General features: G+C 35.5%; 7 protein-coding genes across 11 annotated transcripts in view; 4 read left to right on the forward strand and 3 right to left on the reverse strand.

The window, feature by feature from the left end:
* Positions 1-217: 217 nt before the first annotated feature.
* LOC138711940 (phospholipase A2 inhibitor beta-like) lies at positions 218-29749 on the reverse strand. The gene is made up of 2 exons (XM_069843242.1): positions 29529-29749; positions 218-2721 (listed from the first exon to the last, which is right to left on the reverse strand). The coding sequence occupies exon 2, from the start codon at positions 2595-2597 to the stop codon at positions 1581-1583; it is 1017 nt and encodes a 338-aa protein (XP_069699343.1). The 5' UTR covers positions 2598-2721; positions 29529-29749; the 3' UTR covers positions 218-1580.
* A 148-nt stretch (positions 29750-29897) lies between these two features.
* Positions 29898-37762, forward strand: LOC138711939 (uncharacterized). Its single transcript, XM_069843241.1, has 3 exons — positions 29898-30257; positions 30513-30667; positions 36000-37762. Exon 3 carries the CDS (start codon positions 36043-36045, stop codon positions 37429-37431), a length of 1389 nt encoding a protein of 462 aa, XP_069699342.1. The 5' UTR covers positions 29898-30257; positions 30513-30667; positions 36000-36042; the 3' UTR covers positions 37432-37762.
* Positions 37763-73524: 35762 nt separating this feature from the next.
* Positions 73525-210968, reverse strand: LOC138711941 (SLIT and NTRK-like protein 4). Of its 4 annotated transcripts, XR_011335540.1 has the most exons (4): positions 210553-210927; positions 210149-210297; positions 164505-164665; positions 150175-161158 (listed from the first exon to the last, which is right to left on the reverse strand). XR_011335540.1 is itself a non-coding variant. In XM_069843243.1 (3 exons), exon 3 carries the CDS (start codon positions 199131-199133, stop codon positions 197748-197750), a length of 1386 nt encoding a protein of 461 aa, XP_069699344.1. In that variant the 5' UTR covers positions 199134-199176; positions 210149-210297; positions 210553-210968; the 3' UTR covers positions 175567-197747. The 4 variants fall into 4 exon arrangements, 1 of the variants encoding a protein (XP_069699344.1); XR_011335541.1 differs by lacking the exons at positions 150175-161158; positions 210149-210297; positions 210553-210927 and adding exons at positions 73525-75672; positions 164922-165807; XR_011335539.1 differs by lacking the exons at positions 210149-210297; positions 210553-210927 and adding an exon at positions 164922-165550.
* On the forward strand, positions 75372-127929 carry Fer1 (48 related 1). Of its 2 annotated transcripts, none has more exons than XM_069843245.1 (3): positions 75372-75629; positions 94071-94344; positions 123807-127929. In XM_069843245.1, the coding sequence occupies exons 1-3, from the start codon at positions 75372-75374 to the stop codon at positions 123965-123967; spliced, it is 693 nt and encodes a 230-aa protein (XP_069699346.1). In that variant the 3' UTR covers positions 123968-127929. The 2 variants fall into 2 exon arrangements, with proteins under 2 accessions (XP_069699346.1, XP_069699347.1); XM_069843246.1 differs by having other exon boundaries at positions 94077-94344.
* LOC138711945 (uncharacterized) lies at positions 120978-122560 on the reverse strand. The gene is made up of 2 exons (XM_069843247.1): positions 121646-122560; positions 120978-121535 (listed from the first exon to the last, which is right to left on the reverse strand). Exons 1-2 carry the CDS (start codon positions 121909-121911, stop codon positions 121172-121174), a joined length of 630 nt encoding a protein of 209 aa, XP_069699348.1. The 5' UTR covers positions 121912-122560; the 3' UTR covers positions 120978-121171.
* A 63-nt stretch (positions 210969-211031) lies between the features above and the next one.
* LOC138711942 (phospholipase A2 inhibitor beta-like) lies at positions 211032-233032 on the forward strand. Its single transcript, XM_069843244.1, has 2 exons — positions 211032-211275; positions 230218-233032. The coding sequence occupies exon 2, from the start codon at positions 230336-230338 to the stop codon at positions 231404-231406; it is 1071 nt and encodes a 356-aa protein (XP_069699345.1). The 5' UTR covers positions 211032-211275; positions 230218-230335; the 3' UTR covers positions 231407-233032.
* Positions 233033-281713: 48681 nt separating this feature from the next.
* LOC138711946 (slit homolog 1 protein-like) overlaps positions 281714-288358 on the forward strand; it is a 16802-nt gene continuing 10157 nt past the window's right edge. The window contains exon 1 of the mRNA XM_069843248.1: positions 281714-281787. Within this exon, the coding sequence (XP_069699349.1) occupies positions 281720-281787 (68 nt within the window). The 5' untranslated portion in view covers positions 281714-281719. The remainder of the gene's footprint in view (positions 281788-288358) is intronic.

Raw genomic sequence — 288358 nt, forward strand, 5'->3', positions numbered from 1 at the left:
TATACATTATAATTAAACATAATGTCATGTATGGCACCCCGCATATTCAATTTGTCTTTATTTTAATACTAAAATTGAGTACTGAATTATTGTATTTATCTACTACCTAAGAGACGAAGTAACATAATCGTACGTACACTAATTTCATAGTAGTGGTATGGTAAATTTTCTGTCTACAATACTTAAGGAAGGTAGGTGTGCTAAATTAAAGTCACAATATAAATTATTTTTTATTAAACCTCAAAGTAGCTTCAATTCTAAACTTAAAATGTTGATGCGAACAGATTATGTTTACATGTAAAATTCTCTTCACATTAAAATAACACAGTTTTGTAATTATTTCTGCAACATATTATGCAACAAGAAGTAAACGGAACTTATGGACACATTACACTAAATAAAACTTAGCAATGATATTCAATAAAGTTATAATATAATATTTCACTGAGCTCCATACACTGAAATAGAAAACCCGAACATACATTACGGCCTAGTCTAGATCGAGAAGGCATTGACTGTGCCGTATTTCGCATTGTTGTGGAAAGTTGTGTAAACTGTGAAATGTTCTTTATCGGTTGTAATAACTGTAAATGGCTAAAATACAATAATTTGAATAATACTCGTAATATGGGACAGGGAGACGTTTGTAGCACTATAAATAATTGTAAGAAAAAGAGGTCAGATTTATCCTTCTTCCGAAAGATCCAGGAAGGTGAGTTTATAAAATATAATATATACTTTACGAAAATAATATATAAACCTTATGTATTTCATATTTCAACCGTGGAAGGAAAGTGTTAATTTTTTCAAAAGAACACGATATCGAAAGTACAATACATTTTATCGTCTGCTAGGGAAAGAGTCTGTGCTGAGATGATAGTAGTGATCCTGGTGGTTAGCAACTATCTATGGATGCATATTTAGTAAGTATTGAGCTTTGTGACTGTATATACTAGACTGTGGTAACATTCTCCGAACAGCGAGTGTATGGTTCAATAGACACGATAGTGAAGACGCGGCCAATCGTGGCGAGCTTGGATCGCAAATCAGCGCTCGTAAATATAATCATCAGGAAGTAAGTGGCTGTGTAACATACATTTTTCCATGAGGGACCTGGTATGAAATCTGGATCTGTGGATGTTGATGGCTCTGAACTATCATGAACTTTAATTACATTTCCTTCTTCTGTGGTTTCAAGTGAATATGATTCTGGAGGCTGAGGAATTGGAATATCTTCACTATGGGGAATAGATAGACGTGCATACTCAATATTGAGATAACTTACCCATTTCTTCTTATTTGAGTAACATTTACTTAATGGAGATACCAGGCAAAAATAGCAGTTATTTAGGAGGTCCGTAGGCTCCATTCAGACCACGTGAACACCAAATTAAGTAGGCCTACCATATATATACCATGTCTTATAAACAATAAAGTACTATAATAAAACCATAGGATTATATTATATAGATAACATTTATTTTAGAAATTTTGAAAACTAGAGCCAATTTTCGGTTTTTATTGTCAGATTCTTGTTCAGTACTCACAAATTAGTTATGTTCGTTTACTCTCGTAAAACCTTATAGCTGTGCACGAATGTAATAGAAAAAAACATAGGAGAATAGAATTAGAGCTAATAGGCCTACTACTAAGAAGATAATCCGTTTATAGGATGTGTTCTCCTCAGATTCCGGTAGGGTTATTTGCTGTGACTCAGAATCCGGGCTGATAGTCTCTACAGCGATAATTGACTCTCTCTCTTGTGACGATGTGTCCGAGATCGTTATATACGACTCTTTCTGTTTGTTACACAACTTTATCTTGTCTTCCTCCTTCCACTCCCTCCAGCTGAAGTCTTTATTCCTGCACTTGAGAGGGCGATAATCACTTTTATCCCAGAAGTGTAGCCAACACAGTAGGTCTTCAAACTGGTATCCACACTTCCATTGGTTGCTGCGTATATTTAATTCCTCCAGATGAGGAAGCGAAACCAAGATTTCCATATCCAATACTTTCAGTCTGTTGTTGCTTAGACTGAGGGACTTCAAGTTGGGTATTTTTGAAAAAGAAGATAGGGAGATTTCAGATATCATACAATAACTGAGGTCTAGGGATGATATTGAGGGTGGTCCTGACAACAGAGGAGTGTCTGATGTTAATCCGGTGAGAGGGTTGTGACTGAAAGATACGGATTTGAGCAAAATATTTCCTGAAAAGATGTCTGCTTCTATCCAAGTCAGATAATTGTTGGAGAGATCGAGATACGTGAGGGCGGCAAGCCCGATGAATGTGTTTATGTCAATAACCTCAATCTTGCAATAGGCGAGATGTAGACTCCGCAGTGTCTCGTAGCCCCGAAAGGTGGTGCTGTTGAGTTCCCTTAGATCATTGAAAGACATGTTCAGCCTGAAGAATGAAAGTTCTTCGCCGGGCGGTGGAGGTACTTCCTGTAGTCCTCGCTCCCCGCATTGCGCATCCACTGCCTCATCCTGGATCGAGCACTGGCAGTGGAGTGGGCAAAGCTCGTAGAAGAAGAGCATTTTTCCCAGTAGACTTACTACCAGAAACAAGATGACGCACCGCTTTACTCCCTCCATCAAGTTTTGCAGGCAGTTCTGAGACGTTGCGTTTCCGCTTCTGTAGCGCGTTGTTGTGCTTTCAGTTTCCCATAGAGAGCGGAAACGTCTGAATTTTTGGTGAGTCCGACTTTCCTAGATAGTTCTGGAACAAAATTATTCATATGTTTTATTTGTCTATATGATATAGCTCTAATAAATATTGATGGTGATAATTTAATGATTAATGATTAATAATAATAATAATAATAATAATAATAATAATAATAATAATAATAATAATAGTCTAGTAGTAGTAATAACGATGAAGATGATCAATAATAATAATAATAATAATAATAATAATAATAATAATAATAATAATGATAATAATCATCATCATCATCATCATCAAATGTCTAAGGCTCTTTTAGACATAATTAAATTTGGAATGATAGCTAGATATTAAGCATAGGCCTAAGTTTGAGGTTATCAAGATAAACCAAACAGTGGAAACTGCAAATAGAGATAGTCGATATGAAGCAATAGATTTCAACTGCTGACAGATGATTACAAGACAATGTAAATATAAATTAGGGTAGTCTAGAAAATAAACAATGTTACTGAACATATTGCCGTTCAGGGAACATACAAAGACAGTTGCACAGAGAAAGTAATTTTTAAATTGTATAAAGGAACTGTCATATGTACAATGCCACAATTTTTTGGGGGGGAACAAAAAATATTTTGTTCATAGAATATGTGTGCAGTACATAGTTGAATTACAAACATAGTCATTATATGACTTACATTTTACATTACTGTCTACACCTTCAATTATTTACATATATACACTTCACACCATTGGATGTTTTTCAGGATCGTTCAATTTATAGCTTCTTCCAATAGTGAGATTTTAGCAATGTCCTATTTTTCACTCTAATCAGCATTGCAGTGAATTACGAATGTTTCGAAGGAAAAATTTCTGCAATGCTCACTCAGACAGCGTTTGTATGATAAAAAGAGCATTCCACATCACAGGGCTAATAGGAGCATAATAAGGCTATCTGAAGTAAGGGATGCCACTTTCACACAAGTTATATTCCTGCAGGCTTGTGTCTGTGGAAGCAGTCAAAATACAATCTCGTATTATAGTCGACATTATTTATTTTATTTTATTTTATTTGGTTATTTTACGACGCTGTATCAACATCTAGGTTATTTAGCATCTGAATGATATGAAGGTGATAATGCCGGTGAAATGAGTCCGGGGTCCAGCACCGAAAGTTACCCAGCATTTGCTCGTATTGGGTTGAGGGAAAACCCCGGAAAAAACCTCAACCAGGTAACTTGCCCCGACCGGGATTCGAACCCGGGCCATCTGGTTTCGCGGCCAGACGCGCTGACCGTTACTCCACAGGTGTGGACTAGTCGACATTATTACATACTCACAATTGTATCGTTCTTGAGTATATTACTTGGCTTGGCCTTTTACGTGGGCTGGACCCGGGAGGGGTCCCTGCACTTAGCCACGGTTTGGCCCATTGTGCGTCCTTACATGCGATGCTTGTCCAAGTCCGACAGGTGGGGCCGGTGGCATCCGTGAATTCGATGTTGACAGGTAGGTCATCCTGCCTCAGCCCCTGATAGAGCTAGGTCTCGTGCGCATGCGAGTAGCCTGATGATCCTCAGAGGCCTGGAGCCCCAAGCCCTTCCTATATAAGCATCGGAAACCCGTACTACCACTATTACGGATGATAGATGGAATGAGGGGGAAGTGGAGAATGTTGGTGGAATGATAAAACTCATTGCAAGTCTGCTTTGTTCATTAGCCGGGGATCGAACCCGGGCAGTCTGGACGGAAGGTCAGCGAGCTATCACAACAAATTTATGTTGACCGAAGGCTCGATTTGTTTCGCTCTCTTTGTGGGAGGACGGCTGCTGCTTTTGAATATAAAAGGCAGATCACGTCATTGAGCCAACCAGATATTACAATTATCTATCTTCAATAGCAACAACTTACAACGTAAAACTATATTCAACAGGAACCTGAAACTACATTTTTTTGTTAAAAATTATATTCTTTTTTAAAACTGACATTTTATCTTCTTAGAAATGACTTCTTAATGAAATAATAATGAATGTGTACTTACAGTAGTTAAAAATCATTTTATATATGAGTAACTTCGTTTTTTCCTCTGAGTGAGGTTCTGCCTGATAATATTATCAGTATCAGGCAGTACATCTCACTGGACGATATGTGTCAGAGGAAGAACAATAATTGTTTGTATGCATCTGAAGTCTGATAAGTGTAATTATTATGTAGCTAGTCGGCAATGTATACAATGGAGGGGGAAAGGAACTGATCACCCTACTCCATTATCTCGTGGCCTAGTTGCCTCATAAGTGGTACCTTCTCAGTACCACTTTTGAGGTTCAGTCCTATCTTCGGACAGTTGACTAAACAACAACAACAACAACTTCTTTTTAGGTATACGTTTTCATTTTACTAATAAGCTATGTATAGTATAATGGTTAGGCCTATACAGGACTTATACTACACCGTTGGGACGTAAAACGTAACTAATAAACAGCGTATAAGCTATTGTTATGCCCCGCTAATTTAAGGAATAAATTACGGTGGTACATAGCAACTGTCATGAATTTCATAGCAAGTTTTACGGACAGCACCATGTATGTGCAAGTCCTTGACGAACAGTACGCGTTGCAAATAAGACGCCGGACTCGCATTGTCGAGATAGTGGAGAGAGCAAAATCAGCTTCTTTCACCTTTATCTCTCACGCGCTAGGACGCGTGCGTGATTAGATTGTTCCATAGCCCTCTCTTGCTTTGAGACCCATATTAAGACCAGCTGATGGCAGGAGAATCCATGATTTTTCTGTATGTTAAATTAACGCAACCCAGCGTTTGCATTGAGAGTAAAACTGGCATATACGAAGTACATCTCAGTAGTATTCACGCTATTTTTCGCGGCCGGGATAGCGTCATGACGCTACCGCTCTCAATATAACGAACATCTCCACGGGCGTGGCCCCTCTTTCGAGTGCTCACTTCGAACAGATCAGTCAGTTTTGTGACCGCAAGTCAGAAGACGGTGAGAAGCATGTAAGTCAACCAATCGAAGCCAGGACCATGGCGTCCGCCATCGTCAACACTACTTCCGTCGCGTGTACTGTAAGTTATAACATTTCATCTTATACCAATTGCTACTAGTGTCGAGTGAGAGATATACTAAATTTTACTAGTGTTAGAGTAATATACCACATAGAATATAATAAGGAAATATCAGTGCTTGAAAATCAGTGAACTGTGTATACTTCAAAGTTCTACTTTGAGCGCATTTATTTAAGATATAATGGATTATTCCGAGGTTTTTGAATGGTACTATCTCATGAGATATTTTGATGGACAATATTATTATCAGTATTCGGGAATCCAAGCCGAAAGGCACCTGAGTCAACAAACGCCTTTGTAGGTAAATTCTTTAAATGATTTTGTATTGTTTTACGAAGTTTGTTCGACTAATTGCACCTTACGCTACCAAGTTGACGCACTGAAGTTTCGATATTATTTCACTGTTTAATCAATTGCATTCAAATATAAGCAATGATTTATTTTCCATTTTGTTTTCAATTAAACTCATGTAACTGAGTAGGTATACCAAGTAGGTATATCCTAGATTCTCTTTTATTGCTTAAGTATAGTAAAGTAATGCTCGGTAGGGCAGAACCACAACATAATAATTTGGTGTCAGAATTTAATCATAACATAACCGTGGCCGATAGCATCGGCCACAACAAAGTTGTGCCCAACAACAAGTAGGCACAACAACAATTTGGTGCCAGAAGTGGCACAAGCACAACACTATTCTATATATAAGAGGTGTGGTGTGGTCGGCCTGGATAGCGCAGTCGGTATAGCGCTCGCGTTCTGTGCTCGAGGTTGTGGGTTCGATCCTGGTGCAGGACGATGGCATTTAAGTAGATTTACAGGCATATAAAAGAACTCCTACGGGACAAAATTCCGGCACACCGGCGACGCTGATATAACCTCGGCAGTTGCGAGTGTCGTTAAATAAAACATTATTTAAATTTTTTTATACGAAGTGTACAATTACACATGATAATCTTTACACAACCTATTACCGTAGCAGGTATAAGCCTTGCATAGAAGGACGAGATGGCCGACTCCGTAAAAAGCTGATCGTTTTTTCCTGACTTTTTTTTTTTTTTTCGAAATCTGAGCTGAACATCTCCTGTAAAGAAAGTTATATAGCCGAAATGGTAGATTTAGACGGTTATTTAATATGTTCAGAGAGTATTGAAGACGTTGATGGTACAAATTTAACGATGAGAACTTTAAAGGAAAATGTAGATTCACCAAGTAATATTATACGAATTTTTGCTAATATAGTAAAAGAAGATTTGAATCAGGTGGATCTATAACTCCTAAACTTCAAATTTTAATATCACGTCGAAATCTTCGGTCATGGTGAAGAAATGAAGTATTGGCTTAATTTTAAGTAGGACAAATCTATGCATACGGTGATTATATTATATTTTGTGTCCAAATTCGGGAAAATGAATGGGCCATGCCTTTTTTTTAAATATATCCTTTCCTGTCCTGTTGGGGTAGGGAATGCAATAAAGAACGCTTGACTTTTGTTACTAAATGCACTTGCCTCTAAATTGAATAATTAAAAATAATGGTCATAGGTACTTTGAATCAAAATGCTTTATAATTCTCTAGAAAAGCTACACCAAAGAAGTGGCAAAATGGTGTCAAGTTTTCATAAATATGAGAAAGCAGGGCTCTGGCGCGAGTGGAAATCTAAGTGCTTATAACTGTAAATTTAGGCGTTGAATATTATAAGTGGCTAAATAGTGTTTTCTTCAGTATAAAGGAAACAAACTTTCTATTTGCATTAAGTTAATTACAGAAAACTTGTCCCTTTCAGTAGCAATTATTTAGATATTTTAGCGTCATATCTGAAGTCTGACTAGAATAATATGTAGCTAGTCGGCGACGTATGCAATAAAGGGAAAAAGGAACTAGCCACCCTACCCAATTATCTCCTGACCTAGTTGCCTGAAAAGTGATGCCTTCTTGGTATCACTTGCGAGGTTCAGACCTGTCTTCTAACAGTTGACTAAACAACAATCTACAATATCTTCTTTTTGTCTTTATAGCCAGAATAAGTAGGCCTACAGTATATATCTCGTCCTACTTATAATCAAAACATACGTTTATGGTATTGTACAGCCACCGGCTAGGGCGCTTGCCTGCCGATCCGAAATTGCGTTCGGGCGCAGCTTCGATTCCCGCTTGGGCTGATGACCTGGTTGGGTTTTTTCCGAGGTTTTCCCCAATCATAAGGAAAATGTCAGGTAATCTATGGCGAATCTTCGGCCTCATCTCGCAAATTGTCATCTTGTTATCACTAATTCCATCGACGCGAAATAACCTCGTAGTTGATACAGCGTCGTTAAATAACCAAGTAAAAAATGGTATTTTAAAATATTAGCTGAGTATTCTCATGGCTTATTAATGTAATGCTTACATATTATGAAATACGTTTATTAATATACTAGCCGTACCCGTGCGCTCCGCTGCACCCGTTAGAAATAAATATAAAGTAATTACATAATTAAAATAGGACATTTGATCCAGGGAAGATTCGCGTTTGATAGAAGGATAAATCGTTTAATATGTTACTTAATTTAAATTGTATTTAAATAATTAAAATGCTATCATTTTGGTCCAGAGACCACTCATTTGGTGCAATGACAATTCCTTTAACATGTTTCTTAATTTTTATTAGCCTACATAGTGTACATACATCCATACTTTAATGAAGACTGACATATCATTTAGATTTAATGTGTATACTTTATTTTACTTGCTATATGTTTCCATTAAATTATGATAATAACTTAATGTTAACCCTTGTTTTCTACGTATTCAGTAAATGGGGCTTGGGCCACTATGGTTCGGAACCCTTCAAATAACTTATATAATATAATATATTATATTATATTATATTATATTATATTATATTATATTATATTATATAAAAATGTGTTGATAAAGGATATACACCGATAAGTAAGTTTTTAATTTGTTATCTTGAATCTCAGGAGGAACAAATTTTATTTTACAACAGCGCAACATAATCTGCTTGGCTCATTACCCAATTTTTTTGCATTGCATTTAATGCATATGTATTTTATGTATTTTAACACGATTCAATTGAGCATAGTTAAAATTTGGATTATAAAATAATGGAATGCTAAGCTAACATATTATTACTGCATACTAAATTAATATACTCTTGTGGTTCGTTAATTCTCTGAGATAAACATTATTTTAAGAAATACAGGAAACGAATACACAGAATAGCCTATCAAGTTGTTTGTGCATAAGAAGCTATTTTAATCTTACCTGTCCTCAATTCACTCCGAAGTTACTGTAATAACATTATAGCATTTTGTCCATATAGAGAAACTACACTTTCCAATGATGAAATAATTAATTACACAAATCGGTTAATTTAGCTTCCGACATTACTTCATACAAACACAGAAACATTCTCTGTAGGCTATGATTCATAGCTTTCGATTGTTGTTGACCAAGGCCCCTTATAGACGAATTCATTTGTTTATTTCATTACACCGCCTTAGATGGCAGTTATTTTAATTTTAAAACTAATTTATCTCATTAAATATCAGTCCTATCAAAATTTTTCAAAGAATAAAACTTATCGCAAATTATTTTTAAATAAATTGTTGTTATGTAACATTTTTCACAAAAATCAATAATAAGCGAGATATTTCGATTTATTTAATTCAGACCCCCTTATAACCCCCCGTTTAAATAATGAATTTTGAATGCCATATAGCCTAAAATCTAAGTTACAACGAACTTAATTTATATTCCAATTTTCATCGAAATCGGTTCAGCCATTATCGCGTGAAAAGGTGAAACATACAGACATACAAACAAAAATGTCAAAAAAGCGAATTTCGGTTTCAGGGTGGTTAATTATATATGTTAGGACCAATTATTTTTGGAAAATCGAAAATTACAAGAAACATTTCGGCTACAGATTTATTATTAGTATAGATACAATGATGTATTAAAGTATATGATACATAATTTTTCTGTATTGTTCCAATTTGGAGATCGTATTTTCTTTCCCCTTCTCATTTCTTTCTGTGAAAGATTTGTGCTCTAACCACCCGTGATCTTATAAAAACAGGAAACAAATTATGTAATATCGATAATCGGGTTATACGAGAAAGAGTTACGATGTAAGAAAATTATGTTTAACACTGGTGTAGTAAAACGCCAGATACATAGCGTTTATTGATATAAAAAATACATGGGTCATTCAATAATTAGTGGCAACAATGTTTGTATGTGGCGCTATCAGCGGTAAATATTGCAAGCTGATTACAATGAGAAAGAAGAGCATCTGATGTGTGTTATCTGTTAGTTTGAAGACAATAATTTCATTTATAAGATATTTGTAGTGAGTTTAATTTGTAGACTCTGTAGTATCTGTAGTATACTCTAAGCAAATACAAACAAAGATGCTTCATTAAAATTCTGATTGCAATAAGCAAGAATGCTCGACAATGCCTTAAAGCAAGGGTTTTCAACCTTTTGAAGATTGTGAGCATCGCCTACATGTGATAGTAAGTGAGCGAGCACCATGAAATCGAATACGTTTAGTAGAAATAAATAAATAAATAAATAAATAAATAAATAAATAAATAAATAAATAAATAAATAAATAAATAAATAAATACATACATACATAAATAAATTTTTAAAACACTCACAAGAGTTATGATTTCCTTGAAATTGAATGTTACTCAGAATTTCAGTGATGCCCAAAGAGAAATCGCTTGTAGCTGCATGTAAACAATCCTGCAGTGATCGTGCTTTGTTGTTGAGGTATTTCATGTGAGAAAGATTTTTTATGCTCGACCATGCCGAAATGTAGTAATTATACACCTGGTAGCAGTATAATGCATGTCATTAAAGTACACCTATTCATTAAAGTTTAGGTTTTCGATTATTCTCGGATATGCAATCGAAAGACAACTAGCAAAATGTCACGCAGGCTGGAAATCCAATACTGTCGCAGAAGGTTATGTTCTGTTACTATAATAATTGGCGTTAATTGTAAATAATATTAAAATAAATTCCATTTGTCATCTCGTTTTTCAATGTCGAATTCAATTTGAAGGTTATATCAAGTTTAACGTTTATCTTACTAGATTATATCAAGGTCGTCGACATTCGTTGCCCGGAAAAAATCAATACTTTCGCGTCTGCGCACATCTCACAATTTACGAGATTGCACAAGGTCAGTTCGCTCCCCAGTCACATAACCATAACATGAATACTTTCAAATTTCAAATTAGAAATATGGTCGAGCATAAAAAGTCGTATGAAACTTGTCTATAATGGTAATTAAGACGCTCGTATGAAAATTATGAAACTCGCTTGCGCTCGTTTCATAAACATCCTCTCGTCTTAATTACTATCATTATAAGCTTGTTGCATAATGTACTATTTCCGCATATGTAGGTTGTTCTTGACACAGCCAGACATTTGAGAGAAACACTAAGCAGTATTTGGAATTTTTCATATCTTCTGCTCCCCAAAGGCTATGAATTTCTCCTTTTAAAACAAATATTTCAACGTTATGGACTGGAGATCTATCAACTTAAGTTTGGCACGAACAATTACATTATTCTCTTGAATAGTCTTTATTTTTCTGACTAAGGTCACACTGAATTGAGGGAGATTATACACCATGAAATAAGAGAAGGCCTATCAAGTCTCTAACATAGTAAAAATGGATGGATAGAACACTGTTTCGGTTCGTACAACAAAGCTTCAATTGAAAAAAAAAACCTCAGGAGCGTTCGTGCTCGAGAGCACTTTTTTATTCGCATGACAAGAGCACCAAATGTCATTAAAGGAACAGTGTGGTGCTCGCGAGCACCAGGTTGAGAACGCCTGCCATAGAGCATTGCTGGAAGCTTGTGGTAGAGAGACTTCACCATACCGTACCGTGGCTAGGTGGGCACATGCATTTCACAAGGGAAGGAAAATGTTAAAAAAAATATGGAGCTGGCAGACCGTAATCGGCAAGTGATGATGTGCGTGTGAACGCTGTAAGAGCACTGCTGGAAGAACACCGTTGTTGGACTTGTATTGAACTAGCAAGGGAAGTTGGAATTGCTCCTGGTACGATTCTTCACATACTTCAGAAGACGTTAAAGATGAGGAAAATCTGCGCTCGGTGGGTTCCACAAAATCTTAAAGGGGAAAACATGTGGCAGAGAATGGAAACAGCGAGATTGTACTTAGAACGCTATAGACATGAAGGGGAGCGTTCAATGCTGCCAATCAAAATTTAAGAGACAATCAAGTGAGTGGCAATACAATGATTCCCCACGGCCAAAAAAGTATCGGCAAGAACAGGATTCACTTAAAGTCATGTTCATGGTTGCTTATGATTTTGAAGGTGTCCTTGTCACTCATTCAGTTCTTGCGGGATATCATGTGAATGGTGCATATTACAGTTACTTTCTGGAACACCATTTACGACCAGCTATGCGCCGTAAACGTCCAAATCTCCTGAATTCGCATCCTATTGTACTACATGATGGCGCTCGCTCTCACATACGTAGCTCCCCTGTGGTTAATTTACTTCGCTCCCCTGTGGGAAATTTTGGGGCATCCTCCAGAATCCCCAAATATGAGCCCATGTGATTTCAACCTTTTCGCGAAAATGAAATTACCACTTAGAGAAGTTCGCTTTAGAACCATAGAGACAATAATAGCAGCAGTAGAGCAGTAGATCGTCTCCTTGAGATGTGGAGGCGGGTTCTTCATGTTGGAGGAGATTACTTCTGGGTACTGCAACGATGTGACCGTTCCAAAATTGTTTTATTTGTTGTTAATTCAAATGCTTATGATTGACAGGCCACATGTAAATCATCTTCAAGATGCAGCAGTCTGTTAATTTGTTTATTGAGTTCACTATTTTCATGGTAGAAAATGCTAATTGATTGACATAAGCATGACGTTGAAAACGACAGTTCTAAATGTATTTTTTAGTTTATTTGGCACCATCGACTGATTTGACAAAATATTTTCGCACATAAGACATTCAGGATTTTGTTTATATTCATCTTCACGCCACGTAAAACCATATTGCAAGTATTCATCACTATAATATTTACGAAACGCAGTATGTTTTTGCATATATGAAGGGAAATTTCGCTCTCATTATTTGAATAATATTGCTGTCATCTAACCCAGAACTTAATTCAGATTGAGTTTTTTAATTAAAAATTTGTCCATAAAAATCCAAATAGGAAAGCATTTTTGATAAAATCGTACTATCATCCGCACTATAACACTTATACCTGAAATTGACCAATATGTTCTAACGATTCTAAACTCTGTTTATTACTAAGTGGAAAGAATAAACGAATTATTAAGCATTGTTGGAGGTCTTCACTTTCATTCGAATTATCGCCATGCAGAAAAATTAAACTGAGCATTGTAGCAAGTGTTCACGTTTTATTGGTAAAGTCTGTCTGAAAATAAAATGTACCATATCAAAGACTTCGTTGTAAATAAAAACTGCGTTGTAAAGAGACTTCTTGGATGGCATAAAATTTATGTTTCAGTTCCAAAATTTCGCGACACACTTCATGGGGCTGCTCGAGACACCGGTTGAGAACCACTGCCTTAGAGACCTGCACAACGGGCCAGTCCATGGACTACTTCCGCACTGCACCGCACTGGGTTCCACAGTGTCGCATGGAACTAGCCCGTGACGTCAAAACCAGCATCACCGCACGGGTCGGGGCGGACTGCTTGCGGAGCGGTTTTGTTCGGTGGGCTTGTATCAAGGCATCGAGCCTAAGTTTTTTTGATTTCTGTTTTTCAAGATGAGTCCAAATAATGGTGCATCGCAAAGAAAATACAGTCTCTGTGAGGCTGCTATTACACCATCAACGTTCTTTGACAAGAAATGTGATAAAATATTTTATCAAAGATCTTTGATAAAAGATAGGATTTGGGGTATATTACACTACATAAAATCTTTTATAAAAGATTTCATCAAACATAACCTAAAATTAGGAACAAAAGCTCTCCTAACACTTGTTCCACAACAGTGAACACGTATTCCGAGGATTTGTTGATACTAATATTTACGCGTTAAGTTTATGATTTGTTTATACTAATATTTACGCGTTAAGTTTATAACACGATGAATGAAGAACAGTATTATGCTTGTTTAGCTACAATTAGTTCAATTATTAAAATATGTATGTTACTGAAAAAGAAACGCCTGGGGTTAAGCTCCTGATCACAATATAAATATATGATCAGAGGTTAAACCATGGATTGCAAGACGTTAAAAGAGGTATACATTATTAATATACTAATATTATTTTATAAACATTATTTATTTACAAGATTTCATTTCCTTCATACTCGGATATCAGAATTTTTGTGGTAGCAACAGTCCAGTTACATTTGCGTTTCGCCATAAATGTTTCAAAGGTATAGAAATATTTTATCAAAGTTAACAAGCTGCACTTGCATTTTATAAAAGATCTTCTATCAAAAAAGAAAACTCATTGCACTGTCATATATTTTATAATATATATTTTTATAAAAGATTTTTGTCAAAAAACTTTGATAGTAACAAGGTTTTCCTTCCTGAGATAAGGTTTTCCGGGCTGAGATGCCGTGGTCTACTGGTAGACTGGTAGACCACAGCATCTCAGCCCGGAAAACCTTCATCACAGATACCGGCCGTGAAAGCATACATTCTAAAATACAGTCTCTCTAGAGAAAAAGTAGTAAAGGAGAAAATCGCTGCTAGAGAGTTTAAAACAACGCAGTCGGATGTAAATTTAAAAAGTATCATAGGGACAATTTTTAAATATGTGTTCAAATTATTTAATTGAGTAATGTGTGTGGTATGCGGATAACTGTATGCTCATGCCACACCCCAAGCGAAAGCATAACCAATGCGCGCAAGCAGGAAAGCAGTAGAATGTAATCAACTGGTGTGTTGATTTCAGTGCAGTGCTGAGCAGTGCGGCGAGCTTGGAAGTCCAGTGTGATGGGCTAGGAAGCGGCCGCGTCAAACAGTGTTGGTCTTCGGTGGGCTGGGCTGCTGACGCATTAGGACTGGCAGTGCTGAGCTGTGGGCCAGCCTGCAGGACTCTGACGTACCTTCTGCATCGCGCATCAGTGAACAAACGTAATGCTACACGTTGCGGGCTAGAATAGGGGCTAAACTTTAGGATTCTAGTAATCATGTACCAGGAAGTGTAGCGACCGGGAATCTCAGTTGGCAGAAAAGCTGGCTACAGAGCTGAAGGTCTGGGGTTCAATCTCGGGTGGTGGCGGGATTTTTCTCGTTGCCGAACATCCAGAATCACATCTTGGGTACATTCAGCAAAAAGGTGGTGGTAGCAGTGTTGAAATGAATTTAGATCTTTTCCCTTGGGTGGGATTTGTACTATATTATACTATACTATACCGGGGGGGGGGTGACTGACAGGAAAAATCATACATTACCTAAGAACAACAGAGGCAGTTTATATATGTGAAAGTTAACATGCAAAAATAAAGTCAATTAAAGAAATAAAGCTTTCGTCCTTTATGTATTTTAAAAACCGTATCACTAAATATTAATACAGGCAGTAACTTTAAAATAGCAATATTGCTATGTAAATCATGGAGAATATGAATTATCCTTTTGTCTAAAATTATCATTGTGAATTCTATCAAGAAAAGCCAGCGACGGATCGCCAAGGAATTAAATTTGAAGAGAACGTCACTTCAAGGAATGATACATGAATTTGGTAAATTTCGTACCGCATACAGGTTAGTCAGTGTCTGGAAGCACGTGATTTAAATCAAAGGCGTGAAACGCCAGACCCATATGTGTAGTCTGTAGCTGTTTTTCTCCCTCCACTTTTTCCTCTGCGTTGATACAAAATTGAGCCAGTTCGCCTGAATTTACTCACCAAGAGTAATATTGTCCACTTTAATGGTGGATCTATTTTATATGAAACTCCTCTTCATAAAGTTCACATACCGTTTTCACACTACCTCCGCCACTTAGACCAACTGCGTATGAACGAAAGTAACGCTCTACGAGGAATTCTGTTTCTTGGACACTGAGTAAGTTACCATTTTGATTGTTTCTTTCAGCAACAACTGAAGTAACAATTAACAACGCCACCAATAATTTTTTCTCACTGGGCTACGAGTGCAACATAAATAAACTTCGGTATACTTTATTCTGGACCATACCGTAATATACAGTACTAAGCATGCCATTTACTTTCCGGCACCCAGTATCTGCCACAGAATAACCTACAACTATTCATCCATTGTAGGCCTATTTAGTAATGAATACAAATATCGCCGTCATATTGTCCACATCAGTACGTAACACCATTTAATTATGAAACAAGTTTGTTAATTATGTCGAAATACGACCTCCTGTAACAACAATCTCTATCTTCACTGGCACTAAAAGTGCTTTTTTGCTAGTGCGGACCAGATCCTCAACACCAACTGTCCAGAAATTTGCATTGGACCTCTCGAGCAAACTTAACTCTTTACTAAGGTCTGCCTGGGTAGCGTAGTCGGTATAGCGCTGGCCTTCTGTGCTTGATGTTGCAGGTTCGATCCCGGCCCAGATCCATGGCATTTAAGTGTGCTTAAATGCGACAGACTCATGTCAGTAGATTTAATGGCATGTAAAAGAAGTCCTGCGGAACAAAATTCTGGCACACCGGCGACGTTGATAGGCCTACGCCCTCTGTAGTTTCGAGCGTCGTTAAATAAACCATAACTTAATAATATCATTCCGAAGTACAACAAGTGAATAGGTCTAGATTACTCAGTGGAAGTATTGAATACCGGAAAGTAAAACCACGTGCTTAGTATTGTATAAGCCTATTGTTGGTAGTACGCAATTGTTAAAGAAATGGTGTCTCCTATGGTATAGTTATTCTGTAGAATTGCTATAAATTAATAAAATTCTGTGTATCTCCGATCTTTGGGGATATCTACAGTTTAATAACGTGGTACTCCTTTACTATTGTTTTCTGTCGTGTTTAACCTCCATTTTATAACCGACTTACATTTCAGTTCTGTGTAGAGGAGTGTAAATATCTTTGTGCCAACATTACACTCTCTCTCAAAGCGAGATTCCCTGACTGTATGGTAATGCAAAGGCGTTGTAGTTATATATCCAGACCAGTGATGTCAACTGATGCCCATAGGAGCAAGCGCGCGCTTTAGAGCCCAGGGAACCCTGAGCGCTTTACAGCGGAAAGGAAAGAGACAGACGAAAGAGGTAGTATATGCCGCTTGGTCGAGCTATATTCAGGGATGGCCAGCACTGATTCAATTGATAAAGGGAAGAGAACTTATTAAAACTGTATTCATGTTAATTTTAAGATTTGTCTGAGAAGTATAAGTGCATTATAAGAATGTAAGTTTTAATTTTAATGTTCATTTTTCACAAGTTTGCTTTTTTATTCAAAAGGAATATTTTCTCAACTTTTTTACAGAAAAGTCAAGTTTTTAGATATGTTTGTTTAGTAGCCTTACAGGTACAGTCACGGAAGAAAAATCTGGCCGATGAGCAGCAAAACTCGTAATGTTACTTACAACGGTTTTGTTGTAATTATCACAGTACAGAGTATGTAAGAGGGTTACTGTTTACTCCCCCTGACGTTGCTGGTCTCGGAAGGAGAGGCTTTCGGACTGTTTCTGTTCACATTCCATAAGGTTGAAACTCTTGTGTTCTTGTCTAGGCCTACAAAAATTTTCTTAGTAAGCATTGTAGTAGTAATTTTCAGATAAGTCAATATACAATACAATGTAACATAAATATTTATTTGTTATTCAGTCTAAATGACTTATCAGTGTTTTAAAAAAAGATCAATAAAATTTATAAATGTAAATATTCATTGAAGTTAAAGGTTAAAATAATGCTAACATTTTCGCCTATTAGCATCTTTAGGCATTTGAGCAATATTTTATATTAGTTACTTACGATACTTATATATTATAGAACGAATTGCATCATGAACAGCTCAACTTCCTGTTGAAAGTCATGCATGCATTCTACGTTTCAGCCATCTAAAATTATTTCGACGTCCGCTCAATATGAAGTTTAATATTGGAATCAATAAGAACCATAAGATTCTATCATTGTAATACATATAATTACATCAATAACAACGGCACAAACCAGTAATTGGTAAAAATATACGACCAAATGTATACATTAATAAGACATTATAGAAGTAATCAATTTTTATTACAAGGTAATATTTTATTTAATTTGAATCCATTTTAAATCTACAATTTAATATTTGTGTCCTATAGTTGTTTTAAGTATTGTCGTAAATTTAAGTAGAGATGAGGATAATTAATGCAACTATCACACATATCAAAACAATAATTAACTCAACTATAGTTTATCATTTAACTTGCACAAATGATTTTAATATGTTATTTTTAAGATTGATTAATGTATTTATTCAACAGTCATGCCTTTTACTGTAAATTAATGTATCACATGATATTGTTGGCTCAAGTGTCTGAAGATGCCAATAGGCGCAAAACGTTAGCATTATCTTAACCTCAACTTCAATGAATATATATTTTATAAATTTTATTGATGTTCTTTAAAACACTTATAAGTCATTTAGACTGAATAACAAATACATATTTATGTTATATTATATTCTACAGAAATTTGTTATTTCATTGTTGTTTTTACCATTACGGGTATGAAAAATGTTACTGACTTCATTATCATCTCCTCTGTTCGTCTCTCTTTAGTCTATAGACCAGGGGTACTCAACCTTATGAATACTGCGGGCCAATATTGAAAAAAAAATATTATTGGAGGGCCACAGACATCGTCCAATAATAAATTATTTACATAAATGTCTTGCTAATTAGTGATTACTGTAATTTATATTAATTTTTAATACAGGTCTATTCAAATATATATATATATATATATATATATATATATATATATATATATATTTTATTTTAAGTTTGAAACTTTAGTATCGGGCACAGCTGCTACAGACATACTACGTTTATTTATGGTTTATTCTTATTTTAATATCTTCCTGGCAAAACAGACTGCCAGTATGACGGAGAGTAAACAAAATTGAGAAAGATACAATACATAGGAACTTCGTTCTAAGACGATATAGAAGTGAACAGTCAGATAAAGTAGAAGAAATATAAATTGATTGAGGTAATCCAATACAAATGGTATAAGTGAACATTAAAATAAATTGAAATAAATATATATAAATTAATTTAGGTAAACAATTAATAATAGTGACGAAAGAGGAACATAAATATATTTGTTAATTAGAAATAATTTTTGTGCGATTTAAGGAAATATTTGATTATATAAGCAGTTTACTATAACTTATTTATTTATTCTATTTTTAAACCTACAGTATTTACTTTAGTTCTGAAAATAAGGGAAAATATACATTCCTGAAGTAAAATAATTAATATTGAATGTTCTTTTTATCACAAATTAAAATGTTATTCTTCCTATGTAGCTCTAGTGATATACAATAGTTTCCTTCTGGACTTAATAATCTGTCCAGAAACCATTGGCATTGTTCACTGTATTCATTCTTCTACTTACAGAATTAACAAGGTTGTGGATATATCTATCTGACAATGCAACATGATCCCAAGCATCTGAAACGAGATCCCACAATTCGTCTGTATTCCTAGGACGCCGACCCTGTAGTTGTTCATTAACACCGCGTTGCAGTTCCGCCCCACATTTTCTATGGGATTTAAGTCAGGACTTTTTGGCACCCATGGAACCTCTACGACATCATCCCTGTAAATGTTGAACCTCCGCTGCACGGCAACACATGTGTGTACGGAAGAAAAGTCGTGTTGGAATTTTATTTTGTTTTCGGGCTGAAACACACGCACACTAGGTAGCATCACATTTTCCAGTATATTGGTGTACTGATGTCCATGAATCCTCCATAGCGAGCCGCCACCATAACCAGAAATCCATCCCCACACCGACATGGACAAACGACCAAGGCGTTGCCTCTGGACCACATATTCAGGGTCAAATCTCTTGGATTGTTTCGGTCCATATACTTGCACTGGCCCTGTGCTGTGGTTCATAAACACTTTCTCATTCGAAAAGATGACCTCTTGCCATGGATAGTTGTAATGCATGTGGCAAAATGTGACACGATCAATTCGATGGTCTTCAGTCAGAACTTTACTGCCACTCTTCTCGGCACAATATTGGCACTATTGAGGCTTCTACGAGCCATTCTGTTGGAAGCAGGAAATCCCGTTCGGTAACAAGCATTTTAGAAGTGTGAAATGGAAAGTGCCTCGAACGTTCTATTAACATAAGATCTTGTTGTGGTCTTGATGCCTTGGGTCTTCCGCTACAAGGTTTACGAGTTACGTATCTTCGCTCTTGATACTGCGTTCACCACCTGGACGCTGTTCTAGTCGCAACTCCATAGCGTTCTCCAGCTTGCGCCGCGCTAAATCCGTCTTCCTCGATCAGTGCAATTACTTTGGCTTTGACGTCCATAGCTATCGAACTGAAATACTAATGATGATTTTCGAAGTGGTTGTGGCTATTTATAGACAAAATCTGTTGGTAAAGATGGACATTGTCACGTGTCTAGGACTCTAGAAAAAACACGAAGTAGGCTATACAGTGGTCATAAATCATAAACGTAGTATGCCTGTAGAGTGAAGACAGACGAACAGAGGGGATGAAAATTACATTAACAACATTCTTCATATCCGCAATGGCAAAACAACTTTCTATATGTCGACTAAAACACAACAAACGTTGCAATTATACAAATACAGTATATTGTAGACTTTAAACAAAACCATTCCGAAAGTCAGTCTCTCGTAGCGTAACAGCTACGAGGGGAAGTCAATAGTGTCCCTATTAGACACTCTGAACAGAAACAGTCCGAAAGCCTCTCCTTCCTAGTCCAGGAACTTCGAAGGAGAGTAAACACCATCCCTCTTAGACACTCTGTACTGTGATAATCACAACAAAACCGGCATAAGTAACATTATGAGTTTTGCTGCTCATCGGCCAGATTTTTCTTCCGTGACTGTACTAAAACAATGTTTTCGTAAATCTAATATATCGTAAATAAGTATTACTGAAGATAGTGTATTAAAATGTTTGAAAATATTCTCATGGAAAATGTTTGTAAGGAAATGAATTAACAAAGCAAATACTGTTACATCACAAACAAAAGATATGTGCCTATGTGTTGGTAAAACGTCAGCTCTATAGCTTCAGCAGATTTCGAGATAATTTAATATTCTGATAACAGAAAGTTGGGCACCAATATCACTTAAAAGCATAATGCGATAAGAGTTTTATTATGTAATATTAGTTACAGCTGTTAAAACATATACCTAGACAACTTTGCTTTGTACTATAATATTGTTTTGATTACTTTTATAAGGCTAAAGATACCATCAATATCAATTTCAACTTATCATGTCATATTCAGTGTCTTTCTTTGGGATAACACTTTCTTTATGAATGATATGTTTAATTCACTTAATACAGTATAGTTGTAGTTATTATGGAATTTGTGTGAATATTCCTTCTTTACTCTTTATTATGTTATTAACGTTTAAAACACAACTTCAATATTAGGATAAGAAATAGGTGTTAGTACTTTCGTTTTACAGGCAATATAGAAAATAACAAACAGAAAGAAGCCATATAAAAATAACGACATAAAATTTCACGTTCCTTTTGAAGTTTGTGCACCACTGTTTTCTTAATCCAACAGGCTGCTTATTCCTCCTAGCATACCTAGCGCTTAATGCCCGCGCACGACGTCAAGGTCAGAAAAATGCGCTTGCTTTGACATCGCTGATCTAGACACACAATTGACGCTGGTGTCGTGTACAAATTTGAAACCTCTCGCGCAGGTTCGCGCGACGCCATGTTTGGTGAGCACAAATGATTGCTTCTATAAAGCATTGGGAGTTTAGAAAATACCACTGAGTATATAGGCGTTTTCTTAGCGGAGATCCCCCTTCACTGTAATATAACTAAACTTATTTACGTATTTTCTAACGTATAATAAGTAAACCTAGACACTGCATCTAAGCTTTGCTTTAAATAAACCTTATATATTGCTCATAAATAGACTTAGGCCTATTAGTTTATTTCTATTTCCTATGACCGAATACATGGAATATTTTTACTTCTTTTATATACGTTAGATATATGTAAATAATTTATTTAAATTATATTACAAAAAGGAGGATGTCCGCTAAAAATGCCTTTATACCCAATGGTATTTTTCAAACACCTAACGCATTGTAACAATTCTGAGTGTTCTCAGAATCAGAGGCGATATGACTCTTTAGAACATACCTGCACAAACAGCGCTCAACGAGCGCTCGCGCTCCTTCCGAGCGGGAGAGCTGAGTTTACCGCTCGCCGAATCAGAGAGGAAGATACGTCAGAATGACATAGACCTGCTATGGATAGAGGAGAGGGAAACGACCACTCAGCTACCTAGTGGAGTGCAGTGCGTATTCTCAGTAACTGTTTCACGTTGCTTACCTACTGCTACAGTACAGTATGGAGGAATCTAAAAGACGGAAAAGTAGTGATCAGGCAAATTCTTTCAATGTTGCATGGGAAAATGCTTATTTTTTCATAGCTGCTGGAGTAAATACTCAGTGCTTTATCTGCCACAACATTTTGAAAGGTAGAAAGAAACGTAACATAATGCGTCATTACGAGTCCAGACATAAAAATACTAAAGATATTAATCTTCAACAATTTAAATATCTCTCTTCATGGAAAAGGCCAGCTCAGTATTGATATGTAGAATAAATTACGAGATTTCAGTCGTAAACGTACACTTTTCGTAAGTCAGTTTCGGGAAGGTAATATGGTTTACTTTCGAACTATAGAAACTGCTCGTGATGAAGCCATGTTAAACGATTATGTGCAAATATTAATTGATATTCAAAATGAATTTAATTCTAGGTTCCAAGGTCTTGTCTTAAGGTCCACACCTGTGGAGTAACGGTTAGCGCGTCTAGCCGCGAAACCAAGTGGCCCGTGTTCGATTCCCGGTCGGGGCAAGTTACTTGGTTGAGGTTTTTCCGGGCTTTTCCCTCAACTCAGTATGAGCAAACGCTGAGTAACTCTCGGTGTTGGACCCCGGACTCATTTCACCGGCATTATCACCTTCTTCTCATTCAGACGCTAAATAACATAAGCTGTTGATAAAGCGTCGTAAAATAACCTACTAAAAATCTTGTCTTAATTGGAAATAAGTTTAAAGTTATCATAATAAATTCTTCAACACCAGTTGAAACAATGTCATATAAGTTACAGATGTGCCTGGTTGGCGCAGTTGGTATAGCGCTGGCCTTCTATGCCCGAGGTTGCGGGTTCGATTCCGGGCCAGGTCGATTGCATTTAAGTGTGCTCATATAACCTCGGCAGTTGCGAGCATCGTTAAATAAACATAACATTTAACGATTTACAGCTCGGACTTATTGATCTTCAATGTGGTCTAAGGGCTAAAGATCGTTTGAATAATACTACTAGCCTGGTTGAGTTTTACAAGACTAAACATTAGCAATAATATCCACGACTACACCGGCTGGCTGTGAAAGTGATTGCTATTTTTGGCTCAACATTTATATTTGTGAGCAACTGTTTTCTATAATCAACATTAATAAAGGCAGGCATCGAACATCTGTAACTGATGCAAATCTAGTCTTTCAGGTGAAGCTCCCTGTAAAGCAGATTTGAATAATTTCAAGGGAAAAGTTGTTCCGGGGCCGGGTATCGATCCCGGGACCTCTGGTTGAACGTACCAGCGCTCTACCACTCAGCTACCCGGGAACTCCACCCGACACCGTCTCAATCAATCAATTATTCAAATCTGCTTTACAGGGAGCTTCACCTGAAAGACTAGATTTGCATAATATATACGTTACTGTGTACGTTAACAGAAAACCACAATTCCAAGTCACACAGAGATTGTGTGCACTCGTTGTGGGTCTCTGGCGTTTCGTCAGCCCACGCGAGTTGTGTGGATATAAAGGGAAAAGTTGAGACGGTGTCGGGTGGAGTTCCCGGGTAGCTCAGTGGTAGAGCGCTGGTACGTTCAACCAGAGGTCCCGGGATCGATACCCGGCCCCGGAACAACTTTTCCCTTGAAATTATTCAAATCTGCTTTACAGGGAGCTTCACCTGAAAGACTAGATTTGCATAATATATACGTTACTGTGTACGTTAACAGAAAACCACAATTCCAAGTCACACAGAGATTGTGTGCACTCGTTGTGGGTTTCTGGCGTTTCGTCAGCCCACGCGAGTTGTGTGGATATAAAGGGAAAAGTTGAGACGGTGTCGGGTGGAGTTGCCGGGTAGCTCAGTGGTAGAGCGCTGGTACGTTCAACCAGAGGTCCCGGGATCGATACCCGGCCCCGGAACAACTTTTCCCTTGAAATTATTCAAATCTGCTTTACAGGGAGCTTCACCTGAAAGACTAAATATGCATAATATATACGTTACTGTGTAAGTTAACAGAAAACCACAATTCCAAGTCACACAGAGATTGTGTGCACTCGTTGTGGGTCTCTGGCGTTTCGTCAGCCCACGCGAGTTGTGTGGATATAAAGGGAAAAGTTGAGACGGTGTCGGGTAGAGTTGCCGGGTAGCTCAGTGGTAGAGCGCTGGTACGTTCAACCAGAGGCCCCGGGATCGATACCCGGCCCCGGAACAACTTTTCCCTTGAAATTATTCAAATCTGCTTTACAGGGAGCTTCACCTGAAAGACTAGATTTGCATAATACATACGTTACTGTGTACGTTAACAGAAAACCACAATTCCAAGTCATACAGAGATTGTGTGCACTCGTTGTGGGTCTCTGGCGTTTCGTCAGCCCACGCGAGTTGTGTGGATATAAAGGGAAAAGTTGAGACGGTGTCGGGTGGAGTTCCCGGGTAGCTCAGTGGTAGAGCGCTGGTACGTTCAACCAGAGGTCCCGGGATCGATACCCGGCCCCGGAACAACTTTTCCCTTGAAATTATTCAAATCTGCTTTACAGGGAGCTTCACCTGAAAGACTAGATTTGCATAATATATACGTTACTGTGTACGTTAACAGAAAACCACAATTCCAAGTCACACAGAGATTGTGTGCACTCGTTGTGGGTCTCTGGCGTTTCGTCAGCCCACGCGAGTTGTGTGGATATAAAGGGAAAAGTTGAGACGGTGTCGGGTGGAGTTGCCGGGTAGCTCAGTGGTAGAGCGCTGGTACGTTCAACCAGAGGTCCCGGGATCGATACCCGGCCCCGGAACAACTTTTCCCTTGAAATTATTCAAATCTGTAACTGATGTTTCATTACGATCAGCAGGCTACTGTTTCTTTCAGCTTCCAACAGCATAAAACCTCATGTACTGATAAATAAAAATATAACAAAATGATATTGTACATTTAAGTAGGTATAAAATTTCTATTATTTCTGTAAAATAAATATTTCTGTATTAATTAATAAGTCCAAGATTGTTTTGCAAACACTGAACGGGAATTCATTTCATAAACACTCGTACTAGTACTTCTCTTTTGTGTATATTTTGTACGAGATCACCCCTTCTTCCAGTCCACCCTATACTGAACGCAGCTAATATCTGCATTCCGCTCATGAGCTGTGAGTCGGCTCGGAGAGCGGAAACCTTGTGCAGGCCTGCTTTAGAACTTTCAAATGGAGACATTCATTGCAATTCCCTCATTATTATATCATTCTCAATGACAGAATATTGTGAAAATGTGATTTTAAACATTGCTGGCTTAGTTGTTAAATCATTAAGAAAATATGATATAATAAATCTAAAGACTCAATTTATGGTAGGTATCAGCAGTAAACAAAATCTCTTTTCTTTTTTTCAAAACGAAAGAATAATGGGAGTCTTATCATACCAACATCTGCGATTATAGAAATATGCCGCGTAAGTGAAGTGAAGGAGCGATTATACAGATGTTGACAGAGAATAATGGCATATCACCTCCCAAGGGTTCCTCTTACATCGTGTGAAAACAATGTGATCTAACAGTAGAACATTTTGTACAATCTTTCTACAACTATAGGAATATATTTTAGAAAATGGATTCTAGATTCCTCCCGAGAATCATATTTTAAACTCGTTAAACTGACCATAGAAGTACATAAAGAGCTACTGGTGTAGCTCAGTCGACTAAGGCCTGCCGATCCGGAGTTGCGGTAGGGCGCGGGTTCGATTCCCGCTTGGGCTGATTACATGATTGGGTTTTTTCCGATATCCCCAACCGTAAGGCGAATCCTTGGTCTCGTCTCGCCAAATACCATCTCGCTATCATCAATAAGGTAAAATACCCAAAGAAGAGACCCTTTTTTTTTAACTGCTTGTAAATGAGGATGGGAATAGACATTTTTAATCTAAATGAGTGGAATACATACAGCATTGACAATACAAATTTTAGTCAGTTTCTATTATTATTTTAAATTATAAAAAGAAGTAAAACTGGGAAATACGATATTTTGGAAAGGGGTTCCAAATAGAGACACGTGTGTTATTTAACTTTCTCTCGAACATGGACAAACATTATTATCATTGGGTGAAAATTGAAGCAATATATAACATTGTTATATCATGCAGATACTTTAACAAATTCAGAAACATTTTTTAATTGAAGGGGTCAGTGCAACAGTGGTCTAACTCCTCTCGACAGAAATTCTGTTGTTTATTTGGAATTTTTCCAAGTGAAATTAAGATGGTTTACAAAAATAACGCAAAGTCGGTCAAATCGGGCATGAATGTACTAATCTTACTTAGGATGCTATTGCTAACGTTAATATTTTGCTGGAGAAATAAAAAATGATAGAACATTAAACTTTGATCTCCATATTTTAATTATAAGTTGATTGCACTTATTTTGCGACCTCTTTAATTGACACAATCCTTACTTCGCTGTATTGAGCAAGTTGGACAAATGAAAAGTTCTTTATCAGTGTGCAGTCTTCGTATGCCCAACGATGACATTTTGAACACTGAGTCTATTTCTCCCCCCTGGGTCCTGGTGTCCTCTGAAAAAAATCCAGTGCAAAACAAGCACTCTCCATCGTCATAGTTTTCTCCATATTCCGAATCACTAGAGTTAATTAATTGCATTTCACATCGGATTCTTCATCTGGACGAACTCAACCAGTGCTTTGGATTGATTTTTTCTGTGGTTTTTGTTGTTTTTCGAACAACTTCTTGAGAGCTTCATCTTTTCTTTGTTTTTCCTTATCTAAACTCTTTCTCATTTGTTTCTGATAATGAGTTGATATTATGATAGCTCCTTTTCCTGCCCTGGATACTTTACATGCGAATCCACACTGGTTGAAGCTTGCGGCTCTTGAGGTGGTTGTTGCTGCTTCTGCTGCTTCTGTAACTGTGGTATAACTAAAGTCACTGTTTCTGGCGAGTGAAATAAGTAATGGGAACGTTGAGAGCGAATAACTTATCTTTGCCACAGTCTGTGGGCATGAAAGCTGACAACTGTGATTGGCAGATTGTTCACGTCACATCTGCTTAGAAGATGGTACTACTCTCAGCCGAAGTAGCAACAGATGCCACTAACTAGACAGTGTACTCAAGGATACATCCCAGAAATGCAAAATGTGAGTGTCTTGTCTTTGACGCAGTCAGTGACCAATAAGACTGATAACTGTGATTGGCAGATTGCTTAAGTGACGTGTTGGGTGTTACCGTTCTCAGCTATACTGGCAACAAGAGCTCACTGACTGGCTTTTTACTCAAGAACAAACGCCACAAACGCTGGCATTGGCTGTAGTGGCGATATTTACACAGGTCGAACGAAACTTTCGAAACCAAGAATCACAATTAAATTTAATAGTTTTAATAATTACACACGATTTTTATTTGAAATATATAGAGAATATTTCACGAATTACGCACTTATGTTTTGATCTTTAAGTAAGATAAATATTGTCGGACTAGCTAATTTTAATTGATTTTAGCTATTGATATTATTGTCATCTCAATGAATAATTGATTTTAGTCATTAATGATGATAACTTAATCATTTCAATTAGTAATTTTTGTAATGAAAAATTGAGGACAATAGATAATTAATGATTGACCTAATTCGTAATTCATTTTAATTAATAGTTCAATTAATCTTTCATTGGTTCTTATGTAGTTAATGGCAGGCAAACTAACAAGACTAGAAGCATTAACGCTTTTTGTAAACTTTCAAAGATGTGCATCATAATAAAACCAAATAAGGGTTCTTAATAAGAGATACTATCTCTTAATAGGACTCCTAGGTATCTCTTATTAGGGAACGGAAGAAATAAAAATGAAATAGCTACCCAAGGTCATAAATTATTATCTTCCTTATTAGCAATCTACCTTATTATATGCAACATTTTGCCAGCAATTTTATAAAATTAATAATAAATTTGTTGTATCTTACATTAACTCCTGTTCACTTCCTCAACAGAAACCACCAAAAAGTTCAAAGTGTGAAAAATTACTTTGCTTGCTCTCAGCTTCGTTGCTTGCTTTCAACTGAGGTTAGACAAAGAACACGATGCCTTAGAAGCACAAATATTGGTTTCCCATAGTTGTCGAAAGATGGCAAATTATACCGGAGAAGTTAACGGTGTATCTCTTATAAGGGCCCTGTCTATATTTTGGTACTTTACCTTACCATCGATGCCAAATAATCTAGTACTTGATACAGCGTCATTAAATAACCAAATAAAAGAAAGTACTACATAAAGAGCAGATGTCAGCTCACAGCTTAAAGTTACCGGTACAACACAACTTTAAAGAAAAAAGTTGTAAGGTAACATTTAACGGAGTCAATAATAATAATAATAATAATAATAATAATAATAATAATAATAATAATAATAATGAATCAATAGACAAGATGTTCTGTACACTAGGCCTGAGTTCTATCATATGACTAATTCACGCATTTGACGTTTATTTCATACTTCAGCTGTGATAATAAGCTAATGCTAGGCCTACTTATATTTCAAACTAAAACATTAGGCACGTGTTTTTATTTTACAGGTGTATATTATGTGATATGGAAGCGGATAAATAATATTGTTCGTTTCTCGTCCACGTCAAAGCAAACATGCGTTTACAATATAGACCTAATATACTGCCTTACGCAGGCAGTGTTTTGTTAATAATAATAGTTAATAGGCCTACTAATAATTTTCTTTTCATCTGAACTATTAACTACAATATGCATTTGTATTTCTGTTCGCTCTATATGTTGTCAAATAACTATACAACATCTTTGGTTACGGTATCAAATTGTTACAGTTTTCTTTAATTTTATGTCAAACTAACGATAACTAACCTTGGTTATGTCCTTGACGTGGTCGTTTTTAAAGTTGATAGGATTTTTTTCATTTATCCATTCAGATTGCTTTATGAGATACACCAAACATATATATTAAACATACATCTTGATTACACAACTTTTAACACTGTATCACTTCGGAATATGCATGATAAGAACTTTCTTGTGTTAACAAGGTTCATTAAAATTTAACACAAGAAAGTTCTTATCATACATATTCCGAAATATATTAAACATTTAACATTGCGTAGTACAGCCGTCTGCTAGCCGGTGCTTCTCCCAAAGCATGGCGGCGGATGCAAGCTTCAATTCGTCCCTACTCTAAACTTCTGCGTAGCCTCGGCTGTAGGGACTTGGGTACATCATAGTAATAAATTTGAAGTTCCTTACCTTATAGGATTGTAGATGAGTTTACTGGCTGTAGAATGACAGTAAAAGATGGTACTGCACAATAATTGATAACGAATATTTTTTGTGTAGACTAATGATTTTATGCATTAATGCTGTCGCACTAGCTTCAGAAGTATGACAAAAGTACAAACAAAATGGCTGGTGACACAGTTATGACTCGTTTTATGCACTCATATCTATACGATATTGCTACTGCGCAATTTAATAAGATAATATACGTACAACTACACAGATTAGAATTGATGCAAGTTGCTAAACACAAATACTTAGATATAAAGTGATTGAAAGCCGAATGTAAAAATAAAAATAATAATCTTATCTGGACAAGAGATAATATTGTGAGATTTTAGGCTGAGAAAACAAATTTGCAGTCTGTGAAGACAAGACACAGCTGTAAAGTGCGATGGTTTCTGTTCACAAAATCAAAGTTATATTAAATATGAAAACAATGTTATCATTATTATAACGGCAACTGTAAATTTTCTCTATTTCCTCTTCCACAGTGTAATACGAATTAGTTTGGACTGAGGAATTTTTAGTGCGATATAGTTTCATATATTACAAAATAGTCATAATGTTCTAAGCATATCCATAGGAATTCCGAAATTTCAAGTGCAATTTGGAAGAAAAGAAGAATAGTTTACTTTCCGCCACCAACTATAGTCGGCCTAGGAATATGGATAGTGGACACAGAGAACGACTGGAAAAGTAAGTACCGGTATTCTTTCTTCAAATTTCACATAATGTAGACAAAGCAGACGATAACACCATCTTTACATATTGAAAGTCGTACATTAAAACAAGATACTTATAAACTTTAGTAGTTACGGGGAAAATATTTTGTTGCTATTCCATTTCTTCAGACCCGTCTAACCTATGGCAGTTAATCTGTTTTAATTTAATTGTACAACCCGTAATCATAACACACGTTTAGAAATAAAAGTACAAAAACATCATTTTCAGATTCTACCACTGAGGAAGAGGAAGAAGAGAGATTTATTCAAAAGAAAAGAAGACGGGCAAAATAAAGTGAGAAATAAGACAAATGAAGAATAAAGACAAAAAGGCTCTGGAAATTGAAGATTTTATATATCTGAGTTCCATATAACTTAAGTTGGGTGAGTAACATTAATATTGCAATTACTAGGTTTAGGAGATCACACGGTAGTATCTCGCTGCAAGCCGGAAGATCCTGGGTTCGATTCCCGATGTGCTCACGGATTTTATTCATTGATCTGATTTTATTTTTCCGACCACACTGTGGCCTTAGGATTCACTCAGACGCTCAAGAAATGAGTACCATGGGTATTTTCTATGGTGGTAAATACAGTAAACACGTAGGAATGACATCCCTATCTTTACTGATGCCGATTGTTCTTAGATGTTGAAGCCTTAATCTGCCGCTACCGTGTGAGCCTCCATCGCCTGTAATAAGAATAACTTTACTTTTACTAGTTTTAAAAACGAAGGGAAGTGAAAAACAGATGTTTGTATGTACAGATGTAAACGATATAAACTGCCAAAATTATATAGATAGTACATATCGGTCTGCTGATCAAACTATCTGGTGACAATTAATTATTTCTTATAATTTTATTTTATTATGAAATACTATATTTTTAAGATTCATAGCATGTTATTATTTGTTTAGATTTCGACTGAACGTGAATACCATTACCAATGACTTTGCTCCCAACACATACCAATACACAACAGAGTAACAAACGACTGTTTCAGCATACGTATCTGGCAAAGTAAATAATGATGTTTATTCTCTTAAAAAAAAAAGTTAGGCCCGGTTTCTTCAACCTTTGTTAAAATGCACCTAACATAGTGTTAATTAACTGTAAGTTAAAAGTACGAATTGCTGTTAAAAATGTTGCGTTTCTTCAACTTTTCATTTCACATTTTAAGATTCTGTTTGTTAACTCTCTCTTAGGACCAGATATTCTAGAGTTTAACCATAACCTATAACCAAGTATAGACTCAATTTTGTTTTCTGAACTCTGACAATTGCGATTCTCGCTTGTTTCCGCTGTTTGATTCAGAGAGGATAGAAGTCTTTCTATTCTCTTAGGTTTGATTTCTGCTTCTTTCCTCGTCTGTATCACAATAGTGTGGAACGACGTACTGCTATTGCTGTTATGAAATGAAAACACTGGAACAAAAAGAAAACGTGGGACTAATTTCTCTTAATTTGAAAGAAATCTCTTGCTGGAAATTATTTCGCAGTATAAACCAATTATTGAGAATAAATAAACAAACGGATCTACGTTGAAACTGAAAAGTGAGGCTTGGCAGAAAATAGCCTATACTTTTGTATGAACTTCTGATCTGTCAAATCACAGAAATCATCCCCTCTGTTTATGTAATCATAGATATCATTTTCTAAATAATCCAGATATATAAGTTCAGCATCTAACGCACCAGCCATATTGGATACTTCTAATGCTAACAGAGAGTTAAATGATTTAACCGCATGGAATTGGGCAGTTAAATTAACATAGGTTTTAACAGCCTGTTAGTACTAACAGTAGTTGAAGAAATGCTTCAACTGTTAAGTTTACAGTTAAAATGGAATAACACACTGTTATAATTTAACAAAGGTTGAAGAAACCGGGCCTTATGGCCAGTTTTTCCAAGTAATGTTTAATTTGGCTTAACAAATGTTAAATTAACAGCTGGTTTATTTTTAACGTTTTGTTAAGATATTTTCCATTTTTCCAACATAATTTTGTTTAAAATAACCAACACTTAACTTTAACTGTCGTTAATACTATTCTAACTACTCAACAGCAGTTGGTAATGATTTTGCATATATAAGACAACTTCTTATTGGCTGACATTATTATTTAAATTCTGTACTATGGAGTAAGTCATGAAACATGTGTAAAATCGTAACCTATTACAGTAGCCATGATTCATACAGTACAGAGAATTGATAAATGAAAGTTGCATTGACTGCTATTGAATAATAATAATTATTATGTATGGTTACATTTTATAATGCTAAATATGAATTTCTGTTTAGAAAAATCTCAGCATTATGACCACCAGGTGACAATAATTACAGTGTGTAGTCAACTGTACAGAAAATCCCGAAGAGAATTCCATATCATATAAAATTCTCTAATTTAGGTTCATGTATAAATTATATGTAATTTCGTCCTAAAGAAGCAATTGCTGCTGAAACATTTTATTATTTACTCACTGCGTATTATGAAGCACTATTGACATCGGCTATAGTTGAAGAGCTAGTAACATAGAATCTAGAGTTAATAGTAGCTAGTGAATTGAAACAAGTGGCCTATTTCAACTAGGTAACATACAACTGAGTTTTATTTTAAGACATGAAAGTGATTATTATAACTACATACCGGTACCTAAGAAATATTAGTAAATTAATACATAATGTGCATTCAAACATATCAAAACTTAATTGGTATATTAACTTTCATTTATTAGAATTATATTATAGCTAGCGATAAGATATGTTTGCACTGGCTTTAAAACAGAAGCGAAAGAGCTGGATTCTTGGAATTTATAATCGTTTTCTTTCCGATGGAAATTTAATTTTCCAGCAGGATAATCACCCCGCGCACACCGCCATAAACGTTCAAAGACGGTTTACGGAAAAGCATGAAAAAGAGGATTGACAAATATCGAGACATCCCACCTCAAAATCCAGATCAGTTCTGGGATCAAGTTCTGGTTACCTGGAAAGATTTCGCTAAGGACCAGAACTATTTCCGCGATCTGGTGGACTCAATGCCCCGAAAATGCCAGGCAGTGATAGACGCCGATGGCATGTGGACAATGTATTAGATCCACATGTGTATTTCTTTTATTTTTCTTTAATTTGTTTGTTTATCTTTGTTTTATTTCGGGAAGAAAATTGATCTCCCAAGAGTTTTTTAAATTCTCCTAGTGGAGCCAGAGTTGCGAAATAATAAGTTCCACTACACAAAATTATAAAAATGAAGAAAGGTAACATGTATAAAAATTAGTTACGTTAAAAAAAAAGCTATCGCCGAGAACCGAACACGGGCCCCTTAGATAGCAAACCAACACGCTACTGACTACTCCATCTGGGTACCATGACGTAACCAGCTCGACGAGGCACATATAGCTGCTAGGCTTGAAGTCTACGGACACAGCTCACATACAAACGTAATCGTGTAAATATTTCAATGTTCAGTACTAGTTAATGTTTCATTTGGACTGATTTACTGAAGCTTAGTGAAACCGTCCCTTACTCTAAACATTCCTCAAAGAGAAACCTAACATGTTACTTTCACAACTTTTGTATGAATAGCTGTGGTGTTATCCGCCATGTTTAACTGTTTGTTAAATGAGTTAACGGCCTGAAATCCTACATTTAAAGTTAACAAACGGGTAAGAATCTGTTAAGCCAAACTGGTGTTGAACAAATGGAAAAACTGTATTTAACAAACTGTTGAAGGTTTAACAGTCGTTAAGTCTTCTAACAATACTTGGACAAATCGGCCATAAGACTCACAAACACACTTTTCCTATGTTAGCCTTGACCCGTACAGAAAAACATTATTTTCTTTTTTATTCAGTTATTTGTGCTCTATATATATATATATATATATATATATATATATATAATATATATATATATATATATTGCATTTTATATCGTTTACACTCTGTATATTCGTTAGTAAGGTTACAGTTGACTCTCTATTATCCGGGTCAATGGCAGGGTTAATAAACACGTGTAATTGAAATCATAGATAATACAATTTTTATCGAATATTACTGCAGTAAGACGAGGGCGTGCTGAGAAGTAATGCCTCATATTTTTTTGTCGCTGCGAATATATTTAAAAATATTAGTCATAGTACATTGTATTCAGTGAACTTTCCGTTTTCAGTGACGCAAGTTTCGTATCTCTGTCAGTAGAGAGTTCTGAGTTATAGCCTTAAACATGGCGTCGTGTACCAGCACTATGTCGGTGCGTCTGAAGCACCGTGCTGTGATCGAGATTTTAACAGCAGAAAATGTGCCCCCGATAGACATTTATCGTGATCATTGTGTCGACATCAGTACTGTGCGACGTTGATCTGCTCGACCTCGTAATGAATCTGATGCAACTCTCAACTTTGTGACAAAGGGCGCAATGGAAGACCACGTACTGCAACTGATGCTCTTCCGCACACCAGTGCAATGACAACAGAACACATTCAGCATCTTGTTTTCGCTGTTGTTGATCATCCTCCATATAGACCGGACTTGGCACCATCAGATTTTCATCTGTTCCCAGAACTTAAAGAACACCTGAGAGGACGTCTCTTTGAGTCTGATAATGCAGTGTAGATATACGGTAAGTGAGGCTGTGATTCATTAGGAGCATGAGCAGACCAACGTCGCGCAGTACTGATGACGACACATTGATCAGGATAAACAGCCTTCACTCTCCGTTGAAGGTCTATGAATGCACATTTTCTGCTGTTAAAAACTCGATCACAGCACGGTGCTTCAGACGCACTGACATAGTCCTGGTACACGCCGTCATGTTTCAGGGTATAACTCAGAGCTCTCTACTGGCAAGGATACGAAACTTGTGTCATTGAAGGCAGAAAAACCACTGAATACTAAGTATTATCACTAATATTTTTAACTATATTCACATCGACAAAAAAAATAGGAGGCATTATTTCTCAGTATACCCTCGTAAAACAACTAGAATCACAAATGCACTAAAGTGTAAAATTATAATGTACATACAATAATCTATGAAGTCGTGATTGTATTGAAACTACGCAACAATAGTTTTATCCAACTCTTAACATACTGCATTAAGCGCTTCATTGCCTTGTTTTTCACAAGTTTTTGAAGAGTCCGAAGTTATCGGGAATCTAATAAGCTTGCCTTTACTGTATTCTTTTTTATATGTTCACGAGACGCATATGAACTAAATTTCCTTCACTGCACTTAATTATCTAATTCTTTTTTTATTATTTCTCACGTTTCTTTTATCCACTTTCTCATATTTCAAAGCCATTCTTGCTCTTATACAATATTATATCATTTGTCGCTTTGGAATATATTTGTCAACTGTCGAACGTGAAAAAATATGTACTATACAGTAAGTAGTATTTCTTCCATTTTGCGACCTGACGGAAGACTAATTTTGGTAGTTCCTGATCATCAGGATAAAGATGAAGTAATATGAAAGATGAGAGGAGAGAGTGCTGTTCGGATAGTTTATTGTTAATTGGAGAACAACAAGACAAATACGTATTTCCTGCCACAGAAATTGATAACATTGCAAAGTATGAGGTTTTCACACCTGAGAAAGAAACAGAGAAAGCGAGAAACCACGATTTATCCAAAATTCGAATAGTCCGATCCTGGATAATAGAGAGTCAGCTATCCTAGTTCGTTTCAAAATTACAATCCTGTTAATTTGTATTATTTCAGCAACGATTTGGACTCTTAAGCAAAGCAGAAATTCATAATCAACATGGGATTTAGGAAGAATATAGGAGAAATCTTTCCTGTGCTGACAGTAATCTACTTTATAAATGTGGACGCATTCGTCACAGACAACACTGTGAATCAATTTCCTTGTGTGGTAAATTGCTCATGCTACTTATCAGAAGATCACAAAACTCTGGAAGTTACTTGTAATGATAACATAAAGACTGTTCCAGACACTTTGCAATCGGATACCGTTGAGATATTAGATCTCTCCAACAATCAGTTCGTCACAGTTAGAAACAACAGCTTCTCTATGTTCACGAGGCTTTCAACCCTTATTCTGTCAAACAACGCCATTGAGGACATAGAATCGGAGGCTTTTACTGGATCACATATGTTAAGAAATATTCATCTCTCATACAATAATTTGAATTCAATTTATCCCGACACATTTTTCAGCAATTCGGTTCTGGAAACAGTCTCACTCAATGGAAATCCATTCGTGTATGTTCTCCATGACTCCCCTTTCCTAGAATCCAATTCAATCCGTTCTCTGAACTTGAGTTCATGTTTTATTACATCAATATTTCCCTCCACGTTCTCCAAACTTCCTAGATTGCACACTCTAGATGTGTCATCCAACCACTTGCAGAACATGCCACTTGATGCTGTGCAGTATCTGATGGACCTGACGGTCGTAGAGGTAGGCAACAACCGTTTGGTGTGTAGTTGTGGTCTCTTAGAGCTGATGAATTGGATCAGTAGTCGAAGAGTTCATCAACGAGCTCACAAACCCATCAAGTGTTTCGAGAACGGACAATACAAGACCTGGTGGACTGCTGCTAATAAGAGCAGACCCTGTCTGCCTCGAGAGGAAGACACAACCACTGTAACGCCGTCACAGATAACATCTATTCAAGTGCTGTTATTAGAAATCTCTGAGTTTGAAAGCTCTCTAGAGGCATTAGAAAACTTAGATGAGACAAATGAAATACCTTCAGGAACAACGAATGATATCGAAACTCGTGATTTTGCAAGAACACTTGGAATTCAAGACTTCGAGACGAAAATACCAGCAGAGGACTCTTCCGACAAGATTGTTGTAAGTAAGGAAGTCATTCCTTCCTCGTCTGAAGTACAAAGTGGAGACTATTCCTCGCTGCTAGGTTCAACCCATATAATATTATCCCTGATAGTCATATCCTGCACACTCTCTGTTTCTGTCTTTTTTACTTTCATGGCAATCAACTACTTAAAGAAGATTATGGATAGCAAATCTATCTATATGAGATACAAATCATCGGCAGGCAATTCAAGTCAGCCGCCGCAGCTTACACAATCGAGACCACCGATTGTACATCCAAAGGAACCTACATCTCACTATGAGCTTGACTATTATGATACTAACCACATATATGAGGCTATCGATTGAATGTTGTTTGAAATATGCTATGGTGTTCCATATCCTTTTCTTCAATATAAAAAAATAGTAATCTGATTGTTACGTTTACTTTAACTAGAGTCTTGCGTTTGGTTACTTTGAATACTAATTAGGTGTACATCGATCATACTAGCTTTGCTTGATATGGAGAGCAAGTTGCGAGGCAACAGTTCACGCTCAGTTCAGCAGTCTTCCTGCACACTCTGTTACTGAGTGTTTACATCTGTTTATTCCTGTACCTCTATGTATAAGTTGGATAACAATAGGAATAGTACTTATGTATAAAATACCACTTGGATTTAATAACAACAATAACAAAGTATTTATTTAAAGTCGATTTATATGCAAAAAAAATAAAAATAAAAATAAATAAATACAATCTTTACTAGGGATAGGAAAAACTACAAAAAAAATCAGAAGCCAACTCTTTCATTTTCAGGAGTCATTACATTTTGTCTACACATGTAATGAGGGAACTACTCGAGCTAAGATAAAGATATATTTACTGAGAAATATTAAACAAAATTAAATGTCTATACAATGCAAACACACGCTGTCAGAGACGCTATGAAGCAACGTAGAGCAATATGTATGTATTTATTTACACTGCAAGTGGGCAAGCACCCGGTGGCAGTGGTATATAGGTACAATATAAACAATACACAATAAAATGATAAGCAACACACAATAAAATTTACAATACACAATACAATTTTACAATAAATATACAATTTTATACACAATACAATAAGAATACACAATACAATTTAACACAATAATAATTAAACATAAATAAAATACCTAATTTTATAATACAACCTACATAATTATGTATAGGCCCTACATAAGTTTCAATAGTCCTTTACTTTACTCTCATCTCATTCCCTGTAGTGGCACTATGACGCATTTCACTGACACTTTAGCACACATTTCACTGACACTCTATAACACATTTGACTGACACTATAGAACACATTTCATTGACGCTATAAATTATCACTGATCGGAACTGTTCACTGCACTGTAAAACCATAACTTCACTCACTCACCTCGCTTCACTGATATAACAGTTCAAATAAGTCAAATAATTAATCCTTATGCACACTTATAAACAGAACTACATTTAAACTAAACATTTCTAGTCTAAGGCCCTCTTACACGCTATTTTTTAAATAATTTACAATTCAAACCAAGGAAGTAACTCGTCAGGCTAGATAAATACATGTCACCTTAAAAAATTAAATGTTGAATGTCACCTTAATTTTAATTTGCACTTTATACACAACTTTTTAAGTTATTCTTGAATCTCCTTAAGGAAGGACAGCCCTCAAAGACCGCTGCAGGTAGGTCATCGCTGCAGGTAGGTCATAATCTTGAGATGCGGAACAAATGTTACAGTATTAATTTAAAAACACATTCTAATTTCTTCCTACAACCGTTTTGTTAACATTAGACTATGTATTAGCCGTGGTGAGATAAAAATCAATGTCTTAAAAAATTTTGAACTCAATAAACAAGTCAAGCGCCTCGTGCCGAAATTTGTCTTTCCCTGATTTTTACAATAAGTAAAACGCATTGAGGTAGATTAGATTTAATTAAAGTTTAGATTAATAAATGAAAAATCATAACTTAAAATAAAACAGTTCACACTTGTGGAGTAACGGTTAGCGCGTCTGGTCGCGAAACCAGGTGGCCCAGGTTCGATTTCCGGTCGGGGCAAGTTACCTGGTTGAGGTTTTTCCGGGGTTTTCCCTCAACCCAATATGAGAAAATGCTGGGTAACTTTCGGTGCTGGACCCTGGACTCATTTCACCGACATTATCACCTTCATCTCGTTCAGACGCTAAGTAACCTGAGATGTTGAAAAACGTCGTAAAATAACCTACTAAAAACAAACTAAAATAAATTATGACTGGGTCATTTATGAGTTTCTACACATTGCAGTGAATGACTGTAAACATTTTAAGTGTTTCAATTGAAATATTTTTCCATGTTTCTGATACAATATACCAGGGCTGTTTTTCTCAACCTCCTATCGTGCCGATAAACAACCTATAGAGTGGTAGGAGGCGGGAATACTAGGAAGGCGACTGCGCATCTCCCCCGCTATAACCTCTGCCACTTCCAACGTCATTACGCCGTTTTGAGCTGAGTAAAATTGTTTATTTCTTTGTTTGTGAATTCTCAGTTCAAACAAATTCAGGTAGGCAACAAACAGATTGAGACAGATAGGTGACTTTAATGTTATTTTCAGCTCTTCACAGTTGCTACAAACATCGATTTGGGTCTCACAAACTTTAACGTCAAATTGTCATTAAAGATAGTCCCATCGATTAGTAATGAAAGGAACTGCCTACAGCAACTATGTAAGGAGTATAGTACAACCTCTTCTTTAGAGTTGGCGAAGAAATGAACTAATTGTTGCACTTAGTACCGTTCAGTTCCAAAAGTTGCATCATCTGACTTGACGCTGGTTTCATTTATATGACAAATAAATGAATACGCATGAAGCAAACCTTAGTACCCCTTCGAAGTTTAATTTGTTAACTTTTCAAGATTTGTTTGGAATTATAGGAAAACAGTAGTTTGAATTGAATTCTGAAGAAGCACAGTATCAGTTAAGACTTAATTGGTAACTGCTTAGAAATTTATAGAAACATTTCATAAAAAATGGTTTTTACTTTTGGTCTCAGACTGCAAGATGTTACAACAAAATGTCTCATGCAGTTCCAGGAGATGTCTGTGAGGAGATTTATTATAACATAAATTCCTTCCCAGTTAAAACTTCATTATTGCGAAAAATAAATACAATATCTGCACTCTGAATTAAATGTGAAGATCTACAACCTCTTTAAAATACCTCATTCCGAACATTATTTAAAATATAAAAATAATATATAACTCACTTTACCAAAAAGTGTCACTTAGTGCCTTTTAATTCTCATCAATTCAACTGTTCTATAAATTCTAATTTTCAGCTTTTTTTTAGAGCAGACTGGATGACAAAAGCTTTTCAACCGAATAATAACAGGCATTTCTGATATTTATTCTGCGTTTAATTTCCTCTCTAGTGTCATTTATATTTGTTACTATTGCTCCAGTGTATTTGAATTTTTCTACCTTTTAAAAGGATAAATTTCCAATTTTTATATTTCCATTTCGTACAATGTTCTGGTCACGAGACACAATCATATATTTTGTTATTTCGGAGTTTGCTTCCAAACCTATCTCCTTACTTGCTTCGAGCAAAATTCCCGTGTTTTCCCTAATAGCTTGTGGATTTTCTTCTAACATATCCACGTCATCCGTATGAACAAGAGCTGAAGTAACTCGTTCAATTCCAAACCCTCCCTGTTATTCTGAACTTTTCTAATGACATATTAATTCTAGAGCAAAAGTTAAAAAGTAAAGATGATAATGCCAAAATAGGAAATTAATAATAATCATAAAATAAAAATTATTTCAAATATCTGCACCTTCTTGCTTTAGTCCGCACCGAATTGGAAAAGCGTCCAACAAAAACTGGCCTGTACGGATTCTGTTTTTGACTACAATTCCACAATTTTGTGTTTGAAGGATGGCAACTTTGGTCTTTACTCAAGTCAGTCTGAGTTAAGTCCAGTTTGTTTTCAGTGGCGCTTAACCTTCAGAGGGTTAATTACTATCTGTAGCCCAGTAGCGGCTCGTCGTAAAGAAAATAGGTGAAGTGCTGTTCACATACACAAATGCATGAACAGTTTTGCTAATATAATGAGTAGGCCTACTATTCGTAAACTACGTACAATTTTTCTAGTTCTAGAACACATGCAAACAGGAAAATTAATTTATTTCAGGACTCACCCAGTTTCTTGCATAAAAAGTCAATCCTCCTATCTTTTAAAGCAGCAAATCTGTCGATGTCTTCATAAAATATCTGAGTTTAACCGAGGGTGGAGAGTATATCCCTATGCAAAGCTATGGGGCTAATGATGAAAGTCTCTCCTGTAATGTAGCATTCCGAGTGAAATTGTCAATGTTTTCAAACAGAAAAGATTCTTTCAACGGAAGAAGTTTTTTGTTATTTTATACAACTTCTCTATATTTAGCACTTTTTAAAATAAAGAATAAATGGAACGTCCAGAATTTAAAACATCTTTTTTCATCCTCATATTTAAGTCTACAAAACGGCATTTCTAAAATATATTACAAACCATGCCATTTTCGGGATACATATTTCGCACTCATTTATCAATATTTTCTATGTACTGGTACCTAAGTACTGTATTTGCATAATAGCACTATAGTGATTAAACATACAATATACTACGATGTATGATTAATACACTATATACACTTAACACTAATATACTCTAAATACATTAAAGAAGTTAATAAGTACTAAACTACAATACATGTGTACGAGTACATTTACGCGCGCGTTAAACTTTCAAGTACAAGAGCTGGAACAAAACTGGCAAACTCATGAGAAGAAATAATATACGCGGCGGAAAACAACTTTTATACTTTACGAATGTATGTGACGTGCAGTCCTGATAAAATAACATAGAGCCAGTTCAATAGCGGCTCGCCGTAAAAAAATAGGCGAAGTGCTGTTCACATACACAAATCCATGAACAGTTTTACCAATATAATGAGTAGGCCTACGATTCGTAAACTACGTACAATTTTACTAGTTCTAGAACACATGCAAACAGGAAAATTAATTTATTTCAGGACTCACCCAATTTCTTTCTTACCAAGTCAATTCTCATATCTTTTAAAGCAGCAAACCTGTCGATGATGTCTTCATAAAATATCTGAGTTTAACTGAGAGTGGATAGTATATCTCTATGCAATGCCATGGGGCTAATTATGAAAGTCTCTCCTGTGATGTAACATTCCAAGTGAAATTTTCAATATTATAAAACAGAATAGCTTCTTTCATCGAAATAACTTTTTAAAGTTATTTTATACAACTTCTCTATTTTCTTAACACTTTATAAAACAAAGAACAAAAACACTGTAGGTCGTCCAGAATTTAAAACATTTTTTATTCTCATATTTAAGTCTACAAAACGGTATTTCTAATAAATTACAAACTGTATCATTTTCGGGATACATATTTAGCACTCATTTTTCAACATTTTCTATGTACTGGTACCTAATTATTTGTATAATAGCACTGTAGTGATTAAACATATAATATACACTATGATGTAGGATTAATACACTATATACACTTATCACTAATATATTCTAAATAATTAAATAATAAGTTAATATATATGTACTATTAAACTAAGTGTGTACACTTACCCGCGAGCGTTGAACTTTCAAAATAAGAGCTGGAACAAAATTGGCAAGGTCATGAGCTCATGAGAAGAAATAATACACGCCGCGGAAAACAACTTTTAAACTTTATGAATGTATGTGTGGTGTATTCCTGATAAAATAATATAGAGCCAGCTAATTTACCGTTGCAGGGGTGGCTACTTAGACACAAGGAATGAGGATACTTTTCTCGAGTTAGGTAGTACATATTGTAAAATTTCACAGCCCTTAAACAATAGCCCCCGGTCTTCGAGACAAGCGTCAACCCTTCTCTATTATTAGTACCGTTAGATCTGCAAACTGGTTACTCCACCTACAACAAGTCTGACAATTCTCCGTAACTGAAAGACTCAGAAACGCACTTCACTCATACAATCCTTCTTTAGTGCGTGACGTCACGTTACCATGGAAACCAAGTGCTGTATGAGAATGGTAGCCCAAATAATTTCACTTCTTCAGTATTGTAAGTTCCAATAGACACCGCTCGGCTCTCGTAACAGTTGATATTATTCTACTCAGCGGACGGTTACAGGTACTATTTATATAACTAAACACTATTAATAACGATTGAAGATAACGCTTTTTTATTTTATAAATACGGAACCGGTAATAACTAGAATTAATGATTAATAGGAGATAAAATTGTGTTTTATACGCAAATAGGTGAAGTAATACTTCGCCTACTTCACCTGAATAACTGCCCCTGATGTAGCCCTGAAAAGAATGCGGAATGGTGTTACTGTGAACTTAACCACTCCACCATTGTCAGCTACATATTCACTACTAGTAATAAAAGCATTTCGCTCACCAATAATGATACTATTACTATGTAACAAAGAATCACAAACAGCAGTACTAATATTTAAGGCAAGTAGTACACGACACTTCTCGTAACTCCACGTAAAAAGAGGCTATTGCGACTTGTAACTTTTTCCAACCGCTAAGGACGCAGATCCGAGTTTCAGACAGGTAGCTCTTGACCGCAAGCATGAAGATCTACAATAGACGTGACAGCGGCGGTCATATCGCCCAGTGATCGCCCAGTGCAGTAGACGGGCAGGCATAGGAAACCTGTTGTAAATGTAAGCGGACACTGTCGCACACTCAGACCTATCGTATCCAAGCAAAAACATGGCTAACGGTTTGTAACTTGGGTAAGTAAGTCCATGGTATTTGGAATAGAATATTGTGAATACAGTGGGTAGGTGCTAATACAATATAGAACAGAATAAGTACCAGCTCTACATTTAAAGTGATTCAAGATTTCCACTGGGAGAAACAGTTTCTTTCTGTTTAAACTGGCGATGTGCCAAATGCGGACACACTGTTAAAGGAAAACAAATACATACCCCCTAATAATACTGTTGGAGATTAGCGCATGCACCTAATATAAAATTCAAAGCAATCCATCAACAATTAGGTAAGTTGTTTTAGGAAAGTAAAGTATTGTTCCAGACATTTCCCTCCTTATTGCAAAACATTCAAGAAAATGCATTAACAAAATCATAATGATAACATTTCTTGTGCACGTAATGTAAATATGTTGTAAAACAAGTATATAATTTTATAAGACAAATTGAAATGAAGTAATTACATATTATTGTCAAAAACAAAAGAAAATGCATAAAGTAAAACAGTTTGCTCTGTAGATAATGTAGATATATCATAAATACAACTCTCTAATTTGAGAAGACATATTGAAATAAAGTAATAAAATATTATTGTTAATCAATCTCTCTGAGACAGTGGTTCTTAATCTTTTTTGAGTCACGGACTTCTTTGAAAATCCGGTGAAAATTATGGACCCCCTCCCTAGAAAAATGTCAAGAAAGTGACAACAATTTTTAGATACGCTTCTGCTTTTTACGTCAACATAATATAGTAATGAATATACATGTTATTTTTTTATGTAACTTTCACGGACCTCCTGAAGCCCTTCCATGGACCCTCAAGGCGTTCATTGACTTAGGTTAAGAACCTTTGTACTAAGAGATTAGCGACTGAATGGCTAGCTCTCCTGAAAAACGTATGCTGATAACGGACTAGGAGAGGTTAAGTGAAAAAAACAAAGGAACGACAGAAAGAAGAACATGTAAAGACGTGAAAAAAAAGAAAGAAGATGTACTGAGTGATTAGTAGCATTCGAGGCCGTCAAGAGTGTCGCTCCTTACTGTGAGAGTTCAGGCGTAATCCCGGAATAAAATAACCTATGGTCCGTCAGGTATCAGTGGAGTAACTTCGCGCATATGGGGACGGAGTGTATTGCGGGCAGCATCAGCTCGAGTCCGCTAAGGGACAAGATGCTTGTGGTAGAAGGTAGAGTACAGATAGAAATTATCCCCTCCTGAAAGCTATTGCTCGCTTTGTTCAAGCAATGCCTCCCCCAGAGCAGTCATTAGCCCTACCCCTCCCACATACCACTTGCGCAGAGGTCTTGTTTCGTCTTTCTACTCCACAGATTCCTGTGACGGACCATAGACACCGAAACGTTCTGAATTACGCTAGTCAATTTGGTTTAGAGTTTGTTAATGAGTTAACGTGTACTCAGATATGAGTTAAAACTGTTAACATTGGACGAAGTTACACAACGGCCTTATCTCTACCAGGTTAAATAAATAAATACTAATACTAATAAACAGGATTTATTAACGACAAGAAAGCTTGTTACGAGACGCATAGTCATTATGGAAGAAAAATTGGTGAACGACTGGACATACCTCACCAAAAAATCTCTCCGTCGGTTTCTTCAGGAAACAGTCGTTTCAAAATCCTCAGCAAGAATTGTTACTTGCTGATTAAATCAAACACCAGTAAAATTACAATTCCACACTAATTGCAGCCGCGCGATCACGCGAGTAGAGTCCGATTTTGTAATTGGATGCTAGAGAGTGTTGCTGATAGCAGAGTGGATCTTGAATTAAAAATATTTTCGGATAAAGCATAGTTCAAATTACATGGTCACTCCATTTCACAAACTGGAGCGAAGAAAACCCCCAGCTCGTGTATGAAGTTTCACTACATGACTAAAAGATAAGTGTGTGCTGTGGTTTGAATGCAACAGAGCAACAGGGCCTATTTTTATGTGAAGGCACTATCAATGTACCACGATATCAAGCAGAAGTATTATTTTTTTCGAATAACTAACGGACATTGATTGCCAGTAATCATTCCTTCAGCAGAATTATGCTACTGTAAACTGCTTACAAACGAATATATGTTATTTCAGAGATTTTTTTTGGATTTAGTTATCAGTAGGGCAAGGCAATTAATGATTTTGCATCTTTTTCTTATGAAGGTTTAAACATTGCTAGCATATATGGAAATGTATGACATTAAAAACCAGGTTAAATAAAAGCAATTCGTTAGGGCATTTTTTTTGCATTTTCTTAACTTTTTTACGGATATGTCATTTTTTTTAGCAATTTTTAGGTAATTTTGAGCATTTTTTTACACTATTCAGGAAGGCTGTGACATTATTTGTATTTTATTTGAGATTTTTATTATAATTTAGTATTTTCCTTGTCAATACAATTTCTTGGAATTAAGTAGAAGTTTGCTAGCTTCTACCCCTATTTTTCAAGGTATGTGCATAATGAACTTGCCCACTTCTAGGAATTTTATTCAAATTCTTAGAGGGTATGCTAGCACGTACCCATATTTTTCAAGGCATAATGAACTTGCCCACTTCTAGGAATTTACCCACACTCCCACAGAGATTCCTTTCTCCAGGTAAACTGGCATTGTCATGCTGTTAATTGAGGTGGTCAATTGTTTCTAGTCGTCTGTGTGAACAGGTCAAGAGCAAAATGCCTGAAGTAAAGGAAAGTGCTAGTGTTAAATTAAAGGCATTTGTTTCAAAATATGGAGAAAATATTTTTTCAACGGACGGTCGTATTTTATTCTGCAGAGATCTGCGATGTGAGAGTGGCTGCTGAAAAAATTTTACGATAGAACAACACATGTCACGGGAGAAACAAACGTGGCCTGCAGAGACTTGAAAATAAATCCAGTGTAAACTTACAGCAAATGCTTCTGGGGGATACGTGTTCAACATTTTCGCCATTTTGTGAGAAACTATGTGAAGCTTTTCTATCGGCTGATATTCAACTTCACAAACTGAATCATCCTAAGCTGCGAACTTTCTTAGAAGAGGAGACCGGAAAATTAATTCCAGATCCCAGAACATTAAGAAGAACATACATAGCTCGGCGCTGTGACAAAACTTTGAAAAAAAAAAAAATAAGAGAAATGATTGGAGAATGAAATGTATTCGTGTCCATTGACGAGACAACAGACTCTATGGGCCGTTATGTAGCTAATGTTATTGTTGGAGTTTTAGAAGCACACAGCCCTGAAGAACAATTTCTACTACATTGTGAGCAGCTGGACAAAGTCAACTACTCAACGATCAGCTTAGTATTTGACCATGCATTGAGAATACTTTGGCCTGATGGGATTCGAAATTCCAATGTATTGCTTTTTATAACAGATGTAGCACCCTACATGATGAAAGCAGCTGCTTCTTTAAGTGCGCTGTACCCAAAAATGGTACATATGACGTGTTTAGCGCATGCATTACACCGGGTCGCGGAAGAAGTACGTGCAAATTTTCCTGAAGTGGATAAATTAATTGGATGCGTGAAGAAAGTACTCTTGAAAGCACCCTCTCGAATTTCAGGATTCAAACAGAAGCTCCAGAAATCCAATTGCCATTTTCACCTGTTTTGACTAGATGGGGAACATGGCTCCAAGCTTGTAGTTATTATTGCAAGAATTTCGATGTTGTGAAGAAAGTGGTTGATTCTTTTGATAATGGTGAGTCAGTGTCAATAAAAAAGGCGCAAGAACTGTTAGCTGATAAAGAAATTGCTGGTAAACTTTCTTACATAAATACTAATTTTGGATTCCTTCCTGATGTCATAACTGCACTGGAAAAATCCCAAGTGACATTAGTGGAACAGCTACAAATAATGGATAAAGTGGTGAATGATTTGAGCCGTGCATGTGGTAAAGTGGGTGATGCAGTGTCAATGAAAATGAAAAACTGTCTAAGCAAGAACAGGGGGTACACAACATTGTGTTCAATTGGCAGAGCTTTGTCAGGTGAAAATTTTTCTCTTCCTGACTGTGAGTTAAATCCAGGAGATATTGCTTGCTTTCAGTTTCCTTCAATTGTTTCCGTTGAAGTAGAGAGAAGCTTTTCCATTTATAAGTCGGTACTAGCAGACAATAGACAATCATTTTTGTTTGAAAATCTCCGCCAAGTTTTGATTGTTAACTGCAATTCAAAATTGTTGTAAAAGTGCACTTGAAATGAATTTTCTGCAATACAAGGTACTGTAACACGTATTTTTTTTTTAATTTTATGTAGTTCAGTAATCAAGTGAGTACTTAACGTAATTAAAAGTATTTTCATTGGCAATGCTTTACTTTTTATTGGTCATTTTTTTTGTTTTTTTAGGTCATTTTTTGTATTTTTAGGTCATAAATGCATTTTTTATTTTGAATTTTTTTACCAATTTATAGGCCATTAAATGCCTTGCCCTAGTTATCAGCATTGGGTTGTGGCCAGCTAGTAACCCCGATCTCACTTCGTATGATTTGTATTTGTGGTTAAAAGACAGAGTTTATAAGAATAACCCAAAAGAAATTATCAGTCGAGAAATAAATTGCTTTAATCGCACCTGAGAAACTTTTGCGTGTTAATAGAAATTTCCAACGCAGATGTCGAGAATGTATCGCTGCTAAGGGACATCATCTTCAACAATTCTTGTAACACAGGTAAGTGGCCATTGATATCACTATAGAGCTTGGATTTCATTCACCTAAACATTGGAAACAGGTTAATAGCATATAGAGTATAGCTGCTGTTTGACGTAACGAGCTCTGAGCGGACACTTCCAATAAAGAATATCAAAGCAACAGTCGCTGCGCTTGTTTCGTGAGCTTCGCAGAAGCTTCCCGTTTGATTCATTCACAGTGTACATTGTTATATTGTAATAGAGATCTGTAAATCAGTGAATAGCTTTATTGTGTATAGAAATGTAGGTTATTTAATTTGTTCTTACTTTGTATTTTTTAAAAGTCTGTGAACGAATTACTAGTTCTGTTATATATGCAAATGTATTTAACTTATGTATTTATTTTGTAATTTTTTAAGTCAGCGAACCTACGACTAGTTTTGTTGTAGGTACAAGTATATTTCATTTATACATTCATTTTATATAGTTGTTTCATATATAGAAGTGTGTTTATTTTATATATTTTGTAAAGTCAATGAACTAATGGTTATTTTTCTAAGCATAGAAGTATTTAATTTATGCATTTTTCGCCCTTTTTTAAGTGTTAAGTTTTGTCTGTCAAGTTCGATATGAAAGTACGACAAAATAATGTTAAATCAGAAAGAAAACTGTGTTTGATTCCCCTACACCTATAAGGTTCTTTGCCTGACTGTATCTGCAGGGAAGTGTGAAGTGTCTCAGAAACTGCTTAAGGATGTGTTCTGTTTATATTTATTTCTAGTTTAAATATATTTGCTGCGTATTGAACAGTGATGAGTAGGATAATGAAATCCAAGCTCTAGTTAACAATTTATATTTCCAGTAACAAAAGCTCTATTATTAGCGGCGACATCGGCTCCTTTTCCTGGTTGCAACGTTAGGTATGGGAGTAAAAAAAAGGAGGCATTATAAGCATTCTCTAGAGTTGTGGCCGTCAGCACAAGCTGAAATGGGTAGAGTGCATGGATAGAGGGACGGCATACCCGCCAGCAGCCACGAATGCGCGCTAGGGCAGTGTCTTGTCCGCGGGTAAGAGACGCTAGCCTGTGAGTGCAGTGTTCTGATGACCGCTGCTCTAGAACAATCAGTGGCGAAGATAAAATGTAAATACTCGGTAAACTGAAGAAAATCTGCTTATCATATATCTCGCCTTTTCTAACAAAATGTTTTGTGACACAACCCACAAGAAGATGATGACCACTCATTTTCAGCCCCAAATAGAATAAAAGTATAACAATGTAACTTAATTGTCTCAGAGCATCCTGATAGCGAACGATATTTCTTATACCATGAAAATTGAAATTTTCTATTTTGTCTTCCTCCATCCGCTATTTTAATACATAGATGTAGTGTCGATCTTTGTAAGTTAATTTAGTTTTATGCGCCCAACTTGAAAACGGTTTCTTTTTTAATTCTTCAAATCATGACCTCAATATTATCTCAGTATGGGCCATTTTACCCAAAATTATATTTAGCACACACACGCATGCACTCTTGATTAAAGTAACACTCAGCAATGCAGCGCATTTACAGAAGATGAACATAGCGCGGCGTATTACATAGTGGTTGAGGCTAGCTCCGCGTCTTGCTACTGAGTTGTAGCGAATCGATAGCTCCACGGCCTTCCCTCAAGCTTGCGAGTGCCGCTGTCTGTGAGCGAGGCCGTCGCGCGTCGCTACGAGACTTTTGTCGCAAGACTCTCGCAGTAGATTGACTGCCAACAGTGAATTTAATGTATGGAAGGATTGGAGTGAAACCAAGTGTTACATCGTTATTACGAACTTATACTATTACTAGATATAATAACTCAATTTTTTTTGGGTAGACTAAGCCTCAAAAGACTCTTAAGAGCTTCGCCACTTGGAACAATAACTTAACCACAAAATCTTTAATTTGAGATACAGGGCATCAAACATTTTAGATCTCGTATAACTGCATTGTGCAGAACGACATTCGAATGTTCCTAGAGGGCGATGTGTATGTTGATCGGAAATAATATTTTGTCAAGAGGGAGATGTGTTATTAAGAATTCAATATACTCGTATGCTAGGAACAAAACGGGAAAACGACGTAAAGTATGTTAAGTTGCTTTTCTAGGGAACACTTCGTTTATTTTAATAATAATTGTCTATTGTAAGACAAACCAACACTAAACAGTCACAAATAAATTGATTTTCTAGTCATGTTATCAGAAATGTTTTAGACTGCCGAATTATTTTTAATAATTAACAAAAAGAGGATGGCGTTGCGTTGAAGTTACCGATATGGATTTGAATTCAGGCTCGTATGTGTCTTTTCTTTGTCAATGGACATACAGTGTTGCTTAGTTGAAGGTTGAGAGCTAGATTAACCTCATGTGAATGTTGGATTTTGTTTTATAGGCAAAAAAGGCATATGTTGAATAAGGTGTCTGAGATCGGAAAAAAGGAATAAATAAATATATAAATACCGTAAATAAGGAAATGCATAAGTAAATAAATAAATAAATATGCAATAACTAAATAAAAATATATCCTCCATATATATATATATATATATATATATATATATGAGAGAGAGAGAGAGAGAGAGAGAGAGAGAGAGAGAGATAAACAAATAATTAAACCAAAAAAAAATAAACACAAAACATATTAAACAAACAAATAGATAAAAAAATAAATAGACAAATAGGCGGAAAAGCAATTAACGCATTCAAAGAAACAAACTATCAATCAAAGCAAACTATCAAACAAGCCAACAGTCAAATAAACAATAAATCAATGAAATAGACTAACAAGTATTTATACAAAATATATAATGAAATGTAAATAAATAAATAAATGAGTAAATAAGTAAGCAAATAAGTAGTAAGTAAATAGTTGTAATTAATTTTCAAGTTTCAGCCTTAAGGTCTCTATAATTAAAAAGAATAAAACTTTACAATTTTTGCAGAAGTTCTGATTTGTTTCTGCTGCGATAAAAGTAGAGAATAGTATTTTGAGGCCTTTTTCATCCATTCTTAAGACATGGTCATATCATATTTTTAATTTTTCATTCTATCTATAATTAGTATTAAACATCTTCAATTGGCCTCGTAGAAAATATTACATTTTTTTGTTTGTTTGTTTAGAAGAATAAATCTTTATTGGCGGACGCAGAAAGCTGATCTCAGTAGTAAAGATTTTTACTATCTGAGCTCTATTTGTGGCCCCACTTAAAATAAATACATGTGGAAGAAAAACTTTAAGGTAGCAGCCCTATTTCTGGTTTAGTTTACGCAATGCTTTTGAGGCGACCAACGGATACTTTTGTTACAGACTGTTTATAGAAAAGCAATCAAAATCAGTAAGCAAAAAGTAGAGAACATGAAAAGGAAGCATGCAATATAAAAAAGTGGATCCATGTGCAGTGCGATTTTTTCCTCACAATCTCACCACATGCTCAATGCAGGTGGGGACGGCACTTAATACAATGTTGCACGCAACGTTTTAACCGCGGGGCAGGCAGCGGAGCGAGGAATATTAAGCGGTGAGAAGCGCGCACGTGTTGTTGGTGTTTTGTTTCTGTTTGATAATGTTATTTAGAACACAGTGGGACTCCATTACCAGACCTTTCCCCCCATTCGTATTTTCAGAACCTTTGCCCCCCTCCTATCTGTATTTTTGTGCGGAATTGTTAGAATTTTCCGTTCACTACTCACATATTTATAATAAAACATGTTTGCATTATAAGCATGTAATAGGTTCGAATGTCCAGAAATAAACACAATACTTAAGTAGGTACAGCTGTCAAAAGAAAAAGTGGCCGCTCTCTAGAAACTAAGTTCTTGAATTTGAATTCTATGCAAACTTTACAAGCTGTTCACCATACTTTTTTCAGTACATTTCGTCATGTTCAAAGTGTAAAGGCGCTGACAATGCTAGAAACATGAAATTTTTACTGCATGTTAATACTGCGTTTAACAAAACACAATAGTATTTTTATAGAATAAATACTTTCAAAATTAAAAAAAAAAATTTAAAAATGCTCTTCATTTATAGACGCAAATTTAAAATTCTGGATACTTAATTCTTTTTTAACCCTATCAAAGATGTCGTAAAAGAAGAGAGTCATGCATGAAAGTTTGTAAGAGGAGACAAATTTTGAAAATATGCACATTGTTTAAATTTATTTTATTTAAATTTATTTAAATTCAAATATACAGAGTAAAGAAATATAATTACAAAACTAACAAAGAGAAATACAAATAAAATAATACAAGCAATATAAAAGGAAGGTACAGTAGTATTAACAAAATTTGAGACCGAATGAGCAGCGCTCGTGCTCGGTCGCAGTTCAGATATAATATTAAAATAAAAATAATAATAATAATAATATAAATAAATAAGTAAAATAAAATAGGAACTAAAATATAATTACAGCGGCAATGGAATTATATAATATAATATTAACACTAGAGAAGAATAATATCGCACGTGAAAAGTAGGACTAATATATGTCAAAATTATAGAATACAAATATAATATAGGTTGATTAATTCATACACATAGACTATAAATTTATTTAATCAAATTGAAGATATTAACACGTTTCTAATTTTCTTGTTATATGTTAGTGGGTTACATGTTAGAAGTTCTTGGTGTAATTTAGTTAAAGCATTGTGCAACCGAGGGCCAAAATTTATGCTATGCTTTAGACCAGCAGATGTGAGACATTTAGGTTCTACTAATGTTGAATTAATATTTCGTCTTGTGTTATAATTGTGTGTCTGTAATACAAACTTATTACGATTTTTATGATAAAATTTTAACAGCGTATAATTATAAATTTGTTCAATATTAAATACATTAAATTCAGAATAAATTAATTTAGTTGGATAATCAAAACGTTTCTTCAAACAAATTTTAATTATTCGTTTTTGCAGTAAATTTAACGGACTAAGATTAATTTTTGTACTTCCACCCCAAACAATTATACCATATTGAATGATAGACTGAATAATGGCCAAATAAATATTGCGTAGAACTTTAATAGGTAAGTAGCATCGAAGATTAACGAATTTATAAATTGTTTTACGAAGCCTCTTACAAAGATAAGTAATGTGATGAGGCCATTTTAAATTCTGATCAATAATGATGGTTAGTTTAATTTGAATAACTCAAAAACCATTCATCTGATCAATGAGACTTATAGGCAAGAATACTTATAGGAAAGAGATTAAGAGTACGAAATATGAATTCCCTACCAGGAAATAGAAATTGTGCGCATTATCCCTGGGTAACAGAGGTTTCAGAATACGCAAAATTCCAGTTGTATGGGCTAACCAATATAACAGACCCAAATAGAGTAAGTAAACTCTTAAAGTCTTGGGCAATTCTACCTTGAGGATGAAACCTGTAGCTAGTTCAAATATATCGAATAAATTTGTCTGTTTCTTCCTCGCTAGCGTGAGAATTACGAATATGCTTATGACTTGGCAGCGGATCACACAGGCACGCATGCACACACACACACACACAAACACACACCCAATCCCGATGAAACTGACAAGGGAAGTATCACACCCTGCATGCCGAAACTTGCCTCGAAACTTTGGTGACATAACCGATGTGCTACGAGAAGACCACGTGCAAAATATTAGCTGCCTTTTTTCACTGCAAGGCCCCGAAATAAACCCCGGAATTATGCATATAAGCAATAGGGAAGTGGATACTAGTAGCTACAGATTGGAATGGACAGCCCTTCCTGTGTGCAAACCAGTGGAGTGGTGGTAACCAAAGCGAACAGAAGCACGTGAGTCAAGATCATTAATACAAACGGACGGCTACAGGGTTAATGTTAAATGTATCCAGTATAATGTTGAGGGTTGTGTAAGAAAGGAGAACTGTTGCAATTAGTTCCACGGAGCAAGACGTAAATTCGATTAATGTACTTGAGTTCGCCACGAGTTATTTCCGTAAGAATATTATTTCGTCTTCGGGAAATATAAACGCGAAAGGAAAGGAAATGGCCCAGTTCATTATTGAATTGATTAAAAATAGTTGTACAGGAGTGAACCGGTATTAGGAGACAACTCTCGATGTGCGTGAAGGAAGTGATTATGATTCAAGTGATAGTAATACCGATCGCAAGATCCTTGCTCCTGCCACAGGTAATGTTGCAGGCCCGAGTTCGATATTCGAGTCAGACAGTGAATCCCCAGAAGCAAGTGATACGAACAGTCAGTTCCCCTGCAAATCGTCCAGTTCAAGCTATGTCGCAACCACTGTAAAAAAGAATGTAAATGTCGGTGTCAGCATGGACTGCAAGAGAAAAGCTGTGAAATTCTGGCTGAATAAATGTGGTAAAAAGTGTCATTCAATATCATACGTTCGCAGGAACTTCCGTCGTGTTACATCAGAGTGACAACTATATTTATAGAAGAAACATGTGAAAAATATAATGATACATCCCATAGAACATAATAAACGTATGTATGAGAAACTATTTGCTCATTTTGAACATGCTAGAAGACCATCGAATTGCTCCAGATTCCTCTCGGTACTATGGGAAAAACCCAACCGTTTGATAAGTTCTTTTTCCGGCAGTGAAAAGCCCTTTACCGCCGCTTATCAGAAAAATAGCGACTCGCGAAGATATTTTTTCATAGGGACACCATACTTAAATAGCAATCCTTTATCCAAACCACAGAAACCTTCAGAAAAGTATATTCTATTATCCATGTGCTAAAAAAGGATAAATGTTCATCTTCCCTCTTGCTTAAAAAAGTCCCTTGTGCAGACCCTTGTGTTTTCCTATTTTGACTATGCTGACATTTTACTGACTGACCTTTCCAGCGACAACAAAACGAAACTTCAATGTGCTCATAATTAGTGTGTACGTTTTGTAAGCAATGTTCGTAAATATGATCACATTACCCCATCCCTGGAAGCAATAGGTTGACTTAAACTAGATAAGAAAAGAAATTTACATTCACTTCTCCTTCTCTTCGAAATCTTGAACTCTTCTTTCCTTCGTACCTGTCGTCTCGCTTCACTTACCTTTCTTCCCATCACAATCTGAACACACGCTCTCGCCATGAAACAATACTAACAATACCATCCCATCGCACCTCCTCATACTCATCTCTTTCACAATAGCCCTGCCAAGACTCTGGAATTCGTTACCTGCTAGCATCAGGGACTATCGAAATAAAATTCAATTCAAACGCAAACTTACTAGGCACTTGGTCAGTAATTGAGACTCGTTCAGACATGGTTTCTTGTAAATAGTTCTCTTAATCTATCACAAAATATTTCAATATCTGGTAATTTCATCACTATAGAATTTTGTTATTGTAGGTTTAATTTGTAATTCAGTAAATACAAAAATATTCTTTGTTCTTAACTTCTATGATAAAATGTCTAGCTTTCATTAATCAGGTATTCTTGTCGTACTTTAAGTTTTATTGTAATTGTAATTGTAAATTTAATATTAATTGTAATTTTATTGTTCATGTTATAGTTGTAATCCCCTGGTAGAGGGGCAGAGAAGGCCTGACGGCCTTATCTCTACCAGGTTAAATAAATAAATACTACTAATACTACTACTTATCCACTTTCAATTTTCATCTTCACGATTCCGGGATATGAAAAGGTATTCTTGGTTTGCAATCAGATACACCACGGAACGATCTCTTGAATTTGTAGTACCCGTCAAATATTTTCTTGAAACGATGAGAAAACAATGTGAGGAACAGTGTCACAATGAAGTGATTTTTCATTGAGCATGGTGCTGAAAAAAATTGTGTTTTCAACATTCAAGCAATACGAGTCACTTCTGTCTCTTGTTTATGCTTCATTGACACCATGGGACGCGAGAGAGTTTAGTCCATTTCACACGCGCACTCCACTCCGCTCGTCAGTGAGACAGGGATGTCCAGCTGCGTTGCGTTATCGTCTGACCACAGAAGGATTCCAGCTTCGATTTCGGGGCCTTGCAGTGAAAACAGGCAGCTAATATTTTGCACATGGTCTTCTCGTAGCACATCGGTTGTGTCACTAAAGTTTATAGGCAAGTTTTGGCATGCAGGGTGTGATACTTCCCTTGTGAGATAAATATCCACATCTGTAGCGAGAATCGAACACAGATCTTCTGAATTTGTAGTTAGGAACGTTGTCCCTTAAGTCATAAAACGCATTTCTTGCTTCAGACATTCAGATACTGTACATTCGACAGAGAATCGATCTGTTTTTATGAACTATATTCACAAAGATTGGAATTAACCTTTTCCATATACGCCACGTAAAATGAAGTTCTAACATCAGTAATTGCATACCTATATGCCAAAATGATTGAGGAATTTATTGCTTATAAGAGAATATTAGCTTATAAATACTTTTTCGTTGGTTGCAATATATTGAGCCTTTGATAAGTTAAGCCAATCTTAAATGACACTGTTTTATTTTCAGGTTTATTTATTTATTTATTTTGCTAATAATTGCAAAATAAAATATAATATATACAGAAAAAACTTTAGCTCGTCCTTGAAAGAGTAGAACTCGTGCTCAGGGGCGGATTCCTGGATTGAAATTTAAGAAGTATATAATACAATTTGTCTTATGTCTGCTATGCAATTAGTATATATAAATTTAAATTTAAAATTTTTCAATTTTTATAAAATCATCTACATAACTTTTTAAATTCAATACTAGAACTGTTAGAATTGACAAGATTAGAATATTTAAATATAAATTTGTCATATATTCTTGGGCCTAAATTACTACTATGATTAAATACTGTAGCAGTGTTGCATTTTGGTTCAAACAATCTCAAAGAATTCATACCTTTTGTTTTATAACTATGAGAATACAATTCAAAGTTATTTCGATTTTTATGTATGAATTTTATTAATACAATATAATAAATTTGTCTTATGTTAAGAACATTAAAGTCTAAAAACAATATTTTTGAGATGGAAAATCAATAGGTTTATGAAGACATATTTTAATTATTTTCTTCTGTAATAAATAACGTGGATTAAAATTGGATTTAAATAAGCTACCCCATCCTAAATTCCTATATAATGAAATTATATTTTCATCCTTGCTTTTTTACCTATATTTTTAGAATGAACAGATTCATTGAAGTGTATCAATTATTTGCTAAGTTAAATTTCTTTCTTTCTTTGTCGATTTAAACTCCTCCATACATGCCATTGCAGGTAGGAGAGGGAGAATCACTGAATCTCACACTAGACATCATAAAAGTGTGGACCTCCCTGGTCATGGGATTAGCATGGCACAGGGCTACCGCAGAGACAATCACAATACAACGGACAAACACCCAGTCCCGTGAACGGAAAATAAATTTCTTTCTTTGCCCAATCCGGGAATCGAACCTCGGAGCGTTTGGTAGAAAGGCGCACGCGCTATCCACATAGCCACAACGGTAGACTACATTAAACTTGCTATTGAATTTACAGCGCTGATACTGATTTGAAATAAATGTGCTTCTAGACATGTAAACTCTATGCACTCAGTCGATCGGTCGCTATGCCTGTAGCTGTCACATTACAGTATATTATGCAACGAGCTTATAACGTTAGTAATTAAGGCGGGAGTATGTTTGTGAAACGAGCGTAAGCGAGTTTCATAATTTTCATACGAGCTTTTTAATTACCATTATAGGCAAGATGCATACGACTGATTTTGTTCGACCATAACTAAATGTCTAAGTTTTCAGTTTATACAAATATCTTACTTTGTTACTTTAGTGATAATGAAATGGTGACCATGAGTGTATTTTCAGCGTGTTCTCGACTATTGCAACAGATGACAGACACGGACCACGAGTGTTGGGGATCCTAAATAATAATTGAATGTAAGAGTTGAGGCACAGGATCAAAACATCACCTACCTTGTTGTATATTTCAGTAAGAACATACAACGGCTTTGCTTCTAGTAAATCTTATTCCTCAGCGATAAACTAGCTGTAATAAAGATTTTTTTATGTATTATATACAGGATGTTTCGAAAATATAGGACGTAATTTCAGGTATGTATTCCCCATATAGATAATACAAAAAGTTCATTACAATGTTTCCGGAAATTCTTGGTATTCGAGTTATGGCCTTCAAAACAGTGATATTCACCAGAACGTTTATCTTCCCGCAGCAGATGTTCAAAATGGCCACGTGCTGCTTGAATACAGGCTTCACATCGAGTCTCATGGCCCTGCAAACACGATTCCAAATTCCAGAAGTATTGCATATTTCCTCACAATCTGCCACAATTCGATTCCGAAGGGATTCCATGTCAGACATCGGAGACGAATACACCAATGATTTTAAATGGCCCTACAAGTAGAAATCGATAGGGTTTAAATCAGGTGAGCGTGGAGACCAAGTAATTGGGCCACCTCTACCTATCCATCGATCAGGAAATCTTCGATCCAAGTACCGGCGAGACGTACGACTGAAGTGTGGAGGAGCGCCATCATGCATGTAGTGAGCTTGTTGACGAATGATCAGTGGAGTGTCTTCATAAACATCAGGTATGGTGTTTTCCGGAAAGTTTGAGTACAAGTACATGGGGTCCATCTAACCGATCACCAAAGATACCGGCCCACATGTTGAGGGGGAACAGCACTTGGTGATGAGGTGGAACAATTGTGATTGTGAAAATTTGTAATGCCATCTCGTGTGAACTGTGCTTCATCTGTGAATAATACTAAGGCAGGAAAATTCGGATTTGTACCACATTGGTGCAAGATCCACTGGCAGAACATAACTCGTGCAGGGTTATCTGCTGGTCGCTCTCGTAACAGTCTCTAGACAGTCGTATGAGGAACATTCACTTGCATCGTTAACATTCGTGTGCTGATGGAAGGAGTCGAGTGCACAGTATCCAGAATCTCCTCCTCTACATCTGGAGTTGTAGATCTTGGCCGTCCCAAAGCACGAGATATAAACTTACCATGATCGCACAGACGGCGATGGAGACGTTCAAATGTCTTCCGATCTGGAAATCTTCGTTGTGGGTACTTCTCCTGGTACAAACGACGAGCCAGCGCAGCATTGCCGTCCACCTTACCGTACATGAAGTGCACTTCTGCCAGTTCCTGATTTGAGTACATGTCGCACAGTACAACGCCAAACACAACACTCAATGTACCCTTCGCCTCGGAATTAACTATCCTCTGTTAATATCTTCTGTCACGGCACCTACCTGCAGGAAGAAAGACGTCCCGGTGAATATCACTGTTTTGAAGGCCATAACTCGGAAACCAAGCATTTCCGGACACATGTTGTAATGAACTTTTTGTATTATATACATATTGAGATTACATACCTGAAATTATAACCACTATTTTTGGAACATCCTGTGTAATAATTTACATTAAGATATAGTATGATATATTACAAAATTATGTATAAAATTTGTTTAATATTTGTATATAATATATAGGTGTATGGTTTTACTTCACACAGGAGATTTGTTTTTCCATTTTTAGTGCTATCAGATTACTTACTTACTTACAAATGGTTTTTAAGGAACCCATAGGTTCATTGTCGCCCTCACATAAGCCCGCCATCGGTCCCTATCATGTGCAAGATTAATCCACTCTCTATCATCATATCCCACCTCCCTCAAATCCATTTAATATTATCTTCCCATCTACGTCTCGGCCTCCCCAAAGGTCTTTTTCCCTCCGGTCTCCCAACTAACACTCTATATGCATTTCTGGATTCGCTCATACGTGCTACATGTCCTGCCCATCTCAAACGTCTGGATTTAATGTTCCTAATTATGTCAGGTGAAGAATACAATGCGTGCAGTTCTGCGTTGTGTAACTTTCTCCATTCTCCTGTAACTTCATCCCTCTTAGTCCCAAATATTTTCCTAAGCACCTTATTCTCAAACACCCTTAATCTCAGTTCCTCTCTCAAAGTGAGAGTCCAAGTTTCACAACCATAAAGAACAACCGGTGATATAACTGTTTTATAAATTCTAACTTTCAAATTTTTTGACAGCAGATTAGATGACAAAAGCTTCTCAACCGAATAATAACACGCATTTCCCATATTTATTCTGCGTTTAAATTCCTCCCGAGTGTCATTCATATTATTTTGTTACTGTTGCTCCAAGGTATTTCAATTTTTCCACCTCTTCGAAAGATAAATCTCCTATTTTTATATTTACACCTCGTACAATATTCTGGTCACAAGACATAATCGTATACTTTGTCTTTTCGGGGTTCACTTCCAAACCTAGCATTTTACTTGCTTCAAGTAAAATTTCCGTGTTTTCCCTAATCATCTGTGGATTTTCTCCTAACATATTCAAATAACTACATGTTTTAATTTTAATGGGAACAGAGACCATGTAACTTTTCAACTCTCATTATAAAGGAACTCTAAAGTCTAGACATTATAAATAATAAGGGATTTATTTTTCCATCGACTAAATTTATTTTTATTTGAGTAGTTATGTGTACCCATAGTGGGTCTCTATCACCACGGCACGGCGCGTCCTCAGGTTGCGGATAGAAGAGACGGCCTCCAGATATGGAGGGTAGCTGTGAATATATTGAATAAGCAGTCGTGGACAGCCGATGAGGGGTGGTCCTCCAGCCTGGGGTTGGGAGAAGGGCTAATAACCCATCACCGTAAAAAACAGCTTGTTACGAAACCCCAAAATAAGCCTCGGAATGGGACTGATATTCTGGCACGACCACAGCAAAGGAATAAGGTTATGAGATAAAAATCTTCTTCACCTGTATAATTAGGAACATTAAATCAAGACGTTGGAGGTGGGCAGGGCATGTAGCACGTATGGGGGAATCCAGAAATGTATAAAGAGTGTTAGTTGAGTGGCCGAAGGGGAAAAGACCTTTGGGGAGACCGAGACTTAGATGGGAGGATAATATTAAAATGGATTTGAGGGAGGTAGGACATGATTGTAGAGACTGCATAATCTTGCTCAGGATTGGGACCGATGGTGGGCTTACGTGAGGGCGGCAATGAACCTCCGGCTTCGTTGAAAGCTATAAATAAGTAAGATATGTGTATCTAGATTTGTTAATTGAATGTTAATGGAGGTCATGGTTGGATCCAACCAGTCAGAAGGAGTATGCTCATTGACTAAACTCTTGCATTGAATTATTATCGAGGGACTCCAACGAGTTTTAGTGTCTTTTCAGCGTGTTCCCAATAGTGCAACAGATTGCAGGCGTGTACGCCATAGTTATTGATTTTTTGTAGTGCTTGGTTTGGAGATTTTAACCTCAAAGCAACACATATTAAAGTACAGAAATAAACTGAATTTATTAGAATACTAAAATTAACATGGACAGAATTTATTTTATTTTAAATACATGTTGTTCATTTTGCAGTTTGCGAAATCTATCAGGGGAATGGCTCTCAGTCGAATGTTTGAAGTTGGCTTAATGTTTATTTCAGTGATTCGATCAATGTCACTTTCAAAACTCGCGCCTGCTATTTTGGATTGTGCTTTCAAGGCTTGTGGGTTATTGCGCGTACGACATTAATCAATATCGCATATGCTTAGTTGGAAATAGGTAGTTGTAATAACATAATGAATAGCAGTACTTCAATGTATGTCGTTAAGATACGTTACAACACATGTAATTAGTGTATTATAGTATGGTCAAATAAAAAACAGTTTCGTAATAAGCATGGATTAGTAATGACAAAGAAAAGCAGAACAGTCTGAGCATACAAAACATCCCTGATAAGTTAGTTTTTATTACGCATACGCAGTACTACTTTAAAAGCTATTTCTATACAGTCAATATTTTATCACGTGGTAATTTGTGTCTACTAACGAGTACAAACTGCTGTTTAATTCGATCAAGAGTAGAGTACATTTCGTTCTTTTGCAGACGACCAGTTCTTAAATAACGAAATAATTCTTTGCCGCTCAAATCAGGAGATAAAGGAGAAAATTAGGCAAAAATAAGCATAAAAAGGAGGAAGAAACGGAAAAGAAGAGAAACAAAATAGAAAAAATTAGAAGAAAAAGGGACAAGAGGAGAAAAGAAGGAGAAAACAAGGAAGGAAAAGAAAGCTAAGGAGCAAAGAAGGACGAAACAAACAGTGGAATCCCGGTTCCGAAGATACCGCAGAATAACGTTATACATATAAATTTATTTGTATAACCTATGTAATGGTTTGAATTTGATTAAATATTGCTGCATATGTATTCAAGCAATCACTCGGCACGCTTGCTTCTCGCCGACATGATACTATATCTTATCTATAGATAACGTGGCAAGAGACTATGTAAAAGTCTTCTTCAATATAACAAATATTGTACAAAGACTCTAGAAACAATAAAAGCTAACTAAAATCGGAATACAGATTTTTAGAAATCTAACGGCGCTGTATCAACTACTAGGTTATTTAGCGTGAATGGAGATGGAATTCGGCGAGTTAAGACCGTAGATTCGCCATATATTATCTAACATTCGTCTTACAGTTGGAGAAAATCAGCAGAGAAACACGCTACCGTCTGAGCTACGCCAGTGGTTTAATACGTTTGCAGATTTGAGAAGTTTTGTGTTTACTTACGTATTTAAGGGACACTAGGACTGAATTTCTGGCCGAAATGGTGAAAATAAATAGCCTATTATTTTTTTACGCACAGCTCTTTTAAACCTACCACTTTCACTAAAAATAAAGTTTCCCCAAAACAACGTTTTTGGCCAATAATAAAGTTCCTACCGGTTTATATTTGCTCCGATTTACATTAAACTTTGCAAGAATACTCAGCATACTCCAATACACAAAGCTACAAAACAGTAGATGGATGAAAATAAATGGCAGGAGAAAAAGAGGAAAGAAAAGTAGGAAAGAATTTTAAAGCAGCAGGAGGAGAAGAAATAAAAAAGAAGAAAAAGCAGGTTCGTATGATAAAGCAGAAGATGCAGCAGAAGGAGAACAAAGAAGAAGAAATAATGATGAAGAAAAATCACAAGAAATTATAAGAAGATAAAAAGAGAAAAAGCATTTCACTTGAAAGGAAAATTCATCTGTCTTGTACGGCAACTTCGACATAATTGTAAGGCGGGTAGTAGCAATCCTCCTGCCAAAATTTAGAACACACATGAAAGCTCAATAAATATGGACCAAATGGGGTTGACTGGGTTCGCATTAGCAAATGTACGGGTCAACAGAAATAAATAAACAAATTTCGTGAATAAACGATTAAAGTAGTGCTATGATATAATAAAATACAATACCTGTGTTAATGATATCACGAATTATATAGCTTATAATATCCTTCTTTTGTTTATGAAGTGGAGTATTTCCTTTTGTGATTTGTCTCGCATCTCCGTCACTGCAAGTTCATGCCATGGTTTAATATAGTAGTAATATGTAGACATGTGTACAGTAATTAGTTTCAGAGTTTTCTGTATCACATTTTATTTGTTCAGAACACATGTCCGGATTAAACGATATCATTTTTAACGGATTCTGGCTTAACCGAGTTTCACTGTACTCCAAATCGCGTAACAGATACGTGTACCGAGAGGACTGCATTTTACACCACAAACCAAAGGTCTGTCCTGTAACATCTTAGCACTGGAGGATATTTAGTATCCTTTCACTTGTACACTAGTACCAACAACTCGCAAGGTAAAATCATGATACAATGTAACTGATTTTTTTAAGTTCGAATAAGAAAACAAGAAATAAAAACTTAAGTAGTACGTAGGTATTTACAATAACGTCACTGAAAATTCCGATTTTTAAATGATGTAACTAGTTACTTAGACAATAGTAATATGCGTTACAAGAGCGGTATGTTGAAGTTTTCATGTTCGAGGAAAAGTTTGAAAAAGCGAAAGATAGTTGAGCTTTTTTACTTTCCGAGAATTGAAAGAAAACATACCGTTCGTGTATCGTACATTATTTCGTGCGAAGATCGTTTATTACATACCTGAAAGAGGAATTACTAATTAGTTGCAATGAAATCTCCATCTTGGTTTCTGTTCAATGATGGCAATTTTGGAAAACAAAAATATCTATCTTCAACATTGTTGCTTTAAAATGTTTTCTGTGTTTACTATACTCCAGCAGGCAGTGATATATGTCTGTCTTTCCCCCCCCCCCCCCCAGTCTATAAATGCGAACTTAAAACAAACGGCTTCCTTAATGTTACATGCATCACGAAATGCAGTAACTTTAGTGGAGTTGTAGAGTTTATTTAATTTTTGCAAATATATAAAAACAATAATTAACAGTGCAATTTAGGTGAAATTGCAGTGGTAAGTTTCCAATTTATAATTATTACTATATTGAACGTCTCTAAAAATAATATGTTAAAAGCCTAAAGCAGTAAAATGAATATGTCACTTAAGCGGTAAGAAGAGGGAAATTGTTATGTGTGTTAGGTTGGGAATACTGAATGTGGAATTTTAGACTTACCGCGGGTTGGTTTTGTGTGGAAACCAAGCAAATACGCACGATCTCGCACAAAATATGTTATACAAAGAACCTGAAGTTAATACATACAATACACTAAAAAAAATATTCATATAGAAATACAATAAATTTACGTACGTCATGCATTAAGAGGAAGTCTACTGCAGCATGTTTTAAGAGAAGACATCTCTGGGGCACGACCGGATGTGATAGATTCGTATATTTTGCTCGTACGGTTATTGTATTTTTACATCTCATTTTATGTTTAATATTTTACGTCTAGTATTGTACTTATTGTTACTGTTTTTAAATATTTTCCTAAGTTTAAAATTAACATTAGCAAAGAACGCACCATGTACTTTGGATTGAAATTAGGAAGATTATACAGGTATACTATTTTTTAAATTTTTAACAGATGGAACAGAAAGTAGTGTTGTCAGCGAGAGCAAATACCGGCTACAGCAGTGGTTCCCAAAGTGGGAATCGCGACCCCTTGGAGAGTCTTGCAAACAGCTGAGGAGGTCGTAGAGTAGAGTAGCATAAATCGCATAGCTTCCTAAATCGCACCACTGCTAGTTTAAAACAAATTACTGTAGTAGTGTGGCATCTAGTGGTATTGTTACAATCTACCATATGAACTTCCACCATGTCACTTGATTTCTGCCACTTCTTTGTGTCAGCAGTGTGGTGATAGTGTATCTAATATAATCGCTCAGGTGGATGTATATTTAGCTAACATTTTGTAACTAAATAACGGATTTGTATGCAAAGGAATCCATAATCTTAAGATGTTATTCGTTTAAACAGATATTAAAGAACCTTTAACTTAGTAGGATTTTCGAACATGTGGTGATTATAGGCTAGAATGAAGGAAATAATAACTTATGTGGTAGTTTCTCAATTCGCACCACTTTTTAGGTGCCTAATTCGCACCGGTGCGATATGAGCAACTGTAGCAATTCTAACCGTACAAAAGAAGGCCCCAAAAATTTTAACTGAACTAGGAATGCATCAGGTGGGTGCAATATCAAGTGGTGAAAAGGGCGTGAATACAACAAGTGTGTGTTGTACAAGCGCACCAGGTATTTTGTGCGACCTGTGATAATTTTTAAAAGTCCTTCATTATCAGCTGGTGCTCTTCCAGGATCGTTATTTGTTTGCTCTGAGTCAGGTTACATCATTGAACAATTTGTCGAATAGCTCAAACATTTTATTTGCCACTCAAACCTGCCATAGAAAAAAGTGCTGCTTTTGTATATCCACCTATACGACCCATTCCAAAAATTTAGAAGCTAGATTATCTCGGGAAAATGGTATGCTCCTCTTTCAGCTTCCTCGTCATAATACTCATAGGCCCAGCCTTTAGATGTTTCTATCTTCAAATTATTTCGTACAGCTATATCATGAAGCAGTTCTTAGGTGGCTTCGGGATAATCGTGGAGAAAAGGTGACGCAGTTTACAGTCTGAACTGCCTGGTGAAGCACATGACAAATGTGTAACAATAAAAAATGCATTCAGAAAGTTTAAATGTTACGTAATTTACGCTCAATTTTTTCAATTTCATTTGAAGATGCGTTACTCTCTTTCATTACTTACTTACTTACAAATGGCTTTTAAGGAACCCGAAGGTTCATTGCCGCCCTCACATAAGCCCGCCATTGGTCCCTATCCTGTGCAAGATTAATCCACTCTCTATCATCATATCCCACCTCCCTCAAATCCATTTTAATATTATCTTCCCATCTACGTCTCGGCCTCCCCAAAGGTCTTTTTCCCTCCGGTCTCCCAACTAACACTCTATATGCATTTCTGGATTCGCCCATACGTGCTACATGTCCTGCCCATCTCAAACGTCTGGATTTAATGTTCCTAATTATGTCAGGTGAAGAATACAATGCGTGCAGTTCTGCGTTGTGTAACTTTCTCCATTCTCCTGTAACTTCATCCCGCTTAGGCCCAAATATTTTCCTAAGCACCTTATTCTCAAACACCCTTAGTCTATGTTCCTCTCTCAGAGTGAGAGTCCAAGTTTCACAACCATAAAGAACAACCGGTAATATAACTGTTTTATAAATTCTAACTTTCAGATTTTTTGACAGCAGACTAGATGATAAAAGCTTCTCAACTGAATAATAACACGCATTTCCCACATTTATTCTGCGTTTCATTTCCTCCCGAGTGTCTTATATTTGTTACTGTTGCTCCAAGATATTTGAATTTTTCCACCCCTTCGAAGGATAAATCTCTCTTTCATTAGTTTCAATAAACTTATAATTTGCATTTATTACATTATTCATTCAAATACTCTTCAATATGTTCAATATTACAAGCTTTCCTTCATCCTGTTCCCTGCAGATAAAGAGGTGCGATTTAAGAAACTGCAGGTGCTATTTAGGAAACTAGTTGCCTAAATGGCACCACTGACATGTGTTTCGAAAATGTCATTTTAATTAAAAAATATTAAATCAAATTCAAGGATTCTTTTTTACACGAAAGGTAAATGTTCTGGGAATGTATCTCTGTAAAGGAATGCAGAAAATAAAAACCGTATTGTTCAATAAAAATTATAAATGCTAAAGTGGTGCGATATAGGCAACCTTACCCTATGAACATAGGCCTACATTTGTACATGGGTCGTAAATAAAGTAGTGGCAATACTGCTGGGACTGGGTCATGCGCATTTGTATGCGATACGAGACAACTGATGTTCGTAGCTTGAGATATTGTCGATCTATAGAATGTTAAAACCGGTTGCTATGACAACAGATATTGTTATTGTGAGTGGTTAAATATAGAGCACTATTTTTAGCTGCTCTAAGACTTGTTTACTAAACTTGAGAAGCTATCGTGGGTAAAAATCGAGGGTAGTCTGGGTAGAAATACATTCTAATCTAATGTCATCAAGGATTTTACTTGAAGCTCGTGGCAACAATGTACTACCGTATCGGACGGTTGCAAGATTGGTCTCTGCATTTCGTATGGGTCAGAATGAGACGGCACATGTGGCTCGCACAGGTCACCCGTCCATTTGTGGAGTTAGTGCCAGGTCTTCTTACTGTTAACCATCGCTGGACTGTACGAGAATTATCCATCGAGGTTGGACTTAGTCATCAAACTGTGTGGCACATCCTGAAGAAAAACATCCATATCAGAAAAATTGTAGCACGCTGGCTTCCTCATAACCTGACAGAGGCACAGTAGTGGCACCGATACGCAATAGCTCAACTCCACCTACAGAGATACCACAACGAAGGGGCCGTATTCCTGCAACGTATTGTTGCCATTGACGAGACGTGGGCACGGGCATACGAGCCTGAACTAAAGCGTCAGTCTAATGAATGGCACCACAAAGGATCACCACGTCCAAAAAAGTGCGATATGAACCCTCTAGATACGACTTGTTTTCACGGTTGAAAGAAGAACCACTTAGGAGCAAGAAGTTCCCAGATATTGCATCAGTGCTTCATCCAGTTGGGTAGTCCATCAGAGAAATTAACTGAAACAACCTCGCTAATAGCATTCAACGGTTATCACGAATTTGGCAAAAGATGCATGTACAAGCTGATGATTAGGCCTAGATTGAAGAGATGTAAATGTATTTTCCGTGTAACTTCAATAATATGATCGTATTGTCTAGGTTGCCACTACTTTATTTACAACCCTCGTATTTAGAAACATATGCATAACAACATTTAACATAAAATAAAAAAAAAAATTCTGTAATTACAGGCTAAAGTAAAAATATGTGATAAATTGCCTGTTTTTCAGAACGTTGTTTCTCAAACCTGGGCTAAGTATTCGAACACACGCAACACAATGATATCGGTTTCAAGTTCAAGAAGAAGGCAATCGTAGAAAAGAAACTTATTTTACATAAATACGACGTTGCAAATGTTATAACAAATATAAGAGATTCTTTTACAAGCTCGAGGTATTCTTTTGATACAAAACTTGTCTATGTTCCGCGAAAAAGGTTTAGTTTTAAAATTTCATCAGTAGGTACATATTTCAATGAGTTTTCTGTGTTTTTTTAATTCAGCCAGTTGAATGAAACTGTCTAAAAAAGGATTCTGTATCCATCAGTGAATGTCGTAATTGTTTCGAGTTTCTCCCGTAACACAACGAAAAAGTTTTTTTTTAATTGTATTTTGAGTGGTAACTACTGTTTTTGAGTAAAATTGTTGTTGTTTTCAATTTTACATGGATATGTATTTTTCGAACGAGATCAAGAACAGATACAAAGAGAAATCACGCCTTCAGAAAGTTTGGAAATCATTGGGCTAGAGAAATAAGGAGTGCAGCATTGAAACACTGAGATGGAACATAACAATTAACAAGGATTTCATGTGCAAAATAGGACAAAAACAGTCGATTTAGCTTTCGAGTGGAAACTTCATACATGTATAACGTCTTCACAGATATCTTTCATGGCTAATTTAGATCTGCAGTCTGACATAGGACCCATGGACACATTGAAGTGACCTTGCCAATCTTTTTAATTTAATGGAAGGTAGTGAGTGAAGAACTGATACGTTGACGACACAGGAAACATCATGTAACCTCGTTCACCATAAATACTACTTGGAATTAATAGGATTGCAATCGGGTCTCTAGCATGGAACACCCACGTTACAGCTTCATGTACAATACACGGTGCTGCTTTGGCGCTACTAGCTAGCTTCTTCTGTTGCCACCTTAACGCTTTGTCGGGATGAATATCTGGCTTAAACATTCAAGAGCTGATAAATGTTCACACAATGCTGATAAAAGTACGGATTTTCCAGCGTTAGTAGTCAGTCTTGACTGTCATGACCATCTCGCGCATGCGCGAAAGGAAGACATATTCACCAGTCGCTTTCTGATTTATTCGCTGAATTGCTGACACACCACTACTTTGAAAGCTGCTAATAAAATCAGTTAGCTATGTCTTTTAGAGCTGCCAATTTAGTGATTTTGTCACTATATCTAGCGATTTTTAACTCTTTTCCGGCGACAATTTCTTGTTTCTTTTCTATTGCTAAAATAGGGATTAAGCGACTTTTTCAGCACCCTAGCCGCTAGCGACAAAAATAATATTTTATCTATCGATAATAAGAAATCTAGCGACTTTTCCACTACTGTTTTTTGCGATTTCCCAGACCTTCAGTTGATAACGCTGATCTGTTTGATGAAGCAACAGATTCGGACACGTTGAACTTGCCAGCTAGACTATTTTAGTCGCTGTGAACTCAAAATAAGATGTTAGCGAAAAAAAATAAGCTGAGAAGTTCTTGCCAGCGAATTGTCCGGCGAATGAAAGCTTATTCAAAACTAATAAAAGCAGCCCGTGTAAATCGCGCTAGCCGTTCTGCTAAGAATGAGTCGGACGCTTATGTACCGATACGTTTACAGCTTGTATTACACCTTGAAATGCTTTGTCGTGTATGGAAGACCTAAATTTACTTCGTACCACGCACTATGAGAGTGAGGGGGAAAGTACGTCGCTGATGGAGACAATGTTAATTACACTCCCTTCGTGTTCACCGGGCGACCTCACCAGCTGCTGATAAATAATCGGCAGGTCGTTACAGTGACCAGATGCTTATCACTACTAATAAGCCCATCGCGACACCTCAGGGAACGACCGGCATTTGTTTGAGAGTTCGAGCAAGGCAACAGATTTTGTTTGTTGTTACAGCAACGCGCAATCGAAGTGCGATGAGATCAATATTGATACATGTAGCAAAACAGCATCCTAATACAATAATTAATCAGTGAAAAATGAGTAGAGCTCTGTGGAATAGCCTATAGCCTATGGAAAGAGAGGGAAAGGGAGAAACTTCCCTCTCTTACTATAAACGTTCTTTGGTCTACTGTGAGTTCTATTCAGTTCTCTACTTAAAAGTCGCATATGTATACACCACACATATACAGTGTCTTTCATAAGTAACTGGTCACTCGAAAATATGAATAATTTTGATGATTTTTGGCTTTGTTGTACATCTCTGTTAGTAAGAACCTTTCCCGGTGCCGTACACTCGATTTGGTTAAGGCTGGTTCACAATAAACCTGGAACGAAAACGACAACGAGAACGAGAACGGAAATAATCTTAAAATAAATGTATTTGAGTGTGAGCATTCACAATAGTTAATTGTGAATGCTTACATTTAAATACATTTATTTTAACAATATTTCCGTTCTCATTCTCGTTGTCGTTTCCGTTCTCGGTTTATTGTGAACCAGCCTTTACGCGTTTGCCCGTTCTCTATGGCACATTTCCCCTCACTTCACAGCTCTATTTGCATTTTTAGACCTCACTGCTAACTTTTCTACATTTCTACTTTAGTTTAGGCTTTAATTTTTTTCTTTCTATGCAGAGATTAATGAAACTATCGCTATGAAATTTAAAACTTAGGGTTAGTTTCAAACAACCACCAAATTACGATAAATTACAATTAACTTACACTAATTATGGCTCACAGTTCTCAACATGTCTGTCGAGCCGAAGAAAGCGCAAATACAAGCGACGGCCCATCTCCTCGTGCACTCTCGAGAGCATTTGAGGAGTAACTATTGTGCACAATCATTTCCATCAATTCTGGGATGGTGCGAGATTTATTTGCTAACATACGATCCTTAACGAATCCCCATAAAAAGAAATCCAGGGGAGTTAAGTCTGGAGATCTGACGTCCAAGCAATTGAACCTGCACGATCGATCCACCTATTAGGAAACAGTTCGCCAAGCAATGTTCGAACATCCTGTGATGCCGCTCATTTGTTATACCAATGCAAACAATCATGGAATAATGATGGCGCTTCCTGGTGGGCACATTTGTGACTAGAGTGGGCAAATGAGTAATAAATCGAGTGTAGGTACCAGAAAAGTTCTTGCTAGCAGAGATGTACAACACACCCAAAATCGTAAAAGATAGTAAAGTCATTCAATTACTGCAGGATTTATGTTGGATATGTCTTTCATGCACGCATCAATACTTGTAATGTGAAGCGGTGTTGTCACATTTTCTTGCAAAGACTATTCTTAACCACAATTATTTTATACCTACATAAATACTGTACATTGATTTCTACCACCACCACCATCCACAGTGAATCGATTTTAAGCTGAAAGATGGCTTTTAATTAAAATTGAAAATAAAATTATTAACCTTATTTGTCGTCACCAATCAATTGGATATATGACAATGTTGTTATATGGAGTTGATTTCGTCACGTCAATTAAAAATGCTACCGCGTCAATGGTGGACATATTATGTTACCGCTCCTTGTGATTAGAGAGGCATCTGAGAAGACCTAATCAATAAATGAACTCTTATCTTATCTCACTAAAGGAAAGCGTCGTATTTGACACCGGCTGGGTATTAAATGAACGCGGATATTAGTCTATACTTTATACATACTATATAATGTATATTTTATATATATATATATATATGTGTGTGTGTGTGTGTGTGTGTGTGTGTGTGTGTGTGTTTATGATGCCACATTTATGAATGTACAGGGACATAATTTTATTTTTAGTAACATTTTTAATATTAACTTGCCTATACCTCTGGATCAACGCCGTTAGCTACCCCCTTCCACGACTGGAGTTCGATGATACTGGCGTAATATAGAAACAAATCACTTTACTTGGTATAGGAGGGAAGGAAAGTAGTTCATCCATTTACGTAAACTAGGAAATATTGCGCTTTTGAGTTTGATTATTTTCATTAGGTTTTTGTTTAATCAAAATACAGTACAGTATTAACAATGAGTGTTTTTACTCACGAACTGAGCTATCCATGCGGACGTATTCATTATGAAGTGTACTGTATATTATACTGTCTACAGCACATTAGCGTACAATATAGAAAATGAAGTTAAATTGAAAAATAATCATAATATGGATATTTATATACATTTTTTAAAATGGTGACCGTTCATTTCGATACAGGCTTCAGTTCTAATGTGCATATTATCGCACTATAGATTATTGTACCTAATCCCAATTACCAGTTTCGTTCTTCGTACTAGTAACTCATGTTGAAATAATTCTGTACCTACTCTATAAAAGAGTACGTTACGTACTGTAAATTCAATCTTCACTTCTGCCCGATCCGAAAAGATAAAATTACTCAGACATACTATCTACTGTCCGTCCAAGTGGTAATGTCGTAGGGTCGTAGAAAGGGAGGAAATCACGTGACAGTTAATTACTTAACGACGCCCTTTTATTTAAGTTATTTTAAACAGCTGTATAATATTACGTAGACGTCCAAAAATTAATGTTCTCAGAAAAGAGCTAAGACAGCCCAGCCACTAGCTGGCGAATAAAAGCTGGTGGGGGAAACCGGGATACGACGTAGGCAAATGGACGACAGTACCTGTGAGAAAATGATTCAATATTGAAAGCCCTTTCGTCACTGAAAAACGCGAACATAATTTTGGAACGTACTGTTTACTATGACCATAAGGCTACTATGACTGTATATGCGGTCTTGGATCTGTGTGGAGGACGGTTGAACTTCATTAGTAGAAGGAGTGGGAGTGAAGTACATTCAAAAACTCAGGTACAATAAAAATTGAAGAAAAAATCAAATGATGTCCCTGTATAACTTACATATCTCTTTAATCTGTAACAAATATTCGTAAATTTACATTTTTTCTTGTTGCAAATTTTATTATAATAAATACAACAAAAGATGTTATGAAATGAAAGTGTTACGTGTTCTTTACACATAAACATACGTACATGTAAATCGCATTGCTAGACGCGAGAAGTAACATTTGTTTTTCTTACAATCCTAAATAAGTTATGTTTAATATCGCAGGAAAATATAGTATACCAATATGTACGTACATGCCACATAATTTAATATACGAAAAATGCTTTATAAACTTTCATGGTTACATGTAGGTAAGGATCGAACATTTTCGGAAAACTTAAATGTAAAAGTTAAACAAAATTACTCTACTTTGACAAGTTTAGTAAGTTCAAGTTACAGACGGACGTAATCGTTTTACGTAACTTCAAATAAAGGACATAAATACGTTTAATAAATTTATAAATTACTACACTTTATTCAGTGTAGTAAAGCATACGTGAAGTCTCGGTTCCCTAGAATGGAACAAACGGGGCCGACTGACCAATTTAACGAGAGGGTGAATGTTAATTGCGGACTTGAAACCTCCCTCCGCGGAGGGCGGATTCCAGAGAACCCTCTTTACGGGGATTGGTCCGGGCGTCCTCTGTACCCTGATTGGTGCTGTTTCAGATCGATGCACGTGCGCGGACGCCGCTCGTCGTTTGTCCACTGATTGGATCAACAGTTAACACACAATAGTGGCCGCGTGCAGTCGTCACCGAGGTCGCGGCACGTGCGTCGCGGATTGTTGTGAACTACACCTGTCTGCACGTGCCGCCGGGAAAACATCAGCACAAAGCAGAGATGCGAATTCCAGAGAACCTAGTTCTCTAAATCAATCACGCGAGTGTGTTTTATTCTAAACTTAAAACGATCGAGTGACAGTGAAAGATTTTCAGAACGGTACCGATAACAGAAAGTGCGTATGGTTCATTGTTGCAGCTGAAGATCTTTGTAGCTGGCAAAAATCGCAGTAAAGTCGAACTGTCCAATTGTATTAAAATATAAAAGATATGCATTTCCTAGTAACAATATTTAATTATTATACACGAAATAAATGCCCCATACAGTGAGGGATATTTATTAAAAAGACAAATTAAATCGCCGTTTTCTTGTATCTATATATTAAAAATATCTTAAATACAATTGAACTTGAAGAACTAATGCATATTTTGCAATACACATGAATATCACTGTATTACAAATCAATATATCCTCTAACAATAAATAAGATGTGATAAAGAAATAAAACAATGCATATTTTTTTCTGTCTTACGTTAACAACTTTCTCGAAAAAAAAGTACAAAATTAAAAAAAAAGTCTTTTTGGTAATGCCAAGTAAAATAAATTTCAAAAAGTCATGAAGAAGAGATAAGTGAGATATGAAAGTGACCGGTAGACATATTTGCGACTTATAAAATGAAATACATTTTTCCATTTGGAATAAAACAAGGATAAATTATATTTGTGTTGAATTTACAAGTGAAATAGAATAAATTAAAGTGTTGTGAAGAACAAAATAGTTATTTAGAAACGTTACATATTAATGATAAAATAACACAACAGTGCGTTTGAGTTTTAGTAAGCCCTTACAATTAAAATAAACATAATCTCGTCTCCTCAAGAAATAACGAAAAATAATCAGTAATTACTTCTCAAAAATTGTCCTCGTTGCCTTTAACGTGTAAGGAGTTGGAAGTATTAAATCTCGTGGCTTTTTTTTTCTATTAGTAGCGTTGTAGGAATATTGACGAAAGAAAGAAATGTGTGAAAGCTGCTAAAGTGTCGCCCATTGAGGCCGGCGCCATGTTCGGCATGGACAATCTGGAGCTGGAGGCGGTGAATCGCCAGTTTCTGCTGGAAGCGCAGGGCTATATCGGCGGCGGGGGCGGCAGTGGGGCGAGCAGCACCAACAGCAGCGCTGCTGAACTCTTCTTGTACGACGACTCCAGTAGTTCTGCTGGGTCAACCTATTCCTACGGCAGTGACCAGGAGAACAGCAACGCCACCTCGCGTAGTCGCCATCGTCTGCACCGGCGTCGCAGTAAATGTCCACAACAGCAGGTAACCGCCGAACACCTCGGTTGTGAGCTTATTGTTTCCTTTCCTGCTGAATAAATTCTTTCGTGAATTATTATTTCTGTATTCTTGATGAAAGTGTTTTTTCATTAACTTAAAATATTATAATCTAATAGGCCTAATGATTGTAAACAATGAAGTTTTAATACATAGCGCCTAATGTACCGCAGAATGGGAATCAAGCATCTTGTTGAGGAGTAGGGAGACATCTAGCCAGTTTCTCCTCTCCTCCATCAACATAGGCCTACATATTGAGCACTTGAATTTCAAAAGTAAATATTTTCTCGGTTGCATAAAAAAAGATCATGCTAAACTCAGTTACTTAATCAAACGAATAATTTGCCTTTTAAGGGATTAGGTACAGCTTACAGGAGTAAAATGTTTGGAAATATTCAAAATTCTTTTCCTTTATTACTGTATCTTGTACAATAATGAAAATTGGTGTGTGTAAAACACTGTCCTTCTGCTATATGAAATATATATATATATATATATATATATATATATATATATATATTTTTACGATTTAAAGAAAAATTATTAATTTTTCTTCCAAATTCAAAATGGTGGCAGTTCACTGTGCAGTGATGAAGAGTTTCCCTCATAACTGATAAACCTTCTAATTTTTTCATTTTCTCTCTCTTTTATTTTATTGCTGAAACTTATGTTTACAATATCATGCTCTTTCAACTACATTCCTCAATAAATATTTTTTTTTATTTTGTGTTAGATGAAAATACTGATATTTGACCATTTCGTAAAATGAATTTATTTTTTATGAGACACTCTATCACAGGTAGAGAAGTGATCTTGCATCATACTGTGGATATGACATGCATAAATATACACAAAGGATTTCATTACAAAATATTGGATAGTTTATGAGTTATATGGGAAACGCTTCATCACTGCACAGTGAACTGAATTTTGAAAAAAAAAATGTTAATAATACAGTAATGGAGGAAGAAAATGTTGAATTTTTTCAAAATTCTACTGCTGTAAGCTATACCTAACCTCATAAGATACATATTTCTGAAATTATGAAAAATAAATCAAAGAGAAAAGTTACAAAATTAAGAAAGTTCTGCGTTAAAAAAATGATTTGCTTATATGAGATAATATTTGGTATTTATTTACACTAAATTAATTATAAAAAGCATAAATCAGGAACACCCATATGAGCAAAGCACGTGTTCTGGTGTATTTCCATTATAAGACAGAAATAATGCACACAAATAATATTAAAATATATATACTATACAAAACAAAACAAAAAATAAGAACATGAAAAAAAGAGTTTCATACATAATATCAATTTAAGCATCATGAAAAGGAGATGTTTAATTTTTTATTGAAATTAAAAACAGTAAATGTTGAAAATTCAGGGTGGATTTTAATTAGGCCTAGTCTATATAATCTTGGACATAGACTAAACTTAGAGTTGTGAAAAATTATTGTTCTCCGAAGAGAAAGTAAGCAGTGCGTCTAATGCTGTAAATATAAGAAAATGGTATAAAATCTTTATCCGCACTGGTTTGATAATGAATACTTGTCCATCGTCATAACAGCAGACTAATGGCTTTCATTACTGCACTGAGTACGATATGCAAATGATTACCGCACTGAGTGCGATATGTAAATGATTACCGCACTGAATGCGTTAATGGCATTCATTCCGCATTCAGTGCGGTAATGGCATTCATTCCGCACTCAGTGCGGTAATCATTTACATATCGTGCTCATTCAACGACCGTATGATGAACGCATTAAACGCATTATTAAATAAACACGGATAAAATATTACATGCAACTAGTGGGATGAGCATAATTATCGCTCTCATGTCATTACAAAACTTGGCTTACACCTCGTTCTTGCAAAACACATTCAAGCGGTAATGATGCTCATATCCCACTAGTTGCATAAATAACTATTACGATTTTTGTGATAATACTTCAGTAATGTGTATTTGTGTAATTATTAAATTTTAAAGACTTTCAATTAAAAGAGTAGAAGTGTAATCAATAGCTTCTTAAGCATATTTTGACTATTTTTTTAAACAAATTTAGAGCATCTAAAAGAAATTTTGAAGTTCCATCCCACGCAATAATGCCATATTGGATGGTAGACTGAAAAAGAGCTAAATAAACTGTACGCAAGATAATGATTGGTAAAATGCGTCGAAGAATGACAAATTTATAAACTGTTTTACACAATCTGCTGCATAGATAAGAAATATGAGAATACCATTTCAGATGATGATCAATGCCTAAATATTTCATAACTGAAGCTTCTTTCAAATGAAGACATTTACAATTGAAAATTGCAGGACTACAATTATGTATTATTGAACTAAAATTATTATGATTATTCAAAGGTCGTTGACCAGTAGATGTCCTTGACGTTTCCTGTCTATTAGGTAATGACAGTAGCAGAATGATGAACCTCTTTCATACAGTCAGTTGCAAACCGTTTTGCTGAAATTCTTCTAAAGTAGGTCCATTTATTGATATAAACAATAGAGGTGATAGTGTCTGAATATAGGCTACATTCTGATCCTTAGCTTGGTCAATGTATTGCTCATTATACTGAACCGATAAGAGAGAAACGAAAGAAATTAGTACCGTTATTAAAAGAAGCCCGCTTTAAAGGCTTTAAAGCAAGCTTAGTGAATGATAAAATAAAGATAAATGGGAATATAGTCGACCTAGAATTCCTCAAAGATAAAAATATTGAGGATGTATTGAGCAGCTGCAAAAATAATAGAAATACGAAAATGGCGACAGATAGAAATAGATCATCCTCTCCACATAACGCAAACAAAAGAAGAAGTGGGTCACGAAGTAGAAAATCTAGAAGCGTAGAGAGAACCGAGCAGATAAGTAATGCTTCTGATAGGCTTCAGCAATCTGAAATAACAAATTGGAGAATGGATGGGCTTACAGGAGCAAAGGAGTTAATAAGCTACTTAGATAAAACTGAGAATGATGTTAACAGAAATCCCGACAGACGAAACAAGAGTGGAGAAGGAAAACCTAGTTTGGAAGAAGTTACAGGAGCTAGAGAGGATGCTGTTAGGGGAAGTGTACCACAGGCTACCAAGGAGGGTAGACCGAGGAGCTCGAGTGGATGTATAGCAAGAAGGAGCGGTTTTGGAGCAACTAATGAGGTCAGCGCAAGTGAAGATCTGGTGACACAGTCTGGTGGAAGTTCGTGGTGCTTGAGAGGAAGTGAAATGTCTACTGTAAGGAGAAGCGTTGCTGGATCAAACGATGAGGTCGATGCAGGTGACGAACATTTGCTCAGAGGTAAAATGACACATAGGAACTTTAATAAAAATAGATATGAACAATCTAATTCGAATAAGGATATAGTTAATGAAAGAATTTACTCGCTAAGAGATAGGCAGCAACAACGAATAAACTTTCCTGCTATTAGAAAAATTAATAATTAATTAAGTAAGAATGGTAGACATATTTAAAAAAAATAAGATTTATTAGTGTCGAAGTTTTAATAAATAAAATTGAAAATAATACTTTTATGAATTTATTAAGTAATAACGGTGTAAATTATTATAGATGATAAAAGTGATAAAAAGATTAAGACGTTATAAATTGGTAAATATTATTCTTTAATTTGACAGGATGGTACTAAGTTATAAATGTATTAGAAACATAATAGCAATGAATGTAAATGAGTGCATGCGATTGAATTGATTAAAGTGGAATTTATGTTATCATGTAATTAGTTTGACAAATAATGTGTTTAAACAAGTAAGCTGACAGCTGTAATAAGGTTACGTCGAGGATTTTGCTGACAAGCGTAAGCACGAGGTTAGACACTGCCCTACATATTCACATAGAATGTACTGATTCAGCTATTCTGTTTGTTCACATATTGTCTGCATCTGCTAACCTCTATGCGATATTTATTACATGAAATAGTTAAGTATTGTGTAAACGAGGAACTGAAATTTAAATATAAATATGACTGTGGTAAATGATAATTAGATGAATATAGCAGCAAGGACGATTTATATACACTTGTTTATTATAGAAAAAAAAAGAGAATTTCTATCTTAGCATATAAACAAGTTTTGAATGTGTAAAAAAATAAATGCGATAGGGTGAAAACTTGCACTAAAACCAGAAGTAAGTGTAAGTTAAACCACATAAGTTGAATAATTATATGATAGAAAATTTGTTATTAAATTGTGTAAATATTGTGTATTATCATTATTTGTGAATGTATCAGTTTTAAGACTAAGTTTATGTACTTTTGAACTATTAATAAATAATATCAATATCAATACTGAACCGTCTTTCACACTGTGCAGTAGACACTGGTACTACTTTAAATTCTGCTGAATAGCTCCCTCAACCGAATATGAGCAAATGCTGGGTAACTTTCGGTGCTGGACCCCGGACTCATTTCACCGGCATTATCACCTTCATATCATTCAGAGGCTAAATAACCTAGATGTTGATACAGCGTCGTAAAATCACCCAATAAAAAAATAAACGGAATTCCTTAATAGTTTCTGAGACAGTAGAATCTTCATGGTTTTTATCACAGATTTTTACTAAATTCTTAAGTGATTCAATTCTATCATCACCAAACAGAACAAGTTCACTGTAGTTCATAGGCCATAGTCTTTGGCTTAAAACTTCACAGTCTTTCAAAAAGTGATTAGAGCTTAAGAATCTTGAACTCAGATATCAATTAGGCCTTCTAAGAACTGTCGTCTAAAGCTGTTGAAAGTTTCTTTGCTTTTATTGGATAGTTCTTTTAAATCTTGACCTTGATATTTCCCTGTTGTCGAGTGCTTTTATTGGATAGTTCTTTTAAATCCTGACCTTGATATTTCCCTGTTGTTGAGTGCTTTTATTGGATAGTTCTTTTAAATCTTGACCTTGATATTTCCCTGTTGTTGAGTTAATACATACACTTATCGCAGTTGAAAGAGAAATTGCATCTGAATTCTGTGATTGAAAATATAGTGAGAGTTGTTTTAATATTTATATGGTGTCTCTGAACAATGCCAACTGTGCAACAAAGGTCCATGATGTTAACTTTTCTACCAATCCTTGATATTTTGCTTTATTTCTTACGTTTGAAGAGACAGATTTAGTTTTGAAATAATGGACTAGTGATGAGTAACTTGTCATTACAGCTTTTACAGCACTGCAAGATGATGCTACCCATCGAATGTCAAACATTTTCCCTATTTTTATTTCCAAAGTAGTAGCAGTTTCTTCTATCTTCCTTTTTTTTTTTCGGATCGACTGAGAAAATTCCATACAAAGAGTCTATAAACTGGTTTGAAACATTCACAGGCCCTGGCAATAACCAATCTTAAATATAATCTGTAGGTTAGGACACAGGAGAGGAAAAATCATTTTTCCTGGCAGGGAAAAATATTGCTATCATCAGCCAGGGAAACAATTTTACAAGCAGAGGAATTCCCCCTTCTCCCCCTTGTTAGTTCGCATTTTGATGTACTGGTAATTATAATCTTGTTTGAAAAGTAAGGGGTAATTGTAATTGAAGAGGTTAATTCCAAACTTACTTAAGTCAAAATGACAAATTATGAGAATAATGACGAAAACTGATAAAACAAATTTGACATTCTAATGCCTGCATATATTCTTCAAACGGATCTAAGTCAAGACTCAGGAGAGACTGTTTAATAAATTTAAACAGTTATATATATGTTTGAAAAGGATAAATTGAGTGGTTCAGTGCCAGAGTTGCCCAAACCACAAATTTTTAAGCCTCTGTTTTATGCATAGATTTTTTTTTATTTTATTGGGTTATTTTACGGCGCTGTATTAACATCAAGGTTATATAGCGTCTGAATGAAATGAAGGTGATAATGCCGGTGAAATACGTCCGGGGTCCAACACCGAAAGTTACCCAGCATTTGCTCCTATTGGGTTGAGGGAAAAGCCCAGAAAAAACCTCAACCAGGTAACTTGCTCCGACCGGGATTCGAACCCGGGCCACCTGGTTTCGCAGTCAGACGCGCTGACCGTTACTCCACAGGTGTGGACCTTCTGCATAGAATGACTGTAAATTATAATTTATATGTGTGCCAAAGTACTTGTACTAGATAGGCCTAGACATTAGATTATAGTAAATGAGAAATAATATCCAATTGAGAGCATATAATTAAAAAAAACGATGTCTAAGTTTAGCCTCCAATAACGTTTCTCAGTGTAAATGTGGTATAGGCAACTCTGGCACTGAGCCATTAATTAAATCGTGAATAAAACAAGTAAAAATCTTTAAAAGAAAATGACTTAGGGTACTTTGGAATCCATCTGTTCAATTGCTCATAGACAGAGCGTATCGCAAAAAGTGGGCAAAACTTCAGATATGGATTCCTCATATGTATAAAGTAGTGATGGGCGAAGTTGTTCTTTTCCCGGAACAATTCCGACAGTTCCTGTTCCGGAAAAATACTATGTTCCAAACAGCAGTTCCGAAATCAGTTACAAGTAGAGATGAGTCGGAATCGTTCATTGATGCTAGCTATCTCTTTGACTTTCGCTCCATTTCAGGAGTCGTTCAAAAGAGAGGTACAGAAACCTTCCTCTTCCCCAAGCAGCTCGCACATACTTTGGAGCACTTATCACTCGGACTCCTCTTAAAATACGTTATCAGCACACATGCTTCTCAATAGATAATAGATGGCATTCCAATGCACATTCAAATCGGTTTGGAAACTTGCTGTGTATGCGGACAGAAGCTTCATGTTTATTAGATAAACAGCTGTTGAATACAAGGTCAGAATGCAACACTGGTCTATAAAGTCATGAAGATACAGTAACCAACTAAAAATTTGAATGTCATTTAAAACGTGTAATACATAATTTTTGTTCTCCGTGTTAAGTAGTAAAAAAAAATAAAATCATTACTTCTTATTTTTACTTTTCTTAATGCTTAGTTATAATAATAACAATTACATTATACTTTCACACATAATAAAAATAGCCTATATAACTACTATAACTTATATTTATATATCAGCAGTAGTGAAACCTGAAACCCCCACACTTAGTAAAATGTTAGAAACGCATCTGTACCAAAGTGTAATAATTTAAACTTCGCATCGCACCTCGCTCTGTGGCATTACCTATGAACACACTACAAGGATTTCAATTTCCATGCTTCCTCATCCATTGACGTGACAGTTCCAAGCTCAAACTTGTTCCAAGTACAACATAAATAACGAGAACCGTGTAGCCGGACCAGTCATTGGTTCACCGGAACGGGTTCCGACTGATCTCTGTTGTCTCGGAGTCGAAACATGACTTGCGCAACGCAACGCAACGCTGGACAAGTGAGCAGCACGGAGTCGGAATAGTGTTATTTCGGAACAGTAGGTTCCGACCTACTGTTCATTTTTGCAACAGTTCCAAGAACGGAACAGTTTCAAAATAACTGTTGTGTTATTTTTTGCCCATCTCTAGTATAGAGGAAAAAAATGGTTGTATCAACATGCGTCCAGAAATACTAAACTTGGTTTCTGAGTACGGCTTGCAAGTATGACCATAGTGCATTCCACTCCGTTTATTTTCTGGAATTATGATACTTTCTGTTTACATTTCCTTGGATAATCATCAAAATGTCCACTTCTGTCTGAATACAGATCGTAGCTCATCGTCTCATCGCGATCCGAACATGCTTGGCCTCCACGCTCACCAGATCTCAATCTATTGGACTTCATTCTGTGGGGTCACTTAAAATCCTCGGTGTTTTCGACTCCTTTGGATAATGATGGAACTCTCCGTCATCGGATTTTGCAAGATTGTCAGACAAGAATTATGCCAGTAATTTTGGAGCATGTTCGGATCCCGATGAGACGACGAGCTGAGGCCTGTATTTAGGCGGGATGTGCATATTTTGAATGGCTCATCTTAGGATATGTAAACAGAAAGCATAATAATTCCAACAAACAAACGTACTGGAGTGCACTATGATCCTACTTGCAAGCTCTGCTCAGAAACCACGTATCTCCGGACCAATGTTGATATAACCATTTTATTTCTATATATTATGAGGAAATCATACTGAAGTTTGCCTACTTTTTCGATACAGACTGTAGCCCTATTTGTTATTTTACATAGACTTACAATTTTTTTAATTTCTGGCAACAATTTATTAACATGGAATACTTAATTTTTTATGCAACATCAATTGCCATGATTGATCGTAAATGTTATAAATATGTCGTAAACAGCGGCTCTGAACTCGTAGTTAAGGAATGTTATATTTTGTGATGGATTCCTTCAATTTTCGTAGGTGTGTTAAGAAAATACTTTTTCCTTGACACAACAACAATCCGTATAATCCACAGGTTTAATAGGCCTATCTGGTGATCTTGCAGACCAAGCTACAGAAAGATGCCTATTAACAACATGGTCATTAAAAATGTTGAGTAAAAACTATTTTACCCCTACTTGGGAAGGCGCACAATCCTGCACGAATATCATTTTTTTTATTGTTTTGATCTCGTTAAGCTGGTAGCATATAATCATGAAGCATATTCAAATAACGTTGTCCATAAGCTGCAATAATTTTTGTTATCCCACCTTTAATCTTTTTAAGTAGGTCTATGGTCCAGTTACGGAACGACTGAAGCCACATCAAACTGTAACTTACAAGTTGTTAAGACCTTGTTGGATGATGGTGTGGATTAATGAAAGACAAAATACTACAGTTACAAGTGTTCACACCACAATTCGGATTGAAAGGCACTTCATCACATTATCGAGCCATATTGGATCCACCTGAAAGTGAACTATTGTTCATGCAGTAAAAATCATTTCGTTCAACTTTATCAGTTGTTTTCAGTTCTAAAAAAATACCCATTTTTTAGTATTCGCCATACTGTTGTTCTGGAGACAATTAATAAAAAAATTCAAAGCATTTGACTGTATAAATAATAAAATGCTGCTATAAAAATTAGATTATTATGCAATTAAAGGCGTTGCACACCAATGATTTCACATATCTCAAAGATAGGAAACAAAGTCGAAATCAATATCACAATGAACTCTGCCTTGACATGAGGAATTATTAATACAAGGATCAATTTTAGCTTTTTCTAGTGTTCATAAATGATCTTGTCCCTCCAATAAAAAAAAATGTACATCACCAATATTATTTGCATAAGTTAGTAACTGCAGCCAATAACTCCAACACATTTCAATCTTCAACAGAGGCAATTCTCCTCAAAATATGTGATTGGTTCTCAGCTAATAAATTAGTATTAAATTGTAACAAAACTAACATAATCCAATTTAAATCCTGTCCAAATTCAACCTTGCAAATTTCAAACCCAATAATTAACAACAGAATATAATAATAGAAACAACAAAAACAACAACCAAATTTCTTGGCTTAAAAATCGATAATGTGTTAAATTGTAAAAATCATATTAAAGAAATTACTAGCAAATTAAATTCAGCATATTTTCCTATTAGATTAATGCAAGAGGAAGTAAATATCAATAACTTAAAACAATATACTTTGCATACTTCCATTCGGTAATGAGGTTTGGAATAATATTCTGGGGAAATTATATTGATAGTAACAGTATATTCCTACTACAAAAAAGAATAATTAGAATATTAGTAGGTGCCAAGTCTAGGGAATGGTGTAGGAGCGTTTTCAAAAAACTACAAAGAATGCCCATGGCACCTCTGATTGAGGTTCCAGCTGATATGTATATATAGCCTATCAGACAATACATCTCACTTGACGATATATGTCAGAGGAAGAACAATAATTGTATGTATACATCTAAAGTCTGACTAATGTAATATGTAACTAGTCGGCGATGTATGCAATGAAGGAGAAAAGGAACTAGCCACCCTACCCCATTATCTACTGGCCTAGTTGCCCCATAAGTGGTGCCTTCTTGGTATCACATGTGGGGTTCAGACCTGTCTTCGAACAGTTGACTAAATAACAATGCCCATAGCTTGTTAGTATATTTTTTTATTAATAAACTTTCTCGTGCATAATCGTGAAAACATTGTAACTAATTCAGCAGTTCATAGTATAAATTCAATCCCTGGCGCTACAGCCCGTGAAGGTCCTAGACCGACCAGCCGGCTGCTGGCCTCACGCCCACATGCCGAAGCAGAGGTGGACGATCATCCAACCAGAATGGAGGTATCGTGTGGTTAGCACGATGAGCCCCCCAACCATTATAGCTAGCATTCGCAACTGGATTTCGCTACCTATCGTAACTCCCCAAGTGCATCACGATGCTGGGTGGGCACCGGTCCCATACACTTGCCGAAATTTCATGAGAAAATTTCTTCCCCCATGAGGAATCGAACCAGCGCGCATTCCGTAACGCGAGTCCTAGGCAGGACGCCACGGCGCGGGACCATAGTATAAATACTCGTCAAAAATGACTTTCATACACCATAAGCAAGTCTATCGTGCTATCAAAAAGGAGTGCGTTATATGGCAGTACAAATGTTTAATAGCTTCCCTATGGATATAAAAAATCTTACTCTAAATATAAGATTATTAGAAGTAAAGAAGTACCTAATTTATCACGCCTTCTATTCTGTAGGTGAATTTATGGCATTCAACAACTCTTCATGAATATTTTTGTCTTGCATTAAGTATCGACACTAACCCCTTGTGTTGTACTAGTATATCGTAAAACTCTTCTGTGTATATTTCAACTAGAGTGTGACTATAATTATTAAGAATTTATAGTACTATTAAATTTTTTCCACATGTTCCATATATATATATATATATATATATATATATATATATATATATATATATACAAAACTATTTATCTACAAGCGCCTTGCTACTTTAGTAACACCACATACTCCACAGTAGTTCACATAAGCAACTTCTGTGTTTCTTGTGAACTTCACCGACTATTAGGCCTAGTTACTTATACTCGTATCTGTTACTACTGAACGGCTTCAGGATTTCTTTGAATTTGTAGGAGAACGAGTTCTTAAAATTTTGATACATGCTGCTGGAGAAAATTCAAACAGCATGGGTCAACTCTTACGGGTATGAAACCATCATAAAAAGCTGCTGAACAATTGATTCCACATTAACGTTGAATAAGTCCGATAAAGTTTGAATAATTGAAATAATTTTCTTTTCACAAATACAAATTAATAAAACGACATTTACTTCAATTAAACCGCTGAAATTGTCGAACTTAAGACAGAGTGATTCCAAAGTCCAGCGATATAGACGAACTTTGTTATTATTGCAGCTAGCGAAAATGAAAAAGGGGGGGGGGGAGGAAGTTGTCAGAAATGTATAATAGTCTTAAATATTACCTTACCAAAATCACCGCAGTGTACTCGGTAATTTACTAAATAATGACGATAATTAGCAGTGTTGCCAATACAAGTTCAAACAAAACCGCCAGGTAAGAATGAATTTCCAGTGAATTCTTATTCTATCAATGTAAAGAAATGTTCCTTTGCACTGTGATAAGTTAAATAATCGCTAATCTCTACATGTCGACTATTTTTACCCGTTAAATATTACGTATCTAACATCCACTAGAATTAGCGGAAAAGCCACTAATTTGGCAGCATTAGGATTGACAAGTGTGTCGTACCAGTGTGCAGTCTACGTTCATTCTACGTTGAAAATTCAAGCACATTAGATTGAAAACTACCTATTTCCAACAACTTTCCCCTGTTTCTATGTTTTGCTATCTGCACTAATAGCGGAGTTTGTCTATGTCGCCGGACTTTTGAATCATCCTTTATAATAGGCCTATTATTGCATGCACAAAGACAAACTCGTTTCTATGCCAAGACACTATGGGTCCTATTCATAGACATTTCGCAGCACGCGCTACGAGCGTACTAAGCTAGCCCCGGCTATCCACTGGTTACTAGTACAGAATTCAAATCATATCCTATCGCTAACACTGGTTTATGAATACGAAAAACGCTGATAATCCACCGAAAGCCCGCGCTAAAAATGTCTATGAATACGGCCCTATGACACTAAGACAGTGTCAGAAATTTTTAAAGAATATATACAAAATAACAAAGATATGAGCATTTGAAACTGTATCTAACTTTTGAAAAAAACTTAACTAAAATATCTGTAGTGCTCTGGAAAAGTGGCACAAGTCAAAAATGTTAATTTTACAAGAGAAGGAAAAAAACTGTCTTCACACTGGTTTATGTCGTTTTGATTTTCTTCTGTATGAATTACTGTAATGGGAGAAATACTTATGTCTCTCTTCCCAAGCGAGCAGATGTTCCGTCAGTTGTCAATAAATTAATAAAAAATGTTTGTGAAAACTGACTTATGCCACTTTTCCCAAGCATTGCAGATATTTCATGGGGTGCCAGTGCTATTACGTAAATAACAGGATTAGTACATCATAAGAAAAAGGCTGGGTCACTTGTTAATCAGAAACTGCCTACTGAAGGAAGCACTAGAAAGAATGGTGAACGGAAGAAAAGTTCGGCGCAGAAGAAGCTATCAAATAATATAATATATGGAACGAATACGGATAAGAGAAAGGCAGAAAATAGGAAAGATTGGAGAATGCTGGGTCTGCAGTGAAAGGTCTGCTCTTGGGAAGAAAATTATGAATGAATGAATGAATGAATGAATGAATGAATGAATGAATGAATGAATGAATGAATGAATGAATGGATGAATATAGAATGGTTTGAAAATGCATAAGCCGTAAACTGATACATATCCTCCTCCTTTTTATTGAATCCATAATGGCGAAAATATTCCATTCCTAGCACAATTTATGAGATTACCAGAAAAGTCTGCTATGAGGTAGATCTTCTTAAAATAATTCGTTCTCTTATCTTATTCCTATTTCAACATAACCACGTTGCCGCTATATTATCTCATTCATTAACTTAGCCTACATTATAACTGAACTCGTATTTCAAAACTTTATGCAATTTTACTGCAGGCCTACGTTGTCTTAATTCAGGACGTACAGGTTTACGCTAATTGAGGCTTTGTTACTGAAGAAACATTCGCATGTTTAGAAAATATGAGCTAAGAGCACCCATTTAAATTTATTTTATGGAAAGAACAAAGGAATATCTTTCTGCGCTGAAACTAACCGCTTACTGTAGCCCTATGTATAAACATCTCTGGAGGAAGAGGTGAGCAGAATAAAATAAAACTTGGTTTTTTGCTCGGAAATACAACAGGTGTTTTTCAAGCAGGTCCCTAACGGTCACCAGAAGTAATTGACAAATCCAGTACCTGCGGTTGTTTACAACTTGGCGTTGTACAAATACGCTATACATCTGACATGTTATCTCCATCAGCAGACTTCAAATTTATAGGCATTGTGGGCTAAGAATACCATTTAGTATATTAGAGTGGATGTGGTGTCCGCTGGGAGGGGTATCTAGGCCTGATTCACAAGCCTATGAATTCTGTCTGTAGGTAAATCAGTCACAAGACTGCAAGATGACATTTGTAAATCGAGCGCTGACGTATAAATTAGGATTCAGACTTCAAATTGAAAACTTTAAACAAAAATTAGACCATAAAATGTCTGCATGAATTATCTTTTTTTAATTACCATAATTCTCGGTTTTATTCTCAGAGTTACTGTTTGCTTTTCTTCTCACAAATAATTTAAAAGACTGAGAAAATGTGAGGAGAGTATTTTTAAGGGATTGTCCTCTTTAAACACGCCGCTACTCAACTGCAAAGGCCATTAAGATGGCACCTTTATACTTTCTAACGGATGTTCGTAACAGGTTCTTGCTTTACGATTTGTCCGGATCTTCGATTTCGGAATACACAGTAGTTCTGGTTACTTGACAAGTAATTTATAGGCCTACTACTTAGAAAGAATTTCATACTTTTAATAATTTTATCTACTTAAAAAAATATTTTTCAAAATATCAAAAGAAGGCAAGCAATTAGGCCTATAATAAGAAAATAGACTATCTATTTACGAAGAGAAAATGAATGAATTCTCAGCACAACACGAAAAATTAATAAAAACTTAATGACAGCTTTTTATTTTTCAACATACTTCCTCCTTAATTCAGTACAATTATTGGTACGATTCAGAAGTGTTTCTATCTCCTCTATTGAAATTTAGAACTTTTGGACTAAACTCAGCCATTTACTGATGACATAATACCTTATCACTAGGGACTGTATTCTGTCCCAGGGCGTGCGGAGATAAGGATTAGTTGTTCAGTGATAGTATCAAAATTGCAGCTGAGCAGAGCATAGGTTATTATGAAACTAAGAAAAAGAAACCGTGGTTTGTTGAACATTGTTGCATGGTAGTAGAAAGAAGGAAACAGGTAAAATTGAAATTTTTACAGGATTCAGTTGTGACGAATAGAGATAATTATTTCAATGAAAGACGGGAAGCAAGTCGTTCAATTAGGAATAAAAAGAGAGGTTACTTGAAGGAAAAAAACTGAATGAGGTAGAAACAAATAGTAAGAATAAAAACATTAGAGATTTATATAAAGGCATAAAGAAATTTAAGAACGGTTATCACGCAAGTGTACATGTGATCAAGGATGAGAATGGAGACTTGTTTTTGGACACTCATTCAATCCTGAACAGATGGAAAAACTATTTTGGGCAACTATTAAATGTACATAGGCCAAATAGTAATGGTCGCGACGAAATTCAAATACAAACTGCTGAGCCATTTCTACCCGAACGGAAGCGCATTATCTAGCGAAATTAAAAGCTTGTACTTGCTATTTGGGAAAAGAAAATTGTACCAGAACAATGGAAGCAGTCCCTAATTGTACCCATTTTTAAGAAGAGGGAAAAGACTGACGGTAGTAACTTTCGAGGGATATCACTTTTATTGACGTCGTACAAAATTTTGTCCAATAGTGTTCGAGAAGATTAACTCCATAAGTAGACGAAATTATTGGGGAACGTCAGTGCGGTTTTAGGTGTAATAGATCGACTATTGTTCAGATTTTTGTATTGGAAAAAAATGGGAGTATAAGGGTACAATACATCAGTTATTCATACATTTCAAAAATGAATATGACTCGGTTAAGAGAGAAGTTTTATATAATATTCTTATTGAATCTGGTATTTTCAAGACAGTAGTTCGATTATTTAAAATGTGTCTCAGTGAAACGTACAGCAGAGTCCGTATAGGCCAGTTTCTATCTGATGCTTCTCCAACTCACTGCGGGCTAAAGCAAGGAGATGCACTATCACCTTTACTTTTTAACTTTGCTCTAGAATAGCCTATACCATTAGGAAAGTCCAGGATAACAGACAGGGTTTGGAATTGAACGGGTTACATCAGCTGCTTGTCTTTGCAGATGACGTGAATATGTTAGGAGAACTATTAGGGAAAATATGGGCATTTTACTTGAAGCAAATAGGCCTAAAGAGATAGGTTTGGAAGTAAATCCCGAAAATACAAAGTATATGATGTCTTGTGACCAGAATATTGTAAGAAATGGAAATATAAAAATTTGAAATTTATCGTTTGAAACGGTGGAAAAGTTCAAATATCTTGGAGAAACAGTAACAAATATAAATTACACTCGTGAGGAAATTAAACGCAGAATAAATATCGGAAATGTCTGTTATTCGGTTGAGAAGATTTTGTCATCCAGTCTGCTCTCATAAAACCTGAAAGTGTGATTTATAAAGCAGTTATAATACCGGTTGTTCTGTGTGGTTGTGAAACTTGGGCTCTCACTTTGAGAGAGGAACAGAGACTAAAAGTGTTCGAGAATAAGGTGCTTAGGAAAATATTTGGGACTATGAGGGATGAAGTTACAGGAGAATGGAGAAAGTTCTACAGAACTGCACGTATTGTATTCTTCACCTGACGTAATTAGGAATATTAAATCCAAACGTTTGAGAAGAGAAGGGCATGTAGCACGTATGAGCAAAAAAAAAAAATAATTAAATAATCTTTAGGTATGAGCAAGCTCATAAATGCATATAGAACGTTAGTTGGGAGGCCGGAGGAAAAAAAACCTTTGGGAGGCCGAGACGTAGAGTAGATGGGAGATAATATAAAAATGGATTTCAAGGAGGTGAAATATGATGAGAAAGACTGGAATAATCTTGCACCGGATGGACCGATGGCGGGCTTATGTGAGGGTGGCAATCAAACTCCGGGTTCCTTAAAAGCTATTTGTAAGTAAGTTAGTAAAATAACCACATCATGTTTCAGGAAATGAACTGTGAAACTATTATTATCCCAAAAGACTTAAGCCAGAGTTTACCAGTTCATTTCTGCTCTCAAACATTTTTGAAATAGTGGAAGTGGGATGTTTTCACTGTTTTTATTGAATTTTATTTTAGGTTTATAATTAATGAACCCATGTTTTGTTCAAAGTACCATACCTCTCCAAATACTTTTTTAACATCTCTATGGAGAATAGCGAAGTAATACTCTACACTTTCCCGCTTCTGATCAGCATTCAATTCTTTAGGGGCACACCTGAGACAGAATATTAAAGTTACAGACTTGAAATTTTCTATCCAGAACAGAAATATTTTAAGTAAAATGATCTACAGCCGCCTGTGGTAACGATGTGAGACCCCTTGCCTTTCTGACATTGAAATTGCATTTTGTGCACTACGCAAAATACTAAATTCGATGAATTTATTTTACGCAGTAAACAATTTAATTCATGTACAAGTATAAAGATTTATTTAATCTAACGATATTGCATTGTTTATAATAAAACTATAAACTTAGGGATAAGCACCAATATACAATAAATGTATTTCTTCCTCGAACAGCGGATTGCCTCGTTGACTTAGGATCATGACTAATGTGATTATAGTTACATAGAGGAGGCAAGACCTGTTCTGTGTCCTTATCATGTGCCGTGGCTATATCAGCAATGGGTATGGAGGGGGAAGATAGGTTTTAGTCTAAGATGAACTTCCGTATCGGTAGATTCGTATAATATTAACCATCATGAAAAAACTCCCTTTCTGATAGCTCATTTTTTCCACTCTAGTACAGGCAGCTCACAGCCAGGTCTCGCCTCCTTATCCAGGCCTAATAATATCACTGCCACCAGGTAGTTTGTAGTATATCGCCGCAGTCGTTCCAGGCGTGATCCGCTCGTGTCATCCTTGCTAGGCGGAAACCAAATCCACGAATCTAGCTTCGGAGCAACGTTAATGCTGCACACCTTACTCACTGTGGGCATCTATCTGGCATGCAGTTGATTCCAACATGATATGTATAATTAAACAGACAAGACACTTTCTCATTATAGGTTTTACGCGTTTAACAACACTTATTCAGTTCGTTTACCATGTTGCAAATATTAATATTACGGTTCCTATTTCATTTTCTTGAATTGATATTCATAAGACACACAGATCTGAAAAATTTTAAATAGGCCTACCTATATTATACTATGTATTTGAAATTCATTTTATTTCATAATTTTATAGGTATATGTTTAAGCATTATGACATTCTTATCAGAAATATATGCATGAATTTAGAGTTTTTCCCAATCTATTCACGTTACTCTCTTCCCCCAACAATCTTGACAGATACAGCTATTCTCAAACCTGAAAATTTCTTAATTTTGTTATTATAATCTTTTTGGAAAATCTTCGTCTATCCCCATTACTCGTATTTCTTACGAAACCGTCAAACTTTACACAGCATCTTCAATAATTAGAGTACAACGCTATAGAAATAAAATTGTGATTCAGGATATAAATACGAACATAAACATTTAACGAAAATTTATTTTTTCAGAATTCTACCTACTATCGGTACCTTATAAAATAGCATTTAACTGAGTCCATAAGGTCTACATTTTCTTTTCGGAGTCCAGATTAACGGGTCGGCTATTTCAGAAAACACAGATATCTGGATTATCAGAGAGAAAGAATTATAAGGTCCCATCTAGCCCGAGTAATTTTTAATTTCTTTCTAACCTGACTTTCGATTTTAGAAAAGGAAAACCGAGAGTGATAAGCTAATAAATTGAACGAAGAAGTATACTGGAAATAATACGGACTGAAATGTACGTTTTAGAAGGCTACTTTCTCATTGTCACACATTTCCATATTATTATGTTTTCAGTTAACAATTATTTTATTGTTTCTTAGCATTAAGCAATGTTGTTGTGTAGATTAGCTAATTGAGAATCTATCTTAGCGATAAAATATGTATGTTTATGCCATTAAACCCAAATTTTACCGAATAGGCTACTGAAAGTGAAGCAAATACAAAATGGGAATGTGCTCATGATTAGTTGTTAGTTGTAAGGATTTTATTTGAACATTTTCCGTTGAAAGAAATAGTGCCAAAATAATATAAACAGTAATAATGTTATCCGTGGACCCGAAATTGTTGGAATCTGTACCCTGTATTGTAAGGACGGCCTGTCGGCATGACAGTGGACGGTTTTCTCGAAGGTGCAGCAGCGGCAGGCCGCAAATCTGCGAGAGAGGAAACGGATGCAGAGTATCAACGACGCCTTCGAGGGACTGAGGGCGCATATTCCCACGCTGCCCTACGAGAAGCGTCTGTCCAAGGTGGATACGCTGAAGCTGGCCATCGGCTACATCAACTTCCTCAGCGACCTGGTCACCAGCGATCGCAACGCCTCGCAGGGCACTGGGGGAACGACGGGAGCACACGGCACCCATCAGCCGCCTCGCGAGGAACCCAAGAAGATAATCCTTAGAGGTGAGTCCCACAACTAGAAGCTCAATTACCTTTCCTGTAGATTTACTCGTTTAAACTTCAGGGACCGTGTAGGACAGGGATGGGCACGTTACGTGATTCTGAAAAATGAGCGCTGTTTACTTTAAAGAGCAATACTTCCGAGCGCTGTGACGCATGCATACTGTACGTCACCCACTGTCAGTGAAGTGGTTGACTCTGCAGTAGTATGGCGAACTTTGAAGATGCACCCGCCTGAGAAGCTGTATGTCAGACGAAAACCTAAATTATACTGCATTATGAGATTGAACATGGCTAATTCATTCCAAACATTGAACGGCTTCTGCAAGTGAAACGATCTCATAAGTCTCGCAAAACAACCACATAGTTATTTTGGTTATTGAGTTTCAAATAGTTTTGTTTCAATAGAAAATATTTATTGATTTCAGATTGACAGAAGTACGATTTTATTACAATAGTTTATTCATGCAAAATAAAAGTGCGAGAGAGAGTTTATTATTAATTTCTTTCTTGTGTTTCTGATTGTAATCCTTTATTAAACATGTTTATATTATTAATACCATTATGTAATTGTTAAAGCACTGTGCATATAGATTGTGTAAATAAGCCTAATGATTTGTGTGAGTGCATAAAGCGAAGTTTGTTTCATTAAATTAATAAGAATGTTATAAAGTCTGTACTGTACAATGGATTGATGTAATATCCTTATAAACTATTATGCACTGACAGACTGAATGAATAGAACAACCGTGGCTCTTGTTATATTAATTCAAGAAAGGTAGCTGTAATGTGAGTCCGCCACTGCGTGAACGTTCTGCTCCGGCTTGGAAATTGAAGTGCTTTGTGGAGCGAGAGCAGCTGTGGCCGGCTAAACGGAGGCGTTCTCATGCCCGGCGCTGGTGTAGCGACTAAGCTATGTGCAAAAATTATGAATGAAACTAAGAAGATTTTGAAATACAAAGAACTGTATGGTGACTGAAATATTACGCATGCGAAATATTAAAACAAAATTAACACTAATAATACTGATTTAACTGGAAATATAAGATATTTCCTTTAAAATTATCTTAATATTTTCCCCGACAAACAATGAATCTCAGTATTGTGTGTGTACAGCTGTCAAAAGAAAAAGTGGCTGCACTCCTGAAACAAAGTTCCCTTCGGGTATCTTCGCTACAATTCGGAGACAGGCGATGTTACATGTTGTTGGACGACGTTGCCTGATATCTACAGTTGTAATTGACGTATTCTGTGTGTTATCGATAGCACAATGGTAGCGTTCAGGCCTCTTATTCATGAGGTCCTGCGTTCGACTACAACCACGTGCTTTTTATGTTATTTTTTGTTCTGTTTTTGAGAGAGACAAACTATACATAATGGCTCCTTTCTCTTTTACGATTATTTTAGTAATTAACATCAGGTTCATTAATATATTATGCCATGACTTTATCATTATGATATTGTGGCTGCAAATGGAAAGAAAAATGATTTTATTCTCAATAAAAATATCTTTCGTGGCATAAACAAAACAAATTTACTGGCGTCGGCCTTAAAACATTCAAACAATTAAGCGTTCAAAAAACAAAACAAAAAGCCTCAATTCAATATTTAGTCTATCTTCCTCTTATCTCGATCATCTTGCAATCGAGTGGGCACGGAATTGACTAGTCTTTGCAAATAGCGACTGTTATAGACACGATATTCCAGGCATTCTGAACATACATACATAAGTGTTCTGTCCATGGGCAGGTCTTTCATTGCAAACCCAGCAATCTCCAATCTTTCCTATTTTCTGCCTTCCTCTTAGTCTCCGCATATGATCCACATATCCTAATGTCGTCTATTATTCTTTTCAACCAGAGACCCAACCAATTACTTTTTATCTTTCTAATCAGTTTCAGCATCATTCTTTCTTCACTCACTTTTTCAAACACAATTTTATTTCTTATTCTATCTGTCCACTTCACACGCACCGTTCTTCTCCACATCCACATTTCAAATGCTTCAATTCGTTTCTCTTCATTTCGTCGTAATGTCCATATTCCTTCCCCATACAATGCCACACTCCACACAAAGCACTTCACTAGTCTCTTCCTTAGTTCTTTTTCAAGAGGTCCGCAGAAGATCCTTCTTCTTCTATTAAAAGCTTCCTTTGTTCATGTTTGCAGTTTTTCTTGAGAAGGATAGGCCTAAATACGGTAACATCCCGTTGCTTTCCGCACAGCACTATCTCTTTCGCATCTTATTAAATTCCAGGGGGCCCAAGCGTGGAGATGAGGAGAGTGGATTTGACTAATTGGGCCCTCCGGACTTCACCGAAAGTCACGGCAAGGGTTAAATATTAATTCTATCAGGATGTTTGACTCTATCAGAGATCAGGAAATCTCAATTAGCCTTTGCCCCCCGCATCCTGGACTAGCTTCTATGAATCATCAGAAAATCTTGGAGTGTGATTGGGCCAATTTTTCCGAAAATGTTTCCACACTTTTGCCCTCGTAGCTCAGCGGACGAACGTCGGAATTTAGATGTCAACGTCTCAGGTTCAATTCCTCGTTACTGCTTTTCGTTTTATTGTGGTTCAAGATAGTATAATGTAATAATACAAAAAGAAAAACTAATAGCAGTATCATGCAACTGGATTTTTCCAAACCTAATATTAAATGTATGTTATTTATATCGCTAAAGAACGATTACAATATAAATAACTTGAATATTATTTATACAGTATCACTAAAGAACGATAACACAATATAAATGATAAATATCGGTTTGTTTAATTAATATAAGATATTATATAATACGTATTTAATTATCTAAATAAAATAACCTATTTTACAAAGAAAGATGTTTATTTGTGTTATAATAATTACTTACATAAAATACAGATTATTTATATTGCGAAAGAACAATAACAATATAAATAACTTGAATATTATTTTATAATGCTAATGAAGGAAAACAATATAAATGATAATTTGAATATTATTTATATCGCTAAAGAACGATAACAATATAAAAAACGTGAATATTATTCATATCGGAATTTCACAGATTTATTACAGATGTATTTAAGAAATTGTAGAAGAATAGTAATTAGTAACAGTGTCCTATTTATTCTTCTTGGAGCCAAATTTGTAACTTTTAAAAGTGTGGTTACTATATTGAAGTGTATGTGTTGCAACGGATGCTTGATTTGTTACGTGAGTCAGTTATGGGATGCTTGATGTCGTCACAATGTCGTAATTATAGTTTGATTGTGTTTGTGTGACTATTGTGTATTAATTTATGATGTATGGTACGGAAAGATGCATATTTGTGTTATGGAAGTGTTACGTATGTGTGTTGTCAATGTTTTTGTATGTTTCAAATTGATAACTGATATTTGTTTTGCAATCGCAATGCCTAATTTACGGATTGTTTATGCTTTGTTTACATCGCGTAAGCTAATTTAATTTTCTTTTCAATTTCTCTTTATGCTCATCTTTTTTGTGTATAAAACTATAGCCCTAACATACATATGTAAAATAGGGCTAACCCCCATTGGAGATACTGTAGCTACAATAGTAATAATTATTATTCATATCGTTATAAAACGATAACAGAATACAAATGATGACTTGAATTTTATTCATATCTCTAAAGAACGATAACAAAATATAAATAACGTGATATCCATCAAGAACGATAACTGGATATAAATGATAATTTGAATATCATTTACATCACTAAAGAACGATTAAAAAATAAAATGAAAACTTGAAGAAGGCCCAAACCCAGAACCTTTGAATCATTAAACAAGCACTCTACCGCTGGTCTGCGAGGAGCAGATATGGAACAATTTCATAGTTCCGGAACTGCTTGTACAAGCACATGCATCGTGTAACATCGCCGCGACCAGAAGTGGACTTTAAAAATATTCGCTGTTCACGAGTGCGGCCACTTTTTTTTTTTTTTGACAGCTGTACATATATAAAACTAAGGAAGAGACTAGTGAAGTAGTTTGTGTGGAGCATAGCATTGTATGGGGCAGAAACATGAACATTACGACGAAGTGAAGAGAAACGACTAGAAGCATTTGAAATGTGGATATGGAGAAGGATGGAACGTGTGAAATGGACAGACAGAATAAGAAACGAAGCTGTGTTGGAAAGAGTGGGTGAAGAAAGAATGATGCTGAAACTGATCAGAAAGAGGAAAAGGAATTGGTTGGGTCACTGGTTGAGAAGAAACTGCCTACTGAAGGATGTACTGGAAGGAATGGTGAACGGGAGGAGAGTTCGGGGCAGAAGAAGATATCAGATGATAGACGACATTAAGATATATGGATGATATGAAGAGACAAAGAGGAAGGCAGAAAATGGGAAAGACTGGAGAATGCTGGATTTGCAGTGAAAGGCTCGACCTTAGCCAGACATTATGAATGAATATATATATCAGGGGTTTTGCAACTGCTGCCGTCTTTCTGTTCCTAATCGCTACCTCTCTCTATCTAGAGCAGGGCTGGACACCGGGAGCGAATTCAAACTCTAAACGGGGACGCTTAATATTCATCCGTCACAGAATCATCGCTGGCCGGTGTTCGGCGGGGAAGAAAGGGGTTGAAGAGAAGTCATATGGCTCCCCGTAAGAGTAGAATTGGTGCCCAGTCCTGATCTAGAGCATCTTTCTCATGAAAACCCCTGGCAGTCATAGCTCTTCTGATGTCCTCAAACCATGTTCTCCTTGGTCTGCCCCGTATTCCTCTGTCATATGGAATCCACTGGAACATTCTTTTAGGCCATCGCTGTTGTTCCATCCTCATAAGGTGTCCAAACCACCTCAGTTCCTTTCTCTACATACGATCAATTACAGTCACTTCAGCGTTCATTCATCTCCTCAGATTTTCACTCCTTACCTGTTGTAGTCGTGACATCCTTTCACTTCTTTTTAAATAATCCATTTCAGTGCCAAGAGTCTTCTTTTGCAATCACTATTCAGTGCCCATACTTCACAGTTACAACTTATATTTATAACATAGGACAGTCATGATCAATGCTTTGCCTATATGAATTTTTGTAAAAATCAGTTCTCTTAAAAATATTGAATGTGATAGGCCTACATAATTTGTATTATTTATGTATAATTTGATTTTGTAAGAACTAAAACTCTTTGAAAAGTTTGTTATCTTTAATGGAAATGTCGACTACTTAAAGATTAATCATCTAGTGAGATAAATTACTTCCTACACAAAATTAAATAAGTTATCTACCTGTATCCGTACACTGTTATCAATCACGTGAAGAAAATGCGACTAAGACCATAATATGAAACTTCCCAGTCATATTGTTTACAGACACTATTTGATAATGCACTAATTTGTGGATCAAGTCACCGATTTCTAATTACAAATCCAACAGACAAGGATTCGATTCCCTGTTGGAAAAAGCACATTTATCAGTCTTATTCCTCATCTTGCATTTCTGCTGTGTTTATTCGTGTGACGTGGTGACCTCATATCCAGACAGTTCATCTAATTGTGAAAGCATAATATAGGTTCACAGTTCTTGTAAGAACGAAAAAGGAACATTCCAAGGGCAACAGATTTAGAATTTAAATGGTGGTGGCAATTTTCTTCATAATTTCTTCAAACCGTTGTTCATGACTGCAATGTATGCCAGTATTCCAAAATATATAAGATTGCTTTGAAAAGTTTTGCCTCCTAATTTTTTGTTTGAAAATGGCTGTAGTTCTTTGAGTAAAGCAAAAAGTGGTAGGGATACTTCCTACAGCTTTATTGTTGATATTCATATAATTATTTCTCCACATAGTCAACACATCTCTCCCAAAGGGAGATGTTTCTTGATATCGTCACTGTAAAATATTTCACTTTGACGACAGAATCGCAGCCTCACTTCTGTCTGCACTGCATCGTCAGAATCAAGGTGCAGTTTTCTCAAGTGTCTTTTAAGTTTTAAGAAGAAGATTTGTTGGCGCCAGATCTAGACTGTATGGAGGATGATCAAAGACAATGAGCCCAGTCCCATCGTGCACAAAGTTTTTGGAATCCTAGTTCTGCGATTATCGACTGCACACGCTCCGTCCTTTGTCACACAAGTTGAGAGTCTCACCAGTTCATTACCAGCACAAACAGACCAACGTCGCACAGTGCTGATGTCTACACATTCATCTCCATAAAGAGCCTTCATTCTTCCGATGAATGTCAATCGGGGTCACATTTTCTGCCGCCAAACTTTGTCACAGTACGAGTATGCTGCTTCAGAAGCACAGACATAGTGCTGTTACATGCCGCCATTTTTTAGACTATAATTCAGAGCTCTCTAGCAGTAGAGGTACCGGTACGAAACTAGCGTCAGCGAAGCAGGAAAGTTAACTGAGTGGAATGTATAACAGCTAGTACTCCGAAATTAGTTAACAATAACACAAAACATTAAGAACATCGCTTTTCAAAACACCCTCGTACGTTACAATAATATCCTAGGCTGAGTAGTGGAGAAGCTTAATAGGTTTGCATAATTATTTTGTTCCTTTATTAACTGTCCCCTTCTACCGAACTGTGCTGATGTTCACATAATACGTGAACTACAAAACACGAGCGACTCTTTTTGAAATATGAAGTTAATTCTACGAATACACACAAATAAATATTTTCATATAATAAAATAGAGTGTTAGTTGGGAGATTAGAGGGAAAAAGACCTTTGGGGAGGCCGAGACGTAGATGGGAGGATACTATTAAAATGGATTTGAGGGAGGTAGGATATGATGATAGAGACTGGATTAATCTTGCACAGGATAGGAACCGATGGCGGGCTTATGTGAGGACGACTATGAACCTGCGGGTTCCTTAAAAGCCATTTGTAAGTAAGTTGTAAGTATGTAATATAATATCTCGTTTGTTGTGAGAAAACTAACTTCAGATTTGATTAGACTGATATTTACTTAGTTTTCTTCCGCGTAAAGTTAATTACTTAATATGTTTCTCATGTTATATTCGAATTGTTTATTTTGAATATTAGGCATATTTATTCAGAAAATAACACAAGTCACTGCCATTTTGTAACCTAAACAAAAACACGTGATCTTATGTGATTTTTATAGCTACGCTAAATTCGAATAGGATCACCAAAAAGTCTCTATCGGTCTCTGTTTTTGAGTTACAAGCTATATGTGAATGAAAACAAACATAAAAACAGACACCTTCGTGCAAGGTACTTATTCTCAAAAACCGTCACTGTTGCTGAAAAAATAATTTTGTCTTTCTATGAGAATTTGTATATTGTTCTAAGAATAAGTGCCAAGGTAAAAAATTACTGATGAGGAAGAGAGGGAAGAGAGTAATGATACCTGAGCGCAGTGGCGGCTCCTGCATATTTCTTAAGAGGAGGAAAGAAGTTAACAGCGCAAAATGACAGCTTCTTAAGAGAAACAAGCTACAAATTAGCCTACATGCATACATGTAAGACCAGGCAGTGTTAGGGTTAGCCTTCCCTTTTGTATAGCAATAATCTGTTTTTGTAAACTGAGTTTCCTAAATTGTCCAAAATATAATATGTTTTCACTTCCATTCATTGTTGAATAATTGCACAAATTAACAATTACAAGGAAATTCACAACCTCGCAGCATTTTTCACGCACACTACAGCATCACACGTGTTGGAAGAGACCAGCTACTAACACGTAACCAGAACCGTTTTACGGAAATGGCAATGAGAAATAATCCGTTAGGAAAGCGAGAACACTGCACCCACCCACGTGGTCTGTGTTGCCACATGTATATTTCACAAGTTCAGTATCACATGCTTTTGAAGAATATCAGCTCTTGTAAAGTCATATTACCATTATTGTTCAAAGCTGCCGGTGGCCGATTAATTTTTTTATGTAAAAAATAATGTAGTTTGCAGTACCTTCAATTTCAAATATATTTGTACAAAACTGACAACTTGGCTGTTGTCCTGTATAGTAGGCCTAGGCAATGAATGGAAGTGAATTTCGGAGGCCAAAAAGATCTGCGATACTAACTTAGAACTACTTCCTATTTGTTTTATATAAATCCAACTTCAACTTTCAGATATCCTCGAAAGTTTCAAACCATGAATATAGCTTATATAAAGTGGAATGAGTATATTTTGATTTGTAATTAAAAAAAAAAGTTTATATATTGTCTTTCACAGCTTTGCGTTAAAACTGTTTTATTGTGTCTCCTCGTAGATGACGTGTTATAGTCTGGTTGAATGCAGCATCGTTAGATGGCAGCGGTAGCGAGCTTGCTGCACGACCAGTCGGTTTCTATATTTCCCGTCCATGCGCTGATTCAGAGGAGGATCTCCTCCCTCTCCGTTCATTTACTTGCTTTAAAACTCTGCTTCTTTCTCTGGCCGCTAGCGCGCTGTTGTCTATGTGCGTTAAATGCAGTAAAGGAGGAATAGATTGACTTTCCTCTACACAAACAATCTCGCATCCTTCTCACAGTTTTCTAGCAGTACATGAGTGCGCATGGTTTAAAACTCGATCAACCGAGGTTTTCTTATAGCTGTGAACTTAAAAATTATCGAATCTTCCTCGAATTTCTAGGCATATATTTCATTTGATATTTACTTTCAAAAGAAGAAAAATGTGAGGAGGACGTTCCTCCCTTCCCTCCCCCGAGGAATCGCCACTGTCTGAGCGGTCCTTCAACCCTTAGCTCAATATCCAATTTTTCAGTCAAGCAGTTGTAAAGAAAATATGATTGAGTTAACAAGTGCGAGTCCACACTTGTGGAGTAACGGTTAGCGCGTCTGGCCACGAAACCAGGTGGCCCGGATTCGATTACATGGGGCAAGTTACCTGGTTGATGTTTTTTATGGGGATTTCCCTCAACCCAATACCAGCAAATGCCGGGTAACTTTCGGTGCTGGACCCCGGACTCATTTCACCGGCATTATCACCTTCATTTCATTCAGACGCTAAGTAACCTAAGATGTTGATAAAGCGTCGTAAACTAACCTACAAAACAAGTGCGAGTTTTGTCTAGTAAAGTGCTTTATTGTGGTGATACAGCCTTTAATTATTTTTTAACGAATTTAAAACGTGGACAAAAACAGATGATAGTGGTAGAAGTTCACAGTAAGTAAACACGCAACATCATATCAAGTTCTGAAGTTTGCAGAAGTGTAAACTATCCTAATAATTTCTGTTATAGTTTTTTCTAGAAAATTCATTCCGAAATGGCAAAAGTAAAACACTGCACCAGTGCACCAACTATTGCAAAAGCCCACAAACTCTACCTTCACTGATCACAAGACAACGAGAAACACGAGTCCCGTGGACGGAAGATGAATTTTTTTAGTTGGTTATTTAACGATGCTGTATCAACTACGAGGTTATTTAGCTTCAGTGAGATTGGTGATAGCGGGATGAGGCCGAGGATTCGCCATAGATTACCTGGCATTCACCTTACGGTTGGAGAAAACCTCGGAAAGAATCCAAACAGGTAATGAGCCCAAGGGGGGATCGAACCCGCGCCCGAGCGCACCTTCAGACCGGCAGGCAAGCGCCTTAACCGACTGAGCCACGTCGGTGGCTGAAGATGAATATCTTCATTATCGACACCGGGAATCGAACTATCCTAAACCATGTGTGATAATATTACGAGTAACGTCGACTAAAAACATAGCGATGAGGTGCTTTGTTGAGAATGAAGAGTGGAAAGGGAGTGGAGGGAAAAACCGCGATACTGACGGACAATTGCCAGAGATAAAAGCAATGTGCAGCATGAGTGATAATTTTAGGTAAATATTTTTTATGATTGATGATGTGAAACTAATTAAGGCGACATTACGTATAGCCTACTGGCAGGGAATAGACTTCAGTTCGTACATACAACTGTTCAAGTTTACTTTTTATATTGCAGGCTGTGATATCAATAATTTTTAAACCGCACATAATTTTCAATTTCATTTACTATGCCTGTGGATGGTGACACTGATTGGGGAGAGAAAGTTCTCCGGTAGTTTGCAACTCGTGAAGTGGAACGGCTCACCCATGCATGCAGCACTTCCGGTAAGGTCGGGGTCACGTGACAGTCCATTAATTGTACGTGGCACAGTGTCATTATCTGTCTTCATTTGTTACACTCACAGCTCATCGGTTGTAAATTACAGCCTGTTCGACTGTACCACACCGAAAATTCAACGGTGTGCCTCAGAAAAGTGAGGGTGTCTACACCATGAATACAGTTGTGCATCATTCGCTCCAGAACTGACAATTTTAGCTATAGTAATGTGTAGATAATGCAAGCGAATTTCATTTAAAAATATAAAGTAGGAAAATACATTTATTTTTCCAGAGAACTTCTGTGCATTTTCTGATCAGAACGAAACAGACAAAGATGAAGAACGGAAGATTTGAGAGGAGTAATGAATGTTTCCTCGCTATCTGTATTAAATACATCGTTAGATACTTTCGGTTCGTGTTTAAATACGGAGTGTTTTTATGTGGAGAATCGCCAGCCCGACGAAAGTTTCATCACTTTCGGGCGTATGGACTGATTCGAGTCACAGTATGTTCAGTTGATGTTTCAATATGAATTTAAATTCTGTGACTCTAGGGCTACAATACATTCATTATACAAAGTTAAATATAAACATAAAAGTCTGACGTAAAAAGAGCGAAAGCTTGGAGCCGCAAAGTTTATAATTCTATGTCGTTACGGCTGTGTCTATTCAGAGGTATTTAATGGAATAGTTTCTAGGTTTCATCGCGTTGAGTTTACATTTATTACCCGGCCATTCTGTTTGTGGAACGACAGTTGCTTATACAGGGACATCATTTTATTTTTATTGTACCTGCATTTCTGAATGTACTTCACTCTCACCCTTCACTAATGTCCTTGCTCCCGTCAGATACACAAACTTACGGCCGCTGTTGCATTCAAAGTCTTCAAGCAGTGAAGTAAACACTGCAGTGCATAGTGTGTTTCAGAAATATGGTTGCGTTTTCTATAGAAGAAAGAACCTATATTAATAATATCGTACTAAAAATTATATTCAAGAAACGATAAATTCAATTTCAGAGAATATGCTTCAAAATGTTTTTAATAATATGCGTAAAGAATTGAAGCCTGCATTGTAATGAACGGCAACCATTTTCAGCAACTTGTTTAAAAATTCAGATTCGCTTATTTTGAATTGAGGTGGCTAGAAGCAGAGGAATGTTAGTGACATTTGTAATAACATGAGTTAAGTGCATCCAGTGTAAGCTAAAGTATCTAAACTTTAATGGCAAAGGGATATTTTATGGCGAAGTGCATCAATATTGATTAAAAACGCAGTAATCATAGATTACGAAACGATGGTTAAACAGTAGCCGTGGTTAAAATGTAATTTATGTGCACCATTCATAATCACCGATTACTAAAACATGGCTAGCTGACACCTCATTTAACCAGAGTAAAGTCTATGATGGTACATTGTTTCTACAAAATGACTAAAGGAAAGCATCCATACCGCTGCAAAGATAATAGTCAACGTCTAAAAACGACTGCGCTCACTATGTTCTACATCGAAATGAACGTATCCTACATTTTCGCGTTGCATTTGTTTGCCTTTGGGCGCTGTTATATTTGTGAGTTCCATTTCTTTGTTTTTCAGTACTTTTAGGTTAAAATCGTACAAAATGGAAAATTGAATCCAAAAATGATTATATCCCAATGTTAGGTTGAAGTATCGATAGACTTAATTACTAGATTTAAATGTAGGCCTATTATATAAAAAAGATGGAATATCCATAAAGGAAAAGGATGCAGAAAATTGGTAGGAATGTGTGTACGATCTTGGACTACACCAGGGAATTGTGCATTATCCTAAGATCCATCCATAACCTCTCTTTGTTCAGCCAGTGACATAGAGAAAGAGATACTGGTATTCGAGTATTCCCTCTTAAAATACAGAAAATAATAGTTACATAGAATCGTAATATAAGCAGCCGATCCGTAGGAGAAATATGATTGTTCTTGTGTTATTTCAATTGATCCATTTGTAGATTTTGATAAACGAAATCCCTCCTGAAATTTTCTGTCACCTAATTGCTCGCAAGAATTCTCTCTTTCCACTAAAGAACCTTCACGCTCATGCTCTATCCAAGTAATTCAAGTACTGCACAATAATAATCGTCTTCGAAATAATCACCTGTGGTTATGGCCGCCATTTTGCTTTACTTGCTCTACTAATCGCTGGTTATCTTCTTTAACCGCTCATATTTGGCCGGTTAGAGATTACTGTGGTTAACTTCCTATTTAAGTCGTAACCGAGGTCGATCGACCGTAAAAATGCTTAATTGGGGATTAGGTCACAATTTTAACCGATGGTTACACTAACCGACGTTGATGCACGTGGGCATTAATCTTATCACACATTAAAATTTAAATAAAAATTTCACCGATTTTGCGAAAGCTTAAATATTTAAACCCCATTTTCTCAAAAGTAACTTAAGTGCACTTACAGCCCTTTACTTATGAGACCTCAATTTAAATTCACTCTTTATATTGTATGTTAACACCAATAATTAATATGCTAAATAAAGTAGATATTACATAACGAACATAGCCGCCTGAAAAGTTGAGTTTTTGAAAAAAAAATGTTACTACTCCACTGTATTTTGATAAATTGCATAAAAGTGATGATCAAATTGAAAATCGTAATATCGTATTTCCCTACAACATAAATGGATACACTACTTTTCTCTCCTCCTATAGCTAGTAAAATGATTTGTTTACATATTGCACTAGCAACATCAAACTCCTGTAATGGAAGGGGGCAACAGTGTTCCGAGTATAGCCAGGTTAATGTTACAAATGTTGGTAAAAATAAAGTGAGGTCCCTGTACTACAAAGCGCGCCTCCGTTACGTCACTTGTAAAGTACGATTGCTCTCTAATTCCAGTCATAGACTATATCTTTCTGTCTCGCACAGAGTAACAAAATAAGTTCGCAGCGCCGCTGTTTACGTTCCACATACAAAATGGTCATCTATCTAGTACGGTCCTATCCTATTCAAAATGCAAAAAACATAAAGTACTGAAGATCATCTTTTTTAGACGTATTGTACCGTGAGATATTTAACCTTCTATCCAAACATGAGTCTGAGAGCGGTGAAACACCGCTTAAAAGACGCTCTTTTCTGGTTCGGATTACTTGTCTTAAAATTCTTTATCTGGTAGCTTCACAAATAAGTTAGCAGCTTTGGTAGGTCAGTTGACACAGCGCTGGTTTACAATGACTGCGGATCAGAGTTCAAATCTCGGAATTGTATTTGTGGTGGATAAAGCTAAAGTTGTAGGCCTAAGAGTTTTTCTCATGGGTTTACCGTTTTTTTCGTCATGCCACAACACTCTCCACAATTTTCCTTTCATTATTATTTCCGTCTTGAAAATAGAGCAGAACCTGTATTTGACGCCGAGTCGAACGCCCGTCATGATGGATGTTCCTCGGGGTTTGTCCATAGATTGGTAGATGGCAATGATGGTGAATTGTGGGCGAATCCTAAGTCTGTATGAGACATCGACACGACTCTTAAAGATGTATGAGGTACGGTAGATACTGATGGTAAAGGATTTCATGGCTGAGGGAGAAATATGTAGCATGGGAGATTGAAGTAGCTTAGTCGGGCAGCACATTCACCATGTAACTCATATCACCATAGGCATACAAAAGACTATTTTTGAATTGATTATTTTACGACGCTTTATCAACTGCTGTGGTTATCTAGCGTCTGAGTGAGATGGTGATAATGCCGGCGGAATGAATCCAGTGTCCAGCATTGAAAGTTACCCAGCATTTGCCCTTAATGGGTTGAGGGAAGATTCCGGAAAAAGACCTCAACCAGACAACTTGTCCCAATCAGGATTTGAACCCGGGCCTGCTCGTTTCACGGTCAGGGATACTAACCGTTACTTCATAGCACTGGAACAAAACGGCTATTTCGACTAAAGTTCTTAGTGCTGCTTCGTGCCTCGCCCGATAAGCACCTTCATACCTCTATAACCCTATGATAACCGAGTTCCTAACGTATAGAAATCAGATTTCTTACAGTTCGCTTGTGGCCGAGTGGTTAGCCTCTCTGCCTTTCACCGTGGCGACCCGAGTTTGATCTCTGCGTGAGTAATGAAGGAATTTGTGGTGGATTTTTATTTTTTATTTTTTTTTATTTTAGTTGGTTATTTAACGACGCTGTATCAACTACTAGGTTATTTAGCGTCGATGAGATTGGTGGTAGCGAGATGATATTTGGCGAGATGAGGCCGAGGATTCGCCATAGATTACCTTGCATTCACATTACGGTTGGGGAAAACCTCGGAAAAAACCCAAGCGGGGAACGAACCCGCGCCCGAACGCAACTTCAGAGCGGCAGGCAAGCGCCTTAACCGACTGAGCCACGCCGGTGGCTAGTTTGTTGTGAACAAAGCGGGCGTGAGGAGTAGGGTTTTCTCGGTGTTCTCCCGTTTCCCCTCACCATTATCAACAATAATCCTCACTCTGTGAGATCCCGAATTAGGCCTTCAGAACAAATAAAAAATGACTGAAGGTTGTACAGATACGGAATTAAAATTTAGAGCGAGTCTTGATTGGCGTCTACCTCTATGTAGGTAACAATTTCGCACGACTGTACGCAAGTAGCGTATATACAGGGGCTCTTGTTTACTGCAAATGAGCAGTGTGTTGTAAGCAAAACTTAAACAATAAGGGAGCTCCAAATTTTATTTCCATATCTGTACATAGGTCTATTGCGTTAGTAAGGATTAAATCATGCGATTCATCATATTTGGGTAAAGGCTGAGTATCTCACAATACAATACGTTTTTTTAAAAACGTTGATTTTCAGCACTTTATATTAGTCAATAAAATTTTTGTTTACTGTCTTCTGATAAAGAAGACGTGACAAGATTTGAATGTAATGTGTGGTAGGTTACATGTTTACCTGTTGCTGATTACAGTATCAGATACGGCTACACCTTTTTCAGTGCACAGATAAGCCTATCATAAGTAACCATAGTTGCAGTAATGTCGTGCATTGCTGGTTATAGAGACCTTTAAAGACGCTTTCTGCTGCGTCGAAATTGAATATGAGCTAGAAATAGCTGACTAATTTTACCTGAAGTTCTATATCAGGAACAGAATTTTTCTACGTGCCGTAAATCTACGACACGGGTCTGTCATCTATACTTCCCTCCCGAAGTCCTCGTCCCGGCTGGAACTTCGGATACAACGGCTCGCATAGTATCAGTTAAACCACCGAGAATTAAGACCTCCCCACACTAAAGCGAAATATTAGCAGCAGTGGCGGCGAAGAATATTTCGCGTGTGCAAGCAGCTGCAACGAAATTCGCAACGCGAAATATTCGCAGCGGTGGCAGAGACAAATATTTCGCTTATGCAGCGGCATATCATGTCGTAGCTCCTATGATAGTCAATCGCAATGTAATTTCTATGATTGGTAGGTCAGTGTCTGAAAAAAATTGAGGTTAAAATAGTTTTTATGATGTGAGAAAAAAATACTATTTAATTTCGAAGTGATCTGTTCAAAATAGATATTTACACCTAAAAAAGTTGGTTACCGGGAAACTTTTTTATTTTTCATTTTAGATGGGGAGTCAAAGCGAGTGAAATGTTGAGGAAGAATGGAAATTACTTTTAAAAGTTTGCCGCTATTCAAAATCTTTACTGGTTTTCTAGTTACGGCGAGTTAAATGAAAGAGCATTTCACTTGGAGAAGAACTCAAGTCAATCTTTTGTCTGTTAACACACAAAACTTCGCTCTGATTTAAAATCTGCTTACAACATATTTCCATCGCTTAAATTGTTTTTAGTTAATCGTGTGTATTGAAAAGTAATAATTAATATTGAAATAAATGTAATTAAAATATTAAAGTAACTTTAATTATAATATTAAAAATGCAATTAAATATTAAAGCAAATGTAATTACAATATTAAAATAAATGTAACTAGAGTATTAAAATTAATTTAATTAAAGTATTAAAAGAAGAGAATCAAAATGGCGGACGATGATACCTAGTATTTAGAGAGCCTTAGATGTTGTGCTTGCGTTTGCAAACGTTGTAAAAGAACTAATAGCTGTGGAGGAGAGAACACATAGGAAAAAAAAGAAGTGTGGGTGAGAAAGTAGAGTCTAAGTTTCTATAATGTAATGTAATCCGTCTAACCCCTCCCCCCCTCAATAACATAGGCCCTATTTTTCGATTTTATTATAATGCGTCCTTAAAGAGAAGAAAGACAAGAGACGATTCCGAGTCTGAATTCTGGGAGGGGTTTATCCCGCAAGTAGTGATATTCGTATGTAATTAATAGAATTATCATTTTTATGTGTAAGTGGATGCTTTAAGTGTGCATGGGCAATAAAGAAGACTTGATGGAGCATTGTCTACTAGGTGTAGATTTTTGTTAATTATTCCTATAATATTTTTTTATTACTAATGGCGGGTATTTAACTTTTCGTCATTCACCCATATGAAGCCAGTTGTGTAGACCAATTCACCAACAGAGTCGTTGCCCAGGGTGCTTCTTAGGAGGTCGGTCCACTTTATATCCGCAATGAGATGAGATGATAATGAAGATTTGTTGGGATACCACAGGGAAACCGGAGCTCCCGGAGAAAACCCCTATGTTACCTGGACCGTGGTTTGCCCAGCACGCTGGTAATCGAACCCGGATGCACAGAATTATAAGTCCAGCGCTCTAGCTAGCAGACCACTTTGGCGGCTAATCCTATAATATTATAGTTAACATTTGAAAATTAATTGCAATTCGCATATTTTAACATTATCTACACAAATATCGCATAAGAAAATAAAAATTTAAGTCCAAAACATTGATTATTATTAATTGAGCCGTAGTGACACCAAACGCTAATACTAATGTTAGGAAGTGCTGCGCAAATTCGTAAGGGTTAATGGAAACAATTAATAGGCCTATTTATATTTATTGAAACCACTTATCTATACTAGTTAATATAAAAGTTCCTAGAATATTTTATACGAATAAAATAAATACGAATGAGATTAGTTTTAACAAAAACTGTTATTAAATGTAGATTTATATTTGCTTTTATGAATGAAACACTTCGTAAAGGAAGAAAATTATTATCTTTGAACTACTGATTAAATCTTAGTAAGCTGTTAAAGGACACAAATTTCATACAAATGTAATTCGCTAGTAACATTTCTGTACAAACAATGCTATGATATTCTGAAGGGCTGACACAAAAACAACAAATATACGAATATGAAATTATTGCCTATAGACAGACCGTATGTAGGCTAGTATTTTTCTCTTAAGATATGTTAAAGATATGAACTTACCAATTTCTTTTAATTCCAATTGGATTTCATCTCATGTTGTTCCTTTTCTGGGATGACTTGACTTTATCATAAGCTTTGAACACAATGATGACTGAGCCTTGAAGGGACAAATTGAGTTCATTTAGTTTGGAATATACGTCTACCATATAGGCCTAAGTTAATGTGGCCAGCCAATTGTTATCTAAAAAGAAACAAAGCCAGGTACTCATTCTCAAAATAATTTTAAAATAGTAAAACTTCTTGCCTAAGCTGGAAAAGTCTTACAAGAATTTCATTCCTTGAAAGCAGACAGATTTAGGCTACTAGGTTTACTACTCCCATGTTCACTGCAAGCTGAGAAGTTAATTGAATGTTGATAATGATAACTTTTAAAAAAGTCTCTTAAAATGTTTTGTAGACCTGAAAGGTCAATCTGTGACCCACCAAAACATTGCCCGCGACCCACCGGTGTGTCTCAACCAATAGTTCGAGAAACACTGCACTAGAGTAATCATGACAGGCATGGCACTACAGTAATGGCATCTGACGGTAAATTTATGAAACATTATGACTGAAATTACAAAACGCGTTCGAAAATGAATAATTCTGAAAGTGAACCAGAAGAAATAAAAGAAGCTGTCGGGAGATTAACACTAAAATTATTACCAGCAAAATTAAGGAAGAAAAGTGATATAAGTATCATGCAACAAGTTTGTGGAATGCTGCAAGTTAAAAAACTATCAAGCAAATACAGCGAAAAGATTCTGCCTATTCATTTAGACCAGTCACGTTTCAAACCCTAACTTGCTTCTCGTAAATTTTGGCAAGTGTGTTTCAAGTAGTAAGAAGTAAAGTTATGCTTATCAATGAAATAGTTGTTGAAAGAATTTAATTTAAGCATGTCTCTTAAAAAAAAAAAAAAAAAAAAAAAAAAAAAAAAAAAAAAAAAAAAAAAACTGTCATTTTTAAAAGTAGGACTGACTCAAAGCTTCTATACTCTCAATAGGTTATCTCGTTTTTCATTAGCCAATCAAATAGCTAGTTGGCTGATGACGCGCGAAGAGTCCATGCTGATTGGTCCTTTATTTTCAAATTGATAAGCGTGCATTATAAACATAATCGCCTCAAATAAAAACATTACAAGGAATATAAACCAAGTGTGTACGTATCATGGAATAAAATAAATACATTGAAAATGTTTATACTGTGTATATAAAACCTGTACTTACACTTGTTACTGCATTATTTTTCTGTGTTTCTTAAATTTCTTAACAATTCGTCTGCTCTCAGTGTCTGCCGTCCGTTTTCGTCTGCTAGTTTCCAGTCTTGTGTTCACATACTAGAGTCTTATAAAGAATATAGTTTTGACTGTAAACCAACAATAAAATTTCACGTGGAATGTTATGTACGAACATTGCCACATATTCTTTGGTTCTTTTTTATAATATTCCGCCCCTTTTTAATCGTATTCGTGCCATGAAACTCATTGCAGAATTTTTCAGTATTATTGAAGCTACTTAGCCATGCTGGTGATGGCATGGTTAAACCTTCGAAAGAAAGAATAATGTACTAAAATTTAAAGAGGGCAAAGATGGTTGTATTTTTGTTTTAAATGTATGTTTATAAAAAATCTAACATTGATTGATTTTAATATCACATTCTAAAGTTTGGAAAAAGAGGCATGTACCGGTAATGAAATGTCAACAACACGTTCATTTACAATAATCATTATAACTCAACAATGAATTGTCACTGGAGGCTATTATGATTAACCCACTGATTATGCCATAATGACAAAAGTCATAAATCGTTAATATAAAATCAATATAATGAGAATTATAGTGAAAAAACATCACTTGTGTCAGTCGTTAACCCTCCACCCCTTTGGTATGCAACTGTTAATATAAGTAGCATGATTATTTTGTTAATTGTAAGTTATGTACGTCCCAGCAAAGATTACAAAAGAAAGAAAATAATTTGTAGGTTAACATAGATGAACCTAATCTAATTATTATGTAAAGCTGGTAATAATGTAGGCTACTTATATAGGTCTACGTGATTTATTTAAACTTACCTGTAGGCTTTAACATTCTCGGTCGTTCGGCTTTATTTTCATTAAAGCTGCTTGAAAATCAGGAACAAAATCGTCATCTTTAAAATGATCAGAGCATACTCTGCTTGTATCAAGATTGAATTTATCCTGTCTTTTGCACGCAATTACCCATTTTTTTTTCTAATTCCTAAATCTTTAGGAATGGTAAAGAAAGACAACTCTTTATTTTTATCGTTAGAGTTATTGCATACCACAACAGCACAGCTTTGACCTGGCATAGTGCATTATAAACAACATAAACAAGAAAAAACACGAGATACTGCTTTGAAGCATTTGAGCTTTGGCGCGCTCAGCTATCTTGTGACGTCAGAATCGCTCTCCTTTCCCCGTCAATCCCTCGTCTACAAGCTCGATACTAATGCAACCTATGAGAAGTTTAGAAGCCTTGGGATTGACTAACAGCTTTATTGAGCGGTTTAGATTGCTGTCTTGTAACATCTAGTAGGAAACAATGACAATTGGCACAAACAGTTGAAAGTCTACATTAAAAGTACTTCTCGCACTAGTGTTAAAAGCACTTTTCGCACGCTACCGTATAACGTCAATGTTCAAAAGGCTTGCCTAGCGTTAAAATATCTACTTTTAGAAATAGTAGTGTAAAAATAAAGATACCGTATAACAATAAATAAAACATGGAGAAGGGAGAAACTAGAGAGATACAGGAACAAATAAAGAAGAAAGGAAAGGGGCAAAGAAGAAAATAAAGAGAGAATCAATTAAAGCAAAATAAAAATAAACGTAACAGAAAACGAAAAGTAGAAACAATATAAATTATTCATATTGTCTTCAACAAATCATTTATTAATTTAACTTTCTTGTTACCTTTCTTACTACCCAGGATATTTACCTTAATCTTATAATACAGACATAACTATTGGGGTACATTTCAAAGTGTGTCATGACGTCACTGTTGTTGGGTCACCGATTTGAAGTGAGTTTCAGCTTATATGTTAGAGAAGTTGCCTATTATTTAAGGCGTTCTTCAATCTGAACTTGAGAACGTGTACGGTATAACTTGAACGTCGTAGCAACAGATGGCGATCTGTACGGTCTGTGTGCTACCATAACCTCTTTCGAACTGTGTTTTGCGCCTGCAAGTCGTACGCAGGGTATTTGTTATCATCGGTTGCGTACGGTAACATTCCACAACACAAATCAAATGCTCCGTGTCCATGTTGACCGTCGAAGTTAATGTCAACAAATACGTAAGTAATCGTCTTAACCCTCTCCCCATATCCCGACAGTACGTATTTCCAAACGGTTCACATTCCTGCCACTACCGGCGTTACCGTACGTATCGGTACGTACTCTTCAGAATGAACGCCGTACTTGATAGGCAACTTCTCTGCCTCTTAGGTTATACACCTCTGCGGAAGTGTAGGAAGATTGAATTCTCTAGGCTCATCAGCTAGCCACATGACGGCATACAGCGAGCCATGACACATTTTGAACTGAACACCCAGTATTTATAACTTTACAACACGAGAAAAATAAGTCTGTAGGCAGGCCTACATCTTAAACAGTAAGGAATTAACAGTAACAGGGGACATTATCCGTAAATACAGTATTTAAGATAAGAATATAGATACAAATGAGGAATTGAAAAGGCGGCGGAGTACAAACAGAGAAGCACAAAATATTTGGCAGGCAGTCGGGCGCGAGTATATCGAGCAGCGTGTGTCAATATTTGCGTACACGTGCTGCGAAGAGATTAGATAGACCGCAATAAATCATGGCACGCTCCGAAATTACCTGTGAAAAGAAGTGACTGCTTATTACCCGAGGGGACTGGGGAGGCCGCAGGAGCTTCACAGTAGTGGCGCAGGTTCATTGGAGTTGCGTTTCCTTTTGTGAGCTCCCTATAATTTTCCAGTGTGTCATTCTGTCTCATATTCTCTATACTGAATTGTTCTTATTTGCAGCTGTGACTTAAAGAGATATCGTTTCTAGCTGAAAACTCAACGCACTCCGACACCAATTCCAGCAAGGAGGTGAAGATACGAATATACTTCGCTTCCAAAGAGACTGGGCGGTGTCCCTTATCTAGGGTGACCACAATTGAAGAGTTCATTGCAAGAATGATGGATGTCACTTTCTTGTCGAAAATGAACCAAGACTGTCAATGCATAGCTTAAGACATATAGAATGTACATAGAGAGTTATATGGCATTAACACTGATAGTCATTGTCCAGTAATGATCGGAAAATCACAGTTTAGCTTTGAGCGCTAAGCATTTCAAACTTCCAATTGCTTCTCCTGCAAAATGTATTCCAAATGACATCCATCATTCTTGCAGTGGACTCTTCAATTCCTTTCAGTGAAAGTGGGACTTTAATCACTTTCTTTTTGGGAAAAGTGGGACGCATGTTTTTCTAAAATTCAGTATTTACTTGATTAAACTTAACCATAAGACAGATACACATACCAAAATGAAATGTAAATAACACCAAAAGAAGCAACAAATTTAGCAATTTCAAATTATACTTGATAAAAATAGTATGTAACAAAAAGAAGAAATTAAATGCATTTTCAACTTTATTAATATTTAGCTCAAGTCAGAAATTAGACTTCTAAAGGGGTTTATTTACTTTCTTTACTCCAATCATACTTAGCAGAAGCTGCTACTGCATTCAGCACCTCAGGTTTTGCAAGCAAATATGAATAAAAAAATCATTGCAGTTACACTTGCTGACGTTGAAACAAGTTAGCAAAATACACTTTATATTCCTTACAATACTTAAACCTTATCTCTCATATGTTCATTGTGATGACAGTAAACTGAAAACTCTCTCAAAATTTACATAATGTGCTGGGATTGTAAAGAAATATTGAACTATGCTAAGTAATTCAGTGAACTGTTCATCACATTGGCAAGAATTGAATAAGCTCGCCATTTTTCATGTACCATAAGCTGATATAATGCCAGTGATCACCGTCAGATTCAATTTTGTTTTTATCAGTGATTTAACATTACTTATTTCACCAAACAATAAACGGTCATTCACGATAATGTTTTTTCCTGTCTTAGCCATATAAGAGTATTTTCGTCTACTGATCAATTTGGCGGTTATTTAAGCAACATTCACGAGAAGGTAGAAAAATTACATACTTCAGCTAACCAGGAAGATAAGTAAACAACAGCAATATGATTAAATGTTGATACAGCTATATTGAATCTCTTCACCGATTGATCATCACAGTTATTTAAGAATTGCTTTACAGTCATGGATAACTGCAGACTTACGCCAAACATCGGGACGAAAGCCTATTTATTACAAATAAAAAATAGGGGTAGGTTTTTAAGGCCCAAAAACGGGATAATCCCGATTAATCGGTACGTATGGTCACCCTACCCTTATTTCATGTTTGTCCTGTGTTGTCTCGTGCCATGTTGATTACACCATAAGTTGACTGTTTGGTAGCTGCATACAGAGTAATCCAAATGGTTGTGCTCAAACTGAACGAACTTGCTGACTTGCTGAGGGATTCGAATATAACAATTTTACAACAGGAACTTGTGGTCTAGGAAGTAAACTTGAGTCAGTTTAAGGCTGTAAATATCAAGAACTACATGACAGACAACGTATCAATAAAGTAATGGTAATTTGTGCATTTAATAGGTAAACGTTTGGATTACACGAACTTAACAAATAATTACGCAATACACCCACATTTCGTGGAACTGGCGACCACCAAATTCAGTACAGGTCAGCTCACTCTCTCCCAAATACCCCAGGCACCTACCGAACTATATCAGATGCTTAAAATATCCTAGAAAAAGCGTTTTAAATCTTACACCGATGTCTCGTACATTACAGGAACTCACATTCAATTGTTATGTGGTATTATTATTATTAATTATTATTTTTATTATTAAGTTAGACATTTACTAATTCATGGTTTTCTGCCCAAAGGCATGTCCAGCATTGTCTAATCTTCCCTCTTTCCGCTGTCATCTTTACCTCCGCATAGATCGATATAAATGTTATTTATTATCTGATATCTTATTCTGCTCCGAGCTTTTTTCATAATCAAAAGGGACTTTATTAGCAAAGTCTTCAAGAAAGAGTAAAATCCGAACTCAAGGTACAAAATATACTATTGAAGATGATATTAGCATTCCGCAATTATTAATTATTATTTATTTAATTAATCTGGTGGAGCTAAGGCCATCAGACCTTCTCTGCCACACCACCAGAATACAAGTAGGCATATGCAAAAAACAAATACAGTGAGAAGAAGTAAATAAGAAATAAAAATAAAATTATAAATACAAATAAAAAAACGCAAATGCCAAAATGCAAAACGAGAGGAGTAAAAAAAATGTAAGTAGAAATATATGATCACAATAGGCACAAAAGTGCTAATGCAATACCATCACTTCCTAATACCGTATATTAGTCGTTAAATAAAATTACTAAATATCTAAAAGTAAGTAATTGATTGTACAAATATCAAGAGAAATAAAACAGTAACAATTTCGAAACATTTGCAAAAAGTTAGAATACTCAGCTTACTGCATTGCACTCTACGCAGTAAGAAGATGCTTAATAAGCCTGTTTTTGGATACTGTTAAATTCCGACAGTCTCTGATGTCACTGGGTAGGATATTCCACAAGCGCAATAACGATATAGTGAATGATGATGAGTACAGTGATGTCTTATGTGTTGGTATGGTAATTGTCAGAGCATTTCGAAATGGCGGCTCAAGGTCAAATAATGGACTGCATTTTCCACGTGTGCTTACCCCATTCCTGGACCATTCTCCTCAACTAAAGTCAGCTGGGACAGTCGGGATTACCAGTGCTTCAGTTTTCAGTTCAGTGACTCGTGCGTGGTTCGTACAACGTGACCTTGAGCCGCCAGTTCGAAATGCACTGACAATAGTATGCTGCTGTTTAGCGTGCGTGTGTAGAGATTGTGATACGATGATACGAGTAGGTAACTGAAGCGGGAGGCAAGGTAGGTTGGTGTATAAGTGTGAAGGACTTGGAAAAGGATAACAAGGCAATGAAAATTCTATTGTGACAGCGACGTGAGATTCGAACTCACGACCAGCGTCCCGCAAGAGAGAAGATCGCGCGGAGCACTTTGGGATGGCGCGCGGGCTTCACGGGGAAAGGGGCCTACACGCGAGGGGAGGCTGCGCGCGCAGCTGCTACTTAACGCAGTGAATGTGGAACGACCTTCCCGACTATTCCAGAAATCCGTCGTAGTGGAAGACTCGCGAATTTTCGAGGCTACGTCGCTGTGGTTATAAATTACGGTCGCGAAGGAACGACAGGAGAGTTTCCAGTTTTCAGTTGATTAGTCAGCCAGTCAGTGAGAAAGCCAGAGCAAGCAAGCCAGTCTTGTGTACCGGAGTTCGACTCGAGTGTGCGTCCGCATCTGCGTCAGCATCCGAAGGCCTGAGTTCGAGTGCAGTGGACCGCAGTTGGAGGGAACCGAGTTCGAGTACAGTGAACTGTCTCTGAAGGTCTGTGGTTCGAGATACTGTGAACTCGAGTGACTGAGATAGAAGAACTGTGAACTGAGAACTGGTAGTTCTGATTTGTAAATAGTGCTTTGTAAATATTAGTTAAGATTAACAGTTCATTGTTGTGCGTAATAGTCCAAGTAAATTGTCATTGTCGTCGGTGGAGTGCTATAACGAATACTATGTTGAGTGAGGATCCAATTGTTGACGAGAGCCTTTAAGGTGAATTGTAGAAAGGAATTACTGTTGTAACGAATAAATTACATTGTTGGTACTAATAAAATTCAAACTATGTTCATTAAGCCGTAGCCAGTTTAGAGTTTGGAAGATGGTGTAATGTGGTCAGTGCGACTGACATCGCAGGCGAAGCGAGCACAAGAATTATGAACCTGTTGTAATCTTTGCAACTGGTTGACATTGAGGTCAGTCAGTAGAAAATCACAATAAAGTGGGGCATTACTTATGTTTCCACTAGTATTTTTTTGTGATAGGGGGAGAAATTTTGGAATGCTGTTTAAGGAATGTAGTATGGAAAGCATTTTTTTGATAATATGACGCTTTATATAGGGGAAGACCGTGTATATTGGACCACCTAAGTTTGAATGGCCGTAACTCACTTATCATATTGAGAAAAATGTCCCTGAATTTTTTATGATGGTAGATTGCCACAATAAATCCCTAAATAAAATATGACTTCACTAATTTTAATTCTAATACTTCAAAAATAAAATTTAATCAAAATTTCGAAGTCGTGTAACTTGAGCCAGGGTCGTGTAATATGAACCAGAGGATCGTGTAACTTGGACCAGGCATATTAAACACATTTAACTCCTATAATGTTGTTTATTCAAACAAAAATTTGTGTCAAGCAATTATTTCACATACAACAGTAATAAAATAGTCCATCTGTAATTGTTGCACATTCTTCGTGGGCCCATTTTCCACACCGATTGCACTGAATCCAGTCTGTGTTCTCACTTTCACCACAAATAACACAGCGTGTTTTGGATGTCACCTTAACTTTAAAATCAAATAATTTTCTCTTCTTTGCGGCCTTCCCATCTGATTGTTGCTGCAGAGCATTCTTGTGTGGCGTAGCCGTCAGCACCACGCCAGATGCATTGTATCTCGTTCCGGATTTTCTCTGTCCAGATTTGGAAGACGAAGGCAAAGGGCTTATTTCCTTCAGTGATACATATTCTGTGAGACCAGAAAGTAGCTCCACATTGTCTCCCATCTTTTTCTCTGCTGATGCTGCTGTTGTTGCTCCTTCCACTTCTTCTGCTGGCCGAGATGCTGATGCTGATGGCTTACCATTCAAAGGCCGATCGGTCACCAAAAAAGGCGCGAAATCAGCCTCTGAAAACACATTTCGGTCGACAGGCCAAAGACCAGTGTGCCTAAAGCCATTCATTGCAATCTGCATATTTGCTGCTCTGGGGAATGTCACTCCTACCAGTGAGGCAATGTGCTGGACATTCAGCCGCTGTCCTGGAAGTTCCCTCATCTTCGTTGATATGGCAGCTGACATGAATGTGTTCAGAGGTTTGAAGAACGACACATCCAGCGGTTGGAGACGGTGCGTGCAGTGCGACGGTAGAGATAGCATAATCACACCGTACTGACGGCAGATCTCAATCGCTTTCAGCGATTGCGTATGGCTACTGTGACCATCTAAAATCAACAGGACTTTCTCCTGAGGGTTGGGTTTGACAGTTCTAATGAAGTGTCTAATCCATTCACAGAATGTGTCAGAATCCATCCATCCCTTATCCTGACAGCGGAAGATGGTGTTAGGAGGCGCTCCAAATGTGAGAGACTCCATCATTTTTTTCCTAGCGTAAATCAGCATAGGAGGTACAAAGAAGCCACTCGCACTCATGGCATACACTCCTGTCACATTCTGACCTCACTCACAAGAAGAAATGGCTCCAACCTGAGGTTTTCCCCTCTGTGCCAAAGTCTTCTCTTGGCGTTGAACGACATTGTGGGATGTCTCGTCCATGTTGAATATTCTGGCAGCAGTTAATTTGTGTTGGTCGACAAGGTGTTCCGATGTGTCAAAGAACTTGCCGACGACAACCCTGTTGAATCCTGAAGCCCTGGCAAGTGATGTGGCTTCTGGCTGCCTAAGGCTAAGTTCGGGATGGCGCTTCATAAAGCCGGAAAACCATTCTTTGCCGGCAGACTTCGTTTCCCTGTTGAACCAAGTGGCCAGTTTATTCTTCTCTGCAATCTCATATGCTAATTTCATAACACTTCTTCGTGTCAATCTGAAATTAAAGAATAAGCAGATTAAGTATTAGGCCTATATTAAGTTTGATTGAATTAAGTTGTAGGTCTAAAGTAGGCCCTAATATACATTTTGCTGTAATGTATTTACCCATAGCACATTTTTTCTAGCTGCAGAAGATATGTCACAAGATCATTTTCCACCTCTTGTGGCAAGTCAAGTGGGTGACCGGGCTGTCTAATTTTAGCGTCCTTCCATTTGTTGTATCTTTTAAGTGTGGCACTAGGTATATTATATCTTCGTGCAGTCTCATTGACGCCAACCCCTTCCGATATTGCAACTAAAGCGAGTTGCAGATTTTCTTCTTTCCACTTCCCATACACTCCCTTCGCTTTTCTTGCCTGTCTTGTAGTCATCTGTAAAGTAATGGCGAAAGCAGAATTTGTTAAAAAGTTGTAATTGTCGACCCACCAGATGAAACGAAGTCTTATTACAGAATTTAAGAAATAAAATATTGAAATAAACTAAAGTAATGTTTTATAATATTATTATTTATATAATATTATATAAATAATATTTTAATTATATATCCTTACAAAATTTTCATCCACTGACCTCTGATTTTTGGAAATTCACACTAGTGAAGACATAATGGACAATTTTATCTTCTAAATTTGTTATATTATAAGGGTAGGTACATTTTAGCATTGGCTCAAGTTACACGCTTTGTGATGGTTCAATTTACACGCATTGTAAAAGAAACACTTAAAAATTATTTATGTAAAAACTACTTTACAAACATTGATATAAATTTCACTCAACTTACCTCCAACACTGGTATTTCTTCGTATGTATAAGGCAGTCTTGTATTTCTAAACGTCTTCGCACAACACGCTGTCAAACTATTGTGAAAAGATTTGAAGAATTTGGGGACAGAATGTTCGACACCGTTATGACCGCGTCAAGCCAACCCTGCATAATGAGATTTATGGACAGTTGCCTACCATGTAGAAGGTTCAAAGCGCTGTATAAAGTACCTTGCAAACTATCCTGGAAATAGTGATTGCATCATTGGATCAAGTTACACACTGGTCCAAGTTACACGGACTTCCCCTATATATATATATATATATATATATATATATATATATATATAAGGCAAGTTACAAGAAAAGAAGAAGGGATACAAAAAATAAGAATTTGGAATAGATACCCACTGAACAGGCATAGGAGAAAAGGGTAAAAGGAAACTTTTAAACAGATATAAACGCGACTAACAAGCAAACGTTCTGATGGGGGCATATAAACAAGTTAATTTTCTTTCTTCCACCATGTTAAAAATGTCACCACAAGTGCTTATACAAATTTTGGCCACTCGACCGCAATTACGAGGCCGTCCAGAAAGTGATTTTCCCTGGGGCCATTTATAGAAAAAAGCAGAATTGCATGGAAATATTTATTGAAACAGATACAGCACTTGTTGCGCTATTTGTCAACATATCCCCCACTGAAATTGAGACATTTGTCATACCATGGAATTAATTTTTGTGTCGTAGAAATCAGCCGCCTTAGATCGGAATCAGCGTTTGACTGCGTCTGCACCTCTCTCTGTTGATCTCATGACATGACAAATGTGTCAGTTCTGGTGGAAAATTGAGAAATAGCTCAACAATTTCTGTGCCTGTTCCAATAAATTTGTCCATGACATCGTGTTTTTTTTTCTGTTAACGACCCCTGGCGAACTTATTTTTTACAGCCCTCGTAATTGCGGTCGAGTGGCCAAAATTTGTATAAGCACGTCTTTTGACATTATTAACATGGTGGAAGAAAAAAAATAACTTTTTTTATATGCCCCGATCAGAATGTTTGCTTGTAAGTGAGAAAAAGAAATATAGAATGGCAATAAAACGGCAAACTAGTTTAGTAGTTGTGAAAGAAAGGCGTTATAAACATTAAACATCTTCAATAGGTCAAGTATTCCAAAGAAACAACATTTCTAAATTGACTAACATTATAAAGGAATATATTTTCTCAAGATATGCATTCTTACTTTTACTTCAGCTTTCTACAAGTAGATGATAAAACATATTTGTGGATTCGTGTATAAATTTATGTTACTTTTGTGAAGTTTCTTCGGAATTAGCGCAGTTTCATGTGCTATAACAAGTGATATTTAAGTTTGATGTTTATTCATACATTTTGGATCCTTTCGCTAAGAGACTAGTAATTTAATTTTAGTCTTTCCTTGTGATTTGTCTCCAATTTCTAGGTCACGACATACTGAAACATAATGAACCTTCATATGTTGCAGGGGGCTACGGGTCCCCGTTCACGGCGCACTCCCTGTCCTGGTCCAGCAACAAGGAGAATGGCTGCAACGGCATCATGTTCGCCAAAGTATGGACGCCCGAGGATCCCCGCTCCAACAAGGGCATGAACCACAACGGACCCACCTTCTCACTCGACAGCTAAGTCGACGACCACCAAAATTCCAAAGAAAGAACGCTCTTACGCGCTAATATCAACAAAAACTCATTATAAAATATATCGATTTTTCTGTTGCCCCGTGTTTCATTGATTACTTGCAATTAATTGCGTGTTTATATACTTCCGCGGAGAAAGTCATTTCAAAATGAATTGTTCAGCGTTAATAGAGTTTCCCAGTGATTGAGTAACATACTATTCTAGAAAATGTGCAATGTCCAGGAATGAACAATAATTCTTGACTTCATAACTTATCATTTTTGTGGTTTTCCGTACTCTCTCACGGGAATTCTGTAACGGAACGAAAATTATCTTCCAAACCTATCTCTTTTCTTAAAAAAATGATGAATACGGCACCTCACTGACGCTCAATGCGATCTGAAGTTCAAAACATCGTTAAACAAATTAGTAAATAAACGCAGTCACTGTCATCATACATCACATTAGGGCAACCTTGGGGACAATGATCAAGCGAAAGGAAATGCAGAAACCCCTGTCCATCTCCTTATAGACAAATGCACAGTAAGGCACTGTGCATCAGTGGTGGATTTCAGACGACTAGCGAGAACAGAAAGTTTGTAAAATATCTATAATTCCTAACTTACACAATCCGTCACTGAGCAAAGCTTCCCTCCCTATCTAATCGTATTGGGCCAAAATATTACTGTCTCAGCCGGGAAAGGTAGGATGGAGATTTAAGGGGTAGTCTTTACTGACTCAATTGAGTTATTAGTGCCCAGGCCTGTATTAGGGTAAGTTTATTTATATTGCAGCTGTTTTCATATAAAGGCTCATAACTAACAAACCATTGGATTTATATGTAAGATTTTACGTTAGTAAGACACTATATTATGTTGCCTTTCTTAAATAACTTTTTCATAATCTTTTAGTACTCACAAATGGTTTTTATAGAAACCGCAGATTCATTGCCGCTCTCACATAAGCTCGCCATCGGTCCCTATCCTGAGTAAGATTTATCCAGTACCTACCATCATATTTCACCTCCCTCAAATCCATTTTAATATTATCCTCTCATCTACGTCTCGACCTCCTCAAATCTCTTTTTCCCTCCGACCTCCCAACTAACACTCTATATGCATTTCTGGATTCGCCCATGCGTGCTACATGCCCTGCCCATCTCAAACGTCTGGATTTAATGTTCCTAATTGTGTTAAGCTAGATGAAGAATATAATGCGTGCAGTTATATGTTGTGTAACTTTGTCCATTCTCCTGTAATTTCATCCCTCTTAGCCCCAAATATTTTCCCAAGAACCTTATTCTCAAACACCCTTAATCTCTGTTCCTATCTCAAAGTGAGAATCCGAGTTTCACAACCATATACAGAACAACCGGTAATATAACTGTTTTATAATTTCTTACTTTTGAGAGCAGGCTGGATGACAAAAACTTCTCAACCGAATAATAATAAACATTTCCCATATTTATTCTGCGTTTAATTTCCTCCCGAGTGTCATTTATATTTGTAACTGTTGATATTTGAATTTTCCCACCTTTTCAAACGATAAATGTCCAAAATTGTTTAGTATCAACAACAATTTCAAAATGAGCAAATATGATAATTCTGCAAGTGGTGCGATTTAGGCAGCGATTCATCGCACCGCAGTTTATAAAAATAGCACCGACGTTTACAATTATAATTTGATGAGGATGTTCAAGTAAATAAACTAGATAGTTCGGAGTATTTTTTTCGAATGCCGAATTTCCTTACTACTTATCTTTCAGTCTTATTAATTAGTCTCTGTACTTCTTGAGAATAACGATTTATGTATTCTGAATACCGCTTTCCACACTCTCTTTTAGCCATTTGCCATCCGCTGTTCACAAAAAACGCAAAGGTTATGGCCTATGTGAAATAATCCCAAGATATATATACTACATAGTAGTTGCATTGTTATGCAAAGTAATGTCACGTAAGAACCGGAGCGATGTTGGACACATCAGGTTGATGCGATTTGAGACAAACTTATTTATCTTGTCTACAGAGACAAGTGGAAAGAAAACTTTAAACCTTATCAATATAATAATAACAATATCACAGTCATTAAGCAATATTGTAAACTAGTCTTTTCATCTTCATCTAGTTAGACTGTAAAATGTGATGAGAAATAGCTGGCTGCCACGTGGTCAGTACGAGCCGAAATGGTAATCGTGTACCGTTTCCATGGCAACCGATCGCTGCTTAATTTGTATGCTTACCATCAAGATAGCAAGAAGCCGCTGAACTGTCAACTTCTGATATTCCGAGCTGAGAATATTAGCAAGGAGTGGAACTCCCTGGTCAATGACACAGCTTAAGACAACATGAAAAAATCTTACACGTGACACTTAAGCAATCCGTGCCGAGTATTGGATCTATATCAGTCGATTTGTATCTGTAACTGGAAGTACTACCGCTTGAACTACTATATAGGAGTACAAATAAACAAATAAATAAGTAAACACACGAATTAACAAATAAATACACGAATTAATAAATAAAATAAATTAATAAGTAAGTAAATAAATAATAGATAAATAAGTAAATGAGTAAGTAAATGTGTAAACAAATAAATAATAAAGAAATACCAAACGCGCAAAAGACAGAGAGATAAATAGACAAAGGGACAAACAAATATATAAATATATACATACAGAAATAAACAAGTTTATGAATAAAAAAAATAAATAAATGAATAATAGATAAATAAGTAGACTTAAATGAGTAAGTAAATATGTACATAAATAAATAAATAAATAAATAAATAAATAAATAAACTCACGAACTAACAAAGAGACAAACAAAAAGAGAAAGAAATATATAAATAAATACATAAATAAATAAGTAAATATGAAATTACTGAATACATTACAATTAATGAACACACATGTGCAATCGACATGCAATCATATAATAAAAATATAAAATAAACAAGCAGAGGGCATAGAAAACGATAAAAAATCTATAAAACATAATAAACAACATAATATATAATTACATACAAAAATAAATGAAGATTATTCATTTAGACATATATTAACTTTTGTTCAACTGACACAGAAAACTACTCTTCTCGCACCCAGGACTTGTACTCAGTCCCCAAACGTAAGTTACGCAATGCACAGCCTTAATGTTTAATGCGCTGAGAACTTCACTAGGCCTACCGCACTGACACGCAATGGTACAGTGGATATTTAATCAACCACAAATTTGTTTCACAATTCTTTGTTTCGTAGCATAATGCACGTTCAATGAGTCAGTCAGTATTATAACCTGTTATCGACAGAGTTATCGAGCAGCTGTCTCTCGATGAAGAAAAGGTTTTGTATTCAGGATGTCAGTTTACTGTGACAGGTTTTTGTTCTACAGAATTTTCGTGGTTAGTAAATTTCACACATTTCAGAATCATGATTGCCTATTCTTCTCACTGACTTAGTAACGATTAAAAGACGGTAGTAACTCAGCTAATGGAATTTCATCAGGACTTATTGACCAGAGACAGTGAAACAAGGGGAAATGGAAGGAGAAACAGTGAAAAGTACGCGATCCCGCGTCCTTGCAAGGGAATTTGACGCTCTAAGAAAGAATTTATGTGAGCTCAAAATCTGTTGGCCACTTGTCTCAGTCCGTTTTCCACCATTTCGTTGAAAGAACCGAAGAGAATTTTGAAAGGAACGTGAGAATTATTAGGAATAAATATTATGTTTGCTTACAATTCTTATCATAACACCTTATAAGCTATAATGCCTTTACTTTAATTCCAACTCTAATATTTTCCTTCCGCTCACACAGTCACTCACTGCTTCTTTCGTTTCCTTTCTTTTTCTTTCACTTCTGATATTATTCCTAATTTTTTTTCTCATTATGATTCATACAGACAAATTATTACCATGCTAAATACTGATTCCAAGATTTTTAAGAAATGATATGAATTCTCTGATACCGAAAAAGTAGTTCTAATTATTATATATATATATATATATATATATATATATATGTATGTACTGTATGTACTGCCCTCTCCTTCTAACCAACCGGTCAAACTTTCTTCTAACCCAATATCTATTAATCAACAGAACTCATAACATAAATAGATACGTAATATTAAATAATATCTTTGTTACAATATCTCCACTAGAGTATTTGAAGCCGTTAACAGTATTTATAAGTGAAAATCTGCTGATATTTAAATTGTAGATGCACAAAAATTACAGCCAGATTTGATGAAATTTCTATAGCTTTATAATGGATCATTCAAGGATGGGCTATTTTAAGGAGTGAGACCTAACATTAAGGTGCATAGTTTTTCTTTACTCACTATTACACATTATGCGAAGAAGCATTTTTGAGTTAGGATATAAGCCTACAAGTATGTGTACACACATATGTAAGAAGCTTGAATCATTTACTGGTAGTTCTTAACAAAATAATCTCTAACATATATTATTATAATGATTACTTATGTTGAAAGAAATTTCATTTGACCATCAAAAATCATTCTAATTAAAATTAATGATTTCTTTGTAAAATATTTCAAATTTTTAATCAAAATCATAATAATAGTATATTTTAGTCCTAAACGCTTACGCAAAATTTTAGCTTTCTAACATAATTTAATTTATACTTGAGTTAGTCGTATATGTATGTATGTATGTATGTATGTATGTATGTATGTATGTATGTATGTATGTATGTATGTATGTATGTATGTATGTATGTATGTATGTATGTATGTATGTATGTATGTATGTATGTATGTATGTATGTATCTACGTACGTGTGTATGTATGTATGTATGTATGTATGTATGTATCTACGTACGTGTGTATTTATGTACGTATGTATGTATGTATGTATGTATGTATGTATGTATGCATGCATGTATGTATGTTTTAATCAGCAGTCCGAAGACTGATTGGAACCTCATGTGACACAAATAAGGAGTCATTCATGAGGGAACTAACCCAGAGATAATGGGAAAGGAAATGGCTTTCCTTCCACCATTGCATATCCATACATCGGAGACTAGTAAGACAGCTCACTAATCAGATTTGAGATGTATGCAACAATTGGTCTTCCTCTGATACATATCACCGAATGAGATTGTTGATAATAGATATAATAATAATTAAAGAAAAAATTATGCAGTTAAAAGTTATGTCTCACACAATAAAGTATTCCTAAATTGAAGTACTGAAAAATTACATGAATCTAATGGTTCAACTATTCTACATTTCGTCGTTATTTTTATGAAACCTCATACGTGACAGTACAAAAATAATTTTTCAGGAGGAATAAAAAATTAATTAAATATCAATAGGCCTGCACTGATCCTCGATGATGTAATTTATGTTCACCATATTCACCAACGTTTTCTACAGAATTATTTCATATTTTTATATACACCCATTGATTTTCATTTATTTTTTCTTCCTCCTGAAAATTTATTTACTGTACTGTCACATAGGAGGTTTCATAAAAACAGCGACTATTTGCAGTTTGAATAGTAGAAAATTTAAAATGATTTCGTCCATGAATTCATATACAAGTCCCCTTGTGCCCAAATTGCACCGCACACTTATTGTAGTTGTTAATAACCAGCTAGCAAGATTTTATTTATGTTTTGGTACACAAGAAATAGTGTCTTGAAAGAGCGTGTGAAATAGCTACATTCCCAAACTATTACGGTTTACAGTAATGGTATATTGCTATAACTTACTCCTGAAACTTGTATCCTGGTTAGCAGATAAGGCCTTCCCAGTCTCTAGGTTTCCTTATCAGAAACTGATGTATGATGGCTAGGGAGTGTCAAGTGTTGAAATGACTCTTTTCGTTATTATTGCATGTCGTACAGTAGATCAAGTGGTACGGTGACAGCAGTCAGAGAACTTCTTCAGTGAGAACGTTGTAACTTTGCGAAAGAGAGAATCAGAATTGGACAAGACTTTAAATAATATAGTCAGTATTTATATGTCACCTGACATAATTAGGAACATTAAATCCAGACGTTTGAGATGGGCAGGGCATGTAGCACGTATGGGCGAATCCAGAAATGCATATAGAGTGTTAGTTGGGAGACCGGAGGGAAAAATACCTTTAGGGAGGCCGAGACGTAGATGGGAGGATAATATTAAAATGGATTTGAGGGAGGTGAGATATGATGATAGAGGCTGGATTAATCTTGCACAGGATAGGGACCGATGGCGGGCTTATGTGAGGGCGGCAATGAACCTTCGGGTTCCTTAAAAGCCATTTGTAAGTAAGTAAGTATTTATATGTATAGTAAGAAAAATCAGAAAATATATTATAACACCATAAATTCTTTCTGTTTACTTCAACGGTAAAATTTAATATTAACACCAGTAACCATAAATTGCATTCCATATTACAGAACGATTCTTTCTTCGTGGTCGCTCTCGCGCATGCTGGACAAGAAGAGCGAGCGACCTCGAAGAATGAATCCTACTTCCCATGCGTAGCATACTTCTGAAAAAAAAAAAAAAAAAAAAAAAAAAAAGAAAGAAAATATATACAAATTTCAAAAGTTGTTTCTTAAAGCAACGGGTTTAATATCACCCCAAATCACATGTATAACAGATTGCTCATTCCTTTGTTAAAATCGGTAGCACTTCGAAGAGAACAACAGCCAGGATCGCCACCCGTCCGCCGTAAACGAACACGAGATGGCAGTACAGTCGCAATGCAATTCAAATGGGAGTTATGACGTGACTTCTTATGTAACAAGTAGATGGCAGCATAGTAAACCTGACAAAAGTTGTTACCGTGAAAGCCTATAAGGCCGAGCAATCTGGGTATATATGATCTAGGATATCACTCTCAATTGGTACCACTACAGACAGTACTCATGCGGAGCTATAGAAGAATAACCTACGTAATTTACAAATAAGGTTGGTAATAGATCGCCATTTTAAATTCGTACAGAAGATCGAGTCTCGTTGTATAGTGCGAGTTTTCAATTATGTGACTAAAAAATCCTTAAACAAGGAAGTAAAGCAATTTTGTGATATATTTATGATACCAATTTTGTACAAGTGTACATGGTAAGAGTAACTGGAAGGAGGTGAAGTAACGATAATTTGTAGAGGAACATATTGACACTGAATGTGGAATATAAAATTGTGATTCAATCAACGAGAAATATTTTAGAAGCCATTAGGATTAAGAATGACTGACTTTTTACACCATCAAGTTCAAGAATTTCTTGTAGCACCTTTATAATGTTATCAAGGTTATTTTCATTATTTCCATCTTGTTACAAGTATCGTATACTAAATACTTATAGCCTACATACTGAACTTTTAAAATATGTTATTGATATAGAATTTCATGGATATTTATAGTTTAAACAAGTTTAAAATCCACACCAAAGATTGATAATACAGTACAGGGTTTTAAAGCATAAAATAACGACAAACAAGTTTGGAAATTGCAATGTACAGTACGCAACATTTACTACTACCGCAACGAAAGAATCAACTTCTGACATCTCTACCAAAGCACGTGGAAAATACACGGCCAGAGGGCGGCATTGTAGCTAGCAGTATTTCTCCTTCCCTCACACCGGAGTCAGGAAGAAGGTAGGTAGGTTAAAATTTTGTGTTCATTGTAGTGCCGGAAAGGCGACTGACGAATCCAGTTCCTATTGGTTGATCGAAAGGGATAAAGGGTAGAAGGAAATTAAAAAAATAGACGTTACAGAGATGTCAGAAGTCGGATCTTGCTTTGCGAGACCAGTGAACTATTGAACAGCATTTTTATTTAAAGACGAAGAAAATACATTACAATGTACTCTTAACTTAAGCTACTCTTAAAATGAAGATCAAAACGAATGAAACATTCAAGCTATATCTGCATTCTGAAAGCGATGTTGGACTACGGTGAGTGTAATTACCTCGAAATTGATTAAATCTGTAATAAATGCAAAATACTGTCAATGTGTTGAACTACGCCCACAGGTAATTCTTTTTTTAAGGACGTCAGAATACAGTTGGGGGATAAGTGAATGTTTCACACACGTAAGAATATTTTGAGGCAAACATTTGGTTTACCTATTGAACTTAGTAACAGAAATAGCCAATAGTAATAGTTTACTGATGTCATTTGTCGAGATCAGACATGCTATATTATTTTACTCTAGTCAGTAGCTAGTCATTTATTATATCGTTATATTTTTACGAGTCATTATCTGTAATAATCGAAATCGTAATGTACAAATCTCTATCTTTGTGAACGTCATCCTTGTCTCCATAATGAGAAGTGTATCTATATGAAGGAAGCATTTCAGTCTGATAGCTTCGTTTTAAAAGGTATCATATTATTGACTGAGAATAACAAAGTTTTAATCTGTAAGATATAAATTGTAACAAGCAGTGGTACGTATATATTTTGTATCAATGATGCCATGAAACAGTCAATTAATATCAAATCAATGTAAGTAAAAAATAGGGTATGTACAAAGCTGATTTCATTGTCTATATAATGGTTAGTTCATAGGGAACTTTAAAGTCTTTGATAGAAGCTATAATTATCACGAACTTACAATAAAATATGATACTATATTCAGCGTTTCAATAAGTTAAACATATGGTACATTCTAGTATTCTAATTATTATTAATAATATTTATCTTACATTCGAAATTGTAAATCTTGGAGTTTCGTTGTTTATTAGGTAAAAAGTGTATTAATTTTTTTAACAATTTTATAGACGATTTCTTCTCTCGCTTTATCTTACTGAATCTTGAAATTGAGACGTTCTCTGGAACAAAAACTGAAGTACAAAATCTTGAATTTGAGATACAGAGCATAAAATATTTTAGATCTGGTATAAAAGCATTGCGCAGAACAACACTCAAATGTTTGTAGAGGGCGCTGTATTTGTTGGAAGTACAATATTTTGTCAGGAAGGAGATGTGTTATTAAAAATTCAATATAGGCTATGTTGAAAAAGAAAAACAACGTAACGTACATTAAGTTGTTATTGCAGGGAACATCTCAACTTAAAAGAGCTCAGACAATTGGATATATTTCTCTATTAAGTTTTCTTTCCTGTAATTTAAAGAAAAAGTTATGATTATCCATTTGGAAGCGATGAACTCCATGAAGAAGAACAAGAGGAAAGGTATCCATTGCAACATAAGCAAGTTACAATCTTGAGATTGCTTCCACCATAAGCTTGAATTTTATACTTTGACGTGTTTCTGATAAAGCTATCCTAATCGGTTTAAGAAATGTCAGCAAAAAACATTATCACGGAAAGATTTTGCAATTAATAACAAATGTTTGAAAGAAAAATGAATCACTAATAAGAAATCAGCTATGTAGGCGTATTGTTTCATGGCTATTTGATGATACATTGTGAGCTGTACATAATTATTATTGTAAATGTGGAAATAAAGAAAATGACGTGATATTGTGATCATAACAATCTTGATTTGTTCTTCTAGATTAAATTGATATCAATGTATGTATGTTATCATAAACGCACATCTGACCATTTTCCAATGTTAAGAGAGCCCACATTTTAAAATTGCTAAACCGCGAAAGAATAATTTATTTTAATTCCTTAAACGTGCAACATTTAAATTTATTATAAATTGCTACATCTGCCAAAAATGATAATAGGCATCCCCGCAATATAACAATCATGGTTATTTATATGTTTGTGATACTCCGTTTAGGGAAGTCTGCAATTGTCAGTTTCATCTTAACCATAAGTAGAGTATGATAATTTCTGAACTGGGATATCTCAGTTATACGAAGAAAATGGCCCGACATTATGGTGATAAAGTAATTTTTGGACTTCCTTCCTTCAAACATGACGAAGAGAGAAAACGCATTTATTGAATAAATAGGCCTTTCAGATTTCCCAAACAGTCACTTAACAATGAATTATATCGACTATTTCGTTTATATGACGTCATTCCATTTTCGACCAATGAAGTGTAGTGAAATTCTGAATTCCAACCAATCACAGTCAGACATCGCGATAATTTTTGCAGCTAGATTTATCGCTATCAATTTATCGCATGGTCGTTCTTTTTTGTTTAGTCAGTGTCGCCAACTGTTTCCTCGTAAATCGATGAGTATGAATCCATTAATATGCATCTACACGGTTAAACTTTCCTTTCAACTTTACGTATTCAAGCAATGAATGCAATATTGATATTTAATATTAATTAATATATTTACGCAGTGAAGACGACGTTCAAAATGGCTCACCATGTAGACACAAAATCTTCATGCATCTTAATTGAACGTACGTACGTTTTAAACTTAATCATTTCAATATTCTTCCCATGCATACGCGTATGGAAAATTGAACTTTGTAGATGCAGCTTTAGTCCCGTTACACACTACAGCGAGAATGCGTTTGTCTATCTATGGAAAATGTTTTCTTGTAGTACGGATTAATGGTCGAAATAAGGCATAATTGACATTGGCCCCGCTCCCACAGGTAACCTAACCTAATTTAGCATATAAAATTTGTATTACGTGAATGAAATTAAACAATTCATAGAAAGTCATATGTTCAAATTTATGTCACATCAGTGCTTGATCAAACTGCCTTCCGTATGGCGTAATAAAATTTGTATTTTTAATTACCTGTACAGAGATGGTGTAGCAACATATGTCTCGCTGTAGTGTGATTATATTAGCATTGCTAGCTGTTTCCACACATATTACATGGTTCATGATTCTCGGTGTAGTGTATAATGTAACGATAAAGTAGTAAATAAAGTGCGAAATCTTAGGCCTACTTCCACATCTATAGCTTCATCTTTTAATTCCATGTCCATTGTAGGCTATCTGGAGAAAATTACACTCTTTCATTCAGATTTGATAACTGCTTTTTCAGTAATCCATTTAATTAATGTATTAATCAGGTTACTTGCAATTATTATAAAATGTTTAAATTAAATTATGATTTAAGCAGATAATGAAATGTATTTCTGTTAGAACAATAAGAGAAAAGCGCACTACATTTAATTAACATTGTTAAACCTGTATTTCGCTTTTCGCAATTGGCATTACTGAATAACATCCAATTTCTTTATTGCAGTAATCGATATTCATCTATTTCAACTCCACAATGTCTGAATAGGTTAAGTATTCGTAAATATACCATTATTAACATTTTGTGAGCGAATTTTAGGGATAGGCCTATATTATTTACATTTTTATTTTATTCACGAAATAGTCCTAATAAATGTCACTCGAGGTCTGAGATTTGCTAGATAAATCTCAAACCTCTCGTGACATTACTACAGACTATAGGTATTGTGAATAACTATGTAAGAAACGACGCTGCATTTTCACTAATATTATGGGCGGACACACTATTTATTCGGCCTATACCTCGTACTATTAATGGCTACGAATGTTTCCTGCGTCATTTTAAAGCAAATTTCTATACAAATTCATTTGATATCAGGCGCATCGCAAAAATTCCAGGCTGCAACGTAAGTTATAGAAAACTAAATAGGCCTATATGTAATAGCTGAAGAAGATTTACAAATCGGTGGGGGGGGGGGGAACTATAACAGTGTTCATCGCAGTACAGAGAATATAACATAAAGTTCCTACATAAAGTTTGTTTTAAAGTAAATAACTGAGGACTACAACTATTTAACCTAGCAATTCAGGTTAGATCATACTGTATTTATTGACACAGAGCATTTTTTAACCGTTGTCTACCTGTCATACACGCCGTGTTCAGTTTAAAACACCACCAAAATAAATAGTTATAACAGAAAATATACAGAGTGGAAGTGAAATAACCTTGAAAGGGACGATAGGGTACACGTAAATGACCGCTAACACATTCTACTCGTGATATAGGTGTAAGAGGTCAGCGAACTCGGTGTGTATCGGTAGGTGAGCTGCTCTCTACCAAGACGTTGCATTTGTTCTCATCACACAATGGTTTGAATTTAGAGGTTTTCAAAATCAAATTTACACGAAAATCGTGCACGCTATTGAAATATGCCAGAAGGATAAATTATTCTTCATTAGATTTCGTATTGATATGGACAAACATCACGATCCTACTCGTAAGAGTTATCGATCAAGAGATTGTTAAACATTTGAGAAAAAAAAAACATTTTTTAAGAACTATGAACTTTACACCAATATATAGGCTATTATAGTTTTTGTTATATACAACATGAGCTATTCGTCCTGAAAATCTGTAAGGCTATTTCACTTCCACTCTGTATATGCGAGAAACATAAATAAATCTACCGAGGTAACAATGATGTGGTTAGCATGGAGTGTAACAAGTTTAAAAAATAACCAAATTGTTAATTTTATAAAGCTACAACCATGTGAACGCTTCGGGAGAAAATCTCGTGTGTTCTTGGTTAGCAGAAACAAGATTGCCTAGTCGCAGCGGCAGAAACACACAGGATATAAGTAAGAATAATATTGTCTTGGTCAATTTTTTCCGAAATACTTTCAGTGGAAGCCAAACTTTCAATTTTATTATCGGCCGTGATCCGTTGTGTTATTTGAATTTTTTATTTTAAAAAATGTAGCCTTTTGTGCAAAAGTCGTCTGTGAGGAAGTTGGAGATGCAAACGTGCTTGTCGAATTTATTTTCTTGGGATTCTTGTAAATGAGGCTCGAATCTGCTCATTGTCGTCTTCAGAAACTTTTCGCTTAGAATGCTCACCAATTTTCGGCAACAAAGTGCCTGTTTGCTTGAACTTTATATTCCAGTCTTATAGTCAAAAATGAGATCGTGTCTTTGAAGGTTGAACGCCCGAAGAAACCGGCTCTGCACATGCTTAACACGCTTTGTTTCTGCTAACCAAAGAACACACAATATTTTCTCCTGGTGTCCAAATGGCATCAGCTTTATAGAATAAATAGTGACTTTATTTTTCAATTTATTTATGACTTCATGTCAACCAAATCATGCTTTTATAAACTGCAAGAGTTGCACCATCAATCCTCAGAAGATTTATTTATTTTTGTCACATATTTTAAGTTACAAACTTTTTTGGTGTCTCTTCAGATGAACACTGTGTACTTCGCAAGCAGTGAAGAGGTGAAGAAAATGATGTGCGCTTCTGAGTGATTTAAATGTGCGCTTTTGTCTTCTTTACCAGTACGCTTTTGTCTTCTTTGCGAGTGCGCTTCAGGTGATTTAAATGTGCGCTTATGTCTTCTTTGCGAGTGCGCTTCAGGTGATTTAAATGTGCGCTTTTGTCTTCTTTGCGAATACGCTTCTAACTTCTTTACGAGAGTGTTTCTAAGTGTTTTAAATGTGCGCTTCATTACGAATGCGTTTCTCAGCGATTTAAATGTGCGCTTTTATCTTCCTTGCGAGCGCACTTCTGAGTGATTCAAATGTGCGCTTTTATATTATAAAATGGATAACATATGCGCTTATGATGACATTAAATCTAGCCGGGAAAACTGAACCTATTTAAAGAAAAAAAAACACGGATTGGGGATGTACTAAGATAGCGGTGATGTAAAATGGTCTAGACTCTAGAGAAAAAAATAACGTCAAATGTTTTTGACGTTTTCCTGCTGTTCCTTTCCCTTAGAGCCAGTTTTATCAAGTTAGACACTTACATATAACCCGTAGGCTGTAACTAAGAGAAAGATTATGTATGTATGTATGTATGTATGTATGTATGTATGTATGTATGTATGTATGTATGTATGTATGTATGTATGTATGTATGTATGTATGTATGTATGTATGTATGTATGTATGTATGTATGTATGTATGTATGTATGTATGTATGTACTGTATGTATGTATGTATGTATGTATGTATGCATGTATGTATGTATGTATGTATGTATGTATGTATGTATGTATGTATGTATGTATGTATGTATGTATGTATGTATGTATGTATGTATGTATGTATGTATGTAGGCGAGACCCGGGCAAAGAGAATAATGCATATTTCTTAAAAAATGCCAACAGGTAGCGCTTTCTGCTATGTTGGGGAAGAATCCCAACCAGATTTTGCTGTTGGAACTGACTTGTCGTCATTCTAGCTAGTGAGAGAAGAAGTCAGCGTGTGTTTAAAGAAAATTGACTGTTTTCTTAAAATATTTCAGGGTAAGAGAAACAAATGTACAACACGCAATACTGCAGAAACGTTTTGTTATGTGATAGTAATATATTGGCGATACGATTACTTCTAAAGTGCCGTACTTACGAAGAAGATTATTGACGTTTATATTTGTATAACCTTAAATGAAAAGGGAAGTGGCGTCTGCGGGCAAAGTGAATAGGGCAAAGTGGATAACTTATCCGCTTTGCCCTGCCACATTTATTTGACTATACAAGTGTTAGCTGTATTTTTGTATGTATTTGTCTATTATAATAAAGCGTATTAGATCATTTTACATAGTGGAGGCATTAAGTCACACTAATTAAATTATAAATCAGCAACACAGATCTTAATTTTTACTTAAAAAGGTCGTAATGTGTTTTCAGATGGTTTAATTTTTCAAGAGGAAGACGGAACAAGCCAAATGGTCTGAAGAAGCCATGAAGAAAGCACTTGAAGAAATAAAATCTTTCAATTATTGGTTTTGCTATCTGGCCATACAACCATAACGTGTTTGTTGATGAAGATTTTGCTCCAGATCAACTTACAGATCGCCCACTTGAGATAGAAATCAGCGAAACGAGAGCTGGCTCAGATTTAACAAATTCTGCGGTGCCAGCTTCTTCAGCGGCTGAAGAAACATTAATGCTCACTCAGAATCAACCACCTCTGTGATGTCGTTATCTTCAGAGATTGAAGGAATATCCAATACATCAATTACACTCAGATTTTCAGTTCCGGTTACACTAAAACCTCAACATCGTCAGCAAGAGAATCTAAGTCAGTTCTTTGGATTTAGACCAGTGCCAAAAATGGATGCTCGAAAGATACGAGTTCAACGAAGAAAATGTCAGCGCTCTGAAGTTCTTACATCTATACTGATTAAAAACGTTGAAAGAGAAGTAACTTATGGGCAGGAGCAAAAGCAGAAGAAATCCAAGTCTTCAGTGCTAGTGAAACGTCGACTTGTTCAAATTTGTATTTTGTACTAATCTAACGTGCTGTAATGGGCTGTAAATAACATATCCTATCGTCTAACATAACTCATTAACATCGTGTTGATGTGTTGATTTAATTTTATTATCAGTGAATAAAAATTAAATAGAAATGTGAAAATGTTATAGGGATATTCACTTTGCCCGGGTTAATTATTCGCTTAGCCCGTGTACCCGGGCAAAGCGAATAATTAATTATATTTTCTTTCTCAAATCATATCACTGTCCGTAGGTACGAGAAATGAATTGCTGTTTTTTATATATGTGGACAACATGTGTCACAACCAATGTCATGAAGATTTTATTTCGGGAACACCAAAATATAGCCTGTGGCATTGTTTGTTCTTAGCTTATCCGCTTTGCCCGGTTTTCCCCTATGTATGTATGTATGTATGTATGTATGTATGTATGTATGTATGTATGTATGTATGTATGTATGTATGTATGTCTTCTTTGAGTCTGATGCTATGGGAAGATAAATGATATCATGGGGAATGACGGAAAATGGAACAAGATGCAAGAAAAATAATTCTCCAGTACCACAGTTTTCACTACAAACGTAAGCTTGGACTCTACGGAATTTGGACCCGAAACTAAAAAGTATAAAGTAGGTGCAGCGACTAGCGACGAGAGTAATAAATAAATAAAAATGGAAAAAAATGAACCACCAGGTTGTCCGATGTGATGGGTGAACTTGATCATCTGCATCAGGCTGGAATCTCTCGTCGCGGCCGCCATGTTACGGGGTGGAGTCGAGGCGCGGGATCGGCCCTCTGCAATGCTGTCTGCCAGGTGGCCGAGTTCCCAGGGGGCTATGAATTTGTCGATACGAGGCTTGCGAGGCGGGGCTCTGTTGGGCGGGGGATCTCGCAGTAAGTCGATATGTTCGCAGTGTATTATTGATTGTACACGATTCTGACGGATCGGTTTCTCTGTTTGCCAGGTGCCAGAATACACACGGACTCTTCATAGGCTTATTTTACTACACTGAATCATATAGAATGGATAGCCATCTCCTTCATGTGGAGAGATAAGAATACAACGGTAAGAGTTTGAACAAAGTGGAACAATTTCCTGTATCTTCACTTTATAATGGAATAATAAGATTGCTTCTGGAAGATATTATCTATATTATTTCCCGAAATACCTACTCCATTGTTTTCACCCGTACAGAGTATTAACGTATTTGTTACAAGTCTCTTACAGAATTTAACTAATTTAATAACTTCTATCGCAAAAATTATCTCAGAAGGTAGGTGCACAAACCGTAAGAGCTTGATTGTCATTAAAATTGCAGAAATGACTAATTATGGCTTGCTGATTAACGTGGTGATAGTCACTCATTTCATTCTTTCGCAGTTTGATCAACATAACACCTTAAAATTCGAACATTAGGTATAACTTTTGCACACAGCTTTCATTGAATCCACATGCCGTGTGCCCCGATGGTACTACAAACTTCCTGTTCTACTGCTTGCGTTACAGTAACAGTACGTAACATAAAACATTATTATTATTATTATTATTATTATTATTATATTGCGTCTCTCGGAGAACAGCATGGACGATATAGAAAAGAGAATAGATCGCTAATTTTTTAATTGGTTATTTAGGGATGCTATGACAACTAGTAGGTTATTTAGTGCCCTTATTGTTAGAATTAGTTGGAGATAGCGAAATGTTATTTGGCGATATAAGGCCGAGGATTATCCTGGGCCTTATGAATTCGCGCGCCTCGGTTTATTCTTACTGCCTCGTACTCGAACTTCAGTGCAAGAACGGTATAACATGCCAGATGTTTGAAACATTAATTATAAGTTACTGACCAAACGACGAAAAAGCGAAACGAGTGACAATCACTACGTTAATCAGCTATCCATAATAAGCTGTATGCACTTTCTTTCTCAGAACAGAATTGCGTCTGGCCGCGAAACCAGGTGGCCCGGGTTCGATTCCCGGTCGGGGCAAGTTACCTGGTTGAGGTTTTTTCCGAGGTTTTCCCTCAACCCAATATGAGCAAATGCTGGGTAACTTTCAGTGCTGGACCCCGGACTCACTTCACCGTCATTATCACCTTCATCTCATTCAGACGCTAAATAACCTGAGATGTTGATAAAGCGTCGTAAAATAATCTACTAAAAAACTGAACTTAGATTAACTCACCTACAACAACACAATTGAGAAGAGAACTCGGGTGAATTAAAAAAATATTTTGTTTTACATGTAGGGCCTATAGGTAGAAAAAATAAATTATGTTCCTAGAAATTTATGTGAATGCTCTTAGGAACATGGAACGTTGAAAGAGAACTCGCTGGATAGGGCTCTCAGACGTCCCAGACATCTGTACCCCCATGCCCAAAGAGCGTGTCCTGGACGACAAATGTGTCGGTTTTTCTCCACAATGTAAAATAATAGGTATGGTTTATGAGATATTTAAAATTTCCGGATTTTATTAGCAATCGATATTCAACTACATAGCAGGAATTGTATTCTTTCTGACACTCAACGAGAATGTGTTAGTGTGCATATTACTAGAGAGAATATATATGGTGGTAATTCTGATTTTAATTAGTTTAATATTTACATTTGTAGTTGCAGTTCGGCTAAATTTGAACGTGAGTGTCTTGTAGTTATATTGAATTTGAATGTGGTTACTTTCGTAGACCTATGTGATCATAACATTTTAATAAATAGGTATGTCTAATAACATACAACGTTAAAATTAAGACTAATGGAAATTTAATTTATGTCAAACCTTCAAACTATATTTATAAATTGAAACACCTATATTTACAATTCAGTATTATGCTTACACTTGATTTCTGTGAAGTAGCCTCAACATCCTCTGGCCCTCTCCTACATGTGTGATACATCGAGAGCATTGAATTGATAAACATTGCAGTGAAACGCTCTGATGAGTGGGAAGGAATTGTTGTTCCAAGTCCAGGAACCATTTACTCAAAAAATACTTAAGATAAAGGGCTAAAATTTTGTATGCTAATGTAAACTATACAGTTCTTCAAAATGAATGGACTACTATTTTAAAATATTTAATTCAAGTAGTGAAAATGTAGAGAGATATGTCATATTTTTATACGACAAGCCCACACATGTGGAGTAACGGTTAGCACGCCTGGCCGCGAAACCAGGTGACCCGGGTTCGATTCCCGATCAGGGCAAGTTATCTGGTTGAGGTTTTTCCGGGGTTTTCCCTCAATCCAATATGAGCAAATGTTGGGTAACTCTCGGTGCGGACCCCGGACTCATTTCGCCGGCATTATCAGCTTCATCTCATTCGGACGCTAAATAACCTAAGATGTTGATAAAGCGTAGTAAAATCTACTGCTACTGCTACTGCTACTACTACTTTATATACAGATTGTACTTGTGTAATTGAAAAAGTACTATTTTGATTCCACTCATTTTCTCAAATGATATGTTTTTGACATGGGGGAGAAAAGTTTGAAAAGTGTGAGATTAGGACGTTTTGTAATATGTGTTCCTAACTATTGACAATCGCAAATTCAATAGACGTTTCTTTCTGCCATGCCTACATTAAAACAATGAAAGATAATTCCTTTCTTTGGTCAGCTCACAACTCACAAATATTTGTTTATCAACCGGTGCAAAGGACATTAGTCAATGTTTGATAGAAACAGAGGAAAAAAAAATCCATTTATTCATATTTATACGCCAAAATACTTTTACCAGTTGTACGCAGACCATTAAAAACATAGTTTTATTTTTCGACAGTTTATTTTCAACGTCGTCTTCTCCGAAGCAATCCTGGAACACTCTTGACTACAGAGATATTCTTTTCTGTTTCGTAGTTCAGTGCTAGAGTGGGTCGGGGCTTACTATTCCGCGAAGTAGGGTTTCAATCCGGTTGACTGGAGTGATACTTATGATAGGCAAGATCTGAGGACGACTTTTTTTTAAGGTTTATTTGCTTCCTTCAATTACAAATTTCATTCTATCAAAACTCTCCATTCCATATTATTTAATTCAGTAAAAATATTCGCAGTTACAGAATTGCTTAAGAGCATCGATGATGGCGTATGAAATGAACAGCCAGGTTATTCCTTCTTTATGTAACCCGCCTAAGTCCGTGCATTACTGCAGTTCGATGACATCATACTGGTGAGACTCGTCAACAGAGAGGGATGTCCACGATGTCAATCGAGAAAGCCCACTTGATAGTGATGTGCGAAGTTGTTCTTTGCCCGGAATAGTTCCGACAGTTCCAATTTCGGAAAAATACTATGTTCCAAATAAAAGTTGCAAACTATATAGTAATGTGGAAACATGTCGTGCACAACTTCCACACTAATTTTTAAAATATAGTTAGGCCTATTATAGGCCTACATTGTAATGGCTAAAGAGTGTTTTCCTTGCAAAAATGTTCACTTTTGTGCATGACATAGGCTCAGAGAAAAAATATTTAATATGACCTATTTTTAATACTATAAGCTGTAGCCTACCTTTAAGTCCTACACCACTCTTATTATTATTTTATTAAATTACAAAGCATATCTTTGGTAATGCAATATAGTAACTGAAACATAACTGAATGGCGAATTGGCGAAGGTGAAGTAAAGCGGGAATTGAATAAAATTGAAGTTATATTCTATAAATAGTTCCTGCAACCTTACAAGTTATGACCGCTCTTCCAATTGTTTACTGTATATTAAAATACGTGCCACTTGAAGAATTATTTTAATATCCTGCTTCCCCCTCCATTACGCAGTCGTAGTTCCAAGTTCAAATGAAGTTCGAAGTACGGTACAAAGAACAACGAAAACAGTGTAACAGGTGCTCTCATTGGTTCAACGAAACATAACTTGCACAACGCAGTCCTGCAGGTCAGCAACAACTAGACAAGTGAGCAGCTCTGAATCGAAACAATATTATTTCGAAACTGTGAGTTCCGACCTACTGTTCATTTTTGTAACAATTCCGAAATCGGAACAGTTCAAAATAACTGTTGTGTTATTTTTTACCCACTTCCACCACTTGATGAGATACATTAGTATAGCAGATTTTTACGGTGCTAGCCGCAGAACGCGCAATTCGTGGAGGAGGTATTTACAAGATTCTGTAATTAGTCACAGCCATAATGCTTACGGACATTTGCAACATATTTCATTTTAGATAACGTTAGTGACTTGGAAAGTTATTCTAATTTATTACTCAAATTATTGAGCTTTCAAATTATTCAAGTAATAATTATAGGCTTCATTACATATACCACGACTAAACCAATATTACGGCTTGAGAAATCGCGCTGTATTTGTGCTCAGTTTACTTGTACGTCTAAATTCTGATTCTCTCTTCATTACAGACAAGTGAGTGTAGGTAGGCCACATCCCTCTGTTTTCCTCCTGTCTGCACAAGGAGACAATGAAAAAATCCGCTGTAAGTATGCCACATATGGTGACCATAAGAATCACATAATTGGTGATATTATAAGATTAGAAAAATATTGTCTGAACCTTCAATTTTATTAATAAACACTAACGACTGCGCTATCTTTGTAGTTATTGAAATGCATGTAGTTGGCCATGAATCAGAGAATGACAATAATCTGTTAATGTCATTATTCATATCTCCATGGAGATCATGGATGTCTATGTCTTCAATCATCATGCCAAGAATGGATAAATACCGTATAGTTTAAATCTTATAAAATATTTAATTAAAACAATATGAAAGGTAATAAATGGTTATAAACATTTTTACAATAAAATCAATGGCTTCATAATGTTTCATTCCTAATTCCATATTCAATAGAACATGTGCTTGCAGAGTATAAAAATAAGTTCTCACTCCTGCAATAATATATATATATATATATATATATATATATATATATATATATATATATAATTTGAACTGGTAATGGAAATTACGGGAAAACGGCTGGACGGATTTGAATAAATGACCCCTCATTTTGAAGCTTGGAACTCAAAGTTTTTCGGAAAAATAGTAGTTTTCAGTGAAATGTCAATTTTTAAACATAATTTTCCTATTTTCCAAAATCCATCTGTCGTCAGTTTTGAGAACTAGCTAATAGCATTCACGGCCGACTTGATATTACCTTCGCTTTTTTGTAAAGGGGAAGCGAGGCGAGCATCAAGTCGGCCGTGTTGCATTTCAGAATAAAACAAAACACATACTACAGTAAACAGTAGGTAAGGTAATAACTGCCTCCCATTGGAGGTAGCCCAGAAGGACTCAGTATACTCTCCTACATGAATTTTGCAATATTAAATGTTTACATAAATTTTGTAGAAAGAAAATTAAAATAAACATATATGAATAGAAAGTGAATAAAAAAAATTAAATAGAGTGAATATGATGACTCAGAATTTGGCAAGAGCGTTTCAAAACTGAAGTTATGATGTCAGCAGTAAGTGTCTGTGGTATTTCAAAATTCTTCCTGAAGCGTTCAAAGAACTTGGGAATCACACCACGAGCTCCAATAAGAAGACCAATCACCTCAATGTCTTCAAGCTGGTATTTTGCTTTGAAGTAATCAACTGTTGGCAGATAAATGTTGATCTTTTCTTGATTGACATCCTCCGGCTGGCTACTCCCCGTTTCAATCCTTACGGTAGGATCAATTATATATCCTTTCTTGGTAGTCTGGGAATACGCTATGATGTCAATACGTCTAGAGGAGCCATTAGTAGCAAGGCAAAAAACTTCCTCTTCTACTGTCCGAGACTTTTTTCTTAAAGCAGTTGCAATTAAGGATCGAACATGATGGTGTCTGGCATTTCGGAGGAGTAAATCTCTGTTACACTGACCTTGGACGTGGGCAAGAGTTTCAGTCTCCGGGCAGCCATGTCTGCACCGGGATCCGTCCAAAGAGCGACCAGGTACTCCTCTAACTGCTGCTAAATTGGCATTCATTTTGAGGCAGGTTACCCATTCAGATGTAGAAAGTCCAGACTTATTAAAAATCCAGGCGTTGGCTTTAGGTACTTGGCTGTACAATTCTACACATCTGCCTCTTCCAGGCATTACTTTCCATGATTCGAATTCTGCATTTCTTAATTCCTCTCATAATTTCCTAGTCACAGATTTACGAAGTTCAACTAGACAAGGGAGACTTAGATGTTGACAGGAAGAATTAAGTTCAGACATCAAATGTCGCATACTATTTACATAAGGATTTTCATTTAATATTAAAGTGATGCAGACCATCAGACGAAGGCCATGATCTGCAAGAATGCCGACATATTTAGAGCTCAAATTAAATTGGTTATTAAAAACTTAACTTACTAAAAATAATTTACAGGTTCGATTCTGTGGTGTGTAATTTTCTGGGTACAGCTGTGTATTGGATATTAAAAACTACAAAACTTGAGGTGGTTTGATGACATTATTACCATTAGAAATGAAATATTATTATAGTTGATGCCATGATGCGACTATTTTTCATTAATTATACATATTAATGCTATATTGATGATATGAAAGTGAAACGTTTTGGGGTTATATAAGTAGATGTAGAGAATACTTAAATTAGATTTTGATTTCTATATTTTACTGAGTGGCGGCTATATAGTGTGTATATATATATATATATATATATATATATATATATATATATATATATATATAGTATATGTTACTGAAAGCTATAAAACTTACGTAAGATAATAATATTATTAAAAATCAAATATTTTTATAATTATTAATCAAGTGGGGTTGGGTCTTTTTCATATAATTAATGGCGGTGTGGTGTAGATATTTATATCCGTGGTTCTCTTCAGTATTGGCTCGAGAGAGAGTATCTTTCATTGTTATGGAAGCAAATAACTTTCCGAATGTCTGGTATTTTTCATTGAAAATAAATCTGAAAAAATGTTTACTTGAACGTCTAATGAACTTAGTTTGCAGCATTTGCTGCACAAGCCACTAGTAAGTTTTGATTTTGGTACAAATATTGAAAAAAAAAGAAGATCTTGTTGCCGGAAACAAACTATTCGACACCACACTGCTAATGTAGTTGTAGGTGCATTCTATAATTATAGAAAGTGCTGATAGCCTCTACCTTCGATCCACTGAATTACTAGACAAGGTTAATTGTTCTACAATATGTGGACATTTTAATAATGTAATGAAATTTACTCTGGCTATCATGTGTTCTGTATGTAAATGTGTTGCTATTTTCACAGATTCTGTAACATAAATGGAGAGATTGGCAAAGTTTCTTCAACAGCATTATCCGAATATAGTACAGCGACATGTCTCGAACATGCTTGTCACAGACTTGCAGAAGAGTTGAGAGTGCAATTTCCTGATGTTGACAGACTAATGGCTAATATAACAAAGTTGTTTGTATGGCATCTATCGTATTTCTGAATTCAGAAAACAGTGTGCCAGAGTACGTATTCCTCCATCTTAAATCATTAGCCGAAGTTGAAAGCATGCATAATAGCTATTATTGTGAGAATTTAAAGAAAGTGATTCAGTCATTTGATTATAGTGATGCCGTAGTGACCAAAATATTCCAAAAATATTTAATGGTGCGGTCATTGAATATAATATAAATTATATTTGATCGAATTTTTTATTTTTCCAGCTGCTGTTGTAGCCTTATAATCATCAAGCGCACAATTCGCTACTCAAATAAAACTGATTAGAAATATTTCTCATAATTTGAATCGTTGCAAAATAATGATTATTTATAACGATCGGTCTCAAGTTATGCCAACTCGCAAAGCAATATAATCTAAAAAATAGCCATAAAGAATACTAAAGTAGTGGCTCACTGTGGAAAATATCTGTACGTTCAAAAATTATAATATAAAATAAATCTCTGGAACAAACATCTCACTTCGGTTATTTAAGATGTAATATAAATTTTGATACAGATAGAGATATTGAGATTAAATTAAATAAATTTCAACGATATGTGAAACAATAAATAGAACACTTGCATCTAGGAATACTAATTGACCAGCACCTTAGATGGGGCACACATATTCCATTTTTATGTAATAAGTTACGCAAAATTATATATAGATTTGTTATAATTAGTTCATACCTCCCTATTAATACTTCAAGATTTATTTATTTATCCTTGGTGCAATCTCTGTATTACGTTATGGTACTGTTGTGTTGGAGCAGTGTTTCTAAATCCATAAGAAAGCCGCTGATTTTACTACAAAAAAGAATAATCAAAATTTGTCTGAAAAAGTCTATTGATTACCCTATTAATTTTTTTTTTTCATTTCATTTAATTTATTTAATACTATACACTTGAACTACATTAGGCATTGCAGCCCGAAAGAGCAGAAGCTCGTGCCCGGGCGCAGTTCAGATCAGTTATACAAAATATATCACACAATTAAGAGAGTTCATTGAGCACAATAACATCAATAAATGGTAAAATAATACAGCATGTAATAATAGGGTCTATATACAAATAGAAAATACAAAAGTACCATTATCAATTTTTAACTCAATTAGCTTAAACAATTAAATAATTAATCTGATTTGTTTCTTAAATCTATGTGTGTTCAGTGTACTTAGCTCAGAGTAAGCTCTAATTAATGTATTATATATTTTGGGTACAAAATTTATGCTGTGTTTTAATCCAGCAGTTGTGTGGCATTTGGGAGTATTTCTAAAGAAACTGTAGTTTTGTCTCGTATGATATTCATGAGGATCAAATTTAAATTTATTGTGGTTTTTATGGAAGTAAATCAGCAATGTTTGTTTATAAATTTGTTCTAGATTTGATACACCAAATTCCTGAAAAATTAATTTTGTAGGGTAATCAAAAGGTTTATATAGGCAAATTTTGATAATTCTTTTTTTGAGCAAATTTAAAGGATGGAGAGTCGATTTAGTCATTCCTCCCCAACCTAATATACCATACTGAATTATTGATTGAAACAGAGCTAAGTACACAGTACGCAGAACATAAACAGGTAAATAAGAGCGTAGAATAGAAAATTTGTGGATTGTTTTACGCAATCTGTTACACAGGAAGGAGATATGCTTGTCCCATTTTAAATGTTGGTCAATAATAATGCCTAAATATTTAACTTGTGGGGATATACTCAAAGCGTTACATGAGCAAGTAGGTAGGTTACAATCACGTATTGTTATATTTCTATTATTATTTATTTTTAGTTGCTCAAAGCCATGTGATGTTAATGAAAATTGTATTAATTTTGTTTTAGAAACGTTCAAGGAAAGTAAGTGAACATCCAGCCATTCTTTAATAATATTAATACCACTGTTAGAATTTTGATAAGTTTCATTCCAACTCGAACCGCTAAATATAACCACAGTATCATCAGCATAAGAATACAGATTTTAACGTTTTCAAATTGGAGAAGGTATATAAATATACGTTATTAACTTGCTTTATAATAATAATAATAATAATAATAATAATAATAATAATAATAATAATAATCCTTTATTTATACTGGCAGAGTTAAGGCCATAGGGCCTTCTCTTATACTCCACCAGGTCACAAAGTATATAAGCAGTGAATATTTAACAAAATGTTTAAGAATACAGTACTAACATATTTAAAAAATAATAACAATAGCATAATAAAATCGACACTAAACAACTGAAAATAACACATAATAGAGAAAAAGAAAGTAAAATACATTTGAATACAGCAAAAGCAACTCATTTAGCACAAATAGTTAATAGGGGAAAAGTAAGGAAGAATATAACAAAATGGAATGCAATAAAATAATAATAAAAAAGAAAAGAAATACGAAAATAAAATAAAATTCACAATAAAAATGGTATGCTAATAAATTCATCTGGTGATCAAGAAAACAAAAAAGGGCAAAAAAAGGAATATATATATATATATATATATATATATATATATATATATATATATATATATATATATATACAAAACTATCGCAGAGAAAAGGGTTTATAACTGAAAGAAATCTGAATTGAAAAGTGCAATTTTAGTTTATTTTTGAAACTAGACAACGTCCGACAGTCTCTGACATGTTGTGGTAGAGAGTTCCAGAGATGAGCTACAGAGACAGTGAAAGATGAAGAGTACAAGGATATTCTGTGTTTAGGAATGGAGAGTGTGATATGGTGTTGTGAACGAGTATTTATTTTCATAAGAACAAGAAAAATTTCAACACATATTGGCATAATTATAATACAAGAAGAAACATATTATTTCATTTCACAGAATCCAAAATTCCAACGGCTGCTGGTATGAAACATGGCTTCAACTATGGCTTAAAACTAAATAACAAATTAATTTCTCAGTACCCAGTTTTAGCTAACATAAGTATGATTAAATTTAAACTGAAAATTAAAGGAATGATTATGGGAACTTAATATAGGTTTAGATAATATTAATTGCTAAATATCAATCTTATAAATTTGTGAATATTGGTTATAATGTTTTGAATTGTATTGTTCTTGTTTTTGTAATCTGTCCTATTTTATTGCTTACATTTATAGTTTATTTTGTCTTCTTCTTTCTGCTTAGCTACAGTGCTCACTCGGTTTAGGCGCTTGCCTGCCGGTCTGAAGTTACGCTCGGGCGTGGGTTCGATCCCCGCTTGGGCTGAATACCTGGTTGGGTTTTATCCGAGGTTTTTCCCAACCGTAAGGTGAATGCCAGGTAATCTATGGCGAATCCTAGGCCTCATCTCGCCAAATACCATTTCGCTATCACCAATCTCATCTACGCTATATAATCTAGTAGTTGATACAGCGTCGTTAAACAACCGATTAAAAATCTACAGTGCGGTTTTGAACTCCGACCACGAGCGTTGGTTCATACGGGGGTAAATTCTTTAATTTATATTTCTGTTTTATGTATATAATAGTTTTTAATGCATCTTTTTAATGTATATAATGTATAAAAATTAAAAAAAAAAAAAACAAGACTAGAAAGGATACAAAAAATAAAATTTTACAAGACTACGACTGTTCCAGTTATCATGTTTGGGAGTGAGTCTTGGATAATAACAGAAACAGATAGAAGTAAAATACAATCGATAGAAATGAGGATCCTACGTAGGCTTAAGGGTTGTACAAGAAGATTTCAGATAAAGAATGAAAATATCCGAGAAGAGCTCAACGTATACAGTTCCAATGAAAACAAAAATAGAAGAATACAAAGAAAACTGAAGAATACATTTAAACCGAATGAGTGAAGAAAGAATCCCAGCCCTAGTATCTACTTATCCTCTTGAGTTCTGAGACATTTGTCTTATTTTTAAAGTTCAATATGATTCTACACTTCAAAAAAGTCACTGACATGAGGAAAAATGCTGAAAAAATTCTGCAGGTTACAGTTAGGGCACAAGTCCAAGTATATTATACTATACTTCGGGTCTCTGCACATACACCTCATATCATAATCATGTATGTAGTATGGTTTAGTATACTATACTCTCAGGATCATTGTCTAATCCCTGTTATGAAGAAGAAGAAGAAGAAGAAGAAGAAGAAGAAAATGACGATGGTGATAATGATGATGATGACGACGACGACGACGATGAGTCGTGCTAGAGAATAAATTGAAAAACATAAGTTCCAAGACGAAAATGATCTCATCACTACATAAATAAATAATAGGTAAATTTACAATAACTATCAATTTATCATAAGTTTCAAAATATAACTTAAATTTGTAAAGCTAATCAACACAAAATAAAAAGTGATTAGTAACCTGAGTCAGTTCTCTTGAATGAACTGTACTGCTGCCAGCATCAGTCTGTCTATCGTTGTTCAACCCCCATCCTCCGGGAAACGCAAAATATATTACGCTGATATCAATACTTTTCCCTATAATTCTAAACCTATTTTGTTAGAAAGGAGTGCGTTTATAACTGAGTTGTACAGTAGGTATTCACTTTTCTCAGCCAAGAGACATGAATAATGACAATAACATGTTTCACTTATAGATTAGGGCTATGGAATGAAATGAAATTTATAGGAGGGGGGCACTATGACCCAGCACTGCGACCTGTTACGATCTATTACGCTAACCCTCAAGCTAGGCGCATTCCTAAACCCACACCGGTTGATTACACTAAGGTTCGCTGCGTACCCAGATTTCGAGTAGGCAAGCCCCTTCGTCCCTAGGTCAGTCAGCTCCGTATGTCGCCAGCCGGCGATCGATGAATGCTATGGAATGATGACGAAATGGAGGAATGGTGACGGAATGATGTAGATGTTTAATATGAGGAAAAAAAGGGAGAACCCCGAGAAAAATCTCAACTGCGATCTTGTCCACCACAAGTGTCACTATGGGTTTTTCAATTAAAAATCCCAGGCCAGACTGGGACTCGAACGCAGGCCGCCTGCGTGACAGGCTGGAGGTCTGACCACTCAGCCATCGCAGAGGTAGATTAGGTCTATATTACAGTTCTAATATTTTATTATATATTTTACATTAATACAGAAATACCTCCCCATTTTGAAAGATACATGACTCAAGGAAGAATTAAGATATGCATATTGAAACTATGAAATAGCTTATTATTTATATGACATTTTATTACACCTTTTGTCGACACTTTACTCCAGTGGTGTCACAAAATCAGCATGGCTATTTATGATTTTTGAGTTCCGGGAAAACCGCGTGCTCCTCTATAAGAATTGCATGTTACTGTACGACTACACAGGTTTCAGGCAGAGGTGTAAAAATTGTTACAGTAAGCAAGGGATTGTAGTTGTAGGGAAATTCACAATCGTACAAATGAGACAATTTATGTTTCTGTGATACGTTATGCACAATAATCATCAGCAGCAGTAAGTAAATCGTATTGAATTTATATAACAACTTCTACAAAAGACAAAGGAATAAGACACAAATATTATTTGAAAATCGAAATATTTGTGAAATGTAATTATGATTTATGAGTATTTATTTATAAATTAACAGTACAGTAGAATCCCGATCATCCGTCGCCCTATTAACCGAGTGGCAGATTATCCGACTTTTCTCTAGCTTTTTTTGCTACAGAAATATATGAAATATATTAGCTCGTTTTTCTTTCTAGAGAGAATTATTACAAGACTTTACCCTTTCACATTATGGTTTACTGTTAGAGTTCTATAAAATATCTTCCACGGGTATCAGAGAAATCGCATCCATTTATTCATAGTGTTCTACTCAAGGGCAGGTCTTTCACTACAAATCCAGCTTTCTCCAATCTTTCTTATTTTCTGTCTTGCTAAGTATAAAAATGTGCAAGTAACTGAGTGGTTTGGGGAACGATAAACTGTGGATCATTTTAGAATATGAGACTGGAGTCACAACTGTGTGAAATTTAATAAAAATCAAAGATAAATTGTATAAAGTATGAAAATCTACAACACGAGACCTCCACTATTCCTATCTTTCCACAGACAGCCATTACAAGGACTTTCCTTTCTCGTTAAAAAGCCGTTGTTAATAACATACTTAAATCAGTGAACTTCTGGTCCACTGCCTAGTGTGTTAAATACAAGACCACAAGGAAAATTACGAAAATGTAAGCAATATTCACTAAATTACGACAATCTTTTATGATACGGATTATCTGATGTTTTCAATTAACCGTTCAATTCAACCCCTTCATTACGACGGATAATAGAGGTTCTACTGTATTTAACTTCTTCTAAGGACAAACAGTATGTAATGTACTTGATTTATATTGTGTCACGAAGCACTGGAAGAAAGAAAAATACTAGTACGAAATACATACACAAACTGGAAAAAAAGAGTAGTTATTTTCTGAGCTTTTATTCAATTGCTGATTTGTTGCAATTGCAACGTGTGCTTATAATGTCGAAAAAGTTTTTTTAACCCGTTACCGCATGGGGCAGTCTTGCACACACCGGTTTAATATTCAAATAACTTAAGTAGTTCTTTCTTTTTCAACTGATGTCACATATGGTCAAATCCAATTCTTGGCCGTGTGCCATATCTTTCCCAGTATGCAGTTTGAAATATTATATGCTTATATTATACATTATGTTAATATAAAACCGGTATGTGCCACATCTGTCTCAGAATGGGGAAAGGGGTTAAATTACAATAGTTCATTTTTCTCACTTGAAGAACCTACAGTTTCATTTTCATCATCACTATCAACATATTAAGACACAGACTTCTTATTTATATGACATTTTATTGCACCTTTTTGTCGACACTTTATTCCAGTGGTGTCACGAAATCAGCACATGATTTTGAAGTTCCGGGAAAACCGCGTGATCCTCTGAAAACATTGTACTCGTATGTTACTGTACGACTACACAGCATTCACAAGCTTATCATAGACATGATAACAACTACCTTACACTTCAGCTAACCTCAACACAAAACTTAGCTCCAACTCATATGCCAAGAATAGAATACTGAATAGCCTCTTCTTCAAAATAAGTGTTGCAACAGCGCTTGGTTTCTCGTAACTGTCGCGTACCGATACGCTACACTGGCTCCAACCTGTACAGATACTACCACCTTCCAAATGCCTAAACCTTAACATCAGTGAACTGACAGTACATTACATTACCCATTAAGTAATGATATTATATTTCACAGTCAGACATGTTAACGTTATTCCACAGTGATGGACTGAATTATATCAGTAGGCCCTAATTATATTTTATGCTTATAAAAGTACAAATCAGTAGTCTTTACATTTTTAAACCAGTAGCATGTACTCGTATTACTTATACACTGAATATAGAGTATTCTTAGGCATATAATATGTAGCCTACCAACATGTTTGTTATTGTGTGCTAAAGACAAAGTGGCAATCTATTCATAGTTCGGAGTAGCAACATGTGCAGTACCTACTTCTTATGTTATTTCGGCTTCAGTGAAAGTTTCAAGATTGCAGTGCATTGTCAAAGAAATTTAAAAAAAGTTGATTATGTCATGGTTTCCGAAATATATACTGTGTACTGTAATAATTTTATTACAATTATGCAGATAATTATTACTGTAATTTTATCTGTTAAATTTATGACATACAATATAGTGACTTACTAATGAGTGCTGTTATGAAATCCATGTTAAAAATTATGTTTTAAGATTATATAGTTAAGACCTCTGTTAATTTCATCTAGCAAACCTGATGCATTCTGTAATAGAGCAAATAACAGTCAACTACTTCTAAATTTCCGAAACTTCTTGTGAATTTTATGCATAAGTTACTATGTAATCTTCGCCTTTCTATTCTTTATAATTGTACATTGCACTTCAGTATTGCAGCAGAGAACGATATTACAAAGGCACTTTTATTTGTCACCTGAAAGAATGGAAAATCACAACGAGTAATTTTTTTGTGAAGGAGGATAACATAGGAACCCGGAAAGAGCCGTAAACACACAGCACACACCTCCCAGCTTCGTATTTTTTTTCTTTTTCGAAAAAAATTAAGGACTTTCATCATCCATGAAATCAAACATCTTCCACTCAGAATGAATCAGGAAAAACGCGGATTCATAGACAAGTATGTACAGTAATCATTGGACCACCGAGATTAATTATTATCAGTAATAAGTAATATCAGTATTAATTATGTGGCACATACTAGGCTCTTCATATCACAAGACATTTCAGTTAAACGTAGGTGAGGACAACTATATTTGCAATTATCAAAATATATCATGTTCGGAAACCATTTTGTTAGTCCACAATAAATTATATCTAGACTCATCGATACTTTGTCTATATAAAATATAATAAAACTTTATAATCTTCACAGTGTTAAAATGTTAAAAGAGTGACATAAGTTATCTTGAATTTGCCGTATAACCGTTTCTAAGTTTTAATCTTCGTTGTCAACCTTTTTATTACATTTTATATATTAAAAGTGTTAAGACATAAATCACAATCAATAAATTATATTTTGTCGTTACAATTAATCACTGATAGTTCACTGGTCAATGTTATAAGCAGACAGCGAAACTTAGTATCCGATGACACAAGTTTTCTGATCTCTTACTATAGGTACGAGTTTGTTTACTTGCACGTGAGTAGTGTCATGGTAAGCAATGGAGAGGGATAGGTATAGAGCACAGATGTTCGCATAATGACGTGAGGTGTAAAAAGAATAGGCCTATAATAATTTCTGGTAATGTAGAGGAGTCGGTAGGTAAATTAATAACCATTCCTGTTTGGACTTAAGGACTGAAATACAAGAATTATTCAAGCATATCAGTAAACTAGTGATTCAGAAAATTGCAAATACGAGTTACATAACACTGGCAAACAATTCTTTTTCGAAATGTCAGTTGCAAGAGATTTTTTCACTGATTCTTAATATTTTTGACGTGCTGATTTCAAATCTGAAAACGGTTTTTTCTCCATGCTCTAGTTTTCATACAATTCGAACTTTTGCATTCCAGCCGTTTATGTTTATGTTATTGACTGGTAATAACGTAATATTGTTTAGACATGAATATTAGTTCCGTTGTTATTTCACATCTGATCATGGCTACAAGGAGACGTCAATGTATAAACAACCCAGACAGTTTCTGCTACATTTGTGGATATTCCGCCCTTATTCGACAAAGGCGTAAAATAACATCCTTTGTGAGGCGCGCTTATAAAGCGTACTTCGGACTTACTATTGGGGACCAAGACAAGAAATGGGACCCACATGGTGTATGTCACAACTGCGAAGAAATGCTGCGTGATTGGACAAGAGGGAAACGTAAGGGTTTACCTTTCGGAGTTCCCATGATCTGGTGAGAACCAAAGGATCATACAAGTGATTGCTATTTTTTGTCTCGTCAATATAAAGGGTACTGACAAGAAAAACACACACAAGATCTTATATCCCATAATTCCCTCAGTAATTCGACCTACTGTGCATTCTGATGAGCTACCAGTTCCAGCTTTTAAAGGGTTTACTACATCTGAAGATGAGGATAAAAATTCGGAGAGAAGTGGTGAGACTGAAGGAATAGTACAGGACGAGTGTTCTTCTAGTACTGAAGAGACCTTAACTATTCAGAAGTTTAACAGCCTGAGCTGAATGACCTTGTGCGTGATGATTTGGATCTCTCCAAACATGCAATTGAAATGTTAGCGTCTGAATTGCAAAAAAAAAAAAAAAAAAAAAAAAGATTTACTGAGCGCCAACACAAAAGTTTCATACTTCAGAAAACGGGAGGAGGCTTTTCTTTCATATTTTACAGAGGAGAATAAGTTTGTATTGTCATAATGTCTCAGGTCTTCTATAGGAATTAGGAGTTACATTATGCAGTGCAAATGATTGGCGTTTATTTGTAGACAGTTCTAAGTGCAGTCTGAAGTGTGTTCTACTACATAATGGCAATGTCTATGCACCTGTTCCAGTTAGTCATTCTGTGCATTTACGAGAGCAGCATAATGACCTACTGAAATATCACGAGCACAACTGGACAATTTGCGTGGACCTTAAAATGGTCAATTTTCTCTTTGGTCAACAGAGAGGTTACACAAAGTATCCCTGCTTTCTTTGCATGTGGGACAGCCGAGCTCGATAGAAGCACTGGAATTAGAAGGAGTGACCCATACGTTAGAGACTGCAAGCAAGTAAGTCAAGTATTGTCAATGATTCAATTGTCAATCGAGAGAAGATCATTTTTCCACCACTGCACATCAAACTGGGGTTGGTTAAACAGTTTGTAAAGACATTAAATAGAGATGGGGAATGCTTCCACTATATAAGTGCTCTCCCTGCTTTGTCCCTTTATAAGGCGGGTGTGCTTGATGGATCCTAAATTCGTGCACTTGTTCGCGACAAAGAATTTGTCAGAAAAATGAACAACAAAAGAAGGGCTGCATGGGTGTCGTTCGTGGCGATAATGAACAACTTTCTCGGAAATAATAAGGCTGTTAACTATGAAACTGTCGTAGCTAATATGTTGTCAGCATTTCATGATCTGGGATGTAACATGAGTGTCCAACTTCATTTCCTGTACAGTCATCTTGATAGATTCCCTGAGAACTTAGATGATGTTAGTGACGAGGAAGATGAGTGGTTCCTTCAGGACCTCAAGATCATGGAACAATGCTACCAAGGGAGATGGGACAAACATATGATGACAGACTACTGCTAGAGCATTAAACGGGATTGCCCTGAAACAGCTCACAAACGCAAGAGCTTGAAACGCAAGTTTCTGCCTTGATCGTATGCACTTGCGCATTGCCCCGTCATAGTAACAAATGTATTAAATAGCAATCAGTTTATGACTGTATGTGTTTAGGTTTGTACCACTGAAGAAATTTAGATTATATTGCAATTTAACGTTTATTAATCGACTAATTTTAAGAGAGTTTATGGCTGCATGTGTTTCAGTTTATATTACTGAAGAAATATAGAATGTATTGAAATTTAATGTGTATCAATGAGCCAATTTTAAAAGAGTTTATGACTGAATGTGTTTCAGTTTGTATTACAGAAGAAATTTAAAATATATTGCAATTTAATGTTTATTTTTCAGCTAATTTTAAGACAGTTTAATGAAATATCTCTCCACATACGCTGTGAGATAAATTAGAAAAAATGAAAATTGAAATTTTGACATATGTCGATTACAAAAAAACCAGAGCTTTCAGAAAAAAAAAAACTAACCTCAAATCTGAAATCAGCACCCACAAATTAGTTAATAAGAGCTGTTGATAGAAATGCAACAATAACTTTGTTGGCTAGTGATTATTCACAGTCAGTTTGTGAATTTAAATTAATTAATAAACTTTGTTGGCCAGTGATAATTCACAGTCATTGTATGTGAATTGAAATTAATTATTCAACCAGCAAATATTGTACAAATTAATGTTGATAAAGTTAATGTACTCACAGAGAGAGGTAAAACAATAACTTACTTCCAGGTTATAAAAAGTAATGACCGCAATGTAGCATTCATTTTTTATTTTGAAAGAAAGAGTTTCGAAACAATCATCCAACACTTCCAATGTTACAGTTGATGTGATTGAGGCATTACGAGTTCTCATATTGAATTACCCTGAATTTACATTTGTTATGTTGAAAATTTTCTGGGTTCCTTGTGCATCTGTGGACGCAGAAAGGTTTTTCTCAAAGTATAATTATTTAATTGTTAGTGATCGTAGGCGCTCAATGAAATAAAATAATATTGTGACTTCTGCTATGCTTTCATTCCACAAATAAAACACCAGATGTTACATAATACAAATATTGTTATCTCAGTGTTATCAAGTTGTATTTTATTTTAATATGTAAATAAATTAATGTATGAAACATTTTTTCATTATTTTCACGCCTAATCTAATACGTACCGGTAATAAAGAGTTATTTCACGCAAGAATTACTTTCTAATTTATACAAAAATTTTCCGTTTATCTTGTAACTAATCAGTGATAAAACGCAAATATTATCATGTTTTTTCAAAATTAATGCAAAATTCTGGTCTCCAGCCTATGACGTATGTCGACTGCAACACAAAGCAAGTAAACAGTAAACTTCTGGATGACGCCTTCTTAGGAACAATTAAGGCACAGTAGTTCAACGGGACACGACCCACGTCGCCTTCTATTGTATACAGTAGAGGGACTCAAGAACACGGTTAACCTGAAAGCACATGCCTCTTTACCATCGGGCACCAAGTTTTGCTGCCAAGTTATAAACTTACTCAAGCTTTTTTTATTTTGAAGAGAGTATGAAACACCATAGTATCGTTCACACAACATTCAACTAGCAGGCTCATATATGTAGGTAGAATCATAATAGTCATGCTCATAGTGAGTTGTAGTTCCTCTGAATATACACTCGATGGCCTCGATTGGGTAGGCAATCACGGCTGGTTTGATTTATATGCTGTTAATTTCTATATAGATAGGTTTACTGTCCATAACCTTTTTTAAGTAGTTGATTACCAAGAAAGTAAGAAAGACAGAAACAGAGAGTGTGCAGGATATGACTATCAGAGATAATACTACATGCGTCGAGCCTAGCAGCATGGAATAATCTCCACTTTGTACATCAGAAGACGAAGGAATAACTTCCTTACTTACAACTCTTTTGTCAGGAGAGTCCTCTGCTGGTATTTTCGTCTCGAAGTTTTGAATTCCAAGTGTTCTGACAAAATCACGAGTTTCGATATCATTCGTTGTTGCCGAAGGTACTTCATTTGTCTCATCTAAGTTTTCTAATGCCTCTTCAGAGCTTTCAAACTCAGAGCTTTCTAATAACAGAACTGTGGTTGTGCCTTCCTCTCGATGCAGACAGGATCTGCCCTTATTAGCAGCAGTCCACCAGGTCTTGTATTGTCCGTTCTCGAAGCACTTGATGGGTTTATGGGCTGATTGATTAACTCTTCGACTACTGATCCAATTCATGAGCTCTAAGAGATTACAACTACACACCCAACAATTGTTGCCTACCTCTACGACCCTCAGTTTTCTCAGATACTGCATAGCATCAAGTTGCATGTTCTGCAAGAGGTTAGATGAGAGATCTAAATTGTGCAATCTAGGAAGTTTGGAGAACGTGGCGGGAAATATTGATGTAATAAAACATGAACTCAAATCTAGACAACGGATTGAATTGGATTCTAGGAAAGGGGAGTCCTGGAGAACATACACAAGTGGATTTCCATTGAGTGAGACTGTCTCGAGAACCGAATTGCTGGAAAATATGTTCGGAGAAATTGATTTCAAGTTATTGTATGAGAGGTGAATATTTCTCAACATATGTAGTCCAGTAAAAGCCTCCGATTCTACATTCTCAATGGCGTTGTTTGACAGAATAAGAGTTGAAAGTCTCGTAAACATAGAGAAGCTGTTGTTTCTAACTGTGACGAAATGATTGTTGGAGAGATCTAATATTTCAACGGTATCCGATTGCAAAGTGTCTGGAACAGTCTTTACGTTATCATTACAGGTAACTTCCAGAGTTTTGTGATCTTCTGATAAGATGCATGAGCAATTTACTACACATGGAAATTTATTCACAGTGTTGTCTATGACGTATGCATCCACATTTAAAATGTAGATTACTGTCAGCACAGTAAAGATTTCTCCTATATTCTTTTTAAATTCCATGTTGAATGTGTATTTCTTGTTTGCTTAAGTATCCAACAAATCTTTGCTGAAACAATAAAAATACAGAATTATAATTTTGAAACTAACTACGATAGTTGACTCTCTATTATCCAGGGTGGGATTGTTCGAATTTCGGATAAACCGTGGCTTCTCGCTTTCTCTGTTTCCCTTTCATCTGTGAAAAGCACTTATTTTGCAATATTGTCAACTTCTATGGCAGGAAATATGTATTTGCCTTGTTTTTCTCCAAATAATAGCAAACTATCCGAACAGCACTCTCTCCTCTCTCTTTCATACAACTTCATCTTCATCCTGATGACCAGCAACTACCCAAATTAATCCCGCGTTAGCTCGCAAAATTGAAGGAATAGTATACTTACTGTATTCTACACTCATGCTGATAGATCACTTGCGCTCCAAGCTTACTGTTTGAGACAGAACATGCCCGCGGTTATGTTCATAAGTAAATACGGCCGACCCAGTGGCGGACAGTAGGAAAGGAGTTAGTCTCTGATAATACGCAAAAACTAATTCCTTTCCTCCCGTCCGCCACTAGGTCTGCCGTGTTTACTTATTACCATAAAAGCGGTCGTGTTCTGTCTCAAATAGCACAATGCGCAATTACACTGTTTACATTTTCCGGCCATTTTTGAGCATGAGGGTACATATTTTTTCCACGTTGTACATTTAATAAATTTACTCCTAGGCGTCATATGCTACAATATTGTGTAAGAGCAAGAACAGCTTTAAAATGTGAAAGAATGAATAAAAGAAAAATGAGAAAAACAAATTAGGTAAAGTAGTGCAGTGAAGGAAATGTAGCTCAGTATGCGTCTCGTGAATGCTTGATATAAAAAAAAATAAAGACGCTTATTTGATTCACGATATTTTGGATTCTCCAAAGAAACTTGTCACAAAGCAAGGCAATGAAGCGCTTAATGCAGTATGTTAAGAGTTGGATACAGCTATGGTTGTGTAGTTTCAATACAATCGCGACTTCATAAATTACTGTATGCACATTATAATTTTATGCTATGGTGTATTTGTGATTCTAATTGATGAGCATACTTTCAAAAGAGACTTTGTCCACAAAACAAAAAATTTTAAAATAACTTTGTTTTCGCATTAGAAGGATCATCTGCACATTTCAGTAGTCATACCGATAAAAAAATGTATATTCCGTGTATAACACAGTGTAAAATTTGAGGTGTGTTTCAAAAACAGCTATGCCACTAATTGAATACAATCATACTCAACTATAACGCTTTCAACGAATCACAGAATGGTCACTTGGAAACCAACGTTCCAGAATGCATTGCATTGCACCAGCTCCATTTGAGGTGACTCATGCGTTATGATGAGGTGCTATGATTGCAATATTCAAGGAAATTATAATAGAGCGTAATTGAAGACTTCCCAGGAAAAAGTATATAACATCAAATTTTTATTATTTTTATTTGATTATTTAACGACGCTGTATCAACTACTCAGTTACATAGCGTCGATGGGATTGTTGATAGCGGGATGGTATTTGGCGAAATGAGGCAGAGAATTTCCAAAAAGATTACCTGACACTCACCTTATGGTTGGGGAAACCTCGGAAAAAACCCAACCGAGATACGTCCGTGATTATCAAATTATTGGACTGTGAGACTTTGGTGGGAAATTAATTTTGAAGCATTGATGGATAACAAAAATTATAGTATTCAATACCTAAATAAACTTCTATTCTTCATTAGTCAAATGGTTCTGCTAGTAAATATAGGTCGAATGAAATATGCCCGTGATATTATTTTCTTTTTTTCCTGAAATATGAATTACAGTTTTGTTGGTTACATTCTTATTCCGAGGAGGTATTCAATTGTCATGGAATCCGATAGCACTGCGATTGTAGGTGACACCAATCAAGGAACCAGAAAGAAAGGTGAGCATTTGAGTGAAAGAGAAGTTAATAAAATAAGAAAATATGGTGTACCTGTTGAACATAGAGGTTGAGAAGACAGAAGATGTGAGGAAAATTCTAGTCAAAATCTTTGGTGAGAATTGGCTCAACGAGGCAGATCTGCAGTGGTATAAAACTCTTGATCGATGTACCTGTTTCTAATGTCCCAGATGAAGAGGAAAATCCAATGTGTGACTGTTTAGAAGACGATTGTGGTTTTCTCATTTAAAATTAGGCCTATGGAGGCATATTTGGTCAATACAGTTACATGTTTTCTTGAGATTAAATTTGTTTGTTCCTTTTTGTAGCCTAAGTATTCTTTGACTGAGGTCAAGTTGGTTTACTTCATAAAATGACTGCAATAAACTTTTGGCGTGTATCTCCAATCAGAAGGTAGGCCTACTATGTCCAGCATTGTGATAAACAATACCAACAATGTCGTATCTGTTCGATCAAAAGCAACTCTACAGAAACTTCTATATTACATTTCTACAATGACAATTTTAATTTGATTTGGATACTTAGTTTCACTACAATCTGAACAGATTGATATTCATAATTAAGTGGTGAGTACACAATTGTAACATTGGGAAAATAATAAAATACATTTTTTGTTCATACCCTAAAATTCTATTTGAAGGACAAAGTCTCATTTGAATATTTGCTCCTCAGTTGCTTTCATTACTGCAGTATTATTCGATAAAAATTGTATTATCTATGACTTCAATTACACGTGTTTATTATCCTTGCCATTGACCCGGATAATATAGAGTCAACTGTAACCTAAGGAATACACATGATGTAAACGATATAAAATGCCAAAAAATAATACAGGTTGTAGAGCATAAGTAACTGTTGTGTATTGGTAGACTTATGTGCTGGAAGCAAGATCATTGGTAATTGTATTCACGTTCAGTCGAAATGTAAACAAATGATTAGATTGCTATTAATCTTAAAAACATGCAATTTTACAAATCAAAAGTAAAATTATAAGAAATAATTAAATGTCACCACACAGTTTGTTCAGTAGAACGATATGTACTGTCCATATAATTTTGGCAATTTTTATCGTTCACATCTGTATATACGAACATCTATTGTTCACTTACTTTCATCCTTCAAACTAGTAAAAGTAAAGTTATTTTTACAGGCGATGGAGGCTCACAGAGTAGCGGCAGATTAACTCTTCCACATCTACGGACAATTGACATGAGTAAAGGTAGGGATTTCAATCCTACTTGTTTACTGCATTTACCACCAAGGAAATAACCCTGGTACTCATTTCTGTGAGCGTCTGAGTGAACTCTAGGGCCATAGAACGGTTAGAATAATTAGATCAATGGAGAAAATCGGTAACCACATAGGGAATCGAATCCAGGATCTTCCGGCTTACAGGCTTGCTACCGCGCGATCTCCTAAACATAGTAATTGCAATATTAATGTTACTCACCCAACTTAGGTTATATGAAACTGAGATAGCTATATAAAATCTTCAATTTCCAGATTCTTTTTTGTGGTTATTCGTCATTTGTTTTATTTCTAGCTTTATTTAGCCTGTCTTCTTTTCTTGTGAATCACATCACCCTTCTTCATCTTCCTCAGTGTCAGAATCTGAAAATTATGTTTTTTTTGTACTTATATTTTTAAATATGTGTTATGAGTATAGGCTTATAATTAAATTAAGACAAATTAACTGTTTGAGGTAGGAAGGGCCTAAAGAAATGGAATAGGAACAAAATATTTTACCCGTAAGCATTACGTTTATAGGTATCTTGTTTTAATGTACGACTTTCAATAAGTAAATGTAAAGATGGTGTTATCGAGTGGTTTGTCTATATTATGTCAAATATGGAGAAAGAATACCTACTTTTCCAGTCGTTCTCTGTGTCCGCTTTCATATTCCTAGGCCGACTATAGCTGGTGGCTGAAACTAAACGATTCTTCTCCTTCTTTTCTTCCAGTTTCACTCGAAATTTCGGCAATTGTGTGAATATTCTTGGCAAATTATGACTATTTTGTAATATGAAACTAAATTGCACTAAAAATTTCTCAATACAAACTAATTCGTATTTCACTGTAGAAGAGGAAATGAGGAATTTACATTTGTCATTATAATAATGGTAACATTCTTTTCATGTTTAATATAACTTCCACTTTGTAAACAGAAACCATCCCACTTTACAGCTGTGTCTTGTCTTCACTGTAACTGAAAATTTGTTTTCCCAGCCTACAATCTCAAAATGTTATCTCTTGTCGAGATAAGATTATTATTTTTACATTCAGCTTTCAATCATTTTGTATCAAAGTATTTGTTTTTTGTTAACTTGCATCAATTCTAATCTCTATCGTTGCACGTAGATTAACTTATATTGCGCAGTATGTCTTATACATTTAACCTACATTGGACAACGAGTCATAACTGTGTCACCCACCATTTTATTTCTACTATGGTGATACTTCTGAAACTAGTGAGGTAGCATTAATGTATAAAATCAATACAAAAAAATTCGTTAACAATAAAATTATTGTGTAGTACTACATTCCATTCTCATTTTCTACATAATCTACATTAAGTAAACTATCCTAAAAGGTAAGTAACTTTAGATTTATTGTTATGTTATGTTATGTTTTATTTAATGACGCTCGCAACTGCAGAGGTTATATCAGCGTCGCCGGATGTGCCGGAATTTTGTCCCGCAGGAGTTCTTTTACATGCCAGTAAATCTACTGACATGAGTCTGTCGCATTTAAGCACGATTTATTGTCAGTGTATGTATTACTACTACTACTACTACTACTACTGATAATGATAATAATAATGATAATAATAATAATAATAATAATAATAATAACAACATAAATGATTAGCAATATAATCTTTCGTAAAGACACTATTATTAGCCGAAAGACAAGAAGATATTCTAGTTTTTACCGTAATTATTTTGTAATGTAGGCCTGTTCTCTGGTGGTGCGGAAGAGAAGGCCTGATAGCCTTTTACTACTACTATTACTCCTACTCCTACCCCTACTCCTACGATTATTATTATTATTATTATTATTATTATTATTATTATTATTATTATTAATTCACAATCATATTTATCACTAGTGTGTGTACAACTCAGAAAAAAAAAACTCCTTGTTAGCTCTAGGATCAGTGGAGATCGCATGCTCTTCCAAACCATGAGATTCGAGGTTCGATTACAGGCTTAGGCGGATATTTATTTGCATTCCACGGAACTGGATGTTTGTTCTTGTTTTATACTTGTTCTGTGACGTCTTTGTGGTGGCCCTACGTCGTGCTGACCATACAGTCGAGGAATCTCTCGAGAGTATAATGTTGGTACAAAGATATTTATAGGCCTACTCCTCTACACAGAATGGGAATGTAAGTCTGTAAGAAAGTGAAGGTTAATCACGACAGTGTAAAAAGAAATAAACGATAGTAAAGAAATCGTTCCACGAAGTAATTAAACTGTAGATATTCCCAAGATTCGAAGATATACAGAATTTTACTAATTTATGGTAATTCTACAGAAGAACTGGGTCATACAAGGCATAATTTATTTAACAATATTGCGTACTACGAAAATTTTTACTTTCCGGCGCCCAATACTTTCACAGAATAACCTAGAACTATTCACCGTTGTACGTAATAATAAATGGATGCATCGTTACTGTAATGGTAAGTGCTGATGAGACATTTATTTTTTTAAGTTAGCTCGAGAGGTCCAAGTGCTAATTTCTGGACATTTGGTGTTGGGGGTCTGGACCGCACCAGAAAGAAAGCATTTTTAGTGTTAATGGAGATAGAAATTATTGTTGAAAGAGGTCGTATTTCGACATAATTAACAATCGTATTTTACATTTAAATGGTACTATGTTCTGATGTGGACAATATGGCGGCGATACATGCATTCATTACTAAATACAAGAGATGAATAGTTGTACACTATTCTGTGGAAAGTACTGAATGCCAGAAAGTAAAATGACGTGCTTAGTACTCTATACCATTCGTAGTATGAAAGTTTTGAAAAAGTGCTCCCTTTAATCTATTTCTTCTAGACATTTACCTAACTTATTTCACACGTCAAATAGATTCAATTAAAAATACAGTAGGCTACTTTTCGCGGACAGGATCTGTATCGAAAATCTTAGGTTTAAACGTTATATTTATAAATTTCAATGTTTACGTGACCTCTTGCATACATTTACAGACTCCATAGCAATGTAATACTGTTTATTAGTTCTTTTGTGTTTGTGATTCAATAATATCATTTCAGATACATTGTGTGAGTTTGTGTTTCTATGTCTAGGGCTAATGTATATAAGTTATATATTTCAAAAAATGGAACGCTCTAGTGTGAATGCAATATATAGTTGTTTTCCCAGTTCTTAATTACATTGGACCATATAGAAGTTTTGTGGGACTATTGTTATCGAAAATGATGCATATTTATTTATCATCGAATGTCTAAAATGTTGCAGTAATGTACAGCACGTAGCTGAACTTGTTATCATTTAAAAGTCATGGACTTATTTTCTGTACTTCAGACTGTTGGATTATATTAGGGTAAACCATACAGTTAATGCCCACTTATGGGAAATTTTATGTTTGAGTGTCGAAGATTTTAATACATTTTATTGTAAGATGGAATTGATAGTACATCTGTAATTGTCAATTATTTCTTTATTCAAATCACTGTTACACAAGTTGAATTAATAATACAGTGTGTTACTAGTGACTAAATAAAATAGTATGTATGAAATTATAGTTATTAGCCACTTCTACATAGTTACTGGCCACTGAGTATAATTATTACTCACGTTCTAACTATCAACTATAACAGAGATTTATTTTTGTTTTGACTGCAAATATTAATTTGAACTGTATCCATTATAACTGTTAGTTATTTACTCATGTATTGCAGTACCCTAATACCAGTTTTATGTGAAGTACAAAACCACATGGTTCTTTAGTGTACAGACCCTTATTTATAAAAAAAATATGGTTTATTTAACGACGCTCGCAACTGCAGAGGTTATATCAGTGTCGCCGGTGTGCCGGAATTTTGTCCCGCAGGAGTTCTGTTACATGCCAGTAAATCTACTGACACGAGCCTGTCGCATTTAAACACATTTAAATGTCATCGACCTGGGCCAGGATCGAACCCGCAACCTCGAGCATGGAAGGAAAGCACTATACCAATTACGCTACCGAGGATTTATGTAGTGCTAGTTTATAAGGTTCTTGAAGGTAATCATCATGCTCCAAACTACCGTTAAGATGCATACTCTTATCTGAATCTTCTCCTTTATAACAAGAGTGACATAGAGAGATATCGCTATCTTTCTCGGAATGTGTTGTCGGTGTTTGCTTGAAATATAGTTTATAGTACATACTCTTTTACATTCTTCACATCAAATTTCACTGAAAATCTTTGTGTTTATTTTGAAAATGTCACAAATTGGACTTCATTCATATTTTAGTTCTCGTAAGAGTGTTCTTTTTGTCATTTGTTTTTTCTCTTTTCCTTCTTTCGCATTTTCACGTTTTGTCTTTCTTTATTCTTTTCTTGGACAACTTTCTCTTCACGCTTCTTTCTGTGTATGTCCTGGTATCTCTCTGATGTTAACGAAAACGGTAATCCTACTATATCACAATTAATGTCTTTTCTTCTATGTGTTTCTGGCTACACCAGGAACTTGCCAACCCTCTTCACTTACGTGATTCGGGTTCTGCATATTGCGAATAGATGGCAGGAATGTGATCCATTTTCAAGTTCACTCCATTTCGGCAGGCCACGCTGAGCATGATGTGTATCTATGGATGGTTATATCGTGTACTAGGGTGATTGTATGTGTAAGTGTAATGTAGGGAGTGGGTGAGGATTATGATGAAGATGAAGAAAGAAGAAGGGGAAACCCGGTGACCGCACGTAGCCTACTCCTGTCGAATAGCACAAGGGAGCCGCCTGGCCTAGCGTCCGTATCCGACGGACGAATCACTACTGACAGTGACATATGCCTTCTCTTCATATGCACTGAAGAGAAATTTGGAATTTAATCCAGATATATTTTGCACCGCAACGCCTTCTAATTCTGAAGAAGAAATTTTACACGAAAATCTCTAAGCCCGCCTGGAATAGAATTCCGGCCGGCTAGTCTGGAGGCAGACGCGCTACCGCAGATCTAAGTCAGCGGACTTCTGTTATCAATGTTTCCACCACTAGAGTGTTCACTACTACAGTACATCCTGCACTCACACTTGCTGTATTGTCATGGGAAGTCGGCCACAGGCGTAGCTCATTCGGCTGAGGCGCTTGCCAGCTGATCCGGAGTTACGCTCGGACGTGGGTTCGTATTCCGCTTGAGCTAATTATCTGATTGGGGTTTTCCGAGGTTTTCCCCTATCGTAAGGTGAATGTCAGGTAATCTATGGCGAATCCTCGGCTTCATCTTGCCAAATACCATCTTGCTATTTCAATCTCATCGAAACTAATAGTTGATAAAGCGTCATTAAATAACCAACTAAAAATGTAAGAAAATTGTCATAGGAAGTCACATTCCGGGGGTATCTTGCATATTGTGTTGGCACTATTGTCAGCCATAACGTTTTGCTGAGTAGACATCTCTGTATCCAATATATTCGATGTGGATTGGCATTTTCAGAATCCCCATTATCAATTTCGATTTGAGCATTGCCCTAGGAATATTATACTGTTTAGCAATGGTCCTAAGTGAACTCTTATGAGTTTCCAGTTCTTCCAGTGCTGCCTTCATCGCCTGTGGCTTATAGTCATTCCGTTTCGACATCTTAAAAATAACTTAATCTGGGTCTAAAACAAATAATAATAGTTATTGGCCACTCATATGATAGTTATTGGCCACGTCGCTAATAACTATGAACACATTAAATGGATTCAAAATAAAAATTCTAATAACACAGCGGCATTTAATAAGTTGCGTGAAGCAAAATAACAAATTAAAAAAATTATTTTAAAATCACAGTTATTGGCCGGGGTGGTCAATAACTGAAAAATGCGTTATAATGAAACAGTAATTAACCAGTAAATTTTCAACATTTAGGGATTTATTTTATCATGATTTCTAATTGTAAAGTGAAAATAAGCATATATTTACCTCATAATTGGAATAATAATGAATACCAGTTAAAACAAAAAGCAATTATTATGACTAAAACACAACACAGTTCTCAATAGTGACACAAGAAACAAAAGACTGGGAACGTAATGTTTTGCAGAAACGTCTATTTCATCTCAGACTGCTATCTATTGTTGAAAATCAAAGTAAATACGAAATAAGGAAACATGTTGCTGCCAAAGCTATATTTTCACATCCGGTCTTATAATAACACATCGAAGTCCAGGTGGTCAATAACTGTATGGTTTACCGTTTCACAATCGGCTATCATGACTTGAATGAATACGGTGGAAGTACAATTGAGTAGCTTAATATCAAAGACGGACATCTGACCTCAATCGAAATTTAGATAGTTGTGGTTTTTTATACAATTTTTCATGCTCTTTCCAGTTATAGTGAAACCATATGCAAACTCTAACACCATATTTATAAAATAAATTGTGTTAAATATTACAAAGAACACTGTGAATTAAAAAACTGCCTCTAGATCAAAACTATGGCGACGACAGATGTCCGTCTTTGATATTAAGCTACTCAATTCACTTTGATAGATCCGTATCACTGATTTAGGATACATATTTCTAGTTTGGTGACATCAAAATTATCGTCACTTTATCAGGATTATCACATTCAGATACACAAACAATTTATATTGGGACTGCAAGAAAACAAAATAAGAAAATGTAAAGTCGGAATATCACAAAAGTTCAAACAGTTTTACTTGTAACCAATAAAAAAATTAAGATGTGAAAAATATACAATTCGGACATTGTCTCGAAAATATGCGTTTTCAGCATTATTGATGCCGAAAGAATGCTTCAGTGTATGCCATCTACGTCAGCTCGGACTCACTATCGGTCTGGGTGCAACGATTTCTCCTAAACTACTGGACCAATTTTGTACATATTCAGTAGTTACGACTGAACTTATTCCGGAATTATACACATAAAATAATTTTAATAAATTATCGATAAACTTTTATTTCGAATCAAAAGCACAAAATGGCGATGAACTCAATATCTATCTTAACGGTTAATTTTTAATTTTTGTTTCTTGCATAGTGTGAAGAGAGTAATGAAATTAGTTACCCAATATTAACCCAGACTCCTATGTCTTGGGGAACTAATTGCCTTGTGTACAATTGATTCTATTTTTCGTTGCGAATTTCGCCAAGTTCAGAGAGTTGAAATAGTCCCAAAGTTAAGCTATGTAGTCAATACCCTTAGTGAAGAGCGCCTCATTGTTGTAAGATTGGTACGCTTTTCCATACATTTTTACGCATAAGTGAACCAAAGCGAAGTCTAATATATTTTAATATTAATGTAACTTTTAAGTGCCTATCAAGTTAGAAATCATTAAATTATTGATAGCCATATGTAAATATGTGAAAATTAATTAGCCTACATATAGATGTAGCCGCAGGCATGCGGTAGCGTCTCGGTTAAGACCCCGATCAGACCGTAAGGGAATTCGTCGAAATGGGCTTTTATCCGAATCGATTTTGTAGACAATAGATTTGATTGCATCTCTGGTTCTGTATTGGCAGGAAGGTCATGGATTCAATTCCCGATGGAGCCACTGATTTTCTCTATTTATTTAATGCTCTATGACTCTGGAATTTACTCGGTCTCTAATAGAAATAACGATGACGTAGGGACACCCGATTTTCGGGAATGATTTTTTGAGTTTCCGCTAATTAAGTCAACAGAGTCAAAATTGTTACACGTATGATAAAGACTCATTCTGCTACAGAACGATTCTCCTTCGTACCTATAATAATTTTAACTCTCTTGATTCAGTCAGCAGAAATTCGTGAAACAAAATGATTCGCGAAAATCGGGTGTTCCAATAAATTAGTTTCAGCGGTATTTCCTTTGAGGAAAAGACAACGAGCACGTTGTCTGAACAATCAGCGCAATGGATAGTTGTAGAATGCAAACACAGCGCAACCCGTACCTCCTTCTACGGGCCAACCACACGGGGAAATGAAGTACATTGACCTTCCTGACTGTTCACATTTTCCAACAATCCATTGCGCTGACATTACAAGTGAGAGTACACACCTGTGGAGTAACGGCGTCTGGCCGCGAAACCAGGTGGCTCGGTTTCGATTCCCAGTTGGGGCAAATTACCTGGTTGAGGTTTTTCCCGGGGTTTTCCCTTAACCCAATATGAGCAAATGCTGTGTAACTATCGGTGCTGGACTCCGGACTCATTTCACCGGCATTATCACCTTTGTAAAATAACCTACTAAAATAAAATACAAGTGAGAACCTTAACCTCCCGCTATTATGTGAGCCTCCATGACCTGTAGGGAATCACTTCACATTTACTTGAACAGCTTCTTACTTGGATACATACTATCTCATAATAATTTTATTCATGTATTACTTTGAATAGTAGCTCAAGAAAATGAAGTTACATCATTCCGAACTTGATAAAGAAAATGAGTTGTTACGAAACACATAAGCCGCATATTGAGAAAGAATGTGTTACAAAGATTATGATACGCAACTGACATCTTACTGCATTTGCCACAAGGAAAGAAGAAGTAGACTATTGTTAAAAATACAAAATTGAATATAAGTTTGTTGAAATTTCACCTTAATATCTAAAATCAAAGGCCTGACAGCTATGTAACTGTTCCTTAGTCGGGTCGCGGTACTGTTAGTATTGTTAGAACACAAAGAAGTGGCAGACTAAATTTCCATTGTAGCGATATCAAATGCATTCCTAACGTTGTTACGTAACTGTAAATCAGGCATTCGCGGTAAATATTAATTTATTGTGGAAATAATGTGATAAATTCCCGATGTTACACTGTAACAAGGGGCATTATAGGGTAAATTTAATTTTAAAATAAAAATAATAATAATAATAATAATAATAATAATAATAATAATAATATTATTTTATATTAGTTTTAGTCACATCTTTTGACGCAGAACGAACATTCTCCGCATACAAATATTTTTTTATGAATATAGGAGGAGAATTTCTTTTGATAAAATGAAAAGGTACATTATTAGCCTAAGTATTGTAACAAGATATATCACTATGTATTTGATTTGTTACCTTTATATATGTGCGTAAATTATTTTAAATTGAAAATTACGAAGGTTTTAATTGACAATTAGTGTATTTTTATATTAATTGCTTATAATGTTTCTTGTTCTATGGTCATGGACTATTGGCACAATGACAAATTTGGTTTCGACTCGACTGTTGGCGAAGATGACAGTATTACCAGTAGTACATAACTGTACCCACATGATATAATTTAAAATTTCATCCCTCTCTATTGATGTAAGAAGTATTAACAAGCAAACCTTCAACTGTGTCATGTTGAGATTATTTTCCAAACTTTACACACTGAAAGGTTTTGTTAATAAAATGCATATAGCAAAAAAATATGCCCATTATTTACACTGCCAGACCCTTCTTTTAGGCGTAATACTATCGGTTAATACATTGAGTAGCCTCATACTAAATAGTTACGCACGCACTTCGTCTACTTGCACCTCAATGATGGGAAGGAAGTTAGGGATTGACCTGTATCGCTGAACTGTATACTGAAAGTCATTCCGGTATTGTACTGTAGAGATGGGTAAAAAATAACACAACAGTTATTTTGGAACTGTTCCGGTCTCGGAACTGTTGCAAAAATGAACAGTAGGTCGGAACCTCCTGTTCCGAAATAACAGTGTTCCGACTCCGAGCTGCTCACTTGCCCAGCTGTTACGGGCTCGCAGTACCGCGTTGCACAAGGTATGTTCCGACTCCCTCGGAACTGTTGCAAAAATGAACAGTAGGTCGGTACCTCCTGTTCCGAAATAACAGTGTTCCGACTCCGAGCTGCTCACTTGCCCAGCTGTTGCGGGCTCGCAGTACCGCGTTGCACAAGGTATGTTCCGACTCCGAGATAACAGTCGGAACGTCGGAGCTTGTTCCGATGAACCAATGACAGCTGCAGTTACACTGTTCTCGTTGTTCTTTATGTTGTACTTGGAACTTCGTTGGATGAAGTTGGTACTTGAAAACTCTCACGTGGTTGGAGGGGGCGCATGGAAATTGAAATCCTTGCGTGGCGCGAACTTTAATATCAACATTTGTAAGACTGGCCAATCATCTGTAATGTTATAGTAAGTATTTAATAATCTGTAATATTCATTCCCGCTTTATGGTTTATTTCACCATTAGTTGACTAATTCTGTTTTATAAACATTCTACAAAGTCATAAAGTACGCATACTATTATTAATTTATTGATCAGCTGATTCTATACAAAGGTTAAAGTCGTAAATGGTAATGAGTGGTTTAGTTACAATGTCTGCATGTCGTTTGTTGAGGTTAAGTCTGACAAGCACAAGTTTTTGTGCTATCTTCTCTGTTATCAAAGAACGACAAAAATGTTGTAGCATTATTTGTTGGAAACTACCCATATAAGTACTGATTTGGAGAGCGAGGTTTAATGCGAAGTTTAAATTACACTTTGGTAAAGATGCGATTCCAACATTTTACTAACCCACTGCGGGGTTTCCAGGTTTCAGTACTGCCAATATATATCTTTTTTATTTATGAAATTGTAATATTTATTATTATTATTATTATTATTATTATTATTATTATTATTATTATTATTATTATTATTATTATTATAACTGTGCATTAAGAAAAGTAAAAATAAAAATTAATGATTTGTTTTTTCTTTATTATGTAATAGAGAGAACAGAAATTACATACCATATGTTTTAAATGTTATGTTATTTTTTTTTAGTTGGCTACCATGTCTTTATAACTTTATGTACGAAAACAAAGTGTTGTATTCTATCCTTGTAGTCAACAGCTGTGTAATTACTAACATTAAGCTTTTGAGTTCTGTCCGCATGCACAGCAATTTTCCAAAATCGATTCGAATGTGCATTGCAGTGCCATCTATACATAAGAATGTGTACTATGTCATGCCTATGAGTGCTCCAGTGTGAGCTGCATGGTGTTATTTGTCTATGGTGAAGAGGGAGGGTACTGTACCGTTCGTTTGAACGACTCAACGACTCCGACTCATCACCACTGGTGACTGTTATTTCGGAACTGTTATTTGGAACATAGTATTTTTTCGGAACCGGAACCGTCGGAACTGTTCCGGGAAAAGAACAACTTCGCCCATCACTATATTGTAGTTACAAAATGTTGCCACTCTCCTCATTTTAAATTTATGAAACAATACTATTAAAATAAAACTAAATAATATTTTGATCTAGTAGACACATAATGGACATCTATTAGATGACTGCATTCACACAGTGATACAAATTACCTTAAATATACACGATAATAATTAAGAGTATGAAACAAAACAATCAAAACAATGCTTTATTTATGTAATCTAGCAATAATGTACTTAAAGTGTACAGTTATCTTTACGTTACTACGTACAATCTTTAATTGAAGATATGCTGCTGTTCTAACAGCTTCAATATGTACATTTATAATAGCTATAAACAATAAAAAAAAACAATAAACTTACATAGACAGATTAACTATTATTGATTTATAAAAGCTTGTACAGTTTTGAAATAAGTTTTGATATGCAGTATAATGTCGACTGTTGCTCTTCTCTCAACATTGTAATGAAGGAAACAAAATGGCAGGCAACAAATAGCCTCCCTGGACGCAACAAGAAAAACCTACAGTATTCTAAATGTTAATAACCAACTGAAACAATATTTAAAAACAGAATGACATTCACACATAAAGTAAACCACATTCAAAATATGCAAGATTTCACAATAGGATAAAATAAATACACTGAAAATAAGCTATCTGTGTATAAGGTACGAGTAATTTAAACAATTTTACTCACCATATGGGAGTGACAATTCTATTATACTAGTGGCTTGTGCAGAAAATGCTGCAAACTAAGTTCATCAGAAGTACAAATAAAAACTTTCAGATTTATTTTCAATGAAGAATACCAGACATTTACAAAGTTAATGCAGTAGCTATTTCAAATCATTGCTGATTGTAGGTGAAAGTTAAGAAAATGTCAAGTTTGTCATACTTTCGAACAGTAGATATAGCATCTAGGTATAGCTGCTGTATGTTTCATGAACGACTTTGAAATGTAGAGGCAGAATCACTTTTTCCTGCTAAGAGCTCTTGCTGAGGTGATCAAGAGGCTATAAAATTTTGTAGGCCTCTTATTTTATCAGTAAATAATATCTTTTAATCTTTCCTTAGGAACTGCAATTTTCGCACTACCTCCAGACAATGCTGATCTACCAAATATTACTAAATTAACTTGTGTGACTAATGGATATATGAGAAATTATTACGAACAACAATCCAAAATGGTACAAACTGAAATAAATAGGGGTTTTTTCCTGGCATGGGGCACTGTTTGCAATTGTGATTTATCAGGGAAGAGGAGATGAATATTTAATCAGATCACAGTGAGAGTTTAATTTGACCCCCTTCTCTGCCACGCACAACATAGAGGTATTTTGGTGGCTCACCATCTATGGAGACGAACACACCAGCAATGTCCTCTGCAGTAAGTTTATTGTATTGATCAACCCAATATGATGATCGAAACTTAAATCTGTAGATGGTACGTTTTCTTCATTTGCCAATGAAGCGTCGGCTGGAACAACGTTGTAAGTTACAAAATTTTCATTCGGCATGTTTCCGTGTAATAATGTTGTATGTCATGTTACTTTGCTATACTCCTTGGCTTGCAACTGTCCATCAATGCAGTACGTGAAATCTGTCCACTCAAAAGTTTGCTACCCTCATAAGAACAACGTTGTACGCGTACACATTTTTTCAGCTCCTGTAAATTTTACCAAATGTAACTTATAACGTTGTTCCAGCCGACGCTTCAATTGTCCTGCAGTTTTGTAGGAAATAGCATAAAGATTGTTCGCAACAATAACTGACAACATTTGGAGTGTATTAGGTACCTGCACATCATTTTGGTCACGTAAAACGTTAGCATGTTGAATCAATGACATAATTTTCCATAAGCTTGTAATGAATTGTTAGTGACGGAAGATTAGAGATGTGCTAGGCAGCGATCATAAATTTAATCGATTAAACCAAAGGAATAAGAAATTAACTGTGATTAATTTTTATCTATACCGCACCACCATTAAATATATGAAAAATAACCACACCACTTGATGACTATAAAAATATTTCATTTTTAATAACAATATTGTTATCTTACATAAATTTTCAGCATAGGGGAGAGTCGGGTAGTATCGGACAGTGCGTTTCTTTCATCTAACACCATATGGTAGTACCTGAATGACATGGTTACGTTTCTCTATGCGACATCACAGAAACGTAACCATGTCAATCAGGTACTATCATTGTGTGGTAGATGAAAGAAACTCGCTGTCCGATATTACCCGATGTCCGATACTTCCCGACTCTCCCCTATATTATATAGATGCTCTATACTTCGGAATACCGCGTAAGTACTTATGTACAAAGACTGAAAATTAAAAATAACTAAAACACATACTTTTTATTGATGGCACAAAGGTAGATAAACAAATAAGTACATAAAAAAGATATACCTCCTGGACCTAAAATAAACAATTCAATAAAGCAATAACGACATAGGCTACGTATGTACTTACGCATTATTCTCAAGTCGTCTCTATAGCCATTATTCAGTAAATTGTAGAACTGAATAACTAGTTTAAGATATTCTCTCTCTACGTCTACTGATACGTATAGCCCCAAAAGGTTTCACGTTCATATCATCAATATAGCATTAATGTGTAAAATTAGTGACACATTTATTTATTTTTATTTATTTATTTACTTTACTAATAATTGTAACAAAATATAATATAAACAGGAAAACTTTAGCGTGCCCCTGAAAGAGTAGATCTCGTGCTCAGGGGCGGATTCCTGAATTGAAATTAAGAAGTATATAATACAATTTGTCTTATGTCTACTACACAATAAGAATATATAAATTTAAATTTACAATTTTTCAATTTTTATAAAATCATCTACATAACTTTTTAAATTTAATACTAGAACTATTAGAATTGACAAGATTAGGATATTTAAATATAAATTTGTTATATATTCTTGGGCTTAAATTACTACTATGATTAAATACTGTAGTAGTGTTGCATTTTGATTCAAACAATCTTAAAGAATTCATACTTTTTGTTTCATAACTATGAGAATACAATTCAAAACTATTTAGATTTTTATATATGAATTTTATTAATACAATATAATAAATCTGTCTTATTTTAAGAACATTAAAGTCTAAAAATATTTTTGAGATGGAAAATCAGTAGGTTTATGAAGACATATTTTAATTATTTTCTTCTGTAATAAATAAAGTGGATTAAAATTGGATTTAAATAAGCTACCTTATCCTATAATTCCATACATAATTACCGATTGAAATAAAGTTAAGTATATTGTGCGTAATTAACTTATTGACAAGTACTTCCTCAATAAAAGAACACAATATATTATTTAAATCATTTATTACAAAGGCAATTAATGTGCTGGTTCCATTTTAATGGATTGTCGAAAATTATGCCTAAATACTTAACTTCAGAGGACTCCTTAATAATCGGACATTTACATTGCATAAGGCAACGATTAATACTTAATATAGATGTAGGAAGTTTGTTACATTTTTCAGATAATGAGAATGGAATAATTATGGTTTTATTTTCGTTGATAGAAAGATAATTTATGTCAAACCATTTTTTATCAATTTAAATCCATTATTTGAATTATTATATGCATCATACCAGGTTTTTCCACCAAAAAGTAAAACTGTGTCATCTGCATAAGAATAATGAAAACCATTGTATTGTGGTAAGTAAATTTTTAATGAGTCATTGATATATATTAAAAATAAAATAGGGCCTAGAACTGTACCTTGGGGAACACCTATATTAATAAATGAAGGTTCACTTCAAGTGATTGTCAATTTTCGTTATTTGAATTCTGTCATTGAGATACGATTTTATTAAGTTTAAGCATTACCTTTGATTTCTAATAAGTCTAATTTCTCATTTAAGATATCATGTTTCACTGTATCAAATGCTTTTCTTATGTCCAGGAAAGTACCAATACATTTGTTACCTTGATCAAATTCTCTTACAAATTTTTTTAGTAACTTAATAACTTATATTGCATTATCTGTACTGAAATTTTTTCGAAAACCAAATTGATTATCACTTAATATATTACGTTTATCATGATAATTCATTAATCGAATTTTAATATATTTTTATAGTAATTTTGAAATACATGAAAGTAATGATATTGGTCTATAATTATTCATATTTCTTTTCTCTCCTATTTTAAAAATAGGTTTCACAATTGAATTTTTGTATTTATTTGGGAATTTGCCATTTAGAAAACATAAATTAAAAATACGAGTTAGAGGTTTGGAAATATAATTTATAACCATTTTAAGTATTTTAGCACTTACGTTATCAGGACCAAGTGATACATTAATTTTTTTTAAGTTTTGGTTATATTGATTATTTCGTCATGTTACATTCACATAATTGCATTAACTATAACAATATTAGGCCTACATTTTAATGTTGATAATGTCGTCAAATATTCTTAAATTTTGTACCCGCAAACATTAGATAAAAAATCTTCCAACATAAAACAAACTTTTACACAGGAAGAGATAAGTAAAAATACATTTTGTATTTTCTGAAAAACTAAAAAGAAAGAAAGAGAGAGAAAGAAACATAGAGCTTGTCAATACAGTCGACCATAGCTCAAAGCAGCCGAGACTAATACTACACTTGTCAGCGGCTAGCCACAAATTAAGCAGATTTTCTCCAAATATGTCTCTCCTCGTGGGTTCTAGTTAGGTCTGAACACTTCGTTAACTAGCTACTTTATTGGTTGAACTGCTGTTGTCATGGTTATCGGGGAGGAGAGTCATACAGTTACCTCCGTTGTCCCGCCCCGCTGTTCCATAGACACTGCAGGCTGCCCGATTTGATTGTACAAGTTACAATGTTATCATTTTTTTCGATACGAATTATTTGTACTATCTATAGCCTTCTGGATCCTGGAGTACAGTATACTATACTTAATACGTCATGCATTTAGTTTCAAATTTTCCACTGGAATCGTTATCGATCACTTCTTTCCTGTGCTTGTCAAGCTGCTGACATCTCTTGGGACTTACAGGAAGCACAAGAAGATCGATTCAGTGATCATTCAGATCTATTGTTTGTTGATGTCGAAGTCATTTAGAGTGACGTGGCATGATATTTATTTTGTTTGATAAGTGACTATAAGGGTAAAAAGAATTATGATATAAGATGTATTTGCAAAGACCCAAAATATCGTATAATATATCTGTATTTGTGCCAAAACCTTTGTCTCCAGAATTTTTTCAGCATTTTTCCTCATTTCTGTGACCTTTTTTAAAGTATAGTATAGTATAGTAAAGTATTGTATAGTAAAGTATATTGAACTTTAAAAAATGAAACAAAAAATGTCTCAGGATTCAGGAGGATAGCGAGCGGACATCACCATCTGGGTGTGTCGGCTTGATGTAACTTACGTCTTACTCGTACTGAATAGTAAAAATTAATATAAAAGGAAAAGTGTCCTTCATTTGCTATAGGCTAACTTGCTTACGATGTTAATTCAGCTGGAATAAATATTGACATATTGTATGCTGATAAAGTATAAGGGGCGGCACGGCATCAGAGTGTGGCAAAGGAACATCATCGTGCCAATATTCAAAAAGGAAAAATCATTTATTTATTCATTTATTTAATATATTTAATTAATTAATGTAATTAATTAACTTATTTATTTATTTATTTATTTAGCTTTCATAGTTTACCCAAACAATACATGTAAACTACTTACAAATAACAAAATGGTAGCAATTAAAAATATAAACTTATATGCTACTAATTAAACTAAATTGCATAAAGATTGGGCTTTCTATACTGTGACAGATATAAATGTACTTCTAGAACTAAAAATATCGCAATTGTTAAAATACTTATTACTTATAAGTAGGGAACGGAATTTGGAGCAGTAAAAGCTAGTATTAGCATCTACACAGCCGTTTGTTTACAACCCTTTACACCAAATCCTCCCCTCCATTACATACTGGCAGATCTGCACGTCAACAACAGGTGAACGGGACAGTTGTCACATAAGAACTTCAACATGCAGGTTTGCAGTTCAGAGTAGTGACGCGGCTGCGATTCAAATACGCCAGGAACTGCTAAATGATAGAACAATCGAAAAAGAAGTCATGGATATTAAGTCAAATTTTTTATATTTACCGGATGCCATTATTCGATTAGAAAAGTCAGGAGTAGAACTAGTATTATGAGGACTATTGTAAATAAACTGAGTGCAATAGAAGGTGAAGTAGGAAAACGTGTTGGTGAAAAAATGAACAGAGTTTTGATTAAAAATGATAGGTACAGTATTCTTAGTCGGATTTCAGATGTACTAACAAAGACGTGTCCAATGACGTCATTCAACATGTGAATTTAATTGACGTATCTTGTTTCAAGTACTCTCCAATTGTCTCTGCAGATGTAGAGCGGAGTTTTTCCATGTTAAAAATTTCCTTCCTTGCAACAGAGCAAAGTTGTATTTTGAAAATTTGAAAATGATATTTATAATTTATTATAACAAGACACAGCAGGAATAATTGTTTCATCACTAAAACATAGCATTAATTGAAAATACCATTTCATTTGGTTCTACATTTTGTTCAACATTTAATAATACTGTATTAGGCTATGTTGTAAATATTGTAGTATATTGTATATATTGTAAATACTGTAGAACTAGTTGAGTAAATAAATATTATGAGGACTATTGTAAATAAACTGATATAATAATATACGTTGTATACAGATTATCATATTTCATGATATTATAAATAAAGATTTTTAATGTAACACGCTCCTGACAGAAAAACATACATATTCAGAGGCGAGTTCCATACAGAAGACAACTGTCTATCAGCCATCAATATTAATTCCACTGACACGTGAGGACGCAGAGATTGATATTTAATTATGTACATTTGTAATGTTGTTTATTGGTGTCTTGTGCGTTGCCAAGAAAAATATATGTATTTCAGAATGAAATGCAGATTATGTATGTAGGCCACTATATGTCATTAAAATACAACATTTGTTTATTCTGAAATACGTTTACAGAACATTGCGTGTAAGTTTGTATGAAGTGAACTGTACTGGTCCATGCTTTGTGACACAGCTCGCTCGACAGTCACTGAGCTATGAATATCTATACTACGTTTCACCATTCGTTATAATACTCCAAATCCCTTTCCCTACTTATAAGGGTAACAACTTCTATATATGGCATTATTTATACTATAATTTGTCCGGGGACACCATAAAAACGTTTTATTAATCCTATTACTATAATTAGGAACTTCAGATTCGACTAGATTAATTAATAATGATTACAATTACATTCATTAACAATTGAATGAAGGAGCATAATGCCGTAAATAACCCTACGTAATTCAATCCTCCCGTTATGAAAATATAGGACAATATTTCTTGCTTCAACCATATTACAAGAAGAATGGAAACCAGATTAAGAAGACAAATGGGAGGACAGCTGTGAGAGGAAAATGCAGGCTTTAGATACCACAGGCAAAGACAAGACTGCGAGAAGGAAGTATCACGGGGAAGAAATGTTAATCTTGCCTTCCTTGACTTAAAGGCAGTTTTTTATAGTGTAACAAGAACAGAGATATGGAGCACTCTAGCGAAACGTACAGTGAATGTTATCAAGTTTACTTATGATAAAGTCGAAGGAGTGGTAAGACTTGTTGGCCAACAATCTGGTAAATTCGAGATGGAGATGGGCATGAAATAGGGAAACAGTTTAAACCCACTATAATTTATAATATTGATAGATGAAATTCACAAAGAGTCGAAGAACGGAGATTAAGAATTCCCTGGCGGATAAAGAAATGCAGATCAATTCCAATAAGAAGAACAAGGTGATGCAGTTAATATTAAATTTACAAACACTATAAAAATCAAAGAACTAAAAGATTAAGTGATTAATAAATGGTAGTCAGTTTATTATAGAAGTTAAGAACAAAGAAAGATTTTTTTTTACTTAAGTAAAAATTAAACCTAGAATAAAATTATATAGTGATAATATTACCAGATAATAAAATATTGTGTGGTAGAAGAAGAGAACTATTTGCAAGGAACCATGTCTAAACGAGTCTCAATTACTGACCAAGTGCCTAGTAAGTTTGTGTTTGAATTCAATTTTATTTGGACAGTCCTTGATCCTAGCAGGTAGCGAATTCCAGAGTCTTGGCAGGGCTATTGTGCAAGACGATGAGTATGACGAAGTGCGATGGGATGGTATTGTTAGTATTGTTTGATGGTGAGAGCGTGTGTTCAGATTATGGTGGGAAGAAAGGTAAGTGAAGCGAGACGACAGGTACGAAGGAATAGAACAGTTCAATATTTCGAAGAGAACGATAAGTGAATGTAAATTTATTTTCTTATCTAGATTAAGCCAACCTATTGCTTCCAGGGATGGAGTAACATGATCATATTTGCGAACATTGCTTACAAAACGTATACACAAATTGTGAGCACGTTGAAGTTTCGTTTTGTTGGCGTTGGAAAGGTCAGTCAGTAAAATGTCGGCATAGTCAAAATAGGGCAATACACTGATGTGCACAAAGGATCTTTTAAGCAAGAGGAAAGATGGACATTTATCTTTTTCAGCATATGGATAATAGAATATACTTTTCTCTAGGTTTCTGTGATTTGCATGTCCCAGTTTAGATTATTATCCATGTGAATGTCACGATTTTTTACTGAAGAACTGAAAGGGATATGCACTGTACTTACTTTAACGGGGGAAATATCAAGTTGTTTTACAGCTTCAGTTTGCCGTTTGTGTCCTAATACAATTTTGTGTCTTTCCAGGATTGATTTTAAGATGGAGTTTCTTTCTCCATGTCACAATCGAGTCAATGTCTTCATTCAGTTTGTCTATGGCGTCGTTTACTCGGTCTAAGCGGGAAGAGATGTAGCATTGAAGGTCGTCAGCATACAAGTGATAGTTACAATGCCTTACAAATGATGTAGTATCATTGACATATATTGTAAACAACAATGGTCCGAGTACCGACCCCTGTGACACACCTGATGTTATGTTAAGCCAGGAGGAACTTCGGTTCCTTGATACAACACATTGTTGTCTTTCCCGTAAGTAGTATTCGAACCAACTCACACAGTTTCTGACAAATACAAATTTCTCAATTTATGGATGAGCAGGTGAAAATTTACAGAGTTGAAAGCTTTGCTAAGGTCAAGAAGAGTTAGGATTGTCACTTTATCAGAGTCGATTGCTTCACGAATGTCTTCAGTCACATTAGCAGTGCTTGTGTTGTGTCCAGCTCTGAAACCTGACTGATACTTGTCCAATAGATTGTATTCGTTCATGTAGTTAGTAATTTGTCTGTGTACGATTCTTTCCAGTGTTTTTGATATGGCTGGCAGGATGCTTATTGGTCTATAGTCGTTCGGGTCGGTGGAAACTTTGACTTTCAGAAGAGGAATAACAAAGGCTTGTTTCCATATTTTAGGGAAGGTTGAAATGATTAAGGAACTATTGAATATGTGTGTAGTTGCAGGTATTACTATTCTTGTATTTTCTGAATGAGTAATATGCTAATGTTGTCCGGCCCTTGGGCTTTCGTCTTGATGCGTCGGATGGCTTCTATTATGTCAATAGGAGTGACGTCGGTGAAATAGAATTTGTCTCGTGTTGGGGGAGCTGATTCAGGCAAAACTGTGTCTTATTTTGTTGTGTCGTCTAAAATGGGGTCCTTTACAAAGTGTTCATTCAAGCGGTCAAGTGGGATGAAGATGAGCGTATTCCGAATCTCAGCTCTGAACAATCTGATGGCATCACGATGACGTCACTGATGCTCCACTGTAGTCGCACCGGTTCCATCAGCCTGCAGGAGTGGTGACAATATCCTCAACCGCCATCAGTGAATTTGATTGGTTCTTGTATAGGGCGGGAATTAGCAGACGAATGGCATCGTGCAGTGTTGTGTCATGGCGGTGTGTTCTGCTGATTTGTTTGTAATGAGCACAACGTAAAAACAATATGTTAATGGCTTATGAAGGAACATGTCAACGGACCAGTTATTACTACTGGTTCAAGAAATAAATTATTTATGTTCTCTTTTCTTTGAACGAGATGACAGCATGGAAATTTCGCAAAACCTTGCTAGCGTAACACATGCCATGATAGCCATTGAACCTTCCAGGAGTTTTGTTCCTATTTGGCTGCAGCATGATATCATTGATGTCTACCGATCCGGTGGGATTCGGAGTACCCTGAATATCTACTTGTTGACTAGTCCTTCCAAGTCCAATAACTTTTAGATTTTTCCAAACTCTATGAATTTGTAAGAGTATTTGAATTTAGAGTTTTTTATTAATTGAGTAGTTCTATTTCTGAAGTGTTTATATAAATTCAAATTTTCGTCATTTTTGTTGCGGGTTTATTTTCCATAAGCTAAGTCGCGTTCGAACAACAGGCTGCATATTTCAGTCGTCATCCAAGGGGCTGGGTTCCTTCTGCTACGTTTGGTTTTAATGGTACATGTTTGCCATAAAGTTCAAGAATTAACGTATTGAACAAATCTACTTTCTCGTCTACAGTTAGTAATGTCCAGATCATGTGCCATGGAAGTTGTACAGCATCTTCTTTCAGTACAATGTCATCTATTCTTTTAATATCTCTGTAAGTAATTATTCTGGGAGTCCACTTAGAACACTGCAGATTATATTATAGATAAATTATATCATGCCCTGATAGTCCTGATACAGGCAACTGTCCATGCATCAGTATTTTGTCGGCATTGTTAGTGATTATCAAGTCCAGTAATGTGTCTGTCCCTTCCGTATGATGTGTGGGAGCTAGGGGTAGGATTACCATATCAAGACACTGGAAGAATGATTGAAGTATTTTAGTGGTACTAGAATGTGAGTGAAGCAAATTTGAATTGAAGTCCTCCTTGATTATAACGTTCTCATTTTGCGGCGTTACATTTGTAAGGCGGTTTCGAAACCATCTACGTCATAAATATGCGAGGGTTTGTATATGACACACACTAGTCATTTTCTAAATAAGGTGCAAATTTCAATGAACATAAATTCAGGTTTAGCAGAGTACAGGTTTGGAGAATGGTGAATGATTTTACTTCACAAATCGGATCTAATATAACCAGTCACCCCTCCTCCTCTATTGCCCTCTCTGTTATTGCGACAAGCAAATTGTGGTTAGCAAAGAGAGAAGATATAGTGAGACAGCTATTATACTCTGTAATGACTAGACTTTGAAGTTGAGGCACATTTACTCTGAAGTTAAATACACACAGAATAATACAGTGTTTACAAAGCAGCTGGCACGGTAGTTCTGTCCTCTCATAAACAGGGTATAAAAAATTATCCAATATTTTAGGAGATGCTAGTAATCATCAAAACAAGAAAATAATGTCGAATAAACATGGTTCCTACAACACATACTTTCTGAGATCTGAACACTTGTTCATAGCAGGTGCTCGATGTGACGTCCATTCATGGCAATGCATTCCTCTGCCCTTCGGCGTAAGGAATCAAGACTCTTTGAAAATGACCTGGTTGTTCTTCATAACCAAAAGTCTAGGGGATTTAGGTTTGGGGAACGAGAAGGCCAAGGTGTGGGGCCTCCCAAATAAATCCAGCGGTCCTGAAATGTCAGCGACCGGTGTTCACGCTCATTGAGGAAAAAATGTGCTGGTGTGCCATCATACATGAACCACATCTGTAGTCTTTACTGACATGGCACATACTCCAGCAATTTAGGCAATACGTTAATAAGAGCCCTAGTTAATCTCTGTGGTAGCACGTTTGGCCTTTAATCTATCACCAAGGACGCCTGCCCATAAATTGGTTGAGAATCGGTGTTGATGCCTTGTTTCCTCAACTGCACGGGGATTTTCATCAACCCACACATGCTGATTACGAAAATTCACAACAACATCTCTGATGAGCCCCGTTCATATCCGCAACCAGACTTTTTTTCAGTATTCCTTGCGACGTATCAGTATTCCATGCCAGAGGTGTCAACTACGCTATGATTATCTGTTAGTGTGATGTATTGTAGGGCAGAGCAATGAATTTCCATGAATGGACGTCACATTGAGCACCTCCTATGAACAAGTGTTCAGATCTCAGAAAGTATGTGTTGTAGGACCCATGTATATTAGACATTTTTTCCTTGTTTTGATGCATACTATCACCTCCTAAAATATTGTAGACTTTTTTTTTAACACACTGTACATATCATGTCAGTTGAATGGAGCTGTTGAAAAAAAAATTAAACATTCGCCTGATGAAAAAACATAAATATTATGATGGTCAGAATACACTGTAATATCGTCTCTCTGGTGTGGAAACGTAATATTTTTCTAAGGCCTATACAGGGCAATACTATTTACAGAGATACTTTGTAATAATTTTCATAACAATAACAATAATAATAGTAATAATAATATTATTATTGTATGTTATTATTAGAATGTGAGAACACATACCTTTGTAATGGTACATAATTTCCAATCTAAGGAAAAGAAGCGATATAAATACAGTAATAAAATATAGATCAGAAACAGACTTCTCTGAAAATATGATTACTATAAAAGAAACAGCATTATTTAGAGAACAGTATGTTGTATTGAATATAAATCTAACTCCCGTATGAGTAAAACTCATGTTCGTAATGAGCATAGATTAGCATAAATCATAACTAGCGATGGAAGTTCAGACACCGAACTTATGAAGTTAACTAAGTCGCCTATTATACAAGTCGTGTTGTTTATATCAACTCAGAGTAGTACTGGAACTTCAACAGAGTACTCCTATGCTTGAATAAAAACATTTCTCGGTTTAATCATGTGACTAAACAATGTAGGGTATAACAAAGATTTACGGAAGCGATTTACTTCATTCTCTTTTGGTGATAAATTTTAAATAATAATGATGTATTTTAATTGTCACTAATTTTATTGCAATGTAAAACTCTGTACATTCGTAAATTGTCAAATATAAACCTGTTTCGATTGTCACTCAAAGAAGAAAATGTTCTTACAACACACTACGTTATTGGTGTCAATTTGAAATATATTTATTTAGGCCATTATAATCTTGTGCCTGTTCTATATTTTATTCATATTACACTTCACAGAATTTCGAATAAGAAGGATTTTTTCAAGGACACTCTTCAGTTTCAGTTTAACAGTTTTATTGTTACCAACAGCTTAAAGTTATTTCATAACACTAGAGTAAATATTGTGTACGCATGGTTGCTGGATTCGGCAATTTTCTAAACGCATACTTTTCAATGAAGTGTTCAAAATGTCGATTCTCAAGTTTATGGAACGGAATATTCGCACGTAACAGCATCAGACACAAGTCATAATAAAAATTGGACTGATCCGAAATCAAATCACTAAACAATTCCAGATGTTCGATGTGTCTCTTAAAGTCACAATGTTTTTGTATATCATGACGCTTATTACCTTTTATGTCTAACTTACACACTTTACACTGTATTATATTGGCGGCATTTTAATACATCTTCACAATACCTTTGCTAGATCAAAACTGAACTCCATACGAAAGAATTAATATTTGAGGAGAAAAATTCGCTCCGGCGCCGGGGATCGAACCCGGGTCCTTGGTTCTACGTACCAAGCGCTCTCACCATTGAGCTACACCGAAGTCCAAACCACAGCACCGGATCGAACTCCTCTCTTCCAGTTGTTATTTTTCCTTAGTGGCCTGAGGGCATGTATGTTGACTTTTTTATTCAAATCAACTGCCATTATACAAGGAGCGCACCCAGCTGAGTGACTTAATGGCCGGGATTCCACAGTAAAGTGCACAGTAATCTGGGGTTTGATCAGGTGCTGTGGGTTGGACTTCGGTGTAGCTCAATGGTGAGAGCGCTGGGTACGTAGAACCAAGGACGCGGGTTCGATCCCCGGCGCCAGAGCGAATTTTTCTCCTCAAATATTAATTGTTACCGTAACAGATATATATTCTGTAGGACCAAAAATAATAATCTTTAGTAGATCAAACGAAAGGTTTACTTCTTAAACAGAAAATAGGCGTGCTGTGTCGAAACAAGTATTATAATGCAGTAAACAATACAAAACCCGCATCCATTAAACTTCGAATGAACAGAGCTCCTTTCACTCGACGTCCTTCATTTTGCATACGGACCTGAAAGTACATCAGTAAAGTATGCAGCTAACGTCATCCTATATGATGTTTTCCTTAAATCTGCAGCGGTGTCTAGACAATGGTTTGATGTCTCAACTTCGTTCCCTAATCATTACCAAGAAACGAAGATAATATTATACTTAAAATGATAATAACTCAAGTATAGTATTTAGTAAGAATTTAATATTAGCAAGATTTCAGAAGAATGAAAGTTTTTTTGGTTAACTTGATAACAGAATAGAGTATACCGAGAATCAAATGAATCAAATTAAAGTACCGGTAGCCTGTCACAAATTCACAAGATACTTATTTAAAATACAGAGGATTCCGAAAAAATGTATACACAATTTGATAGGAGATATCTATTTAATATATTTCAAAGTCGGACCAAAAAACAACAGTAATGTGTAGTATGATGTCCTGTAAACAGATGAGACTCACATACGTAATGGTAACGTTGCTGCGCGACAGGTCAATCAACAACAAAATGGAGCCAAGATTATCGTTTGAACAGAGGAAAGCAATTTTGAAGTGAAAATTGGTATTGGAGAACTGAGAATGTTGTTGAAGTTCAACGGCAATGGAGACGTGAGTACAGAACAGAACCACCAACGCGATTAACAATTGCACGCATTCGTGACAAATATGATACTCATGGTACCGTATACTATGTTTACAAGGGCAGATCTAGGAGACCTCACACATCAACAAGCCCCGCGTCCTCGGCTATGGTTTTTGAACGTTTTGAGCACTCACCGCAGAAATCTACAAAGCAATGTGCACGTGAAACTGGGATTAGCAGAACTAGCTTACGTCGTATTATTATAACAACAAAGTTGAAAGTTTTCATCCCAAAACTTCTGCATGCATTAAATGAAGATGACCCTGATCGGAGAATGCAGTACTGTGAATGGTTTCGAAACATGGTGCAAGAGGATGAGGCTTCGTAGGGAAAGTTGTTTGGCCGATGAGACACAATTTAAGTTGAACGGAACTATTAACCGGCATAACTGTGTCTACTGGTGTGCAAACAATCCACATGTTTTTGTGGATTTGTGGATTTTACCTGAAATTAATGTGTGGTGAGGGTTGTCATCTAGGGGTCTAATTGGACCATTCTTTTTTGATGGAACAGTAACTGGCCAAGGGTACCTGAACATGTTACGCACATCCTTCTTTCCCGCCATTCGTACACTCTATGGAAATGAGGAATATTACTTCCAACAGGATGGCGCACCATCACATTACAACCGAGATGTACGTGCGTACCTTGATGACAATCTTCCAGGGCACTGGATAGGACGAAGAGGTCCGATCGAGTTTCCACCGGATCTAACTCCGTTGGACTTTTACTTATGGGGGACTCTTAAGAATATTGTATACCGTAGAAAACCAGCTACACTGGCAGCACTTCGGGAAGAAATTGAAACGGCATGTGCTGCAATCGCTGAGGATACTTTCGCAAACGTTGCTCGAACAGTAGTTCAACGTACTCAGAAGTGTGTCGACGCACATGGTGTGCATTTTGAGCAATTGTTGTAACTGTAAAAGTTTAAGACGATTAGTGCTCATCATTTTCTGTTTGTGTGAATTCAGCTTTGTTATGTTAGCATAGTTTTTTCTTTGCTTGAACTGTGTATACATTTTGTGGCACCTTCTGTATATAGCATGTTAATGTTAAATATAATATAATATATTATCACTAATTTAAATTATGTATTCCAAATAACTCCTACTTCTAATTTGGATTTATACGTGATAATTTTTAATATACAGCAGATACCGGTACAGTATTTTGAAGTTATGTCAAAAATGTTAGTCCATAATTATTAAGGCTGTATTTTTTGTCGGCAGTTTTGACGCATTTTGCCTTTTCAAATAAAATATACTTTTTTCTACTTGTAAGGTTTTTGTGTGGAAGGAATCTGATAATGTACATTTAAAAATTTGTTCCAATTGAATGTCGTTTTCGACATCGCAATGACTTCGCGTTGTCCCAGTTTCGGTGCTAGTACGGAACCCCACAACCATACCTAGACAGATAACACGATAGATAAATCCGATAGGTGGAAAAAGTAAACAAGTCCTAGCCTGTTCTTCCCACCTCCGTCCAATACTCCGCTGCAAGTTAACTTGTATCCCCCCTCTCGGGATCTGAACTTCGAAGTCTAGTAATGACATTCAGCTCGAGCGAGTCACGAGTTATGGATGTTTAGGTGCTGTACTTCATTAATGCCGACAAAGTTCTTAACAGGGTCCGTAGGTTAATAATGTCTATTGACAACTAAACCATACTATCTTTTGGAAAGCAGAACTAACTGCGGAAACAAAGTTGAGAGTATATCAGACGATGTTGGAGCCCATTTTATTGTATTAGTGAAAGCTGACCAACAAGAGAAAAGGGTGTTAACAGTGACATCAGCTGAAATGAATATTGTCTTCGCCGCATTGTTGGAAAAAAAAGAGAAGCGATCTAGTCCGTAACCATAGTGTAAGAGACGAGGTCAAACAGTCCCCAGCAGAGACGCTCCTCGCCCACAACCAACTTCGGTAGTTTGAACATGTTGTTCGAATGCAGGACAGAAAACCATGAACATTTATGGAAGCGGAACTATGTTAAGCACTAGATAGATATGTCGAACTGTACTCCGGAACCGTGAAAAGATTTGTTGCTGCCGATCTTGTGCTACATAAGCGACAAGCTGCAACGAGTCGACTAAAACAGGATGTGGAGTGGATATTTGATATTGCTTGGCGCTCAACTAACAGCGGCGGCTGGTAAATTTAACTTGATTGATTTAACTTCATTCTGTTATTATTATTATTATTATTATTATTATTATTATTATTATTATTATTATTTTATTATTGATTATTACTATTACGACTATTTACTACTGCTTGTATTTTTAACTTATTTAATCGCGTTTGCAAAATAATAAGCACATACAATGATGTAGTAATGAAGATAATAAAGTAGATATAAATTAAATTATTATACCTTCATCTACTGGATGATTATTGAGTTTCGGGTGATTTTGCTCTTTGGGTCCTATTTGTTGCGATAATTTTGTCTATTTCGGAGTCTATCATCGAACAACACGTACGTAATAATGACACCAAGTTTTCATCACTAATATTTGTACGTATTAGAGTTTTATTTTTATTTAATTTTGTAAAAAAAAACTCTTCACATACCGAGTAGCCCAAAAAAAATATACACCGTTTGTCTATCAACAACTTTGAAACAAATTGAGATAAAATTCTCATATCCGGGGAAATTGTAGCTTAATGTTGTTAATTGGCAGTGACCAGATGAACACTCAGGTGTAGTGTGAAAACAAAATGGCGGATGTAAGATTGTCGTTCGAACGAGAGGTATTTTAAGTTTGAAAACATTAGGGACGTACGGCGACAATAGAGAAACGAGTTTCAAACAATGCCGCTGACGTCTAACAATTGCGCGAATTCGGGACAAATTTGGAGTCAGTGGTACTGTTAACGATATTCAGAAAGGACTTTTGGGCGACCTGTAACAGTAATAACTGCAACTTCCTTCGCAGCAGTGTTACATCAATTTACACGTTCACCATAGAAATCTGTGAAACAGTGTGCACGTGAAACCGGAGTCAGTCGATCAGGTGTGCAGCGAATTTTGAAGGCTGTGAAGTGTAGATTCCAAAACTGGTACATACAATAAATGAAGACGACCCTGATCAACGAATTAAGTACTGTGAGTGGTTTGAAAACATTTTGCGCGATGATGCGGAGTTTCCAGGGAACATTGTTCTGACGATCGCAAAGCATGTTTTATAGTACCGTAAATAATTTGCAGTTTGAAATGTTGGAAAACAAAGAAACAAATACTAGGGAAGTGATAAAAAACAAATGCTACGGAAGTGATAAAAATAAGCAAAGGCTAGGGAAGTGATAAAATTGTGCGATAAGCAGCAACGATTGGTTCAAAGACGTCCTTTCGTACCGTTTTATTGGCCAAAAGCAGTATGACGTAGTGAAAGTGGAATAGTCTATTAAATTTATGTACATACAATATAGTGGCTTACTAATGAGTACTGGATGAAATCCATGTTAAACATTTATGTTTTAAGATTACATATAAGAATTCTGTTAATTTCATTTGACAAACTTGATGAATTTTGTAATAGAGCAAATAACAGTTAACAGCTTCTAAATATTCCGTCACATTTTATGAATTATATGCATATCATGTAATTTTCGCCTTCTTACTTTTTACAATTGTATATTGCACTTCGGTACTGCAGCAGAGATATCGCAAAGGTACTTTCATCTGTCACCTCGAAGAATTGAAAATCACCACGAGTAATTTTTCGTGAAGGAGTTTAACATAGGATCCATAAAAGAGCCGTAAACACACAGCATAGACCTCCCAGCTTCGAGTATTATTTTTTTTTTCCAAAAAAGAAAGTTAAGGAATTTCATCACCCATGAAATCAAACATCTTGTATTCAGAATGAATGCAAAAAACGTGAATTCATAGACAAGTTAATCAAAGCCACTAATGATTTCAATCAATGATCGAGCTTCTTAAAAGTATTGTGTTCTATGATACGTGTCATCCTCAATGTTGAAACTTCAATAGATCTTCAAACTGGCGGAATTTTAACCCGGTATTATAAAATATAAACTCAAGTTGAAACACTTGTGTCGAGTTGCACTGAACAAATGATGACGACTGTTGAAATTACTCTGAAATAAAATAAATTTAGTGTAGCATACATAATTAATTCATGACTAATATTGAAAATATAATCCAGAAATTAAACATTTAAGAATATTACAATTAAGATAATATTGATTAAAGAGTGTAAAATTTCTAGGCACTTATGTCTTAAAATTATTATTTCCACAACTTATTTCTTCAGCATAAATGTTTTGTGATTTTTTCAGTCTACATTAACTTCCTTCCTGAATTAAAAATTTCCTAACTGACTATCTGGAAGTGATACAATGTTAGTAATTCTATCTTACTCAGTAATAATCTTTGTAATACTTTCAAACCCACATCACTGATATACATTACATTATGTGGTACATACTGGTCTCTTCATATCACAAGACATTTCAGTTAAAAGCAGGTGAGGACAACTATATTTCAATTACCAAAATATGTCATGTTCGAAAACCATTTTGTTAGTCCCAAATTATATCTAGACTCATCGATACTTTGTCTATATAAAATATAATAAAATTTTATAATTTTCACAGTGTTAAAATGTTATGTCTTGAATTTGCTGTACGAGCGTTTCGGAGTTTTATTCTTCGTCGTCAACCTTTTCATTTCATTTTATATTTTAAAAGTGTTCTGACATGGATCACAATCAATAAATTATATTTTGTCGTTATAATTAATCATTGATAGTTGAATGTTCAATGTTATAAGCAGGCAGCGAAACTTAGTGTCCAATGAAACAGATTTTTGTTCTCTTACTATAGATATGAGTTTGTTTACTTGCGCGTGAGTAGTGTCATGGCCAGCAGTGGAGGACACAGATTTTCGCGTAGTGACCTGAAGTGTAGAAAAAATATAATAATATTTGGTAATGTAGAGATGTTGGTAGGGAAATTAATTAACCATTCCAGTTTGGAATTAAGAACTGAAATACAAGAATTACATCTATGCATGTCAGTAAACTAGTGATTCAGGAAACTGCAAAAAACTTCTTATTCTTCTTCTTTAGTCCTTTATGCTGCTAAGCGTTGGGACACCTAGTTTTGTCCATTTCATCCACTCCTCTCAATCTTGGCTCATTCTCTTCATCTCCATCCTAGTTTTCCCACGCTTCATTCCAACTTTTTCTGTTCCATTCTCCCATGTGTTTTCGGCCGTCCTCTTCCTACTCTACCCTCCATCGCATTTCCATCACTTCCTTCGCTTTCCTGTCCTCACCCATCCTATTCACATGTCCAAACCACTTCATCTGACGCTCCTCTACCATCTCACAAATTGATCTTTCTTGTTTTACCTCTTCTCGTATATCCTCTCATTGTGTATTCTATTTTTTTTTCTAGTATTTCCCATTATTTTTCTTCTCAGATATTTCATCTCTATAGCCTAGAATTTGCTGAAATGTTTATCCTGAAATGGTAAGTTTTCTGTGGCGTACAATATGATGGGGAAAAAGGATCGAGTTGCAAAGCTGCATTTTAGTTTTTAGCTCTCCTCGATGTACCTGGCTTTTCACAAGAGTGTTGTGAAGAAACTAAATTGTTGCTTTTGATGATATTTGTCAGTGTTAGATTGCACTATATAATTAAATTTCACAATGAAATGCTTCAGTCTAATCGAAAGAACACTAGTTATTTAAAGTTTTGTTATCTAAACTATGAAATTTCTACAGAAAACATTAGGCTTACTCCTTTCAGTAGATATGTTTTTGATTGTACTAATTTTATTATTTTTTACGTATTATTTTATTAGAAGAATAGAAAAATTAAGTCCATTGTAGTAATCTAGTGCTAATTGGCCTATTTTGAACCTATACACTTCAAATTTTCTTTATCTGAAACAACCTTACAAACATCTCCTCCTTGTTCCATATTTTTATTCTAATTATTCTATTTTAGTTATTAACGTTTTTATCACAACCGGTAACGAACATTTTACATTTTACACAACTTCTCTTTACAAGTAACAAAGAGGAACAGTACCGACACAGTCTATTGTCCCTAGTACTCCCAGTAGTTAGTCGTTTGGAGTGCTGTAATCTCAAAAAATGCAAGATTATTTCAAGCTTCGTGACTATGTACCAAACTGTGATGATATGCTGAGGCTGCCTTCTTCATCCGATTCATTATTTCCTGTTCTATTCCATCACTGCTTAATATGGTACCTAGATATTCATATATTAAATTTATCACTATTTTTTTTCATCACATGTTATATCTAGAGCTTCATTTTGCTTGTCCTCTTTAGTCATCCACATTACTTAACTATTTTTTTTTACTAACCTTCGTGCTCTTTTCTTCTAACTCTTCATTCCACCCTCCCTCTGCCTGTTGGAGCCTTTAGGATATGCCTGATATTAAAACGATATCATCAGCATATATCAGAGCTTGAAGGTATGTAGGTAGTAACATCTACAGGCCTAATTTCGTTCTATGGAATCCTTGCTTACACATTTTTGCAATTTGGTGTAAGAAGACATAAACTGCAAAATACGAGATACATAATTCACAGTCATTGTTTTTAAATTTAAATGAATTATTCAACCCAGCAAATATTGTAGAGTTAAATGTTGATTCACTCACAGAAAGGGTTAAAACAATAAGTTACTTCAAGAATATAAAATGTACTGGTCGCAGTATAGCATTCATTTAGTATATTCAAAGAAATAGTTTTGAAACAATAGTCCAACACTTTCAATGTTACAGTTGAGGTGATTGAGGCATTACGAGCTCTCATGTTGAATGACCCTGAATTTACATCTGCTGTGTAGAAATTTGTCTGGGTTACTTGTGCATCTGCTGAAGCAGAAAGGTTTTTCTCAAAGTATAAAATTATTTAATTGTTAGTGATCGTAGACGCTGAATGAAAGAAAATAACAGTGTGACTTCTACTATGCTTTCATTCAATAAATAAAAACACCAGATGTTACATAATGCGAGTAAAAAAATATTTTTTTCTCAGCGTTATATAGTTGTATTTAATTTTAATATATAGAATAAACTGATGTATGAAACATTTTTTATCGTTATTTGACGCCTACTACATAATAATATAGGGTTATTTTACGTAAACATACTTTTATAATTTGTACAAAATTTTTGCGTTTATCTTACAACCAATTAGTGATAAAACGTGAATACTCTTATCAAGATTTTTTCCGAAATAATGTGAAATTCTGGTCTCCAGTCCATGACGTAAGTTACTCGTCGACTGCAACACAAAGCAAGTAAACACAAACAACTGCTGTGACGCCGTCTTAAATAGAACAAGGCATAGTTGCTCAACGAGTCACTTCCCACGCCATCTTTAGTGTATACAGTAGGGGGACTCTAGAACATAGTTAACCTGTTATCACCTGCCTCTCTCCCAACGGGCACTAAGTTTAGCTGCCTGGTTATAAATAATCTTACACAAGATTTTTTATTTTAAAGAGGACATGAAACACCATAGTCTAGTTCAAACAACATTTAATTGATACGCTCATATATGTGGTTAGACTCATAATAGTCATGTTCATGGTAAGTTGTCGGTTCCTCTATATAAACACTCGATGGCCTCGATTGTGTAAGCAGCCGCGGCTGGTTTGAATTGTGTGCCGATAATTTCTCTCTCATATAGTTAGATTTACTGTCCATAACCTTTTTCAAGTAGTTGATTGCCATGAAAGTAAGAAAGACAGAAACAGAGAGTGTGCAGGATATGACTATCAGGGATAATACTATATGGGTTGAGCCTAGTAGCGAGGAATTGTCTCCACTTTGTACTTCATATGAAGAAGGAATGACTTCCTTACTTACAACTCTCTTGTCAGGAGAGTCCTCTGCTGATATTTTCGTCTGGAAGTCTTGTCCAAGTGTTCTTGCAAAATTACGAATTTCCATATCACTTGTTGTTCCCGGAGATACTTGTTTTCTCTCATATAAGTTTTCTAATGCATCTTCAGAGCTTTCAAACTCAGAGCTTTCTAATAATAGCACTCGAAAAGATTTTCTCTGTGACGGCGTTACTGTGGTTGTGGCTTCCTCTCGATGCAGACAGGACCTGTCCTTATTAGCAGCAGTCCACCAGGTCTTGTATTGTCCCTTCTCGAAACACTTGATAGGTTTGTGGGCATGTTGATGAAATCTTCGACTACTGATCCAATTCATCAACTCTAAGAGACTACAGCTACACACCCAACGATTGTTGCCTACCTCTACAACTCTCAGTTCCATCAGATACTGCACAGCATCAAGTGGCATGCTCTGCAGGTGGTTGGATGAGATATCCAGATTGTGCAATCTAGGAAGTTTGGAGAATGTGGCAGGAAATATTGATGTAAGAAAACATGAACTCAAGTCCAGACAACGGATTGAATTGGATTCTAGGAACGGGGAGTCCTGCAGAACATACACAAATGGATTTCCATTGAGTGAGACTGTCTCGAGAACCGAATTGCTGGAAAATATGTTGGGAGAAATTGACTTCAAATTATTGTATGAGAGATGAATATTCCTCAACATATGTAGTCCAATAAAAGCCTCCGATTCTATGACCTCAATGGCGTTGTTTGACAGAATAAGAGTTGAAAGTCTCGTGAACATAGAGAAGCTGTTGTTTCTAACTGTGACGAAGTGATTGTTGGAGAGATCTAATATCTCAACGGTATCCGATTGCAAAGTGTCTGGTACAGTCTTTACGTTATCATTACAGGTAACTTCCAGAGTTTTGTGATCTTCTGATAAATAGCATGAGCAATTTACTACACAAGGAAATCGGTTCACAATGTTGTCTATGACGAATGCGTCCACATTTAAAATGTAGATTACTGATAGCACAGTAAAGATTTCTCCTATATCCTTTCTAAATCCCATGTTGAATGTAAATTTCTGTTTCGTTTAAGAGTCCAAATCTTTGCTGAAACAATAAAGAAACAGATTTGTAATTTTGAAACTAACTATTATAGTTGACTCTCTATTATCCAGGGTCGAATTATTCGAATTTCGGATAAACCGTGATTTCTCGCTTTCTCTGTTTCTCTTTCAGCTGTGAGGAAAACTTACTTTATGTTATCAACTTGTATGGCAGGAAATTTGTGTTTATCTTATTTCTGTCAAAAGAACAGCAAACTATCCGAACAGCACTCTCTCCTTTCATCTTGCATACAACTTTATGTTGATTTTGATCACCAACATCTATCCAAATTAATCCCCCGTTAGCTCGCGAAATGGAAGGAATAGTATAGGCCTACTTAATGTATTGTACACTGATGCTCAGAAATGGCAGAACACTTGCGCTCCAAGCTTACTGTTTGAGACAGAACACGCCTGCGGTTATACTCATAAGTAAACACGGCTGACTCAGTGGTGGACAGTAGGAAGGGAGTTAGTCTTTGAAGAGTTAATACGCAAAGACTAGCTGCTTTCCTACAGTCCGTTACTGAATTTGCCAAGTTTACTTATCACCAGGCTTAGATCCGAGACAAATAAATTGAAAAGTCATAAATCAGTAGGACCTGACGGTATCGCCGGAGACATGTTAAAATTGGGAGGGGAAGCCATGATTTCCTATCTTGTACGTATATTTATAATATCAATAAATAATGGTATCGTCCCGCGAGATTGGAAAGATGCAATAGTGGTGCCAATTTATAAGTCAGGGTCTCGCTCAGACACAAAAAATTACAGACCAGTCAGCCTCACCTCTGTGGTTTGCAAAAAAATGGAATACTTGATTTCAGCATATCTAAGGCAGCATTGGAATGATTCAAATTGGTTACATAATTGTCAGCATGGGTTTGGTGGGGGGGGGGGGCTATTCATGTGAGAGTCAATTAGGAACTGTATGTCAGGATTTAGTAGACGGAATAGATTCAAATAGCCAAATAGATGAAGTGATTATTGACTTTTCAGGCGCGTTCGATGTAGTTTCACATGACATACTGTTGATTAAACTACAATCAACGGGGATTGACTTCAGAGTACTCCAGTGGATCAAGAAATTTTTAACTTGTCGCACTCAGGAATTATCGAGCCCAATAGAAATTACTTCCGGAGTCCCACAGCTAAGTGTCTTGGGGCCCCTTCTATTCCTGGGTTTTGTAAATGATCTGCCAGTTAACATCTTGTCAGGGTTCTCTTATTCGCGGGTGACTGTGTCGTATATAGGGAAATAAAAAGTAATGAAGATACCACTCTTCTTCAAAATGACCTCAATAGAATAAACGATCGGGCAATGGCCAACAAAATGAAAATAAATTTTCTAAAAAGCAAAGCCGTCAGTTTTACAAGAAAAAGAAATAAAATTATCACATCGTACACATTAGGAGGTGAAACCATTCCGGAATTTAACAAATGCAAATACCTTGGAATAACTTTTAGCAGCGATCTCGGCTGGGGGGAACACGTTGCTAACACAGCGGGAAAGGCATGGAGAGCGTTATACTTTGTGGAGAGGGTACTAAGAAAAGGTTCTGATAAATCCAAAGAGATTGCATATAAGTTACTAGTTCGTCCAGTAATGGAATATGGTGCTGCATGTTGGGATCCTTACAGATTAGATCATATTAAGGCATTGAAAAAGATTCAAAAACGGACTCTCAAGCGTTGTCGTAATAATTCAACATTAAAATGGGACACACTCACGGACAGATGAACGCGAATTCGACTATGCGCAATGTACAAGACATACAGAGGTGAGCCTGCCTGGAGAGAAATAAAGAATAGATTGCAGCCGCCAAATTATTCTTCAAGGAACAACCACTCACATAAATTGAGGGAAAGAAGACAGAGAACGGACACTGGAAAGTTTTCTTTTCTCAATCGTACTATCAGGGATTGGAATGCTCTACCTGCAGACTTACTAAAGGCTTTACCAATAACCAAAAATGTATTTAAAAATAGGCTTAAGGACTTTACTAATAGACGGGAATACATTATGCAGACTATTTTGTGGTTTTACAAGTATAGTGAGTAAGCAGAGAAACACAGTGAATCTCCAGTGATTTATTTTGGGTGTGCAGTGTGTTGTAGTGAAAGCGCAGTGAGCTTAAAAGTAAATTCTGAGAGTTATAGTGGCAGAGAAATGAGATAGATTTATAGTGAACGGGTGTGAGTTATAATGAACGTCCTAACTTTCTTGTAATGGGGTCTAGACTAGCGATTTGAGGTTAATATAGTAATTACAATTCTACGGAATAATAAGGATGTAATTGATGTTTTGTATTTGAAATGTTGTATCAGTGAAGAAGTGTGTTGTGTCTGTGAAGTGTGTTGTGTCAGTGAAGTGTGTTTGTGTCAGTGAAGTTCTATAGTTTACAGTGGTAGTGCAAAGTATTTGAACGGCGAATTTTTTTTTGAAGTGTTAGTGAAATCAGGATAGTGTCAGTGAAATGTTTCATTGTTCCAATGCAGTGAGTGAACTGATAGCGAAATGAGTGTAGTCCTGAAAGTTACTTGTGCATGTATAAACATATCATATTATATACTCGTGGTTTTAAGTCCGAACTTAGGGTTAAGATATAAATTAGATTTACTTTAATTAATTATGTTATATTAAGTGATTCATTTAATTTAGGATGCTCCTTGTTAATATTATTATATATTGCTACTATTATTTTATTTTTAATATTATGAATTTATTATTAATTCTAATTATTGAGTGTAATTAGTTACCACTGCCACCGGGTATTTACCCATTGCAGTGTGAATAAATACATACAACTTAAGAATGAAGTGAAGTTAACGGTGCAACGGAGTATAGATAGAGTGAGACAGCGCGTTGAGTTTTGTTCACCTGTGTGTTAGTGTACAATCCGGTTCGTGATCAGAGGTACAGTATTCTTCCGTCTCTCCCTACGAAACGAACTCAGACCATCACAGTGCATTTTCAATATATATAGTGAACAGTTTTTTCGAACTAGTTGCAAGTATGTACTACATGGGTGTTCATTGTAACGCTAACGACTTCAATGTCGCCGAGGGATATGAAAACTTATAAGCAGGCTTCGAGACTTCGGACCCGATAGAGCAGTTCAGTGGGAAATCCGCATAACGGCGTACTGAGTATAGTGGTAAAGCGTACAGTGGGTGGGGGTACTGTAGAATGGATGCCAACAAATACGCAAAGGAAAACGCTCTGGATTTGAAGGTTCTGACGAATAATTTGGTTTTCATACAAACTGTGTCTGAAACTATTACACGGTTAGAAAAGTCAGAGCAAGAGATGTCGGAAGCCTTCAAATTAATTTAGAAAATGATGCAGAGAATTAATGAGACATCAAGTAGACCGGTTCCTGAACGTGTAAAACAGAAGTGGAAATCAATTTTATGTAAAAATAACGGATAACAGCAAATTAGTGGACATAGAGTCACCCGAGAATAAAGGACTATCCCTTAGAGACTGCAATTATGTTAGGTTTTTCGTTTTGCTCCTATCACGTCATGCGACGTAGAGCGCAGCTTTCTACAGTACAAACTTTGGCAGATAACCGAAAAAGATTTTCGTTTGAGACACTGAGAATGTATCTTGTAGTACATTGCATTTCGGTATTGTAACTGCACTTCCTAAAGACGACCAATAGGATAAATGAGTAAATTAAAATTGCTACATGCTTATTTCCACCATTAACACTGTGTATAATTAAACAGAAATGCTTATAAAAGACAGGAGAATAAATGTTTTTCACATTCTTTTGACATTATCATTGTGTAATGTATATTTACTTTCAGAATGTACATATGCATGTTTCCCATACTACCGTACTCTACTCTAAATAGCAACGTTGTTACCTCAACACATCTCTATCTACCTGCAGCGAGTCAACAACCTATATTGCATGTATAGTAAACTTACTGTATCGGGTCCAAAGTCTCGAAGCCTGCTTATAAGCTATGTATTCTACTTCATTTTCCACCGTCATTAGATTGTACTATTAACAGTAGAATATAACGCAGCACATTGACGTCGTTGTTTACATTCACTGTATGTCTGTCTACTATGTTCAAGGAACTCTATGTCAAGTTGTGCGTACATTGGTTGCTATAGTGTCCCGGATCCTAAGCCTGCTTATCACCATAAAAGAGGGCGAGTTCTGTCTCAAACACCAGACTTGGAACGCAAGTGATCTGTTTATATTTCCCGGCCATTTCTGATCATAGGGTGCATTTTTTTTTCACGTTCGACAGCTGATAAATTTATTACTAGGCGTCAAATGCTACACTTTAAAATATCAAATTGTGGATAAAAGAATAATGAGAAATAATAAATGAATTAGATAAAGAAATGCAGTGAAGGAAATCCTGCTCACGTATGCGTCTTGTGAACATATAGGGCTTGATATGAAAAAGAATAAAGACAAGCTTATAGTCCACACCTTTGGAGTAACGGTCAGCGCGTCTGGTCGCGAAACCAAGTGGCCCGGGTTCGAATCCCGGTCGGGACAAGTTACCTGGTTGATGTTTTTCCGGGGTTTTCCCTCAACCCATTACGAGCAAATGTTGGGTAACTTTCGGTGCTGGACCCGGGACTCATTTCACCGTCGTTATCACCTTCATCTCATTCAGACGCTAAATAACCTGAGATGTTGATACAGCGTCGTAAAATAACCTAATAAAATAAACAAGCTTATTGGATTCACAACTTTGGACTCTACAAAGAAATTTCTCACAAAGCAAGGCAATGAAGCGATCATTGCAGTATGTTAAGAGTTGGATAAAGCTATGGTTGTGTAGTTTCAATACAATCGCGACTTCATAGATTACTGTATTTGTGATTCTAGTTGTTTTGTTACTGCAGTAGTATTCGATAAAAAGTGTATTATCCATCATTTCAATTACACATGTTTATTATCCTTGTCATTGACCCGGATAATACAGAGTCAACTGTAAACTTACTAATGAATATAGAAACTATAAATAAAATAAAATAAAATAAAATAAAATAAAATAAAATAAAATAAAATTTTGGTGTTAGAGCATAAACAACTAAGAAAAAGTCACATAATATTTTTCTGTAACTATCTAGATTTTTACAGAAAAAGATGTGTTTGTGAGTCTAACTCTTATGAAAAGAGAATAGACAGTCATTATTTGCTTTGCCCGATACGTACGCTGGAGTAGTCGTTTGTTGTTCAGTTGTGTATTGGTATGTGTTGGGAGCAAGGTCATTGGCAATGGTATACAGTGTTAAAAATTATCCATTATTTTAGAAAGTGATAGCATGCATCATAATAAGAAAATAATGTCTAATAAACATGGATCCTACGACACATACTTTCTAAGATCTGAACACTTGTTCATAGGAGGTGCTCAATGTGACGTCCATTTATGGCAATGCATTTCTCTGCCCTACAATACAGCAGACTAACAGATAATCATACCGTAGTTGACACCCCTTACGTCGCCGTAAGGAATACTAAAAACAAAAGTCTGGTTGCGGATATGAGCGAAGTTCAACAGAGATGATGTTGTGAATTTTCTAATCAGCATGTGTGGGCTGATGAAAATTCCCTTGCAGTTGAAGAAACAAGGCAGCAGCACCGATTGTCAATCAACGTTTGGACAGGCGTTCTTGGTGATAGATTAATTACGTGCTACCACAAAGACTCTCAGGACTTTCTTATTAACGTATTGCCTGCCTTGCTGGAGAATGTGCTATGTCAGCAGAGACTAAAGATGTGGTTCACGCACGATGGCGCACCAGCACCTTTTCTCCGCAATGTGCATGAACATCTGACTGCTGAATTGGTCGGGGAAGCCCCACACCTTGGCCTGCTCGTTCCCCAAACCTAAATCCCCTAGACTTTTGGTTTTTTTGGTAGGTTATTTTACGACGCTTTATCAACATCTTAGGTTATTTAGCGTCTGAATGAGATGAAGGTGATAATGCCGGTGAAATGAGTCCGGGGTCCAGCACCGAAAGTTACCCAGCATTTGCTCTTAATGGGTTGAGGGAAACCCCCGGAAAAAACCTCAACCAGGTAACTTGCCCCGACCGGGAATCGAACCCGGACCACCTGGTTTCGCGGCCAGACGCGCTGACCGTTACTCCACAGATGTGGTTATGGGGAAACATTAATACAATAATATAAAATAATAACGGGATCTATATACTTGAATGTTATACGTGTAAACAAAAATACATAGGACAGACCAAAAGAAACTTCAAAATTAGATATAGTGAGCACATTTCCGACTTCAAACATAACAGAAAAAAATCTACATACGCCACCCACTTAATAGAAACTGGACACGAATTAGGCCCCATCCTCAAAACGCTAAAAATTCTAAACTCTGGAATAGACAGAAAATTAATAAATTCTGCCGAGGAGTATTATATTGCTAAGCAAATCCAAAAAGACGTTGTTGTGTTCTTAACGAAAATTTTGTTCACATCCGAAACCCCCTATATAACCTCTAACCCAATCACAACCCAATAATTCCCGGTCGGGACAAGTTACCTGGTTGAGGTTTTTTCCGGGGTTTTCCCTCAACCCAATATGAGCAAATGCTGGGTAACTTTCGGTGCTGGACCCCGGACTCATTTCACCGGCATTATCACCTTCATCTCATTCAGACGCTAAATAACCTAAGCTGTTGATAAAGCGTCGTAAAATAACCTACTAAAATAAAATAAAAACAACCCAATATTCTTCCGCGTCAAAGGTTTCTACGCAAGCACAACAGGTTGTTCGCGCCATTTCAGTCAGTGAAATCAGCGTAACTGTGTCAACTGCTTGTCGTTGTAAGTATGTTCATACAATCATTATATTTATTCACACCAGATTTTCATATATTCTGATACTACATTTCATTACAGATAAAACCTATTCTTGAATCGTCTCAATGAAATGTAACAGAATAGCTTGTGCAGTATACACGTTTTTAAAACGTGAGTATATTTGACAACCACTCAATAGATTTTAACATCATGGCATATTGAAATTTCTCTACATAACATTTAATGTATTTCAGATTGATTTCACCGTACCAAGTTTGAACCATTGAGACAAGATTGATAGAAAACATTCAATTAACAATTATGAAGTTTAAATGAGGAACGTCTTTAACATGTTCACAGTTTTTTAATTTACATATAACACAGCAGAGGAAAGATCTGCTTAGTCTGAGGCATAGATTAATTGAAAATCAACGATAAAGTGTACGTTCTCGAATACTGTGGAAAGAATTGTGACAAACCAGAGTTTTGGACCGAAATCTAGCAAAGCCAGTGTGAATCAAGGCGCATTGAAACGGAGGTTCAATGGACGCGAAACTATGCGTACGTCAAGGCAGCACGCTAGGAAGAATGGAAAAATGCATACGACACAAAACTTCAATATCAATGAAACGAGAGATGGACAATGACGATACCTGACGTCTACTTCGAGTACGAAACAGCTGACCAGAATAAACCAAGGATGAAAACATAACGTGAGGCAGATATAAAATACTGCGGACGAAGGATTAGGGAAACAACTGGTAGTGTCTGAGGTCAGAAGCATAGACAAGACTAATGGAGGAAAGGCAAGAGAAAACATGAGAAGAACGAGTGAAGGAATGAAGCGACTACCAAATATTAGTGATTGTGAGGACTGAATAGATAAGGCGTTGGAGAGGTTATAGCGAAGAAGAAGAGTGCTAAAAAGTGAGTGCAGGAAAGTTAGGGGTGGCAAAAGTGTAAGAAAAGGAACAGAGAAGAAAGTGTTAAGTGTAAGAAGATAGGGTAAGAGTGTAATAAGATAAACTATCAAACAATGAATACAATGAGAATTAAAGTGGGGAAATATATATATATATATATATATATATATATATATATATATATATGTTTGTACTGTATATATCTGAACAAATGTGAAGTGGAATGAGAGAGAAATTGGAAGTGTAATTTAAGTGAATTAGATATTTGATGTTTTTCAATGTTTTGGATTGGGAGTAGTAGCAGGGGTACTATAACTATAGGAGTATTATCGAAATAAATATATGGACAGGGGTAATAAAATAGGAAATTTAGGAATGGAAGGGAAACAGTCTAGGTAGGAGGGAGAGAATAGAAGAGGATAGAGGGGGAAGGACATATAGCAATTCAGTCATAACAGAACATTAGAAAGCAATCAAGAAATTCTCGGCAAAGAATATCTTAATAGAAAAGAGTTATATGTATAAAGGGATGGTGGATCGAAAAACAGAAATGTGAAGGTCCACCATAACTGTGAATTGTAAAGTTGAATGACAAATAAATATCAATATCAATATCAATATAACACAGCAGTACAGCCACAGTTCTTCAGTATTATACAAAAAATTTTATAATCTGTACATTATTTTAGATACAATTACTACTAGCCAATTTTAAATGTTCATTTATTATTAAACTAGCCGTACCCGTGCGCTCCGCTGCACCCGTTAGAACTAAATATAAAGTAATTACATAATTAAAATAGGACATTTGATCCAAGGAACATTCGTGTTTGATAGAAGGATAAATCGTTTAATATGTTACTTAATTTAAATTGTATTTAAAATATTAAAATGCGATCATTTTGATCCAGAGACCACTCATTTGGTGCAATGACAATTCCTTTAACATGTTTCTTAATTGTTATTACCAATTATTTTTGGAAAAGCAAAAATTAACAGAAAAATTTTGGCTACAGATTTATTATTATGTTTATATTATATTATATTATGAAAAAGTGTGTTGATAACGGATGTACTCGAATTAGAAAGTTTTTAATTTGTTGTGGGAGCTCTTGAATCTCAGGAGGAACAACTTTTACAACATAATCTGCTTGGCTCATTACCCAATTTTTTTGCATTGCATTTATTGCATATGTATTTTATATATTTAACACGATTCAATTGAGTGTAGTTAAAATTTGAATTATAAAATAATGGATTGCTAAGCTAACGTACTATTACTGCATACTAAATCAATACACTCTCGTTGTTCGTTAATACTCTGAGATAAAAATGAATATGTTCATAAACATTATTATAAGAAATACAGGAAATGAATATACAGAATAACCTATCAAGTTTTCTGTGCATAAGAAGCTATTTTAATCTTACCTGTCCTCAATTCACTCACAAGTTACTGTAATAACATTATAGCATTATGTCCATCCAGAGAAACTACACTTTCCAATGATGAAATAATAATTAATTATACAAATCGGTTAATTTAGCTTCCGATATTACCATACAAACACAGAAACATTGTCTGTAGGCTATGTTTCATAGCTTTCGATTGTTGTGTCCAAGGCCCCTTATATACGAAGTCATTTGTTTTTTATTTCAATACACCGCCTTAGATAGCAGTTATTTTAATTTTAAAACTCATTTATCTCATTAAATATCAGTCCTATCAAAATTTTTCAAAGAATAAAACTTATCAGAAATCATGTTTGAAGAAACTTTTGTTATGTAACATATTTCACAAAAATCAATAATAAGCGAGATATTTCGATTTATTTAATTCAGGCCCCCTTATAACCCCCCTTTTAAATAACGTATTTTGAATGCCATATAGCCTATAATCTAAGTTACAACGAACTTAATTTATATTCCAATTTTCATCGAAATCGGTTCAGCCATTATCGCGTGAAAAGGTAACAAACATACAGACAGACAGACAGACATATAAACAAAAATGTCAAAAAAGCGATTTTCGGTTTCAGGGTGGTTAATTATATATGTTAGGACCAATTATTTTTGGAAAATCGAAAATTACCAGAAGAATTTCGGCAACAGATTTATTATTAGTATAGATTATTATTGTATTTCATTCCATAACAGTGACTAAATGTATAAGATATTGCATGTAAAGCCTAATGATGCCCGAAGGGCGAAAACGTTCGCTGTCCAATTCATATTGTATAGAACATAATGATTACTTACATAAATAAGTGTCATTAACTTTTTGTATTGATATGTCATGTAGACTGAATAAAACAATATTATATTGTATATATTATATTAAGGAACCAGATCAATTTCAAAGAGTGGGTGATTCCTTACGCTGAATGCAGAGGAATGCATTGCTATGAATGGACGTCACATTGAGTACATCCTATGAACAAGTGTTCAGATCTCAGAAAGTATGTGTTGTAGGACCTATGTTTATTAGACATTATTTTCTTGTTTTTATGCATACTAGCACCTTCTAAAATAAATTGGATACTTTAACACCCTGTATACGTACAGTCGAAATGTAAACACATAATTAGATTACTATCAATCTTAAAAACATTGTACTTTACAAATTACAGATAAAAATAGAAGAAATAATTACATTTCACCAGACAGTTTGTTCAGTAGACCGATATGTAACTTACTATCTATATAATTTTGGCAAATCATATCATGTACATCTGTACATGAAAACAACTATTTTTCTCTTCTCTTCGTTTTTAAAGTTATTAAAAGTAAAGCAATTCTTCTTACAGGCGATGGAAGCCACAGGGTGCGGCAGATTAAGGCTTCCACGTCTACGAACTGTCGACATCAGTAAAGGTAGGGATGTCAATCTTACATGTTTACTACACTTACTCGCAAGGAAAAACCCCTGGTATTACTCGACCAAGGCGAATGGAGCCGCGGGCGTAATGTGAACTATCGCGAGGCGGTATTAAGAACGCATGAGTAGTAGCGCTACGGCTCCGGGCTACAGGACTCCACTGGTCTAGGTCGAGTAATACTCATTTCTGTTAGCGTTTGAGTGAACTCTAAGACCATAGAACGGTCGGAAAAATTAGATCAGTGGAGAAAATCCGTGACCACACCGGGAATCTAACCCAGGATCTCTCGGCTTGTAGCGCAACGCTTTAACCGCAACGCTACCGTGCGAAAATCTTAAACCTAATAATTTCAATATTAATGCTACTCACCCAACTTGTGTTATATGGAACTCATAGAAATTCTTCAATTTCCAAAGTCTTTTTGTGTTAATTCATTTTGTTTTATTTTTCACTTTATTTAGCCTGTCTTCTTTTCTTGTGAATAACATCTTCTTCTTCCTCTTCCTCAGTGTCAGGCTCTGAAAATTATTTTCTTTTTTTGTACTTTGATTTTTAAATGTGTGTTATGAGTACAGGCTTATAATGAAATAAAGACAAATTAACTGTTGGAGATAAGGGCCTGAAGATATGGAATAGGGACAAAATAGTTTACCCTTAACCGTAAACGTTTGTAGGTATCTTGTTTTAATGTACGACTTTCAATAAATAAATGTAAATATAGTATATCAAGTACTTTGTCTACATTATGTGAAATTTGGAGAAAGAATACTTACTTTTCCAGTCGTCGTTTTCTGTGTCCGCTTTCGTATTCGTAGGCCGACTAAGGCTGGTGGCTGAAACTAAACGATTCTTCTTCTTTTCTTCCAATTGCACTTGCAATGTCGGCAATTCTATGTGTAAGCTTGGCAAATTATGAGTATGTTGTAATATGAAAATTTATCGCAATAAAAATTCATCAGTCCAAACTAATTCGTATTTCACTGTGGAAGAGGAAATAGAGGAATTTACAGTTGTCTTTATAATAATGGTAACATTATTTTCGTGTTTAATATAACTTCGACTTTGTGAACAAACACCATCGCACTTTGCAGCTGTGTCTTGTCTTCCCAGTAACTGCAAATATGTTATCACAGCTTACAGTTTCAAAATACTAACTGTTGTCGAGATAAGATTGTCAGGTACTTACATTCAGCTTTCAATCACTTTATATCTAAGTATTTGTATTTTGTTAACTTGCATCAACTCTAATCTTTATCGTTCTACGTACATTATCTTAATAAATTGCGCAGTACGTCTTGTAGATTTGAGTACATTGGACAACGAGCGATAACTGTGTCACTATCTTTCTTCTACTATGATGATACTTCTGAAAATAAAGCGGCAGCATTAATGTATAAAATTATTACACAAGAAATATTCGTTAACTATTATTGTGTAGTACCATATTCCACTCTCATTTTCTACATAATCTACATCAAGTAAACTCATCCTATAAGGTAAGAAACTTTCGATTTATTTTCAGTGTATAGAATAATAATAATAATAATAATAATAATAATAATAATAATAATAATAATAATAACATAAATGGTTAACGATGTAATCTTTCGTAAAGACATTACTATAGGCTTAACCGAAAGGCAAGAATGTCAGGGGATATATTAATTTTTACCGTCATTATTTTGTAATTTAGGCCTATTCTCTGGTGGTGTGAAGAGAAGGCCTGATAGCTTTAGGTCCACCAGAATAAATTATTATTATTATTATTATTATTATTATTATTATTATTATTATTATTAATTCACAATCATCTTTATCACTAGTATGGAAACAACTCAGAAAAAAAGACTCCTTGATATCGTAAAGAAATACTACAGCTATAGGATCAGTGGAGATCGCATGCGCTTCCAAATCATAAGGTCCGAGGTTCAGGCTTGGGCGGACATTTATTTGAATTCCACGGAACTGGGTGTTTGTTCTTGTCTTATACTTGTTCTGCGACTTCTTTGCGGTGATCCTACGTCGTGCTGATCATACAACAAGGAAATCTCCCATTGAGAGAGAGTCTGATGTTGGTACAAAGATATTCACAGTGCTCCACACAAAACTGGAATGTAGGACTAAATCTCTAAGAAAATGGAGATTAAACACGACAGTGGAAAAATAAATAAACAGTTGTAAAGAAATCGTTCCACGAAGTAACTAAACTGTAGATATCCCTAAATATAGGAACTACACAGAATTTTACTAATGTATGGTAATTCTACAGAAGAACTAGACCATGCAAGGTACTATTTATTTAACAATTGCATACTAAGAACAGTATAGAGTAGGTCTACTAGTCACGTGCTTTTACTTTCTGGCGTTCAATGCTTCCACACAATAACACAGAACTATCCACCTGTTGTACGTAGTAATGATTGGATGTATCGTCGCTGTAATGGCAAGTACTGATGAGATATTTAAGTTTGCTCGAGAGATTCAAGTGCAAATATCTTGACAGTTGTGTTGGGGTCTGGACAGTACCAGCAAAAATATATTTTTAGTGTCAGTGGAGATAGAGATTACTGTTGAAGGAGGTCGTATTTCGACATAATTAACAATCGTGTTTTTGTATTTAAATGTTGCTATGTTCTGATGTGGACAATAAGGCGGCGATACATGCATTTATTACTAAGTACAAGAGGTGAATAGTTGTACTCTGTGGAAAGTACTGGATGCCGGAAAGTAAAATGATGTGCTTAATAGCCTACTCTATACTATTCGTAGTACGAAAGTATTAAAAATGGTACTCCCTTTAATCTACAGTAGTTCTTCTGTAGATTTACCTAACTTATTTCTCTCATTAAATACATTCACCTTAAAAAATACTTTTCGCTGACAGGATCTGTATCGAAAACCTTAGATTTAAACTTTATATTCATAAATTTTAATGTTTGCGTGACCTATTGCATACATTTTACAGACGCCATAGCACTATAATACTGTTTGTTAATTATTTTATGTTCATGATTTAATAATATCATATTAGATTGATTATGTGTGTTAGTGTGTGTATGTATAATACATGTAAGTTAATATTCCCAAAAACGAAACAATTTAGTGTGAATATAATAGCTGAGACTGATGTTCTCCTAGTTCTTAATTACATTACATCGAATGTCTAAAATCTTACATGATATACAGCACGTAGGTGAACTTATTTCTTAGAAATCATGGACTTATTTCCTGTAGACCTACTTTAGATTGTTACGAAAATCTCTTCTGATAATGTTTCACAATCGGCCATCATGAATGTGGTGAAAGTACAATTCACCTAGACAGATCCGTATCACTGAGGTAGGATACCTATTTTTAGTTTGGTGATATCAAAATTATCATCACTTTATCAGGATCATCACATTCAAGTATACAAACAATTTATATTGGGACTGCATGACAACAAAGTACGAAAATGTAAAGCTGGAATATCATATAAAATTCTAATAGTTTCTTCTGTGATACAATAAAAAAAAATATGATGTAAAAAATATACAGTATATTCGGACATTGTCTCGAAAATGTGCGTTTTCAGCATTCCTGATCTTTTTGTGTATGCCATTTATGTCAGCCCGCACTCTCGATCGGTCTGGGTGCAACGATTTTTTTTAAACTACTGGACTAATTTTGTGTATGTTCAGTATTCCGAAATTATGCACATAAAATCATTTTAATAAGTTATCGATAATCTTGTCTATACGAATGACGTGAATATGTCAGGAGAAAATCCACAAGCTATTAGAGAAAAAATGGGAATTTTACTTGAAGCAAGTAAGGAGATTGGTTTGGAAGTAATCCTCGAAAAAACAAAGTATGTGATTATGCTTCATGACCAGAATATAGCACAAAATGGAAATATAAAAATTGGAAATTTATCCTTTAAAAAAGTGGAAAAATTCAAGTACCTTGGAGCAACAGTAACAAATATGAATGTCACTCGAGAGGAAAATAAACGCAGAATAAATATGGGAAATGTCTGCTATTGTTCAGCTGAGAAGCTTTTATCATTCAGTTTGCTTTCAAAAGAATTGAAAGTTAGAATTTATAAAACAGTTTGTTAGTTGGGAGGTCGGTAGGAAAAATACCTTTGGGAGGAAGAGACGTAGATGGGAGGATAATATTAAAATGGATTTAAGAGAGATGGGATATGACGATAGATACTGGATTAATCTTGCACAGGATAGGGACCGAAGGCGGCCTTATGGAGGGCGGCAATGAACCTGCGGGTTCCTTAAAAGCCATTTGTAAATGAGTAAGTAAGTAAAACAGTTATATCGCCAGTTTTGTATGGTTATGAAACTTGGACTCTCACTTCGGGAGAGGAATAGAGATTAAGAGTGCTACAGAGTAAGGTGCTTAAGAAAATATTCGGGGCTAAGAGGGATAAAGTTAGAGGAGAATAGAGAAAGTTACACAAGTAGAACTGCACGCATTGTATTCTTCATCTGACATAATTAGGAACATTAAATCCAGACGTTTGACATGGGGATGGCATATAGCATGTATGGGCGAATCCATAAATTCATATAGAGTGTTAGTTGGGAGGCCGGAGGAATAAGACCTTTGGAGAGTCCAAGACGTAGATGGGAGGATAATATTACAATGGATTTGAGGGAGTTGGGATATTGACGGTAGAGACTGAATTAATCTTGCTCATGATAGGGATCGATGGCGGACGTTAAGGATGGCAGTGAACCTCCGGGTTCTCTAAAACCATAAGTAATAATAAAGTAATGATCGATGAACTTTTAAATCGAGTAAAATAAACCAAGACAAAATGGAGATGAACTCAATATCTATCCCAACGGTTTAATTTAATTTTTGTGTCTTGCGTAATGTGAAGAGAGTAATGTAGTTACTCAATATTACCCCAGAATCCTACGTTTCGAGGAACTAATTGCATTGTGTAGAATTATTTCTACTTTTCGTTGCGAATTTCTCCAAGTTCAGAGAGTTGCAATAGTCTCAAAGCTAATCCATGTAGTCATTACTCTTAGTGAAGAGCGTCTCAGTGTTGTAAGATTGGTACTCCTTTCCATGCATTTTTACGCGTAGGTGAACCGAAGCGAAGTCTTTTTAACATTAATGTATCTTTTAAGTGCCTATTTTCGTTAATGAAAACATTAAGTTAGAAATCATTATTATTGATAGGCTAAACGTATTTTATGTAAATTAATTACATATAAGATAGATGTAGTCGGAGGCGTGCGGTGGAGTCTCGGTTAAGACCCCGATCAGACCGTACGGGAATTCGTCGAAACGATCATTTATCCTAACCGATTTCGTAGACAATGGATTTGAATACATCTCTGGTTCTGTATTGACAGGACGGTCACGGATTCAATTCCCGATGGAGCCACGGATTTTCTCTATTTTATGTAATTCTCTCGGCAGCACTATGACTCTGGAATTCAAAATGATGTACAGGCAACCGAATTTCAGGAAAGATTTTTTTTAACGAATATCTGCTAGTTGAGTAACAGAGTTAAAATTTTATACATATGAAATAGACTCATTCTTCTACAGAACGAGTCTCTTTCGTACCTATAACAATTTAATTCTTTTGATTCAATTATCAGAAATTAGAAAAAATGATTCGCGAAAATCGGGTGTCCCTAGAAATTAATTGCAGGAGTACTTTCTTTGGGGAAAAGACAGCGGACATGTAGGACTGACATCCCTACTGACATTATTATCGGTTGTCTGAACAACCAGAGCAATGGATAATTGTAGAGGATGTATGTAATATGCGCCACGGTTAACCCAGAATTTGTAATTGAATGAAAATTATATATGTAGAGTGCGGCACGAAGATTTGTAAACTACGCCACATAGATTTCTAGATTGTACCAGGAGTAATACGGTAAACAAAATCGAGGGAGTTTTATCGATATTAAATCTGTCTATAGGTTGGTACAGTTTGCCAATGGTTGGTAACAACTGTTCTATCGATATTGAATCTATCTATAAGTTGGTACGGTTTGCCAACGTTTGGAAATAACTGTTCTATATCATAACAAAATAGATCACAACACATAACAAAATAGGTCACAACACACGCCCACTAGCTAGTTATTCATTTGTGTCTAAACTCTCATACGACTCATGAAAAATAAATGAAGTTCAGAGGAATGTTCATTGTATAAGTAACGAAGTTACTAAGCTTAACCTTTTTAACCATTTTATAAATGACAAAGTTACTAAGAGTAATCTTTTTAACCACACCTACGTACTTTTGTAGCCAGTCCTAAGTCTGGGAAAGTGGGAAGGAAAATGTTAGCGTGCCGCACTTTACATACGTTGCACTTTTTGACGTTATTTGCACTTTACATAATTATGTCGATGGCGCAATGTACTACACCATCTCGGTTGGGAAAGAAGTTGAAAGTGGCGCTGATTACCACCCCGCGTTGTAGAATGTAAATACACCTTAGCCTGTACTCTCCTTCTACCGCCCAACCACATGGGAGATCAAGAGCATTTGACCTTGCTGCAGTGCTGCTTATCGGAGTGACTACTACCGCGGAGGAATCGGAGATTAAGAATAAAGCTCTCCACCGGTGATCTCCGATAGTACCGTAGGTGGAACAGGGTACATACGGAGGGTTGCGGGTGTTCGGAGCGAAGCGACAGTTAGCTCAAAGACGACCAGCGCGTACGGACTGACTGTAGTTGTGAGGGGAATAAAATGGCAGCAAATCGGATATCCGTCGCATGGAAATTCTTTAATTTAGTTGAAGGTAATAATAAAGTCGCACACTGTAAACTTTGTGGGCGAATTTACTCTAAGGGTGGTGGAACTTCGAATTTGTTAGACCATTTGAAGCGATCGCACAATCGCGAACTTGATGAAAACAATTACGCAAAACATTTGATACGATTTCTTTTTAAATTGTTTTAGTGCTATTGTTCCCAAAGGCTCACAGTCTATGAAAAAGTCTTGAAATTTCTTTAAAACGTAACTTTCGAGGCAATAAAAAACAAATGAAATATTTACAAGACGACTTGAGTTATACTTTACTGTTTAGACAACTTGAGTTATATTTTACTGTTTGGATTAAAATATTTCTGACTGAAACTAAAGAAATATCTAGTAATAATATAATTACAATTATTCTTAAGTTGATATCCACTTATATTTTTATTACAGAGCAAGAGTGGCGCGTTTTAGAAGAGGCAGTTCAAATACTGACAGCCTTTAACACAATAATTACAATCCTGTCCGGTGAAGAATCTGAATAAATTAGGCTATGTTGGACAGTAAACTTTATCCCATTGATGCCCACGTTTCTTTTGTTTCATTCTGAAGCTCCCTTAATATATTTTACGTTAACTAAACCGATTAGAATAATAATTGACAAACCCTGTTTGGGATTAAACGAAGTTTCTAGGAGAATTAAAGTATAAATGTTTACATTAGCTACTGAAAAGCTTTACTTCTGCGTTAGTTTTGCAGTTAGATTGAATTTGATCAATGACATAAAACTAATACGGCTTTCCACATATACTATGAATTTCAAAACTAGAAAAAAAATCTGTCAGCTAACGTAGCACTTTAAGAAACACAAAAAAAAAGAGCCGAAGAAAGAGAGAGAAATTAACATAAAAGAGAGATTAAACAACAACAAATTAGAACTTATTTTAAAAGATACGCGGACGTCAGCGGACTCGAATCACTACCTGATCCGATTAAAGGAATGCTCAGCGGAAAGTGCATGTCTGCGCCACGGCACATATACAACCTGCGCGGCATAATCGGAGGTAACCAGAGGTCTCCGATTGAAACCTCGAAAACAACCGCTCCGGAGAAAACCTAATCATAAGCAGCACTACCTTGCTGACTGTTTACATTCTCTAAAAATCCACTGCGCTGACTTTACTGCTGGGAGTCTTAACCTCCCGCTATTATGTGGACCTTCATGACCTTTAGGGGATCACTTCACATATACCTAAACAGCTTCTTACTTGGGTGCATATTATCTCATAATGATTTTATTTATGTATTACTTTTGAATAATAGTTCAAGAAAATGAAGTATAGACAGTTACAACATTCACAACTTGATACAGAAATTGAGTTGTTACGAAACGCATAAAACTCATATTGGGATGTGTTACAAATGCTTTTTTACTTATGGGTTCACTTGCTTTAAACAGAGCATTTTATGCGACATAAATCAATTTCGTGATTTTCACGAAAATACGCTTCATTGCACAATCATATTGAGAAGATATATTTTGACATACATGACGTCTGTCTCTATTTTTGTGAACTCATTCGGGAGTAATGCACATGGAACAGATCCAATAATTTATATTCTATGAATAACGTTATTCTTGAATAAAATAATACACAAGACGATTTTATCGAAAAATATAGCTTTTCGATATTTTCTTGTTTATTCCGTAAATTTAAGTTATTTTCACCTTCTGAAAAAGTGTTTATTTTTCTTTCGTTCGTTTATAGGCTAAATGGGAAGGTTTTTTCGCTCTGAAAACATTAATCACTGATCCTTTTCGAAGATAATGTGCACTAAGTAATTTCCTTAACATAATTTTTAACACATTACCATTATATCAGTCATGACAGGCAGAGATATTAGGGAATATATAGGTAGATCTCTATGATCTCATAACCTTAGCACCAGAATGTTGTCAGCATTACGCTTCCACCCAGTGATGAATTCAGAGGGTAGCCCATGGGGGAAATTCCTCCTCCCACGAATTCCAGATGTCCCTCCACGAGATCTCAATATGCAATACAAATGACTTTTAGGCCTAAGGAACTCGCAGGTTCATTGCAGCCCTCACATAAGCCCGCCATCGGTCCCTATCCTGTGCAAGATTAATTCAGTCTCTATCATCATATCCCACCTCCCTCAAATCCATTTTAATATTATCCTCCCATCTACATCTAGGCCTCCCCAAAGGTCTTTTTCCCTTCGGTCTCTCAACTAACACTCTATCTCAGATTTTTTAAATTAAAAAATATCATTTACACAATATTACATATCAATTTGATATGGCTTTTCAGTAACTAAAATAAATTCCGTTATATAGATATTCAGGTAGTTGTTTCTTTGAAAGACAATTTTTTAAATGTAGGAGATTACAGAAAACACAGTTGCCGATTCAATTCGCATTGCTAAGTCTGCCGGTCGATCTCGAATAGTTGAAATTCAAACGGTATGAACTTTCAGTCTTGATTGTTACTATTAAAGAAGGGAGATGTGTTGTGTTTTATTGACATAATTTCCAGTGTTAGTTTTGCTTAACAAATATAATAATTTTCTTCACTAAAATAGTTGTAGCATAGCATATATATATATATATATATATATATATATATATATATATATATATATATATATATATATACACAAGTATTTCTCTGTACGATGGCAAAACAACAGATTGTTTACTTTTCCTGAAAAGAAAATGCGTACTGATGAGTAACGGAAAATGCATCCGATACATTACTTACTTACTTACAAATGGCTTTTAAGGAACCCGAAGGTTCATTGCCGCCCTCACATAAGCCCGCCAGCGGTCCCTATCCTGTGCAAGATTAATCCAGTCTCTATCATCATATCCCACCTCCCTCAAATCCATTTTAATATTATCCTCCCATCTACGTCTCGGCCTCCCTAAAGGTCTTTTTCCCTCCGGTCTCCCAACTAACACTCTATATGCATTTCTGGATTCGCCCATACGTGCTACATACCCTGCCCATCTCAAACGTCTGGATTTAATGTTCCTAATTATGTCAGGTGAAGAATACAATGCGTGCAGTTCTGTGTTGTGTAACTTTCTCCATTCTCCTGTAACTTCATCCCGCTTAGCCCCAAATATTTTCCTTAGCACCTTATTCTCAAACACCCTGAATCTATGTTCCTCTCTCAGAGTGAGAGTCCAAGTTTCACAACCATACAGAAGAACCGGTAATATAACTGTTTTATAAATTCTAACTTTCAGATTTTTCGACAGCAGACTGGATGATAAGAGCTTCTCAACCGAATAATAACACGCATTTCCCATATTTATTCTGAGTTTAATTTCCTCCCGAGTGTCATTTATATTTGTTACTGTTGCTCCAAGATATTTGAACTTTTCCACCTCTTCGAAGGATAAATCTCCAATTTTTATATTTCCATTTCGTACAATATTCTGGTCACGAGACATAATCATATACTTTGTCTTTTCGGGATTCACTTCCAAACCGATCGCTCTACTTGCTTCAAGTAAAATTTCCGTGTTTTCCCTAATCGTTTGTGTATTTTCTCCTAACATATTCACGTCATCTGCATAGACAAGAAGCTGATGTAACCCGTTCAATTCCAAACCCTGCCTGTTATCCTGAACTTTCCTAATGGCATATTCTAGCGCGAAGTTAAAAAGTAAAGGTGATAGTGCATCTCCTTGCTTTAGCCCGCAGTGAATTGGAAAAGCATCAGATAGAAACTGACCTATACGGACTCTGCTGTATGTTTCACTGAGACACATTTTAATTAATCGAACTAGTTTCTTGGGAATACCAAATTCAATAAGAATATCATATAATACTTCCCTCTTAACCGAGTCATAAGCCTTTTTGAAATCTATGAATAACTGATGTACTGTACCCTTATACTCCCATTTTTTCTCCATTATCTGTCGAATACAAAAAATCTGATCAATTGTCGATCTATTACGCCGAAAACCGCACTGATGATACCCAATAATTTCATCTACGTACGGAGTTAATCTTCTCAAAAGAATATTGGACAAAATTTTGTACGACGTCAACAAAAGTGATATTCCTCGAAAGTTACCACAGTTGGTTTTGTCCCCCTTTTTAAAAATAGGTACAATTATGGACTCCTTCCATTGTTCTGGTACAATTTCCTTTTCCCAAATAGCAAGTACAAGTTTATAAATTTCGCTATATAATGCACTCCCACCCTCTTGTATTAATTCTGCTGGAATTTGATCGATACCTGGAGACTTGTACTTTTTCAGATTTTCTATCGCAATTTCGACTTCTGAAAGCGTGGGTTCGGGTATAAATGGCTCAGCAGTTTGTATTTCAATTTCGTCCCGATCATTTCTATTTGGCCTATGTACATTTAGTAGTTGCGCAAAATAGTTTTTCCATCTGTTTAGGATTGATGGAGAGTCTGCAAGCAAGTCACCATTCTCATCCTTGATCACGTTTACCCTTGGCTGATATCCGTTCTTAAATTCCTTTATACCCTTATATAAATCTCGAATGTTTTTATTCTTACTATTTGTTTCTACCTCATTCAGTTTTTCCTTCAAGTAACCTCTCTTTTTATTCCTAAGTGTACGACTTGCTTCCCGTCTTTCATTGAAATAATTATCTCTCTTCTCCTCAACTGGATCCTGTAAGAATTTCAATTTTGCCTGTTTCCTTCTTTCTACTACCATGCAACAATCTTCATCAAACCACGGTTTCTTTTTCTTAGTTTCATAATAACCTATGCTCTGCTCAGCTGCAATTTTGATACTATCTCTGATATTTTCCCACACGCTATTAACATCTAATTCTTTCTCAACTTCGTCGGAACTTTCTAAAGTGGCAAACCTATTCGAAATTTCGACCTGATAATTTTGCTTAGCTTCCTCGTCCTTTAATTTCAAAATATTGAATTTAGTAATATTAACTTGTTGCTCTACTCCGATACATTTAATGAAAAAATTCTCAATTGACTATAAGTGAAAGTGGAATCTGTGAACTGGTAATTCCATCTGGTTACCTTCATCTAGAGCTGTTGGTAATAAATAAAACGGTTGGACTTGAAATCAAATATGAAAAACGATGGGAAACTAAAAAATAGGATCGGTTGTATTTCGACCGTACTGGGGCTGGTGTATTTTGTAAACTGTGTGATATGAATCCAACATTTACCTTGAAACTTTAGGAAAGAAAAAACAGACGAGGTGTTAATATCAGTGTCAAGTCACTAGTAACAAGTCACTAATACCACAAGGAAAGCCTGGAAAGCACTACATTTCTCTCTGAGTATTCTCAAGAAATCTAATCGAAGGTCAAAAGAATTAGCGTACAAAACCCTTCTTCGTCCAATTATGGAATATGGAGCAGTAGGTTGGGATCCGTACAGACAAAACCAAATCGATTCAATAGAAAAGGTCCAACACAGGGCTGAAAAATAAGTAAAAATGGTAAGGGGACATGGCGAAGAGATAGTAAAAGACATAGGGTGGGAATTTCTCAAATCAAGGCGACGAAAAACCAGACTGACCGAATTGTTTAAGGCACAAATGGGACATAAAACATGGACCGACATCAATGCTAGATTAGTAATACCATCATACTTAGGCAGGGCTGATCATATTAGGAAGTTTAAATGCAGAAAACAAAGAACGGACGTGGCAAATTTTTCATTTGTTAACCGCACAATAGAAGAATGAAACAGCTTACCTGCGGCGATCTTTCGGGGTGGTCCTCTCAAAATCAATACATTTAAGAGGAGGTTGAGAAGATTAGATTGAAAATGTAATTGAAGGTCCAGTGTAATTATCTAAGTTGTATTATTAATTTGATATCTAATTAATTAAGATGATATGTAATTAAGTTTATATGTAATTAATTAAGGTGATATGTAATTACTTTTGCTTATTGTAGACGTTATTATAGCATAGTTTTTATTTACAGTCCTAGGTTTATTGCATCTATTTAATTATAGTTAGAATGAGATTTACGTTTATTTTATTTATTATTATTTTTATTCCTGCAATTATTGGAAATTTTATTAATATTTATTGTAATGTTATTATTGTACATTATATATCACTGCCACCGGGTGTATACCCAATTGTAGTGTTCAATAAATAAATAAATACATACATACATACATACATACATACATACATACATACATACATACATACATACATACATACATACATACATACATACATACATACATACATACATACATACATACATACATACATACATACATACATACATACATACATACATACATACATACATACATACATACATACATACACACTAGAGATGAACAACGATTGAGAAAGCGAGACTAACAGCGCCCGCAAAGCCGAAAACCCGCACGATAATTTTGTATTACGTCGCGTCCTTGACGTAAAGACTTCCGAGTCTTACGAGACTCGATTGATCATCTCCCGAAATCCCGAAGTCAAACAGTCTTGAATCGCCACAGTTGTTTATACCTGACTGAACTTTTATCTACTTTGGCAACTGTTATTATAGCCTATGTATAAACAATCAAGTAGCCTATTTGAAACATCTCTACCTTTCAATGTATAATAATCCGTTCTCCAGTCTTTATTTAATTACCAGGCCCTTATTAAAAGGCTAGGAATTTTCTTTTCATATGTTTAAGATCAAGTGTGCGATCTCAAGTAAAACGATATTAATGTCATGTTATATGTTTCTTAGAAATGCAAATTTATTTGAGAATTGTTTTTTTTATATTTATATAACCATATATAATATCATATAATAAAACCAGAACATTTTGATAACTAAGATACTGTTCTGTTTTGTCTTATTTAAACATTTATGTTATTTATTTCAATTATGTATGTTATTTAAAGTTACGAAGTCTTTCAACGCCGACCAAATGCTATTTCGAGAATGACGAGCGAGACTCGAAGATCACGAGAATGACGAGCCGAGACTCGAAAGACAAATGCAGCAAACACAGCGAGAGAGCGGCAGTTAGTTTTGTTCATCTCTAATACATATATTTAAGAACTTTGGAAACATTACTGGAAGACGCATTCATCTAATGTAATTGACGCGTAATTATAGTTGTACTAAATTTAGGCGGTTTACGTAAGAAGAACACTGAACACCCTCTCTGTATAATAATTTTACACCAAAGGATTGTTCATATTCACCATGTTTTACATGTTGATGTCTATATTAACATTTAGTAATATTTAAAAATTATAAACGATCGAAAGCTTCAATTCTTCAAATGACTACATTTTTTCCATGTTAACTTCTGTGTAAACTGCCTCTGTTGTTCTTGGTAAGGTATGAAATTTGTTCTGTCGGTACCATCTCAACCCCCACACCCGGTTAGTATAAATCCTATCCGGAAGAAAAGATCTGAATTCAACACTGCTCCCATCGCTTTTTTGCTGAGTAGAATCAAGATGTGATTCTGGAAGTTCGGCAACCAAAAAAATCCCTCCACTATATGGGTTTGAAACCCAGATTTCAGCTCTGTACCTACCCAGTTGCTCTACCAACTGAACTTCCGGGTGGCCACAAATCCTGACACATGATTACGAACTCATTAGTGATATTATTAATGAACTTCACTGTTCCTAGAAATCACACTACTACAATAACCACTACAGGTAATGGGATTTTTATATACCTAGTATATAGTACAGTATGTATCTTTTGCTTGTAATTATTTGTGAAAATTATGCATAATTTTCATAATAGAATGTTATAATTTTCATAATGTTCCCATTAACAAATATTATGTATAATAATTATAAATACCGGTACTATAATATTTACAAATTTAACAAAAAAAATACTTTTTAAACTAACAGTCCATTACGTTTATGTTGAAATACTGTATTGCTCGAACGTCATTAGCGCAGCTGTTAGCATTTATGAATTAATCGTGTACGAAATTTTAATAATTGCTTATAAATAAAATTATTATTATTATTATTATTATTATTATTATTATTATTATTATTATTATTATTATTATTATTATTATTATTATTTTATACGTTCTCTATGTGATCTAAGCAACACAGTTTCTAGCTACAAAAACAGTTGATGGAGAATTAATTTTCTTTGAAGCTGGACATGTAAACTTTATATTGTATTTTAACTGTGTTATCTCAAGCGATGGCTATGTGCCATACTGACCAAATAATTAGTAAATATGTACAGCTGCTTCTTAATACAGCATTTTGGTATGTAATTTATCTTCTACAATACGAGTGCTGATAATTTTCCGGTAATTTAGTTAAGCTTAACGAATGCTTGTTGTCATGGTAATTACTTACTCCCAATGCGAACAATTGTAATTCTGAACAACTATACATTCGAGGTTATAATAAGAAGATCCAGAAAAAGAGTCGAATCAAAGCTGAAATGATAGGAACAAAAGGCTTCTTAGAATAAAAAGAACTGAACATTTGACGTTGTAAGAACCCTTTATTTTGAACTCTTTGAACATTACTTATTTATAATTTAGAACATGTTTATTTTTATTGTAAACCATTTTTACTTATAATAATTAACTGTGCATTTACTTCGTATTGTAATGTATTGCTGCCCGTTGAGACTGCGAGTCTGACGTAATTGTTTGATTGCTGATACAACGAAGTAGAGACGATACAAAACGTAGGAAGGAGAACAATCACATTAACTTTGAACAGCATTAGTGTAATTCGATTCTCATCGGTCAATCTAGGTGTATAGCCTCTGCCTTATGTTAGTTCTATATGGTCTCAAGCAGAGATGTGTCGTACTAACTACATAACCAAAGAGCCCTCTACTTGTGAATGTCTGATTAGTTTATAATACAATTCTTACTAGAATGGAAACGATATGTCCTAAGGATAATGCTTGACTGCTCGGGAAAAAGAGTATAAGTAAAAATATTGCAAAAATAAGATAAGTCAATATTATGTTACACCATGACATGTTCTACGATTGCTATAAACAATGTAAGCAAAATAATGTAATAATTCAATGTAAAACACAATGCGTGGCCTTGGTTTGACAAGGTTGCAACTGCTTTTTCCATACTTTTGAGATACAGAGCTTCAAAGTTTCAATTTATTGTAATATGAACATTTAGTTTCTTATACTTATGAAATGTTACTTGTGGTATCTTAAAGCATTGAACTTATAATTACATACTTTCATAGCCTAATTAGACCACTTATTAATTTCATTTAGAATATCTAATTTTTCAGTTAGAACTATATCCTTCCATAATGAATTTTCAGGGTGAGATAAGGTTCTAAGTGCTGATGGAACTTTGTCAAACTATTTTTATTCATTACACAAAACATTTAAACTCTGAAAAAAATTGTTCTCTTTTAATTTATAATTCGATAACAATTAACGTTAAATAAATTACAGAAGATCCTCTGATTGAGGTTCTGACTGATATGTGCATCTATTATCAGGCAGTACATCTCACTTGACGATATATGTCAGAGGAAGAACAATTGTTTGTATGCATCTGAAGTCTGACTAGTATAATACGTAGCTAGTCTGCGAAGTATGTAATGGAGGAGGAATGGAACTGACCACCCTACCCCATTTTCTCCTGGCCTAGTTGCCTCATAACTGGTGACTTCTTGTATCACTTGTGAGGTTCAGACCTGTCTTCGGACAGTTGACTAATCAACAACAACAAATTACAGAAATTAAAATTATATTTTGTGAAAACAATCAGATCTCTGTTATATCACTTTTCACGGAAGGCCAGCCTCACTTGATGTTATATGTGGAGAATGTCTACTTCGAATATTGTATTCCATGACTGCGGTTTAGACACTATTTTCCCTACTTTATTTTTTGGTATATTTTGTTGGTTGTTTCTGAAGTTAATAGCTACATATATATTTTTTGTTGTTATTACACCTATTATAATTTCAATGTCGTTTGTATTATTTAAATGTATTGATATATTTTATGTTGTTTGTATTATATTTTTTTAACTAAACACATAATTACACAATTAAAAATATTGGTTTAAGAAGCAGTTTCTTGGAAGTGAATATAGTCATCATATTTATTATTGACGAATAAAAAATGTATATTTTAAGTAATGTATATTTTAAGTAATGTGTGTAAATGTTATGAACACGTGAACAAAATAGCTGAGTGGAAAACGAAGGGATTGAATATAAAAATCATCTTACGTATTGTTTGGCTATCCTATTTTCGCAAAACTTTCTTCATTGTGTACCTCACCTAATTGAAAAAAATTGCTGAGATGATGAAAATGTATTTCAAACGCTTTCAATTTTAATTAACTTTGTGGTCAACTTCACTCTGTTTCCTTCCAATTTATACCTTCATTATGCCTTATTTCAGGCATATAACGGTAAGCAGACAATTTATTGGCAAAGAAACCATATCCTTTGGAAGGAAATTCACTGTAAAATTATAAATGCAGAGTCTTAATTTGTAATAGCTTATCAAAACTCACAAATAGCATTGTAGATCACATCTTACGACTCAAGCTAGGTCATTACGTTCTTGGGGTTTTTTCTTCATTATCAGATGAAGTAGGAGGAATGTAATCATGAGGGTAGTCATCACGGAACATATCGTCAGAACTTTGATATCCCACTTTCTTTATGCTGATAGCTGTTTCTTATAGAAAAAAGTACCGGTATACTTATATTTGTTTTCAATTAATTATCAATAATCTGAACACATTACTCATATACTTGTCAATATGCCATGAAAATTACAAATAAAATATGATATCATGCTTAGCTGTGCATAACACAAATTAAATTCCTGGATATTTGCGAGAGAGTAGTAGCAGTTTGCAGTTAGAACTTTGTCAAAATAAATATTTTCCAAAGTTGTCATCAGATAGAATCTGCCACTTTGCTAGTTCGTTCATTTTTCAACAAATGGTGCTGAAATGTATTTATAAGCTAGACAGTATTATAAAGAGTGATTACAAATGAAAAGCACATTTTTGCCAATTTTGTTAGTTAGAACCTTGTCAAACCAAGGCCACGAATGGTTGTTTTAATATAAATAAAATGAGATAAATCCTGCTTGGGAAAAAGAATACAAGTCAACTTTTATTATGACCATACCAATCTTCAGATCTTCCTTGGCTCTAATAGTATAAGTCAGTTTGTTGTTATATCCTTCGTAGCTTACTTAGTTTGATTGATTCTGAATCTACTGCAACATCTAGAAAGAGGATACAGGATCCAGAAAAAAAATTCGTTTATTTACATACATATTTCACTTGAACGTCAATGGTCAGAAAATTCCTGTTTGTAAAGGTTACTTCAAGAAAACTTTTGATGAGACAAATGAGTTCATAAGCCTTGCACTTAAAAACAGAAACGTAAATGTTTCAGGCCAAGTATGCGATGACAAGTGAGACCTTGAATCTCCATCTAACAAGCATTGTGAGAGAAAATTAAGGAAGTTCAGGATCATATTCACTCCTTTCTATTATACGAGTCTCACTACACTCGTGGAAATATCACAAGGAAATATTTACCACGACAACTCAATCTGCAGGAAATGTACAAACTATACTGTGTAAAATACCAGGAACACCCAGTTTCAAGACCCATATTTGATTCAAAGAACCAAAAAGTAGATACATGCTATAAATATGACATATTAGCAAACAAACTGAAAGTTTCGCAGGATGAAACAGAGAGAAATCAAATTCAAGAGGAGATCAATATGCACTATGCTGAAGCATATAATGGATATCTTATGAAGTACAAAGATAAGAAGTTGACGAAGACAGACAGTGCATTACGCTGCTACATCTTTGACTTGCAACAGTGTCTACCAATCCCTTTTCTCAATTCATCTGTTGCATTTTACAAAAGACAACTATGGACATTCAATCTGGCTATATATGAAACAAGAAGTGGAGACGTAAAAGTATGTCATGTAGCATGAAGCTGAAGGTGGACGAGGAGGCAATCAAATTGGGACTTGTGTCTACAAAGAAATTACTTCACTGCTACCTGAAGTAAGTAGAATAGTTCTTTACTTAGACGCATGCGAAGGACAAAATAAAAATTCGCATGTGTCAATTATGTTTCTTATAGCAATGAAAAAAATCCTAATCTTGAATTGATTGACCATAAATGTATGGCTAGTGGCCACAGTTATATGGAATGGGCCGTGGATCATGGTCTAAAAGAGAAGCAAAAGAAACGTCTGGATGTTCCAATAGCACACCCATGTGTCTGGTACCAGTTATGCGTGGAGTTAGAAAGAAAAATAAATTTAAGGTAGTGAAACTTTTTCATAGAAATTTCTTAGATTTTGCTGATTTACTAAAGACTAGTATGATGATGAGAAAAAAGGCACTAGTGACTAGTGGTAATGCCTTTCTTTGGCATGATATCAAATGGTTCCGCTATGTTAAGGACACAAGAAATATTTTGTTCGAAACTTCTCTAAATGAGGTAGAACCATTCAGGACCATCTGTGCTTTGCGAAGAGGTCAGACAGAAGTTGATTTAGTACCCAGGACGTTGTATTAGAGTACCTTACCTGTGTGAAAAGAGAAAAAAAAAAGATCTTTGAACCTTCTGTCATTGATAAATCTAGTGTTCCATGAATTCTATATGACACTGAAAACCTCAGGGGCCCGAGATATGTATTGTAATGAGGATGATTTCTCTCACGTTTAATTAAATTAATATTCAACCAGGTGATGACATTTCGAATCACTAATTTTTTTATTGTTTTATGTTCAGCGATTGTAAATAGCATTATGAGACCACTAAGTGACAGGTAATGAATGAAGATTGTTCTCGGAGGCCCCAGTTTATAGATTTTTTCTAATGATGAGAAATTTTATTTTTATTGTTTTAGTGCAATAAGGTCATGGGCTGAAAAGAAAGTTGTTAATTACTTCACTGTTACTAGTAACAAGAGTATTAAAATGTTGCATAAGTTAGTACTTCTGGCTGGATCTGTTTAGAATAAGTCACTGTCAGATTGTGGTCCAGACAGTATAAGTCAACTTTTCTTTATTTCCATATAATTCCATAACCGTTTCTCTAGTTTAATTCAAAGTATTCATTTCCATGCAATAAATGTGTAAAAATCAGTTTTCTAGTACGTAACATTAGCAAGATTGTGAACCATTAAATTGATTGTACTGAAAAGTTGCATACTTTAACTTCTACTCTTTTTCCCGACCAGTCTAGTTTATTGTAAATGGTCACGAGTGCCACTATAACCAACGTATTCATAATCGTTATTCTCAAGTATTAAATCGGTAGTTCTTTTTTTCTTTATTCAGTCCATGGCTATCTAGACTACCGTAATTTATCTTGTCATTGCCTTGTAGTCATCAGTCAGCATTTCAAATCTGTTGCTTCATATCTAGGCCTACTAACCTCTATTTGTAATTATGCACTTTCTGGTTTATCTTGGTAACTTTAAACTTATGTTTAATATCTAGCTATCATTCAGAACTTTGTTACTTTTAATGGAGCTTTAAACAGTGGATTATTATTATTATTATTATTATTATTATTATTATTATTATTATTATTATTATTATTATTCAATAATGTATCAACATCACTACCAACATAAATATTTATTACATCGTATTGAGAAATAAAACATATGCTATTAAATTTTTTTTCCAGAACTTTGAAGAAAGGTCGGGAAGAATTCAGATGTTTCCGCTCCCTCAGAAAAACTGAAAACACAACAACGCGCTACAGAAGCGGAAACGTAACGTCTCAGAACTGAATGTAAATCTTGATGAAGAGAGTGAAGCAGTTCGCCTTCTTGTTGTTGCTGGTGCATGAAGTGAACCTCTGTGAGCTTTGCCCACTCCACTGCCAGTGCTCGATCCAGGATGAGGCAGTGGATGCGCAATGCGGGGAGCGAGGACTACAGGAAGTACCTCCACCGAATGGCGAAGGAATTTCATTCTTCAGGCTGAACATGTCTTTCAATGATCTAGGGGAACTCAACAACACCACCTTTCGGGGCTACGAGACAATGCGGATACTACTTCTCGCCTATTGCAAGATTGAGGTTATTGACATAAGCACATTCGTCAGGCTTATAGACCTTACGTATCTCGATCTCTCCCACAATTATCTTTATTGGATAAAGGCAGACATCTTCTCTGAGAATCCTTTGCTCAAATCCGTGTCTTTCAGCCACAACCCTCTCACCAGATTAACATCACAGACTCCTCTGTTGTCAGGACCACCCTCAATATCATCCCTAGACCTCAGTCATTGTATGATATCTGAAATCTCCCCATCTTCTTTCTCACAAATACCCAATTTGAAGTCCCTCAATCTAAGCAACAACAGATTGAAAGTGTTGGGATTGGAAATCTTAGCTTCGCTTCCTCATCTGGAGGAGTTAAACATACGCAGCAACCAATGGAAGTGTGGACGCCAGTTTGAAGACCTACTGTGTTGGATACACTTCTGGGATAAAAGTCATTATCGCCCTATCAAGTGTAGGAATAAAGACTTCAGCTGGAGGGAGTGGAGAGAGGAAGACAAGATAAAATTGTGTAACAAACACACAGAGTCGTCTACAACGATCTCTGACACATTGTCACACAGGAGAGAGTCAATTGCCGTAAAGACTATCAGCCCGGATTCTGAGCCGAAGCCAACAAGCCCACCGGAACCTGGGGAGAACATTTCCTATTTACTCTGGATTATCTTAACGGCAGTATTTTCTGTGCCCACCTTTATTTTCTGTTATTTTATTGTGAACAAAATGTTTCCGAATGTTACTATACAGAAACGGCACACCTCTTCTGAAATTTCCTCAAACTCTTCAGTACGACTTTTAAGTAACTAATAAAAATATAATCTTAATATTATAACGTTTAATAATGAATAGACTGATGATGAATTAAATGTAGCTTTAACTTAAGAAAGAGAGATTCCTTCAAAGTTTATTTATTTTTATGCATCGTTAACGGAGTGTAATATAAATTGAATTTGGTAAATTTAGGTGTTCACTAACATTTATGCTCATCTGAAATTTTATTGCCAGACTTTCAAAATAAGTTTTAAATGTTTTAGTCTTACATTCTTTACCAACTTGTTTATAATGTTTCGTTAAACATCTTTTACGCTAATTCTTGCACTTCTAAAGGAACAATGCGAGAAGATATGATGATTAACTGCATTTTGCGGACTGCCGTTTTAATTTTTGTTTCTAGTCTTCGGTACGCGTGCTAATCACAAATGCGTGCTGATAAGTTTTTGCAGTTCAGCACATTGTTGCGACAATCATACGTACATAGACAATTCTCGAAAGTGTTATTCAATATATTCCAAATTAGATTTCAATCTCCTCTGTGCTTTTCAGGTGATAATAAGAATTCGAAGTTCGGGTCCCAGTCGGAGAGATACATGGTAACTGATGGCGGAGTAGTGGACGAAGATGGGGAAAACAGGCTAGGGCTTGTTTACTTTTCCATATCGGATCTATCCTTTACGCTCTCTGTCAAGGTTTGGTTGGAGGTTTCGTACGTACTAGCATTGAAGCTGGGAGAGTAAGGAGAACGTGAAGTCATTTCTATATCGAAAGGGAAATTCAATTAAAAGTATGTTTAAATGTAGGCTACGTACGTTATTAACTTTATTCCACGAAAGAAAAAAATAATACTTACAAAAAGAAATATATTTTGAAGAGACAAAATGCGTCACAATTGCTGGCAAAGAATGCAGTTTTAATTATAGATTAAAATGTATAATGAGCCATTTCGAAGCATCTACGTATATTTAAAACTCTAACATTTAAATTAAAATTTAAAATAAAAAAGAAATATGTAGAATACGCTCTTTAAATTACTATCATATTTTTTGCTTACATATTTTAATTATCTTATGATTTGATGATGTTTCACTTCAATTAATTTTATTCTCAGTTTACTCTTTTACGATCAAGTTTACCTAGAAAACTTTCATTCAGGCTTCTTACTAATATTAAATGCTTACTAAATACAATATTGGAGTTATTTTCATTTTAAGTATAATATTACCTTCCTTTCTTGGAAATTATATATTAAGCTACTGTACGCTCAATTGCCCCCCCCCCCACCGAACACGAGTTTTACTCGTACGGGGGTTAGATTTATATTTAATAGAACATGCTGTTATATAAAAGTTCTTTCTTTAATATTAATCATATTATTTTAAGGCAAGTTTTCCCTTAATCCATTAAGACCAAATGCTGGGTAACTTTCGGCGCTGAACGCTGGACTCATTTCGCTGACATTATCACCTGTATCTCATTCACATGCTAGATACCAGTAATTCTAGCAGTTGATAAAGCGTGGTAAAATAATTCAATTTAAAAAATACAAGTTTATTTCTGTGACTTACAATTTATTTACTGTATCTATGTCGCTTCTTTTCATGTACATTTACAAATACATGTTCTGATTTCCTGGTAATAATAAATTATTACTATTAACGATAACACATTGTATTCTATCTAACATAATATTTACATTGATCCTTGAAGCAAAGATTCCCCCTCCTTGCTGGGCCTGTATTACGTATTACAACAGCTCCATTCGACTGACATTATGTGTATGAGGGCATAGAACAGCCAAGCAACAACGCGGTTCGATCACCTGAACCAGCCGTCGTGGTAAAGTCACTGAGGATGGAGAAGCATCTCCGAAACATGTCTGACTTTTACTAAGTTTTTAATAATTATATTATATTTATTAGTGTTCATATAACTGTAATATATAATTTTTTACGTTTCTTAAACATAAACAATGTTGAATATAAAAATAAAAAAAATATTTATACAGTTATAAAGTAAAAAGTAATTTTGTGTTTTAGATATTGTTTAGTGAATCAAATATTGGCATTAATTCTATGTAGTTCAAGAGTTTTCTCTGGCTGGCATCTAATATCTTTATTGACATTTTGATTCGATACGTTACAAATAATCAGAAATGTATTAATTAATTTTTCAATCTATAACTCATCTTACATAAAACTCGACTATAAGTGTAGTCAAACATTTAAAATATTTATATAAATGTGGAGGACGAGCGTTTTCGCCGTTACGGCATCATTAGGTCCTATTTCATACACTATTTGTTAGGAACATATGTTCCTTAATGCATGGAAATAATATTAACAAGCCTTAACATAATTTTTTAAGATGAAATGATGTTTATGTAAATGCTTCATTAAAAAAATTACGTACATACATTAATCTAACCAAAGATTATTTTATGTTGCATTTTAATCACAATTTTAATTCAAAGAATTACTACTTCGTTTGTCACCAATTTAACAATTATGTTATACATAACATTACGCAGGCTAAAAATGGTAAAACTTTATAACCTGTTATGTCAAACTACCCAACTAAAATATAATATTTTGAGAACGTAAACTTATATATTAAAGTAATCTACCCATTGCCATTCAAATATATATCTTGCAACTGGATGACTTAGCTGTAAATTTATGTAATTATGTAATATAAATAATCACATTTTTAATTCTTTGTTAAGAAACTTATGTTCATAAACAAATGAAATAGGACCTGATGATGCCGTAACGGCGAAAACGTTCGTCCTCCACACTTCAAATAATTATTATTTTAAATGGTTAACTATGCTTTCAGTCGAATTTTATGCAAGATAAGTTATAGACTGAAAAATGCATTAATAAAAGTCTGATTACTTGTAAGATATCTGATCAAAATGTCAATATAGATAAAAAAATAATTAATGTGATAAGTGTGCCTGTTTTTTCTGAACGTAGCCTCTCAAATCTGGACTAAATATTCGATACACATACAGTGATATCATTTTGAAATTCAAGATTTCTCGCTCATTTTTATGAAAATCATAGAAGAGAAACTGAATTTGCTAGAATAAGAGGTTGTAAATGTTATCAAAAATTTAAGAGCTCCTTTTGCAATCTCGAGTTACTCTTTTGATGTAAAACTGGTCAACGCTCTAGTTTAAACATTCCATCAGTAGGTATACAGTTCAATGAATTTTTAAGTTTTTTTTAATTCAGCCAGTTTAATGAAAAGAATTCAGTATCCATCTGTGACTGTCGTAATTGTTTTAAGATTTTTTCGGAAAATATTAAAAAAGCTGGTTTATTTTTAATCGTACTTCGCGTAAAATTTGAGTAAAATTATAATTATTTAAGATTTTACAGGGATTTGTATTTTTGGAATAGAGTCAAGAACCGACACGGTAATGGAGGGGTTGCGCAAACTGAAGTTTAGCTCAAAAGTGGGTCGCAAAAAGTTTGGAGAGCCTATTATGCTATCATTGTCGACGAGTCTTAAGATTATAAGCAAAACTGGCCAAAGGCGATCAACCCACAATTTTGTATTGTTCATTATTAAGCCCTTTTTTCAAAACTATACATGTTGTTACAGATTCATGATATTGTTTTGTGTATATTCAATGTAGACCATTTAAAATAAATTGTGAAACAAATCATTTTTGTAAGGATCCTCTTAATATCAACTCTTATTTACTCATTTTTTAATTGTGGGTTAGTCACCTTTGGCCCTGAGCTCTTCAATTAATCTATGGTGGTCCAATTCTATTTGAGTGGTAAAATATTCTAGAGATTTCTGGGATTTCACCTTGCTGCATCTCAAGATTTCATATCACTGCAGGCTTATGTGAAGGAAACTTTAAATAGCCTAAATATGGCATAAACATTCAAAACTATATACATCTAACTTATGATGGAGCTAATGTCATGAAAGGTTTCGTTAATGGTGTGCAAGCCCTTTTACGAAAAGATGTACCTAAAGCAATTTATAGTCATTGTGCCAACCACCGACTAAATTTGGTAGTGGTGGTGGTGGTGGTGGTGGTGGTGGTGGTGGTGATGATGGTGATGGTGGTGGTGGTGGTGGTAGTGGTAGTAGTAGTAGTATTTATTTATTTATTTATTTATTTATTTATTTATTTATTTATTTATTTATTTATTCTGGCGAATGGTGGATGCGTGCAAGAATGTTGAAATTGCAACAATTTATTTTGCAAATTTTTTCTACTTGCTTTCATGTTAATCATAGGTTCTCCAGCTTGGGAGTTGGGCGAAGGCTTAACAACCCATCACCATAAAAAACAGCTAGTTACGAATCCATGCAATAAGCCTCGGAATGGGACTGGGGAGGCCGAGACGTAGATGGGAGGATAATATTAAAATTAATTTGAGGAAGGTGGGATATGATGATAAAGACTGGATTAATCTTGCACAGGATAGGGACCGATAGCGGGCTTATGTGAGGGCAGTAATGAACCTGCGGGTTCCTTACAAGACATTTGTAAGTAAGTTAATCATAGGCATAACCAGAACTTTTCATATGGGTATGCCAAAGGTCATTCAACTCGCCCCGACTACAATGTTCCCATATAACTTACATCAGTTCTTCCACATGGCATATATCATAGTCATCTTAAATTTAAGATGGCTGTTCATGTATGAAAATGAGCGATTTATGATCAGGAAGAGCTATTGCTCTGAAAGAGCGCGGTATTACACACGCACGCACGCACGCACGCGCGCACACACACACACACAGGATGGAAGTGAAATAGCCTTGCAGATTTTCAGAGCGAATAGCTCATGTTGTATGTAACAAAAAAAAACTATAATATCATATTGGTGGAAAGTTCGTATAGTTTATTCAGAAAAAAATTTTTTTTTTTTTTTCAAATGTTATTAACCTCTTATTCGGTAACTATTGCGAGTAGGATCGTGATTTTGTCCATATCGATAGGAAATATAATAAAGAATAATTTATTCCTCTTACGTATTTCAATAGCGTGCACAGTTTTCGTGTAAATTTAATTTTAAAACCCCTAAGTAAATTCAAACCATTGCACCAAGCGAACGCTTGGCAACGTTCTTGGCAGCTTACGTACGGAGACTCACCGAATTCGTCGACCTCTTTCATTTGTAAACGAGTAGAGTGTTTAGCGACGATGTTGCCGAATGCTGAAACTTCAAACTTAATTTTCTAATTAATCGTTCACTTAGTCAAAAAACGTAATACAGGTTTTCTATTCATTTACGTGTACCTATCATCTCTTTCAAACTCCACGGTTATTTTACTTTATTTCACTTTCACCCTGCATATACACTGAACACTGAAATGAATGAAAACTTATATTACGTTTTGTGATTAAATGCACGGTTAATTAGAGAATTAAGTTTGAAGTTTCAGCAGCCCGACAACATCGTCGCGAACACACGCTTCTCGTGATACAGATGTAAGAGGTCAACGAACTCTGTAACTCGGTATGTCTCGCTAGATACGTTGTTCTCTGGCGTTGTGTTGCAACCAAGTCGCAGCGTGCAGAAACATTAATTTAGAGGTTTTTAAAATTAAATTTACACGAAAACCGTGCACAATATTGAAATACGCAGAGGGATGAATTATTTTTTATTAGTTTGCCTACTGATATGCACAAAATCACGATTCTACTCGCAATAGTTACCGAATAAGAGGTTAATTAATGGGTGCGCTTTATACAGTCAATACTTAACAATATTACATACATTAAATTTTATGTTACTACATGAGATAACATTTACAAATAATGACAAACGTTTCCACCAATAAATTGGCATCTTCAGGTCAAAGTAAAACATATTGACATAAAATGAACACTTAAGATATTCTAGCTAAAAACAGTAGTTAAAAAATTAAAATGGTATAATAGGCAATCTGAATAATATGCCATTAAAAACAAGTAGCAAGATAAAGTTATCCAGATGTCATAGATATACTGGGGACGATGTATTAACATAGAAGTATATGTGGCGAAGAAAGAAAGCATGACCTCTTCAAGTTTTGCAGGTACAGTTCCAAAAGGATGAAAAATGCTACAATATAGGACGGTCGTGTTGCTGAATATGGATGTATGGAATAATTTTTAACGACTGTTTTAACTAAAATATCTTAAGTGTTCATTTCATGTCAATATGTTTTACTTTGACCTGAAGATGCCAATTTATTGGTGAAAACGTTTGTCATTATTTGTAAATGTTATCTCATGTAGTAACATAAAGATTTAATGCATGTAATATTCTTAAGTATTGACTGTATAAATAAACTCACCCATTAATTGATATTGTACTTAACGGACCAACATGCCTTTAAAATTGAATAAAAGGTTGTTAAACATTCGAGAAAACATTTTTTTTCTGAATATAACAAAATACAAGCTTATGCTGATATACAAGTAAGAATACTTTAGAAAATGGATAATTTTTTTATTGATAATCTTATTAGCGTGTGCACTCGTACACCTCACAGCTACGCCTATGTGTCGGTTCAGTCATCTATTCTCTTTTCCTTACAAGGAACCTTAAAAAACCTGCCATGTTGCAGATTTTATTCTATTTTCGTACAAAGGAGGATGGAGGAATGAAAAAGCAAATACCAAAATATTGGCTTATTATCTGAACTACAAGGTCCTCAAAAGGAGATGTAAAAAATACTGAAAATCGCTTGAGTAGCTCAGTGTCTGTATTCGCCCCTGTTGGCTATACGACATGTGAAGCGCTCCCTCCCTTCCTGTGTGATGGTCGTCAGCACTCGCTGAAATGGATAACGGGCAAGGAGTGTATCAGAATATGCACCGTCGTGCAGAAGGAGGAGAGAGTAAGTATACCCGCCAGTAGCCACGGATGCACGCTAGTGCATTTCTTATTCGCAGGTAAGAGACGCTAGCCCGAGGGTGCACTGTGCTAATGACTACTGCTATAGCATCTGACTTATCGTATGTCACCCTGCAAGCAAAACCAAGCATACAAGTATTTATTTCAGTCAGTATAAGATTCCACATTGTCGCATAGCGATGCAGACCTATGCATGTTTTATTATGTCTTCAATAACATTGAAGAAATATTTTCGTGAGAGAAATTTTAAAGAAATGAATTTTTTTTGTTGACCATCTATACAGTTATAACAACTTGTTCTCTTTATGAAGAAAGGCTTTTCGAAAAAAAAAAAAAAAAGTATCCCAGCTTCACTGTTCCTATTGATATTAATTACATGTGTCAAGTTCATGATTTTTAATATCATTTTCCTTTATTACATTCATGTTAGGTTTACGTTATTGAATTCAGCTTTTACATTCACTTGCTAAATAAATATCGCACAAACTAATTATTATTATTATTATTATTATTATTATTATTATTATTATTATTATTATTATTATTATTATTATTATTATTTACATGTTGATTCATAAACCGCATATTATTTACTTATTTATGCTATTAAAAACCTACTGTATATACACTTGTATTCTTTTATGCAAACCCCTAACACAGTGGTCATCAGCACTCGCTGAAATGGATAAAAGGTAAGCGGAGCTGTCCCGTGTGCCCCGTAGTGCAGCTGGAAGAAGTAGAGAGCATACCCGCTAGCATTTACGAATGCACCATAGTGCAGTGTGTTCTCCGCGGGTAAGCGACACTAGCCCCAGGGTGCTCTGTGCTGATGACCGCTGTCCTAACATATGAACATTCATATTTACATCAGTTAAAATTATTACATATGTAATAAAAATGTCATTCCCATATGGTTTGTAAAACTCTTTAAATTATCATATACACAAGCAGCTTATTGCCAGTGTATTTATTTTTATCACATTGTGAAACCATGCATATTTTGAATGTAGTTTACTTTAGGTGTGAATGCCATTCTGTTTTGAAATATTGTTTCATTTGATTATTAAAATTCAGAATACTATAGGTTTTTATTTTTGCGTCCAGATATTTGTTGTCTTACAAGCGTATAACGTAATATGAGGAAATGTGTGATAGAACTAAAAACTCTAAGTGATATCAAATGGATTTGCCATTCAGTGGCTTGTGAAGCTGTTAAGAAAACACTGCCTGATATTATAGTGAATTCCATACAATAGTTGATGAAAGAAACATTCGTGCTGAAGAGACAAGGGGCTTGATTAATGCCATAAACAAAGGGTTTCTGGTACAATTATTAGTTTTCAGCGTACTTGTAAAGTAGATTAAAATTGTATCGGATGCTAGTATAATAGACATTCGAACCTTCAGGGGGGCAGTCTGTAATTCTGACCATTATTTGGTAATTGGAGAATTAAGAGAAAGACTATCAGTAGCCAAGCGAGCAGAGCAACAAGTTAATATTAGTAGATTCAATATCCTGAAATTAAAGGACGAGGAAACTAAGCAACATAGTCAGGTAGAAATTTCAAATAGGTGTGCAGCTTTAGGAAGTTTCAATGAAATTGAGAAAGAGTTAGATGTTAATAACGTGTGGGAAAATATCAGAGATAGTATCAAAATTGCACCCGAGAAGAACATAGGTTATTACGAAAGCAAGAAAAAGAAACCGTGGTTTGATGAAGATTGTTTCATGGTAGTGGGAAGAAGGAAATAGGCAAAATTGAAATTCATACAGATCCAGTTCAGGAGAATAGAGATAATTATTTCAATAAAAGACGGAATGCAAGTCGTACACTTAGGAATAAAAAGAGGGGTTACTTGAAGGAAAAACTGAATGAGGTAGAAACAAATAGTAGGAATAAAATCATTTGACATTTATATAAGGGTATAAAGGAATTTAAAAACGGATATCAGGCAAGGGTAAACGTGATCAAGGATGAGAATGGGGACTTGCTTGTAGACTCTCATTCAATCCTAAACAGACGGAAAAACTATTTTGGACAACTACTAAATATACAGAGGCCAAATAGAAATGATCGGAACGAAATTCAAATACAAACTGCTGAGCCATTTATACGGAATCCACATTTTCTGAAGTCGAAATTGCGATAGAAAATCTGAAAAAGTACAAGTTTCCAGCTATTGATCAAATTTCAGCAGAATTAATACAAGAGGCTGGATGCGCATTATCTAGCGAAATTTATCTTGCTATTTGGGAAAAGGAAATTGTACCATAACAATGGAAGCAATCCATACTTGTACCTATTTTTAAGAAGGGGGACAAGTCTAACTGTAATAACTTTCGAGGAATATCACTTTTGTTGACGTCGTACAAAATTTTGTCCAATATTCTTTTGAGAAGATTAACTCCGTATGCAGATGAAATTACTGGGGATCATCAGTATGGGTTTAGGCGTAATAGATTGACTATTGATCAGATTTGTTGTATTCGACAGATAATGGAGAAAAATGGGAATATAAGGGTACAGTACATCAGTTATTCATAGATTTAAAAAAGGCCGATGACTGGGTTAAGAGTGAAGTTTTATATAATATTCTTATAGAAAATGGTATTCCGAAGAGACTAGTTCGATTAATTAAAATGTGTCTCAGTGAAACGTACAGCAGAATCCGCATAGACCGGTTTCGGTCGGATGCTTTTCTAACTCACTGCGAGCTGAAGCAAGAAGATGCACTATCACCTTTACTTTTCAACTTCGCTCTAGAACAGGCATGTCAGAAATCAGACACTGAATGTACAGTGTATGTGCGCGGAACGCCAGTCTGTGCAGATTGCGTCATTCACGTGTTGCTCTTACCAGTTCTTAGCGGGAGGGGTGTACAAGAATCTATTCTGCGCTTCTAGTGTTCAATTAAATTTACATTTATTATAAACATACTTAGCAGAAGGAAAAAACACAATTATTGTCATTGTCTATATTTGATAATAATTGTAACACAAGAAACAATAGACTTACTCAGTTACAATTCACAAAGCAGTCGTTTGTAAAGAATAATTTATTTACATGATTTGTATACAATATTTGAAGAAAATATAAATATTGCAGTAATTTCGAAACAACAAAAAACGAACACAGTATTTCATTTTACGTAGTAGATACTGATTATTTCAAAGTAATACTCTTTCATTGTTGCTCAAGCATTATTGGGACCATTGGTGCACAAATGTTGAAAAAATATTTCACTCCCAATTACATGTAATAGGACATTGTGAGGCTTTTACACTGGTATCATTTCCTTGCTATATATTAATATAAATTCACATTATTATTAATAAATTGGATAAATTAAGCTTGAATTTAAATTTATATATAGTTTATTTGGAACACGTTGAGAGCAAGTATCAGCAAGTTGGGAGCGTTACTGAATTGAATTAAAAGAGTACTTCACAAGCTGTGAAGCGAGGACATTTTCTTTATGTCAGATTTAAAGATTTATTAACGTAAGTATATTAAGATAATATAGTAACGTGAGATGGAAAATTCGCCATTATATATTTTTTTTCCAGAAAAATTTTCCGCCTTACAAATAGTTGCTTTCTTCCTTCCCTTACAACCTCAAGACCCTCACATGTATTCCTCACTCAATATTCTCATCACTTATCAGCTTATCAAATAAAAGTTGTAAGTCGTCTAACCATTGATAGCTGTATTAGTACAGACTCCAAAACAATATCATTGTTATGTTTGTTTTGCCGTGAGATTACTGATTAAGAAATAAGAGTTGGCGAATATCATATTTTGAGAACTTTACTAATCTGATTTAAATTCTCACATCACTATTAGTTCCACATGATATGATGAAAGCCTTTAATTTGAAAATAATTACTGTGGGCTGAGGAAAACATCATAACAGTTACGTTATATGATTCGTGATTTATCTTCTTCGTTATATCTGTAGACTCCTCACTTTATTTTTCATAACGCATTCACAATTATAGTTCAATGAGCACACCCATACTGGTCTGTGTTACTGAAACCAAAGCTGTTCTACTATTGCAGGTAATGTACAGCCCTGTCGCGTTCCCCTCCAAACCGATTCACTCCATCCAGGTAGGGCAGTTGCCGGCAGATGCTGCAGTTGTGACGTAAGAGCCAGTCAGATCGCAAGAGCTTGGGAGAGCGAGCAGTTGAGTCTGTCTACAGTATGTCACCCAATTACAGACACGAATAAGTATTTACAAATATTAGAAGAACTGAGTCAGGAATTTGATTGCAGATTTCAAGAGTTTGCAAATCTTCAATCTGGTATTTCCATATTTGCGACAACATTTTCAGTGAATATTGACAGTGTTCCATCATCATTGCAACTGGAAGTCATTGATTTGCAAAATGATATTGAAATGAAAGACCGCTTTGAAAACAAAAAGGATCTATCTACATTTTATAGAAGATTTCCCCAGGCAAGATTCCCTCGATTGCATAGATTTGCTGCTAGGATGTTGAGCATATTCGGATCTACGTATGTATGTGAACAGTTCTTTTCTTGTATGAAGATCTGCAAACCACAACATAGAAACCACCTGTCTGATCTGAACTTGAAACATTTCTTCGCTTGTGTGTTAGCCAGATTATGACTCCAAATATTGCAAAATTAGTGCGCGAAAAAAAGAGAAAAAAAATCTCGACAAAGTGTTTAGCTTGGGCACAGTAGTTACACAAAGTGATGGTGTGTTTCAAAAGTTTAAATACAGTATACTTTGCATACTACTCACCAAGATAGGGCCTATGTAGTTTAATCTGTATATTATGTAGAGAAATGTGTGTTAAAAAACACTTGGACTGTTTTCAAGTTTCCGAGTAGACAAAGTGTTTCAGTACTGCTTAAAGTATTTATTTATATGCTTGTATGTTTATAGCAGTTTCGGAATTTCATTTATATAAACAAACGCTTCTGCAAGTGGCTGTATTATGAGTTTAATGTTATTGTAAGTACATTAAATTTGATTACAAACCAAAATATTTTGTTACATTGATTTATGAAGGTTGTACAGTTTTGTTTTCGTACAAATGTATTGTAATTGTGCTGTTCCCATACTATCTCAGAAGAATGGATCGCGCTCTGTCAGTGCATAGACGCCGCACACCACTGTTCAGATGAACCTTCTCTCCACGCTGTGCTCAGTATGCAGAGATTGCCGAGCAAAGAGCAAGGCGGCTACGTCGTATGACGTCACAGAGCACGGAACATGCCGGTCACTGAGGTAGGGGAATAGGAACTGCACGTTGCACACAGACAAGTGCACAATGTGTGCGACTGCACATTGTGCAGGGTTTTGACATGCCTGCTCTAGAATATGCCATGGGAAAGTTCAGGATAACAGAGAGGGTTTGGAATTGAATGGGTTACATCAGATTCTTGTCTATGCAAATGAAGTGAATATTTTAGGAGAAAATCCACAAACAATTAGGGAAAACACAGAAATTTTACTTGAACCACGTAAAGCGATAGGTTTGGAAGTAAATCCCGAAAAGACAAGGAATATGATTATGTTTCGTGACCAGAATATTATACGAAATGGAAATATAAAAATTGAAAATTTATCCTTCGAAGAGGTGGAAAAATTCAAGTAACTTTGAGCAATAGTAACAAAGGAAATTAAAAGGCAGAATAAATATGGAAAATGCCTGTTGTTGTTCGGTTGAGTATGCTTTCAAAAAATCTGAAAGTTAGAATTTATAAAACAGTTATATTACCGGTTGTTCTCTATGTTGCGAAACTTTGACTCTCACTTAGAGAGAGGAACAGAGCTTACGGGAGTGTGAGAATCATGTTCTTAGGAAAATATATGGGGCTAAGAGAGATGAAGTTACAGGAGAATGGAGAAAGTTGCACAAAGCAGAATTGCACGCATTGTATTCATCACCTGGCATAATTAGCAACATTAAATCCAGGCGTCTGTTATAGTTTGAAATACGAGAGTTGCCAACAATATTTACGAGAATAGTGCTATTGGTTAACACTGAAGTAGTTACTATATCAGGTTTAACGTATACGTGTTTAAAATCAGACCGATATATGGGGTACCAGGACGGAGACGACGATGTAAAGTTGTAACGTTTGCAGTGTGATCCATTCCGACATCATAACTTTGTGACTAATAACACGACTGAAATAATCGGGGGTATACCACTACGACGGAAACTACGATGTAAAGATGTACCGTTTGCAGGGTGATCCATTCCGACACCATAACTTTGTGACTAATAACACGACTGAAATAAACGGGGGTATACCACTACGACGGAAACTACGATGTAAAGATGTAACGTTTGCAGGGTGATCCATTCCGACATCATAACTTTGTGACTAATAACACGACTGAAATAAACGGGGGTATACCACTACGACGGAAACTACGATGTAAAGATGTAACGTTTGCAGGGTGATCCATTCCGACATCATAACTTTCTGACTAATAACACAACTGAAATAAACGGGAGTATACCACTACGACGGATACTACGATGTAAAGATGTAACGTTGTAGGGTGATCCATTCCGACATCATAACTTTGTGACTAATAACACGACTGAAATAAACGGGGGTATACCACTACGACGGAAACTACGATGTAAAGATGTAACGTTTGCAGGGTGATCCATTCCGACGTCATAACTTAGTGACTAATAACACGACTGAAATAAACGGGGGTATACCACTACGACGGAAACTACGATGTAAAGATATAACGTTTGCAGGGTGATCCATTCCGACATCATAACTTTGTGACTAATAACACGACTGAAATAAACGGGGGTATACCACTACGACGGAAACTACGATGTAAAGATGTAACGTTTGCAGGGTGATCCATTCCGACATCATAACTTTGTGACTAATAACACGACTGAAATAAACGGGGGTATACCACTACGACGGAAACTACGATGTAAAGATGTAACGTTTGCAGGGTGATCCATTCCGACATCATAACTTTGTAACTAATAACACGACTGAAATAAACGGGGGTATACCACTACGACGGAAACTACGATGTAAAGATGTAACGTTGCAGAGTGATCCATTCCGACATCATAACTTTGTGACTAATAACACGACGGAAATAAACGGGGGTATACCACTACGACGGAAACTACGATGTAAAGATGTACCGTTTGCAGGGTGATCCATTCCGACACCATATCTTTGTGACTAATAACACGACTGAAATAAACGGGGGTATACCACTACGACGGAAACTACGATGTAAAGATGTAACGTTTGCAGGGTAATCCATTCCGACATCATAACTTTGTGACTAATAACACGACTGAAATAAACGGGGGTATACCACTACGACGGAAACTACGATGTAAAGATGTAACGTTTGCAGGGTGATCCATTCCGACATCATAACTTTCTGACTAATAACACGACTGAAATAAACGGGAGTATACCACTACGACGGAAACTACGATGTAAAGATGTAACGTTTGCAGGGTGATCCATTCCGACATCATAACTTTGTGACTAATAACAAGACTGAAATAAACGGGGGTATACCACTACGACGGAAACTACGATGTAAAGATGTAACGTTTGCAGGGTGATCCATTCCGACGTCATAACTTTGTGACTAATAACACGACTGAAATAAACGGGGGTATACCACTACGACGGAAACTACGATGTAAAGATGTAACGTTTGCAGAGTGATCCATTCCGACATCATAACTTTGTGACTAATAACACGACTGAAATAAACGGGGGTATACCACTACGACGGAAACTACGATGTAAAGATGTAACGTTTGCAGGGTGATCCATTCCGACACCATAACTTTGTGACTAATAACACGACTGAAATAAACGGGGGTATACCACTACGACGGAAACTACGATGTAAAGATGTAACGTTTGCAGGGTGATCCATTCAGACACCATAACTTTGTGACTAATAACACGACTGAAATAAACGGGGGTATACCACTACGACGGAAACTACGATGTAAAGATGTAACGTTGCAGGGTGATCCATTCTGAGACCATAACCTTGTGACTAATAACACGACTGAAATAAACGGGGGTATACCACTACGACGGAAACTACGATGTAAAGATGTAACGTTGCAGGGTGATCCATTTCGACACCATAACTTTGTGACTAATAACACGACTGAAATAAACGGGGGTATACCACTACGACGGAAACTACGATGTAAAGATGTAACGTTTGCAGGGTGATCCATTCCGACATCATAACTTTGTGACTAATAACACGACTGAAATTAACGTGGGTATAGGGGAGAGTCGGGTAGTATGGGACAGTGCGTGTTTTTCATCTACCACCATATGGTAGTACCTGAATGACATGGTTACGTTTCTCTATGCGACATCACAGAAATGTAACCATGTCAATCAGGTACTATCATCATGTGGTAGATGAAAGAAACTCACTGTCCGATATTACCCGATATCCGATACTACCCGACTCTCCCTTACCACTACGACGGAAACTACGATGTAAAGATGTAACGTTGCAGGGTGATCCATTCCGACACTATAACTTTGTGACTAATAACACGACTGAAATAAACGCGGGTATACTACTACGATGCGAGTATGAACTCGACGTGGGCCCACGGCGACTAGCAGCCATTTTGGGCGTGCGCGAAAATTTTCGCTCAGTAGACCTATACCTCCGATGTGCTAGCGCTCTAATTTTGGTGCCAAACGAAACATCTCATTTATATCTGTCAATACTTATTAACGTAAAACCCACGACACCCATTTTTTTGTAACAACTTACTCGGAAAATAGTTCTTATAACAATCCCCTTCATCGTAGTTCCAGAAGGAGTTTGTAACTTCACACTTTTCTTTATTTTTATTCTCTCTTTGACCCAGCATCTTAGTTTCATGTTTTGCTCTGCGTTTTATAAATTACAAAAAATGTCATAAGTAAGGTGTCGCACGAGTTTTACAATTTGAAATCCTCATGTGAACAGAACCAAAAAATACATTGAAGAACTAACACAGAAATGCAAACCTGCAGCTGAACTGCGGCTGCAAAAGAAGTGCCTTGTCTCGCAACCTCCAGTCGCAACTTTTACAGCTTCAGTAGAAAAGTTTCGCAGCAAAAGTATCTTAACTACCAACCCAGCCACCCACCTAATTAGCTTAGACTGACTACGCATTAGGATTGCCCTTTAATATTGAACTTCCGAATTTTCTTCAGGACACCCCTCAAAGTTTTTACATACGGTACAAATAAAAAATCGTGCGAAATTTGAAGTCGATCCAACAAAGGTAAGTGGTAGCTCATCTTTTCTGAACATTAACAGAGGAGCAACATTTCCGAATATAGTTATATAAAAGGTTAAGTTTATGACTTGTGGTGGATATTTGGTTGAATTGTAACTATTGAATTATCTGGATTCTAAAAACAACAGTAGAAATTTCCTGTTCACTTAACCGGAAAGAACGTATTTAGATTAGTAAACGTAGAAGAAAGTAACGTATGTCGCATAGCTCCGAGTGGGAACCCCCTCCCCTCTGGCGAGAGCCTACTGTGGCAAATTTGTATTTAGCATTGCGTAGTTGCACTGTTATACTGCTAAGATAGTGATGGAAATTAGTACGATTTAATAATAATTGTGTAACAGAAAATAATAATTATTAATGTAATATAAAATGGGAACACGAAAGTCTGATTCGTTGTTTCTCTTACTATACGATGAGACAAATAGTAAGTGCATAATAACACTGGTCAACAAAATTTAAACTTGTGTCTGTTAAAAGGGAAACAATGGGCGATTCTAAGTGACTTTTTTGTGCTGATTTCAAATCTTCTTACAGAACTTTTCCATCACCCACGGTTTTAGAGTAATCACATGAAAAACATTTTTCGTATCTACTAGGTGTTCATTTCAAAGTGTGTCATGACGTCACTGTTGTGAGTCAGCGATTTGAAGCGAGTTTCAGCTTTTATATCAGAGAAGTTGCCTGTTAATAAAGGCGTTCAATCTGAACTTGAGAACGTGTACGGTATAACTTAAACGTCGTAGCAACAGATGGCGGTCTGTACGGTCTGTGTGCTACCATAACCTCTTTCGAACTGTGTTTTGCGCGGGCAAGTCGCACGCAGGGTATTTGTTATCATCGGTTGCATACGGCGGCAACATTCCACAACACAAATCAAATGCTCCGTGTCCATGTTGACCGTCGAAGTTAATGTCAACAAATAAGTACGTAAATAATCGTCTTAACCCTCTCCACATATCCCGACAGTAAGAAAAAAAAACTCACCTCAGTACGTGTTTCCAAACAGTTCACATTCCTGCCACTACCGGCGTTACGGTACGTATCAGTAAATACTCTTCTGAATGAACCCCGTACTTGCCAGGCAACTTCTCTGGCGCATAGGTAATACGCGTATGCGGAAGTGTAGGAAGATTGAATTCTCTAGGCTCATCGGCTAGCCACATGACGACATACAGCGAGTCATGACACACTTTGAACTGAACACGCAGTATACATTATAATATTACGATATCTTAGCTGAAATTACATTTATTGACCTAAAATGTATGTGAAACATATTTTCGGCTGTACTTTGCTTGAAAAACATCTCTCTGCAGGATGCAACAATAGTCTGCCAGCATATTTGGACATCATTTACCCTGGTAGTACCTTTCCATTTCCACGATGTCCTGGTGGAAATGCTCCCCGTGTTCGTTGCTCACAGCCCCTAGGTTTTCAGGAAAGAAATCGAGATGGGATGCAGAAAGTGTATTTTTTACGACATATTACATTCCATGATCTTGTAGTTCTCAATCATCTCACTGACAACTTCTCTGTAGTTCTCAGACCTGAAGTTTCCTAAAAAGATCGTGACAACATTTTTTAAATATAACCATGCAGCTGCTTCCTGCATATTTAACTGGTTTTCAAATTGCGTATCTTTCATCAGTTCCCTCATTTGAGGTCAACAAATATGCCTTATTTTAGCTTAGCTTCACTGATTCTTGGGAACTTATTTTTCAGGAAGAGAAATGCACTGCCATCACGATCCATTGCTTTCAAAAAATTCTTAATCAAACCTACTTTGATATGCAGTGAAGGCAATAAGATTTTTTCAGAAATTACAAGTGGTTGGTGGAGAACATTACCTTGTCCTGGATTAAAGTGACTCTCTCTTTGTCCAGTTCTTTTTTTATATAATGAATACTTTTGTCTCTGCTATCCAACTTGCACAAGAAGCAGGAAAATTTAGTACAGCCAAGCTGTAACCCAAGTAAGATAGCTATTACCTTCAAATCCCCACATATTTGCTCAGAAAAATTGTCACATTTGTTAGTGGATAGTAAAAGCTTCATATTCTTGTAATTTTCCTTCATACAAACTGCATGGGCTAAAGCATTAAATGGATATTTGTTTCCATTATGTAGTAACGCTCCTTTCAAACTTGTTTTCGAGGATTCTATGAACAAAAGCCAATCCTCAGGTTTATGCTCAATACCCGGTGACTCGAACAAATTCTCAACTTCATTGCAGAAAACTAGGTCCTCCTCTTTAGAAAAAAATGCTCAAATTCCTTTTGGCGTTGGCGAAAGAAACTTACTTTGGTGTAACCTGCAGCAGGTTCCAGCTTTCCAATCATGAGGCGAGTAATTCTGCCTTGCCTTTACTTAAACCAAGATCCTGAACCAAATCATTTAAATCGTCCTGTGTTAGAAAGTGAGGTTCATTTATAATATCATCTTCCACAAAATCTGGATCATTCTGTAATTCATTCTGAATATCAGGAACACTTTGAATTACGTCTGTCAATGTTATGTCATCTGGTGGAGTTGGTATGGGAAGTCCTGACCCATGAAGCACCGGCCGAATTGCAGAAACTAAAGATTGATATTTAACAGCGTCTGGACTTCGAACTTATTCCAGATATATTTGTCAAGAAGAAGTAGCAGACTGTCAAATGATCCTTAGGTTCGCGCCATATCATAGGGACTGCAAAAGGCATATGACGGGATCTTTTTAACCAGCAAGTTAATAGTGTTCCACATTTGGCACAATAGATTTCCGGGGCCAATGTATTCTTCTGGTCTATTTTGTTGTTAAAATAACAGTCATAAGCTCTTCTAACTAGAGGAGTAAAATTTGGCCTCTGCTATTTTAAAGTGAGTTCACCACACACTTAACAGAAGTTGTTTCTATCAATGAGACACTTTCAAGACATGTCTCTTACACATTATACACTTATACACTACTCCTTACAATGCACTATTAGGTATGGTATTATATACTTCTATCACAATTCAATTGATAACGGAAGAGAGCACAGGATTAACTTCTTTCTTTAAAGAAAGCTTTTATTCACCTGGGAAATTTACCTTACAATCACAGTTTTGTGAGGGAAATGTCATTGTTGTTATTCGCGAATTCACAGGCAACTATACCAAACGTTACAAGTCAATTGTTGATACAATGCAATGAAATATAAATGTAAAATACGCCTTCTAACCAGCTTGTTATATACCAGAAATGCTAATAAACAGAAACAAAATTATTTTCAAAATTAAAAAAAAAGGTGGGTGATGGAAAATTTCTGACTTCATTTTTTAAATCAGCAGATGCCAATACATAAGAAACACCCGAAATTATTTATTTAACAAAATCATTGTTGACCAGTGTAATTAATTGCCTTCTAATTGCCAGTTTTAAAAGTGTTGTTCTACAATATGCGTAAAGTAATACAGAACTTACGTTCTAGTGCACATCTGGTTATGAAAGAAGTAGAAGCATTTTGGGAGAAAGCAGGAAATTCTACAATGAAGTTTCAACACAATGTTGAAAAATTGGAGGTGTTCTATAAAAGTGGAAAGTGATACGAAAGAGTGCAAACGCAGATTTCAACTTCAATACGAGAGCAGGTATTTCTGAAAAAAACTAGATCATCTGTGCGATGTTGGACATGCGATGTTTCCCTTCTGATGATTGCTATTGAAGAAGACCGCCAATTTTGTTCTAAGCCAAAGGAAAACATCGTAGACCAGGTTCAATGATAGCAAAAGATCACGTATTGATAGAAAAAGAAATAAAAGTAATCCTTCGTAAGGAAGAGATTGCGTAGTGATGGAGAAAGAATTAAAAGTATTCTGCGTCAGCAACAGAAAGAATCCATATGATACCAGTGGCTCAGCGAAATGTCAATGCAAGTCAATTTTACTGCAATTTCTTAAAAATTAAAATTGTCAATTCAATGTCAGATGTATGAGGAGCATTCAAAAAGAAACGAGCCGGAGGCCTAGGAACAGAAACCAGTACCTGTATGTCAGAACTATTGGCCCTGGCTGTTCAGGCACTTGTCCCTCTGCGACAAAAGGCGGTGAATGGCTGTCTCGTAAAATTTCCAGGGCTGCGTTGTAAACCAGTTCCGCAAGTATTGCTTGACGTCGTCGTCCGAGGTGAATCGTTTGCCCGTCAGAGCCTTTTTTAGGGGACCAAAAATGGCGTAACCGCAGGGAGAGAGGTGTGGACTGTATGGAGGGTGACCGAGAACCTCCCACTTGAATGTCTGCAATAGTGCCTTGATTTTGTTGGCCGTATAAGGCCTTGCATTGTCTTTTGCCATTAGAGTTGTTTTTAGGGGACCAAAAATGGCGTAATCGCAGGGAGAGATGTCTGGACTGTATGGAGGATGACCGAGAACCTCCCACTTGAATTTCTGCAATAGTGCCGTGATTGTGTTGGCCGTATGAGGCCTTGCATTGTCGTTTGCCCCTCACAGCCTTTTTTAGGGGACCAAAAATGGCGTAATCCCAGGGAGTGAGGTCTGGACTGCATGGAGGATGACCGTGAACCACCCACTTGAATGTCTGCAATAGTGCCGTGATTGTTTTGGCCGTATGAGGCCTCGCATTGTTTTTTGCCATTAGAGTCTTTATTAGGGGACCAAAATAGCGTAATCGCAGGGAGAGCGGTCTGGACTGTATGGAGGGTGACCGAGAACCTCCCATTTGAATTTCTGCAATAGTGCCTTGATTGTGTTGGCCGTATGAGGCCTTGTATTGTCTTTTGCCATTAGAGACTTTTTAGGGGACCAAAATGGCGTAATCGCAGGGAGAGTGGCCTGGACTGTATGGAGGGTGACCGAGAACTTCCCACTTGAATTTCTGCAATAGTGCCTTGATTGTGTTCGCCGTATGAGGTCTTGCATTGTCGTTTTTGCCCCTCACATCCATTTTTAGGGGACCAAAAATGGCGTAGTCGCAGGGAAAGAGGCCTGGACTGTACGGAGGATGACCGAGAAGCTCCCACTTGAATTTATGCAATAGTGCCGTGATTGTGTTGGCCGTATGAAGCCTTCCATTGTCTTTTGCCATTAGAGCCTTTTTTAGTGACAACAATGGAGTAATCGCAGAGAGAGAGGTCTGGACTGTATGGAGGGTGACCGAGAACCTCCCAATTGAATTTCTGCATGATAGCCGTGATTTTGCTGGCCGTATTAAGCCTTGCATTGTCGTGGAGCAGAATGACCCCTCGGGTGATCTTGTCTGGTCGTTTTAATTTCATCGCTTGTCGAAGAGTGGTCAAGGTTTGCGAGTAACGCTGGGCATTCACTGATGTCACGTGCTGCAGGAGTCTTGTTGTCATCACTTCGAACCAGAATCGAAACGAAAGAGTCTGCCATGGAAGCATCCAGGGTCACCACCACCAAAAAAATCCGACGCCATCCACACAAGTGCAGGAAAGGTTATGCTGATATTCTTCTTTGACCAAGACGGCCCCTTCTGATAGACTTCCTGCAGCACAAGACAACAGTGAATGCCCAGCGTTACTCGCAAACCTTGATCACACTTCGCCAAGCGGTCAAATCGAAACGACCAGGCAAGCTCACCTGTGGGGTCATTCTGCTTCACGACAATGCAAGGCCTCATACGGCGAACACAATCACGGCACTCTTGCAGAAATTCAAGAGGGAGGTTCTCGGTCACCCTTCATACAGTCCAAACCTCTCTCCCTGCGATTACGCCATTTCTGGTCCCCTAAAAAAGGCTGTGAGGGGCAAAAACGACAATGCAACGCCTCATTGGGCCAACACAATCAAGGCATTACTGCAGAAATTCAAGTGGGAGGTTCTCGGTCACCCTACATAGAGTCCAGAACTCTCTCCTTGCGATAACGCCATTTTTGGTCCCCTAAAAAGAGTCTAATGGCAAAAGACAATGCAAGGCCTCATACGGCCAACATACTCACGGCACTCTTGCAGAAATTTAAGTGGGAGGTTCTCGGTCACCCTTCATGCAGTCCAAACCTCTCTCACTGCGATTACGCCATTTTTGTTCTCCTAAAAAAGGCTGTAAGGGGCAAACGACAATGCAAGGTCTCATACGGCCAACACAATCACGGCACTATTGCAGAAATTCAAGTGGGAGATTTTTGGTCACCCTCCATACAGTCCAGACTTCACTCTCTACGATTACGCCATTTTTGGTCCCCTAAAAAAGGCTCTAATGGCAAAAGACAATACAAGGTCTCATACGGCCAAGAAAATCAAGGCACTATTGCACAAATTCAAGTGGGAGATTCTCGGTCATCCTCCATACAGTCCAGACCTCTCTACCTGCGATTACGCCATTTTTGGTCCCCTAAAAAAGGCTCTAATGGCAAAAGACAATACAAGGTCTCATACGGCCAAGAAAATCAAGGCACTATTGCACAAATTCAAGTGGGAGATTCTCGGTCATCCTCCATACAGTCCAGACCTCTCTACCTGCGATTACGCCATTTTTGGTCCCCTAAAAAAGGCTCTAATGGCAAAAGACAATGCAAGGCGTCATACGGCCAACACAATCAAGGCACTCTTGCAGAAATTCAAGTGGGAGGTTCTCGGTCACCCTTCATACAGTCCACACCTTTCTCCCTGCGATTATGCCATTTTTGGTTCCCTAAAAAAGCTCTAATGGCAAAAGACAATGCAAGGCCTCATACGGCCAACACAATCACGGCATTATTGCAGAAATTCAAGTGAGAGGTTCTCGGTCATCCTCCATACAGTCCACACCTCTCTCCCTGCGATTACGCCATTTTTGGTCCTCTAAAAAAGGCTCTGAGTGGAAAACGATTCACCTCGGACGACGACGTCAAGCAATACTTGCGGAACTGGTTTACAACGCAGCCCCGGGAATTTTACGAGACAGCCATTCACCGCCTTTTGTCGCAGAGGGACAAGTGCCTCAGCAGCCAGAGCCAATGCTTCTGACATACAGGTACTGGTTTCTGTTCCTAGACCTCCGGCTCGTTTCTTTTTGAGTGCTCCTTATACTTCATACTATTTTATTATTAATGGCGGTGATGTTTAATTAATTACTTTCATAGTTCAACTGAAGTAACTAATAATAAAAACTGTGAAGGTACACTAAACTTCATGTTGCATATAGTGAATGTTACCAGAATTAGTTTTATATCACAATGAGACGAACTTCTAATTTATTCACAAGCTACTTAAAATAACTGAATAATAGTAAATATTTGACATAAAGTGATATTTATTTGCAGAAGAAACAACACACAATGAGTCTTTTCCATCCATAGAAGCCAGGTGGATAACCTTGTTCAAGCAATGCCCCTTAACCTAGCGACTTAAGTATAGCAGATGACCCCATTGCTTCACAAGGGACTAAAAGGGTTAAAATACGCCAAACCTAGGTCCTTTTCGATGAACTTGTGTGTTACTTGAATAGATATTAGGAAGATAATATATTCTCTAGTTACCATGTAGGCATCATATCTGCGAGACTGTTTTCAACTAATTGTAAGTGTTCGATCCTATAGTCGCCAAGTTTTCTGAGCCTATTATTCTAATTTTCAAGAAATTCCAGGCATATTGATCTAAAATAAATAAAGTGGAATTTTTCCGGGTATTTTTAGGTGCATACATCAAAGAAAGATTGCCGACCAGTGATGAACTGATTCACTTTGCCCTAACAAATCTTAAAGAATAATTTTCTCTCGAGAACTATCAAGATGTGCTGAAACATATGAAAATGTTTCTTGGAGAAACGCCCCCACGAGCAATATTGTTCAGAATTCCAGAATCTCTTTATCAAGCAAGGTGAATGACTAAAGCAATTTACTGCATCAAAAATGTTCTCTGGCGTCAGTTTCCTCGTTCCTCCGGCGAATGAAAGAGAATCAGACGCGCATAATTCTTGTGTGCATTGTGTGAAGGCGTGGATTCGTTCATCTATTCCAACATAATCTCCTCTTCAGGACTTAACAATTTCTTTGTTATTTTCGTTCTTGTAGCGAAATTAATAAACATATTGGCAAAATTACTTTGCAGAAATTTATAACCTTCTATGGTAGGCTACCTTGCACCAAAAATAAAGGCACTGGGATTCTTTGATACCAATCTTTCAGTTGAAACTAAAATAATGATTGTAGAAGCTCTGAAATGTGAAGAGTATAGAGAGAAATATAAAAATGTTATCAGTTAAATCAAAGTTCTTAGATCAATATTTGGGAAAGGCATTGAAAACTTCATTTGCTGAGATTCAAGGAGTTTTTTTAAAGGTTTTCAATAAGTATGATGACTTTTGGAAACACGTCCATCAGAATGGGAAAGAACGATAATTTCCAAAAAAGACTGCATATCGCAAAATGTCTTAAAGTTATAAACGATGCAGCAGAACGGGGAGTGAAACTGATGACAAACTACAATAACGAAAGAAGAAAAAAACAGTTCATTCTGCAAATAGTGTAGAATATCGGCGCCGCTATCCAAATGTGAAGAAATCACTGTTATCTAAAGACTTTCAAGAAAAATAAAACCATTAATGGTGGAGGATAACACAAAAACAATCATAAATACTTGCCTTGCAGTTGAACATAGAAATTTAACAAAATGGTTAAAACTTTAGTTCAAATGCGTCACGTCTTATTACTCAATCCCTTGCAGATTTCAGGGAATTATTTTCTCAATATATGTAACAGTTCTAGAGGATGTATTTAAATTTTTACGAAAAATAAAATTTCACCTAATGGCTAAGGTCCGACCTACTACGCACGTATCTACTCCACACACGTACTTACGCGCCAACGTAGTACCAACATACCTAAATATCTACGTGCTTACGTAAGTATCTTCTTACTTATCGACCTAGATTTTCATCCATCCCTCCGTCTAACATATCTAACTTCCTTACCTTACTTACGTACCTATTTACGCATCTAAACCACCCATTTCCTTACTACATGTGAAGGGCTTGGGACAACATAGTGACAAGCCACACTCAAATTTTACAGGAAAACAATTCTTATCTTTAAGACTTACTGGCTGTTTTCCTGTAAAATTTGATTGTGGCTTGTCACTTTTTTGCCCCAAGCCCTCCATATCTAATCTACTTAATACCTATCTAATCTATTTATCTACCTATCCACCTTCATACATAGCTTTCCAATTCATCTACCCTGTATGTACCTACCTATTTAACCATATAAAATTTACCTTATCTACCAATAAAATATACTTGTCTACCTATTTGATCTACGTATCGAATATATTTATGTACTCTACGCATCTGATCTATCTACCTAATCTAAATATCCACCTGTTTGTTCTACTTACCTAATCTACATAATATCTACATATTTGATCTACCTATCAAATCTATATACCAACCTATTTCACCTATTTATAAAATCTTTTATTACCTATTTGATCCATCTATCAAATATACTTATCCACCTATTTTATCTTTCTATCAAATCTGTTTATTTATCCATCTCAACTACCTATCTATTTATTTATCTACCTACCCACCTACATACTTTCTGATCTATCTACGCCTCCCTACTTAACTAATCTACACACTCATCTACCTTCGTATCCACTTACTTATTTATCATAAGACAATGACTGAAGATGGTGCAAAAGAAAATGAAGGAAATATGTCGCTCTGTACATTTTTCAGGCGCAATGAACGCAGCGAGGTACACTCCTATGCTTTCAAATTCTCCTTTGAGGAAATACTGTGATACTAAAGAATATCGATTCAGATATTTTCGCGGAAAAAATTGTTCACATTATTCCTAATGCCAAAAATGTAATTTTGGAGAAGTCGCCCTTCTGTTTCATCGTCAATCTATGTACAGCAATTTCTCTAAAACTCTTGAGGTGATTTCGTTCATGTTTAATATTTACGACAATTTACCCGGAAAAAATACACATGAATTAAAATATAAGTCGATATGAAATATTATCTTTTTAATTTTGCTTCCTGCACAAGACGCAGAGATGTCCAAACCCCATGTTTCTAAGAAATGTTTCTATTAAATAAAATATTATTTCTACTTCACGTTGTGAATTTCTCACAGTCCAACGAGCACCAATAGTCTCGAAACAAAGGCCAGCTATTCACTATTCTTAGAAAAGAGGCTTCTTAGCTATAGAATTAGCATTCCTTCTCGTAACACATATTTCACGGCAAAGTGTATGACAGTCTAAAAACAGGCATCGCAAACCTTCTTGTAGTGCTGTGTTGAAGTAACGCTTCCAAACTACTCAGTGTGCCAATAAAGCTCAATATTTGATGTCCATATGATCCTCAAAAACCTTAACAAATCTTTTGTTTTTCAGACTACTGCAGAGTCGGCATCAGTAGTAACACAGAATATTTTTTCAATGTTGATTTGTTTATTTTAGAAATAGCTTATACATGTAGTTTTAATGTCCTCTTTCTTGGTTTTTCATAAATACGATCGTTGTCACAATATCTCACAAATATTTCTAGAAGCGCCACGTCATTCAGATCGACGCTTTCGTCAAAAGCGACAGTAAATACAAAAGATTGTTGCAACGTGATTGTCTTTTTTACTGTCACATTTTCAGACATATGAGGTATGCGTTTCTAAATTGATCTCGCAGAAGTAGGTATTTCTCGAATCAGAGACAATATTGTTTATTTGGCAAATCACTCAACAGAATTTCAGCATTACTCAAATAAGTTTCCTTGAAGCATTCTCCATTTGTGTATGGTTGACCTTTGAAGCCATACACTGAGCTATTTTGTAACTACATTCGGTAGTTTTATTTTTGGTTGCAATTACTTTACTGAAAATAGTAGTTTGTTTTTTGTAGCCATAATATTTCCTCTTCAGAGTTTTTAAACATGGTTTGATAGTGTCTTTGTACACTTGACGTATGGCACATGACAGATTCACAATAAAACATAAGGCACAAACAGCAAGATCATTTTGTTGTATGAATCCAAGTTCGTTTGTCCAGAAGTCTTGAAACGAGCGTATTCCAAGTTTTTGTCTTTTTCGAGTCATTTTAACGGCACCGTATTACTTAATGACAATATCAAACTTTGTGTAACGTTCCACAGGTCGTACTGGCTTGAACATGCGACAGCTCACAGTTAGCTCAGAGAACTCTAGAGGTGGCGCTGGTGAGTGGTGGTTGGTAGAGCTCTATATAGACAGAGTACCGCGAAGGTCGACGGTGGACCCAAGCGCTCGCTCTGTTAACATTGCTGGAATAGGGAAATTGACGCGCTCTCTCAGTTTTTATGCTGTAAATTCCATTCTAGAGCACTGATAATAATTGTAAATATACTGACATGTAGCTAAATGTCTCACGCATGACACTATGAACTTTTAAATGTAATATCTCAATTAGAAGCGTTGCAAATACATGTTATTCGTGCATCAGCTCTGGCAAGAAGGGAGAGCAAATATATAATGTAGGCGTACTGCAAGTATTATTCCATGATATGTTTTGAACTAGGAAACTCTGGCAGACCATAACACTCTTGTTTTACAAGTAGAATTTTAAGAAGTATATTATGTAGTTTGATGGCAGTTACTTACATACAATATCGAACAGAATACATGAAATAGGTGACTGGCCTATTCAGTTTCATTGGAACTCTTCATTTTCATATTTGTTTACAATATTCTCCAATAAAAGCTCAATATTTTAGTAATTTTAGTACATTTGTTTTTAAAGCAAACACAAACTTATAGATAAATAAATTATGACATTGAAATAAAATTATTTGAAGCAAATACTCGAATATAAAATTATTATAATCATGACCATTTTCGGTCACTCTCAGTAAAATGCGTTGCCTGAAATATGTTTGTAAGGCTAGCATTTATTGTCGAGATTGATGGAAGAAGTGCGTAGCTAAAAATGCAGTTATGAGAAAATTAGTAAAAAAATGCACCAATAAAAAAGTTAGTTAAAATTCTCATACTTTCATAAATGAATCTTTACAATAGTTCGTAGGTGAAATTACACTTTACTCAATTATTAACGGTTTAATAATAATAATAATAATAATAATAATAATAATAATAATAATGGCTTTATTTAACCTGGCAGAGTTAAGGCCGTAAGGCCTTCTCTTACACTCAACCAGGATTGAAACTTGCTTACATAGTTGAACAACAACTGGATCGGAATTAAGTAATTACATACTGATACGATTTATGTACACAATGAAATCAAAATAGGTAGTTACATAAAAATTTACTCATAAAATAAAAATAAACATAGTGGAATACATATTAATGTTGTTAGAATCAAATAATAATCACACAAAAACAGAAGCCGATAATTCAATAAAAAATGTACACAGTAGAAATAAAAATAAACACATTGGAATACATATTAGTATCAGATTACAAGTAGGCCTAAGTAAGATTCACATAATTAAAGCAGAAACCGACTATTGAATAAAATGTTCACAACAAAAAATAGACTAATAATAATAAATAATATAAAACAACACAGTGGAATACATATTGGTGTTAAGTGATAAATAAACACGATTTACACGATTAAACAATAAAAATAAGGTACAAAAAATAAAAGTAAATACAGTGGAATACATTGCATTAAATATTTGCAACGCGTTAGGTCTGGCAACTCATCATAAGATATTTTTCTAATTTCCATTTAAAAGAAAATAAAGTTCGGCAGCTCTTGGCTTCAGGTGGCAGAAAATTTCAGTGACGAGAAGTAGCAATAGTGAAAGATGGTTTAGTACCTAATTTTACTATTAGGTCTATGGTTTCTCATTTTCTTGAGTTACGTCATTATTCCAGTTTCAGATGCTTGTTTTTAATAAAATAGTGTAATATCAAGGTTTATGACTTAGTTCGAACTATTGTTACATTCTACAGGCACCAGAGAATCATATTCTGCAGTAATTATCTGAAATAAGTACGTAACCTGACTTAGGGAGTTCTTCCATCCATATTGTCAATTTTAACATTGTAATCTTTGTAATGGGACCTAAATTATTTCAAAGTTCGAACTGTCTCTCTCATTCCAACACTTCTAATACCACACTTTGCACTACTCCTCGATTTATCATGCCCTTTTAATTAATAACAAAATAATATTTTGTTTCATTTCATTTAGGAATATCTGTAATATGTTCGGAGACTTATTTAGAGGATAGTTTTTAGTTATACTGGCCAATAATGTGTTGTATCTTTACATTGAAAATCTCCTCTTCGCTACGTAGAATACATGATCGTAAAAGGGGAAGAGTTTTGTTGAATACAGTATTCGGAAAGGCAGAGTCATAAAAGGGGAAGAAAAATATTGACCTTCTGTAAGCAGTAACTAAAGGGAGATGTTAAAAGGAAACAGATTTTTAGAGCTCAAGTAATGTTTTTTCTTCTAGTGATCCTCAAACAGCCACGAATTTCTAAAACGAAACATTGAAAGTGTCATCCAACCCACTTACCGGGTTACGAAAACAATAACTTTAAAAATGGGTAACTCATTTTTTTTATATATAGAATGAAAGTCTCTACTTTTCAGAAATGTTGAAGGGCAAGGTCTGCCGTTTTTCCTTCTTTTCATTGAACTTGTGAGACCGTCATGTCTCGTTTTTATGGTTTTATTTCTCTCCCAATTCTAAGTGCACGTGTAACAAAGATTTTAGGCCTATTTTCAAGAATCTTACATGTGTCAATTTTCCTTTCAAAATAAAGATTTTTTTTTGTCCTTCAGCTTTCTAAAATTCTTCTCCAGTACTACTTTGACTTTAAACGTCAGTTTTTTTTTTTTTGTCTGAGCGCTTCAGTCTGATAGTCACTCTCGACTGTTCTACATTACTTTGTGTTAAGTTAGTGCGTTTTTCGAACAGTGGAAGTGGATCCTTTTGTAGGGAAAAGCGCATAGGGTTTAATGACAAAAAATGTAATTATTAGTTATTAATATTCATCCATGTGTTTGTGTTAAAAATCTGTGTAACGTGTGTATGAAAGACCGTGTGGCTACAGTTTCTAGCATAATAAACTTACGGCTAATAAAAACAATAAAGGTGACAAAGAAAAAAATCAGAATACCGTCATCACCTGGATGTTGCACCAGACAGAGAATTCAACTTTGTTCAATTTTCCCCAACTTCAGAGAAATTTGTCAGACGAAGTAACAGCAACTTCCTCCATGACAGAAATTATAAAGTATTATTTTCATAGCTGTGCATCCAATTACTGAAATTATAGAAATATTAGTATACAGCAGTACAGAGCTCCAAGGTAAGCTTGTCCATTTTATGCTACCTTTGTCTTATATAATCCGTACTTAGTATGATAATTTACTTTCTAAATGGACACGCGGTTTATCCTTGCCACGCAAAATTTTTCTTCTTTCCTTATCTCTCTGCTCTTGAGGTATCCGATAAAGATGTACACCTTTCTCTTGCCTTGTGTAACATCCATATGCACAACATTGTGGCATTTTACTGCCATTAAACTTAGAAGAAAATTGATATTTAACTGAATTCAATACTTTTCTTATGCTACTACTAGCGGGCTTTGGGTCCAGAGAAGCGCGTGAGGTCACGTGAACCAATCAGAGCGCCGCATTGTCGGCAAGCAGTAGGGAAGACAGTTGCGGTACTCTGTCTATATAGAGCTCTAGTGGTTGGAAGAAAGGGAAGGATAGGACGAAAATAGAACTCCGTCAAGGACAAACACTGTTGCTTCACACTCAGTCGGTTTGCATCAGACTTCTCATCTTTTCTCCATTGTTCAACAACTTATATTTTTAAGTAATCCAAATACAGAAAAAAATTCAGTGTGTTTTTTAAATTAAAATTGTATTTTTTATGAGATCATAATTATTGTATTACAATTCACTCAGCGTTCCATTGAAAATGGTTCCACGTGCCACTCTTGGCACGCGTGCCATAGGTTGGCGACGCCTGCTTTAAAATATTTTAACATTCATATCACTTTGAAATGGCGATTTTTATAAGTAGAAAAATAATACTATAAATGAGCCGTTCAGAGCAGAAGTGGTGTAAGTCAAATGTTGGGTAATGAGATTTAAAGTAAAAATTCTGTAAAATAAAGCGCAAAGTAGCAATTAATATGTCCTTAGTGCAATCCACTGATTACTAATAGTTTAAATAAATTCAATATTAATTGCTGCTTTGCGCTGTATTTTACAGAATGTTTACTTTAACCCTCATTACCCATTTTTGACTTACACCACTTCTGCTCTCAACGGCTCAAATGATGACAATACACTTATAAATGTTTTATGTAAGTTTGTAAAAATGTAATTACATATACAACTGCAACTGTACGCGCTGTTCCGGGCAGATCCATGGACAGTAACCGTTGTCGCTACTGCTTCAACGAGATAGAAACTCTTGCCCACGTTCTTGGATCTTGCCCGCATGGTGAGACATTACGCAATGCGAGGCATCACAAAATCAGGCCCGCAATCGCTCAAGCTCTTCGCGACAAGGGATATACCGCCTTATGAAGAAATCCAGGAAGCGGTCGGCGAGTTGATAGTCTATATTAGTCTTTAACAACGACGCAACAGGCTATGTAATAGAATACAACTCAACTGGAAGATGTCAACAATGAGAAGAGTCAAATTTATGGCCCAACTATTCCTTATTATTTAAATATATAATTATGTTATAAACTATTGAAATTATTTGATTATTAGTGGGTGCTAGAGGCACGATTACAAAAAGAAATTATTAACTTCTGCAAAGAGTTCAATCTTGAATACTCTCTGGCCAAGACTGTTTCTTTGGCAGCTCTAAAATATTCAATCTATCTTCTGAGAAATCGCATAATATATGAAGTAAATTAATAGCACAACAATAATAATTATTTCTCACGGAAAGATTTTCATAAAATTGTACGCATCTAATATATAAAAGTGAATGTGGGTATGTATGTATGTGTCTGTGTATGTTCTCTATACAAATCTACATGTTTTGACCGATTTGTGTCAAAGTTTGCACATTTAACCTTCATAAGCAGGAGAAGAACATAGGCTACATTAAAATCGGACAAATAGACGTTAAATTAATTGAAAAGATAAAAACATAAAAACATATACGGTCAAATATTAATGTACTACCCGTACCCGTGCGTTCCGCTGCACCAGTTAGAAATAAATATAAAGTAATTACATAATTAAAATAGGACATTTGATCCAGGGAACATTCGTGTTTGATAGAAGGATAAATCGTTTAATATGTTACTTAATTTAAATTTCATCCAAATAATTAAAATGCAATCATTTTGGTCCAGAGACACTCATTTGGTGCAATGACAATTCCTTTAACATGATTCTTAATTTTTAATACATGCAACCATAGTTTAATGAAGATTGACATCATTTACATTTAATGTGTATATTTTATTTCACTTGTTATAGGTTTGCATTGAATTATGGTAATAACTTAATTTTAACCCTTGTTTTCTACGTATTCAGTAAATGGCGCTTGGCCCACTATGGTTCTGAACCCTTCAAATAACATAAATTATATACTGTAATAACATTATAGCATTATGTCCATCTAGAGAAACTACACTTTCCAATGGTGAAATAATAATTAATTATACAAATCGGTTAATTTAGCTTCCGATATTACTTCATACAAACACAGAAACATTCTCTGTAGACTATCTTTCATAGCTTTCGATTGTTGCTGAACAAGGCCCCTTATAGACGAAGTCATTTGTTTTTTAATTCATTACAGGGCCTTAGATGGCACTTATTTTAATTTTGAAACTCATTTATCTCATTAAATATCAGTTCTATCAAAATTTTTCAAGGAATAAAACGTATCTCAAATTATTTTTAAAGAAACTTCTGTCATGTAACATTTTTCACAAAAATCAATAATAAGCGAGATATTTCGATTTATTTAATTCAGGCCCCCTTATAACCCCCCTTTTAAATAATGTATTTTGAATGCCATATAGCCTAAAATCTAAGTTATAACGAACTTAATTTATATTCAAATTTTCAACGAAATCCGTTCAGCCATTTTCGCGTGAAAAGGTAACAAACTTACAGACAGACAGACAGACAGACATACAAACAAAAATGTCAAAAAAGCGATTTTCGGTTTCAGGGTGGTTAATTATATATGTTAGGACCAATTATTTTTGGAAAATCGGAAATTACCAGAAAAATTTCGGCTACAGATTTATTATTAGTATAGATAATGTTAAATGCAATCTTCTACAGTCAAGTGTTCTTTATTATTGTTTGTTGTATTCAACATCGACTTTCAAGAGGCCATGGAAAAAGCAAAACGATATAAAATAACATTGTAGATACATCATGAAGGCCAAAATCTAGACAATTCATGCATTAAGTATCTTTATGCAGTCCAGAACCGTATTATGTGTTTCTCGAGATAGTTGCAGATAGTGAGTAGACTGTGTTTTATCAAACTGAATTCTTGAATTCTTTGAAATCGTAAGGATTGTCAACACATAATTGAATACTTAATATTGAATCAACAATAGTACTATTGCGAAATATTGATCCACAATAAGTATGCAATGGAACAGGAATTGGTGTGAAAAAACTCATGCCAAACGTAACAGAAGTCATAGTATTAACTGGCAAAACGAAAAGAAAAGATGATTTTATCACACATATTCCTATGGTAGCCAGTAACATGCCATTCGATTTTAAGCAACTGTCATTTCAGTGCGACTAGCATTCGTAATGACCGTAGTAAAATAAAGCTCAGAGAAAGTCGTTGAAAGTTGCAGGGATTCACTCAAAACTCCGTGTTTTTCACATTGTAAATAAATTGCGTAACTTGCTTTCGAGTGAGCACACCTAAACATATATACACCTTTATACAAAAGAGGGAAAAACGAATTGTATGCATATCAATGATACTTTTGTCATGTTCCTAATGTAGTATGTGAATATACGTAAGCCCACTGAAAATAATACTATAGGCTATTAATTGTAAAATACGTATCTTTCAAAATATTATTGTCCGTGTCCAATAATGTGTTATTGCGAAATTCTATCTGTGTAATCATGTTGCCAGTGTAGAATGTTAAGTGCTGTGGAAAGAACAGTCACTTCATTTCTATAACATGTCTTTCAGAATATTATTATTTATGTTGACTTCTTGCAAAATTATACTCTATCTGCAGTCTATATATAAAATAAAAAGTAATGTATTTAATATGTTCTGAATTTGTTAGATGTAATATCTCGAGTCATATTTAAAAAGTCCGGGTATGATATAAGCGGACGTACAGCTGTCAAGGGGTAAAAAATCTTCCAATATAAACTGAATTATATATGTATATATTGATTCTTTGGTACGACCGATAGACAGACAAATTTTTGCTCACGATGACACCCCAACGGATTCACACTGGGAACAAGGGAATTCCCTAATTACCGTCAGCTCTCTGAAGTTCAAGTGAAAGCAAACGTAGACATAAAATTACGTGAAATGTATGTCAGCACAGCTTCAGATCAATGTATAGATCTTATAATTATTTTATCTCTGCCTCAGTACAACGTCATATTTGTGATGGGGAGGAAAGGAGACGGCAGAAAAATTATTTAATACGCTGACAGCCACGACTAAGATAAGGCACTTGACATTTAGCGGTAACTGACCGGCAGAGTTAAAATGTAAGATCCGTAGAACATTGAGTCAACACTAAAGGCCGGGTGCACACAGAATCAGACGCGGCGCGACGTTACGTTTTGCTTTACAACGCCTCGCGACAGCTTAAAACTGTCTGCTCGCGACAACTGATTTGCTGGCTGTGGAATTGGAAAACTGGCCTAGGCTAGAAAATGGCGTCAATAATAGAGGACTATCTATATGAAAAATTCTATTGTATTTGCTCATTATTTCCTACGGACGCAAGCTCCTAAAAATCTATACGATTTAAAGAGTCTTAAAATTAGAATGTACTGCACAAACGTCATTTTTATGTTTATGACTACTTCACGACTCACGATAAAGAAAAATAATATATTAAATCAATAATGAGTGAGAGTATAGCGCAGAGAATTAGGCTTACTACAAATTACACTGGTCAACAGTCATTTTGCGCCAGACATAAAACTAACAAATTCTTACTAATTTCGACCTCCTGAATTAAAAAATAACAAGCAAAATGTTCCATCACTTCGGATTTTCGAGATGCACAATATAATTAATTTTCTATGCATTTTATTTAAGAAATCACCGTATTTCGTGTGTAACTATTTTGTTTTACAAATGTGAAGATCCATTATGTGAAAACAATACTAGTATAAGTAGGGCACCCTGTTAGAAGCACTTGTAGGAAGGGAAATTATTTTATTGCCCTTCTACGAGTCTATTTCGAGGGAGTGAAACAGGTTCGCGGTATAAATTCACTTGAGTTTACCTGATTTTACTTGAGATGTGCATTTCTTTCACGGTGAGCTTTAATTACATTACTGTAGTTTATATTTTGCAATATATCACCATGTCAAAACCACTTCTAGAAGCGGAAATTGTTTTATTGCTCTTTTCGTTTCCATTTGGAGGGGAAGAAACAGGTTCGCCGTATGAAAACGCTTTAGTTTACCAGGATATTTCTGTGGTGTTAGTATTCTGTGTAAGACGTGTATTTCTTTAAAGTGTGCTTTAATAATAATATTCAAAGTACGAATGGTTTATATGTGGGAATTTGAAGGTTGTAGCATTGTTTTTTGGAATGCAATTAGGCTACATAAAATGTTGCTGCTTTCTGTACGAATTGGACAGTCGCGCTCGAGATGTTTTATTTTTATTTTATTTTATTGGGTTATTTTACGACGCTGTATCAACATCTCGGTTATTTAGCGTCTGAATGAAATGAAGGTGATAATGCCTGTGAAATGAGTCCGGGGTCCAGCACCGAAAGTTATCCGGCATTTGCTCGTATTGGGTTGAGGGAAAACCCCGGAAAAAACCTCAACCAGGTAACTTGCCCCGACCGGGCCCCGACCTGGTTTCGCGGCCAGACGCGCTGACCGTTACTCCACAGGTGTGGACTCGCGCTGGAGATAAGCATTATAAAATAAAACGAAAATCTCTAGAGCCAAGAAAGAAAAATATTATACATCAACCCCTTGTACCTCAAAGCAAGTAATTTTACCCCTTTTACACAATAAGTTACGGTTAACCCATTTATGCCCATAACTTTATTTTTGTCCAAATGTTGTGAATGTCACACATAGTTTTTGTTTTTATACATTTTTAATTGTAAATGAGCGAACACAGATGAATTTTTACATTTAGGCCCTTTTTCAGGGTGGGTCGTTAACGACCCAGTGGGAAAATCTGATATACATTTTTTCTTTCTTTTTATTTATATCTAAATTACTACATGTCACGACAATAATTGTGAATATTATTTCTTTGTCTTATTGAATCAACATATTATTGATGTTTTACATGTAATATTTATAATTTTACAGTGCACAAGTACATATTCACATAAAGTTTAGTCATAAAAATACGTATAGTAAAATATAAATGACTCAATATTATCCAAATACATAATTACCATGTTATGTATGAAACTCTCTGACGCACTTGTCATGAAGCGGAGCCGGGCATGAAGGTTTGGAACAGCCTTTAGTAGTCTTGTTTTTGCAGACAGCGCATCAGCGACGTGGCTGACCAACCGCCAGCAAGTGTCCAGCATTGCGACGTGCTGGACCTGCGACCATATTTCCCACATTCAGATGCTTTCTGAGCGCCGGTGAAGATACTGGTGTTCCATATTTCTGCATCATAGCGATTACAGTTGTACGTCTGAAGGACAAATTATCCAAGGAAATTCCTTTTGACCTTGCTGTTAACCATGCATTATTCATGGCGACATCAAACATCCACAAAAGAATTGGAACATACCATTTTTTCCCCTCTTATTCCAATTTTGTATGCTGCTATGTTTTGATCCATCTGATCAACACCTCCCATAAAACTATTGTATTTCTTGATGGGGTGGATTGTGTAATGGATATCCTCTTCTTTTATTTGGCTGAGTACCGATCTGCTGTTCCTATAGGGTGCACGCCAAACTCATTTGAAACAACTGTCAAAATATTCAGCTGGATGACTGTCTTTAGAAAGTGATAATGGATGACTCGACTGGACAGGATTATAATCTGGTGGAAAATTAGGGGGGGTCTGACCCTTCTTCCACTGCGGAATATATTTTGTATTCAGTACAGATCTTGTTTTAGTTGTAGTCTCTAACTCAGCTTCTACTTCCAACAATACTGTAGCCTCCAAAGTAGACTCAGGGGAATCATTTTCATCATCTCTTGTTTCATTTGAAAACCTTACCTCAGCTTCTGCTTCAAACAATGTCCTCGTCAAGCAGTCTGGATTATTACACTCCTCATTTCCAGAATCCCCATCGCTTTCTCCATGTACAGGTGGTGCAGTATAAACATCAATTTCTCCAGGATTGCTCCTCGTGTCTGTTGCTTCAAGTTCAGACAGTATTTCATGAGTTTTCAGTCCCTTCTTAGTATATAAAAACAAAAATAAACTGTAACTAACGAAAAAGAATCATATAAACAGAAATATTACTAAGAGACAAAATGGTACCTCTCATTTTCCCACTGGGTCGTTAACGACCCACTCTAAAAACTATTGTCATTGTTGCTATATTACTATAACTGTTACAATGCTATCAGGATATATTGTATTACTTACATTTTGATGTTTTAGATCCGTATTCAGAAGCTCGACAATGAGCCACACTCCATGGCAACAAATAGAAATTATTAGCTATGTGCTGCAGAATTCTAGTCAATTACGCAAGCTGAGAGATAGTTTCAAATAAAATGTGAATGGTGCAGCACTAATCAAACACACATGTTTATAACTCAAGACAACACTTTCAGTTCCAACCTAATTTATAGAAGTCACAATATAACACAACCGGGATATTTTATACAAATTATAATCACTGGGTCGTTAACGACCCAGTGGGCATAAATGGGTTAATGAAGAATTTTGTTAAAGGGATAAATTATAAAACTGAAGGATTTTAAAATACCCAGGAAAAATTTCCTGCTATTAATAATCCGTGGCGCTACACCCGTGAAGAGCCCAGACCGACCAGCCGGCTGCTGGCCTCACGTCCACATGCCAAAACAGAGGTGGACGATCATCCAACTAGAATGGAGGTATCGTGTGGTTAGTACTATGATCCCCCCAGTCGTTATATCTGGCTTTCGCAACCGGCTTTCGCTACCTATCGTAGCTCCCGAAGTACATCACGATGCTAGGTGGGCACCGGTCTCATACACTAGCCGAAATTTCATGAGCAGGCTTCGAGACTTCGGACCCGATAGAGCAGTTCAGTGGGAAATCCGCATAACGCCGAACTGAGTATAGTGGTAAAGCGTGCATTGGGTGGGGGTACTGTAGAATGAATTACGACAAATACGCAAAGGAAAACGCTCTGGATTTGAAGGTTCTGATGAATAATTTGGTTTTCATACAAACTATTTTCAAACTGTGCCTGAAACTATTACACGGTTAGAAAAGTCAGAGCAAGAGATGCCGGAAGTCCTCAAATTAGTTGAGGAAATGACGCAGAGAATTAATGATACACCAAGTACACCGGTTACTGAACGTGTAAAACAGAAGTGGAAATCAATTTTATGTAAAAATAACGGATATGGAACATTGTGTAATATAAACAGCAAATTAGTGGACAAAGAGTCACCCGAGAATGAAGGATTGTCTCTTAGAGATTGCAATGATGTTAGGTTTTTTCGTTTTGCTCCTATAAAGTCATGCGACGTAGAACGCATGTTTTCACAGTACACACTGTGTTTGGTAGACAACTGAAAAAGATTTACGTTTGAGACACTGAAAATGTATCTTGTAGTACATTGTAATTCTGTACTTTAACTGCACTTCCTAAAGACGACCAATAGGATAAATGAAGAAATTAAAATTGCTACATATTTATTTCCACCATTAACACTGCGTATAATTAAATACAAATGCTTATCAAAGACAGGAGAATAAATGCTTTTCACATTCTTTTGACACTGTCATTGTGTAATGTATATTTACTTTCAGAATGTCCATATGTGTGCGTTTCCCCATACTACCGTACTCTATTCTAAATAGCAACGTTGTTACCTCAACACATTTCTACCTTTCAGTACCTGCAGCGAGTCAACAACCTATAGTACAAGCACAGTAAACTTATTGTATCGGGTCCAAAGTCTCGAAGCCTGTTCATGAGAAAATTTCTTCCCCCATGAGGACTCGGACCAGCGCGCATTCCTTAACATTTCATGCTATTAGTGATTCAAAAATAAAAGAGGGAGTTCTCAATGGACCAAAAATTAGAGAAATAATAGACAATCACTTCGAATCTTTGCTGGAAGGAAAAGAGACAGCCGTCTGGATTGCATTCAAGGAGGTTGAATTAATTTTCTGGATAACTGTAGAAGTAAGAACTATAAAGAACTAGTGAAAAATTTACTGTTGGCGTATTAAACTAGGGGTTGTAAAATTTCCCTGAAAATTCACTTCCTTCACTCACATCTTGACTTTTTTTCCCGAGAATTGTGGGGTTTCAGTGATGAACATGATGAACGCTTCCATGAAGAAATTTTAACTATGGAAAAAAGATACCAAGGACAATGGAGTACCAATATGCTAGCAGACTATTGTTGGACTTTAGCTCGTGATGTACCTGATGTCCAGTGTAAAAGAAAATGCAGAAAAAGAAAGCTGTAATCTTCTGAACAGTAAATATTTAGCCTTATTGTCATTATATAAAACAATATTTTGAATAGATATAAATTCCAAAATTTCTCAAAAACCGTAACCAACAACTGTTTTTATTGTCATATTCGTATTCAGGAGGCTCAAATTATATAGAAAACATATATCACATGCCTAGCGCAAAAAAAAATGTTAACATTTGTTACGCAGTGTTATTATTATGAATTATTATTCACTTGGTGCTTTCATCTCATTTGCAATTTTTCACATATTTTCAAAAACCACATTATTCTCGTGATATTGTTTCAAAGATTGTACAGAACGTATCTTTCCTGTACTAAAACAACTGATTTATCCGCATCGAGCTCCGTTATGAATAATGTGCACTACACAACAATAGTATTTTTTGTAGATAATGAAAGCGTGCAATCATAGCCACTACTAACGCATGCGCAGTACACTGCAGCTATCAGACAGTCTCCTCGCGACGAAGTTCTAGCAGTCATTCGATGTTGTCTCTTCGTGTCGCCTTGTGTCTCCTAGCGACCGTCGCGCCGCGTCTGATTCTGTGTGCATCGCATCATAAGAAATCAATGGGAGACAAGTACCACGAGACAAAATGTCGCGTCGCGCCGCGCCGCGTCTGATTCTGTGTGCACCCGGCCTAAGGGAGTGTATAGAGATCGAAGGGTGTGTTTTTGTTTCGCTGAATTTCAAGACAATGTTAACTCATTTAAAGGTTGTGTGACTGTAGCCTGTATATATTTTCGTTGGGTTTTATTTTGTTTATACTGTAGTTTGATTTTTCTATTATTTTATTTGTATTTCTGGCGGTGTGGAAGACAAGGCCTAATGATCTTATCTACACCAGAATACATAAATAAACAAAACAGATAAATATATAAATAAAAAAAATTAAATGTGAAGCACATGATGAAATGTTTTCCTCTCGGTGCCTGATCTACAACTGTTTTAAATTGAGTTAACCCTGGCAAGCATTTGGCTAAGGAGTTCATTAATTCATGAAAGTGAAGTTAAGTAAAGATTCATCTTTATGGACGAGGAAAGCTTAGTAAAGACAATTTGTTATGGTTGTCTATAGTTGGGTTTTCGAGATTTCCGAAAATTTAATAACCAGTTCAATTAAAAATAGAAGTAGAAAGGAAAACCCGCGCAACGCCGGGTACTTTCAGCTAGTTTAAAATAATAATATGAAAGACACTCTTTCAGCTTTCCCAATAACGGGACTGCCTCATTGGACAAAGCATAACTAACACACAGAGTGAAAGCAAAACAGATCACAAAAGAGAAATGTAGGGAATGAACAAAAAGGGGAAAATTAAGGACAGGAAGGATAATAGCATACATATAACTTAGGCCTAAACATAGTAAACAACCAGATTAGACGTTCAAACAAAAGTTCTTCCTTTTTAGAAAACGAAGTACAGTTGGTATTTTAAAATGGCGAGTGATCCTCTGATAGCAGTAAGGGAAACATCACGATTGAAGTCGTTTGTTCAGCTGGGACTTCTCGCAGAAACTGACAAAAAGGCGAGGTATTGTGTCCCTAGCGCCAACCATTAGTCCAACTACTTCAGTGGAGGTGAGGTGATTCTCCAAATAGAATGGAACTGTGGGCTCATAAATTCTGCATTTTTCTGCGTGAACTTCAGCGGGTTGTTGTTCCTGTGCCTCGAACCTGACTGTCGGGTCCATAATGTAGGCAGATGTAGAGTCTGGTGGAATGGCAAGCATGTCAATTCGCCGACAGGATCCCTCTTGAGAGATGTCATGGACTTCTTCATGTACAGTGAGACCTTTCTTCCTCAAGGTTCGGCAATCGTGGACCTTATTCTGTGACGTCTAAAGTTCCGCAGCGTCTCGCTGAAAGGACAGGCACCCAAAACATGGCCAAGAGTTTCAATCTCACTGACGCAACTACGACAGTGGTTTCCGTCTCCGGACCTTCCTGGTATACTCTCATATTTGGTATAATTTGTCCTTCAGGGCAACCCCTATTTTAGGGGAAGTTTGTTTAAATAAATAATTAAGAAATAATAAATTGTACAATTTTTAATGAAGTTACACAATTACCTTAACTTGGGGATTGTAGAAAATGCTCTTAGTGTATAATCCAGAACTCGAAAGTTGATTTCCTTATTTTAGTCTGTATTGAATAATTAATATGTCTTAATAGTTCTATAAGCGATAACATTATTCGCAACATGATAATGGACACGAATTGTTACGAAATGCCTTTACCTTTTCACCTCTGTTCTAATCGAAGTACATGAAATATGTTCATCCCATGCACCAGCGTTGTAATCTAATTGCGTATCCGAGAAGAAATCATAAGAGTTCATCGCAATAATTGCTCTGTGCGCCTTTCAGACACCCAAATCTTTGGAATTCACTTACAAACATGTAACGACTATATTACACGTTCTGGAAACTAAGACTTACACTAAGAGTAGGACAGATATGATTTAAAGTTTTTGTGATTAATACATTAATTTGATTCAGCTTTACGTGAAGTTGCGGTTTTGTTAGTCATTCCATAAAATTTACAGACATATTCAGTGGTTTACTTGACACTTCATTCACTTTTTTTTTTTTTTTTGCCTTTCAGTAACAGTTCTGTCTTCCATTGTTCTCTATTTAATTCAAGCATTGATGATACTTCAAAGTTTTCTTATCTCGTAGATAAAAGTAACGGTATCTTAGATAAATACTTTTGCGCAATAATTTTCTTTTAAGTTGCTCTCATATTAATCTACCCGTATGGGTGACGATTATAATAAAGACGATACCGGTAGCGATGATGATCGTGATGATAATTATTACGATTTATATATAATTTATTTCAAGAAATAGTCTGCCCAGGCATCCTGGGTTGCCAAAAACACAGAATAACACACATATAAGAATAGTAATGATTACAGTAAGATAGATGAGCCAAATTTAAATGTGAACTAGGAGCTTAAGTTTAAGAAATAATAAATTTGTACATATATTTGTAACAATCACACACTAACGAATAGAAAAGGGGGGGGGTATTATGATATTCCGTATAAATGATTTTTCAGAATTGCCATAGACCCTTTAATGGTTGAAGTAATTATATTTGGAATGATGTCATGGATTCCAAATGTTTTGATAGTGTTTACAGTTGATCGTGGGATGGTGCCCCTCGCTCCGATCATTAAACCATGTACTTCCCAGGTGCCTTCCATCTGATATTTTTCTCGAAAATACGGAATAGTAGGCTCATAAATTTGTTGTTTTTCTTTGTTGACCTCGGATGGTTGGGTCTGGCTCATCTCAAATCTAACAGTTGGGTCCAGTATAAAGCCTTTACTATTAGTCTTGTCTAGAGCCACGATGTCCGCTCTTCTAATTCCGCCGCCTTCAGACGCAACGCAGTGCACCTCTTCATGGACCTCGAAGGATTTGTTTCTAAGGGCTTGTGCTATTAGTTTTCGGATGTTATGATGGCGTGAATTTCTCAGGAGTTCTCCATGCTGACAGGATCCTAGGACGTGTGCTATGGTTTCAATCTCGTTGCAGTATCTGCAACGGAAACCGTCCAAGGATCTCCCATGAAGACTTCTCACTGGTGCTACGTTAGCATTCATCTTAATTGCGTCCCGCCATTCAGAGGAAGATAGACCCTCCTTAGAAAAAATCCATTTATTTCCGGGAGTATATTCTTGAAATAAAATAACACCTTTTCCTTTATGTGGAAGCGCACACCATTTGTCGTGCTCTTGTTTCCTAAGATTTTGTCGTAGTTTATGGACATTGATGTTACTTATATCCAGATCTTCAGGTGGAATTTTTAACTTCCTGGAACATACTTTCTTTTCTGCTGCTATGTTCCTTGTAGAAACGACAAGAGGATTCGAGGTTCTCAATAATGTGTTGCAAATATTGAGATGCTGTAAATATGCTTCCCATTGAGCTTTGAAAAGGCTGAGACCCTTATATTTACGTTCGGTGTACAACATCGCGTCGGGCGTGTCTCCTGGCAAACATAAAATTTCCTTCACCGAACTTTTAATTAACTTATCCACATCTTCGAGAAACCGGTCAGAAAGCTGGTGAAGGGGAGCATTTTGAAGAGGATAAACAAGTATAGGCCAAATATACATATTTAAAACATTGAGTTTTTGTTCTGGTTTCAGAAGATAAGTAGATGTTAAAGCTTGGATCTTATTATTTAAATTATTGATTACTTTGGCAATGTCAAACTTAATTTCATCAGAAAAATTAATCCCAAGGTATTTGATTCGTTCATCTCCATCAATACTATTAACAATTGATCCTCCAAGATTCAATGTCGTACTACTTAATTTTCCTTTCTCGATAACGATGGTTTGAGTTTTAGATTCATTTAGACTTAATCCGATCTGCTGTAATGACCGTTTTGTCATGGTAAATATTTCAGATGCAGCAATTGTACTTTTAGCAACAAGTGCAATATCATCCGCAAATCCTAATGTTACTACATTATTTAGATCCGATACAAGGTCATATCCAAATTCTTCAGCCACACTAGGCTCGGATAATTCATCAAAAATGTGGTCTATGCTGAGATTAAAAAGCATTGGGGAAAGAGGAGCGCCTTGCATAACCCCTTGTTTAAACGGTATGGGTTTTGTTTTATGGATTCCAACCTCTATCTGGGTTTCATTTCCACACTGTAAATTTATAATTAAATCCTGTAATTTTTGGGGAAGGGCAGAATTGTGAATGACAGATTCCAAATGCCGATGTCCAACAGTATCATAAGCTTTATGCACACCAAGAAACAAGATGGTGACATCTTCTTTTTCGATTTTGGCCTTACGAAGAACTGAATTTAATATAGAGGCATTAATCTGTGCACCAGCAGTAGATACAAATCCTCGTTGGTTTTCATTAAATTCTACGTATTGTTGCATTCTTGAACAAAGACACCTCTCCAAAACTCTTCGAATTACTGAACAAATGGTTATAGGTCGATAATTATTTGGGTCCTTTTTTTCTCCACCTTTATATATAAGAACAGTTCTAGCTTTCCGAAAAAAAAATAGGTACCCAATTGTGTGATAACATTTTAGTTTCTATTAATGCTAAAATTACTGCAACTTTTTCACATTTAATAGTTCGCATCAATATTTTATCTGGTCCTGCAGAAGTGTCAATCGAAATACCTTGCATAGCTTTAAGAATTTCTTCCTTACTAACAGTATCCAGAAATTTGTTGTTAATATCATCTTTGTCAACTTCAGTAATATGGTTCGGATAATTATCCAAGTGATGGTGGTTTACATTATTAAATTTATTATTAAACGTAGTTTCAATCTCATTTACCGGAATACTTAAAGGACATTTCTTTGGTTCAAATATTCGACGAACTGCTTTCTTTCTTTGGTTATAATATAGGAATTGTGTCACCTGGTAATTGTATTTTTCTAGTCTGACTTGCTTTTCTCGTTTGGATTTCCTTTGCGGATTTGTGGTTTCAGTATAGTATCTATTATTATTTTTGAAGTCACCACGTCTGCGTGCTAGATAATACCGCGTGGCGGGGTGTTTGGGGCCTGGGAGAAAATGATGAGCAGTACCAAGAAAATCTTTGAAATCTTCCGTATATTTTTGAAAGTTTTCCTCGTCCATATTACTCTGAAAAATTTGAATCCACTCATCCAAATTTTGTTGAAACCCATGAACATCATTTTTGTCTGAAACATTCTCACTCTCGAGATTAGGGAGTGGTATCTCCGGTATATCAAGGGAAACATTCTGATTATTAGAATTATAACTAGAACATAGATTAGTACGAAATTCTTCCGGATGAGCTTTAGCAATATGCTGCTTAACACCTTTGAAAAATTTATTACAATGAGGACAGATGTTAAGTGCAGTTGACCGTATACCATGAGCCACTTTCATGTGCTTATGAATACCCCTTTTATCATATAACTTTTTGCAATAAATACATCCAATTTTATTTTGTCGTAATGATGAATCATTATCATCAGGTTGATTAGTAGCACTAATATGTGTAGAAATATCGTAAGGATTTTCTGCTGCTGCTGGGGTAATATTCAGCGAAGAATCTTCTGATGTGTGACATCTCGAAATGTGGGTATTGATGCCTCGATGAGTAAAAGATTTATCACATAAAGTACAAGTGACAGAAGAAGTGTTAGTAAAATCAAATGGAGTAGACAGAGGGATGTTGGTTGACATCACTGATAAATTAAACTAAAACGCGTAAATAAACTACACAAAAACGAAATAAAACGAATTAATGTTTGTAAGCACTGTTGCTATGTAAAATCAACAAGCCTATAAAGTCACTAGAAAACACACACTGAATTTCTTGAAGATTCACATGATGAAAAACTTTCCTAATATACACATGAACAAACGAAATAAGAAAGTCTTCGGATAATCAAGAATTAATCCAGTTAAGGATATTAATCACATAATAAACGTTTGAAATGAAAGAGCACACATTGATCAAACCATGGCCTTGCAAGTTACTTCCTTATGCACAATAACAGTGATAATAATGATAAAAATAAGCGATAATAATAGTGATAAATAAATAAATACATATATATATATATATTTATTTATTTATTTATTTATTAATGTGCTGGTCAACAGCCATAGGCCAATAATAGCCCAGCACAAGTAATGCAATAACAGAACAGAATTAAAAATTGAATACAAATATTAAAAATTTAAATAACAATAATGCAAATATTAAAATAAGTAAGATTGTAATGTTAATAATTAATGGAAGCATAAAAAGAAATTAAAAATATCTTAAGCGAAGAATTCTTTTCTAATCTATGGTATATTATACTAAGAGAATTCTATAAATGATACAATGAAAATTAAATATTTTTTTTCAAGAATACTTATATGATAAGTCATTGCCAATAACAAACTAAGTCTACACATTAAAGGGATTGAATTTGCAGCCGTGAATTTTGGGATTTTTTAAGCATCTGGAGACTGATGAAAGAAATTTTGAATTTCTATTATAGAAAAGTTTGTGAGCTCTCATATATTTCGTCGATATACGTAAGTTAATACTATTTAAGAAAGAGTCATAGGATATATGACCTTTGAGGATCTTTCAAAAGAACAAATAATCGTGCTCATGACGTCTAGCATATAAGTTTCGACAAATAAAATGTTCGCATTTTCTCTCATAACTATACCCGGAATTAATGGGCAGAAATCTGAATGAATATAAAGATATAAATTTTCATTGTATTTTTTTTTTCTTTTTTAGCCGAAGCAATACTTATAATCGAGTTCCAAATTACAGATGTATATTCTTCAGATCGCACCAATGTATAGTGGATCAATAAAACAAAAGATGCGGAAAGAGAATAAGTTTCTGACCTGGCAGTTGTAACGTGACTAAGAAAATAGAGTTTGCTGTCAATATACATTCCCATATCTCTTACCCAATCAGTTCTGTTTATTAGAACATTATTTAGATAATAATTAAATTTCAGTGAAGATGTTTTTCGAGAAAAGATTATTACATATAATAATAATAATAATAATAATAATAATAATAATAATAATAATAATAATAATAATAATAATAATGATAATAATAATAATAATAATAATAAGAAGAAGAAGAAGAAGAAGAAGAAGAATAGCAACAATAAACTATGACTGAACTGTCAAGTGATAGCAGGAGAACATAATTACTCGTACTTCATTACAGTTTAAATAGGGAATAACATTATTTCCAAAAAAATGTTTCAAACTAATTATATTTTAAGTGCTAATACCTTTTAACAAGATATTTTCTGTTTTCAAAATTAACAGAAATTTTACAACCAAAGCAGATAACTAGCAGCATTAAAAGTCGATTTGTGTAGAGTTCTATCCCTACCCATCCTACCCTTTATATCGCGTAGAGAGAGAGAGAGAGAGAGAGAGAGAGAGAGAGAGAGAGAGAGAGAGCGGGCGAAAGAGACGACGAAAAATCCAAGAAGACGTCTTACATTATATACATACATAGGGCATGAATGCATACATACATAGGGCATACATACATAATACACACAGGGCATACATACATACATACATACATACACAGAGCATGCATACATACATACATACATACATAAATACATAACACTGATATGCATATACATACACTGACATGCATATAGACATACAAAGGCATGTATATAGAACTGGCACGCATACTGAAGGCATGCCGATACGCATATAGCCTTTTGAGACTTTGAGTATAGTATACTATACTTCATAACTTAGTTTCAAATTTCCCACTAGATAAAATCGATTATATCTATCATTTCTTTTCTGTGCTTGTAAAGTTCCTGACATCTCTTGGAACTTACAGGAAGCACAAGAAGATCGATTGAATCATTGCAATGCGTGTTTTTCAACTAAATGTTTGTATACATCTGGGTCACACAGGAGGATAGAAGACATATGTTGACTTGCATATAGATATATTATACTGTATTCAGAAAATGGTGGCAAAAAACAACTAGAAAAATAGACAAAGACAGGTAGTTACACGAAAAGACATATCTATAGACGAGACAGAAAAAAAAAAGGTGAACACGGGGAGGAAAATACATGTAAAAGACAGTTTTACGTCCATATATTTTTCTGCAAATTCATTCCTCGAAATAATGGTTTTGTAACTCTTGGCGCGAAATGGTATAATCATACAAAGAGTGGAAGTAGGAATTTGTAACGTAGAGTGAATATTTAGAACTGTCAAAGGTTTGAGGTGTTATCCCTGCAAATTTGTCTTCATTCCGGAGTTATCAACGACTTAAAAAACGAAGTAGCAATACTTCTTAATATTATATTAATCGCCATTACATAAATTACAATCAATACATAATTAAACTACGCAAAATATTACAATTACACTTTGTGAAATCCTACTGATACCACATTACTGAACTATAACTGAATACGAACTTAAAGAACAGGTAATAAACGAGCAACGTACAAAAATTTACTTTTGTAGATCAAAATAAATATAAAAATGTATTTCTATAGATTAAATATATTATTATTATTATTATTATTATTATTATTATTATTATTATTATTATTACTGAATTTCCAAAATTGACAAGTAACCTTATTGCACCTAAGGTAGGCTATGTTAGGATTATAGTTTTAATGATAAGCATAATACATAACAATACAAATATATTTACAATCTTTTAAAAATATGGCAAGTGAAATTGAGAAAATATATAAAACAGCAAGGATTAACAAATATTTTGAAAAGAGGAGGACAGCATGTGATGTTACATTAATATAAATTTGAAGTTACTTTACACTCGTATCTTTCTCTTCAGAAAATTGTGCAATCAAATAGAATATGACAAACAAACAGTCTGTAATGATTTGTTACATCTGCAAAGATAATCGTTTTCGTTATTAATGTGAAATATTTAGAAAAAAGGAACCAAATTTACCTTGACCAGATAGAAATTGGGTAAAAATGTAATTGAGTGTCAATAATTTACATTTAACCCGATTTGAAACAGTGGGAAAAAAAGGTAGATTAAATATAACATTATAAGCAATTCCTTTTTATAACAAAAGCATCTCTTGTGACATCACGTTTTCGAAAAGAAAAAAATTCACATAAAAGTAAGAAAAGGAGGAGAAAGCGAAGACTTAAAACGTAAATCTACGACACGAAACGTATGGTTTTATTTCCTACCACAGAGGCCATGCTTAGGATTTCATCGCACTTCAAAATCATTCGCCCTCAGTTGGGTTTGAAGCCACGAACTTCGGATGCAATGTCAGCATGGTAACCGTCAGAAACTCAGCTTCACAGCATGAGTTAAGATTGTTTATGATCTGCGTATGTTTTACGACGTGATCGGTTGAAGTCAGACACGATTTTGGCTGGCGCCGTTCTACTACAATAAAATTATTTTTCACCAAGGAATTCAGATATACTAAAAATCCGTTGAATTTAGCCTGGAATAATTAATGCCATTTTTTTCCAAGAACAACTTTATAAATTGATTATACTAGTAATTGATATTTTGTAAACGAGAGGTAAATAAGAACTGGATTACATCCATATTCGTAACATTCACCTAATTTCTTAATAATAAACTAAATTACGAGAATCAGAATTGACTGGACGTTATGCATGACAGTTGAATAGAATGCAGCATTGCATCACATAGAAGCGACCATGATAAGAATGTCTCGAAAGTTCCGTCTTATCGGGATCAATCTTAACTGATTAGTACAGAACGTTCGATTGGATTAAAATGGATAGCCTAGAATGTTGTAGAAAATTATAGATAGCAATTAATATAGGACAAATTTACCCAGTTCCTACTCAGTATGAGAAACAATCGTTGTCTGATAGTACTGTGGTGTTCATTGCTTTCAGGAGCTACAAGAGGAAAACAGTAAGTGCATTTACTAAAGTAATACGAAATAGAGAGAAAACAACTGTATAAGGTGATCAACAACGTCTTGTAAATAATCATAATTTAATACACTTTTATTTACTGAATTCTAATGAATGCCTACAGATATGGATAAAAGAAGGTATACAGTTGTTAATACTGCTTTTTCCTGATTCTGATGTGAACACTTAAGAAAATGAATTTAAATCTTTATTGGGTGTATTCTGTGTATTTCATTAATTATTATGCTTAGTATTCACATTCGTATTGTTATTTAATAACGCTATAATAATAATAATAATAATAATAATAATAATAATAATAATAATAATAATAATAATAAAATGGATAACTGTATACTTGTTTTTGACCATCCCAGAATTATTCACTTGAAAAAATAAGTCAGAACTGGATATTATTAGTTTCACTGTTCAGTATGGAACAACCTGCATTACACACAATCTTTCATGGCTAAAAACTTTCTTGGGTTAAACTTTGAACATCCTGAACAACCACTAGACGTTGTTCATTAGTTTGTGTTGTGTAAGCATTTAAAATTTACTATTATTTTATGTATACTTATGTATGTATGTATGTATGTATGTATGTATGTATGTATGTATGTATGTATGTATGTATGTATGTATGTGTATCTATGTTTGTACGTGCGCACGTGTACGCACGCACGTACGTATGTATGTTGGTATGTACGCTCACGGAAAAATATGTGACTGGCCTTGTTTTTTTAATTGACTGCCAAACAGCACAGTTATCTGCATAAATTCAACCTAAATATAAGTTACATTAATACAATTAAAACTAATCCTGTTGATGTGGTATACAAGAACATGTGTAATAGGCCCTAATCAAAATTTAGAATGTTCGGGATATTTATACCTATATATATGCAAATCCTTGTAGATATTAGTATTTCGATGGCTAAGAAATGATGCATCGTTCGTAAAAAATGATCATTTACTTTAACTACATTATTATTTAGGATAACTACTTTACTATTATGTTCACAAAATTCCATAGTTAAGGGGAGTCCCCAATGAAAATCATGAAAATTTAAAAAACAAAAAATTATTGACTATTTCACTTCTTTAGAATGTGTATTTTCATACCACAAGTGGATTTAGTTCAATTCTGATTACATATATTAATTAAGGCTGTAAGGAGCCGAGACATTTAAAGAGCTGTCAAAATTATTTTTTCATCAAAGAATTTTTTTTTACAAATTTCTGATTACAAATCTAGTAACATTTTGTTCTAAAGTTGGCTCCCTGAAGTTACTAGATGAACATAGGGGAGAAGAATTTTAATAGGTATGTGTTACATAAATATTCATTTTACTTTCAAATCCATTTTTTCGTAAGTTTACTTTTCTTCATTCAACACCAATTTTTTTATGTCAAATATTAATCAATTTGGATTAAATTATGAGGCAGCTACATACTTCTATGCATTTATTTTGTAAGAAATGCTGCTAGTTTATTTTATTAATATTTTTAATGAATTACAGAAAAAGTAATAGTTTTAAATTTTCAAAAATATCTTTAAATTGAATAAAAAGATATAAAATAAATGTATAGAAATGTTTCCCTATGTTTTGTGAATGTAACAAAAGAAGCTTAAAAATTAAGATCCTCTACTAAAAACTTGGGTTTGAAAATTTTTCTAAAAAAAATATAAAATAAATAAAAAATCAAAAGCCATAAAAATTTGGGAGTTCGAAAATTGGATTTTGTTAGTTCTTGACGTAGTAAACATGCTCTCAAAATATGTTTGAAAAAAGTGATTAGGAAAAAGAGTTGTAATTTTTAATGGTGTGCCCTTAACTAATATTTTGTCCTCGAGTAGACTGTCTTGTAAAGCAAAAACATATATAAAAAGTTTGTCTATTTTTAGAAAAATTAATTTTGTTTAAACATTTGTCTCATTCACCTGTAAATTTACAGATGCGAGGTATCACTTCTTAGCCATCGATATGCAAATCGCCTTCCACGTTGTATGCATGCATCTCGTATCACCTTCGCAGCTGAATGGATAGTACAGTAGCCTGCTAAGAAAATGTTTCCTGTTCGTTCACAGGCCGTGATTGTTTCTTTTAACTAGGGTCTTTGCAATTTGAACTTGTGTTACTCAGAATTAATTTATATTTCTTGAATACATTTCGGGAAAATTAGGTAGCCCTGAAAAAGGCTGTTTTAGGGTGTCATTCAATATACACTCCAATAACCTATGTTTTCACCGACATCTCGTAGTCAAATGAGAAGGGGCACAATAATATGTAATACTCTTGGAAGCATATTTTATGATTGAAACATATATATAGACCAGAACAATAATTTATAACTGCCAACTGTAAAATATGACTAACGTTATCAAATCATTATTTATTTCACTCTTTAAAGAATGGAGAACGGGAATATATATATATATTTAAATTATTTTTTTTAAATTAGAGTTAAATAAAATAGTTAACAGCAATGAAACATTTTTTTTCTTTCGCATTTTTAACATCTGAAATTATTGAATAACATTAATGTTATATAAAATTGTTAACGACGGAATATTAAAAAAAAATAAAGTGAAATGTATAAAAAATGTTACACTAATTTAATTAGTGCACTTTTTAAAATAATATTTGTAACTTTATGTATGTATGTATGTATGTATGTATGTATGTATGTATGTATGTATGTATGTATGTATGTATGTATGTATGTATGTATGTATGTATGTATGTATGTATGTATGTATTTATTAACACTACAATTGGGTATACACCCGGAAAGACAAAATATAGTTAATTAACATTATGATCCTCAAAGACTTTTAACATCAAAAACGCGTAATCATAGCCAATAGAGCACGAGGTGCAGACAGAATCATTCGATAAGGAAAGCCTGGTCAGACCTATTAGACATGTAAAATTGGAGTCATCACTTGGAAGTGATTTAATCTTCTTCATTTGATTATACCGTCTTACTTAAGTCCATGAAACACTTTAGAAATTCACCACAAATATACTAAGCAACGGAAACTACACTTCATTACACAGAAATTTAGATAAACTCTCCAAGTTTTTTTTTCACATGACTCAGAAATGTCCTTGCTGATACGGCAGACATCTAGCCGATAATTCATTTCATCCCACACGCGTATCTGCATATCACGATCGAACAGTGTCACAGCCGCGGTGATACGATCACGAAGTTCCTGAAGGTTAGCGGGGAGTGCGGATACCAAAAACAATGTCCTTCACAAATCCCGACAAGAAAAAATTGCAAAGTGTTAAATCCTGTGATCTGCGTGGCCACCGCATTAAGGCGTTATCTTGTTGTCCATAGAGTTATATCCAACGTTGTGATAAATTTGTGTTGAATAGCCTTGTACGTCATTATTGAAATGATCCGGACAACAGTCTTGTTGAAAAATGTAATTACCACTATCCTTAATCATTTGTGGTACCAGTCACCTTTCTAACATGTCTAAGTAGGTTCTCTCAGTGATGGTGCGCTCAGTGAGTAAAAATGATCCATAATCCTTCACCTTAGAAATTGCGCAAAAGACATTCACCTCAGGAGAGACTCGCACATTCTCAATTATTGCAACTAAGCGATACAGGCTATGGAAGATATTTAAGGTTTAATTGTGAGATCTATGATCTGTATAAAGACATTGACCTGGTACGGAAAATTAAGGTCAATAGACTGAGATGGGCAGGTCATGCGACCGGGATAGAACCAAATAACTCAGTAACGCATATCTTCTCAGAAAATCCTGAGGGAAGGAGGAAAGTGGGACGACCGAAGACCAGATGGCTGAGCTGTGTTCAGAGGGATTTTAAAATTATGGGTGTCAGGAATTGGAAGAACAAGCCAATCGATAGGATCCAATCGCCATTGGAAGCAGGCTCGGCCAGGATTGAAGCGCCAGAGATGATGATGATGATGATGATTAGGGGCGGATGTTGATGACCTAAAAATCTACTCAAAATTATCATTAAAATGCCCTTAAACTAAGGAAAAAATGATATAAGATTAAAAGAAAATGACATTTAATATTATTCACCATGCTCGCACCACAACTTTTTAAAAATTAGCTACCTTTTTTTTCAATAACTGCCCTGCAAATCTCGGAGAGAGGAGGCAACTTCCTGGAATTTAGCTAAGATAAAGGAAAAGAACATGCAACAAAATGAAGGTTTTAAGGGAAAACCATAGATTTTAATGAGGGTTTATAATGTATTTCAATCAGGGGTGGTCCATGTGAGTGCCTTCATTCCCCGTCTCCCCCTCCTTCCGCGCTTCACTTTTGTTAGCAGATCTTCCAGATGAGGGAGTGTGAATGACAAAACAAATTGGGGGCGCAGCGTGCATTCTTGCAATCTTTGTGTTAAAAATACTGTCTACTACAGTAGAGATCCCTTCCGAACCATGTTGAGGACACAACGTCCTGTCCAGGACATAGTGAAAGTTTCCCCCCCTTCCAAACATAAATTCTAAAAATACCCTCGTACCGACAAAAAACAGTAGCGGCTGAAGTCCTCATTTTATATTACTTCCGTTGTGTGAAGTGAAGCCTTCAGTGGAATGAGGGATGGACTTTAGAGTCTGTTCCAAACTATAAAACTCAAACTTCACTGTTATTCACTTATTCAGAAAACGATTTAACAGATCTATTGGTGAAGAAGAAAGTAAAGTGCATTCCAAATGATCTAAAAGTTCTTCAAAGTATTAAAAATGACCAAAAAAATGCCGAAAAAATATAAAAATGACCTATTAGTTCAGAAACGTCAAAAAATGCATAAAATACAATATAATAAATTACTTTTTTACGTTGATATAAACATAGAAAAGATTCCTATATTAATAGGCATCGTCCTAATATGAAAAATAAGAAGATGACTTTTCATCAACATCCGCCCCCTAATAATGATGACGATGATGATGATGCGATACAGGCTAATAAAACTTTGAAGAGTTTCTCGTTCTATCGGCATAAGAATTTCAATTATCCGTTGCTTAATTTATTTGTGGTGAATTTCTAAAATGTTTCATGGACGTAAGAAAGACGGTGTAGGCCTATTATAATTTAAGTGTAAATTGTTGTTCTAAAACAATGAACTTGAGCAAAATATTACGAGAGCGCAGTGGAATAAAACTAACATCACGTGAAAATACAAACTTTAAAAAAATCAAGCAGATTAGTAGAAATGTGTGTAAAGTCCAGGGCCCCAATTATAACCAGAGAACTGTGCATTATTCTAAGAACCATCCATAACTTCTCTTCGTTCAGCCTGCGACGCAGGGAAAGATATACTCGAGCGTTCCCTCTTAAAATACTGTAAATATCAGTTACACAGAATTGTAATATAAGCAGCAGATTCACAGGAGAAATATGACTATTTGTGGGTTATTCCAAGTGATTTATTTGTTGCAGCAGAAATGATAAGGTAGATTTTGATAAACAAATCCCTCTGTCTTCTAATTCCTGGTAAGAATTATTCTCTCATTCCACTAATAAAACTTCACGCTCACCTCATCTCTTTTCAAGTAATCCAAGTACAATAATAATCGTCTTCAAAATAATCAGCTGTGAACCTGACCGCCATTTTGTTTTACTAGGCCTACAAATCACGGTTAATCTCCTTCAACCGCTCGAATATGGCCGGTTGAGATTACCGTAGTCAACGTCTTGATTAAATCCTAAACCGATGTCGAGGCACCGTAAAAATGCTTAGTAATAATAATAATAATAATAATAATAATAATAATAATAATAATAATAATAATAGTAATAATAATAATATTTATTCATGTATATCCTTAGTTACTCAGTTAATCATTCACTCACTTAGTAACTCAGTCACTTATTTATTTATTTATTTATTTATTTATTTATTTATTTATTTATTTATTTATTTATTTATTTATTTTTTTATTTATTTATTTATATATTTATTTATTGACTCTATTATTTATTTATTTATGCATTTATTTATTTATTTACTTATTTATTATTTATTTATTTACTCATTTATTATTTATTTATTTGTTTATTTATTTAATTAATTAACTTATTTATTTATACTGGCAGAGTTAAGGTCGTAGGGCTTTCTCTTACACTCTACCAGGTCACAAAGTACACAAATCCTTTGAAAACCCTGTGCATCAGAGCTTTAAAAAAATAGCGTCGCAGCAGCTGAACTGGACATAAATGCGAATTAAATTTTGTGCGACATATTTCTCATATATCAAAATGCATTTTGATAAATAAAAATGAAAATTTACTAGATCTCCACTATAACAAAAGTATCCCCCCCCCCCGAAGAGAGAGACAACAATCGTATGAAGGCAAGCTGGAGCAGTTCATTGACGGCTTATATAGTAGGTCATTGCAGTTGCTGCAGTAATTTAATTTTGTATTCTTAAAAATTCTGCTGTGAAACTATACATTCTAACTTTAAATAATTAAAACATCTATCGGTGTTTTAGATTAATTTATGGTGTTATGAGTACTACTGTTGATGTATCAAGTGCACGAAATAAGGTCGCCACTA

The sequence above is a fragment of the Periplaneta americana genome, chromosome 13 (assembly GCF_040183065.1).
Source record: "Periplaneta americana isolate PAMFEO1 chromosome 13, P.americana_PAMFEO1_priV1, whole genome shotgun sequence".
In the NCBI taxonomy this organism is placed as follows: Eukaryota; Metazoa; Arthropoda; class Insecta; order Blattodea; family Blattidae; genus Periplaneta; species Periplaneta americana.

Coding starts and splice junctions, on each gene's coding strand:
- LOC138711940 (XM_069843242.1), bottom strand. CDS start 2,597: ATGGAGGGAGTAAAGCGGTGCGTCATCTTGTTTCTGGTAGTAAGTCTA.
- LOC138711939 (XM_069843241.1), top strand. CDS start 36,043: ATGGGATTTAGGAAGAATATAGGAGAAATCTTTCCTGTGCTGACAGTA.
- Fer1 (XM_069843245.1), top strand. CDS start 75,372: ATGTTCGGCATGGACAATCTGGAGCTGGAGGCGGTGAATCGCCAGTTT. Junction 75,630..94,070: donor GTAAATGTCCACAACAGCAG/GTAACCGCCGAA, acceptor GTTTTCTCGAAG/GTGCAGCAGCGGCAGGCCGC. Junction 94,345..123,806: donor CAAGAAGATAATCCTTAGAG/GTGAGTCCCACA, acceptor CATATGTTGCAG/GGGGCTACGGGTCCCCGTTC.
- LOC138711945 (XM_069843247.1), bottom strand. CDS start 121,911: ATGACTACAAGACAGGCAAGAAAAGCGAAGGGAGTGTATGGGAAGTGG. Junction 121,536..121,645: donor CTAGAAAAAATGTGCTATGG/GTAAATACATTA, acceptor CTTTAATTTCAG/ATTGACACGAAGAAGTGTTA.
- LOC138711941 (XM_069843243.1), bottom strand. CDS start 199,133: ATGGGATTTAGAAAGGATATAGGAGAAATCTTTACTGTGCTATCAGTA.
- LOC138711942 (XM_069843244.1), top strand. CDS start 230,336: ATGAAGAGAGTGAAGCAGTTCGCCTTCTTGTTGTTGCTGGTGCATGAA.